This window comes from Cryptomeria japonica, chromosome 6 (assembly GCF_030272615.1).
Source record: "Cryptomeria japonica chromosome 6, Sugi_1.0, whole genome shotgun sequence".
In the NCBI taxonomy this organism is placed as follows: Eukaryota; Viridiplantae; Streptophyta; class Pinopsida; order Cupressales; family Cupressaceae; genus Cryptomeria; species Cryptomeria japonica.
In genome coordinates this window covers 644,360,046-644,648,403 of record NC_081410.1, presented here as the reverse complement: position 1 = coordinate 644,648,403, position 288,358 = coordinate 644,360,046, and the positions used below count along the sequence as shown (strand labels likewise).

General features: G+C 37.1%; 2 protein-coding genes across 3 annotated transcripts; one reads left to right on the top strand and one right to left on the bottom strand.

The window, feature by feature from the left end:
* Window positions 1-61,750: 61,750 nt before the first annotated feature.
* LOC131068647 (probable catabolite repression protein creC) lies at window positions 61,751-112,777 on the top strand. Its single transcript, XM_058003883.2, has 12 exons — window positions 61,751-62,009; window positions 62,158-62,497; window positions 75,033-75,341; window positions 75,511-75,619; window positions 75,759-75,852; window positions 88,576-88,663; window positions 88,792-88,875; window positions 96,947-97,043; window positions 97,173-97,260; window positions 110,071-110,176; window positions 110,253-110,345; window positions 111,758-112,777. Exons 2-12 carry the CDS (start codon window positions 62,354-62,356, stop codon window positions 112,145-112,147), a joined length of 1,602 nt encoding a protein of 533 aa, XP_057859866.1. The 5' UTR covers window positions 61,751-62,009; window positions 62,158-62,353; the 3' UTR covers window positions 112,148-112,777.
* Window positions 112,778-125,688: 12,911 nt separating this feature from the next.
* On the bottom strand, window positions 125,689-177,333 carry LOC131068649 (uncharacterized). 2 transcript variants are annotated; one of them, XR_009112051.2, is made up of 7 exons: window positions 177,021-177,330; window positions 165,220-165,595; window positions 136,361-136,557; window positions 127,311-127,455; window positions 126,684-126,843; window positions 126,205-126,327; window positions 125,798-125,933 (listed from the first exon to the last, which is right to left on the bottom strand). XR_009112051.2 is itself a non-coding variant. In XM_058003884.2 (6 exons), the coding sequence occupies exons 1-6, from the start codon at window positions 177,074-177,076 to the stop codon at window positions 125,761-125,763; spliced, it is 1,107 nt and encodes a 368-aa protein (XP_057859867.1). In that variant the 5' UTR covers window positions 177,077-177,333; the 3' UTR covers window positions 125,689-125,760. The 2 variants fall into 2 exon arrangements, 1 of the variants encoding a protein (XP_057859867.1); XM_058003884.2 differs by lacking the exon at window positions 126,205-126,327 and having other exon boundaries at window positions 125,689-125,933; window positions 177,021-177,333.
* Between the last annotated feature and the right edge of the window lie 111,025 nt (window positions 177,334-288,358).

The window sequence follows — 288,358 nt, the reverse complement described above, 5'->3', positions numbered from 1 at the left end:
CCCAATTTAACAAAAATAAGTGCAAAATCTCGCGGCTGCAAACAAAGTTAGTAGTTTATATTACATTCTTTGACAACGAAATGGTTTATGCCTCCAGTCTCTCATAGTGAAATGAGTATCTACAAAACCAACAATCTACAAATTAGGTTCAGGAAAATGATAGCCCAGAAGCAGAAATAAGGAATGCAAAATATAATATTTGAAAAATCAATAAAAAAACTAAAAACGCCATCCAATTGACCAAGAACGCCATCATATATGCCAAGAACACTGCCAAATGGACCCAAAACACTATTTTGCACACCATAAACGCTATTCTGCACACCAAAAACATTGTTAAACCGATTGAAAACACTGTCAGATATACCATGAACGCTACAGAACATACCAAAAATGCTAAGGTACAGATTGAAAAAGCTAAAATAGAGAAAAACATAAAAACGGAGTTGAGGAATCTCCCCTAAACACCATTTTAGGTGTCGGGACACTACAATAGAGACCAATAACGTGATTTGGGAGCTTGAGAGAGCTAATTTGCACACCGAAAGAGCTAATCAACCTGTCAATGAAATTTCTTGCAAGCAAACTTGTTAAAGATCAAAGGGGCTCGGCCCCATGGTGGGCGCCAAAATGTCGTGTGTGTGAAGTAGGGTACCTGCAGCTACAACACAAACACTCAATAGATCATTATAAGCATGGTTAGCAAATTCAAATCAAATGAAAGATAAACCATGACAAAGTGACCTATCACCTCCTAAGAGATGTGAGTGTAGATTTGCTCTCAGATCTAGATAAACAATTCCAGTGGCTTGACTACACCTAGACGGAGGATTTGCAATGATATGATATGCAAGCTAGATGAGATTGATTATGATAGATTGATCCAAGAGTCTAATTAATCTAATGATATGCATGATTAAGCTATGATGATGATGCAGTTAAGCTAGAAAAGAGATTGATTAAGCTACATGATTCAACAATTATGCTAGAAAATGATCAAATTAAACTAGATCCAAGATGCAATTACCTATAATAACAATGCTTAAATGATATGCTAGAGTGGATATGCCTATTGTAACAATGCATAAGATGAAAATGAGATGGGATCCTTTGTGCTCCAAAATGGGGGATATTTATAGGAATTCCAAGGCCAAAGCTGAGGTGGCAGGAATCAACGGTCAAGATTGACTTTAAATATATCAAAGGTCAAATTGGAGGATGTTGGAGAAGAGGTTGGAGGGAGGGACACTTGTCATCTCTATGGTGACAAGTGTCAAGGAGCCTTGCTCATGAGAGGGCAAGTGTCCAAGGGAGGAGACATGTGGCATAAGTGCCATGTGTCTCAAGGGGAAAATATCCAACCCATAAGAGGTTAGGATGTGCAAGATAGGATAGGGTTAGTTAAATCCAGAGTTAGGTGAAATGGTTGAGGTTAGGAGGTGGTTAGGATAGGTGGTTAAAAGTTAGGAGGTATGTGGGTAATTGGAATTTAAAAATTCAAATAATGGGAAAAGGCTAATTAACTTTCAACAACTCATAAATTGATTTGTTTTAATTAATTAGGGGATTAGAATAAATGAATTAAATGGGGGGGGGATTAATTAATCAAAGGGGACTATTGAGATGAACCTATTAAATAAATCCTTAGATTTATTAATAAGTAATTGAAATTGATTTAATCAAATTGCTAACATGAATTCAATTAAATTAGGAAGGGGGATTAATTAAATAATTGCTTATTTAATTAATTATCTTCCGACCATTTTTAGGTGTATACACATATGACGCAAGAATACTCTATGTGAGAGAAAGAGTTGTCTATTGATATAGAGAAATTCCCTCATCTTGATAAGGGCCCTCAAACCAAGTTGTCTCTTCTTTAATTTAGTCTTTTTATGAAGACTTCTTCTTCTCAAGATATGAGTGATGGTCATACAAAATGATCAATGTTGATGTAGATTTGTTGGATGGATAATTTGTTTCAATTGTTTGAATCCTTTGACAAGAAATTATGTCAAGCACACAAGCAAACAGTCTTTCCCCTTTTCAATAAAGGCACAACAAGTATGGGACTAAATCAACCCAATCACAAACTTTTTGACCCTTATAAATGTATATATGTTCCCAGGCCTAAAGTTGGCCCAAATTTTTACTGGTCTGAAACAAGATGAAGACAACTCAAACACTTTTTATCCCTAAGGTAATGCCAATTGCGATATTTTTAGCCCACAACTTGATATTTCTTTGACTTTGGTACTACATACTTTATGTATCTCGCCATGGCAGGTAAGGATGTGATATACTAAGTCTTTCGCGAGCATAACAAATAGGTGATCCCTATGATGGGGGAGTCACCACTTTCATCAAGCTATAAGTAACCTTTCAAAAAGCCCTATTTCTACTCAAAGAAATATGTATGGTGAGTATCTTTGGAGCAAAACCATCTATGCTCTTGCACTGAACTTTTCACAAATATCCTCAATCAATAGAACAGGTGGGCTTCTAAAATAAGAGGTGTCTAGTAATGTTCAATGTCTTTGGACGTAAATTCATTTTGCAATGACTCACTTAAGAGCCTTATAACTCACGGTGGGGCCCATATGTCCTTTCGACAAGTTACGTTGTAGGAACAACTACACCCAAGGCTACAGCTTTTGCTCTCACCTGATTTCTATAGCAGCTCGAAGGATTTCCCGCGCAAGGTCATCCAAAGAGTGATGTGTCTCTTGGCAAGCCTCTCTTAAAAATAGAAAATTTAGAGCGTTACTAACACTTTTCTCTTGCACCTAGGACCACGAGAGCCAAGGGAGAGGATAGTGTGTGTTAGAACTGAGACCACTCTATAGATTCGCACAAGCATGCCAAACACAAAAGACACTTTTGCTTTTTAACTTTTTTATTGCAATGTGATTTATATGTTATTTGGAGATGTTGCTCCAATAGATATGGTGTTCTTTTTATCCCACAAAGCAATTTGTTTGTTTAACTAGGAATGGAAATCCCGATCAACGAAATAAAAGCACGTTGCTTTAAAAGTAAATCACTTTGTAAGTAAATGGACAAGTTGATGATTCTTTTTATAGCCCAAACTTGAACTATAAACCTAACTTGCAAAAAGAAATGTTGAATTTGTTGTGAATTTTAGCTTTGCAAGTGATGTTCTTTTTAAGTCCAAAAGACAAGTTTTGACTTGTTTTAAAGCACCAAAAAATGAAATTGTGAGGTTCTTTTTAAAAAGGAAATATGAATTCTTTTTAACCAATCTCTGATAAAAAGCTAAAAAGAAATAAAAAATCCTAATTTTAACTCCTCCAACCTGCAAGAAACTATTAGAAACCCGCAAAGAAAGAGGTTAGTGAAAATCCAAAACCTTATGTGGTCTCCCACAAGCCTAAATTCAATTCTCGGTTACAATATTGAACTCTCTAGAACAAAAGTGCTAATCTGTGGGAAAACCTAAGCGCTAATTTTGACAACAGCACCAAAATATTAACAAAAGCGCCATAATATTAACAAAAGCACTACAATAGAAATTTTAGAGAGAATAAAGACTGACAGATAGAGAGCACAAAAGTGCTATATCACTGCAAAAGTGACAATTAATGTGTAAAAGCGCTAAAACCCTAACCAAGGCACCAAAACTGACAGACAAAGTCGCCAAACCGTAGAACAAAAGCGTTAAAGCGCAACCTATGCGTGAAAATTCTAGAAAATCATAAATAAAAAAATAGATCAAAAGGTTGCATGTTCGATTCACGTCAGGTTAACCAAATGATGCAATGGAAAAGGGGCACAAGGCACAAACACAAGTTCCAACGTTAATAGATTAGTTCCAACCAAAACCAAACACAAATGAACTTAAAAACCTTAAGATGCATACCAAGAGAGATATAAAGCAAACAATGAAAAGCATACACAAATGAAAGAGAGAAAGAAGACTCCCTAAGATGCTCCCAAAGATGCTCATAGATGTTCCTCCCTTGCTCTTCTCTCCAAGATTCAAATGGGTAATTGTAAGTAGCTCTCAGCCTTTAGCATAAAACCATGGATGACAGGAAGATTTGAAAGTGGTTGAAAGATGATCTAAAATCTATTGCTATGCAAATGCCTAGAATAAGATTGCTATGAGAAAACTCTATGAACATATACATATAATAACAATGCAAAAATATTTTTTTTATTTGTTTGAAAAATGAGGTCCTTTTATAGAGAAATTTGTTGATTGAATGGTCAAGATTGAGTGAACTTGTGAAGGGCTAGGATTGATGGGTTTGTGACTTTCAACCCAATCCCATGATGACAAGTGTCAACATGAGATGGCTTGAGAGAAGAGGGAATGAACATTTAATGTCTAAGGAGACATGAGGGTTTGGTTAGGCTTGAGTTAGTGGATAAAGCTTTTATCCAAGGGTAATGTTTTTATCCAATGGATAAACTCTTGTGCAAGAATTAAATGGAGATAACCACGGTCAAAGCAATAAATGTTTGAAAAGACCCATGAGTTAAATGAGGTTTGAGTTAGAGGGAAAGTCTTTAACCATGTGGGGAAGTTGAGTTAGCCATTAATGGTTATGTAAGAGCCATAAAGTCTTTAAAAGACTTTTGGGGTTAACTTGTTGAAGAATAAAAGCCTTTAATGCATTTCAAAGACTTTGAGGCATTTTTGAGAAGTGACCTTTGTTTGGGAATGTGCAAATGATTAGAGAGGGGGATTAGGCTAATTAAAAGGGGGTTAGAAGAATCTAGAAGGAAGTTAGTGGGCAAGTGGGTTTGGTGGGTGAGAGAAAATAGGATTTTATTTAGAAATTAAATCTATTTATTTGTGCAACTTGCATTTGTAGGAAAATGCAAGTGGGGTGGGATTTTAAATAAATATTGATTTATTTAAAAGGGGAATTTGATTTGTGTTTTTAAATAAATGTTGATTTATTTAAATGAGAGGAATGAGGAAAATTAAATAAATTAGATTTATTTAATAACTGAGTTATAGATAGGGATTTTAATTTAAATAAATTTATGTAATTTATTTAATTAAAATAGCAGAATGGGGGTTGAATGAATTGATTAAATGTGGATTTAATTAATAGAGGAATATTAGTGTATCAAATAAATATTAAATATTTATTTAATTTAGTGGACAAATTTACGTGTCTACAAGTATTAATACTATAGTTGAGTTATTTGATGGTTTGATTACTTGATTGTTATTTGGTTGATCATTTAATATTTATTTTTATTGGCTTGGTTAATGGTTAATTGAGCTTGATTTATTTAATTAACCGACTTATTGTTTATTGACTATTTATTTATTTGGTTTTTTTAGTGTTTAATTGATTATTTGATATTTATTTATTGTTGAGATTTAATATTTATTTAATTGAGTTTGATTTATCAGATTTATTTATTTAATGATTTATTGGTTTATTAATTATTTATTATTTAATGGTTATTTATTTATTATTTATTATTCAAAGAATTAATTATTGATTGATGCTTTATTGTTGATTTGATTTTATATATAATATTGAGTTTATATTTATATAAGCTTTGCTTATTTAATTATTATTGGGATTTTATTTGTTATTATCCCATTCATGTTTTTTATTAAGGCAAAAACAGGTTTTGAATGGACCCGAAACCCTTTAACAAAAACAAAGATCAGTCTAGACTTAACAAGGCATTAAGCCAACATAGACCACAAGAACTTAACAACCCCATTTAAAACAATATCCATATTACAACAAAGAAGCAAAGACAAAACATAGCAGAAAAAACAAAAACAGGAACTAGCAAAAAAAACCATACACAGAAAAACCAACAGAGAACCAGCACAAACACAACAAAGAACCAACACTAATCCAGCAATTTCATAAACTATTCCATCTCTTTTTCAATCTCAATCATAATGTTGGTAATCTTTTTTAGCTTCTGAAAGTCAGGAGGAGGTCCAACGACCTTTCTCTTAAACGTACCTTTGGTCCTTTTGATGGGTCCGGAGGAGATATCCTGCTCAGTATTGGTGTCCACATCCACCACATACTTCAGCTAGAACTGCTCTTCAAGGTTGCAAATCATATTCTTGAAGCTTTCCACAATGGCACCAATCACCCTATGACTTGTTTTAACAATCGCTTTGATGGATTCCTTGATTTTTGCAATTTGATCTTCCTGTATAGCCATCCTAGCTTCATAGCCTTTCTTGAAATTATCGAAAGCCTCTAGAGTAGTTTTAAGGAAATCAATGACAGAGGCCTTTTCCTTCTCAGACCTGGGGCTTATCTCATCTGACACCTACACCTTCTCCATCTGCTTAACTTTATCTTTGACAATCTCCAAGTTGTTGTTGTTGGCTCTTTGTTTCAACTGGATGTCCTTAATATCATGAAAAATCCACTTAAATATCTTAAAGGTATCCACTACCGCATATCTAGCTAAATCTAGGACATCAGTAACAGTTTCCTTCTCAAAACAAGCAAGTGCAAAGAAGGGTCAAGAGAACTTGGAAAGGGCTGGCGATTCTCAAAGTTTTGATCAGGTGGGGACTTGCTAGAAGCAGAGAGAGAGAGGGAATCTTACCATGGCTCCGAGGGTTATCAACTGAAGCACCAACAATCTTAGGACCAATTTGAAGATTACCAATAGGGGGGAAGTTGGAGCTGTGAGGGTTTTTAGATTTAGGGCTCTTAACAACACTAGCTTTCCCCTTATTTTTAGGGGTGGTCATAGGGGGATAAGTCTTCATCATCAATCTTGATATGGTACTCATCCTCCAAATACTGAGAATCCTCCGATCCGGTATTAACCTCAAGGGGAGAGGAAGTCACGAGCAGCAAAGATTTGAAATGATCAAAGATAAGAAGGATAAGACCTTCATGCAAAACAAGTTTTTTGACAGGATCCTTCTTGTGTTCAGCTATGCTAGCATTTAAAGAGCTTGCAAGAAAAAAGGGAAAGAAAATTCTCACCTTGTGCCAGAAATGGTTTAGGAGTACAAAATGGTAGGCAAAAGCTCTGGTATACCACCCGTATATGGTGAAAATGGATACTGGAAACAACAATATTGAAAGACTAACAAGGATCAACCACAAAACCCTAGTCTAACAATGAAACATTCACCAATACAGATAGAGATACTTAAGATCATGCAAATAAACAATAACAAAACAAGATATACCATTCACGTGTCAAGTAGGGTTTCAATCTCCATTGATCTTGTTTGATATATTTGCTCTCAAATTTTATGTGTGCACAAAAGCTCAACAAAGAACGGATTGTGGTTGATAGCTTGATCGCAAGAAGACTTGATTGAAGCATTTGTTAGGTGATTAAACGATTATGGTTGATAATGAAGGAGAGTGTCCTCTTATATATAATACACTTTAAGAAATGGAGGGATAAGATTAAGAGGTGTAAAGATAAATGGTCGGCTACGATTAAAGGGTAGGTAGAGGAAATAATTAAATAATAAAGGGGGTAGGTAAGAGAGGAATTAAAAGATGAGCGACATGTGTCATGGGTAGAAAAGGATAATTAATTAATTAAATAAATAAATATTTATTTAATTAATAGAGGAAGTGGGATCAATTAAATAAATAAAATATTTATTTAATTTAGAAAAAGGATAATTTAAATTACTAAAAATATTTATTTAAATGAGGAAAGGCTTAGAAGAGGATTAATGAACTAATTAAATAAATAAGAAATTATTTAATTAATAGAAGACTTAGGATAAAATAATTAATTAAATAAAAATATTTATTTAATTAGACATGATAATTTTAGATGTCTACATTTTACCCTCTTTGAGGCAATGCAGCTTGTCGCGTTGGCTCAAAGAAGATAAGATAAACTGATACAAACCCCATGATGGGAATGATATACCCCCTCAAGAGATTAGATGAATTTTTTTGAAAAGATCGCAAACAATCTCTCGATAAGAAAGAAAGGCTAGAAAGGACTAACAAGATAGGGTGACAAGGTCATGTAGGAAAAAGACTGACTCAAGAGGAATCAACAAAATCGTGTCTCTGTCTTAAAAGGCAAAAATTGACAATTCTGTGATGAACATATTGTTGGCGTTATGGATCAATTGATTATGTGTTGCATTGATGTTTTGTCATTGATTCCAACACTAGCTGTTATGGTTGGTTGCCGGCAGACAGGTTTTGATTACCGACATGCAGGTTTTGGTTACCGGTAGAAGATCTAGTGTTACCGACAGAAGAGACTATCTATTGGACACTTCTGGCATGTTTGGATCAATGAAGTATGTTTGATTTTATGTGTTACATGCTTCTGGAGCATGTTTTGGTCAGTTGGTATTGACTTGGTAATTGGATGCTATCATACACTCTTGTAAACCCTTACCAGCATGGGTTTAAGGCTTAACCGGCAGAGTTTTCACTAAGAAATCTTGACAGATGCATAAGTGGTGTTGATGCAACTTCTAGATGGATTTCAGGATGTTGAAGATGTTCTTTAATTGTGCCTCAACTGATTGAAGACAGTGCTTTGGTGTGGTGGACCCAGATTAGGTCTGGTGCCTATCTAGGTTATGGACCGGTATCATGTTAACGTGTTCTCTACACATTACTAGGATGATTTATGGATTGGTTATTATTTTTTTGGTCTTAAGCCGACATGGCATATCATTGTAATATGGATATATGTAATGATCTTATTGTAATTGTATACACCTAAAAATGGTATGAAGATAATTAATTAACTAAGCAATTATTTAATTAATCCTCCTTCCCAATTTAATTGAATTCATTAGCAATTTGATTAAAATTCCCCTTTCATCTACTTATTAATAAATCTAATGATTTATTAATAGGTTCATTTCATAATCCCCTTCGATTAATTAATTATCCCCCCATCTCCAATTAATTTTTCTAATCTTCTAATTGTAGACGTATAAAAATGACCATATTCCTAAATGAATATTTTATGTTCATTTCTCTATTTAATTAAATCCAATTTAATTAAATTATCCACATTCTTCTATTTAATTAAGTAAATTACTCAATTTATTTAAATTAAATTCACTATACCCATTTAATGAATAAATCATTTTATTCAATTAAATCCCCCCTATCCACTTTTAATTAAATTCAAATTTAATTAAATAGTTATCCTAAATTGAATAAATCTAATTTATTTAATTTCCCCAAATTGCAACCAAATTGAATTAAATCATTTAATTCAATTAAATCCTATTATCCCTCCATCCACTTGCATTTTCCTACATCTCCCACTTGCCTTCCTAAACCCCTTTCTAATCCCTTCTAGAATCTTCTAATCGCTTCTAATTAACCTAACCCCTCCTCTAAACTTTGTCACATCCCTAAGCAAAGGGAAGTCACTTCTCAAAACCTCAAAGTCTTTGATAACCATTAAAGGTTTCCAACCTTCAACCACTTAATTCCTCAAAGTCTTTGATAACCATTAAAGGTTTCAAGCCTTCAACCACTTAATTCCCCAAAGTCTTCAATAACCATTAATGGTTAGCTCAAACCCTCTTACATGGTTAAAGAATTTGTTTTAACTCAATCTTCACCCAACCCAAAGGTCTCATCAGATCTTTAATGCTTTGACCATGATTATCTCTTAATCATTTGCACAAAGGTTTATCCTTGGATTAACTCTTAATCCAATGGGTAATCCTAACTTAAGCTTGACCCTTACCCTCTAGATAACCATGAGGTCTTCTCAGGCATTTAATGCCTCCAACCCCTTCTCTCAACCCAACTCTATGTTGACACTTGTCACCATTTCATTGGTGCAAATTGCAAACATGGATCCCCAACTTTCAAACTCATCCCTTGATCAACTCTTTCAATCCTGACCATCCATTGCCCTGTTTTTGCTATAAATAGAGCTCTCATTCCTCCATAACAATCATCATTCAAATTTGTAGCATCACACTTATGCTCAAATACATTCAAGCTTTCTTATCTCATTTTATGCTCATCATTTTAGCCTCTTTTAAATCAGGAATTAGACTAAAGATGCATGTTTAGAATAATTTCTTTATCATTTTGGCTTAATCATAGACTAAATATATCATGTTAGGATAGTACTCATACTAACCTTGTCATCTTATCATCTAGTTTATTGCATTTCTAGAATCATACATAGCTTAACATACCTTTCATTCTTAAATCTATCAAAACATCCCTCGTTCTTGCATTTGCCATCCCTAAACCATTTTGCTCAGTGATCTGAGAGCAAAAACATTGGTTTGAGGGACATTGTGAGATAGAGAACCATGGGACCCACCTTGGGAAGCTGAGTAATACTACGTTACTCCATAGCTTGCACCAAGAAGTCCTATGTGTGTGCGTGGACAAGTCATTTAGTCATATTTTCACATATTGAGTTTTATCAGCCCACTTTTCCCGCATACATTTATGGCGCCCACCATGGGGCCCGACCCCAAATATCAAATCGGTTTTTGAAACTAATCACTTTTGCAGGTCCGCAGGAAAGAGGAATCAGCGCGTGAGAAACATTCCCTAGCACATCTGGTTAACAGTCTAGCGCATCCTCCTCACTGTTTAGCGTGTGGGGTCCATACTCTAGCGCGTGAAGACCTTTCTTTAGCGCATAGCCTCACTAAACTTTTCCTGTAGGTCTCAGCGCGGTCGAAAAATAGAGTAGCGCATCTGCAGAATATATTGGCGCTTCGGGTCTGTCAGCTAGCACATCGAGTTTACCAGCTAGCGCTTCCTATCCATCATCTAGCGCGTCTAAACCATCTTGTAGCGCATCAAATCAATATTTTTCCTGCAGGTCTCAACGCGCAAAAAAATAGAGCAGCGCGTCCAACGCACAGAGTAGCGCATCCAGAAAACAATGTAGCGTAGAGAGACATAAGTTCAGTGCATCTAGGTTTTCTTGTAGCGCGTGCAGTCCTTTCTGTAGCGCATCACAGACAGAGAGCAAAAATTTAAAATTGTAACCGAACTGAGATTTTAGACTTGTGGAAGTCCCCCAAATCATCTAACATTTTTTTCCCTAGTTTGCTAGCAAGAAGACTCTAACAATTTTCTTGCAGGTGGAGCGGGCCATTTTCTTTTAATCGATTTTCATTTTGCTGACCAAAACATCGAATTTACTTTGCTGACCAAATTTCTTTTCATAGATCAGAAAATCATTGCTTTGAAAGGATAAAATAAACACCATGTTTTTGTGGAGCAACATCTCCACATAGATTTTAACAAATCACTGAATTGAAAGGATAAAATAAACCAACTTGATTGCTTTGTCTCGAAAGTGGAAGGAATATACTCTCCCCTTAACTGGGTGATCAAAAATCCAGACCACTCTTATAGCTTTCTTTACTTCAAACAATAAAACCTTTAGCAGACCTGCCTTCCCGAGGAGTTGAAATCAACTCTTAAAGCCGTTTATGGCCAGTGTGAAGGGAACGACCTAAGTGGAGAACGGCTTTGACGCCAAGAATTCCAACCCACTATAATCAAACGTGGAAAGTGATGAAAGTCCTTTTCAACGATTGCGCGCAGTGATTAGCCTTCCTCCAGTATCTTTACGATACGTAAAGCCTTTGTTCTAAAGGTTGGGAAGCCTTCTGAGGGAGTTTATCACTGACGGCCGAACGGGAAGCCTGATTACGAACCATAGAAATAGAAGCTTTGAACCGAGTCAATAACCAGACATTTATAACATCATAGTGCAAGGGTGGGGAAGAATCCGCCCCCAAGATTACTCACCATATATCTCCCAAGATAACTACTCAACTGTGAAGCGATTCACTTTGAGTTAATTTCTTGCAAAAGGCAAAAAAACGGGCGCCCTCTAGGGGGTGACACGGCTGTTTGAGCTGACGGAGTATCGAGACTAGTAGGCTATGATGTTATTTATGACCCTTGACTAAAGAGTCTTTCTAAAGTATATTATTTGTACCCAAACCTGTTAAAACATTGGGGATTTGAACACATCCTCGCTGAACATACACTTTTTGTTAGATTAAGCAAAATGGTTGTACTTTTTGTGCCGTGTTTACATTTATTACTTCAGAAAATCATCCATCAAGCTTGAAAAATTTGCAACAAAAATCCAAAATTCACAAAAACCAAATCAAAAGAAATTCAGGGCAGTTTAGCACATGAGAGCAACTTCTTAGCGCGTGGAGTACTTCTGTTAGTGCATCCAAACCTCAAGTTAGCGCGTCAAGCTCAAACAGTAGCATTTTTATCATAGGTCAAATCAGTGTTGAAACTCTTTAGCGCATTAGAAAAATAGCCTAGCGCGTGGAAGCAACAGCTTAGCGCGTAGAGACTAAACATTAGCGCATAAAGTCCAACAGTTAGCGCGTCACAGACCCAGGATAGCGCATAGATTTTTCAACAGTTGGAAAAATAATTTTAACAATCCAAAAACTTTAGCGCGTGTCTGGGGGCAGCCTAGCGCGTGTGGTTATTATTTTAGCGCATCAAAGAATTTCAGTAGCGCATGTAGACTCTGTTCTAGCGCATGATCAAAAACAGAAAAACAGAAAGCAAAACCGAGAAATTTTTTGAAATTTTCAAACACATCTTTAGAAGCATTTTTCATCAACATCATTTTTCATCAAACCAGAGTGGCAAACAAACCATTAAAACTATTTTTCAAGCAAAATTTGTGACAAAACGAACGTTGTCAGCATCCTAAAATGAATCGCACAATAGAGGATGTCTCTCCTATCATAATCCGGAAATCTCATCATCAATATCAACAGAATCCTTTACCATCCTACGGATTTTTATCTCAAAACACTTGTTTAAAATCTTCAAATTGTCAAATCAAGTTTCTAGATCGGGAGGCTTTTATCCATATCATTTGACACGCTTTGTTGTGAAGGGGCATCTAAAAACCTTCACTCTAATAAAGTAAGATTTGAAATTTTCAAAAACAAGAATCAACTGAATCCAAACCAATCAAAGGAAACCATTGATCACTCATGCATGACTAATCCCTTTATTCTGAGAAGAAAGAACCTCTATCGTAACATCACGTTGAAGAAACAACAACCTAGTTTTTCCAAATTCATCAAGAGAAATAAGTTTTTATACATCAATCGTCAACTGTTCAAATCTCATCGGGTATTCCTTCATCACGTCAAACAGTATATCCAAAACAAATCTAGAGAATTTGACAAAGAATCTTTGAAAACAAGAGCTTACTGTCAGAAGTCTGCTTTTAATCAAACCATAAACCACAGAGGAAAGATCAATCTAGCATTCTTGCCCGACGAGTGCATCACATATAACACATCTCGACCAGAACCACCAACACCCGAGCAACATATCAACGAGGCTTTTGTCCCCTTCATCACTGAAAGTTTCTACTAAAATGCATGTTACTCGCTCTCAAAGAGACAAACAAAGCGAGACACACGCTGAGTCTAGTATGAATCGAAGATTATCAAATCCTTTTGAAGTTCCACCTATAGAAGAACCTGAAATTACTGAAGCACTTCTTCGGGAATGTCAAGAAAACCCTTCCTTCCAAAAACTTGTAGAAAAGCTCATGGAAAATGACAAAGAAAAATATTTACTCATGCTTACAAGGAAAGGCGTTAAACTTCTCGAAGATTTAGACCCAAACATATTTAAAACTGGATCTCGACAATATGCATATCAAGAACAACAAAGAGAAGAAGAAACCCATAACTTTGAACAACATATACCTGAGCAACACATTCCAGAACAACGCATACCAGAAATGCGTATACCTGAGCTAGAAACACTAGAACAAAATATACCATTTACTACACCTTTTCAGCTAAGAACCAATACAAGGCAAGAACTTTTCCCTCGACAAGAAAATATACCTTTGGCAGCCCTTACTCAACAAATACAAATGTTGCAAAGGCAAATACAGGATATGCAACAAGGGACGACAGTGCGGTACTCTTTAAACGAAATTTGTCCTTACCCATTTGACAGAAGATTGAACATGGTGTCTTTTCCTCCAAACTCAGACATTCCCAAATTTGATAAATATGATGGGAAAAGCGATCCCCGAGATCATGTTCGAGAATTTTGCACACTAAGCCTTGAATTTGCTCATGATGACACCTATTTGATGAAGTTATTCCCTAGAAGCTTAGGAGGGCAAACCATGGAATGGTTATCCAAAATTTCGCCACCTGTCAGATCATTTGATGAATTGGTTAACAAAATCATAACCCACTATTCCTACAACATCCAACATGCCATAACCATGCTAGATGTTTGCAACACCAAACAAAAGAACAACAAAACATTCATGGTGTTCCTTCAACGCTGGCGATGCATGGTATCGCGATATCCTCGAGATATTCCCGAAAAGGAGAAAATGGAAATCTTCATCGATAACTTGAATGGCGAAATGAGTTACAGACTAAAACTTCAATGCATACCATCTTTCGTTAAATTGATTGAAAATGGCATTCAAGTAGAAGAAGCATGTGTCAAAAAGGGAACACTCAAATTCTACAAGGAAGGAACAAACTCATCAAACTACAATAATCAGAACAACAACAACCTTGACAAATCTTGATTTTGGACTCGAAACAAAAACGAAGGCAACAATGAATCATATGATCCCAAATCTAAGCAACCAGTGCTTGCATTATCCGAAAATCCTCAAAATACGAAAAATCCTAAAAATGCTACTCCTAGTGCTAACACATATGCACCAACCAATGATCAAGGACAACTCAACACAAACAACACCAACGATACTCAAAGCAAAAACATGAATCCAGGACCTAACAACAATTCACGCAACAACACGAACAATTTCCAAAAGCGTATCTTCACACCACTGGGACAATCATTAGAATCTGCATTCAGAAAACTTTTGGCAAACAAGATTCTTTCTTTGCCTCCAATCAGCAACTATGAACCTCCAATCAAACCACCTTGGTGGAATGATTCACACTATTGTGATTTCCATCGCAACAAGGGTCATAGAACAAACGAGTGCATGAGATTGAAACACATAGTACAAGACATGATTGATCGAGGTGACTTAACGGTGGATGGTCTTAAAACAAATGGTGATCACGGAGCCTTCAAAAATCCTCTCCCAAATTACAACAAAGATGGAGCATCAACTTCAGATGATATACGCGGAGCTCGTATTAATCACATCTACAACAACACCATCAACCCCATATCAGCTGAAGATCATCAAGTCAATGTCATCACCATTCAAGATCGGCATGATCATGAATCTGTCAATGTAACAACCCGAACTCAGAAATATGTCTTGAAGGGACATACTGCACCTACAACTACCACACCAAAAATCCAATATGACTTGGTTAGCCAACTACGCAAGACTCCAGCTTAGATATCTATCCTGAAATTATTGAAACTATCACCAAAGCACAAGGTCATATTGGAGCAAGCGCTATTGGAAACAAATGTACCCCAAAATCTGGATACAGATAGATTTCAAGCCATGGTCGCCCATATGACAAGACCTCATAACCTCACCTTCTCAGAGCATGACAATACTTCCTTGAGTCATCCGCATAATACTCCTCTCCATATTGAAGTCATTGTTTGCAAACATCGAGTAAAAAGAGTCTTAATAGATGGAGGAGCCGGACTTAATATATGTACTTTAAAGCTTATCCGTGCATTAGGCTTCTCAGAAGAATCTATTGATCCTTGCAAGAAGATTACCATAAAAGCATATGATGACAAGGAAAGATCCTCTAAAGGAACAATGATATTACCTATTCAAGTAGGACCAGTACAAAAGGATACTATATGTCAGGTCTTAGATATTGATCTCACCTACAATATTTTGTTAGGACGACCTTGGATACATGAAATGCAAGTAGTACCTTCCACATATCACCAGTGTGTAAAGTTTCCTTATGATGGACAAGTAATCTCCATATCAGCTGATCATAATCCATTTCAACATTGCAACGCAATGGGGGCAGCCCAAGACAGTTTGGTTCCTCATAATAGAGAAAAGCAGCGATCTTCAACATTAGATCCACCAACAGCAAAATCAAACTCCTTATGGGGATACTTCAAACAGAAAATGCAAATCAAAGACCAAGGCATGGGAGAATACTCTTTGGAACCGTTATGTTTGGCCAAATTGCCAACATCACCTAGATTGCATGGTTTGCCTACTACATCAACACATCTGGCCACTCAGCCCATCACTAAATTTGATGGTACCTTCATCCAATTGGGTACTCTCGCACATGAATCAGAAGACAAAGATGTTCTTAGCTGGTTATACAAAGATGAGGAAGAAGATCGTAGAGCAGCCGCTCTGGACATTGTTCTACCAACACACCTGTATTGAAAAGGCTATTTAATCATGAAGCAAATGGGATATGGCGGTAAAGGACCTATTGGGAAACGCAACGAAGGAGTCACTGAACCTATAGATCTTCCTTCACAACCTAGTAGAAACAAAGCAGGATTGGGTTCTAAACTCACATTCCTATTGAAAAGGCCACCACACACAACTACAAAAGCTCAATGGAAGGTGAAGAAGAAGTACAAAGAAGAATCCTGGTAGGAAGCACTCTTTGAATCAGCAGAAACAATCCGCAAGGCACGGGAACGTCAAGATCAGAAGTTGCATCAGGGAAAGCTTCTAAGTCATAAGAAGGCCCTATCTGCAGCGTTAGCTCATATTCAAACACCAATGTCTCAAAAACAAATCATGTCATCTCCAGATACCATTATTCCTCCCCGAGGAAGCACAGTCTATGATCAAATCCAGAAAGTAGAAGACAGATCTGATAAAGAATCAACAAAAACCATCAAAATGGTATCCATTATCAAAGATTTGTTTTCACCATACAACATACCTGTTTGCAGCATCGATAGAATCTGAGATGATGCCTATGAGACAGATTCCAATGAATATGAATGGGGTACCTGCTCCAATGCTACTATAGATATCCCTGATGATACTGATTCTATATCCCTTTCTCAAGAAGAACATAACGCAGAAGATAGACCTCTTGAATTTGGACCACAAAATATCTATGAAACCAAGGAACGCGAACAGAAACATTATGAACAAGTCTATGTGGAAGATAATACCATCGAAGACCTCGACGAAATCCTGGACTTCTTTAAAACCAAGGCTCATCACAATGAAAACTCCGTCCTAACACTCACAATAGCCGAACTTGATCCACCTAACGATTCCTTACCACTTGTCTTTCTTGACCTCATCGACTGGGATGAACCTGAAATCCATGATATACCAATTTTCCCAGATGATGAACCCATTATCCATTACCTATGTACCGTAAATCCAGAAATAGGCTCTACCAGTGAACAAAATAACGATGTCTACAAACCAGGGAGTGCCAAGTCTCTCAGTCGCAAAAATGAACTAAGTAAAGGATTTGATGCTGAAAACCAGTCAATGGCAGCTCTAGATCACAAAAAAATAAAAATAAAGGACGCATCTGAGGGTGAAAACCTTTTTAAGGCACCTAACAATGGGAGACTTGACACTCTTCCTGAGCACTTTCATGAACGATCACCCATATTGATTGAGCCACTCAATCAATCAACATTGGTACCACAAAAGCAGCCAGAAACATACACCTTGCAGAATCTCTAACAGAGGAAGAAAGGTCAGCATTCATCATCTTCTTTAAAGGACAGCAAATCAACTTTGCTTGGTCATATGCTGATATGCCTGGAGTAGATCCACACTTAATCATGCATCACTTGTCCATTTCTACAGGAGTTAAGCCAGTCAAGCAAAAGCTATGAAAAATGAATCCATAAGTGGCACTCATGGTCAAAACTGAACTAAAGAAACTATTAGATGTCGGATTCATCCGACCCATTGACTATGCAGAATGGATTTCCAACATCGTTCCAGTATCAAAACCAGATGGTAGCATCAGAATCTGCACTGACTTCAGAGACGTCAACAAAGCTTGTCCAAATGACAACTTTCCTCTACCCAGTATCGACATAATTGTAGATCTCACAGCAGGCCATGCAATGCTCTCACTAATGGACGGTTTCTCGGGCTATAATCAAATCAAAATAGCTCCTGAAGATCAAGATAAAACAGCGTTCACCTATCCTTGGGGAACGTACTGTTGGAATGTTATGCCTTTTGGCTTAAAGAATGCAGGGGCCACTTATCAAAGAGCAATGACAACAATCTTCCATGACATGATGCACACATTTATGGAAGACTATGTGGATGATTTATTAGCTAAATCCTTCACTAGAGCTGAACATCTTGGCATCCTAACAAAGATCTTTAATCGATTGGAGAAATTCCAAGTCAGGCTCAACCCTAAGAAGTGTGTCTTCGGGGTTACATCAGGCAAGTTACTAGGCTACATTGTCTCAGCTAAAGGTATTGAAGTAGATCCAGCAAAGGTACAAGCCATTATGGACATGCCACCACCAAAGAATATCAGTCAACTCAGATCTCTACAAGGACGACTTCAATCAATCAGGCGATTCATCGCTCAGCTAGCAGATAAAAGTCTCCCATTTAACCTATTACTACACAAAAATGTACCATTCAAATGGGAGGCCAAATGTGCAGAATCTTTTTACCAAATCAAACAGTACCTGATGAATCCACCAGTTCTAGTACCACCAGTTGCAGGAAAGCCTCTTATCTTATATATCTCAACAACAGATATATCACTGGGGGCACTATTGGCACAAGAAGATCAACAAGGGAAGGAACGCGCCATATATTATATCAGTAGGACATTGAATGGTTATGAACTCAACTATACATTCATTGAAAAGGCTTGCCTCACAGTGGTCTTCGCATCTCAGAAGTTCCGACATTATATGCTAGCACATACCATTAAGCTAGTAGCAAAAATTGATCCTCTCAAATATCTACTCAGCAAGGCCGCTCTTACAGGCCAATTGGCTAAATGGGTCATGATTCTCAGTGAATTTGACATCCAATACATAGAAAGACGAGCCATCAAGAGACAAGCAATTGCAGATCAGTTGGCTGAAGCACCACTCCATGGCAAACACACCATGGAGATTGAATTTCTAGATAGGGACGTTCTTGCTCTTTCTACTAAACAATGGATCCTATACTTTGACGGATCCTATACACAACATGGTTCAGGTGCTGGCATTTTGTTCATCACTCTTGAAGGACACACTATACCAAGATCATATAGGCTTATGTTTCCATGCACAAATAATGTGGCTGAATATGAGGCACTGGTCATAGGCATCAAAATGGTCGTAGAATGGAAAATCACAGAGTTAAAGGTCTATGGGGACTCACAACTGGTTGTCCATCAAATCAACAACGACTATCAGACAAAGGATGACAATCTACTACCCTACAAAGAAATGGTGGATGACTTCAAATAGTATTTTGTGCACATCACCTTCGAGCAAATACCAAGATTGAACAACAAAGTAGCCGATGCAATGGCTACAATCGCTTCATTACTACAAATTCCAGAGCAACAGAGTCGTTACGAGTTCCTGGTAGAGCAACTGTTCTCCCCCGCCTATGACCACTATGAATCCTAGGTTATCTATGCCTTGACTAGGTCAGATTCTCCGTTATATGGACCAATATACGACTACCTCAAGCACAATATCTTACCTATTGACCATTCCCGTAACCAAAAACGTAACTTTATTCAACAAGTTGCCCGTTACACCCTTACCGCCAATACTTTATATCGTCGAGGTCTCGATGGTACTCTCCTTCGTTGCCTTGATCGTAATGATTCTGATTCTGCTTTACACGAGCTTCATGAGGGTATTTGTGGCACACATTCAAGTGGTACTACTCTTGCTAAAAAGCTTCTACGGATGGGGTACTACTGGCCTACAATGGAGAAAGACTCATATCATTTCGCCAAGAAATGTCCTAAATGCCAGATCCATGGTAATCTCATACATGCACCAGCACAGGAACTACAACCATTTACAACATCTTGGCCCTTTTGTCAGTGGGGACTAGACTTGGTTGGCAAAATTCATCCTTCATCTTCAAATGGACACAAGTTCATTATAACACCAACAAAATATTTTACCAAATGGATAGAAGCAGTTCCCATGACCACAGTGACAGGGAAACAAATTGCCTCTTTTATCCTAAATTATCTGATCTGCAGATATGGTATTCCAAGTTCAATCATCACAGATAATGGACGGACCTTCAAGAATCAAGATGTCCAAGAACTATGTGAAAAATTCAAAATCCAACATAGGTTCTCTACACCATACTACCCGCAGGGAAATGGTCAAGCGGAAGCATCTAACAAAATAATCTTGAAAATCCTAAAGAAAACAGTGAATGATGCAGGAAAAGATTGGCACGTACAACTCAATCCAGCACTTTGGGCATACAGGACCAACATCCACACACCTACAGGAGCAACACCATACTCATTGGTATATGGATCAGAAGCTATTTTACCCCTAGAGGTAGAAATCCCATCTCTCAGAGTCTCTTTAAAAGGCTTAATCCCAAATGAAGAGTATCGAGTTAACCGACTGCAAGAACTTGAACTATTAGATGAAAGACGTCAACATGCTTATACTCATCTCAAGGCATATCAACAACGCATGTGCAGGAGCTACAATCACAAGGTCATTCCCCGCAACTTCAAGGTTGGTGACCTAGTCCTCAAAGAAAATCCAAGAAATCAGCAAGACTGAGAAAAGAAAGGGAAATTTGAACCTAACTGGTTAGGTTCCTATGTTATCATATCAGTCTATGGATCAGGTGCCTATCAGCTAACAAATTCTGAAGGAGATGTGCCCGATGAACCAACTAACAACATCCATCTAAAGAGGTACTACACTTAAGTGGCCTAGTGCACGGAAAAAGCTAATTAAAAAAAAAAATCCAGAAAAAGCAAAAACATAAAGTACAAATAAAAACAAATGGTGAAAACCTGGTCAACAGGTGCTCTTGTGAAAGAACAGCTCCTCTATCTATCTCCATACCATTTTATCCATACAAATACTATCGACCATCGCCCGACACTTAGCACATATCCATTCAGGACATACTTAGCGTAGTCACTATCCTGATTTGTCTATATGTATTCTCTTACCACATCCCACCATGGCTTGGAAATCACTGTACATGATCATATCAAGAGGCACTCAGCTAGGGGCATTAACTTGTTCAAAAACTTGTAAACATTCAAGACATCACAACTATTACAAAAACTTAGAAGAATGACACCCAACAAACCAAAACTACACTTCATCACAAAAACCAATACAAAACAATTCACAAAAATACCAAGGATGGATGATTTTCTGAAGTACTAAAAGTTGCATTCTTGCATAAAGTCTTGACTATTTTTGCATTTTGAATTTTTTTCAAAATTGGATTTTCTTTCTTATCTCACTAAATGCTTCACAGCTAGAGGTCAAGGGGAACTTCCAATATTTTCTTAGTCTTCTGTCTGGGAGGCGATCACTTGTACTGTGTGAATCCTTGCCTCGAGACGTGATACATCGAATATAAATGAAGGCCTGATTCCACTTCACACATACAAATGATCAAATCTTGTCTGTTTACGCAATACGCACTCAGGTCCTCCTGGTTCAATTATACCTTGACGCTTGTGCTATCTTGCAAAATCAAATCATGTAAATTTTTCTCAGGTCATTATGGTTCAATTATACCATTATGCTTGTATAAATTTTCAACATATCCTAAACAAATCAATGCTCAATGATGATATCTACAAAGAAAGCAAACGAATGGCTATATCGGATGGCAAATACAGAATGAGGGATGCTCCAAAAACATTAGTTGCATATCATTTTACAATTAGTTGCATATCGTTTAAACATGTTTTCATATCATTTTAACATTAGTTGTATATCATTTTACAATTAGTTGCATATCATTTAACATGTTTGCATATCATTTCACCATAGTTGCATATCAAATCATACATCTCATTTTCAAGATACATCTCACAGCATATAAAAACATACATCCTGCATCATACATTACATCATATATTTAAACATTGCATCATCATAAAGTAACGAAATCGCCCACATAACATGCATCCATATAAACACATCACATGATCAAAGCAAATGGTGTCGTATATATATATATATATATATATATATATATATATATATATATATATATATATATATATATATATATATATCCAAAATGATCCAAATGTACAAAATGTGTCAAAACACTGTGTCCAGTACAAAGAATACAATGCTCCAAAATACAACCAAGACCATGTCTCTCAAGTATGACTATCCCCTGACGGAGATGGTCTCGCTCCAGATGCACCTGCCCCGGGATCTCCCGGAGGGTCCTGTCTCGGTGGCCCTGTAACACCTCGGCTCTCAAACCATGATCCAGTGGCTCGAGATCGACTAGATCTCAACTGTGCAAAACTCTGTACTCGGCGATCCCTGGGTACTGCAGCCTCATAAGTGCCGTCGATAATACTCTGCCTCCTGGGCTCTCAGCGCCAACTCTCTCAGGGTGTCTCTCATCGAATCACCCGCCGCTGCTCTCTGCATGCTGGACACCACCTCCTCCGCTCGTCCCCACCGCTCTATCTCGGTATCTCGCTCAGTGGTCAACTGAGAAATCTGCCGCTGATAGGTCAAAATCTGTGCCTGCAGCTGCTGAACGGTCACCTGTAGAGTCCGGATCTGTGCATCCTCCATATGACCAGGGATCCGAACCCGTAGTGGTACCTGTGCTGGAGGAACCCCTCCCACTCAGCCTGTCCTCGGTGCTGGAGGTGGGAGTACATCCATCCTCCTCCTCTGCGTTGGTCGCCTAGGCTCATCATCACCCCCTACTGCAGCTAGCACCTCCCCCACTCTCCCCTCTCCATCGGCTTCGATAGCCAATCCACCTCTCCCCCTATCTATCCTCCCCTATCTCACAGCTCTATCCACACCTCTATCCCCTCTCCTCCCTCTATCTCCTCGCCTACCTCTGGCTCCTCTCCCTCGTCCTCCTCCATCCTCCCCATCATCTCCGTCGTCTCCCCCATCTCCCTCCTCCTCATCTGAATCAAAGGCTGGCCTCATCTCCTCAAGATCAGATATCCTGGTCACCGCCCGCGCAACAAACAATCGAGCAAACTCATCCGTCATGCCCGCATCCTGAATTTCAGGGGCATAATCTCATATCTTCCCAGCCAACCCCACAAACTCCTCCACCGCCACTGCACTATCAATGGTCGGCCCCCAATCCGCTACATCCTGCTGCCGCCGTGCATATAGGCACGCTCCCTGAGGAATACCCTGCTGGCGCCCAAACTACCTCAAAACTCGGGTAACCACAAACCTCTCTATAATGAACGGGGTCCTCCCGATCAGGTACCTGGTCATAAATACAAAGGGCATCTCCAGCCCATCCTCGGTCCACACCTCACATCCTGTATACGGTCGCCAGGTGACCGTATCAATGTCATCAAGTACTCTCCTCCAGTGCTCTAGTTTGCTCAGCTTACGGTGGACAACTAGACCCCTGTATCCATAGGCATATGCACATCCTATGGACCTGTCCCTGTCTGCTAGTGGCCTCGCTGCTGGAATGTGCTCCCAGCACCATACCTGTAATAATGTCACGCCAACTGACAAACTGCCGTAACCGAGGTATACTACCTCATGCAAACCCCTGTATAAATGGGCCAGCATAGCTGACCCCCATGCAAATTTCCATCCCTGTGTAACCATCTCCTCCAAAACCAACCCCATCCCACAGAAAATCCCTTTGACCTGCGATTAGGACAAAGGAATCCACCAATGAACCCTGCTAGTACGAATGGCAGCGGTGTATAATCTCGGTCCAAAAACTCCTGCCATGGGATCTCATAGCCGCAGACGGTATCATCCTGAAAAATACGACGCAGTGCCTTTGTGCCACCCTCCTCCGACTGCTCATATGGTAGTAGTGCCCCTACCACAGGGATGCGCAGAATCCAGTAACAGTCCTCTGGTGTAACTGTCATCTCTCCAATGGCAAAATGGAAGGTGTTTGTATCACTGTGCCACCTCTCCGCAAGTGCTGTCAATAGCCCCCAGTTCACAGTGAACCGAGGCATATCTAAGAGGGACGTCAACCCACATCTCTCGATAATATCGAGATCAGCCTACGACAACCACGGTATCAATGTCCACGGTCTGGGAAATCTCTCCCGTGACTGGACCACACCCAATCGCTCTTGTCAACAAGTCAAACAAATCCAATATCAGTTTCCACATCAAAACAAAGATATCAAAATCAAACTTATATCAACAACATGAAACAATTTGCTCATCTACATCAAGTTCAAAATCCTATTATTTCATATCAACTTGTAACACAACTCAAGTTATCAAAAACCATATCAAAACTTGTAACACAACTCAAGTCTCCAAAATCACATAAACTTGTAAAACAACTCAAGTTTCCCACCCATATCAGCTTGTAACACAACTCAAGTTTCCAACCCATATCAGCTTGTAACACAACTCAGGCTTCACACATTGAACTTGAAACAAAACACGCAAATAAATCATATTTTGATCAACATAACACATTGATATCTATACATAACTTGGAAAATCGCAAATCAAAACAAGTTATATCAACACTCATATTGGACAAAAGCATAAAATCATGACAGACAGACCAAAACAAAATTTCAAATCGGCTCATCTCGCAAAAATTTTCCCGATGCGCTAAAACAGATACCCAATGCACTAAAAAACCCCCACGCGCTAGGCTGCTTTTCCTACGCACTAATCTATTTACCCTATGCGCTAGACTGACTCTACGCGCTAAAATTTTCCCCCCATGCGCCACCTAACCTACCCTATGCGCTAGACTGACTCTACGCGCTAATCTACACCTCCTAGGCACTACCCGTTTGGCCCTATGCGCTAGGTTATCCCTACGCGCTAAACCCCCTTACCTATGCGAACCCCTGCGACCCCTATGCACTAGGTCTACCCTACGCGCTAACCTGTTGACCTGACGCGCTACCCGACGGTTGCCATGTGCTATTCTACCTATATGCGCTAACCTATTTCTTTTATGCACTATCCTATCTATTTCGGACGCAACCCCTAAAATTTGACTCGATGCGCTACTTCAAACTTCGTATGCACTACTCTATGCCCTAGACGCGCTAAACCGTTAAACCCGAACTTTGAAAATCAAAACACGACTAAAAATGACCAAATAAAAAATCACAAGAGGGTCAAAAATGTTGACTTACTGGTGGTCCACACACTGCAGGTCTCCGGTACCTCCGAACGCGCTCGAAACGGTGTCTATGATAGGGAATAGGCATTTTCTCTGTAGACCAAATTCTCTTTCTCCAAAATCAACAAAGCACAAATGAATCTAATTCAAGCCCTTTTCCCCTTTTATAGGAAGAAAATGAAATTAGGGTTAGCCAAATGGACCTGTAATATGGTCGCGGTCTCCCCTATACCATAACATTCATAACTTATCGAGAGATGAATCAATTTGCACACATTACACATGCATGAAATCATACACATCATACGCAACTCATCAAATTAAATCAAATTTTTTTTAAAATATTGATTCATCTCCCGAGGGGGCATCACCATCAAATATCGAATCTGGGGCATCACACATCAAATAAAATCTGGGGCACGACTGGCAAATCATAAGAGCGACACAAAAATTGCATTTGATCATAAATCACAAAAACACATCATTTTCTTTGAAATAACATGTGCACACACGTCACTTCAAAGAGGGGCAAAATGTAGACGTATAAAAATGACCATATTCCTAAATGAATATTTTATGTTCATTTCTCTATTTAATTAAATCCAATTTAATTAAATTATCCACATTCCTCTATTTAATTAAGTAAATTACTCAATTTATTTAAATTAAATTCACTATACCCATTTAATGAATAAATCATTTTATTCAATTAAATCCCCCCTATCCACTTTTAATTAAATTCAAATTTAATTAAATAGTTATCCTAAATTGAATAAATCTAATTTATTTAATTTCCCCAAATTGCAACCAAATTGAATTAAATCATTTAATTCAATTAAATCCTATTATCCCTCCATCCACTTGCATTTTCCTACATCTCCCACTTGCCTTCCTAAACCCCTTTCTAATCCCTTCTAGAATCTTCTAATCGCTTCTAATTAACCTAACCCCTCCTCTAAACTTTGTCACATCCCTAAGCAAAGGGAAGTCACTTCTCAAAACCTCAAAGTCTTTGATAACCATTAAAGGCTTCCAACCTTCAACCACTTAATTCCTCAAAGTCTTTGATAACCATTAAAGGCTTCAAGCCTTCAACCACTTAATTCCCCAAAGTCTTCAATAACCATTAATGGTTAACTCAAACCCTCTTACATGGTTAAAGAATTTGTTTTAACTCAACCTTCACCCAACCCAAAGGTCTCATCAGGCCTTTAATGCTTTGACCATGATTATCTCTTAATCATTTGCACAAAGGTTTATCCTTGGATTAACTCTTAATCCAATGGGTAATCCTAACTTAAGCTTGACCCTTACCCTCTAGATAACCATGAGGTCTTCTCAGGCATTTAATGCCTCCAACCCCTTCTCTCAACCCAACCCTATGTTGACACTTGTCACCATTTCATTGGTGCAAATTGCAAACATGGATCCCCAACTTTCAAACTCATCCCTTGATCAACTCTTTCAATCCTGACCATCCATTGCCCTGTTTTTGCTATAAATAGAGCTCTCATTCCTCCATAACAATCATCCTTCAAATTCGTAGCATCACACTTATGCTCAAATACATTCAAGCTTTCTTATATCATTTTATGCTCATCATTTTAGCCTCTTTTAAATCAGGAATTAGACTAAAGATGCATGTTTAGAATAATTTCTTTATCATTTTAGCTTAATCATAGACTAAATATATCATGTTAGGATAGTACTCATACTAACCTTGTCATCTTATCATCTAGTTTATTGCATTTCTAGAATCATACATAGCTTAACATACCTTTCATTCTAAAATCTATCAAAACATCCCTCGTTCTTGCATTTGCCATCCCTAAACCATTTTGCTCAGTGATCTGAGAGCAAAAACATTGGTTTGAGGGACATTGTGAGATAGAGAACCATGGAACCCACCTTGGGAAGCTGAGTAATACTACGTTACTCCATAGCTTGCACCAAGAAGTCCTGTGTGTGTGTGTGGACAAGTCATTTAGTCATATTTTCACATATTGAGTTTTATCAGCCCACTTTTCCCGCATACACTAATTAATTAAAACAAATCAATTTATGAGTTGTTGAGAATTAATTAGTCTTATTTGAATTTTAAATTCAAATTTACCCCAATGCCTCCTAACTTATAACCACCTAACCTAACCCCTTCTAAACCTAACCCATTCCATCTAACCCTGGGTTTAATTAAACCTACTCTTCCCTTGAGACACATGGCATTTTTGGGCCACATGTCCCTTTTTCTTAGACACTTTCTCTCTCTCATAAGCAAAGCTTCTTGACACTTGTCACCATAGAGATGGCAAATGTTCCCTTTCATCCAACCTATTTTCCAACCTCCTCCAATTTCACCATTGATATCTTCAGACTCAATCTTGACCGTTGATTCCTGCCACCTCACCCCTGGCCTTGGAAATCCTATAAATATCCCTCATTTTGGATCAATAAGGATCCCATCTCATTTGCATCTTATGCATTGTTACTATAGGCACATTGATCGTAGCATATCATTTAAGCATTGTTATTATAGGCAATTGCATCTTAGATCTAGCTTAATTTCTAGCATAATTGTTAAATCTTGTAGCTTAATCATTCTCTTTTCTAGCTTAAATGCATCATTATCATTTCAAATCCTCCATCTAGATGTAGTCAAGTCACTAGAGTTTACTTATCTAGATCTGAGAGCAAATCTACACTCGCATTTATTAGGAGGCAATAGATCGATTAGCCATGGTTTTATCTTTATTTGTTTTAAATTTGCTAACCATGCTTGTAATGATCTATTGAGTGTTTTGTGTTGCAACTACAGGTATCACACTTCATAGGCACAAAATTTTGGCGCCCACCGTGGGGCCAAAATTATCATTTTTGGCCTCTCAAGCTTCATCAACCGTCATTTCTGATCGGCCTAGAACCAGAAACTTGTACGAGCTCCTTTGCTGGCCCGTATGAACTTCTTTGTGATTTGGCACGGTGATAATTTTTTACTCGTATTAGCTCATTTCTATATCGTACGAACCTGTTTCTGCTTTCTCGTGAGATCTAAAGTTATGTCGTATGAGTTGGTAATGCATGTCGTATGACTTTCTGCTTCTGTTTTCTTTAAATAGACAACATTTTAGAGTTTGTAGGTTTTAATCTGATCATTATTAATGCTAACCCGGGTTTGTTTATGAGCTTTTTGACAGCCTAACTAGTTTTGCAAGATGATTGTCAAAGATACGCTAGCCAAAGACTTATTTCAACCAAACACATCATGATTACTAATGGATCTATTTTGCAAGTTGTGTAAAAAGAATTCAACAAAATTTTGTGTATTTCTCAAATCTTTCTAGGCACACTTGTCTTTTGCTAAAGGAATGAGCAATCATGTATTTTGTGTTTTTGATGATAGGCGAGTATGCTCTCACCTTTCTTAGGTGAGCAGAAAGCTAGACTCATCTTTTAGTTTCATTAGTGCATATCTTTAGCGGGCCTTCCCTCCTGAGGAGCTAATAACTCTTAGCCATTAAGGCCGGTGAGAGGGGAACGACCTAAGTGGGAACGATTAACGCCAAGTAATCCAACCCACTATAAAATAAATGTGATTTGATGAAAATCAAGTCAATGGCAGTGTAATAGCTCTCCTCCATGCCTTGGGGTATAGAAAACCTTGGTTTTCAAGGCTGGGAGACCTCTTAATTGAGTATTATACCCCAACGCGTTGAACGGATCCCTTACTAGTGTTGGTTAAATTAGAAGCTACCCAATTCACCTTCAAAAGGGTGATAATCTTTGTGCAAGAGAGATAGTAACTCTCCCAAGATACTTGTCATATCGTGCCCCCATTAGTGTTTGGAGTCGGATAATACGACGTTGAGAATCCATTGCGTGAGACTCAGCAACCATATTCTGATTAGCTATTGGGTGTGTACCTAAGTTTGCAAGCAAAGGTTTTCTCTCCTCAACCAACTTCCTTAGGGTTTAGCATGCTTGAGGTCACTTAACATATCGCGTGTTTGTTGTGTATTCCTCCCTAAATTGAAAAATCAGGCATCTAAAACTGGAAAACATAAGCAAAACATCAAACTTCAGTGATCAAAATTCGACCAAACAAACACATTTACCTTTGTTCTTCTATCTATCGTACGAGGCATTTATCTTGTCGTATGGTTCAAAAAAGTCTATTGTACAAACTGGTGATTTGTCGTATTGCTTAGTATTCTTTGTCATACGAGGAATCTGTTTTGTCATATGGTTCAGAAAATTTTGTCATACGAGCCTGTTCTTTTTCACATGAAAATCCTAGATTATCATATGCTCTTGTATCTTTTGTCATTCGAGGTTGTATAGTTTGTCGTGCGAGTCTCTGTTTCTGCCAGTCCAGAGTTGTGTCCTGCATGCCTTTTTTGGATTTGTCATTTCTTCTTGATCAATTTGCAGTAACCATAAACACCAGTTATCTGTCGCTTTGTGCTTGGATTGTCTTCTTGGTTCGCTTGGTCAAGTTATCATTTGTCGAAATCAAACTTTAGAACATAAACACCTTAAGATTTTCAAGTGCTCACCCTCAACAAGTTCAAGATCTAAACATCTCAAAGTGCATTATCACCCTATTTGATAAACTAGTCACTCAAACATAATTTCTCACCAGGATCTATCATCCTTTATCATGAAACTAAAACATTTGGTCAGGATAACCTTGTTCCACATCGTAAGATATATCATTCCTACTAGACCTGGTTTTATCAAATCATCATCATTGCACTCCAAAACCGAAGATCGAAAAACTTACAAAATTTTAAACACTTGAACCATCTTTTTATGTCATATCGCTCTATCACATTTACATTGACAGTTGATCACTTATCAAAACAACTTCTGGACAATAGAACCCTTGAAACAGAAACAAAAATATTTGAAATAGCTGAAAATCATATCAACATGACATACCAAAGCAAAACACAAGAAGAAGACATAACAAGCCAACATATCAGAGCAATCAAACAAGTTGAAAATCAAAATCCAACTATGTTAAAACCTCACAAGGATTCAAATACATCTCAAAAGAAAGGTGGCTCTTTTATGCAACTCTTAAAGATATCCCTAAAGGATTTGGCTGAGAAAGATCAAAATCGTGCACCTATGTCTAGCAAAAGTTCATCCACCCATAAGCAAATTGACTCTCTAAAGGCATTTATTCCTGCACCTCTTGAAAGCTTGCAAGAACCTTCCATAGAATCCTCACCAAAGAATACATCCAAAGATGAAGTTCCCCAAGTGATATCCAGGATTGCCATCAAACCTATTTCAGAGGATCCTATTCAAAGCTCATCTCCTTCATATCCAAGCATTGATTCCTTGCAACATCCCCATAGCGCTTCCTTGCAAATTGAAGTCCTCATTCATATAACGCTCATTAAACGTGTCCTAATAGATGGGGGAGCTAGCTTAAACATTTTCTCTTTGAGTCTTATCTTTGCTTTGGGTTATTCAGAAGATGCAGTTGATCCCCTAAAAAAGATCACATTCAAAGCATATGATGAAGAAGAACGTTCCTCTAAAGGAATTGTGATGTTACCCATCAGTGTGTGACCTTTGCAAAAAGACTCAACATGCCAAGTTCTAGACTTGGAATTACCATACAGGATACTCTTGGGAAGACCATGGATACATGACATACAAGTTGTTACATCAACATATCATCAGTGTCTAAAGTTTCCCTACAATGGGCAAGAAATCACGATCTTAGGAAACTCAAATCCATTGCAGTGTTGTAGTAATCCGAAATCAGCTCAAGAGGTCATAGTTTCAAACAACAAAGAGGCAGCATATTCAAGCACACAATCCAAGGAACAATCATTTGCATCAATTTTGTCAAACATGGAAAAACAAATGCAGCTAAGAGATCGAGGGAACGAAGAATATTTTCTATCATGGAAAAACAAACAAGAGCAACTTTAAATTGAAAGGGAAGAAGCAGATGTAGATATTAATCTAGTTCACGCGTATGCAGGATAAACATTAGGAACTAGCCTACTTGAATCAGAATCACATTCAACTGACATGGACTTAACCAAGGACGATCAGGAGCTACTTGCGTGAGGTCATTCTGACGAGAGTATCGTTTTAGACATGGAAATACATACTGAAAGCCTTGACATCTCTATCATGACCCCTAATATCTTTGACATAATCCAACATGAGGATCCTTTATCCTTGATTCATCCTGAACCTATGGAATGGGAAAATGAAGGACATACCACCATTGATACCTTTCCTAATGACCATGACATATCTTTATATCTCAGTGAAATCGAACCCACGACAACTCTCACCAGGAATTTTAGAAATGTATCTTCAAGTCAAATGGATGTCAAATCTCCTAGTCGCAAAAGTGAACATGAAGAAAACAATATCAAGTCTAATGCTGAAAACCATTTATTGGCAACATTAGATTGAGAAAAAGTAAAAATAAAAGGACGCATCTAATGGTGAAAACCTCCTTGAGGTGCCGGAAGATAGGAGATTTGACACCTTACCTTAATTCTATCAAAAGAGGTCATTTATCCTGATGGAAACAATAGAGGAAGCTATCATGGGCACAACTGATCTATATCCAGAAACTTCCCTATCAAAACTAGCAAGGAAAAAATATTTGGAATCCTTCAAAAGGTGGCAAATCATTTTTACCTGGTCATATACAGACATTCTAGGGTTCAATCCATATCTTACAATACATCACCCAAATATCAATCCAGGAGCAAGCATCAATAATGAAACACAACATGGATCAGGAGCAGGCATTCTATTCATCACACCATAAGGTCATACAATCCCAAGAGCATAAAAATTAAGCTTTCCATGCACCAACAACATAGCAGAGTGTGAAGCTTTGGTTACAGGTATCAAAATGGCTATAGAATGGAACATTACACAACTTCAAGTCTTTGGAGACTCTCATCTCGTCATCAATCAAATTAATGATGACTATCAAACCAATGACAAAAATTAATGCCTTATAAAAAGATGGTTGATGATATAAAGAAATGCTTTGTAGAAATAACTTTTTAGCAGATTCCAAGGAATGACAACAAGCAGCAGATATCATGGCTACACTTGCTTCTCTACTTCAGACATAGGAAAATCAACAGCATTATGAATTCCTGGTGGAAGAGTTGTTTTACCCTGTTCATAATTGTCCTGATTCCCAAACTATCTGTCACCTTGTGGGGCATGATTCATCCTGCCATGGCCAAACTTACACATACCTGAAAGATAACACCCTACCTCTCAATTTATCAAAGAATCAAAAGATAAACTTTATCCGCCAATCCTCCCATTTTACTCTTGTCGCAAATACCCTGTTTAAACAAGGTCTAGACGGTACTCTTTTAAGATGTCTTGAACAAGAAGAATCTAATAAGGCCTTCCATGAAGTCCATAACGACATTTGTGGCACTCGTTCAAGTGGTCTTACCCTTTCAAAAAAAACTCATACGCTTGGGCTATTATTGGCCGACCATGGAACGAGATTCTTTTCAGATAGCTAGAACATGCAAACAATGTCGGATCCATGGGAATTTGATTCATGCACCAGCACAAGAACTTCATGCTTTAGCAACATCTTGGTCTTTTTGTCAATGGGGTCTTGATCTAGTAGGAAAGATAAATCCTTCTTCATCTAATGGTCACAAATTCATCCTTGTAGCTACAGAATATTTCACAAAATGGATTGAGGCAATACCTCTCACAAATATCACAGGAAAAAAAATTGTTGCATTTATCTTGAACTATATCATCTGTCGCTACTGAATACCAATGACCATTATCATTGATAATGGGCGACCGTTAAAGAATTAGGATGTACAAGGACTATGTGAAAAATTCAAGATCCAACACAAATTCTCCACACCCTACTATCCACAAGGGAATGGACAAGAAGAAGCATCAAACAAAACTATTTTGAAAATCCTCAAAAAGATAGCGAATGATGTTGGAAGAGATTGGCATATTCAATTAAACCCTACTCTACAGGCCTACCGTACCAGTATCTGCATGCCAACAGGTGCCACACCTTTCTCTCTTGTTTACGGATCAGAAGCAATACTGCCAATAGAAGTAGAGATACCTTCTCTATGAGTATCATTAAAAGGTCTCATTCCAGATGAAGAACAACGAGTATCTAGATTACAAGAGTTAGAATTGATCCATGAACGAAGACAAAATGCCTTTGATCATTTAAAGGTATATCAACAAAGAATGTGTCGAAGCTATAATCACAGGGTCAAACCACGTGTTTTTCAAGTAGGGGAACTAGTACTAAAAGAAAATCCATGCAACCAGGTAGATCGAGAAAAGAAAGGAAAGTTTGAACCAAACTGGTTAGGTCCGTTTGTGGTCACAACAGTATTCGGATTGGGAGCATATCAGCTATCAACACAGGACGAAGATTAGCTCGAAGAACCCATCAATAGCATGCATCTGAAGAAGTTTTATGTTTGAAAAAGCAGAAAAATCAAAAACAGCGAAAAAGCAAAAAAATCCCCAAAAATTGAAAAAGAAAAAAATTCAAAAAAAAAGTGAAAAAGCAGAAAATCCAAAAAAATCAAATATGAGAAAAAGTGCAAAAAAAATAGATGGTGAAAACCTGGCAAACAAGTGCTATTTGTTTGCTAGCTCTTCCATCTATTAGTTCATACATCCTTCCACTTGCATTCATTTTCAATTGGCGTTGTCCATATGCATAATAAAGCCTTGTACATACGTAGGCATCCCGGGTGGCTTCTTGCCATGGTTTGGATCATTGGGTATATCATACTGAATTTGTTTCTAGGCTTGGGGCGAAATCCTACACTTAGCTGGGGATAAAATTCTTGATCATTTTGAGCTTAATCAAACAGATAGAACAAACAGTTAGGCAACTCTTATCAAACGAAAACTGAGACATATCCAACATTGAACATGAGATCAAATTATCAACCATCAAACTATCACAAAGTCAATCTAAACGCATGGATGATATCTTTTGGATAATGATTTAACATGATTGTTCAACTTTTCTATATTGATTTTCGCTATCATGATTTTTGAGTGACTCCAGGATGTCTTTAACTAGAGGAACAAGGAAGAAACATGATATTTTTCTTGTCTCTTGTTTGTAAATTAATCATTAACATGTGCAAATTTATCTCGGGACATGATCATTGAAGTATCATTGAAGACATTTCTGATTTGTGTATTGAAATGATTAATACTACCTATTTTACGCAAGTAACACTCAGGTCATCTTGGTTCAATTATACCTCGATGCTTGTGCTAACTTGCCATATCAAAATCCAGGAAAGCAGTGCTCAGGTCATCATGGTTTAATTATACCATCGATGTTTGCACCCACTTCCCACATTTTAAAAAGCTCAATGATGACAAAACACAATAATCTAGTGATTGGTCTGCTCGTAGCTTTGCATTTAAGCTTGCATTTCATTCTTGCATGGGATCCCGCATGATCCTTTTATCCAAGGTTCAATCTATCACAGGAATCATCAAGGTATCATCACAAGTGTATACGCAATCAGACTGATGACTCATATTCCTCTAGATATTGTCGACCCAGAAAAAATCTTATGCTACCCTCTCAACAGAACTAACATCGACATATCTAAATCTTTCGGCAACTTGATGTCAACAAACTGTCAGTTCTTTATCCAATCAATCTTATCAATTCTATCAATCAAATCTAATTGATTCTCTCATGTCTTATACACGATGTATCTTTCCTTAAACCAGATGTTCTGATCATGTCTTATACAGGGTATATCGTTCTTGAAACCAAACGCTTTGATCATCTTTGTCTTATATAGGAGGTGTCATTCTTGAAACCAGACTAAATCTCGATCTTATCAATCTAATCAATCAAGCTTTATCAATAATCAAGAACCACATCACCGTGATTGTAGAACTCGCATTTTCATCAACCACAGTTGCAAACATTAAATCATTTCTAATCGAGATATCAATTTTGCAAAGATCCAAAAACTCCAAAGATCAATTATCTCAATTGATCTCCCGAGGGGGCATTGTCATATCACGATTTATCAATCAAGAGCTGGGGCATCCTTTCGAACCAATATCACCATCAAAATGAGATTATTCTTTGAATCAACGCGTCATCACACCTCGCTTCAAAGAGGGGCAAAATGTATACACCTAAAAATAGTCTGAAGATAATTAATTAAATAATCAGTCATTTAATTAATCCTCCTTCCCAATTTAATTGAATTCATTAGCAATTTGATTAAAATCTCCCTTTCATCTACTTATCAATAAATCTAAGGATTTACTTAATAGGTTCATTTCATAATCTCCTTTGATTAATTAATTCAAATTAATTAATTTTCCCCCCATCTCCAATTAATTATTCTAATCTTCTAATTAATTAAAACAAATCAATTTATGAGTTGTTGAGAATTAATTAGTCTTATTTGAATTTTAAATTCAAATTTACCCACACGCCTCCTAACTTCTAACCACCTAACCTAACCCCTTCTAAACCTAACCCATTCCATCTAACCCTAGGTTTAATTAAACCTACTCTTCCCTTGAGACACGTGGCATTCTTGGGCCACATGTCCCCTTTCCTTAGATACTTGCTCTCTCATGAGCAAAGCTTCTTGACACTTGTCACCGTAGAGATGGAAAATGTTCCCTTTCATCCAACCTATTTTCCAACCTCCTCTAATTTCACCATTGATATCTTCAGACTCAATCTTGACCGTTGATTCCTGCCACCTCACCCCTGGCCTTGGAAATCCTATAAATATCCCTCATTTTGGAGCAATAAGGATCCCATCTCATTTGCATCTTATGCATTATTACTATAGGCATATTGATCTTAGCATATCATTTAAGCATTGTTATTATAGGCAATTGCATCTTAGATCTAGCTTACTTTCTAGCATAATTATTGAATCTTGTAGCTTAATCATTCTCTTTTCTAGCTTAAATGCATCATTCTCTTTTCTAGCTTAATCATTGTCACTGGAATTTGCTTATCTAGATCTGAGAGCAAATCTACACTCGCATTTATTAGGAGGCAATAGATCGATTAACCATGGTTTTATCTTTATTTGTTTTAAATTTTCTAACTATGCTTGTAATGATCTATTGAGTGTTTTGTGTTGCAGCTGCATGTATCACACTTCACAGGCACGACAGTAATATCTTTTAGGTGGCCGACCTGATTGGTTTAGGCCTTAGGGTTGGTATAAATTGATGTAAGATCTCATTGTAAATAATGAATCATGGTCATGGAATGTAATATCATATGCGAAGGAGATTTGGTCGATCATAGGTGATCGAATTGGGATTAAGGAAGAAGTCAAAGGCCTCTAGTATTGAGCTTAACCGAAACTGTAATTAGGCAAGGTAGATGCTATCTCTAGTAGTTCATTATTCTGGATTATTGTCTATTTATCTTGAGGTGGTTATAACCTCTCCGTAGTTAGTGAGACTCTTTTGTAATGACCAATATGCTCTAGGCAGTGTGCCTTCCTGCATGTGCAGGTCCCTCATTGTATCACATACTTTATGTAGAAGTATCATCTGACTGTGGGTAGGATTCCCACCGTGGTTTTTCCCTTTCCGGGTTTTCCATGCACAAATCATGGTGTTATGTGGTATGGTTGCATTGTGTTGATTATCTGTTTCACTCTTAAGTTTTATTTCTTACCGGTATCTGGTTCTGCTATTCTGGTACTTAATGTTTATTTGATCCGGTTAAAGGTTGTTAAGTGGTTTAATTGATATAATCTGTCAGCAACTGATTCACCCCCCCCTCTCTTTTGTTCACCAGTTATCCTAACACATACGCTATCAATTGGATAAGTTGCTAAGAGGATTCACTCAAACAGGTGCCCTAGAAAAGACAAAATGAAAACAAGGCTATAATTGATAATTATATGATAAACATACGTTTCCAATTGGATAAGTTGCTAAGAGGATTCACTCAAACAGGTGCCCTAGAAAAGACAAAATGAAAACAAGGCTATAATTGATAATTATATGATAAACATACGTTGCCAATTGGATAAGCTTCTCGGAGGATTCACTGAAACAGGTGCCCTAAAATAGGTATGGTTTGCTAAGATGATTGTAGGATAAGTCGTCGAATTGATAAAATCCGGCAAGTGCTCTAGAAAGATAGGATACAGTGCAATGTAACAAACATATAAACTAGGATGCAACATCGTGTGATAGACATAAGCACTAGGATAGAGCCTCATGAGTAGCACCATGTGATGGACATAGGTAACACTAGGCTAGGATAGGATAAGATAAGCAACACTATGTGATGAACATGATTACCACTAGGATTAACACGATTGATTTGATTGGATGCAAAAGTACTTACCCCAGATTGAGTCTAGAGAGCGATTCCCTGTGACACAATGGTTATGAACAAATTTGACTACAAAGGACCACGTCGCGATCAAGGAAATGGGATTGAGACACATTATGTATATGCTTAAGATTTGGGCAAACACAAGATTATTAACTGCTTTGGTGAAAAGATGGTCCTGCAGGGTCTACAAGAGGGAACATATGAGATGATTCAGGGGTTGGTCCTTTGAGAGCTCAGATTCCTTCAAGGCCAACTGGATCCGAGGGAGGGTCTTCATCATAGATTTCTTGGATCCATTTTGTATTAGTTTTTGTATGATTATGTAGACACCTTTGGTGATTTTGTAGCCATATGAGATTTTGACATCATTGTATCATGACACTTTATTATTTTTTGATATATATGTGAGATGACTCATCCTTGCGGCAGCTATATGCATGTGTTCCTGTGTGATGCTTCTATATGCTTTATCACAATTTTATGATGCTTATGATATGGATGCAAATATGTACATGATGAAATGAAATATATTTTTGTTTTTTTTATGGGTTTATATGCTTATGCAAATGTGAATGTACTATATGTAGATGGATGTATGATAATTGACATGCTATAATTATTTACATAATGAGAATGCATGATGTGTATATGATATACTAATCAGTGGTGTGTGCAGAATGTGATGCAATTATGATATCTAGATGTATGTATATAATGCTAATATGTGGTACTGCGGGTGAAAACTACATGAAATGCAGATATTGTTGGCGTGTCATTTTACTTAGTCATGTGATAGCGGGCTACACAGACTCATGAAAGACAATGGAGGTCAATCACAAAAGGAGAAAGGAAGATAGAAGTTATGGAAGTGAAAGAGCTTCTTGTGCTTTATCATCATTGAGTTTTATTATGGCAAATAGGTTATGACAATCGATGTATAGGTTCGACCCAGAAAGTCATTGTACCCATTTGCATGGAGATCAGACAGTCACAAACAAGGAATTCCTTAGTTCACACTAGACTCGAAACATCCTCATATCCTTGGACAAGTCATATCATTACTAAGAGACAATCCACAAACAACAAAATAACAAATGAACACATCCCATCCTCGCCTTTCTAGTCAAAGACATCCTGGAGATAGAATCTCTAGTTAGAGACATCTTGGAAAAGCTAAAAGACATGTCACCAAAAAGATAAAATCAAAAGAAAACCAAGACTTGACAACAACATACAATGAAATCTTCAAGTTATTTGTGTTTCTTGCCACATATGTTAACATGTTTGATTTGGTCACAATGTTGTCATCCTCATAAAGGACATATTATACTGAAAAACCATGTTGTTGCCAAAGTCTGCTGAAAGATTTGATTTGTTGAAAGCCCATTGTTGCTTTTATCTCATCTGAAACTGACTGAATCCATGAAACTGATACTTTATTGTGAATAAGAATAGAACTTTATTGCGGATCGGTGATGCAAATGAATTTTTATTACAGATTGTGCGCGAAAAGGAGGAATAAAAAGATGATGCTCCTCAAAACTATGTGTAAAACCTGCGAAGGTGCATGCTATTAATCCGATCTTCCAAAGGTTCTCCATCTGGTGTTGAAAGATGATATGCACCTAATCCATAGATTGTTGTGATGACATAAGGACCAAGCCAATTGGGCTCGAACTTTCCCTTCTTCTCTCTGTCTTGTTGATTCTTAGGATTTTCTCTTAGAACTAAGTCACCCACCTCAAATGTGCGAGGCTTTGCCTTATGATTGTAGCTTCGACGTTCCTTAACTAAATGATGTGTAGCTCCATTGATTGTCTTCCTTGATGAAAGAACTAAGGTAGAATTACTAATGTGTGGACTACATAGGCCCATATGCATGCCACCTAAAGAAGTTTGGGCATCCTTGACAACAAAGTCCTTCAAGGAATTTCCATTAAAGGTCTATTGATGTGACGTATCGCCAAAAGGGGATGGATGTGTGGAGAAAGTGGATGAGGAATGAAGGCTTATGATTGCAAAAAGAAGTGAAAGTAGGATAGCATGATGGAGACTTAGGATCAACAAGTCTTCTTTTTGACTTGAAATTTTAGAACTTTTTCCCCCATTTATTTTGATATTAAGGGAGATAAAATCTTGTTCCTTTTTCTTCATAGGATTTTTATCCTTGACTTTGATTTTTGTAGAGTCCAATAGCTTTTGATTTTGATTTGTACTGAAGGATGTCTCTTTATTTTTGACTTTTAGATTTTTCTTTTCAAAGCTTGATTTTTGATACCCAATAAGTAAGGGATTTTGTGATTCTTGTTGGTACAAGTCTAGGAGAGGAATAGAAATGGAATGAGTGGATGAAATGGTAAGGCTATATGAGTTTTCAAGAGGGCTGGTGATATATTAAACAAATTCTTCATTGGAACCTCTTAGGACTGTTGATATCAAGAGCTGCTTGCACCACTAGAGGAGAATTGCATTCAGACTTAGTAGCCACAACACTAGGTGGTTCACACACAATTCCTTGATATTGCAAATTGTTTGTAGGTTGTTCCTGTCGACTAAATGTCTTAAGAGATAGTGGGATTTGATCAACATGAAATATATACTCACCACATCCCATGTCTTTAACCTTGAAGTTTTCTTTGAGCTTTGCTTACTTTGATGTAGAAGCTTTGAAGGATTCAAGATCAACATATGCGGAGGATGTAGTTGCTTCTCTATTGGTTAGTATTATTATTTCCAATTTTGGCCACAGGTTATTGCAATATATGAACGGATTCGAGTCACCATTGACGATCACTTCTACTCCATTATGTGGGAACTCGATGCATTGATGATATGTAGAATGAACAACTCTCATTTCATGAATCCATGGACGTCCCAAGAGAATATTATATGTGATATCTAGATCAAGGACTTGACAAACCACATCCTTCGTAACTGGCCCAACTCTAAGAGGTAAGGTGACTATGCCCTTGGATGAGCACTCTTCATCATCATATGCTTTAATAGTGATTGCATGTGTAAAATTCACAACCTTTTCAGAATATGTCAATTGCTTAATAGTATTCAATGTACAAATGTTCAGACCCGCTCCTCCATCTATCAAGACTTGTTTAATTCAGTTTTATGGAGAAAGGCTTCAATAGGTAGAGGTGCATTATGAGGTTGGGTTACAGATGCATCATCGACTTTTGTGAATGCAAGGCTATGTGGAACAAAAAGGTATCCCACCATGGCTTGAAAATGGTCCACGTTCAGATCAATAGGTACAAAAGTTTCTCTCAATACTTTGTCAAGGATGGTCTTATGTGAAGAGGATATGTGTAAGATTTCAAGAATGGAAATGAGGGCAGGTGTCTTTCCCAATACTTTGTCAAGGATGGTCTTATGTGAAGAGGATATGTGTAAGATTTCAAGAATGGAAATGAGGGCAGGTGTCTTTCCCAACTGATCTACAAGGTCATACTCATTCTTGGTAGATAATGAGGTTGTGGTCTTAGATGGAATGCCTTGCAAGGTGACTTTACCTTGACGGGTTGTGACATTACATTCAGAGGTTTCATTTTTAGATGATGAAAAAGACGGTCCAATGTCTTTTAAAACAAATTTACTCCTTTGGGTAGAACTCTCAAGAGCTTTGTCCTTTATAATGATGGTTGAAACATTATTATCTATTGAAATATGATTAATAGTAGAGTCATAATCATAGAGCGTCTTGGTATAATTAGCTTTATTTTCTGCAGTTTTGGCTTTTCCTTTGTCATGTTTAGGAAATGGCTCCTTGAACATCACATGTTCTTCATTGGAGGTGTTACCATCAACTTCTATGTCGCCATTGTCAATGAGATCTTGTATGATATTCTTCAATCTGTGACAATTTCTAGTTAAATGCCCTTTACTCTTGTAATATTCACAATATTCATCATCATTCCTCCATTTTGGTTTTACTTTAGGCTCACATGGTGGATTATCTAGTAGTGTTATGAGCTTGTTTTCCACTAACTTCTTAAATTATGTTTCAATCGGTTCTCCCAACAGAGTGTACTTTCTTCGGGGTTTTGATTGCCTTTGATTGTTTGTATTAGAAGAACTTGCACCGGGAAAATTTATCTTAGGTTTCACAACATTTGCATCTACTACCCCGTCATTAACTATGTTCTTATTCTTGTTCCAAAAGCGAGGTTTGTCTTCCCCATTTGATTCTTCTTTGTTCTCTTTGAATATCTTAATGATGCCTTGTTCAATAAGGACTTTCTCTATTGCCAATCCTTTTTCAATGACATCTTTGAAGGTAGACAAACAAGCTTTTCTTAGCTCATATCCAATATCCTTGTTGACATTTTGAGTGAACATTTCTACCATTTGTTTTTGTGGGATATCACAAGAGCATCGACTAGAAAGACCTCTCCATCAATGTAAAAATGAAGACAAAGATTCCCCATTTTTCTTCTTAGTATTGCACAAGGTAGCTACTAACACATTTGTTTCAATGTTATATGAGAAGTGTTGTATGAAAGCCTCTGCTAAATCACCCCATGACTTAATTCCAAGTGGAAGTAGGGAGAACCATTCCATTTCTTGTCCACCTAAGCTTTGTGGAAACAATCTCATCAAATATGTTTCTTCTCTTGCTACCTCAATGCAAGCTGTGAAAAAATGTCTTATGTGTGCCTTAGGGTCCCCTTTGCCTTTGTACTTATCAAATTTTGGTGTCACAAAATGTGGAGGGAATGAAGGCATTGGAATGCTTCTATCAAATGGGTAAGGACATATATCTTTCATTGTATATTGTTGCTTTGGTGTAATCATGTCCACCATTTTCTTTTGTAAATCATTGATCTGTTGTTGCAAGTCATTCTTGGGTGGTGTCTTTTCTCTTTGAACTAGTCCCATGCCTGAGCCACCCGGAGGAGGAGGAGGGATATAATACATATATGGATGGTATTGATCATAGATGTGTTCATATGGAGGAGGGACATAGTTGTAGCTTGCACATGGACCACTTGGTATGGTATTATAGTAAGGAGCACTAGGTCTAGGTCGATCCATGTCATGACAATGAGGATAGGGGGTATCATAAGGGTGATCTTGGATATTGCCCCCAAATTTGACACGGGGTCTCCTCGTGTCACGATTTTGAATATTTTCTTGGGTGTAATTTTATGCATTGGTATGATCTTGGGTATATCATGGGCATGTGTAGTGGTAGTTCTCCTCCATGGGAAAGGATGACTGCAAGGTTGTTCATGAGAGGTTCTATCATAATTGACATGAGAATGAGTGTATGTGTTTGGAATTTTAGGTTTTTGAAATAGGGAGGAAGGTGACTCAAGCATGAGACACTATCTCATGTTACCACCATTATCAAGCCTCCTTTGTCTTGTATTAACTTGATTTATTTGTTTTGTATCATACTCCAAAATTTGTGACATATCAAAATCATGGGGTAATCTTGTTCCACTTTGTGTCATGACTTGGAAGAAATATTTTCTATCCCTCTTCATGATTTCTTGAACCAATTTTTAAAATGGGGATCCATGATAGTTTCCTCAACTTCTGCAGGATCCACAGATACATTGTCATTGTCATTATTATTTCCATTGTTGTTCTCATTGTTGTCATTGTCATGGTCTGGTATATTAGTGCGATTATCAAATGGATTGTAGAATTCATCTCCATCAAATTCATAAGTACTCATGTTTAAAGACCTTAAAGCTTCTTCGGCTTCCCTTCTAGACCTTTGTGAACAGGTTTCAACCATTAACTAAAGTCTTGACCAAAATGAAAGGTGGTATGAAAATGTAAAGACTATGGAAGACCAAGAGGTGTATGAAGTGTAGATGAATATAGGGTAAACTTGCAATATCCAAGAGTGTAATACCAAAGTATGTATGTTTTTAGAGTAAGGTGTAGCTTCCAAAGAGATGATGAATCTCTTGATGAGGTAAGTTGACATTGACTCAAGAAGACCAAATGAGACCTTAGGATGATAGAACTTGATACGAGAATCACCTAGTGTTGTGTTGTAGTATGTTTGCAAAGTTTGATGAAGACAAACAAAGTAACCTTTTGACTCAAATTTGGAAAATATATATGAGGGCAATGCAAGTGAAGGAAAATGATTGACTATGTGTGCCCAAGACAGGTCGACTGAAGAATGAAGCCCTATAGGAAGCAATCTTATAAGCTCTTTAAATCTGAAAATTTAAATCCTTTTTCTCTTGACAAATCTTTTGCAATTTCTAAGTTCTGAACCCAGACGCAGTTTAAGTAAACCCAGATGTGATTTTGAAAATATTTTGCAATTCTGTCCACTTGTGAAGTTGTTGAATGTGACCAAATCTCAATGTTTTGAGATTTAGTGACAAGAAAACACAACAAACAATGAATACACAATGTGTGAAGGTGTTTTTGTCCAGAAATGATAAAGCATTTCAATTTCAAGTGTGATTGTAAAATGTCCTTGTTTATTTTGCATACACTTGAAAACACGATAGACACAATGTTTCTTTGTTTTGCTTGAAAATGTTTGAGTTTTTTGATCATGCAAGTGTTAGTTAATAGATTGGATTTCCCAAAATTTATTAACAAATACTCATGCTCGCCCAGTAGGAAACCAATGAAACTAACAGTTGGGTAAATAATGTTAATTTACCCTCTGCATAAGGGTACGACTCCCCATATGATATTCAATGAATTTTGACCAAATTTTATCACATAATTCACTTTTAACTAGAAAGCAAAGAAAGGCTTTAACATTCACTTGTCAACACAAAATGAATGCCTCACAAAGATTATTGGAATGCATAACAAAACATTAAATTTCAAATAATGATTATCCTTTATGAAGTGATCAAAATATTTGAACTCTGATTGATACTCGCTCATGCCTCACAGGACAAAGGGAATCAGAATATTCAAATGCTTTCAACTAATTTCATTCATCAGATTGATTCGCAGACTTAATATTTGATAAAAATCAGAGAAGGGAATCCAATACATGAACACATAAATATCCCAACAGAAATTCTTATATATTCAAATGCGCAGGTTTCAAAAGTTGTATTAGACATTCCATTCCATTCAAAGATGGGGTATTTCATTGAAATTAACAAGTAAAATAGTCTGCTATCTTAATTTTACCAAAAATTTATGGATCTGTGCCAAAACATCCATTCCTAAAACTTATAGCCACCCGGCTAACCTAATAGATAAACACAAAGCTTCAAGAAACAACCGTTTGTAACTGAAATTAACTAAAAACAGCTAAGAGCCATAAACAGAGCTATAATTGCAAAATAGGAAATGGTTCTTGATTTGTCTTATTGGTATGTTGTGCCACGTATATTTCGTCACTCCATATGAGCCGCTGAAAAGTTGTGAACAACCTGATAATGTGGGAGCCCAATGTGCAAGTTACGTTCCTTCTAGACCTCTTTGTCCATACTCACTTCCATAACTTTAGTTTTGTGTGTTTCCAAGTGATCAGAGCAGACAACCAACATAGATTCGATTCTGGCAACTCTAGAGAAGTCATCTTTGGTTAAAGATTTTGATTCTTTAACCAGGTTCATCTTTCCTTTGAAATTCTCCACCATATCCACTGTCTGCTCAATGGTTTGTCCGTCTTCCTTGAGAAGTTGTACATCAATGCACTTCAAATCTTTTTGCATTACAACAATGAGTTCTTTCAATTCTTTCAACAACTTAATGGATTCTTCGTGGCCTTGCTTAATGATTGAATTTCTCCATTCAATATTTTCCTTTGCCACATACAATATCTTGTCGTCCAAATCTTTAACCGCCTTTTCAGCGAGAAATTTCATGACACCATATTTATGCACATCTTTCATCTGGATCAACACTGTCGCCCATTTGTTCCTTTCTTTTTCCCACATTATCACCTATGTTTCAAGCTCCTGAGTTACAACTACATCATCTTTGTATACCCTGATCAGGTTAGCAATATATCCTGCTCACTGTTGAATTATGGATTCAAGCCACTCATCGAAGGTTTCCGCCATCATATGATTCCTCTGAACCTTATCCAACAAATTTTGGTTCATAAAACTTCCCATGATTTGATATAGTTCTGACATGCTCATTAATTAAAATTCAATTCCACACGGTTGACATGCTTTCTCGTGATTGTTTTCCATAATTATAGTTTGAAAACATGAAAAACGAGGAATATTTTGTTCCCATCGCGCCGCCTTTATCTCCTAAACACCATTGGGCTGATTTGAAACAACGCTTTGAACCTTGAACTATTTCAAAAGAAGTTCATTGGTTCAAAGTTCAAAGACAAAAGATCGACACTTGCGGCAAAGAAGAAAGAAAATTTCAACGATGTGAAAATGAACCTTGATCCTTGAACCATTCCAAGAGTGGTTCAACGGTTCAAGTTCAAGACAACCACAAGGACTGACGTTAAAGGGACAACCGCAATACATAAGACAAAAGACCGATTGAACCTTGAACCTTGAACCGGAAAGGTTCAAAGTTCAAGTTCAACGACTATGCTAATGAAGACTTAGAACTTAATAGACCACATTTCCTTTGAACCAGAATTTTGAACTTTATAAAGGGTTCAACAAATGAGTACGAAACTCAAATTAATGAAGACTTAAGCTTTACGATACTCAATAAAATAATGACCCCTAATTGATAAGCTATAAGCGGATAAATAAGGGGTAACAACAAGCACAAATCCTAAGGCTGGCTAGGACAATAGTTCTTGAATCTCACTTGGGGGGCTACATCGAGCTACGCAATTCAGAGCAGATAAGATGCTTGACCCCATTGGCTCCACCCTCGACACTCAGTTATTTGGGGCAACCAAACATCAGTCCCAACTCCCCGTGGCAAACTTTGTATCTCTACTAAGAACCGTAAGAATGTGAGCCGCTTTAGAGGTCCAACCTCCTGCACCAACAACTAGAAGGTTTTTGGCTTCTAACACAAAATGGTGTCTAGTAAGGGCATCTGTTCAGGTGGCTATAATCAACAACATGTTATGCTCTGTTAAATGAAAGGCCTCCCAGCCTATAGAGGTTGCATTCTATAGGGTTTATGGGGAGTCTTAACGTCATTATAGCAACATGTAACACCTGTTGCTTGCAACTTTCATCACAAACACTTTTATTTATAGTGGCTTGGAAGAGCTTGGCTTTAGCTCGTTACCACTTGGGTCATTCCCTCTCACTTGGCCTTATGGGATACTTGGGAGGTAGACCCTCTAAAAGGTAAAACAAAAAGAGCCTATTGCTCAAAACACAAAAAAACTCTTGTTAATTTTAGAGCACTAATTGAAGTGTTTTGATATAATAAAGAAGACAAAGCAAGCAATTTCAAAATCAAATATTTGCCAGAGGTCCTGCACCAAACTTGTTAGTAGTTGTAAAATAATACCCCTCCCGCAAGCACACAAGTTAGGTAATTTTTTAGAAATCCCAAATGACTTTATGAAATAGGGGCCTTCGTCAATACATTTTTTGACAAATTCAAAGATATGATTTTCCATGAGTTCTTTTGCATCAAAATTAAATTCACAAAGAACAAATAACCTGTAGAATTTCAAGAAATTTCTAGAAATGTAAGAAAATCCAAAAAAATTGTTAATTTGCTCTCAAAATTATATTTTTATGAAAAATCATAAAAGAATGATAAAAAAATTCAAAATTGATCCAAAAAATCTGAATTTTGTACTGGAAACTCTTGATACCATTCCCAACCTGCCAAAAACAATTCCTGCAAAAATTCTAAGCAGTTTGTGAGATATGATCAAAACATTGCAAATTCCTAATTTTTAAAGATCTATGTTAGAGTTATCTTTTATTAGTTAATAATTATTTATTTAATTATTAGTCTATTGTACTCTACGCTTAAGCTAAACTTAAGAATCTTATAATTCTTTAGGGTTTTTCTCCTTTAGGGTTTCAAGTATCCTCTTTTAAGGATTCTCTCTTTGTATTTTCATAACAAATGTAATTATTGAATTGCATTCTTGTTACAAAATCAATATGATTCCTCTTTTCTGGATCTTTGAATTCTGGCCTCCATAGTTATTTTGCTTCTCTCTTTCTGTGACAGGTTTGCATGCAGGTGATCTTTGGGAGCTTTAGAGTTGATTTTTCCTCAACTTCAATGTTGTATCAGAGCTCCAGATCTGCATGCCCCTATTCTCTTAATGAGATATTTTGGGTCTTGTTCTTCAAATCTGTGTATTCGGGGGTTTGTGCAGTTGTTGTTTTTTCATTTCTTAGGGTAGCTGATTTTTTGGTACATTTTGGTGTCAAAAGGACATCTCAGTTGGATTCGGAAGGCTGATTCCATGAATTTTGATATATAATTTGCCTATATTCAGTGACAGGGGCATATGGGACATGATTTTTTATTGACACATTTTTCGAGGTACGAAAATCCACACAGCTGTACCTGCAAATGCGTCAAAAAAAAAAAAAACTCTTTATGCCCTACAAGAGGTTTTTTTAATTCTTTTGGCCGTAACTTGGTCATACGGAGGCGCTTTTTCAAAAACCTTATATCGTCGGAAAGCTCTTTCCGAGATCTATCCAGATCTAGAGGTTTGAACTTTTGATTTTGCTTTTTTGATGGCATTTTTTTTTTTTTTTGTCAAAGTCAGAGGTTCCTTTTTGCACTCCGGGAGACATCACTTGAGCATCCAAACTCCATTTTTCAAAAACTTTATATTGTTGGAAAGCTTGTGCTGTGTAGTTTCTAGTCATATGAGTGTTCTTTCCAGATTCTGCTCTAGGTATATTTTATTCAATTTTTTTCTTTTCAGCACTCTGGTGAATATCTTGGATGTTTTAGGTCTTGGGCTCTCTTTCTTTGAGTAGGATGTCTCGTCTTTGACTTTCTGTTTCCATTCTTCTATCTCTTCTTATCATTGTAGCATTTTATTTATGCAAACACACTGAGATAAAAGTGCCACCATGCATTGTATACTTGGGATCTTGCACATCTTGTGCCTTATTATACATGCACTACTTATAAAGTGCCATTGGGGGCTTGATGTTTGCCTTTTGTTTGCCATCTACCTTTGTCAAGTGAGTGTTCCTTCCACGACAATAGCCTCATGATGTGTGTCAAGTGAGTGTTCATTTCACGACGCTATGTACTTTCTCTATACCTTCGATGTTCATGGTTCTTCATCATGCAGTTCTTGTTGGTCATTCTTTGCAATGTACCTGTCCCTCTCCCTTTTCAGCATTATGGGGAGGTTTGTCCCGTTGGTTCTAATGCTTCCTTGGTTCGATTGATCAACTCTTCAGGTTTTGGTGATTCATGCCATCTGTATCTTTGAGTTCAGTTGTTTGCCTTTGTTTGCCATCTGATTCGAGTAGTGTCATTTGAGGGCACTCATGCAGATTACAGTCTTCTCTACCTAGTCATGTTCTATTTCAGTGGAGGTTCTGTTGGTGTCTCAAATCAACAGGTTGGATAGGTTCTAAGGAAATGCCAGTCCCTATGGTTAAACCCTCCAATTGATTTGGCCAACATGTAGAGTGAACCTGTTTGGTTGCTTACTCTCTCACTTTAGGCTCTGCAGGACCTAGGTGGGTATACCTATTCACTGAATGTCTCCAATAAACGGTGCTTTTTATAGCAGATATGTTATCCTAATCTGATATCTCCTGATCTTGAAATGGCATGAGTTCCTTGAATGGAGATATAGTAGACGAGTTCAAGATTGTTGTTATGATAATTGTTTGCTTTATGTTTCTTAATTACTTCTATAGCTGTCAAAATGAAGAAATGATGAGGGTAATTTGTAATTTAGCCAGTGCCTTCTTCGTTAATTGGGTTGCAGAGTCATTACAATTTTCTTCAGGACTTATGGTGTGAATCTGTGAGACAGTTTTTAATTCATCCCTTATGAACCTGTCAGTTACTATTTCTGTTAAAACCAAATGAATGCTTATACTATATGCTGATTGAGTGAATTTAACCCTACCCTTAAGGGACCAGTCAATTAAGCTTTGCAAGGAACAATTACAATCCGCGAGCAAAACTTTTGTTGCAACATTATAACATAAAGCATAGATTTGATCTTAAGAACATGAATAACCTTATCTTTATCAGACAATATCACAGACTATTGCCAAAAGAAAATGAAATAATCCACAACACATATGCAGGGAAACAATTGATCAAGATTTGTATTCCATTATAGTTCGTACACAGAAGACTTACAGGCTATCGTTCTTTCGCTCTTAATCCTCTCTAATGTCTCTCACCTTACATTACAAAAAATCATTCTCATATATATATGAGGATGAAAGCTCTTCACGAAGAGACACGACCCTTTACAATATTAATCATTAACTTTGGATATTTCTAAACTTAAGTAAAAAGAGATTTAAGAGCCCCAAATGATGAATGTAATCATCGTCTTTGAATGTTTTGATTCGAGGAGTTTGCTTCTTCAATTCTTCCCCCAGCGACAGATACTTGAATATTATCTGGTTGACAGTAGGGGCCATATCCTTACCCCGATCAATCTCTGACAAGGCCCAATCCTTGACGCTGATGAGTTCTTTTCGCAGATCCTCCAAGGATATCACCTCTCCTTCCTTGTAGACGGAAGGCATTCCAACGGGTTTATCATCATCTAATTCTTTTAAGTCTCTCCTCAGCGTATCCTCGAGTTTGACATGATTGTCCATATACGCGTTTCCCTCAGCCTTTTCCTCTGGTGACATGGTATCGACATTGCTTAGTACTTCCTGCAATCGTGCTCTTAACCGTTCATGCTCTGTTAGCGCTTTTATCGTTCCAATGTAAACTGTCCAATATGGTTCGACCTGTAAGAGCATGGTGTTAAACCGATGTCCTATAATGTCGTTGACCAATTTGTCCATCTTTTGTTGGACATTGTATGCGCGTTTATTGGCCTTTTCTGCCTGATACTTCCAGTACAGAGCATCAGAGACGTCATCCAAGCTGTGTCCTGCGGGGTATGAGGTGTATTCGTTGATAGGAGTCCCCGTCTCTAATTGCAATACCTTTGCCTGCAGCTTTTGATTTTCCTCCTTGGATTTTTCATATAGTCCCTTATATGTAACGTTCTCTCTGACCAAAAACTCTGTCTGGTCCAAGTTCAATCTTGCAACATCCAGGTTGAGCTTTGCAGTGACCCTAGGATCAGTCTTTCCAACCTGATGAACCATGAGATGCCCAAAGGTTTCTTCTATATCCACAATGATAGGCCTCTTCCCCTTTGGATATAGTGCCCACTGTAGGAGAGCTTTCTTGTCTGGATCATATCCAGAGCCTGGGAACAGTTTGTCTATCTCCTGGGGCAACACTTGTTGATTCAAATCTTGTTTTTTTAAGAAGCCATCAAATAAAAGTGCCGAATTGATATCCCAACCAGAGAAGATGATTACACCGGCCTCTTTTAATAATCTCCTCCCCTTTTCAGGAGTCATGTCTTTCATGAGGACATCAATTTCATCCTGTAATCTCTTCATCTGTTCCTCCTCTGGTCTTCCAGCCATGCTTCGTTTGACATGAGCCCCTTTGTATTGGTATAAAAATGAAAGGAATTCCCTAGAGGAGGCGAATCCATCATCAGCAACGAAGTCCTCATGCTCAGTCATTCTTATGTCAACAACATCCTTGATGTTGATTTCTCCTGTGTCCATGTTCATTTCTGTTTCGAAACCAGGAGGATAATCCTCTCTAGGAGAATCAGGTGGGATACTACTGGCAGTCGACTTTGGTGACATGTGAGCTAGGGGCTGACTGTCCTTCTCAGTATTAATAAAATGAAGGAATCGCGAAGGCACTCTGTGCATAATTTCTGCTTCATGTTGAAGCAGCCTTTTAGCTACTTCCAGAGGATCTTGGAGATTTCCAATTAGGTCTCCATCTATCATTCCCCTTGCCCTTTTCCATTTGTAGGCCTCCCAGAATAACTCACTCTTTCCTTTTAAAGCTTTGGCCTCCTCTCGTTCAAGGTTCTTAATTAGGTCGTCTGGCATTTTGGCCATATGTATCCCAGCTTTGAGTTTCTGTGAGGCTCTGGCAGCTCTTATATATCCTTCAGGATCAAAATTCTCCCTAGGCTCCCTCAGAGTCATGCCATAGTAATCTAATTTATTCTGTAATAAATGATAACTCTTTGAACTTTTGACAATGAAATCAGAGAAAACTAATAAACCTGGAACAATAGATTGTTTACCAAAATCAGTTAAATGTTTAGCACTGGCAATAGACAATTGCCTTATAATCTCCAAGCTAGCCACTCTGTTTGGTACCGTAATTGGAAGCATGCGGGGTCGTCCTTCAAATCCAAATACCCTTATTTCTGTGTGATTATCCTGGCAATACCAATCACCCCAATTATGTTCAATCTGTGATTCTGGAGAGAAATCCTTTGGCCTGAGGAACCTCCTGATTTCAGGGGACAAAGTATAATCCCTGTGCTGTCCAAAAGCCGCACTGAGAGGTTTCACAAAGTATTCTTGAAAATGCCAATATTGGTTATTCATAAACCTCTGGTCCCATGCTAATACCCACAATTGAACCGGCTTCTTCAGACCATTCTTATCATAAGACCTAATGCTGAACTCTTCTGGCCAGAAGTTAATTTCTTGTCCACAATAGAGAAGAATATGCATTAACATGGAGTATAATGAAAAATGAACATTCACAAGGTCTCCTTTCAATTTTTCCAGCCCATGATTCAAGGCATCTACAACATAAGTGGCAAAATCAAATGACCTAGGGTCTTTTGATTGTATATCAGCACATAGAACCATAACCCCAATATCCATGAGTGGATGAGCCTCTAGGCCTAGTACTTGGGCTGCAGCATAATACGTATACTTGAAATATGGATGGAAGTGGTTGACATCAAACGACACCTTGTCATCTTTGCCAAACTGAACAAATGACCCACCCACTTTTGGCCTGTGAACAGGTAGCCTCCAAGTCCTGTAGATATTTTCCAAACTAAAGAACTCCTGTGAAAGTTTCTTCATGTCGATAGTCTCCTCTACTTCCCAGTCCAAACCAAAAACCATATCAATAGTCTGCTTATTAATCACTACTAATGTATTCCCTCTGTAATCACATATGGTTTTGGTTCTTGGGTTGTAGCAATCTACCAGAGCTTTCATTAATTCTACATCTACAAACACATTTGGGACTACTAACTTGCCTAAATTCTTCTTCCATAGATTGCTTATGGGTTCAGGTGCATCCCTTCTTTTGTAACAAAACAAAAATAATTCATGCCCTCTTATCTCAGTCCAAATGTCTCCTAAGTTCTCAAATCTGTCTTCTAATCCTTCTTCTTCACTTTTGATCTTTTTTGACCTTACACTAGACGATGGACACTGGTCTAATAAGTCCTGAGTCAGAGCTCTCCCTTCTTTCTTCTGTCTTTTGGGCTTCTCTTCAGGGTTCAACTCTTTTCCTTTTCTACTCTTTTTAGAAGAAGAAGATGAAGGTTCCATAGTCACAGTAAAATAAGAGAGACAATACTTACTTGGTGAATGCTCAACTTCTCTGGTTATCGCTTGCAAGTCTCTGCAGGTTCTTCGCAGCCTTCAATCTTTTAGCATCGATCTGATTCTTACGAAAATTCACTCAGTTCAACTGTAATCATATGGGCAACTTGTGCACAGTTAATTTTCTGCATCTACAACGGCTACTCAAGTGTTTTAAACTTAATTGCAGATGTGACACTCTTCAATTGGGCCTTTAACTCTTTCGCGGGAAGTACAGTGCGCTCAAAATGCTCATATCTCAAGTTATCGATGAAACCCTTGTCTTCGGCCGAGTGTTTGAATCTTCCATCGAAAGCTCATTTTCTTCGATATTATTGTTTCGGTGAAAAGCTCATGTCGAGAGGCCGCTTTAAAGATTCATCGAAATCACTCTTTCATCGATAGACCCCTTTTTCGATAAGTCGCTCGCAAGTTTCATCGATGTCATACTTTCGATGAGTTTCTTTCTTCGGTGAAGGCCTATGCGCGTTCATCGATATCCCTTTTTCATCGATATCCTTCTTTATCGATGAAACAGCCTTACTTTTGTTCGACACTACGTTCATCGATGAAAACTTGCATTTCGATGAATGCCTTTTGAGTTTCTTCGGTAATGACATTCCTTCGAAATCACCCCTTTGCCTTTTTGTTTTTACTTTTTCGATGAAACTTAGAGTATCAATGAGTGGTTTTCTACGTTCATCGAAGGTAACCTTTTGCCGAAATACCTTTGCTTAGTGCTTGTGTCGATGAAAACACCTCTTTCGATGAAACTTCCTCTGCAATGCTTGATACAGTTTGCTGGTCGAAATATCCATTAGTTTTCATGCTTATGGAAACATACATTTTTTATATATTTTTATTTTCAAAAATAGTGCTCAACAGGTTCTTCAGATCAACAGTTATTCTTCGATAGTGTTTGCAGCTATTTCATGCTTCAGTGGTGTTCTTCATTCTCTTCTTTTTGTTCCTATCTTCTGGAACACTCTTGTTTGAAGGCTTCTTAGTCCTTCACTTGAGCTTTCATCTCTTCTTGGAGAGGATTTTTGTTCCCACATGGTTTTCTCCTTTTTTCTCCACTTTACAGAGATTTTATTGTACTTGGGTACCTCATTAGGCCTAGTTGTCGGGACCCATTGTTGCTTTCTTGCATTTTTTACATGTATTTTTAGTCCTTGGTTATTTTTTAGCTACTCCCTAAGTTCATCTTAAGGGGGGTGTTAGAGCTATCTTTTATTAGCTAATGATTATTTATTTAATTATTAGTCTATTATACTCTACGCTTAAGCTAAACTTAAGAATTTTATAATTCTTTAGGGTTTCACATATCCTCTTATAAGGATTCTCTCTTTGTATTTTCATAACAACTGTAATTATTGAATTGTATTCTTATTGCACAATCAATATGACTCCTCTTTTTTGGATCTTTGAATTCTCCATAGCTATTTTGCTTCTCTCTTTTTGTGACAGGTTTGCATGCAGGTGATTTTTGGGAGTTGTAGAGTTGATTTTTCCTCAACTCCAATAATCTATTTTTTCACAAATTATTTTGCATCAAAATTAAAATCACAAAGAATAGATCCCTTGTGGAATTTTGAGAAATTTCCATAAATATAAGAAAATCCGAAAAAATCGCTAATTTTCTCCCAAAATTAATTTTTTTATGAAAAAATCATAAAAATTTCATAGAAAATTCAAATATGCTCCCAAAAATATGAATTTTGTATTGAACACGCATGATACTGTTCCCAACTTGTAACTAAAATTTTATGCAAAAATTTCAAGCCATTTTTGAGATTTGATCAAAACATTGCAAAACCCTAATTTTTAAAGATATGATTTTTCATAAATTATTTTGCACCCAAATTAAAATCACAAAAAATAGACCCCCTGTAGAATTTTGAGACCTTTTCAGAAATGTAAGAAAATCTTAAAAATTAGCTAATTTTCTCCCAAATTTATTTTTTTATGAAAAATCATAACAATTCATAGAAAATTCAAATATGATCCAAAAAATCTGAATTTGGATTGAACACTCCTCATACTATCCCCAACCTGCAAAAAAAAATTGATGCAAAAATTCCAAGTTGTTTGTGAGATCTGATCAAATCTCTCCAAAATCTTAATTTTGTGTCCAAAACCCTAGCTGCACAAGGTTATTCTCCAAATTGTTTTACAAAAAAACAATATAGGGTTAGAAAAACCTGCAAAAAACATAGATCTAACAAAAATCCATGTCCCACTGGGTGTGCCAAAATGTATATGGTGAAAATGTATAGTGAAAACAATAATATTGAAAGACTAACAAGGATCAACAACAAAACCCTACTCTAACAACGAAACATTCACCACTACCAATAGAGATACCTAAGATCATGCAAATAAACAATAACAAAATAAGATTACCATTCATATGTCAAGCAGGGTTTCAATCTCCATTGATCTTGTTTGATATATTTGCTCTCAGATTTTATGCGTGCACAAGAGCTCAACAAAGAACGGATTGTGGTTGATAGCTTGATCGTAAAAAAACTTGATTGAAGTAGCTGTTAGGTGATTAGATGATTAGACAATTAGGGTTGATAATGAATGAGAGTATCCTCTTATATAGAAGACACTTTAGGAAATAGAGGTATAAGATTAAGAGTTGTAAAGTTAAATGGTCGGCTGAGATTAAAGAATAGGTAGAGGAAATAATTAAATAATAAAGGGGGGAGGTAAGGGATGAATTAAGAGATGAGTGACATGTGTTGTGGGTAGAAAAGGCTAATTAATTAATTAAATAAATAAAGATTTGTTGAATTAATAGAGGAAGTGGGATCAATTAAATAAATAAAATATTTATTTAAAAAAAAGGATAATTTAAATAAATACAAATATTTATTTAAATGAGAAAGGCTTAGAAGAGGATTAATGAATTAATTAAATAAATAAGAATTTATTAAATTATTAGAAGACTTAGGATAAAATAATTAAATAAATAAATAAAATCATTTAATTAGATAGGACAATTTTAGGTGTCTACACCACCCATCAAGAGTGACATACTCCATAATCACCTTCAGGATATCACCCCAAATGGACTTAATCTTCGCAATATTGTAGCTAGTAGTCCCATCTCTCACCAAATCTCTCTTCTCCTTCTCCTCTTTAGGGAAGAGTTTCACTGCCTTTTTGGAGAATTTTCTGTCTTTATAGAACTTATCTCCATCGGTAGAGAGGCTAGTGACCTCTGCAATGAGGTCCTCATTGATGGCAATATCTCTTTCAAAAAGGTTGACAAACCCCTTACTATAATTTCTGACGAAACCTTTCGTAACCTTGGCTTTAACCCCATGCAATTTCTCAATGTAGGTGGTGAAACCACCTTTCTCCAAAATTCTCCAAATTGTTTTATTTCTTTCCAGCACTGTGCAATCAATGGGCTCCACATGCTTCAAATATCCCCCCATTTATCACAACCATTATGCCCAGAAACCCGTCTGCAAATAACCAAAGCACTATAGTTCTTCGAACAGGAAATGGCCCCAAACTATGTGTGAATACAATTAAATCCCAATCACACCCAGAAAACATGCAGGAAGAAGGCTCTAGAAGAGTAATAAATGTTGATCGCCTAAGAAGTGTCCTTCACATGCCATGCACAACTCATATTAACTACAATGAATCTTCAAGACGATTTAAAAATTATCATTATAATCATTGCAAATTAGCTTATCGATTGGCAAGGCTATCCAACCTAATTAACCCCCTCACTTCATCATCCAATTTATCCCCTCTACGCCAAATTAGTTTTTTATGGGCTTTAACTCCTAGGTTGGCAAAGTGGTCCGCCACCTTATTATTTTCCCTAAAGTGTGGGAAATTTGATATTCTTCAAAATAATTAACAATTGTATGAGATAAATTTATCCAATTAGCTATATTGCAAGATAGATTGACTTCTTTTTCGAAACATTAGATAATATTTTTGGTGTCCCCCTTCAATCCATACCTTTGTACAGTTTATTTATTTAGCAATCAGAAGGGCTTGATAGGCTCCAATGGCTTTGGCAATGTGGTTAGTTTGGGTACCCAAGGGGATATATTATCCCATTCATGTTTATACTATTACATTATTATTAATTGCATAATTGGTTATATTATAAAGTTTACCTACCCCTTATTTCTATTGGTTGATTTTGAGTGGGGTAAGTAAATAATATTGTTAAATAATACTTACCTCGTTTTCACGCATGGTAGGTATAATATATGGTTTATTGGAATATTTTGACTGGCCATAATTCTTCTATAGTTTTGATTGTAAGTTTATTTATGGAGTTTTCTGACAGTGTTGTCGGGTTATGAGCAGGAAGAAAATTGCTTGCTTTTGAAGTTTGATTTTGTTGAAGCTTCGATGGTTGAAGATTTTGTGTTGGAATTGAAGATTGATTGATTGGATTTGCTGCTAATTGGAGTGCTCTATTTTGAATTTCCTTTACCTTTATTTCGATTTTTCCCAGGTTGGAGCTTCAACTCTTCTTCTGCATTTCAATTTGAAAAGATTGTCTTCATTGTGCTTGTTTAAAGATTGATTGCAAGGGATATTTTAGTGTTAAAAGATTGTAATTTTGGTTTGGGGAGTTGATTTATATATATAAGTGAGATATTGGCAAAATCTGGAAATGGAGTATTGTCGGGAATGTATACCTTGCATATTTCCTATATGAATTTGTGTTTCCCTTTCTTTGTGGTCTTGTTGGGCTTTTAAATATCTTTGTATTGATATTTTGTATCTCCTTATCCTTTACTGCATCTCCATGTGTCGCTATGTGAGTATGGTGTCTTTTTGTGCAAGTTTGAGAGGAGGTGCTGGGATTTGTTAACTAATCTTGTTTGTGTGAGTTGGTGGTTTAAATTCATGGTTGTAGTGGCTCTATTTTGTCCTTTCTCACTTATGGGAGTGTCTTTTGGTCATATCGAGAGTCCTTTTGCAATCCTGGCAAGTTTCTTACCAAATTTGTCAATTTTTTATGATTTTTGCATTCTGGACTGAAAACGCTAATGTTTGACCCCAAAACGCCAAAAGATGGCTTGGGAGAGCTAAACTGTCTCCCAAGAATGGTAGTCTAGGTTTTTGTTGCGCTATTCTGTTCGGAGTTGCCAGTTTTGATGGTTTTGCCCAGTTTGGTCTCCTTCTGATTTTCGTGCATTTACCGAAGGCATTTTGTGATTGCATTGAGTTCCTCAAAAGTTTTTTTGATGCCATATTGATCTATTTATGTGTGTCTTATGCTCCGGTGAGAGGATTTGTGCCTTGCCGTAGAGGATATTGTTCTTATGTTGATATGCTCTAGCGGGAGGAAGAATGCCTCATTGTTGAGGAATGTTCATGTGAGCTCTAGTGGGATGTTGTTGCCTCGCTGTTGATGATAGGAAATTATTTTGGATTAGCTTTTTAACTCATGCCTATGCTTTAGATCATTGATATGTGGCCTTGGTGAAGGCTCGTGCTTGCATTTTGGATGTATGCTTCATATTGTACTTCAGTTTGTGTCAGTGATGTTGTGACTGTACCTGTGTCATTTGTTAGCCTTCATGATGTTATTTTGATGTATGTTTCACCCTAAGGTCTTGGCATATGGTTAGGGGGGGTGGGCTTTCATGTGATGACCAAGGTTGAGTGAGATAGGTTGTTAAGTGGTTCCTTGTTGGATGCTTAGAGTCTGAACCGCCAGGGCACATTGAAAGTTTTCTTGATATAAACAAGTGATAACATTAATAATTAATTGATTGGGATGAGATTCACTTAATAAAATAATACTTGATTTGAGATCATTGAGATGGCAAGGTAATCTCCCTTGTTCTCACATAGGTTGAGATGGCTCCACATGTCTATCAGAGGATTGGTATTACCCTTCCATGTGAGGGTAGCACGTATGCATATCAGGAGTATTGATCTGCTCTTCTTTGTGAGGATAGCACGTAGTGACGTGTCTATCAAGGTTTGGCATTGTTACCTTCTTCGTGAGGATAGCATGTGATACACTCCACTCCTACATGTGACCATGATCCTTATGCTTTGATTTGTTGTTCATGCCTCTAGGAGTTTGTTGTTATACTCCGGCCTTGTGATGTGATGTGATTCATTGTTATGGTTGTTGTCTTTATGGATGTCATGATTCCCTTGGTTGTTAGGTGTTGGCCTAGGTCTTGAGTGTGAGTTGGAACCCCATGTCATCTCCTAGCATGGGGTGTGGTTCCTATTTGGTTCCACATGGTTGGGTGGTTTGATGCCTTTTTCGATTGTGATGTTATTCATTAGATGCTTGCGTGCATGGATATGGATTTATATTATCTCATCATGTGGATGGATCTTTGGAGCATAGTTCATGTAATTGGAATTGATACCATGTGTTTTTGTGTCTTGAGAAAGATGCATTAGTAAAGAAAGCTATGCAATTAGTATCTTGTGAACCTATGTACTAGGACTTGTAGTAGGTTGATTTCAGAATGAGATGTATTGGATAAGATCATTGTAAATGGATATTCAATGTGTATGCAATTCGAGATTAGAAAGGAATTAAATGATTGAGTGATATGATTGGATTATCTTGTGTATATCTTGTGGATGGTAGTGGATAGGTTTTAATAATCATGTATGCCTTGATTTGAAAGATACTAATCTTTAATGTTAGTTATCCTTGGGGTGTGAAAATGATGAGTAGTTGTAGGTTTGTATGGACTCTACGATTCTTCTTTATGCGGAGCTAATTTCTATGTAAAAGAGATTATGTACTTATACCATGTATTCTTATGTAATAGGACATGATGATGAGGTAGTCGAGGTTATGATCTTGTAATGGAATAAGATGTTGTATTCATTGTATGATAAATGTGGTAAGAATTTTTGTTAGGTAGAAAAGAAATATAGATCTATATGGAATAAGATTTGAAATGGTTAGCTTTGTGTGTCCTTATTGTTGAAATGGTGCTATTAGATAATCTTGTTATAAGTGATCTCATTTGGAAAGTAGCTAGCATTTGTTGTATAGACTTGTTTAAGGTCATGTATATGTTATCTTGATGGGATGTACGATGAAACTAAGAAAGGAAAATAATTAGATTTGCTTATATGTTGACAATGCTATTTGGATTCATACTGAGTTAGATGGATAACAAAGAAATGGGGAATTAGGAACACCTGGAATTGGGTGTTTTAAAATAAACTTAGAGAGTTAACGAGAATATGATAGGATAAGTGTTTGAAAAGTTCATGATTCTCACGACAAGAGAGAGAGTAATGTAATTGTTCTAACAATGTTGATGGTTTTATTATATTGACGTGTTATGTGTTATTGCTAGTGAGTAATGACGTTCAAGTATCCTACAGATAGAATGAATAGATGAATGATTATAGGTACGCATTGAGATGATAATTGTTATAATACTATTTCCGCTTGCATTGTATGAGGTTATGATTATCTTCCTGATGTTTTATGCATTCGTGTTAAGTTAATCTATGATTCTGAGTAATGATAGTTTACTATGTTGCATTAGTAGATGTTAATTTTTTTTTTTTTTTTTATCTTTGTTTGTTAGCTAGTTTAGTTATTTTTCTCTAGGGTATTTTGGTGGGCATTACAAGTTGGCATGCTACATTATTTATCTACATGTTTCATTTGATAGACCAAGCTTGGAGGATGTTTTGACGTGTGCGGTTCATTGGAATCATTTGGAAAGGATGTGTTGTGATGTGTTTGGGTCCTCTCTATTTCTTGGAGTAGATTGCATTTGATATTTTAGGTCTAGGTGGCTGAATTTATTAAATACTACATATTTAGTCTGTGGCCGACCTAGTTGAGAGTTTCAATGAATTATCTTGTATATATAGGAGTGTGGATGTATGAGTTGAGTATGGGATGCACATGAATTAATGTGAAGAGGATATGAATGATGCACAAGCAGATTTGACATAGCAAAAGTGTGAAAGATAGTTGTGAAGAGCTTTGAGACAATGTTTGAGATCAGATGTATTTGCCATCATATTGGTCGCTTGACGTAATGGTTTAATACAATTTCATGATCAAGATATCTTGTTCATTTCAGTTCATTGATCCTCTACACCTGTCAATAGAAGGTGTGCCCCTTTTGGTAGTCCGTGCATTCATCTGTATCTTACGTTGAGACAACGAGTCTTAGTAGTGCAAGTGCTTTGTGTCTCACCCTAAGGTTGTGTGCCTTAGTCTTGCAAGTCCTATTAGGTGCTACAAGCTCCTTGACCTTGAGCCTAAAACATTGAAATAAGTTATTCATATTGTGAGTGTGATTCTGGTATTGTTTGTAAATCAAAATATTTCTTCAAAATAAATATAAAATTATAATTAAAACTATGCCAAATTCACCCTTCCAATAAAATATTTTATTAGAAAGAAATTTTTTACATAGACAATGAAATAAAAAATTCTTGAAGATTTAGCGTTCAAAATGGGTTTTTGATATGGAAGTATCTAAATTGACTCTTGGCTTGCATGCAAGGAGGTTTGCGACTCATCGTTATAGATAGGAGAATATAACGGCCAAATTTAAATTGATGGGGATCTCAGATAGAGACACACGAGTCCATTGTTAGACTTAGCCTCCTCTTTTGTAGCCCTCGTAATATAAGTAATTATAAGTCAAAAGGGCGCATGGCATATTCAGGAATTTCATCATCCGCTTTTCCTTGTATAATCAGCCCGCAAAAATAAATATAAATATAAATACCGGCAAACCAAACCCTGCAATTTTGTGATAAAAAATGATTCCAATTGCTCACAATTTATATTACTTCTCCTTTCATGCAGATTCGAATCGATATAATTTCGATCAAATTGCGATGAATTTTGACACATTTCACAGGTCAGACAACAATTTCTCAGCTCGCGAGTAAATCATTTGCATGGGCTTTAAAAGGAAAAAATCGTACAGAAGCAAAGCGGAATAAACGGATGAAGCTCCTGATCACACGCTTCTACTGAATGTTGTATCGTCCTTTCTGATTTTGTAGGGCTTTTAAAGGCCGAGCGGATCGACCGGATTTTTTCCTAGGGTTTTGAAGTCAGGGTGGATCGCGCTGGCATTTTTTTAGGGTTTTAAAGGACGAGGTAGATCGGTTTACAATTAATTATTATTTTTACTGCGCGGAATTAGACAGACAGATGTTATGTGCTTTGATTTGTCCGGCAATAGACAGAAGGCTTTGAATGAACAGAATGGCGGGATCCACGGCCCAATCTCCTGGGCTCAAGGCATATTTCAAAACACCTGAGGGACGTTATAAACTCTCCTATGAAAAAACTCATCCTGCTGGACTTCTTCACTACAATCATGGGAAAGCTGTAACCCAGGTATCTATTTAATACCCACTTATTAAATAATTCTATAGCTAATTTAATACCCACCTATTAATTAATTCTTTCTAAGAATTTCTCCATTCATCTTATCCAGCAAAAACAAAAATGAGCAGTTGAAATCAAAATAATCTAGCAATTAGTTGCAAAATCAGCTACCTGTATTTTTGTTCGTGGGATTCTTGCAATTCCTGGCGTTGGCATTTTTTTTTTGCTTGAAATAACACAAGAGAAGCATATAAGGGATTACTAGAACTCGCCATTGAAGTCAAACTTCACAGCATCAACTGTGCATGCTTTGCTCCATGCTTGCAGGATAGAACGAATGTGCACCATGATGTGGTTTACTTGGTTCTGCTCCATGTCCCGGTTGCTATTTCCTTGACCGAAATAGTGCAAGGCTATCGATTACACTCTCATACAGCCTAACCCCTGATGCTGCAATTGGATAAATCCAAATTTTGGTCCATATAGCTTTTATAATTTATTGCTAGACAGCGGTTTTACAAGCTCTCTCGACTGTCAAAAACTAAACAATGAGTACAACTGACCAAATTAACATGAGCCGGGTAATGCAAAATGGAAGAAAAGAGTTAAAAATCAGTATGAGTGCAACCAAAGATCTGCTGCACTTAATCCCGATACCACTGCAAATGATTCACGAACTAGAACAAACCTCAATAAAAAAGAATCTTATGCGAGAGACTTCCAAACACAATGTCTAGCCCATGAATGTTTTCTCTCACAAATTAAGCCTTTGCTACCAACATTGCATCCAGAGAACGGTTGCTCTCAGGTACATGAGCAACCCAGGTTTTGTTTTCATTGCTTTGTATAATATCTTTCATGTTATCAGCAATACTGTTATGTTTATATATAGTCTGTTACTGCATTTGTTGTTCTGTTTATTTGCAATTCCAGCGGGTGGCATTGGTTTTGATTTTAATGAAGTACATCTGTTGGCATACATAACAAAGTCATTAAGGAAGCATGATAATTGGTCGACAATGTCAAGGTTCAAAACTGCTCTTCATCAACTGTGAATGATTGTTTGATATTTTGGGAATGAATTTGAATGGTTGATGTGGTGACCATACTTATAGGATTGAATTTGCACTGTTGACGCATTTCTGTTCAATCTTACTTCTTCCTGAGGTCGCATTTCCTTGATCCAAATTCCATATGGTAATTATTGTGTTATTCAGCATAACACCCAACTCTACAATTTGTTGTATCCAAGCCTTGCCTCATATAACTTTCAATTATTGGAGCAATACAAGGTTGTTGTCTTTAAATTTCGTCAACAGGGTATGGTTACTCCATACTTGTAGTGGTAAATTTGCACTCGTGATATATTGCAGTTTTGATTCTACTCCACATGTGAGGTCCCATTCCCTTGATTGAAATGCTATAGGGTAAGCACACTCTCACACAGTATAACTCCAAAATTGTTTTTATCCGACTTGGTCCATATATATCCCTTAACTTTGAGGGATTCAGGCTTTATTGTTGTTAAATGTATCTGAGGGGCATTTTGTTTTTGGCATATACGAATGAATTTGCACCATGGATGTTATCTACTTTTGATCCTAATTTATGTCTGATGGATTATTTGCATGATTTAAACTATATGTTGTAATTACATTCTCATTCAGCGTAATCCCCTTACTGAATTTTCTCACATCTTTTTATATAAATTTCTGTAATTTGGTGCAATTCAAGCATTATAGATTCTATGCATTAATCGTGCATGATTACATGCTTGTAGCAATGACTCTGAATTGATGGTATAAGTTAATTTTGATCTTACCTCTCATTTCAAGCAATGTGTTGTTGACATAGTTTCTATTGTGCAATCGCTCTCATACAACACAACCTTTAATGGGTCAATCGGATGCATCTAGGCATTGCACTATATAATATTCTTGAAGGTGAAACAATTATTAGTGTACCATGGGGGTGCGTTCCTCCCCCCACCTCCAAAACAAAATATACCATGTTTTTGGAATGGGGATGTCCTTGGGATGCAGAAATGAAGGGGAGATGTCCCTTTATCATCCACCACCATCACCGCTAGAGGGAAAATGTCCCTTGCATGTCCCTACATGTAGGGGATGTTTCTAGGATGTTCCCTATTGGGGACATTGGGAGAATATTCAAGAGCCCTTGAAATGGCTAGGCTTTTAAAATAGGTGATTGAGCTGCTAGAGTGTCTTTTGTCAAGTTTGACGCAAGTTTCTTTGTTGCTTTCTCAATTAAAAAATTGGAACCACAAAATGTTTAGACAAGATGGCCATGTTTATGCCATCATGGTTTCATCTTCTGATGGCCTGATCTATACTAGAGCTAGACATCTACAAAGACTCTTTCAAATATTCTTCTATCCCTCCTAGTGAAGATGCATCTGTTTTTTAATGTATGGCTTTCTGCAGTTGTTCCTCTCCCATAACAAAATAAACCTACAATTCCACAAGTTTTAAGTAGAATGGGTGCTTGTGATTGAGAAGTGGGGTTCATAAAGGCTATAATGAATTTTATTTATTAATAATTTAAATTTGATAATAATTTAGTAAAGGCCATTTCTAATACATTAATTACTATAAGCAGTTCTGTAAAGTAAAGAATACAAAAGTTATCTAATTATGTTCGTAAAGCCTGATAATCTTAATACTTTATGAATAACCTTTATATTATAATATAATATTTATTATTATTTATTTATTTTTTGCTAAGTCAAAGTAGGGCTAAGGGCCCTGTCCTATTAAGTAAATATATGATAAAAAAAGCATTCTCCTTTGAACAAGGGAGATACGATGCTTTAGACCCGTGAATTAGGGAGCAAAGAGTTGATAAATATTCTAAATCAAGTAAACATATTGTGCATTTGTAATCTAGTTCCAATGGGAATAAGAACAGAAACGAAACTTGTCAAAACATCTATAGCTTAATCTGATGCAATAATCTATTTACAGATAGTATAGAAAACAATAAATATAATTCAGCGACGAGTGTCAAACCCTTATCTCTGGTTTTCATTAATTCTGAAACAGACTTCTGCTACAGAAAAATATTTAAAACTTCTGTCACAATTTGTACCTCTTCTCTTTCAATGTATAGATATGAGAAGGCTGTACATAGGAGTTATCAATAGTCAAACTCATATTTCTAAAGATTTGTGTGAAGAGATGAGTTAGTGCCCCTCCAAGGGACATTTCATCTTCTCCCGGACACTACACCCTAACTCATTATTAAAGTCAAAAAAAAGAAAACTAAACTGATGATGTACTCATCTACACACAGCACTAAAATAAGCAGTTTATAATGGTCAAATAAATAGTAAAGATTCAAATCTGCATTTGTCTTAGTGAAACCCAAACCTGAAAATATTCATTGATCTTAGAGTACTATGCATAAAGTGCCCCTTTTAGACAATAGAGGGCCTTCTTCAATTTGCAAACACGAGTCTCATGCTCATGCACATTGAAATTTCTTGGCTGATTTATGTACACCTCCTCACTGGACCCGTTAAAAAATGCTGTTTTCACATCCATTTGATATAATTGCCAATTAAAGACCGCTGCTGAAGACAATAAATCTAATATAGGTATACTTGGCAACTGGAGGAAAAGTCTCATCATATTCACTACCCTCTTTTTTGGGAAGATCCTCTAGCCACAAACCAACCACGCTTTGAACTTTTCTATGTTTCCATCTGCTGCATCCCTGATCTTGTATAAGCACTCAGAGTCAATCATTGGCTTTCATTGTGGTCAAGGTACAATCTCCCACACATCATTATTCATTATGGAGTTGTACTCCTCCATCATGGCATTGTGCCAAATTTGCTGACCTATTGACTACTTAAAACTAGAAGGCTCTGCAGAAATGATGGAAGACATTAGACCCACATAATTTGGAAATTTCTTGGGAGCATGACTTATTTGAATTGAATCATAGGAGTTCCAATTTGCTCCTATGCCTCCTGTTGTGTCTTGGTGAAACACTTAAGGTTTTTTGGTTGAACTGGATGAAAAGGAGGCACCCCCTGCACCACCTAAAGCTTGCTGATCTAAATCTGTTTTTTCCTTTTTCTCTGTTTTGTCCGATTTCTGCAGATCAGCTTTTGAGGCAGCAAGTTCTTCTACCTCCTTAGTCATTGCTGGAGTTTTCTGAGATTTGGAGGACCATGCATCCTCGTCAAACTTGACATCTGTGCTCACAACTATCTTTTGCTGAGATGGAATGCAGAATTTTGTAAGCTTCCGAGGTTTCACTGTAACCCACAAAGATACCCTTCAAACCAGAAGGTTCCAGCTTGGTCCCTTTCTCATTAGGGATATGAATGTAAACAAGACAATAAAAAACACGAAGATGTGCTGCTTGAGGCTTCTCACCTGTGAATGCCTTTTGTGGTGTTTTGTTCATTAACACTTTATGAGGATGCCTCTTAAGAATATAGACAGCTGTAAGACATGCTTTTTCTAATAGACACATGGTTCTGTCTAGATCATGGATCATAGATTTGGCTCTCGGTGATGGACCTGTCTTTACTCTTTGAGACCCCATTTTGCTGAGGGGTGTAGGGCACTGTTAGCTCCTTCTTGGTTCTTGGTTACCTACAAAAAGTTTCAAACTACTTGGAGGTATAGTCCTGTCCATTGTTAGACCTTAATAGTTGATACCTAAATCACAGGGTTCACTCAATGTGGGCCATGAAGTTTGAAATTTGGTGGACTTCAAAGAATTATTGAAAATTTGTTGAAATTTGCTTCATATTCGTATGAATAAAATGGTGTAGCTTTTTTAATAAGTATATTTCAGAAAAAACCTTTAAGGGTTTTTTTCTGATTTTTTAAGGGTTGGTTAGGATTTTTTTTTTCTTTTTTCGATTGGCATACAAACATTCTGAATTATGGCAGCATTCAAAATTTGGATTGGTTTATTGTTTGTAGAGAAGACATGACAAGCAAATCTATGGTGAATATGGCTTCTAATCTCTGTAGGCTTTTCTAGGGATTCTGCAATATTCATGTGGGGCCATTTTGCACTCTTGAGCTTCAATTTGTATGGAGTATGCAATGATTGGTGTGGGTACCTGTCGAGTGATTCAAAAGCATTGAGTTGAGGCCTCTTTGTATCAATGAAAAATCAAGTAATATTATTAATTTAAGAATTCATTAGTATTAAACTTGATATTTTAATATTGAATACAATTATATTTAAAGCTCAATATTTCACATAACAAGTTGATGTAAAATCATTGTTAAGTTAAACTATAGTATTAAAATAGAACCGTAGCCATTTCACATAACAAGATGAAGTAAAATCAAAACAAAAAAAATTATCTAAATAATGAAGGTTGGCTTTTTCCAGAGTAAAATAATTTTAAGTAAAAATGAAATTTCAATGTCAATGCATGTATGGAGTAAATAAAATAATTTTAAAATAAAAGAAGTCATAAGTTAATAAAATAACTAGAGATTACACACACACACACACTAGTCTAGTATAATTTGCGAGAACTGGGTAGAGGGAGACCAAGGATGAAAGTGTTGAGACATGGACCAGCTAGGACTCGAACCTAGGACCTTCCATACGCTGCTGGAGTGCTCTACCACTGAGCTACTGGCCCCCCTTGGACCAGTCCATCGTCAGTCCGGGTGTGTCTTATTTCCAACACCAACACCCCCCCTTAAGCCACACTTCTCGTGTGCTTGGGGCTCCTAGCCTGGACCCTTGGCTTTGATACCATGTTGAGACATGGACCAGCTAGGACTCGAACCTAGGACCTTCCATACGCTGCTGGAGTGCTCTACCACTGAGCTACTGGCCCCTCTTGGGCCAGTCCATCGTCGGTCCGGGTGTGGCTTATTTCCAACACCAACAAAAAACTTCAGCTTTAGCTTCATTATTTGTGCTGGATAAAGTTTCTTGGAGGGCTTCCATCATTTGTCCTTGTCAATCTTTGATTTCACAACCAACCCCAAATGGTCTAGGTATGCCCTTTGAGGTGACGTCAAAATACAACTTGACCATACCACTATTGGGGAGAATCCATTTGATTTGATCCCTTTGTAATGGGGGATGGTTGAACTCAGGGATCCCACTAGTGGGGAATATTTATTAATAATATTAAATATAGTATACAACATACATTAAAATTTGATATATTTTTAAATTAGGATTTTATAAATTAAATATTTTAAATATATTTTAAATATTATTATGTTTTTTGGCAAACAGGAGAATTATATGTAAAGAACTCCATTACATTTTACAACACAAAGATTTCCAAATAGCTAAAGCCATAAATAAAGCAAGAAGAAAAAAACCTAGGAAGGTTTCCTACTCCTTAAACCACAAAAAGAGCCTAGAGAGCTCATTTTGACAGTTATAATCCTTGAAAACATGAATCCCCTTTGTTGCTAGGCTAGAGAGGACGAGTAACTAAGTATGCTCAAGAAGGTAAACTACGCTATAGAACCAATAGAGGGCTTTCAAAGAAGAATTTCAAGTAGAAGGGCAATCAAAGATCTTGAGCTACACCAAAGGAGGAGGATTAGGCTTGATCTTTATGATGAAGTTGGAGAAGCTGAATGGATTTTTTAGGAGACAAGAATTCTCAACATTCTAGTTTGTATTTTTCTCAATGGCCCATTGGGCAATCCAATCTGCAATTGGGTTCCTCCATTCTTTAGGTTAATGAACAAAGGAAATTACATCAAAATCAGGAGTAAGACATAGAACTTGCTCAACAAAAGTCGACAACAAATTGGAGGACTCATGGTTCCTCACTCTATTCAAAAGAGAAACCATGATTAAAGAATATGACTCGTGAATAATCTTTATCTAGACCAACTTGCAAGCATTTTCAAGAGCCAAAAGAATGGCTTGAGCTTCCATTTGATTGTTGGTGTTGACCCCCATAGCAATAGAGAAGAAGAAATGAATAGTTCCATCCCATATTCAATACGGTCAACACCTTCAAACTCGACAACATTGGATTTGCATTGGAAGAGCCATCCATATCTATTTTGAAGAAATCTAGCTGGGTGGGGGGGGGAGGGGAGACCATTTATCAACTCTATTGGAGACCTTCACGGTAGGGCAAGGGCAACCTAGGGGATCAACAAAATAATGAAGCTCAAGGCTTGTTGAAAGGTGAAGATTAGAGGGTGACACTATCACATCCATAGAGCACTTGGCAACATTGGTCTTCTTGAGAGAATCCATGACCTTCTGCCATATTTGGGAGATGAGACTATGGTGGCCTTGGAAAATCCTACAGTTTTGTTCAAGTTAGATTTGCCAAAGGATAAACATAGGACAAAACTCCCATGCAACATTAAGAGAAGAAGCTGAAGGAGGTGGTTATCCCATGCTTGCCCAGAACCTACACAAGGAAACAACATGTCAGTTCTAGATCTGGCACCATTGTCCTTAAATACCTAAGGCAAAGGGACAATAGAAGAAAAGTTGAGCAGCAAATTCCTCCTTGTGCTAGATCTGCCACCATTTTCCTTAAACACCTAAGGCAAAAGGACAATGGAAGAAATGGTGAGCAGCAAATTCCTCCTTTGTGCTACACAGAATACATTTTAAAGGGATTTGAAATCCTATCTCTCTGATATTGTCCTAGGTGAGTCATTTTTTTTGATAGAGCAAACAAGTAAGGAAATTGCATTTTAGGCAGTTGAATTTGTTCCATTTTCTACTACCAAGGTAAATCTCTATTTTCACCATTCTTTAGATCAAGGGACTTATAGCCATATTTGATAACTGAGAAAAGAGACTTATAGCTATATTTGATAACTGATAAAAGGGACCTCTAACCATATTGGATAACCCAGAAGAGATCATCCTTAATGAGCAAAATCTTTTTAATAGTATTCTGAACCCTTGAGCCTTTCCCAAGCAGATCCATTCTTGGAATCACAGTATCATTAACTCTGCCTAGATATTTGAAGTGAAGAATTCTAGCCCAAAGTTGATTTGGTTGCTTATACCATCATCAATAAAGCTTAGCAGCCAAGGCGTGGTTATTAAGAATGGTCTGCGTAAGGCCCAGGCCACCAAATTGCTTTGGCCTGACACACATGATCCTAGCTAGTAAGACTCCATCTATGTTTATTATTTTTAATATATGAACATAAATATTATACATTGTAATTTAATATTAATTGTATTAAATTATTAATTATTATTTGTATATTATGTGCACCACTTTCTCCCTTCTTTCCCCAGATTTAGATCCTTGGTCCCCCCATCCTTGTATCTTGTATCTATTAGAATATTTAATTATATTTTAGTCACCTATATTTAGTTCCTTGTTTTATGGTCATTTAGCTTTTAAGCTTTATTTAGCGTTTAGCTTTTTAGTAGTTCACTTTAAACGACTTGTTCTTAATTTAGAACGTCATCTTGTAATCTCTATATATATGCTTGTATATTGTTGAATAGATCATCCGATTATTGAATCATTCATTCAATTTATTTTTCATGGTATCAGAGCGGGTTGATGGGATTTTTTAAAGTTTGGCGAATTTTTTAATAAAAATTCATGGCCTTATTTCTGGAATATTTTCCAGATTTTTTTTTATTGTTTTTTAATAAAAAAACAATTTTGCTTTTATGAAGGTTTTTTTAGGGTTTCTGGTTCGTGGGCGGATTTCTTTGTGTTGGGCAGTAGTTCATGTTTTTTAAGAGTTCTGGAGATTTTCGGGCCTGCAACCTGGAGTTTTTTTTTGCAGATTGAAAATTTTCCTAGGTTTTTTGCAATTTTCGACTAGGGTTTTGACCCTCCAATTCAAGTCGAAATTTTATTTTGGTTGCAGATTCTTGGTGCCTTGGAATTCGTGCCAAAATTCTCCTATAGGGTTTCAGTTTTTTCAGCAGCTGCTTCTATTCTGATTTTTTTAAAAAAAAATCAGATTCTTTTGTCTCTTGCTTTCACTCAGTTGACCTTAATCAACCTCGATTTCCGTGATGGCATCATTAACCAACATCATGTTGGAGAGCAGTCAGAAGTTCAATGGGTAGAACTATAATACCTGGAAGCAGCGGATGCTCTCAATTTTTGAGTATCGTTGTCTTGATTAGATTGTTTTGGGCAAGGAATCTCGTCCTACAACAGCAGGTGATGATCAAGACAAACATGATGTGAAGAATTGAGAGGCTGTCATGCTTATCAAGTTATCCGTCACAGATGATCAACTCCCTCAGGTGCCTTCAGGTAAAACAGCTAAAGAGATCTGGGATCTCTTAAAAGGATCTTCAAGAAACGTCTGACAAGAGCCGAGCTTTCTTCTTGAAGAATATGCTGTTTTCTATCATGATGGATGACAAGACATCTATCTAGGCACATCTTATGAAGATCAAGGAGATCCGTGATCAGTTGGAAGCTATTGGTCGTACCATGGTGGAAGAGGATATGGTAGTGATCACGCTGAAAAGTCTTCCCCTCTCTTACGAGCATTTCATTGACACACTCAATATCTCTTCTACTAGTGTTGATTTGAAGTTTCCCGATCTTTGCACCAAGCTTCTACAACAAGATAGATGGAAGCAACAATTTGGTAGTAACAGTGTCAATGCGGAACAAGCTTTTACTGCCAAGGAAAAGGGCAAAGGTGATTACTCACAGCAGAAAGGGCAGCACAACTCTAAGGAGGGGTTCACGCAGAGATTCACATGTCACTATTGTGGTAGATCTGGGCATATCCAGAAATCCTGCAGAAAGAGGTTGGATGTTCAAAGGTCCAACCAGGGAGGGTCTCAGGAGCAGGTACAGGCTCATGTTGCAAAGCATTCTGAAGAGAAGGAGTCAGCCTTCTATGCTTTTTGATTTTGTCATTGGATGGGTTTTCTGATTTTTCTCCACAAAAAAAATCATGGGAGGGTTTTGCTTGATTTTTCCTCAAAAATCAGGGAGTGTTGTTTTACCACGTGATGTCTGCTATTTTGCTGCGTGAGGTTTGCTGTTTTATCACGTGATGTCTAGTATTTTACCATGTGATGTTGTCTGGTGTTTTCCTGCATGATGTCTGATGTTTTACCGTGTGATGTTTGGTGTCTTACCATGTGGTGTTTTGGGTCTTGCCATGCGAAGTTTCAGGGTTTTGTTCGATTTTTTTCACAAAAATCGTTTTAAGGGTTTTTACCATTTTTTTCCACAAAAATGATGATTTGTATCTTCAGTTTTGGAGGGTTTCCCGATTTTTCCTCAAAATCATGGTTTCAGGTTTCAATTTGGTTGCCCAACATCAGGTTGGATGGATTCTGGTATTCTTGGTCATTAACACTTTTCAGATCTAGGGAGGGTCTCCACTGCAGCAAAGTGTTCTTTTCATTTGTGATCAAAAGACCTGTAGTGTCTTCTGTAGGGTAGTTAGTAGATAGAATGACCATTAAGGGAGGGTATTAGAATATTTAATTATATTTTAGTCACCTATATTTAGTTCCTTGTTTAATGGTCATTTAGCTTTTTAGTTAATTAGCTTTTAAGCTTTATTTAGCGTTTAGCTTTTTCTTTTTAGTTAATTAGCTTTTAAGCTTTATTTAGCGTTTAGCTTTTTAGTAGTTCATTTTAAACGACTTGTTCTTAATTTAGAACGTCGTCTTGTAATCTCTATATATACGCTTGTATATTGTTGAATAGATCATCCGATTATTGAATCATTCATTCAATTTATTTTTCAGTATCATCATTCTGAAGCGCTGTGGAATTATGCCAATAACTGCTTTATAGTTAATGCATCAAAGGGTGCATAATTGCTTCCTACTTGGAAAAATGAATTCATAGTCATGATGTGATGCAGTTTGATCCTACTCCACACCTGATTCTATGCTAAAGGACAAGCACACTCTTATAAACCTTACTGTTGCAGTTAGGTGTATAGAACCTTATTCAATATAGCTATCTATAGCATGGGGCTATCCAACACAGTTTCAGAAAATTTCCATATGTTTTATCTTTTCCGTGCAGTCCTTTCTGCTATGCTTACTGTATCATTTTAATTAAATTAACTTTTTAGTATTTGAAATATTTCCTGTTTTTTCTGTATGCATTAGTTGCAATTCTATCTGGTGGCAATGGTTTTGATTTTCGTGAAGTAAATTTGCCTGTATAACAAGTTTAACAACAAATTATAAATTGCATTCTGTCTAGTGTGAATTATTTTTTTATGCTTGTAAGAGCGAGCTTTTACATTTGATGTGGTGCCTATAGTAATAGGAATGAATTTGAGCTGTTGATGTGATGTTTGATCCTAAACTGTATCCCGAGTTGCTATTCTCATGACCCAGTTACACTCTTGAACATCTTAATCCTGAACGCTGCAATTGGATGCATTGAAACCTTTCTTTAGATACCATATACCTTTCTGTTAATTTAAGCAATTCAAGGCTCAAGCTTATAGTTGTTAAGTGCAATGTGGTGTTAGATTGGCCTGTACTTGTATGAATAAATTTCCACTGTTGATTTTCTGTAGTTCAATCCTACTCCACATCTGAGATACTATTTCCTTGAAGCAATACTATAGGATAATTATACACTTGGACAACAACCCAATTTGACAAGAAGGTGTATTTGAAACTTTGCAGATAAACTTCTATAACTTGGAGCAATCCAAGTTCATCTTAAATGCATTGAAAGGTGTGTGATTGCTCATATTTGTAGGATGTTGAGTACATGATTGCTTTATACTAGTAGGCATGACTGGGTGCCACTGATGTGATTCAGATTGATTCTACTCCAGTCCCAAGGCACTTTTTTGTTATGACTCCTATGATGTAGGGTAGTTACACTCTCATAATCTCTAACGAGACAATTTGTTGTATGCAAACCTTGGTCCATATAGCCTTCTATAACTTGGAACAGTTGAAGCTCATGTTTGATCTGTACCTTCAGGAATTAATTTGTAGTGTTGATGTTGTCTATCTTGATCCTATTTTGCACTGATGGCACTGTTTCTTTAAATCTAGTGCAATAATCAGAATAATCCATGTATCTGTGATTGGATAAAATCAAACCTTGATACATATGGCTTTCTACAACTTGGCTTAGTTGACCCAAATTCTATGGCTGACTACACATTCACACAAATTAACCCTCAATTCTACATTTGTATGTCCATACCTTTGGCAATATGGTTTTCTATATCTCAGAACAATTCAAGCCTACACTAGTTGAATTTTTGTATAGTTTTTGATCTCTTTAATGTTAGTAGTTGGATTGCCATAAATATTTGAATTGCATTAGGAAAGTTAAGGAAGCTTAATCTGAAGTAATCAACTGAGTAGGGCCAGTTAGATCCTACTCAACACATGAGGTGCTAGTTACTTGAATCAAATGGTACAAGATGATTACTCTTTATAAATGATCAATTCAAACTTATAGTTGCTGAAATTTTGCATTATTTTTTGTTCTATTTCATGGCCCTAGTTAGACTGTTATGCTTACTATGCCCCACTTTTGGGGTAATTGAGGAAAGCATCATTCAAAGCAATTTACTGAATAGGCTCTTGTTTGCAGGTCACCCTTGCTCATCTGAAGGAAAAGCCAGTTTCACAGCCCTTACCTTCAATCAGCTCAAGCAGCATCACTGGTGTGAGGTTAGCTCAGAAGCTTTTAGGGGCTGGCAATGGAAGCCGGACACTAAGTTTTGGAGGGGGAAATGGAACAAGTAAAACTGTTGCAGGAAGCAAGACAAGTTCTTCCACACATGGTATCTCATCTACAACCAATGGGCCTACAACTTCAAATTATGACGGGGAAGGCACATATGTCATTTTTAATGTGGGGGACACACTGTTTATTAGCGATTTCAATTCACATGACAAGGTAGAGAAAATTAAAGCATTTACATTGTGTTTTGCCTATATGAAATGCCTTGAGATCTTTGTATGTCCTGTCAACTTGTTTTGAATGCCTTAAAGATCTTTGCAGTATATTTTAGAAGTGTCTGTTGGGTAGTATATCTGAATCCTCCTGATGGTTATCATTTTTTCAGGATCCGATTAAAGCAATCCATTTTAGTAGCTCAAATCCAATTTGCCATGCCTTTGATCCTGATGCCAAGGATGGCCATGACCTTATAATTGGTCTGAACTCTGGAGACGGTACTAATTGGACTCTGGCAATCTTATATGCAGCCCAACTTGTTCTATGATTTCAATTTTGTAATAGTTTAATTTTTCCCTATGTGTGAGTCAAAATTTTGGCATTTGATTTCATTTTAAATGTGGTCTGGCAATACAGTGTACTCAGTATCATTGCGGCAGCAGTTACAAGATCCTGGAAAGAAGCTTGTAGGAACTCAACATTACAATAAAGATGGGTGCTTGAACAACACGTGTGTTTTTCATCCTTGCCCATGATATCTTTTATTAGCATAAACAATCTTATAAGTTTGGTCCTCCATCTCCAAATTCTAAATTTTTATTATCAAATCACTTGTATGATTCATATAGACACCCAAAACTTAATGAAAGTTTTGCTTTTATTGGATACACCTAGAATACAAAGTCTTCAATCAAGAGATCCATGAAAACTCAACTCCTTGTGCATCATGACATTTTCATGGCTACTATTTCCGAAGATACAAGTTTCAAGCATTTACCCCATAATGGTAATTATCGGAAAGAATGAGCACAAAACAATATTGCAGGTTTACGTTATGAATGACACACTAAATATATATTGTGGGAACGATTGAGTGTATTGACATTGATTACAAATTTGGTTTATGATTATAATGCCATTGCCTTCATTTCCATTCTCAACCACGCAACAACTGTATTATAACTTGCAGAGACTACCCAAACCAACAGTACGTTATCAATTATTATATTAATACTATCTCACTAATATTTATTTATTTACTAACCTATATTTACCTTTACCATAATGTAATATTTCCAACAACCTCCCCCCCTTATTCCATCACTCTGAGTGAAGGTAGGAACACTGGTAGAAAACATCACTTGATGAACTAGGGGAGCATGCTATTCTCCAGCAAAGTTGCCTATTCTGGATATATTTTGTGCTCTGACAACACACTGTACGTTGGTTCTCACACACCATACACTGCCACACTGTACATTGGTTCTTATACCATACACTGCCACTGATATATTTTATTCTGGTCTCCAGACATTGTATACTGCCACTGATATATTTTGTGCCATCCACTCATTCGACTGGTGTGCATTTGTAGTCATCTTATTGTGTTTTCCCTTTACAAATAGTGGTGATGATATTTAGCCATACAAAATGAATGGATGGTTAGAAACCATACGTAATATTCGTCCTCCTTCCTGGAAGCAAGCAAATCTGACATCTGTTCTAATTTTTGTACTTCTCTTCAAGATGATACATGCATCACAAAGAGATTGTAAAGAAAATTTGATATAATACTGCTAAATGCTTAAATCCAGAAAATTCAATTGCTGGGCAGTAGTACTCAAGGATGGTTTCAAGGGACAATTCCACAGGCAAAACACCATCCTTGAGTACTACTCCCCAGCAGTTGAATTTTCTGGATTTAAGCATTTAGCAGCATTATATCAAATTTTCGTTAAAATCTCTTTGTGATGCTATGTGTCATCTTGAAGAGAAGTATAAAAATCAGAGAAGTATATATAATTCGACAGCTATAAGTCAACTTCTATAATTCAATATATAGTATTGTCTGATTAAATAGAAGTCATAAAAAATATTAGATTATTAAATATAAATTCTCTCTCTCTCTCTCTCTCTCTCTCTCTCTCTCTCTCTATATATATATATATATATATATATATATATTGTATGGAGTCTGGACACACCCAAAACATACCCAGCTTCCCTTAAAAAATCTACCATACTGACATAGTCTACCCTTGTACCTGTACCCGATTCAGCAACTTAGGTCTTAACAGACAAAGCTACTTATCTTTGGAGCCTTTTTGTCTCCTTTTGTTAAGTCCATTGATATACGTTTCTTTGGACAACAAGACCTTATAAGCTTTCTTGGGGTAATAGGTTGCAACATTAAGTCGTCATGCCTTTGCAATCTTTCCAGACAGGGATATAGTTTTTGGCATACAAAATCAACTGGATGAAATCCTCTATGTTGTCTGGTAAAGCCAACATTGCTGTTTCAAATTTGTTTGTTAAATATTGAAAGAAAATTACCATTTTATGTTGTTTAGGCAAATTTTCTGCCCTTATGTTATTGTTTTGCCCATTTAATCTTTTAAATTTTTGGATAATCTTAAGCCATTATTTTTATATCTTGTAGTCATATCTGGAAATGGAGTAAAAGAACATGTAGGAAAATTTACAGCAAAGTATAACCGAACTTAAAAATGAAAACAAATTGAAAAGATTAATTTTTGCCATGCTAAGTGATGAATACAAAATCAATATTTTTTTTCTGATTGAATTCTAATTATGTAAACTTTAAAAAAATTGGTTTCTGTCAATCTTATTCTTTTTTAGGAAAAAAATTTAGTGTTCAATAAATAATTAATAATATGTAACAGATACAAAATTGTTATTAGCTATTCGGCCACTTGTTGAGAAAACAAATTATCATGGTTGCTGAAGGCAATCAAATTGCCAAACTAAACCATTACAAAGGCTATTAGCCTGCTCGATGTAGACATATTTACAGCATAGCGGGATTAGACAAAACTGAAGTAGTAAATAAATTGATATATTTAAGCACTTACTAAGAAAAATAAAGCTAAACTGAGTGCACTCAAGTAATGGTTGCTTCCATTGCCAGAGGTAGCTATCCGATAGCATGATGGTACCATGGACTTACCTCCATCTGCAGTCTGCAGTCTGCATTGAATTTGGGTTTGAAATCTCTTCTACCAAATGAAAAAAATTCTTGTTGTATGGCCCTGTGCTATATACCATAGTGCAAAGAAGCATTAACCGTTTGGGGAATTAATCAGCAAAACAAAAGTATAAGATTTTTTGAAAAAATCGGGAATTAATCGGGAAAAAGTTGGCAAAAAATTGGATTAAAAAAAAGGTAAAAAATTATAAAAAAAGAGACAGAATACTTTCTTTTTAAATTTAAGGGCATTTCCATAGCACAAAGATGTAGGTAGGTTGCCGAATTGGAATCAGCATCGGGGTAAGTGGGTACAATACATTGGTATGTCAATTTTTTTTTGAGGAACTCGGTACGTTCGGTACATCTGTACAAAAAACATATTAAAAAATAAATATATATATTAATTATATATTAAAAATTAAATAATATACATTATAAATTAAAAATAAATATTATTTATTTACATTTATTAATGGTCTATAAAGATACAAATTTTTAATTTTTAAACTATTTATATTTCTAATTTACATTTTTATTAAACTATATAATTATTCTATATAGTTTAATAAATGACACACTAATATAATATATAATAATATTAATTGACAAATTATTTAATAATGTTAATTATTAAATTATTTTTAACTATATATTAAACATATAGTAAATAATAATATAAATGAATGTAAGGATTGTCGCTTATTAATTTTTTTTATAAATATATAAAGTTTATAATCCCCCAAATTAGATGTCATAGTTTTCAATTTAGAGTTCAGATTTTAATTTAAAGTTATCGATACCAAAAACAAGGAAACCACGGAAAGCTTATTCTCGTATTCCTCGAGCTTTATCAGTTGCAGAAACATTAATTTCCGATTTTTTATTTATAATTCTAAGGTGAAACAATGAGACAAGGCGAGGCTCTTATTCAGAATGCAAACAAAAATATTTAAGGTTTCAATTTTCAGCGATACAGAAAGTCATTAAGGTTTTGCAGAGGTCAAAATGTCCGGCAAAAAATTTAAGGACAAAAATTTCGAACCCTAACTGATTCCATGCAAACTATACCCAGAATCGGCCTATTTTCACAGGTGATTTTTAGGGTTTATATCATTTTTTTAGCCGAGCAGATATTTCAGAATTTTCAATTTAAACATGATTTTGCAGGGTTCTACCTGCAATTAGTCAGCCAAAGTGGTTGACTGATAGTCAACGATTTTATTGGCCAGACTTTGGGGAAAAAGTCAGCATTTCCGACGATTCGCAATTATTCACGATTAATCGCGACTCAATGAAATATGCCCAGAGAACCAGAATCCCACATGAATGTTGTGAATTATAGATGATAAAAATTATAAACCCTACGAACAATTTTTGTGGAAAAAGTCGTGAAAACCCACAAACAATTTGAGGAAAAAATCGTGAAAACCTAGCAAACAATTTTTGAGGAAAAAATTGTGAAAACCTTGAATAATTTTTTAAGGGAGGAAAAAATTATTAAAACCCTCATGATTTTTTGTGGAATGAAATCAGAAAACCCATACAAATAATTTTTTAAGGCAAAAAAAAACAAAAAACCAACAACTAATTTTTTTAAAGACAATTATTAAAACTCGAAATAATTTTTAATGAAAAATTACAAAAACCCAGAATAATTATTTTTTGGACAAATTTTTTTATAAGAAAATCAGAAATTGCCGAACACAAGCAAGCTAAATATCTCCCCGTCTTGCAAGAGAGAACACAAAGAAATCTGAATCGCGTGGAAATGACAAAGGGAAACCTGACGAGAAATTTCGCATGGGAATTTTGCAAAAACCTACGCGTTGCAAACACCAAGACCCACCGGGACTTGCAGACGATCTTAGAAATCACCACGAGCGCACACTAAAGGGTTGGAAAAACCCTAGATGTTGCAAAAGACGTTGCGATTTACTGAAAATCGCGGCTTAAAAAAAACACACGCACCTTCGAACTTGCAAAAGAGGGCTCAAAAATCGGTAGTCAAAACCTAGCACACAGGCCAGGTCATGTGGCAAAATCGCGACAGCAAAACAAACACCACGAACAGACACAGCCCAAGAAAACCGTGTCGCCCAGATCCACAAAACGGTCGTGCAAAAACAAAACCCAGATCGTGGCACCCACAAAGCAAAATGCTGGCTGAAAAAATGTCGTGTTAGAAAACGCTGGCCAAAAAAATGTTGTGTGTTAGAAACCACGGTAATAAAACCCTTCGTTGTTAAACACAACCTCAAAAATGCGTGGCCAAAAAAAAACTTCGAAAATTCTTTATCAGATACACGACCCACGATTCTGCACTAAACCCTCTTCACGAAAATTGTAGAAGAAAAAAATCTTATGATTCAGATTTTTTCCATAAAAACTTTTAAAAAATTTTCTGGAAATTATATCCAGGCAGCAAGGCTCGACTAATTTTTATTAAAAAATTCGCCAAATCCTAAAAAATCCCATCGACCCGCTCTGAGACCATGAAAAATAATGGGATTGAATATATTAATGAATATACAACGTATAATAGAGGTTTACAAGAAAGAACAAACTGCTCAACTGAAGCTTCAACATGAAGCTAGAAAGCTAAAAAGCTAAAAACTAAAAAGCTAACTATGCCTTCTAATAAAAGAAGCAGTAGTTACACTAAACAAACTAAAAAGACAACAAAGTTGACAACTAAGATCACCATTATAGAAATAGATATAATATTATTTTAATAAATTGTCCCTCCATTTTTTACCTTTTGCTACTAAATAAATTTGAACCATTTGAACCATTGGTCTGATTTTCTTTCTAAGTCATCATTTCTTGAATTACTTTTTGCAAGTATTGGAGGAAACTTCCAATAAATGGTGTGACACAGTAAATCTGTTGATACATGATAGCCTCGGTAAGATAAATGATTGAATGAGAGATAAATGAAGTCTCTCATTCAATCATCTATCTCATCGATAGACTATGATAAGACTTCAGTTATCTTATATATACACATGAGATTATGATCATGATTCAATTATTAAATATTTATCATCTATTGTATGCATGATATACGATCTAGCTATGATCGTATCCCTCGATTCATATATATAACCTTGCATATAAATCCTGATTAACAATCGGGTTCTTAACTAATGTCTATATATCGATTAACATTGGTTACTAATCATAATGCACAGGATACCGGTTGGTATCGGGTTTATTGTTAATGCTAACACACCGATTGGTACCAGGTTTAACACCGATTGGTATCGGGTTTAATGTTAAATGCTTACACACCGATTGGTATCGGGTTTAATGTTAAATGCTTACACACCGATTGGTATCGGATTTAATGCTAAATGCTTACACACTGATTGGTATCGGGTTTAATGTTAAATGCATACACACCGATTATCGGTTTAATTCGATTATGGTTTGAAGAGGCACGATCAAGTAATATCTTGATCGGTCATGTCTTTGCTTGATCTCCTATGTTTGAATATATATATATCGATCGGTGAAATGTAGGAAGGACATCGAAATTTATAAATGCTCTTTCTCCATCTGCAACATACCATATAAATCAGATTTATTATATTGTGAATTAACATATACTTGAAAGGAAGAATAACTTGAATATAACTTGCACCTTGAATTGAAAATTGAATAACATTTACATGGTATCAGAGCTATAGTTAAATCGTACCTGAGGCTATTCAATTTTGTGGAAAATTCAAGACAAGCATATATTCAACATCACATTTCTCCTAATGGCTAGCACTATCAGATTCGAAGATAGACTCGGAGGAGGTGATGACTTCTCAGCATGGAAGTTCAGAATTCAGATGATTCTAAGAGAAAATAAAGTCGAATCATTTGTAAAAACTAAAACTACAGAACCTGAGACTGAACCTGACAAAGCAACTTGGATAGAGGGAAATGAAAAGGCCATCAAAATCATAGTTGATGGGGTGAGGAATAATATTATGCCCATCATAAGGAAACATGAAACAGCCTACAACATGTTCAAAGCACTTAAAGATGCATTTGAGATATCCAATGCTAGTAGAACCTTGGCTTTAAAGAGAGAAATAAATCATATAGCTATGATCAAAGGGGAGTCAGTCAATGCCTACTTCATGCGGATATTAGCCCTAAGGGATGAGCTAGCAACCCTTGGATATGAGATCCAAAGCAATGAATTAACACTCATTGCTCTAGATGGGTTTCCAAGTATATGGGAAACATTCGTCCAAGGCATCAGTGCAAGGGATAAATTTCCAAAGTTTGAAAGGCTAAAGGCAGACTGTCTCCAAGAAGAATCAAGGTTAAATAAGAAAGGGATCAAACAAAAGAATATAGATGAAGATCTTCAAGTCCTAAATACAAACTCCAATAAGAAAAGCAAGCAAAAACAATTTAGGAAGAGGAAAGGTCGTCATGGCAAGAACACCTTCAACAAGGATCTTTTATAGATTCAATGTTACAGATGTGACAAATTCAGACACTATGTTGCCAAATGTCCGGAAAGAGCCAAACAACAAGCCACATTTGCCAAAGCAAGAAAATCTAAAGGGGAAGATGACTCCGAGAAGTATGTACTCTACTCAGCACTTACAAACCAAGCATCAAACAAGGTTAACTCCTGGGTGATCGACAGTGGCTCATCCAGACACATTACAGGGTGTAAAGAAGTGCTAGACTCCATGATAGAGGAGAATGATGAGGAAGTAACTATCAGAGATGACTCCACACATCTAGTCAGAGGAGTTGGAACCTGCACTATCAAACTGAAGTCAGGCGTATCATTGCAACTTAAAGGAGTACCATATGTCCTAGGCATCAAGAGAAATCTAGTCTCCATATCAGCACTAGAGGATAATGGGTACAGAGTGACCTTCATGGACAACATAGTGTTGGCGTGGCCAAAGATTTCATCTATCAAGAAAGCTAAAACCATTGGTCAAAGACAAGGCTACTTGTATGAGCTGTGCACAGAGCCCAACCTAGCCCTAATCCATGAAACTACAGATGCTAATGAAGTTTGGCATAGAAGACTAGGTCACCTGAATTTTAGAGCTTTATCATCAATGGGAAACCTTGTCACAAGCCTACCTAAGTTAAAACAATATCATTCAAAGGCATGCAAGGGATGTGCCCTAGGTAAAAATACTAAAGGTGTTTTTCAAAATAGTACTAGGAAAACAAGCAAAGTTTTAGAATTAGTGCATTCTGATGTATGTGGACCTATGTCCGTACCTTCTTTAGGGGGATTTTTGTATTATGTAATATTTGTTGATGACTACTCTAGGAAAACTTGGATCTACTTTCTGAAATGTAAAGAATCATAAGAGATCCTTAATAGGTTTAAGGAATTTAAATCACTAACAGAAAACTACTCAGGAAATAAAATCAAAACCCTAAGAACTGACAATGGGGGGGAATACACCTCAGATTTGTTTAACGATTTTTGTAAAATTGCTGGGATTAAGAGGGAGCTTACTATACCTTATAATCCTCAACAAAATGGGGTAGCTGAGAGGAAAAATAGGACAATTGTAGAAGCTGCCAAAGCCATGATTCTTGATCAGAATCTAAATACCAATCTTTGGGCAGAAGCAACAAGCACTGCTGTATATATACAAAATAGATGTCCTCACTCCCATCCTGAAGCTAAAACCCCCGAGGAAGTCTTTACTAAAACAAAGCCAGATATCAACCACCTTAGAATATTTGGGTGTCCTGTCTATATTCATGTACCTAAGGAGAAAAGATTAAAATTAGAGCCTTCTGGAAAAAGGGAAATACTTGTGGGATATAGTGAAACCTCCAAGGCTTACAAAATCTATATACTTGGTTAGAGGAATATTGAACTGAGTAGGGATGTAATCTTTGAAGAAGACTTAGCCTTCAAAAGAGCTCAAAGCTCAATAGAACCTGAAGTCTATATCCCTACCCCTAGCATAGAGGAAGACCCTGCTCCTGAGCTTCAGAGGGAGAGTCTTGAGGAAAATGAAGGTGAAACTCAAAACCCACCTAGAGAAAATTTCAAGAAAAGACCACTATGGGCCACCAAAACTGTAGAAGAAGCTTAGAAGTATGCTGCTCCTTCAGGAACCTTCAGAGAAAGCAAAAGGCCTAACAAACTCACCAACTACCTTGCTCTCATGAATGATCTTTCAAAAGAAGAACCTACTAATGTATCAGATGCACTTAAACATCAAGTATGGAAGAATGCCATGTCTGAGGAATACCAATCTATTATGAAAAATGATGTTTGGGAGATTGTTCCTAGGCCAACTGGAAAATCTGTTGCCACCTCCAAATGGCTCTTCAAAATCAAACATGTTGCAGATGGCAGCATTGAGAAACACAAGGCTAGATTTGTAGCCAGAGGGTTCTCACAAAAGGAAGGAATTGACTATGAAGAAACCTTTGCACCTGTAGCCAGATATACCTCAGTAAGAACAGTCTTAGCCATTGCAGCAATAGAAGGATGGAAAGTACATCAGATGGATGTAAAGACAACATTTCTTAATGGAGAGATTACACAAGAAGTATACCTAGAGCAACCTGAAGGGTTTGAGATTCATGATGTAGAATCACATGTATGTAAACTCAAGAAAGCTCTTTATGGGCTTAAACAGGCTCCCAGGGCCTGGTATGAAAGAATTGACACTTATCTCTCAGGGCTAGGCTTCTCAAAGAATGATGCAGATCCAAATCTCTACTATAAGCAAAACAAAGGTGATATGCTGATATTGATTTTATATGTTGATGATTTGTTAATCACAGGAAAAGATCACCTCATAGATCGGTGTAAGAAAGACCTTGCTAAAGAATTTGATATGAAAGACTTGGGACTCCTTCATTATTTTCTAGGTTTGGAATTAGGCAGAATTCTGATGGCATTATACTAAACCAGGGTAAATATACCTTGGACATTTTGAAGAGATTTGGAATGCTAAATTGCAGACCCATGACCTCTCCAATGGAAACAAACCTTCATAAACTTAAGGAAGCAGCAGCAGAATCACAACCCTCAGATCCCACTCTATACAGGCAAATGATTGGGTCCCTGATGTATCTTGTAAATACGAGACCTGAAATCTGTTATGCAGTTAATGCCTTGAGTCAGTTTATGTGTGAACCAAAGGAGATACACTTGGTAGCAGTAAAACATATCATGAGATATCTACAAGGTACCCTAAAACTTGGTCTCAAATATGAGATAGTTGAACTAGATCTACACGGATTAACAGATTCAGATTGGGCCGGAAGTGGAACTGACAGAAAAAGCACCTTAGGATGTTGTTTCAGTTTAGGTTCATCCATGATATCCTGGATTAGCAGAAAACAGTCATTAGTAGCACAGAGTTCCACTGAGGCCAAATACATTGCAGCCTCCATGGCTGCTCGAGAGGCAGTATGGCTTAGGAAGCTGCTTGTGGGGTTATTCGGTGAACCAATGAAGCCTACAGTTATTCATTGCGACAACCAAAGTTGTATAAAATTTTCAGTGAATCCGGTGTTTCATGACAGATCCAAACATATTGAGATTCCATATCATTATGTTCAAGACATGGTAGATAAGAATGTGATCCAGTTGGAATACATTTGTATAGGAGATCAGACAACAGATATTCTTACCAAACCACTTTCAAGGGTGAAAGTTGAGCACTTCAGAAAAGGTTTTGGTATGATTGAAATTTAATTTGCTTTGTACTCCTATACTTATTCAGATGTTTTATGTGTAAAGCTTCTTTGTCATGTTAGGATTTTTATGGGTTTAAACCCCTTGTGTTCATGTCTAAGAGGTGACGATCTCTCAGATAATGAACACTTGTATGTAGACATTATAAGGTGACGATCTTATGATGTTCAAACCAGTTATCATGCTGGATCTCTGGTATGCTATGGATGTGCCATGATTGTGTTGTGGTAAAACATTTGGATAAAATGTTAGTGCACATACCACAACTTGGATAAGTTGAGAATTTAACTATTCTCATGTATTTATTCGTAAGTATTGCATGTTTAGGCAATACTGATATCACGTGATTAGATGATATCTTGTCATCACAAGTTGATGTGATGAACTTTTGTATCACGCGTTTAGGTGATACTTCATGTCACATGCCATGGATGTGCCATAAAGAGTAAGATTATAAGACCATAATGAGAAATGTGATACTAGATATGTTGTCTTCCATTTATCTTCCCTAGCTAAGAGGGAGTGTTGATACATGATAGCCTCGGTAAGATAAATGATTGAATGAGAGATAAATGAAGTCTCTCATTCAATCATCTATCTCATCGATAGACTATGATAAGACTTTAGTTATCTTATATATACACATGAGATTATGATCATGATTCAGTTATTATATATTTATCATCGATTGTATGCATGATATACGATCTAGCTGTGATCGTATCCCTCGATTCATATATATAACCTTGCATATAAATCCCGATTAACAATCGGGTTCCTAACTAATGTCTATATACCGATTAACATCGGTTACTAATCATAATGCACAGGATATTGGTTGGTATCGGGTTTATTGTTAATGCTAACACACCTATTGGTATCAGGTTTAACACTGATTGGTATCGGGTTTAATGTTAAATGCTTACACACCGATTGGTATCGGGTTTAATGTTAAATGCATACACACCGATTATCGGTTTAATTCGATTATGGTTTGAAGAGGCACGATCAAGTAATATCTTGATCGGTCATGTCTAATAGACATGACCGGTCAAGGTATTGCTTGATCTCCTATGTTTGCATATATATATATCAATCGGTGAAATGTAGGAAGGACATCGAAATTTATAAATGCTCTTTCTCCATCTGCAACATACCATATAAATCAGATTTATTATATTGCGAATTAACATATACTTGAAAGGAAGAATAACTTGAATATAACTTGCACCTTGAATTGAAAATTGAATAACATTTACAAAATCCACTACAAACTTGTATCTGTTCTTGCAGTTCCTGCACTTTAATATTGGATTGACTTCTTGACTCATTTTCTTCAAGAAGTTCCCAGTCTACTTTCTTGTTAATGGATGACTTTGATACCACTCCTTGAGTAATGACACTGTAAGAGATGGTTTCCTGAAATTTTGTGTAGCAAGTATAGAGACTGATGACACAATTTCATCCTTTGTAAAGGATTTCTGAAGCCATTGTAATTGTCTTTCTTCATTGGTTCTTCCACAGGTATTGGCGCATAATTGTATTTACATATTTAATGATATGCAATTGGTTCTAAAATCTATGCAATTTGATAGATGTGTGAGGCCTAGATCATGTTGTCATTGCCTTTATCTTTATTCTATCCATCTTAATGCTATTCACTGCAATTATGTAAAGCAGGAATTCCAATTCCTTACCGACTATGTAGCTTGTTTTCTGGCAAAGATACGCTGCTTTTATGATGCTATTAGATCTTGTTAAAGATTTTTTCAATTTTTTTCTATGTTTTGCTATAAATCAAGATGTAATCAAAGGAGGCTAGTACTTTCTATGATTGCCATTCAAAGTGGCACTTGATAAGTTAATATATAAATTAATTAATCTTCTACATATGGATTGACCTGGTACTGTTGATAAAATCTGTCCAAAAGGGACTTATATTCTCCTAGATTCTTTACGAATCACTACTGAAATTTGGTAATTAATACAAGTACTAAACAGAGACATGCTGAAAAAGGTTTCCAAAATCTTTGCATTGAATACTCAATTTTCATTGATCCATGCACATAGGAAAACAGTTATCATTCTTTTAGACAGTGGTTGAAACTGCACATATTTTTATGCACTGTCAAGACTTGGAGTTAAATGGTTAGAATGAAAGGAACAATATATGGAAATCTCATATTTGCCAATGATTGAGGTGATCTTGCTAGGATTATAAGAATGATATGGAAATCTTATTATGAGAACTTTCTATGAACATACTATGAATTTGAATGGGATAGAAATAATGAAATATAGTATTATATTTTCTTATTCATAGGATCTATGAGTAGCATTGTTTAATTAGGAACTTAACAGATACATATTTCGGACTAATGTCATGATCTTCTCTTTGCCAAGTAGTCACATTATAGCTAGTTCCTTGACTGCGGCATTATGTACTTACATATCTTTCATGTTGTATTTTAGGTTCAATCTTTTTAGTTTGTCATCATCAAATGTTAAAATGCGGTAATTATTTTTTTGTTCTGCAGCCGATGTAGTGCTGTTGCATGGTTACCTGAAGGAGATGGTGTTTTTGTTGCAGCACATGCAGATGGAAACTTATATGTATACGATAAGGTAAGCTTCTCTGGTTGACCTATAAATCTTAATTGTTCTCATTAACTAGCTAGACATTACAAACTGTAGTTATAGATGAAGACCTGAGAAAATTGGCATGATTTGTCTTGATTCATGTTTTTTTTTAGAACAAAGATGGAAGTGGTGATTCGTCTTTCCCAATAATCAAGGACCAGACTCAGTACTCTGTTGCTCATGCACGGTCCAGTAAGGTATGCATTTCTTTGTTTAAGTGATATTTTTCCATTATTATCTTAAAGATAAGAGCTTACCGTACATTATCATAACTAGAAGCAAAGCAATTTTGAATAGAATCAAATGTTAGATTTTTAACTGGGAAGTTTGCATGAATTAATGGAGGAGAGTTTATGTAACCTTATTGCAATGTACTTGGGTTTCCTGCTAGGCAAACACAACATTTGTGTGTCTGAATCTCTGTATAACAGAACATATTGACATGTCTTAAGCTATCTGGTTTGAACCATGAAAGTAGCTTTGCAAAAATTGATTTTCAAAGTTAGCTTAATTTTATAAGTAAAAGGTTTAATCAAAAGCATAATTCACCTTTCATTTGTTGTTCCAGTGTTGATGTGTTAACTAAGTTCATAATTAGTGTAATTGTTTCTTGTTAAATCATCAGAAAAACTGACTTTGTAATTGTGAGGTTTATTTGTGTAGGTTTTGCTTCCAGAAACATTAATATTTTTGGAGTTCTCAATTGCTTGAGCCATTTTGAAAAAGATATCTTTTGCCACTTGACTATATAAATTCTTAAGGGGAAACTGTTGGATTCACATACTATTTTAGGTTTTGTTGACTTAGAATGCAATTGTTTGAGATAAATTGTTTTTAAATCTGCTCAACACACCATGGATAATATTTCTTTTTGACCTATCACTGAAGATAATCAGCATGACAAGTCTGATAGTCTTTGTTTTCAATCCTTTGGATAAATATCCCTTTGAACATCTATTCACTTGCATTATGTAATGCAATTTTATTTGACGGAGCTTGCCAAATTTCAGTGTTCTGCCCATTTATTCCTTTATTCTGAAGGTGTCATTTTTCAAGGACTTTCACAACCATAGGTGGATTACTTGTCTTATGCTTTGGTACAAAATGGGCTATTTTGGTCAACTGATCAACAAATAGTATATCATCATATGTGCCAACATTTTGTGGAAATCCAACTAGGTGTTGCATAGTTGCTTGAAAATTTCATTGATCTTATTTGCAAAGCATTCAAATTTGGTTGATTGAGCATATCTAGTTCAACTTCTTATTAGGTATGGTTTTATCATTTATGTTTACAATGCACACACAATTATTCCTTATTACCATTCATTAGCTAGATAATTGATTATTCATTTTATAAGTGACAAATTTGATGTGACTCATACCCAATCACGTTTCTAACTTGTATCTCTTTTCTGCAATCTATGTTAAGAACAAATAAATTCTTTTGTGTCTTGGTTAGGATTCACTTTATTCAAAATTGGCATATTAGCCAATCTGATTTTTTTCTTGTGCAAAGTTTATTTGCACATATTCAATTAAACATTTTCCACTTGTTATAGTAAAAATATACTTATTCTGGTTTTACCATTTGCTCCCAAAACACTAATGTCACATTTGGCAGATGATGATTTTCTTAGGTTCTCGTGGAATACACTATAATAAATTTCAAGAACATGAATACAAGAATTGTTTACATACACCTCAAATATGCTCTTTCTCAGGTTCATTATGGAGCATGCACGCACTTGATGCTCATTTTATGGTTTCTTGATTCAAGAGAAATATTTCAAAGCAAAGCGTTCATGGTTTAACCCCTTCATCTGATCGAAGTGTGCTCAAATGAAGATTTTAACAAAAACATTTGAACCAACCACAGGAGGAGAAACACAAAAATTAAAACCAGTTAAGGAAGAGGAGCTGAAAAATCTAGTTTTCTTGTTGGAATGGCATAAGTCACCAGAGCCTGATGACTTCTGAAGAGGAATAGCACACATCTGTTACTGATTCCTGGAAAAGCATATGCAAATTCTTGCAAAATATACTGGCTTATCTCTCTTTGTATAGTTTATAAAACAATATTAAAGGTGATGGCAAAAAGAATTCAATGCAACTGCCTAAAATAGTTTCCCAGGAACAAACATTTTTTTGTAAAACAGAGATAGGTTTTTGATAGCATTATGGTTGTGCAGGAAATACTTTACTCAAAGCAGCAGAGTTAACAATGGGTTTTCTCATTAAATTAAACTTCTCATTGTGCTGCAGTTGACAGACTTCTCATTGTGCTATAATACAGTTCTTCTGAAGGGTTTGAAAATCATAAAGCAAATACTGTATGCATAGAAACAATCATCAGGATAACAGATCAATTCAGTCAAAATAAATATTCTTTTATTACACAGCATGAAGAAACATGATAATGCTCAATCCTGGGATTCAAAGAAACACATTTCTAATATCTAGTATTCTCACTGATTGCAAAGCAGTTCAAAGTGTCAAAGAAATTGCTTACACTGGCAGGATGAATCCACTTGATGTTGGCACTGCAAGCAATATCAGTATGCATATTCACATTGCTTGCTTTGCCAAAGTCAGTTCTCGTGGAAATGGTTAGTATCTGCTATACACAGAAAATTACTATGCAACCCTTCAATATAGCATCAGTTATGATGTAGGTGTGTAGATTGTACAAAGATCACCCACCAGACCCAAGCAAGATAATAAAGGAAACAAATGGCAAGATCAGAAAAGAAATTTCCATTAAAATAAAACACTGACAGCTAATGGTTCCATGCGAGATAATGAGTAATACTGATAAACACATCTATGAAGCACTCTTGTAAGAATTGGAAGGAAAAGGTCTATAGATTTGAGAGACTAGCTAAAGTAGGGTCAGTAATCTTGGTGAGATGTAAGTTTTGTTACTTAGAAAGCTCTTGCTGAGGAAAGCTAAAGAAATAGAAAAAATAATTAAAGAACTTTAATTAAGGTGTATTGTTCCAAGGGCACCACAATATTCAGATGGAGTTCAAAGTATAATGGAGATTGAACAACACAACTAGTTGACAAATCTTGACTGAAGTAGAATATAACACTTATAATCAGTAATGCGACATCTTTGAAGCAGAAAATGTTAGATGAAAATAAATACATTCATGTGTCTTGTTCTTCATGAAAAAATGTTGCTAGGTGACTACTTTGCAAAAAGGGATGGTTTGGATCATCCTTTTGCATACCGTGCAAGAGAGAAGTAGAAGCCGCTACACATTAATTTTTAAACGTATACATATTCAAATTGTTGATTTTAGACTTCCAGATTTAAACTATACTCAGAAAAACTGAAGTTAATTACTAAATCAATATATTTGCTGTTTAGTTTAATTACTTTCAGACTTAGACATAAACATAAATTGAGCAAAATGAACACGACACACAAATACCCTGGGAAAACCTCCTAGGAGGAAAAACCCAGCCAAAAGATCCTCAGATCTGACTATGAATTATATCCAATTGTAACAGTACATTACTTAACTGGTAGCTTTGACGTGGCACACCAATTTGTCTAAGCCTTTCACACAACAATACACCTCTTGAATCTGTTTAGCATGTAACAGCAAGATGACCTTCAGATGAACAGATCTGGAAATTGTCTTTGGCTTCACATATGTCTTGCAATTCGCATCTTCTATTGAAGTTCACCCTTGTATTAACAATTGCCTCAATGCACACTTCCTTCACTTCGCATTTAGAATTCTTTCTTTCTGATTTTCGCACTTGCAGAATAATTATTGCATGTAATGTAGTTGTCTTTTGAATGCATCAAATGGTGCTCAATATATATGAGGATAGACTCCAAGGTTGAGTCGGCTGAGAGGAGTATTGGCGCCATATTTTAAATAACAATCACACACGTTACAATGCATAGGCCCCATTTAATTTGGTGCTACACACTAAGTAAAGGCAACATGGGCCCGACCTCTTTAGTTGGGTTCTAATGTTGCCTATCGGCAATTAGAACCCAACACAAATGTGCTTTATTTTTCGAATCTAAGTTACAATAAAAACAACACAAATGAAGTCAAACTCAGCAGGAATGTATATACAGTTTCAGGAGTTACTTTATTTTTTGCTTGCTCTAATGCATGCCTAGTGTAAAACAGAAGAATTTTAGAAATTGAGTGAACTCCTAAATAGTTTCTCAGCAATGGTACAAGCCCAATTAGAATCACCAAGCTCTTCACAAAAGTATGCTACACTAGAGTTCGACAGGTCTTGATGATGATGCTATTGGGGCAGATCCTCTCCCGATTCAATCAATATCCTTGGGATATGATCAGCTTTTCCCAAGAGATTAAAATATTCCTCATCAAAAACTACCTTCTCATCATTTATGATCCATTTGGAATCTGGATTGATCTTAGCAAGGTCTTTTAGCTGATCTTCCTTGACGCTATCTAGTATTGTCAAATTGAATTCATGCATTAGTTGTTATGGTATTCAAATGTTCTGATATATTAAACAATGGAGTGAAAGCTCTATATAAAGAATTTACAAGAGACGATGTTTCTAAAAGAAACAATCGTAAATTGAAGCTGAAATTAGAAACTAACTAAAACTAAAGACGACTAAGATAACTAAGATGACCATTAAAGAAACATTACAATATTATAGTACTCTCTCTTAATGGTCATTGTTCTAACTACCCATAGAAAAATAGAGAAGGCTGCCCCCTTCTTCTTAGAACGTTCTGTCACTGAGATGAGCCTGTCACTAACCCTCCTAGAATCTGGAGAACTTCTGGATAACACACATTGTCCACAAACTTTTGCAGATGAGCAAAACATACTGCAAGAAGCCACGATTTTTGAGGAAAAAATTGTCAAACCCAGAAACTAAAAATAAAAGAGCATCATTTTTTCAGAAAAAATGGTAAAAATTCTAAGACAGAAACACTTGTACCCATGATTTTTTAGGAAAAAATCAGGCAAAAACTTAGAATCCCACACGAAGATCGTGAATTATAGATGACCAACACGATTTTTGAGGAGAAAAATCGAGCAAAACCCGACACGATTTTTGAGGTGAAAAATCGACAAAAACCCAACACAGTTTTTGAGGTGAAAAATCAATCAAAACCCAAGACACAAAATCCAAGACAGATCAAAATAGGAAAAACGGTAAAACCTTTTTACAAAACGATTTTGAAGGCAAAAAATCACACAAAACCCACAATAATTTTTAATGGACAAAATTTATAAAACAGTCCCAGAATTTTTTAAGGGAAAAAATTATTAAAACCCATTGGAAAATTTTCAAGGAAATTTTTTTATGAAAACCCACCAATAATTTTTTAAGGGAAAAAATTATAAACCCAACAGAATTTTTTTTAAGGAGAAAAAATTATTAAAAACCCACCAAATAATCTTTTAAGGAGAAAACTATAAAACCCTAGTGGTCGGAACACGGGCAAAACCATGAAAATTGCGCAGAGAGAAGAACGAATATCACGAAAAGAAAATCTCTCCAATCGCTGAAGGTTGCATGCAGGCAGAAAAACACGGGAAAACCCAGAAACACCTACAGAGAACTAGTGGGAAAAATCCTGACGTGGGTCGAGTCTGCAAAAATTGTGCGAAGAGTCGTGAAAATTCCGCAAAAAGAGTAGCAGTCGCAGAAAACACGACCACAAAACACTTTGTGCGCCCTACACAGGCCTGTCAGGGAAGAAAGAGAGCAGATGCTGGAAGATGTCATAGGATGAAAACACCAGGTGCGGCAAGGAAAAACGCAGGCTGAAAAACGACACAATGTGGGAGGGGTTGCAGATGTCGCAGCAGATGAAAAAACACATGAACACGAACTCAGATCCATTGAATGCCCCAGTCGTGGGTAAAAAACAGAAAATGGTAGGCTGCGGCGGCCAAAAACCCTCGATCTAGTCTGCGATGCTGCAGCAGAACCTTCAAGCAATCTTCAAACCCTTGAGATTTTTGATGAGAAGAAAATCACTAAAAACTAAGCGCATTCTGCAGGGAAACAACAATTCAGCACCCTCGGCTACCCGCGATTTTTCTTCACAGAGAAGAAAAAACAGAGAAAAATGCCTTTAAAAAAATTGCACCAACAATCGAAAAAATTTCTGGAAGAATTCCAGGTAGAAGTCCTCGATTTTTTCTTAAAAAATTCGCCAAATTTTATGAAATCCCATCGACCTGCTTTGATACCATGTTATGGTATTCGAATGTTCTGATATATTAAACAATGGAGCGAAAACTCTATATAAAAAATTTACAAGAGACAATGTTTCTAAAAGAAACAATCGTAAACTGAAGCTGAAAATAGAAACTAACTAAATAAACTAAAGACGACTAAGGTAACTAAGATGACCATTAAAGAAACATTACAACATTACAATATAAGTGATGTACTCAATAAGTTCTAAGCTATACAAAAAATAGGAATTTACTCAACAACTGATTGAAAAATAACAATTATAATTTGTAAGTAATTTTGCTGCCTCCCAGTCTCTAAAGAATTTTGGTGATTGAGCCCAGTCTCTAAAGAATTTGATCCCAGTTTTGTTCCTATCATTGCCTTTTTGGCCTTACTCTGAATACACTTTTATAACCTCCCTCCCATGCCTGATATGTAACATCCATAGGGCACTTTTTGCAAGGTATTAGAGCATGGTTTGTCTCCTTTGCAAATGCCATTTGAAGTAGTACAGGCATCCATTACATACATGCCCACAAAAATTGCATTACACTTTCTTTGTAGCCTAGACCAACATGCCACATGTCCATTGAAAGTCTCTCATGTGGCATGATGACCAAATCTGTACCAAAAATACTGAATTTTTTTAGCTCTTGGTATTATGATTTAAGTTTTTTAAGTTTAGAAAAGCTGACTATAAGCAAAAATGCCAAAAAAATTCAACATTTAGGGCTTTTTCGGTAAAAAAGCACTAACACTAACCATAAATAAACAGCATTTATGATGATGGTTATGGCTTTTTGGTTTCCAGCTTTCAGGGTTGGGTGTTAGGGCTTTTTTTGCAATAAATACATTTTTTATTATGTTTTTATAAATTAAAAGGAGGAATTTCATTCAAAAATTCTGAAACTGAAGGACAAAATGCTACAAGACCTGTTGAAGGCTTTGATTCAGATAAAAATTCTGCTCAAAATGCCATAATACCTGTCAGAAATGTTTGAAAATGCTCTGATTCAGCTTAAAATCCCATTGAAAATGCTCTGGTTCAGTGTAAAATCCCATTGAAAAATGCTCCTGTTCAGCTTAAAATCCCATTGAAAATCGCTCCTGTTCAGCTTAAAATCTGGTCGAAAATGATGGAAAATCACTCTGGTTTAGCTCAAAAGTCTATTAAAATGAGAAAGTGAACAACAAAAAGGTTTCAGTGTCTAATGAATGACCAGAAATTGGCAAAAAAATTGTGCCCAAGATTGTGATAAAATCCTAATTGTGATTCTATAATGATTAAATGCCAAATAATTGGGAAAAAAATCTGTGTGGTTTGTTCTTGTTAGAAAAATCATGCTCTAAGACAAGTGATGATTTTTTGCAATTTTTTAAAGATTTTTTTTATTTATGGTGAAGGGTTCACGTGAGACATAATGTATGAATCGAGTGCTTATATTGGTAAGGCATTTTTGTGCAGCAGACATAGCTAGTTTTCCCTTTGTTAATAGAGGTTTTCTGGCTTTGGATGCTAGTAAAGGTTCTAGGGGGCGTTCTCCTCCTTGGATTTTCCATTCTCATTGATTGGGGCCTTGATACAAACATGTGACAAAGGTAGTCTTCTGTCATGGTTTCCTGCTTTGTACTTCATTGAGGGGTTCTCCCCACACAAGGTTATTTGGTCCTGTGCTATGGTTTGGGATTTAACTGCTTTAGGTTTAACCTTTCTTGCTAAATTTTCAATACTTTAGGGTTTAGTAATTAGGGTGTTTGTAACCATCATTGGTCATTTGTGGACATTAACACACTTTCTTTCTTTGTAATACTAGGTATGCTTTTACTTTCAGAGATATGTGTACTTTGTTGGGTTATACCATTCACATTTTACTGTATGCGTGTGTTATTTAGAGCATCAGATATTAGAACTCTAATGTATTTCAATTGTAAGGCAAGGTACTTGAAAAAGGTTGATCTTCTCAGACAAAACCATTGCTAGTTTGATTTGGTTTGTGCATATTTCATTTTGTGTAGGTGGCTGTATGTTGATGTTGCAATTGTTGTTATTTGCAGAGCAACCCTATTGCCAGATGGCATATATGCCAAGGGTCTATAAATTGTATCTCTTTTTCAGTCGATGGAGAGTTTCTAGCAACAGTTGGAAGGGATGGTATTACTTTGATCCAACAACCTAATATTCATGTCCACTTCAGAGCTTCTTATGGTTTTTTAATTTAAGGGTAATTAGCATTTACCTAATTCTCAGGTGTTGATGGATATGAATCTTATTTTATTGCAGGCTATTTGAGAATATTTGATTTTACAAAAGAACAGTTGATATGTGGGGGTAAAAGCTATTATGGTGCACTTCTATGCTGTGCATGGAGGTAAAACAGCTTTTAATATTATAAAATAGATAAAAATGAGTCAAAAGAAATATGTGATGAGTTTTAAAGTCTCTATCTGGAGGAGACTTTGCATCAACTAGCATTAATCTAAAATTCAAATATCAGCATGAAGGGCTTTTGAGTTACTTTTTAGTAATTTGGTATTCTATTTTGTACTAAGCATTCTTTTGTGGTCAGTGCTGATATTTAATTTTAGAAAAATGTGCCAAACACCATTTGAGGTTTGAAAGCAGATAGTATTATGATTCCTTGGGCTTTGTTTTTATTGGGATAGGAAGTCTGCTTTAATGGTTGAAAGTGACTTTGATAGCCATTCATTTTAGATGGAATATTTGGCATTAGTAGATTACAATTCAGAAGGACTATCTTCTGTATATTAATTCTCCAGGGTCTGAGTAGATCAGAGGAGAAAGGGTGATATTTGCCTCCTGCAACCACAATGAGTAGTGTGGTCCTCGCTCAGAGCCTTTTGGGATGTCCTTGGATTGTGAGATCACTTTTTTCTTATTGACTGTTATAGAATGCTCTGTACCAGTCTCCCTTTAATCATAAAATGCTTTTGAGACTATCATTCGAATTTTTGACTCATAAATCAACAGGTGTGATTGGTTTGACAGGTATGACCTAGCTCATTTGTGGCTATCTTCTGTCCAAGTTGACACTGTTAGATGTGGATTTGGATTCCAGATACATGTGGCTTTGCATTTAGAGGGATACACTGCACCTCTGGGATATCTTCTGAACTGTTTGCTATTTCCCTTAGCTTCATTGACATTAGTTGTGCACATTCATGGTGCTGTATCTTGTGTCCTCTCCTCTGCAAACATGTCATTTACTTTTTAATAATGAATTACGAGAGGTTTGAAAGATTTGAATTTGTAAAGCCAACAAATTGTGAGGGTTTTAGTTCAACTTTCTCAAATGTGTATTAGAATTACTTGCCTTCCCTATGTGGAGCTAGTTAATGAATTCTTGTGTTAAGGACTCTTTCCTTTTAGTGACATCATATCATCCACCACATTGACAATTTGGGAGATCTCTGAAACCAAAGTAACCTAGGTCACAAGTTTTGGGTTTTTTATGCAGTCAAAGATCAGGTGTCAACTGTCAAATGAAGAGAAGCAAATCTAAGCAGCTACTCAATAACATAGCAATTGAAACAAGCAGCTTTGCAGCTCAGTAAAATCAGAATCAAGAATGTAAATTCATGATAATTTGATTTTCAGAAGCCAAAATAATTTGTTAAAGTTATACCTGTTAATGCATGATAGCTTCGGTAAGATAAATGATTAAATGAGAGATAAATGAAGTCTCTCATTCAATCATTTATCTCTCATTTAATCATTTATCCTATCGATAAACTATTAGGAAAAACTTCAAGCTATTGTTCTTTCATTTGTATATGTTCAATCTACTTAGTTCGATCGATGTTCAAACTATCGATAATCATATCATAGCATAGTATACCGATTAACATCAGTTTGCATTATAACTGTGATCACCGATTATTATCGGGCTAACCAAGTATCCCGATTTATATCGGTTGATTTATTGACAGTAAACTAATGATGGCTATCGGGATTAACCGATTGTATCGGGTGACAAAGCACACCGCTTGGTATCACTTAAGCGATCACCAATTGGTATTGGTTAACAAGTTACGTAGACACCGATTGGTGTTAACCAATAAGTTATGTAGACCCCGATTTGTATCGGGCTGTTGATTAATGTATACACCGATTGGTAATTATAAAGTCAAAGGGTGCGATCAATTAGTGTCTTGATCGGTCATGTCTACCGGTCAAGGCATTGCTTGATCCTCCCCTCTTGCATATATATATCAATCAATATTTGTGAGAAGGACATCGAAATCAATAAATGCTCCTCTCACCTGCCATACAAAAGAAGATAATCAGATTTATCATATAAATAGATAATACATAAATCAAGAAAATATAAACTAGAATATATCTTGCATATTGAACTAAGAATTGAACATCATTTACAATACCGTCCTTTTAATTCTCAAAGATCCTTATATCAACTCCAAAAATATTTAAGAAACTACTGTTTTCCTTCCCTTCGTTTTCTTAACCACTTGGAAATCTCCTCGTGTCTCAAATTCAACTCTTCCCTTTTTAGGAAACTATTGTACACCTTCTTCCTTTTGACAATCAAGTTCTGCACCGCTTTCTTCTTTACCAGTTTTCCCTTTATAATAACTGTAAAATCAACAACATTGAAAATAGGTGAAATGTCTACACCTTCAACAAGCCTCTATCTCATATGCATTGGATGTTTACATTACATTGCTCAATCTGATTCTATTTTAGCTTATTGTAGGTCCCTTGGGGAAATCTTTCTTTCCGCAAATGAGCTTATTAATACCAAGTTTCCAACTTGAGATTTGCATGTTAATGTATTTCATTATATTTTTCTCCAAATTCTTCTTAGCTTCATGTTGCAACTCATGTATATAATCAGTAAAATCTTCTACAACACTTTTTCTATTCAAATCAATAGTATTTCTGGAGTCATCTATCCCTTTGGGCTGTTACCCATACATGATTTGGAAAGAGCTTTTAGCTGTGCTCTTGTTAATTGAGTTATCATAATCAGCTTTTGCTTGTGTCAGGACCAGATCTAATTTAGTGGGCTTCTTTCCAACCAAGCATATCAACAGATTACCTAGACTCTTATTGACAACTTTATTTACTCATTGGTTTGGGGATAATAGATTGCACTAAAATTCAATTTGGTGTCCATTATCTTTCATGAAGTGCACCAAAAGTGACCCACAAATCTAGTTTCTCAATTTGAAACTACACGTTTTGATAATCCATGGATTCTAACTACCCCTTAATGAATAATGTGCCAACATGTGCGGCATCACCTAACTATTTACATGGAATAAAATGTGCCATTTTATAAAATCTATCTACTACCACATAAATGGAACCATTACCTCTTTGAGTCTTGTGACAACCCAAAAACAATGTCCATACGTCCTCCCATGATCTCCTTGTAATAGGTGAAGACTGATATAATTTGGTATTTTGGCTCTTCCCTTTTGCATGTTGACAAATTTTGTAGTTCTACACCATATTCTTCATAGCCATATCCATATCCATTCTGGGTCAATAATAACTTTCAGTTAGTTGTGCCAACGTGTTGTCTCTTCCAAAGTGTTCAACTAGGCCTCTAATGTTTCACCGTTATTAGATTTTCCAGCATGGATCCTTGACATCACATATACATGAACACTTTCCCACGAACAACAATCCTATTTAAATGAAGTAATCTAACCATGTCATGTTTTTGTCTATTAAACTCTTTGTATGCAGCCCATGCCTCCTTGAAATTTAAGTTATTTTCATACAACTAACTCATAGAGTCAAAACCAACTTCTATTTTTATTTCAATTAAAAACAACCATCATTTAACCCAGTTTGTTCTATTATTTCTGTGCTTCAAAACAAATGAATATCTTTGAAGGAATTCAACCTTTTTGTGTGCCATATTGCAACACTTAATGATCTGTGAATAGGAAAAATTCCTTCAATAGTGAAGGAACTAAAGTGCTTGTACAATGGAATAGAATTTTTGATGATAGATTGAGTACTTTTTCACTTCATTCAACTTTTCACTAAAATAAGCAATGGGTTTACCTTCTTGGCTCAAGACTTCAATGGTTGCTCCGGTTGGAGCAGAGTCCACATGAAATTCTTTGTGAAAATCCAATAATGCTAAGATGTGTTGTTTTGTTACATTTTCTTTTAAGAGTTGAAAACTTTTTTCTGTTGTTGTCCACTAAAATTCACTCCTACCACCTTTCATAGTATTTATAATAGATACATACATGACATTGAAATTCTGGATAAACTTCTTATAGAAACTTGTTAGTCCATGCAAACTTCGTGCCTCAAATGTACTTTCTGGATCTATTCTCAAACCCTCCTGGGAAATGACAAATTTCAAATAGATTAGTTCTTCCTTCATAAAATTGCATTTCTTCAAATTGATTAGGAACTTTTCTTTTTTTAATCTTTTCAAAACTAACCTTTAATGCTTCAACTATCCTTTCTTTGTTGTAATAAAAATCAAATGTCATTTAAATGAAGTCATGAACTCTTAGGGAAGTGTTTCAATATTTCCTTAATCAATTTCATGAAAGTGCTCATTGCATTGGTCAATCCAAATGGCATGACTAACCACTTGTACTTTATTCAAGTTTGTGATACCTACTTTTCATGTCAAATTTTAGTGAAATATTTGGCTTCGCATAAACAAACCATCAAGTCCTCCATTCAAGGTGATGATATTAATTGGTACTTTATTGTTATCTTGTTGATGGTTTGTGAATCTATGCACGAGTCATTCACCATCCTTCTTTGGTGCTAGTACCTTTGGTATTACACATGAGATTAAACATTCCCTTATCAGACCTTTATACAACAAATCTTGAACTTGTTTCTTCATCTACTCATTCTCCATCAATGTAATTTTATATCTTGTCTTGTTTGGTAAACTTGCATCAGAAATCAAATCCATGTGATGACTAATACTTCTCGTGGCTAGCAACTCTTTTGACAGAATTTTAGCATATTCTTCTAACATTTCCTTCACTCTTGTGGAACTTTCTACTCTTCCTTTATTGTTCTATCTTTTGCAAGATTAGGAATAGAAGCATAAAACATTCTTTCCTTATATCTTTTAAAACCATTCCAAAAAGAAAATATACCTTTGAACTTCTCCCTGATTTTTTAACGGATTCAATGTAAATTCTTTTCAATATTTTAGAATGGTGTAGGTGTTCCATCTTGCTATTGTGTACAACCCTCCTATTATATTGCCATGTTCTCGTCAATTAGATATGAGAAGCATCCATGTGCATAATGTCACACAATACTTTATTCTTATATACACCAATCTATAAATTTACCAAACATTGCTACCATGAGACCTTGTGTAGGTTGGGATGTTTGGTCTTCTTCAACTTGAGCTTTTCCATCGTCTCCTTGGACACCAACTTCTTTGTGCTTCCACTATTAAAAATAACTTTTTAGCATTTTCTTTGGACTTGCATTATTACGAAGTAATTGGTAAAATATTTTCTTGATATTAAACATAGATCAATAGATCTTTATATACAAGAAGAAAGACGATGTTTCCTTAGGAAATGATCATGAAGAATAGAAACATTCTATTCTAGCTAACAACTAACTTAGTATTTACAGAATATTACAGTAGATAACCATTAACAATAAATAGAAACTAAAAAAATGAAGAGGCACCCAAAAGAGAGCTTGAAAAACCCAAAAAGAATATGCTGTCGGAATCTGGATCCGTTGGCTCAAAAATCAAGGCACCCATAAAAAATGGACGATAGCCCAATTGAGCTCTCGAAAAACCCACCATGAATCTGTTTTCAAATTTTTTTTTGATTGAATCTGGAGGGTCAAAACCCTAGCCGAAAGTCAGAAAACGCGGGTTTGACCAAGTTGCATGTTGCAGAAAAAATGGCGGAAATCACAGGTCGTGAAAATCACGACACGTTTAGGCCGCAAACACCACATAGACACGAGAGAAGATCTCGTGGAAACGGTGAAGGAAGTCACGCGAGCAAGAAGATCGCAAAAAAACGCGATAAGGAAAACCGGCCATCAAAAAAAACGCGATTTGATGAAAAAATTGCACAGGAATCCCACCTGGAAGGTTAAACCGAAACGTCGCGAAAAATATACTATCGCTGTCGTACAGAACGTGAACCCGTCGCGCGATCACCGAACAAAGAATGGGTTGCAGTGTGAAAAAAAAGAAAGGATCTCATGCGAAAAATCATGAATTACAGATCCAACCCCAAACCACGCACTTTCACAGGCTGGAAATAAGACTGGAAATCCTCAACGGGTTTTGGAAAAACAAACTGAAATAATTTCGAAAAATTTCACTAACATGAAATTAGGGTGAAAATTTTTCGAAAAAATTTACCTGTGGGCTCTGATACCATATTACGAAGTAATTGGTAAAATATTTTCTTGATATTAACAAAGATCAATAGATCTTTATATACAAGAAGAAAGACGATGTTAACTAAGTATTTACAGAATATTACAGTAGATAACCATTAACAATAAATAGAAACTATCTTTTATCGTAATATGCATATGGTTTTGGTTTAATGTTCCCTTTTTAATTTTTATTATATGGTATTTTCTGAATGCTTGTAAACTGAAACAATGTAGGATACTAATAGTTACAGCAAATGTCTAGAATTTGAACAGCAAGAACCTAGTATAGGACTCCAATCTTGTTCATCCAAGGATGTCTCTCATGTTGAAGTTAATAGGAATGAGTGTCATGAAAAGTAGAATAATCCCACAGCAATACTGACAGTATAGTGATCAGATCCAATATTCTCCTTGTACTAACTATATTTCAGTACTGATGAAGCTGGATTACTAACTGACCGATACGATTGGCAATGATCAATTGAATTATTATTACAATAAATTCAATTGCTGCACACAGATATGTGACCGTTCAATATGGGCTATGATCAACTGTTGTTCATTCAATCAAAGTTTTGAGACTGTCATCAGTCCAAATTATGCTATTGGAAATGCGGAAGGTTATGAAATTGGCAGAGTGGACTTAAATGGAAATTAATTACAAACTGGAAATTAATCAGATCTGCACAATGGTGAATTCCATGTGAAATCACTCCAAGGAATTGTGGGTTTTCATCCTCCAATTCCAAACTAAAGTTAAATACTCCACAAGGAGTACAAATCAAATAATAACATCTTTGGTGATGTGTTTTTTATGATATCATGCAACACAGAATAAAATACTAAGTTTTCTATCCTCTCTTGAACAAAGACCTCTCGGATGCTAAACAATGTGATCAAACTAGATGATTCCAAGGTTCCATTATGATGTGATTTGTTGGAATCACAAGGGGGACTTACGTTGAACTTGAATGTTTGAATGCGAATGGAACACGAAATTTACTTGACTTTAAAAAAGATAAAAAGGATGAGGGTTTAAAAGCTAGTCTAATCCCAGGAATGTAAGAAACTATGAATGACTTAGTGGAATTCTACTAGACTTTGCTTTGCGACTTTGCTTTTCCATGCAAAGTAACAATGCCACAAAGCTAGTGCGATATTCTAAGGTAATCTTATGATGTTCAAATCACCACCAACAACATAGACACCATCAATGGGTTAGTAGAAATCAAAGTTAAACTTATAAAGAGTTTAGTTGACCACGCAAAGTATTTGGCAATCAACAAAATACAAGTAGTATGAGCACACAAATTTCACCATTAATCATCCACAATAACTTCATTTAATCAACATGAAAATAAATGAGAAGTAGAGACCAAATGTTGAATCAACACATGAAATTCACCATATTTTCAATGAAAATAATATGCTTCTTGCAACAAAGTCTTGGCAACAATCTCCTTTTCTCCTATTCTACTCTAGCTATTTGCTATCAACTATTGATCAACTATTAACTATTAACCTTTACAAATGAGGAGAGCAAGCCTTATATAGTGCTCTCAATACAATTGAATGGCTAGGATCAAATCCACATCAATGGTCAAGATTGAAAGATAGAAACCCCTGATTAGGGTTTGTTACACCCATTACATAGCATTTAATGCTTGACCAATGATAAAATTACATTTTAAAGGACACATTTCCTTTGAATGTTGACCAACAGGTAATGAGGTTAGGTACATTGGACTTTGTGCCTCCACATGTGGTAGTTATCCTTCTCATTGGATGGGTCAAGAACATTCAATCTGAACGTCTTGACTTGGAATGATGTGAATGGATAGGTAATGACTTCAACGCCACCTTAGCTAGTTCCTTGTAACTCATCACATGTGTTTGTGATTTGGGCAATATCTCTTGATACTCAACATTTCCAAGTCCGTGATGAATGAGATGATGGTGGGAGATATTCCCAAATTGCATCATCTTCTCTGACTTGATCACCTTCACTTGAAGCCTCTGTCTTTAATCACTCTTTTGCTATACTAGCAATGATTCTTGGGTTCCCGAAGGAAATTCAAGATATTTGTAAAATTCCTTCGTTATTGTGAGTGCTTGATCCTCCTTGTATAATGTTATCCTCTTTATGTGGTGGAAACTCTTCATTCAAAGCTTGAGATTTTCTTGTTCTGTCCTTGATGTCAATGATCTCTACACTTGCCTTGTAGCACCTTTCTTTTGATGCCTCCTACCTTGACTTTCTTTGATCCCTTCAAATTGTAATGTCTTCTCTCCATTCTTCCACGTGCTTGCATTCTTTCATTCACTACCTTCACTCTCTTGCATGTCTAGACTTCTGATGCCCTTGTTGATCCAACCTTGAATTATGTTGATCCTTGCAATGGTGATGTTACCTTGCATTATTCTTAAATAGACCACAACTTAACCTTCACTTCCAATCAGACCTGCAAGAGGCAAATAACACATTATTACATCGTAAGCTGAAAGAAAAACTTATTAATTTTACAAAATCAATCAAATTCCTCTGTCTGAGAATTTTACTTCTGCCACTCAGGTTAATGAATTAGGACTGATTTATCTGATTCTAGGTCTGTTCCATGTCTGATTTTTATTGATTTCAGGTCTGATTCATTGATTCCATCAAGTGGTGGACAATTTGTCGAAGCTCATTACCCACCTAGGCTGTGGATTTGGGAGGCCACTAGAAATGTGTTAAGGTCGATCGGGCTTTTGAGGGGTCACTGGAAGTGCTCTCAAGCTGGCTGGGCTTTTCATGGCCAAGTGGAAGTGATGACTGTTTGACCGGGGATTTGATTATCCACTGGAAGTGAAACATGGCCAGGGTTTTAGCATCCAAGTGGAAGTAATAACTTCTTTTCTTAATTACCTTCATCACTTCATTAGCTTTAGTTCTTTGTCTGATCAAACGATCCTTTTGGGTGTTGTTAGATTCTTTCTCATTCATTTGTTATCCTCTACCACTAAATTTTCCTCTTCTTTGGAGGACCTTCCTCTCCCATTTAAGTTATTCTTCAACCCATAAGGTATATTAATAAGCTTCTTCCATTGAACTCACTTGGACCATGTTGAACTCATCTTTGACTGGTATTCAAGTACATTGACATATCTTGCAATCTTATCCACATCATTTTCTACATGATAGATTCAAATATTGAGTTTATAGAACTCCTCTATGTAGTTCTTGACATTAATTTTTTTGTTTCAAATTTTGTAATCGCTTTAATAAATTCAAATGATAATTTGTTGGTAATAATTTAGCCTTAAATTTTGCAACCACTTGATCACCTGATTGGATCTTCTCCTTTACTTTTCCAACAAGGAGTATCTATTTGCGGTCTATTTCCGAAGTTTGACATAGCTCTCACTAATAGTTCATTCATATAGTTATTCACTTGTCCTTCTTGGCCTACTTCTTCCTCATCTTCATTCACATTTTCAACATATACACCTTTTCTTTGCCTCTACTACTTCCAATTTAGTTGCCATGGCTCTTAGCATTTTTTCCATATCAATATTTCTTCGATTTTTTGGTTTCCTCTATGAGCTATGCCTTTCACTTTAGTTTTCTGCAGTCATAGGATCCTCACAATTGCAACGAACCTCTTAAGACTTTCCAAGACTAACTCCTTCAGACACTTCAACAACCCACTGAGTTAACCAGCATTGATACCACTTGATGCTGAGACTCAGGTGCCGAGTGAAAAGCAGCCAAGCCTTCCATCAAACCCAAAGCTAATACCAGGTGCAGAATTGGGAACACTAGAAATTTTTTATTTTATTTAATCAGTTATAACTACTTACTAAACACTGAATCGGGTTATCTACAGTTATGGCCAAAAAGACACATTCAACATTCGATACATACTCTAAAATATTAGTACCTAGCCTTATGGCCTGCTGCAATACATACATCTGTATGTATGTAGGTTGGTATATAATACACTCACACACACATATAATCAACCTCAGCCATAAATTTTATATAAACTTGCTGAAGTACTATTATCTTATTGACCTCTAAGATTCCGTGCATAGAGAACCAAAATTAAACTACTACTATTTTTGGGTGATGCATTGCGTGTAAACCTGGATGCTCCTGCATTGACAAGATTGGATAAGAGATGGCTCAAGACAATGTGCATTAACCAAAAGCTCATAATACAGGTATAACACATTCAAAGTGAATGGAGTTTGTATAGATAAGAGGAGGCAAATACAACCAATAAATGAGAAGTAACTCCAATTGGCAAAAGTAGGTGGGAGTTACACTCATAGAAGGTGCCATCTCTCATAAACGATCTGTTCCTGGCAATTTAAGCAAGCTAAAAAAGTGTTGAGTAAAAATACAGTTAAATCTTCACAATCATAGATGCTTGAGCAAATGAAGATTTGTTTGAATGGTTGATTATGCCTTTCTACTTGACCAATGCACCTACAACATCTGTGCTGATGATGAATGGCATTCTATAGCTGTTTAGAACTTCATTTGCTGTTGTCTATCTTAATGGCATTTTTATTTTCAGCAAAATATGCAAATGTGGAGAAATGATCTTTTGCTGTGAAGGAGATATCTAGTTTATATTGTAGAATCATGTACATGGAGTATATGCGGCTTCAACCAAGATATATGTTATTCTGGAGTGGCTTACTCCAAAGACCCTCATAGAACTTTACAGATTCTTCAAGTTTGAAAATTTTTATAGGAAGTTTTTACTTTGTTTTTTATGTCAAATGACCATTGAATCAAATTACCAAAGTCGTTACCAAGGCAACTTTCAGCTGGTTAGCCATACAAGTGAGAACATTTGAAGATTTAAAATGCATTCTTTGTTTCTTGCCATTACCATTTGAGGTTGAAGCATCGTAATATTCACATTGTGCAGTCCTCTCATATTTGGTCATCCAGTTGCTTACTAGAGTGAGATATTCATTGCTGTGTTAGAAAATCAAAATATATCTCATATGACTTAGAGATTTATTACATTGTTGAGGCAGATAAGCATTCAAAGCACTACATATTTGGAAAGGAGACCATCATCCATGTAGATCACATAAGTTTGTAGTTCTTGTAGGCATAGAACAATTGCAGCAAGAGTGAGATCAACAATAGTCTTCATAGCTCCAACAATTCCACTTGAGCATCAGGTACAAGAATTGAGGTGTGAATTCAGGAGCAGATTGCTTGAGCAGACCACTTGATGCATGTGGATATGATACCAACCTTGGACAGAATTATACAAATCTGATTTACAGAATCATGATTCCGAATTTGTAGATTTCTCTCAGGCATTGCATAGTGGCAAGCCAATTTCAGATTTCTACTTGCAGGATGAACTCATTTCATCTAATATAGTTTGTGTAGTACACCATGTAGAGTGCCAGAAGATGAATTTGGAGACTCCTGCAAGATTAAAAATCATTTTTGGAGTTGATGAGTGACCTGCAGGTTTGAAGTACCTATTTTGGTCGTATCTCAGGTCAGATTTTGCATTTTACATCGAATCATGTATTGCATGTGCTAGAGCCAAGCTGACTAACAAGAAACATGTAGTTTATATTCCTTTGTTGGTAGGGGAAAATAATTGATACTCAGTTTCCATGGATTTCTTTTTAAGTTTACCTACTTTTAATAGTGAAAAAGATTGTCTCCATGCAGCATTTGATAGGTTCCAAAAGATGACAATTCTCATGCTATGTTAAAAATTTAAAATGCTCTCAACTCTATAAACAATTCAATTGTACTTCTAGAATGTAAAGGTTCACTTTGGAATACTATCTACTATAGTATCCTATGTCACACGGTTCGGCAAGAAACCCAGGTAGTCCTCTCTACCAGATCGTTATTGCAAGTCAAGTTCCTTACCAAGGGAATTGATTCAAGTTTAAGTTGCGAGCAACTTCCCAAATCTTCCAACTTGTTGCAATGGAGATCATTTCTTCTCAAGGAGGCTTGAAACTTTGACCAATCTCGTAGGATTTGGCACTTAAACAAATCTCCCAGTACAACAGTGGTGTTCTGTGCGGAATGTTGTTTATGCTACAAACTACAGGATCATCCTAAGAATGCATGATCATACTGTGAAGCTTAAACTCCTTTTTGCCTATGCTGCATAACATTGAAAGCGTCATCCCTAATTTCATGCAACTGTTTTGTAGTGATTCTAGGAAACAATTAAACAGAGAAAATGAAGTGACAGAAAGCCAGCAGTTGCATGTCTTGCTACACCTTATGTCTCTTCATCTTCCAAACTTGTTTATTAATGTATCGGAACTATTCTTTGAGGAGGCATGCATGAACATCCTGCAAAATGCATCAGACCTTTTGGTTCATAACAGTGCTTTACATTAAATAATCTAGCAATTTACAGTTCTAGCTTTCTGTCACATTACTCATGTGGTTCTTTTTGTATAAGCACTTTGATGTGACATTTGCATTTCTTTATTCAATTGTTTCTGTCTATAAAACATCTGAATTTGTGTGGGGTGTGTTATCTCCTGGGCACACTTGGGCCCTGGATCAGTCATTTTACTTATTTGCACTTGGTCAAAAATATTGTTATATATAAGATTCACAATATGCATTGTCCAAGAGTTTAGCATGCATCACATAAGGGGGTAGCTAGTTAATTGTTTTGGTTGAAATTCTATGCCATTATGATGTTTCATATTTGGGTAAGGTACATGGCTAATATAATATATTTCTGTTTTTTCTTTTCTGTATATGTGAATGGCACCTCAGCCCTGATGGCAAATATGTCTTGACGGGAGGAGAAGATGATCTAGTCCAGGTGTGGAGCATGGAAGATCGCGCAGTTGTAGCATGGGGTGAAGGTCACAACTCATGGGTAAGTTTTGGAAGTATCTAATTTTTTATTTATTGTGTTCTCCCATGCAGCTAATATGCTTAGGTTGATGTGACAGGTGAGTGGAGTTGCCTTTGATTCATACTGGACCCCACCTTCTTCCGATGGCACTGGGGAAAATGTCATGTATCGATTTGGATCAGTGGGACAGGTACGCATTTTATCTGACTTGTAACATATCTAAGTTACCGAATCGGGTATGGGAATGGGAACAGGTACATGGGTATGAAACGCTGGTACAGCAGAATTTGTTTTGAGGGTTGGGTACATTTCATGTATATACATATACGTATACGTATACGTGTACATATGTCATATACATATGAGCTAAAAAATAGATTTTAGTTTAGAATGCCATATAGCAATACATATGCTAAACAAATCCATTACAAATTTCAAATTTTGAAAAATAAGTATAACATACTAATTTAAATTCAGTTTTCAATATCAAAAAGATTAAACTAGAATCTCATGATAGGCAAGTTCTGAGTTCACTAATCAGCACTGTAGGTCTTAAGAATATCAAAAAGATCAAACTAGAATCACTAAACATTGTGGAAACATTACAGCATCTAAAAACATGAATCCCAGATGCACCCACAGGAGAATCAGTTCAGAATCCAATTCCGGTACATTCTGTACCCGGAGTCGCCTGAAAAATCCCACGATTCAGCAACTTAGTAATATATTTACACTATCATATGGGAGGCATAGAGATGTTAAAAAGTTTCCTTCCTGTTAGATCTTTGTTAATTTTGGAGCAACACAATCTGGGAAATGGAAAAACATTAACTTATGTTTGAAAGATGCTCTCATTTAACCTGTTGCAGAAACATGTTAAGCCAACCTTGCAATTTTGTATTAAGTTCAAAATATGTGTGGATATAAGTTATAACCCAACCAAATCTACATAAAGCTCCTGGATTTGCAGATAATTCACATAAAAGACTCAATGTGGTCATGTTCAGTAGGAAAGAGTGGATAAAACAAAGATTTATGATTGGCGGGGGGATTCTCTTGCTGTGAATTTTCTCAATTATAATTGTTACAGGCAGTTCAGGGTGGTAGTGCTGGTTACTTTCATTTAGTTTTAACTGGTCTACATAGTTTCCGCTTATAATAGACTTCATTATCCATCAACCTTCACCTCGAACAGTGGTCCTTGAAGCTGATGGATGGACTTCATTGCAGTTATAGTTGTTAGTCAGTTTAGATGTGGTTATCTGGATTTTGGATGACTTAAGCATCCTTTTCTTTCCCATCAAGTGAAAGATTGTTGTTACTTTTGCCTAGTCAGTTTTTTAATTTCAGCATTCTATATGCATACCCAGTACCCACAAAAATATGATTCTAATGTCTTGAAGAGAATGGTCTAAATTTACTTTTCCTAGGCATCTAAAAGCCAATTTTTGATGAAGATGTTGGTCTAGTTGATTATCTCTTTTGTAAATTAAGCTCTACTTATAATTGATAAGGTAAATGCATAGCAAAATGAGTAATAACGGTTATATTCAGTACTGGTATTATTGAGTCTTATTAATGATTTTGTCTTAATGTTTGCAGGATACACAATTACTGTTATGGGACTTGGTAATGGATGAAATAGTTGCACCAAACCGGAAAAGTATTCCAGGTGGATCTCCCACGTTCAGTGCAGGCAGTCAATCCTCTCATTGGGAGAGTTCACATGCATTTGGGGTTCTCCAGCCTGCCCCAAGTATGAGAGATGTTCCAAAGCTGTCTCCTGTAATGGCTCACCGTGTACATGCTGAACCATTATCTGGTTTAATTTTCACAAAAGATTCAATTATAACTGCTTCACATGAAGGACATTTGAAGATCTGGGCTAGGCCAAACAGTGACTCGTTGTCTAGCAATTCAGATTCTTCTCTTGGTGCTACTAAGGAAAAGCAATTAATGAGTAAATCTTCAGGTCTAAGTTACAAGCAATAGTGATTATTTTATCATTCCAGTTTCAATTACCCTGTCGGGAAATTGTGAATTGCAAATACATTCCCGTATTTGTCATGCCTTTTGGCACTTTCACAGCTGTTTTGGTTTAGTCTTGAGCATCATCTGTACGTAGTGAAGCTTGGGATGTGCGGGAGTGTTGCTGGTTGTCCTTTAATTTTCAAATGTTTAAAAGTTAAATACCTGCATTTTAGCGGGTGCCTTTGTACAACCGGTATGCTTGTAATATCATATATGATAGAGAATTGTCATTCTTGTCATTGACGCTATTTTTAGTTTCTGCAAGGCAATATATGGAATAAGCCAGTTGGTTTCTCTTATGTTGCACCTTGGAAAAGGAAGGAATTAATTTGTATCATCAAAGAGATGTCATCCTAAGTGGAATGGCTATAATGCATAACTGGCATTTGAACAGAAAATCGCCATAACAGTTTTCTTTGAAGCTATGGTTCATCAATGCTCTTAATTTAAGATAAGCGGAGTGAAAAGGAAGAAAAGACAAATACTATGCTATATTTGTCAATTGTCATACAGTTTTTCATGATTATGCTGTCATTTCACATTTTCCTGTTCTATTATATATGCAAATATTTGTTGTGCTTCCCAGCTCAATTCATATAGCCACTTCGTTGTTTGAAAAACACATACAACTGATTATGTGATTGAATGAGCAAGTTCCTTCAATCATCCATCATTTTCATGTGTTTGATTCCATCATTTTCATGTGTTTGATTCCATCATTTTCATGTGTTTGATTGATTAAGAGATTTTATACTTTGTGTGCTCGTTGTTCTGGTTTTACCAAAAAGTGGTTACAATGATTTTTAAGTTTTGTACCCTAAAAGGGCCATTGTAGTGTTTCTACTTAAATTCATATTGTTGGGAAATTGGGTTTCAGCAGCAAATGTACTGTTTGGTGGTGATAAGTTAGTTACTCTTATGGCAGGAAGCAGTATCAAGAATCTTACTTAGATGCATTCGTACCTCACTTACATCAATTTGTATATTTGGTGGTCACATATTTGGATTATACACATGAAAATCACGTTCTAAACATGTCTATGTTGCTCCTCTCTTGGTATTTGGTTTTAGCATGATAAACCATAAAATTGCAACGTTTACTAGCGTGCTGGCTTTTTCTCAGAAATATTTGAAATGCACTAATTTCATAGGCGTCAATGTTCATGACTACGGCTTGGTAACAAGATGCTCAGCCTAATTGATTCCAATAATTGTCTCATTATGATATATAAGGGAAGGACACAAGAAAAGCCGGAGTTAGGAGCAAGCAATCTCTTTGATGAAAGATTATAGAAGTGGTGTACCTTTAATGAGCATTTTATGGATTAGGATGAACATTTAATTGAATGGCGAAGAGTGATACCTGTTATCCCTTGGGCACATTCGAAAGACTCGGAAAAAATACTATTGTCTGTTCTCACATGAGGTGACTTAGTAAATCTATTGGAATGTTGGATTCCACCTTTAAGGGCGTGGCAGTTAAAAACTACAATTTTAAACAATATAGCGATCTTAGAATTCGAAGTTTTTCATGGCCACAATCTTAGAATTCGAAGTTTATCATGGCCATGATCTTAAAATGTACTAGTTCAATTACCAAACTAAAAGAATTATCAAATTGCAATTCCTTTCCTTGAATAAACATCCCAAGTGAATGACAGTGAATTTCCATGTGCATTAACATACTTTGAATGACTCATTCAATGCTCATGTTTCATAACTACACTTTCAAAGCTCAAATTATAGATGTGAAGATTTCGACATACATATCTAATGATATGTACTCACTTTGATTGGACAATTGAGTATGGGTGTTATCAACATTGCCTGGTCATATCCAATTCTTAAACACTGCATCATGCCTTTGTAGCCATAGTTTGTCATTCAGCCTTACATAGGACCAAATTTAGTCCGAAAGTTTGACCCTTTTGATAGTTAATGATTTTATAAAGATTAGCTATGGGAAAATAGAAACAAAGTAATGGAAAAGCAGTTCTTTACAATTTCAGAATTGAATGTGTGTTACCCACTTAATTCAAAACTTTTAATTACCATATCATACAAAAATAAGTTGGCGAACCTAGACCAAGACGGGCTTGCTATCATTTGCCTAAGAATTGTATTTCATGCCTGTTTAAAAAGTGTTAGATTTTTTGTGAAATATCAGTAAAATTTTGAGGCACCGACGAAGATATGTGCGTCTCATGTCATGTATATAGAAAATAAAAGTTAATAAGAAATAAAATTTAGAAAGATTAAAAAAACAAACATAAGAAAGCCATCTCATATTTTCAGTCTTGTGCAACTTAAATATTTAAGGAGGTGAAGTTTATTTTGTTTGAACATGGTTATTATCCGGTGGTATAAGCCATGTTTTGCAGATGCCTACAGATATAATGTGGTTCACGAATTCTTAAATTTAGGACAACATAAGAACTAGCTTAATGAATTAACATAGGGCAGTAGGATTAGTTTTCTTTTTGAAAATCGTAGTGTTCTACAAATTTATTTTGCTTTGCTGGATGTTTTTATGTCTAATAGTTTCACTCAATTTAAAAGAAATTTTTGATAAATTATGAATAAAATAATAGGTTACAATATTTTGTGTCAGTTGTACAACATTACAACTATTTCTAGAAAATATTAGAAAGATAAGTAAAATTGGCTTGCACAAAAGCCCAAGCCGCCTTTTACAAAACAATGTATAGCACCCAAAAAATAGACCTTAATGTTGGATTTTGCCAAGATCAAGAAGTCATTGAAATGTACAAGATAGAGACATAATATGGGACAAGAATAAACTGTATTCTCATCAATAGAAAATGATCAACAATCAACTGGATTATCTAGTTACATACAATGTAGATGAGCCTGCTTATATAGGCAAGGCTAGGGATATGTATGAGCACACAAATATGACATGTGGCTCAATAAGAAACAAGGGTAGGTAGGAAATAGGTGTGGGTAGGTAGGAGAAATAATATAATATTCCACATGAGGTGGATCACCCACCGAAGGTGGAATTATCACTCCACAATAAGTGGATATTATAGTGTAATAACAAGATCAACACCATAAGAGGTGGAATTTCTCCTACACACACTATCCCAATGTGACACAAACACCCAAGTGTCTCATATCCAAACTACTATGAAATGCATTATCCTAAGTAAACTTAAGTAAGTGTAATAATATCCATGATGAATAATTATTTACACCAACACTTAAAAACCAATTAACATATACATAATAATTAGAAAATCCCATCCTCTCCAATAATGCTAGGTGTGAAAATGACTTGACATGAACCCTCCCTAGGCCTATTTATAAGCCGTCCTAACTCTTGAGGATTTTTGATGATCATTACGTTTGTTGATGTTTTCCTCACCTCATTTTTGCCATTTTCGAGAAATTGCATACTAATATGTTTTCCAAAAAAAATTAGACGATTTCTTGAGGGGCAGTACCCTTTCTTCTAAAATTGACAATGACATACTTAATTCTTCTTTGATATACTGTCAGTGACACAACATTGTATCAAAGGGGGACAAAATGTAGAAATCTAAAATTGACCATAATTATTTAAATAAATATTTAATTATTGTCCCTTCCCTTTATTTTAATTAATCAAATAATAATTAATTAATTAATTATTATATCCTTTATTCAATTAATTATACACTTAATTTTTTCAAAAGGTTAAATAATTTATGTTAATCTTAATTCATTATCTTTTAAGAATCTTATTTAATTAATTAATGCTAAATTAAATTAGTTAAATCCCTTTTAACCCTCTTCTAAACGATAAAAGCTAAAATTGCCATCATTTACCATGTGTCACTTACCCTTGATAGTGCAACTTTGTACATTATTGTAACTAGAGACAAGTGTCTCAGTCCAATTTGACCTTACATGGGCTACCTCCCTTTCATTAATAAAATATTATCCACCATAATTAGAAAAAGTCAAACCTTGCATCTTTTAGGAACCCTACTATAAGCTAACCTTATCCTTATCCTATCCTTATTATTTAGTATCCAACCCCAACAAGTTATTTTCCAACCACTTGTCCTTTTCCATCTTAATAGAGAAAATTCTTGTCCTTCATGTGGCAAATGAGCTTAGCCATACATTTTAACCTCTTAACCACAACTATTGATTTTGTCTCTTAAAACTTGTATTTATAGAAGCCCTTTCTAACCATTTTCCATTGAGTATTGTTGGTGTATTCAAATTGTCATTTTTGCTTTTCAAAGTAGCCATTGCAAATAAACTTTGCTAAATAATTATAGATCATTCCACATTCAAATTTGCTTCTATTTAGCTCAATCATGGAGAAGATGTTTTGAGGCATATTGGTTTGATTTTATTGTATTTTCTTTGACCATTTTATTCAATAATATTTTTATTGTCTTCACTGATAAAGTCAATGATATTGCAGTTCAACGACTTTGTAGTCTTAGAGGCCATCAACTTTTAGCCAAATGTTAGGTTAAGATCTATGATGGATCTCGAAATCTTGATGCGCTTTACACTTGGATTATTGACATGGAGACATGGTTTGCTTACAATGAGATCCTTGATGAGGAGAATTTCATTTACAAAATGAAGCTCTCTAGCGTTGCTAAGGTTTTGGTCACCGAATGACAAAATTCTTAGAATTCAATCTACTTTGTGTCCCTCAATATCATCATACTTTTCTTCTTAAGGAGGCATATTTTACTCTTTATGGTGGTCATTTTGAAAAACATAAAATACTTCATCATTTGTAGTTATTATTCTATTCGCCTCATGTGCAACGAGGTGTTATACATTTCTTTAAGAGATGTGCAATCTACTACCACTCCAAACCACCCAACATAAAGATGGGCTTGAGCATTCCTTTGCCTATTCCTTCTTATCCTTGAGAGAGTATTTTTGTGGATTTGGTTAGTAGTTTCACATTCACTATTCATTGCCATTGTGTTTTTGTGGTTGTTGATCAATTCAATAAGATAACTAAGTGTCCATGTTGCAAGATAAATTCTGCACATGACTAAGCCCAACTATTATTTGACTTTGTTTGAGGATCTTTTTGTTTAACAACTAGCATTATTTCTAATTGTGACTCATGTTTTGTGTACCATTTTTGGAGATGTTTGTGGAAGATTTTAAGAGTTTCCCTTGACTTCACTTCTTTTTATCCCCAGTCAAATGGTCAAACAAAAGTTCTGAACCAAACTCTTGTACAAAGTTTAAGGATTTATCACCATAGTTCACTTACCAAGTGGGATTTGAGCCTAACCCAGATAGAGCATGCATACAACTAGGTAGTTCACTCATCTACATGCCAACTTTTGAGGTATGTCTCAATTTTCAACCTTTGCTTCCATATGAGTTTCACTTATCTTTGCCCTCTATAGTCACTATGTATATTCAAAAAGAGAAAGCTAGTACCCAAGCCTTCATTCAACATTTGTAGAATCTTCATTTCAAAGTAGTTCAAATTCTTCAAAAGACTCATGAAAATCAAAAACAACTTCTGGTCTGTCATTGTGTTGCTCATAATTTTCAAGTCGAAGATAGAGTTTGGTTATACTTGGACAAACGTTGCTTCCAAGAGAAAGCACATAGTAAGGTCAAGTGACTTTACTATGAGACTTACACCATTCTTTAGAAAGTTGTTGAAAATGCTTTTATCTTGATCTTCTAGCTTAGTTGAGCATCCATGATGTTGTTAATGTTGATCTTCTCAAGCACTACCATGAGTCAACATGATTAGCAATCCTACAAATTTTGTTCTTGGTATTCAACTTCCACTCAATTTTGACATTTTTTTTGATACAAAGACTTGTTAGACCCAAAACGGTTCAACCATTTCCTACCTTGTTGCCAAGGAAGGTCAACTTCCAAGTCAATCTTGTTGGATCTCTCACCATTAGCTATATCAAGATTTTCCTTCTCTTTTGAGGGCACTAGAGTCCAACGCTATCGTTGGGAGAAATAATGAGATTCTAGGGTATACATAGGTTATATATGTTATTAACATAAGATTATTATTCTCTCTCTCAACACAAAGACTCTGCTACTTGGTGAAAGGATGCTACTGCTGATCACTTGACGGTCAATACTGCTGATACTGATGACTCATCTCAAGCGGGTGATGACTCCTCCCAGGTTGAGGTTGTGCCTCTTACTGCTGTTGAAGCTCTAGTTGAAGCCCTTGGTGCTACTGACTTGGCCTCCTCTGGCCCTATGATTGTTGCTTGTGTTCTACATCATCGATCCACTCCTGTCGAATATGCTCATGATGCGTTTTTTTGTTGCAGCAACCTGTTGATGTTCAACTGCAATAGCTTGTTGTCGATGTTGATTGTAAGTCGACAAGGCCCTCCCTGCCCAATCCTTCTTTTGATGGTCTCAATGATAGTATTGCTTGGACCGTGTTTGTCATAGTTGGAAGGGAAAATCTTCCTCCCTCCCTCAAATTTGTCTTGGCTCAGATGATTCTCCCCATCCTTGAGCTGGGTTTTGATTTGTTATAGGTTTGATAAGTTCTTTTCACTTGTCTTACCTTGGTTCCTCTGGGGATCATACCCCTATTTTGTTGTTTCTTTTACTGCCTTTGGGCTGATATTTTAAGGGTCAACACCCTTGTATGTTGTTTTTGTAATGTTGATAGTCTTTGGCTATGTTAATGGTCAGTGCCCTAGTTAACACTGATTTACTAATAAAAAACATAAGATTATTATTTTATTATTATGCTAGTTTTATCCTATGTAAAAAGTCAAAAGCCAAAAGCCAAAAGTAAAGGTTAGTTTTCTAGTTGTTAGAGGGTTAGTCTTATTTAGCTAATGGTTAATTATTTTTTCATAAGATAGAAAATTGATATTATCTACACTTCACATTAGGATTTGGATTATATTTCCAAATCTTTAATTTAGGCATATTCATGCCTATATAATATTCTATTTTTATCTTCACATTAGCACAGTGGAAACACAAGTTTGCAACATTATTATTATGTAGATATGATTGTCCCACTTGTAGAATAATCTTATTTTGTTACTTATTTATTTTTCTTGTTTACATATCACACATTATTTTGCTTGTTTATATATCACACACACATTAAGTTCCACATGAGCATTCAATTTTATAGTCATTGATCCTTCAAGGTAAGGATTGAATTCTTAAACCTTTTTATGTGTTTTAAACAAAGTTATGATTCTTTTTCATGTTTTTTGAAATCTTAGATGCATTTGATATAGGAAAAAAATGGCACAAAATTACTAGTCCGTAAACTCATAGCAAATTTTCGACATTTTTGGCTTGTTTAAGTTTTGTGAAAAGAACTTATTTGAGATCCATGCAAGACCCTACCAAACTAAGATATTTTTCTCAATATGTTCCTCATCACAAACTTCAAAAGCTCTTAGAGCTAGTCTTTGAAACATGAACTTACTAGGTCAAATGATGATTGAAGACACATATAGATAAAGGTCAATATGGATTGTTTTTTATATGCTTCATAAGAAATGAAACCATTGGGATTTTTTATGGAGAAAAATGCTTGGGAAAAGAGATTAATGAGCCTTTTCTAATTCTTTTATAAACTTATTTTTCTCCCCTTTCCCACCTTCCTCAATTTTATCCTTACCACTCATTTGACTTATTTTTTCCTCACAATATTCTCTATTTGCCTCTCATTCCCTATCCTATCCTTCTAATGCTAAGGCTCAAACCTGTGAGCACAATGGATCACTGAAGGCACAAGCCTGCAATCATAATGGTCGAGCAAGGGTTTGAACCTTTGGTGGTCACAACAACACCATCACAACTTAACCAACACACTATGGGAATAACCCTCAATGTGTTGCTTTAACACTTCAATACTATCTTTATTTATCCTTTTTAGTTGACTCACTTTTAATCCTTGACTTTTTTTTATCTTTATTTATCTTATTGTTCACGCCCTAATTTTATTTTTTAATCTTGGGTGATCCCATAATAATGTCCCACTTTGAACTATTGAAATCAACATTTTTATCAAATCTTCCCTAACATTTATAGCGATTAAAATATTAAGAATTTAAAAATGATATGAAGTAGTGATTTTTTATGTTTCTTACATGATTTAAAATAAATATTTAAAAAAAAAAAAAAATTATAATTTTTTTATGTAACTTCTAATAACTCATTTTTTATACTTAACAATATTTTTTTTAAATGATGTTTATACCATACCACATAAAGCTTTTTTTTATTTTTTTATTAAATTATAAATTTTAAACATAGATTAGTAACACCAAGTATTACCCCTTCTTGTTGGACTTGAAAGGGTTAGACACAGGGTTTTTGTTGGAGTTGGACTGAGCTACCTCAAATGGCGGTTCCTAGGGGAAAATCTGGAGGTCCAGAACAGAGAGGAAGACCTCTTTCAATTTGCAAGACTCAATGGAATCTTGCCCCTGAAAGCTGCAGACGAAGAGCCTCAAGCCGAACAAGGTTGTCGGGGTGGAGCAAGAAGGGGCCGTCGGGGATCTGGTCGTGGTCGTGGCTGCCCTGTGGGCAGAGGCCATGGGAGTGTGAGAATTGAATCGTCTCAATCTGAACCCTCCAATGCAAGCTAGGTTCCCTAATTTGGTTCTGTTAAAAATCTTTTTCGAAGCTTAATCCAAGACTCTGTTTATAGTTAGTTTTGGCTACATATTTATGTTTAAAATCAATGTTATCTAGGCAGTTGATAATCTGCCATCTAAACTCTTTTTAGCTTTATTATCCTAGACTACATAATTTTGCTAAATTTTAAAAATGATAAATCATGGTGCTTATGGTTTTCTGCCTACTCGGAAACCATTCTTCTTTGGAAATGTTGAGAATGGTTTTTGATGCTATACCACTCAGCTATGTCAATACTGTAATTAATGCAAAAATAATATGAATCTCAACTCTGCCTTTACCGATAAAAAAAAACAGAGATTAGTAACACCAATAACTACTATGCAAATATTTTTTCATAATTTTTTGTTGCATATTTTTTATTACTTTTTAAAGTTATTAATTATAATTTAGACATTGGTTTATACAATACAACACAATTTTTTCAATTTAAAAAAAAAATCTATTTTACTATTTTTTCACTATGGAATAGACATACATGAGTGCTGAAAAACCTATGTTTAAAAAATAAAAAATAAATATAATGATCAAATTAAACATATTCAAAATTATATTAATTCAAAAGCTTATTTCAAATGCTACGATCTTTCAAATTATTTTGTCAAGTTGATTCCATTCGGAAGTCCAATTGAGGTTTGAAAATTATCGAAAAAAATTGAAACATGCAATGTAAAAGGTCATTAAGGGCCTTTGAACAAAGATGGAACCATCATTAAAAGACCTTCGTTCCTAGATGCTTTTGTTTGAAGATCATTTTGGTTGCCCAAAATATTTTTTAAAAATCATGTTGAAATACCTTTGAATGGTCCTTAGTTAAAATAATGTCTTCATTCAAAAATTGTTTTCACTTGAAGATATTATTTTGTTGTTTCAAAATCAATAAAATAAAACCTTTGAATAAGTCAATCTTCAAATGAAAAAAATCTTTTGTTCGATAGTGTTGTTTGCCAAATTGAAATATTTCTTACTTTTCATCCTCATTCAAGTTGACAAATTTGTTGTCACAAATTTGGGACTCACTATTGTAGATTTACCCACTTAGATTTTGTATTCTTGTTTTATTCTTATAATTTTGGTAATTCTTTGATCTCCCACCACCGTCTTGCATGATTTATTACATTCATGCTTCTAATTTTTTTAATCTTCCTCTCTTTCTATCTTTCTTATTATATCTCAATGTTGCCTCCCAAATCTATTCCCTACCTTGGTTTCAATGTCATTTTTTGGCATCTCATTTAGCATGCAATCATCTTATCAATGTTACTTCATTATCTTGACCATGAATCACATTGTGTGATTATATGACAAAAATTATACGCACAATTTATGCCCAGATATTTTATGGATTATGAAAAAAGTTCATTATTAAAATGGAATATGTTCATTGTGACTCCTTAGTTGCATATAGTTATTATAGTTCCTCTTACTACCACCATATTGAACATTAAATGATATTGAAGGTTTTTTTTAAGTTAGAATTTATTGTTTTCTTGCAAATAATATAGATATATGTTATTATAGTTCCTCTTGCTACCACCATAATGAGCATTAAATAATATTGAAGGTTTTTTAAAGTTAGAATTTATTGTTTGCTTGCAAATAATATGGATATATGTTTGCTTTAGGGATGCACATATCTTACCTTGGAAATCACATTTTAGTTGGTATTTGTGAAAATCATTACGAAAGTTGACTATAGTTAATCTTTGGCATTTCCCATCAATGATTGACATGGCCTTTTATGGTTATTTTGAGTACAATATTTTGTATAGGAAATAGGGGTACTAATAGATATGCTTAGATGCACTTATAACTACAACATATGTCAAGGTCCATTGCAAATGATGGGTATGGATTTCAAACCCAATGAGATAACACAAGGAAATATCAATGCTTCTTAATGTTGAGATATAATTCACATGAGTATTGTTACTAGATGGGCTGAGAAATTATAGATTTGACCATCTTGGAAACATACATTAATATTGCAAATGTCCTCACTAAAATTTATTCTATGGTTATTAGAAAGATGAAATCACATGTGAGAAATTTATCACAAAATGGAAATGCAAGGAAGAAGTTCTAGTAAGTTGAATTGGTTTATCATGGATCTCTCTTCTATTTGTTCAAATTTCAACCTTGTTGAATGAATTAAAACATGCTTCTTTAAAACATGAATTAAATTGTAGCTTCTAATGCCAAGCTCTTTTTTATCTAGATATAATAATGCATTTTTGGGCTATGGAATTTTCTAACTCAAATAGACCTGTCATCATTAGCCTTAGCATTTGGATCTAGCGAGTAAAGATATGATGTAAATAATATTTTGATACCACTAAAAACAATGTATCATGGGAAATTCAAGGATGGCCATATGACATATACTAAGTGGCCATAAAATATTTATCACTTTCCTTAATATGAAACAAATTGACTTGGCCTTTGTGACTATTATTATTAACATCAAGATCATTTAAATGTATAAGTTGTATAGATCATAATATGAAAAGATTTCCTAGGCCTTAATTTGAGTGTTGTCATATATGGTTGAGTACATTGATATATTCTTAAGTTAGTCATTACCTTAAAAATGTTTGAGGCACCTTGGCAAATTGGTCATATAGTTTCCAAAAAGGTAAAAGGCTTAAAAAAAATCCATATATCTACAATATTACACCATCTCTTTACAAATTTGGACTATTATCTAGAGTATCAACATCTAGCTTGCCTTGTGAAATATAAGAATATATAATTTTAATTGTACCTTGTATGGTGTTTGACCTCTAAATGAATTTTTAGCTAGTCAAGTTGCTAGGTTTGAAAGAGATTTTACATAATTAAGTAATCAACAATCTCAAATTTTCATGTGTAGCATTGTCCCAAGTCATCTCTTCCTTCGTAAGGATTCTCTAACTTTTGGAAAAAAACTTATATCAACATCTTTAGTGTAGAATTGGTTGTCATCTATTGGAAACAAGAAAAGTAACTAGGAAGGTAAAACAAAAGGTTTCAACTTACAAGTTTAAAGACCTCTAAGTCAACAAAAACATGCAAAGGAATCAGATGAGAAACTCATTCCAATCCCATGGCTACTTGATAGGAAAAATACGCTAACAACATTGATCTAAGCCCAAGGTTATTTGAAAAACAAACACAAATAGATCCTAAGTGTTAATATGTGATACAACTTTGTAGTGATAGATATAATATATATAGAAAATAACAGTGTTATTGAAAGTTGTATTATGTAGACTTTAGTACAATGAAATGAGCGATTATAGGAATGTGTTCGTATCTCCATGCCTCAGTGTCCATTTAAAAAATACTTCTATTATATTAAGATATAGAGGGAGATAAAGATCATGATATTTACAAGAAATACAACCACTAGCATGTTGTTAATTAGTATCCTATATTTTGTTATATTATGTATGCAAACACAAAACAACACTAAATAGGGCTGACACTATCAAAGTTTACACAAAACATAGAATATTACAAGCCAAGACTTTGTGGTATGATTATGTGTGCTTGGGATGTTCCTAAAGCTAATAACATACAAGTGTCGTCATATCATGATATTATTCAAGCATTAGATCCTAGCACATTGATTGCCCTCTAAAAGGAGTTGTCCTCATTGCAACAAGTTACAAGAATGGATGATGTTTTGTGACTTAAATTTTTGTGAATCATTTCCTTGAGAAGAAACATCAACTACTTTAGCAATCAAGTAGAAAAGGATCACCTAATTGCTTGTGTGTTTGACTTTAGTGTTTTTCTATTGGGTTGTTAGTGTCTTTAGATAGAAATTATTGAAATTCCTCCTAAAGCTAAATTTGAGATGTTGCTGATTTCATTTGTTAAGTCACCTTTTTGCTAATTTGACATAGATTTCTATACTTATGTAGCCAAAGGAACTTCTTTCACAAAAGAATTTGGAACTATAATAAACACGGAGAAACTATTTTTTTACTAATCTAGAGGCGATGAAGTCAATAAACTTCTTTCGTCATGTACATCGTGATTTTTGGACCATTGGCGATTGAGGAAGATGATTGGAAGCGTCCTCCAAAAGATGACATTTCATGTACTTTCTACGATACTAGGAATTTTTCTCAGGTCACCATGCATGATTTTATATTACCAGGGGTCCTTATGCTCATTCTCATGGGATAGCATCATTAGTGCTGCATATAAGGTTATCTAAACTGTGCCCCAAATCTTCAAAGGTGCAAACATTTTTAGCATTTCCAATGAAAACAATAATCTTAGTCATATTGCTGGAAATGTCCCGGTCTAAGAAAGATACTCACACAAGACCTTGTTAATGTATGAGGCTTGGCTAATTTAAATCAAGAATCGCATGAATTTGACTGATCCTGTTTGGGGTACAAGTCTGAATGTTCAACACTCTTCTTACTGTTCAAAAAAATTGATGGTATGGATGCTGATGTTGAACACGAAATTGATGCTCTAGTTGCTGCAGCCAAACCTAAAACAAGATGAATTGAAATTGTGCCTTCAATATCTATTACTGACTTCACGTACTCTTCGTTCATTATACTTCTTACATAATTTTTGCTTTGAGATGGATTATTTTGTTTCTAATATCTATCATTGAATTTCCTTTCTTGGTTCATTAGAATCCTTACCTGGTTTTGCTTTGGGATGGATTATTTGTTTATGCTAGGTCTGTATCCAATTTGGTGTATTTTGATGATAACTTCATTGTCGATGGTGGTTTGATGAATCCAATCTATAAGCAATAAAAAACATAACTGCCAGCTCCTTCACAGAGAGCACAACATAATTGTTACACCTTTTTTGGCACTCTGAATCCATAAAAGGAAAACAAAAGAATTTAAAATTACTCATTTTCACAGTAATTGAGGAAAGAATCTACATCTAAATAATCACCATTGGCTTCTTCTCTTGTACAATAATACACTAATGATCAGCATGAGAAAGATGTCCAGCAGAAACCTCATTGCCCAAAAATGTTCAAAGAACTCTTTTGTACACAGATCTATTGGCATTTTCCAGATCAATGTGAATGGAGTCCGTTGGTATAGAGAAGGTTGAAGACCTGAAAGCAATCCAAGTGCAATAAAATGAGTAAATTGACAATAACGTTAACTTTTTACAAAATCTGGGCAAAGAAAACAGCAATCATGAAATATTATAGATATTGAAAATGAAACAATTTCAAATGTCTGACTCTTAGCTATTTCTCCACCTAATAAGAAAAATCTTTGGAGATGGACATTACATAAAAGTTTAAAACTATAACCTTGCCAGATTTGCATCAACAATCAACATACATTCAACAGAGACGTTATTGACATGTGCTTCTGTACCTGTAGTATATCATGAAGTTGCTACCACTCTAATTATGTTGGCAATGAAATCTTCTCAAATTCATCATCTCCTAACCAGCTTATATACACAAATATATCATAGATCTTTTACGGATAATCTTTCTGATAAGCAACATAAAATTGGAGTCAATACAGTAGTCAAGAAACGCCACTCAATAGCATTTCCTTTACACAGGAAATTATGAAGGAAGAAAAAACCTGAAAGATTATCAGCATAAATTTGGACTTAAAAAGGTATTCAAATAATGCCACTAAATAGTATTCCCTTTACTAAGTATAGAAAAGGAGAAAAATAAACTAATTTAAGATATGCATGAGAATTTTAAATTGGCGAAAGATACAAATTGTGAAGTCTTATTTCTCAATGACGACTAAAATTTCTTAAGGGGGAAGGGAAGTTCATCATTAGAATTCTCTACATATTTCCAAGATATGGAAACATACAGCATATTACTCACTTATCAGTTCATAAGTTACAATCATGGAAGTTCCTGACAGCGACATGCTCAAGAAACGTGGTCCAAAGCCTCTGTAAAATCCTTTCCAACCATCCTCTTTCAATAATTGCCTTGTTGTCTTCATGACTGATGGTCTACCTTCACCATAATTATCCATAACCTGCACAATATGGATAGTGACAACTAAGATTAAAAAGAGAAGCATGAAATGTAGCATAAAGCACATCCAATAATATCAAATTATTAATATACAATTAATTCCCTAAGAATCATCTTTTTATAATCATATCCATGTTACAAGGAAAGCAGAAGCATAGAAACACAGAAATATAACTCATAAGCCCAATCACCAGTCAGAACAGTGAACAAAGCCAGGAATTTATTTATCACTTTAATGTACAGAAAGAAACATGACTGTCTCAAATTCCTTGAAATTGCAGCTTGTTCGGTTATATTCCTAGAACGCTAAAGTGTGTTCAAATCATCTAGACTTAAAAAATTATATGTTTTAGGACCAAAATAAACTATAATAGCATTGGAGATAAAAATGCATTATACATGGAATTTGTTCTTGAAACAAAGATCAACTAGTGCTTTGGAATTGATTCACGAATATTCTTGGGTCACCTGAAGACGAGTTTTTATTGTATCCAAAGGAGTAGTCAAAACAGTTTGAGCAGCACCTGCCAATGTTCCCGCTGTTGCTTGCACTAAAACAATATTCCCATGCGTTGGTGATTTTTTCTCTTGATCTTCTCCATAACCCAAGCCCCTGAAGTCAACAACAATTGATTAGATTAAAATGCAAAACAAATTGAGAAATGGCCATAGACCTTTAAAAAATAAAGAAGAGAATAACCTTGGGCCTCTCATCTATAACAATCATCAATGAACAATGTTGTAGTATAACTGCCATTATTGATATTGATTCAAGCTAATAGGTCAATCATAGTAGGTCTAAGTTTTCCGCAGTCCATGTTGAATAAAAAAGTCACTTCTGGTTTTGCTGTGTATGTTTTCTTGATCAATTTCAAATCACACTCAGTCATTTAGTGATATTGATTCAAGCTAATAGCTCAATCATAGCAAGTATAAGTTTTCCAATCCATGTTGAATAATAGAGTCACTTCTGGATTTGCTGTGCATGTATTTTCATCATCAGGAAGAGGAAAGTGAAGGAATGGAATGAAGACTGAACTTAAAAAGAAGAGGGAGGGGGTAATGAGGTTTTGAAAAGAAAAAAGAAGAAAAATAAATTTAGTTTTATATTTTGATTAGAATTATCCTAATTAATTGCAATATGAGAAATTGTGTCGCAAGTGGCCAAAAGCCTTATGTTTAATATTAAAGGAAAAGATCCTAAGCTAGAATTAGAATGAAGATAGAACCTGATGATGAAAAAATAGAACAAGGAAGAAAAATTAACACAAAAAACGGGTTACATGATTGAAAAAGGAAGTTATGAAGTAAAGGGAAAGATAAAAAAAATTATAAGAGATGAAGTTAGAAAGGAAACAAGAGGAAGACAAAAAATTTATCATTCAAACTAGAAATTGAAATTGAATTTGATTATTTTAATTTATTAGTCTTAAATATCTTGATTAAAGAAGAGACTTAAGGAGAAAGAGGTTTGAGAGAAGATGCCATGGGTTGAGCTATGAATTGAATACCCTGAGGGTAAGAGAGAAAGATAAAAGAAAAACTAGTTTTCCGAATTGCAATTTTAGGACATTAATTGTGACACATGTATGGAAAATCATTTGTCTTTATGCTTCAGAAACCTGCAATTTGCCAACTGTTTTCTTTCATTCTTCATCTGTTCATTCTGGTTTAAAAGTAGAAAACACCTTTCCTTCAGAATTCTTAGACATGTATGTTTCCAAGAGATTTCAATTGTTATGTCATGTGCAGCACTGGGTAAAGTCTAGAAAAGATCAAAGTATTCACTAATGCTGTAAATTATTAATAAGAACAAAATAATCCAAGTATGCGATAAAAAATCCAATCATAATCAAGTCAAATTGTAATGCCTACTTTTTGTAATTTTTGCTATCTTCTGATGTTTTTGTATTTTTCTGAGTTTTTTGTGCAAGGAACAGAAAACTGGAAAGAAAATAAAATACTGATAACTACTTGGACAACTGAAACTTATTACATCAAACTTATTAGAAAGAAAATATAAAACTCTTAGCACTGAAATTGATCAAATCTGAGAATTATACTCGATATATAGCTGTTAAAATGTATGACAGCAGTATAAACTGTCATCAAACTTCAGGTCTGATATTGGAACATTAATACAAGTACAATCCGAATAATATGACAATATTTCTGAATTTTTGCAATGTCAAATCTCTTTACAAAATGCAGAAAAGGATAAGCTGATACCAAACTGTCCATATCAACCGCCAAAAATGCCAATAAAAAATGTGTCAAAGTGATTTGCCCTCAATATGAAGCTGGAGAATGGTGTAAAATGCCAACCGTAGTACTCAAGGGTGTACAAATGATGATCATAGGCTGATCGCTCCTGTATGCAATTCACCCTTTAGAAATGTCATGAAAAACATGCCAAATGCTGATCTAGCCTTCACAAGCCCATCCAAACCCTTCAATCTGCAGTTCGCCCTTAAAATGAATGACATCAGCAATAATTATATTTGGTACAGCACCTCCAAACCCTCCCAAAATAGTGTGGATTTGTACTAGGGAAAGTGGTCTAGGTAAATGTGCCAATATCAGCAATAATATATGCAGAAATAACTGCTATGTGTGACCTTGGGCTGGGTAATGGCTAGAAATAATGTTTGATAGTCTCTACAAAAATGGTGCTTCAGGTCTAGCCAAAAACAGTGATGAAAAACAACAGTAAATTCTGAAAATCCAACAATTTGCTTGCAAATCTGATCAACCAACCTGAAAAATATGCACCATAACTCTAAATCAGTACACCATGCAATTCTCGTGTAGAATTGCAAGTGCTAGAGGATGAAGGTTTTTGCTCTCGCCTCCAAAATGGAAATCCAAGAGAGTTTACGTCCTCAAAGATCTCTGAAATCAACCAAAAATTTGTCTTTGGATGAGTAGAAAGCTCAATCTCAAAAGCGAACAAAATGCTTAAGTGAATACTAGATACAAAATGAGGCTAGGTGCCCTTGTTTTATACTTTTCTGAATTGATCCCTAATTAATAATCTCTCTCGAAGTATTCAAAAGTACTTTTTATAATTAAGTATTTAAAAAGAATTTTAATCAAATAAAATAATATTATAAAAAGTTGCCTCTTAAATTGAAGATTACAAGATGCAACTTGAATAATATTAATAATTATTTCCCTTGCTTTGCTGATAACATATATTACTTATTAGTTTACTGATAGCATTTACGATATATGAATATTTATTGGCATTGGCAATTATGGATTTATCATTTATGATTTATAATTTATGTATGGAAAGTCACATTGTATATTTTATTTTTGTATGGATTGTATATATTGAACATATATATAATATATGTGTATATATATAAAAATTTATAATTAATATATGTATATATGTACGGACGAACCCGTACCCGTACCCGTACCCAAGAAAAAAAAAAATTGCCGAATCCACGAATCCGAACCCGAATCTGGACCCAAACCGGTAACTTAGCATAAAAGCATTTTTCAAAAAAGTGCAAAATATCATTGTTGATCATTGGAACAAGATGACCATTCCCTTGCATCTCCTAGAATTTGCTTTGTCCCCAAAGTATTATAACACAAAATTACTTTCTTTACTAAGGAGGGTGGCACCGTATAGAGATGAAGAGATTGCTACCAGGTACAAGACTACATTCAAAAGAATATTCCCTGATGTAGATATACAAAGCATAGTCTTGAATGAGTTTGGCCACTTCATATCTTCAAAGAATCAAAATGTTTGCACTCTTCGAGAAGAGTACAAGAAAGACACCCATTAATGGCAATACATCATGGCCAAGGCTCTATTTATCTACAACCTCTTGCAATAAAATTTCTATCTCGAGTATGCATCTTTTTAAATTTTTAACCTCCTCATTTTTTTCATTGCAATATATTATAGTTTATGTTTAATAATTGTAAAATGTTGGATGCAAATTCAACAAGTTGCATGTTCTTCAACTAAGTGAAATTGGAGAACATATTCTTTAATCCACTAAGTTGAGCACAACTAATTGACTATAAAAATAAAATTGAGGATTTGATCTTTGTGCACTCCAACTTGCATGTCTTGTCACATAAGAAACTTACTTACAGTGAAAGGGTGACAAGGAATTGGAATATAACTCTAAAAGTGCTAACTTAGACGTTACTATTGCACAACTTGCCAAAGTCTATTAAGATGAGGTTGCTTCTACACATGACTTCGCTGGTGGGAATGGCATTGCAGCTAATGTGGTTCAAATGAAATTGAACCAAACGTTGATTTTGATGCTCCACTATGCAGATTATTGAATATTGATTGTAATTTTCATTTTGTATTGACATTTGATTCTTTGAAAAATCATTGAATTATGAATTTATGAGTATTGTTTACCTCACTGGGTAAACAGGAAGAATACAGAAATCGAACAGCAATGCACAATGCAAATACAAAAGAAGTACCAGAATAAGCTTGCCATTAATGTCAAAAGATGTTCATATTATAATCTGTCGTCCACATTACATGTCCTCCAACACCCGGAGGTGGTACAATATATGACAGCCGAAGGGGTGCGACACAACCGTCGCGACTCCAACTACCTACCCGTCGGCTAACTAACTGACCGTCGTAACTCATTATTACTGACGACAACATAAACATAATATACCAACATAACATAATGATTATTCCCGTCAACATCATCCCCCCCAAGAAAAGAAGTCGACTCCGACGACTTAATACAAAATAGAGATGAACGGCAGGAACTACTGACGCCAGTCGGGCCCGGATCTTATACACTTGCTGCGTCCTCGCCTGAAAACCCTTTTCTGCTACCATCTGATGCTCAAGTGCAGATTTCACCAATATTGCTTCCTTTGCCATCACAGTTCTCCTGGGCCTAACCCAAACTTGTCTGCAAAACACGTTTTTCAGTCTCAGCTTCCACCAACTGCTACTCAAATGATTCTGTCTCCCTAGCCAATTTGTCCTCGATAGCCACCCATGCTGCTCTCTCAGCATCCAACTCCTGGGTACGCTGAACTAAGTCTCACGCGACTATTGCCTCCAACTTGGTGGTCAGCTCCTCCCGAGCCCTCTGTGCATCCACCAAGGCAACCTCACGTCCAGCTGAGACATACTCCGAGTTCCTCAAAGCGTACCAGTCATGCCTGGAGGTGGCCACAATCCGTTGGCACAAATGCTAGGAGCCACCTCAAATCCTCCATCACACTCCCCAAAGGCTAAAAACTGAACTGAATAACTCCCTGGTGTCATACAACTGCACAGACTTGCAATGCCTTCCATCAAACTCTGTTTGTTCCCAACCTCCAAATCCGTCTCCCTCTACGGCTTATGGCTTCCCTGCCAATGCTTAGCTTCAGGCACAACACTTCCCGTGGTCTTCTGTAGCTCAAAATAAACTGGGGGTCTGGGGGCAGCGCCCCCACGGGGTCGAGGGGCAGCGCCCCTTGCGGGGTCCTGGGGCAGCGCCCCAGGTGCGCTCCCTGTCGCAGTACAGGGCGGGGTCGAGGGGCAACGCCCCTGCCGCCAACACCAATTTACAACCTTCAGAACCCCACGAAAGTCCATGGCGTGCATCATTTCTGTGATATTTTATGATGTCAAAACCCTTCTTCTACACTCCAATATTTTCAGTGTCCAGGCTCCAGATGTCATCGAATCATTTTTCAATCCGTCGTCGTTTTTTTTTTTTAATAAGGCACTGTAATGTCCCCGATGGCACCCCGGCCATACAACCTCCCTATACGGTCAACAACAGCATTGGCACCTCCGATCGTGCGGCTGCTTGGTCTACCTGTGGCGGTCGGCCCGTGCTTTACCCTTCGCATCACGTGGTGGCGTGGTGGTGCGGTGTTCGGCGTCTTCTTCCCTTTACCCCTTGCTGTGCGGGGTTGTTTTGTTCTTCGTCGCGGTGGTGTTGTGCGGCGTCTTTGATGTTTGGCGACGTTTTATTCTTCCGCGGGCTGCTTGGTGGCCGCCTTCGGTGGCTCCCACCGCACGATGGTGCCACTGTCGGTGGAACCACCGACGGTGACATGACGGGAATAATCATCTTTGCTATCCTCTGTGAACTTTGGCAATTTTTGTTTACTCGCCATCCCACCACTGGGTCTCGCTCCTCTAATTCCTTGTGTGCTTGTACCTGGCGATCCTCCGCCTCCTGCAATTGAACCTCCACTCGTGGGTCCTCCGAAAAAAGTTGCCGACACCGAACCAAACAAATTGCCTCCCGTACGGTACCCTTGTGCTCCCTCGGCACCTTCAGTCGTACCGTCACCTTCCGTTGTCTCCCTCCAGTTGTCCTCTGAAATGGACAAATTCTTGAGCAAGTCTCTGGTAGCGTCGATCAGGTTTAGACTTCGCCTTGTTTGTTCCACCAACTCTTCGCAGCTTCTTACCCTACGATGGTATTCTGGCGAACTGTAGAGTTCTCCTTCGGCACCCTCCGTGACTCCTTCTGGCAGCCCTACAATAGTGTAGACAGTGTAGTTCTCTCCGTCTATCTCTGCCTCCGCAACCTCCGTGACACCTCCTGGGTTCCCTTCGGGCAACCCCTCGGCCGGTCGTCCCTCGGCAAGCTGCCTTAGCCTACGCCTTCGTTCTATCTGCTGTTTGAGATTCAACGTGGTTTGTGCCACTTCCCATTCGTCACTCTGTATCTTTTTATTTTTTGTCCTTATTTAGTCTATTGGGCATAAGTCAAAGGTTCAATTTCCTCCTGGCCTGGCGCCATCTCATTCCGTTTCCCGTCGGCTGTTCTCTTCGTAGCGTTGCAGGATTTGTTGTCGTCGCTCTTCTTGGGCAATCTCCTCCAGGCGGGCCTGTTGTGCCAGCGATGCCTCTGCAAGCAACCGGGGGAGGTGGTTCATTAACCGGTTTACTGCCGGGCTAACCTCCAGCGCTGTCCACACGGCACTTGGTGGGATTTCTGCCTCCGCTACTTCTCGTCGAACGTATGTCTAAATGGCCACCTGGAGCAAAGTTGAAAACTCTCGCGTTGCCGCGTCTTCTCCTGTATAAAGTTCTGTCCGCGCGTCGTCGGCCTCCGGGTTTACTTCACCAACGGGTAGGCCCATTGTGTCTGTGCGCCATCCGTGTCTTCCGTTCCCGAGTTCGTCTAGGCAGCGGCGCCAAATGTTTACCTCACTGGGTAAACAGGAAGAATACAGAAATCGAACAGCAATGCACAATGCAAATACAAAAGAAGTACCAGAATAAGCTTGCCATTAATGTCAAAAGATGTTCATATTATAATCTGTCGTCCACATTACATGTCCTCCAACACCCGGAGGTGGTACAATATATGACAGCCGAAGGGGTGCGACACAACCGTCGCGACTCCAACTACCTACCCGTCGGCTAACTAACTGACCGCCGTAACTCATTATTACTGACGACAACATAAACATAATATACCAACATAACATAATGATTATTCCCGTCAACAAGTATTATCTTTATTGCAAATTGTGAGGTATTTAAATATTTTGTTTATTGGCAATTATAAGTACTATTGTTTTTATAATTTGAATATATATAAAAAATTAGAGGTTATATATACATAATATGTTAACCTGCACCCATGGGGAAAAAATGACATAGTAGTATACTCAAATCCTAAGCCTTAAGCCCATACTCGTCTTCATAATAAGACCGGCAACTTAGTTTTCAATTACACAAAAAAGTGAAAATAATGTAACAAACTCTTGTACTACTAGAGAAATTAAACAGTAGTTAATAATACAAGAAAAATGATACAAGATAGTTGTACACAATGATAAATCACAAAACAATTTACAAGTAGCTAGTTGTAGTAGCTAATAAAACAACAAAATTGTAGGTCTAGGGAATTGTTGACAATCATTGTTGGAATCGTGTCATTGATCAGGAACTCTAACCAACTCATCTTATTGAATATCCAAAACAAACAATATAAATAAAGAATCAAACAACTAAACTTATGGAATTAACTATGCCCAAAAAGACTCGAGGACATCAATATTAAGCAGCATTCCAAGGGAATCGAGGAGCTCCCATTCATAAAAATTTCATTAAAGATTCTATGCCTTCACTATAAAAAATGAAAGATGGAGGAATTCAGTATATCAATGCATTGTGGGATTTAAGGACTTCACAATAACGGTGCCCTTTGATGTTCAATTTGTTCTTTATATGCCCCAAAGTGCAAGCTCTTCACTACGTTATAAGAATAGTTACTTGACAGAAGTAGTGCAAGAATAAATCAGTATTTATCTAAGTAACTAGTTCAGAATTCTAGTCAACAACATAAGTACAGGTCAACATACATTTATCATAGTTAAAAATGGAGTGCAAGAGTCAAAACGGAAAACACATCTGTTGAGCACATTAACGTGATCCACTTATATCAGTTGTCAATAGTAGTCAAAGCAGCAGTCGAACGATGTCAATGATGTAACAGCTGACTTTGCACAAATCAGCAATCAAGACAGGCAAAGAGCAATAAAGAATGCTAATTTTCTGATCAACTAGTATACAACAGTACTTTCTTGGCTGCCTTTGTGACTTGATTTGTCATGTCAGAAATCAACAGCAGTGGACAAATGTGATCAAATAAACAGCACCATCTCTTGCATTGATGCTATAGTATCAGCATCTCTTCATTTACATAGTCATCATATGTGCTGTAAATAGGGTCACACCGTCCACATCTAATGTTACTAGCTTGAAGTTTGCCATCAGCAGATTAGCCCAATCAATAGGGGTAATCAATAAAATATTAAAATCTGTCACTTTTATAGATTTTAACTTGCTATTAACATGTTATATAAAGTGGAAAAGCTGTTGACACATAATTTCACACAGATTTGCTTCTATTCATGAATTCTGTATAGGTTATTTCAACTTGTTATACGACACTTAGATTGATTTATTTGTTATACGACACTTACAAAATTATGGGTTCTCACAAGGTCCTTATTCTTAATTTCCTGTAAACTTCCTTTCATTTGTTTGAGAATATTGTAGAGTTGAGCAAATAACTGATAAAGTATTCTGACGACGGAAAATAACTCATACAAAATTGGTTTTCAAGCCATAGCATTGCATGAGCACATTCATTAAGACATCCATTGCCTTTTCATAGGGGATAAATCACTGTTCAGTTGATTCAGAAGCAAATCCATGATTGACAAAATACTAAATTTTCTGGGACAGGGATTTTCACTCCAGTCAATTCAACTAAATGATTATTTTATCATATTTAGTTATTTACTCATTTGACAATGTTATAGCATCCAAAGAAAGTATTCTATGAGCACCATCTATGAAAGAAAATGCAGTAAGTTGCTAGGCCAAAACACGAGGTGATTTAAAGTTTGGTGACTGACATTTTAATATTCTCAACAGCTGATATGATGAAATTTCTCAAAATATTAATGTCAACTATACAACAATGTTATCTTATTAGAGTTTTGCTTATCAAGGAAAATTATCATCTTGTATATACCTCCAGATCATATGCTGTGCAAACCCGTATGCTCCCCACCAAATCGCAGATGCTGGTGAATTAGAAACCAACGTCATCCCAAAGCCCCTATAGAGACCACGGATGCCCTCTGTCATGAATATTTTATGCACAGCATCCACTGCTCCATTAAACTTTGTCATCTTAGGAAGGCCCTGAACCATTAGCCTTTGACACACCTGACAAAACATACAGAAAAACAAAATTAAAAATAAGACCAATTGTAATCATGCAACACAAGCAATCTTGAGAAGACTGGTGGACAACAAATTCTAAAAAAACGAGATAGAAACAAATACCGCAAAATATTAAAAAGAATCTTTTATTATTATATGCATAGTATGTGCTGCTGTGCATTTTCCAAACAGACTCATTGCACTCCATAACAGTAACTTACACTTAATTTGCATTTGGACACTATTTTTCAGGTTTTATTCTTTTAAATATAATAAAATCTTTAACCTTAATTCAATTCAGAAAATGAAGATATGGTATGTGTTATCACAAAAGCTTGCACCCTTGTTGAGCTATCAACTAACTCAACAACCTCGTGAAACATGGAAACAACCCCGAAGTGTGCGACATTGTGCAAGGGGGTTGAATCTCCGGAGAAGGCCGGCTTCCTTCTCAATCCAAGTGTAGGTGTTGAACCAACTCAACACTTCAAATCTTACTTCTAAACCTATCCTTACAGCTTGCAGAGGAAAAGGGAAGAGAGAAACGCTTAAAATGAAAGGAGGTGATGCACCAAGATAAGAAATGTTTCTCTCCCCACCCAAAGATGACACAAAGAATCAATCGAAATATCCAGGAGATGCACAAACTTCAGTTGCATGAATGACCCCAATGCATGTATGGAGGTCAAAATTTGCTAAATGTCAAAGGGGAGAAGATTTCCCACAAGTCACACTCAGAAATAAATTAACACGACATATATGAGAAGAGCCACAAAACATACACCTATGATGAAGGTAAGGAAACATACACAACATGCATAAGTTGAAGGAGGGCAGGAATGATAATTTCAATTCATTCAAAGGCCAATGGCCAAACTTACAGTTGCAGAAATGCAAGATAAGAAGTGAAAGAGTATAGAATAGCTCAAGCCAACAGGGAGAGAACCCTTTACAATGAGGCATAACAACCTTTATATAGAAAACTGGTCGCAAGAGTTGTTGGAGCATTAAAAGCTTTGAGTGTTGATCACACCATCTATAAGTGTTGCAAGTCGGAAGGAAGTTGGGAAGACTTGGGCTTGGAACTTTGGAATCTCGAGGTTCCGGAGTTCCAGGGAAGAGAAGAAGAGGCTAAGGAAGGAACTTTGGAACCTCAGCGATCCGGAGTTCTGGGGAAGAGAAAGGAGACTTAGGCTTGGAACTTCGGAACATTGGGGTTCCGAAGTTCCGGGGAAGAGAAGAAGAGGCTAAGGAAGGAACTTCGGAACCTCGGGGTTCCGGAGTTCCGAGGAAGAGAAGAAGAGGCTAAGGAAGGAACTTCAGAACCTTGGGGTTCTGGAGTTCCTGGGAAGAGAAAGGAGACTTAGCAAAGGAACTTCAAAACCTCGGGGTTTTGGAGTTCCTGAGAAGAGAAAGGAGACTTAGCAAAGGAACTTCAGAACCTCGGGGTTCTGGAGTTCTAGGTAAGAGAAAGGAGACTTAGCAAAGGAACTTTGGAACCTTAGGGTTCCAGAGTTCCGGGGAAGAGAAAGGAGACTTAGCAACCTGGGAACTTTGGGGGTCTGGAGTTCCGGGGTTGAGGACTAAGGAACTTCCTCCAGACAAGACAACACTTCACACTTCATAATTCCATTGCTTTTCTCCTTGATCAACTGGGGAAGCGTTGGTCCATGGATTGTATCTCTGATCGGTTCTCATTGATGGACCAAGGGTGTCATAAAATGACAACAGTATGTGTTTTGGCATTTCTGCCACGTCCATGACAAGATAATTGTCAAATCATATACTACCACCTTTTGTACTTTCAAGGTGGCTCAAGAGTCAAGATACTTCCAAGATTAAAGATATCCAATAATTGGCATCCTCCACAAGTACTGCCAGGAATAAATGAGTAAAAAGATCCAATGTTAATCTATCACACGTAATGTCAAAAGCCCTTGTCATAAATATGCTTTGAGTAAAAACTAGGATCATAAAGGGCATATGACGTTTTAAACCTACAACTGTACAAGTTGAGATCTAAAGATATGAGAACACTTAATTCTGCTTGTCAAACTCAACCACAAATCACTTGCATAATCTACTATTCAACAAGCGCACAATATGTGTTATCTTTGAAGACTATATAAATACAAATGCACTCTCTTTAACTCAAAGGAAGGTGCATCATAGGCCATATGACAACTAATATTGTTGAAGTTGAAGATACTAACAAAGATATAGTTGAGATGAAGTGTGTATACATTAGCTAGACCACTGAATCCTCAAGTTTACTAGAAGGACCTCCCAATCACCTTTAGAGATGGACAAGAAAGACATTGCCCAACTTGCCTTAAAAAGGACAAATATTATTTCATTTTAGGAGCATTTATCAGCACTACATAGGGGATGCCACAAACTGATTTGAAGAGTCTCCAATTGCAGAACTCTAATACATTAGATTACATATCATTTATATGTTAGAGTAAATGCCATTTATACATTAAGCTTACTTAGGCTTAGTTGACATAAGTTAGTCATCAACAAATTACTTTATGTAAGTTGTCATTTAATAATGTTCCTAGGATCATGTTAGTTATCCTAGGTGGCATTCTAGAAGATATGAGGCCATGTCTCATTATTTAATATTTGCTTTAGGCATTTGTTATATTGCACCATGCATTTAGTTTTGTATCAAAGGTAGTTGTACCTACCTCATCATCTCTTGCCTATATAAGCAAGACCTATGTACATTTGTATTCATATTCAACCATTATCAATCTATGCACTGTTATGCAAGTTATCTTGCCATTCTCTCTTGTGGAAGTTATTATGTCCTGCAGGGATCTTGGGGGTGTTGTGGAGTCACTTATTAGTCCAACATAATACATGTTTCACCTTTACACAATCACCTTTCGACTAGATTCTCCCTCAAACAGCAAATGTATTACAAGCATAGATTACGTATTTGAGCCGCAATATTGTTTTCATATTTATTCTAAGTACAATGAGTTCCTTGCAAGATTTTTATAATTCATCCCTTGATCCACACCTAAGACTAGATGGCAAAATAAAGGATATGCTAGTTTGGGGTATCATGGATTACTGATATGGGACTTCAACCAATTTATCATCCCAGCTATAAGAAAATGTTCCAAAGGTTAATCTAAAGGCCCTTTCGAATAAAGGGGCTCCCTTGTTAAGAAGTAAATAGTTAACCCACGACCTTTCAAATTAAGGGATAAAATTGTCCCACGGGTACACGTTCACTCAAAAGATTGTCCTAGTTAAGGGATATATATTAAACAAATTGTTTCAAAATAAGAGAATGTTGCAGATTTATAAGTATATTTTCATTCAAAATCAAGAGACTATATTTCGTTTATGGAAAATGTCAAGTTACATTGATAAAATGCATTAATGGTTACCATAAATAAACACTTTCATTCAAAATGGCTATTCCAAGATTAAAATAGAAGAAAGTTGAAAGCAAGAAGATACAAAGAGTAAAAGTACAGTTAGAGCTATTTTAAGCCATACACAACTGTAGAACACAAATTTACTACTAAGAGGGGGTGGGCGATGTTGCAACGTTTTCACCTAAGTTACTAATTTGGGTTCGGGAGTGGGTTCGAGGACGCGAACCCGGTTCGTCGGTTCGGGCAAATTTTTATTGCCTGTTGGGTTTGTTCGTACACACACACACACACATATATATACATATTATGTGCAAAAATTTCAAGAAATATCTAAAAAGGCAAAAAAATAAAAAATTAATGTTTAAAAATCACTTTGATGTGACTTAACCCAACAGGTTGCTTGGGTTCGCATTTGGGTTCGCGTGGATTCAGCCAAGGTTCACCCTAGGGGCCTTGGGTTCCCTGTGGACCAAGGCTCTGTTGACGTGTATTTTGTACACTGCCTAACACAGAATAAAATACCCAAGGGTACCTTATCCTCTCTTGAATAAAGCCTCTGATTGCTGAAGATGTCGCGAAGAAGGATCAATCACTGATTGCTGAAGATGTCGCGAAGAAGGATCAATCAGGGGGACTCCAAGGTTCTGTAATGTAGGGTCTCTACGTGTGGATAAGCACCAGTGGTCGTTGTGAATGCTGTTTCATCAAGGGGCCTTACGTTTCCGTTCAGGAATAGATTTCCCTAAAACTAACAAGTTCTCAAAAAAAATCAAAAGGTAGGGTTTGCAAGGGATGAATTCTAATCTAATCCTAAGAATGACTCAATGAAGGCTAGACTTGGCAAGATTCGACCAATTTCAGTGTTGCCAAGGACTTACAACTCCACTGAGATTGATGCGATCTTCTAAGGTGATTATTGATTTTCAAATCATCAAGAATCATAGGCACTACCATGAAGGTACATATCCATAATTCAATAATGATTGAAGGTTTAAGCAATCCAAATATTTCCAATTGACCACACAAGGCGTCCTTACAATCAGTAAGAAGCTAGTGGTTTGGAATGTGAATCTCACCAAAGATCAAGCTCAACACTTAGTCCTTCAAATTTAAACACTACTTCGACTGAGAATGATTCAAGAAAGTAAACAACCATGAAGATAACCACGAGAATTGCAATAAAACACCATAACTTCAATATTTTATTGATCTCAAAGTCAACATAGACAACAATTGCTTGAAATTCTTTCTTCAATGCTCAATCTTGCTACAAAATAACTTTCTTCTCAAAAGCTCTAATCTTCTAGCTGCTATTCTCTATCTCTCTCTTATTTCTAATTTCTAATGACAAAATGAAAATGAATGAGGGTATATATAGCATCCTCAATTACAATGAACGGCCTAGATCAAAAGAAGATCAACGGCTGAGATTTTGACACCTAAACCCTAATTAGGGTTTATTACAAAAAGTTCCCCTTTTATTGAACAATATTAAATGCATAGCCAAATATTTAATTGGCACAAAAATCTAGGAAACATAGACCAATGATAATTAAGGTGCCACATCATCTATAACAACCTCTCTTCTAGAACCTTGTTCCCTTTCCAATGCTCCTTCTTAGCATATGCAACGAATCTAGACACAATTCCTTCAATCTCAGCAATAAGAATCTCGGGAAGATTCCTCATTCGTTCCTCCAAGTGGATGACCTGATCAAAAGCCTTGAGAAGAGCTGCATCCCATCCAGGCTCGAGTTCTTTGATTTTCTCAATCAGGAGCATAGTGGCGAACATTTGATCTCTTTGCTCATCTGTGATAACATTCTCATCTTTGCAAAAGATGACCTTGACCTTCTCCTCCAACTCTTGAAGATTCACATCTGTCTCATCTTCAATCCTCCTACCAAGAATAGAACATAACACCTCAAACACCTTGTCCTGAATTGGATGGATGACCTCCTCAACTTGATTGCATTTGGTACTAATGTCTTCGAAAAGAACTTCCTTCATCTGGAGTAGAGTTGACCACTGAAGTAAATTATGAGCTCCTCCATCCATTATCTTTTCTTGTGCTAAGATCTTCCTTGGTGTTTGCCTGATTACTTGCAGAACAGGAATGATAACATCTCTAATGTGGGCAAAGGCGGCTACTGTTATCATTAGGTTGTGAATGATCTCAAGGACCTGGATAGCTCGATGGGTGGTCTGCATCATTCTTGTTGCGAACTCAATGGCAACGGTATGGGATTTGTCAATCCAAGAGCTCATAAGCTGGACCAAGCTCTTAACTCTTTCTGCCTCGCCAACTGATTCAAGGGGAAGTGCTTGCATAGGAGATACTGCTGGATCCTGACGTCCCAAAGGCTGATTGAGATGGCTAAAGTAGCCTCTCCAAGCACCGACCTCTCGCTCAAGCTTTCTATTCTTTTCCATTTCTTCTTTAAGCTTGTCTTTAAGTGCCTCAAATGAATCAGTGGCCTCATCCAGTGTCTGCTCGGCTGTGAGTGGACCAAGCTCAAATGTTTCTACATCATACTCTTCTGCAAGGATTTCACCTTCATATTTGTCCACTGCCGGTGTAGCTATCCGCAACTTCCTGGACCCTGTCTCATCTTTGATCATCTTGGACATTTTGGTAGCCTTCCTTCTCTCTGTCACTTCTCGAGAATTTCCAACAAGGCTTTCTAAATCAATTACATTATCTTCATCTTCGATCACAATCACCCTCGTTAACCTCTCCTTTAACCAATCTGGAATGGCAGACCTTGTTTCTCTAACTTGTATTTCTTTTGGCACTGATCCCTCTTCTCGGAGAGGAGATGTCACTTCGTCATCATTCCTGTCTTCATGTAGCTCATTGACTTGGGGAGATTGACTTGATGAACGTTGAGGTGCTTGCCTTTCTTCATGTTTATCATTCTGGACCATTGATTCCATAGATTCCTCAACTTCAAGTACCCTCTTCTCTTGTCCTTGACTTGTCCTTTTTTCATGTCGAGAAGATGTGCCAGATGAGTGATCTCGATGGGCCTCTTACTTTTTCTTGGAGGGTTCCCTTTTTTCAGGTCTTTCTTTCCTCTTCGCGCTTCTAGGATGAGGATTGCCTTCACTTACGCATCTAGGGTGAGGATTGTCTTCATTTGTGCTCCTAGGATGAGGATTGCCTTCGCTTGTGCTTGCTCCTCCTTCCCCTGGCCTTTCCTCCAAAGTAAAAGTCATCGGTGTGTTCTGTTCTCTCAACTTTTGATGTTGTATATCCACCCATCTGCGAGTACATGACAAAACCGGAGCCATCAAAGTCCTCAAGTCTGTAATCTCAGGCTCGTTCCAATCTATCTTCACTGTTTTGTCCTCTCGGTCATAAGATGCTTGGAGATGTCTGCCACTGTCCTGGGCTTGATCGGCCACTCTGTAAACTTTGCATTTCCTGATGAGATCTAAAGGTAATTTGGAATGCATCTTTCTTTTCACCTCTAAATCACTTGAGAGATTCATCAAAAAGCCCTCTGTCTGAAATTCGTGCTTGTACTTTCTACCAACTGTTTCTTCTATATATCCATAAGGATCAAAATTCTCTCTCAAGGCAAAGAATGAAAATGAATATAAGGCCAACTCTTTCTCTACATCATCCATGGCTAGAGCATTAGGACATACCTCAATTGAATTCCCTAGTATGATAGGCACAGGAATTCCATTTCCATGCCTGTGTCTGAATGCCTTTGCATAAGCTGCCAACTGCCTAGTCACCTCCAGTAACACTATTCTGTCTGTCAGATATCTTGGCAACATATATGGCGGTGAAGGACACCCATGAACTCTAATATATGTAAACTTCTGGAATTGGATAAACCAAGCACCATACCTCTTTACAAGTTCTTGTGCATCTTAAGATATCCGGTTGTGAATCCCACCTTGCAATGTCCTGGTGATGTTCATCGTGAAGGTATCATTAACTAACTTGTAGTTACTTCCAGGTGGGTGATGCAAATGAACATAAGATTCACAAACTCTGACTTCCCCGGGCCCTCTTCCGATCACTCCTCTGTGAGGTAGTCCTGCATATTCAAAACTCCTGATCAAGGCATATATGATGTACGAGCTCATGTGGAACGACTTGGTAGCCTTCAGTCTTCTCAACTGCACATCCAAGCAATGGCTCATAATTCTAGCCCAATGAATTGTTCCTTTCCCTTGAACTATCACTTGGATGAAGTAGAACATCCACTTCTCAAAATAGAAGGCTTGAGGAGCCCCTGTAACTCGATTGAGTAAGGTTATCAAATCTCTGTACTCCTCCTGGAAGTCGATCCTATGTGATGTGTTGGGAATCTTGCTCAGGCGAGGACGACTTTTGAGTAACCAATTCTTATTGATGATGCTCAAGCAAGTGTCTGGATCATCCTCGTACATGGACCTAGCTCCTTCCAAGCTTTTGTAAATCATATCTTTATGTTCTGGTAGATGGAGAGCTTCACTAATAGCCTCTTCTGAAAGGTAAGCCAAAGTGTTTCCTTCCTTGGACACGATTGATCTTGATTGTGGGTCATAATGGCGGGCACACTCGATCATCAGCTCATGGCACTGGATTGCTGGAGGGAAGCCGGCCGCCTTGATAATGCCACTTTCAATTATTCTCCTTGCGACAGGTGATGGCTTTCCAATATAAGGGACCTCTCGAAACTTCTTCACACTGAAGTTTCCCAAGTTGGTATCTCCAATGTTGCTCCACTTTGACACGATCTTGGTCTCCAATTCTTCATTCTTTTGATCTTCCTTCATGAGAGTTGGACGACTAGTGGATGCTCCTGCCTTTGGGGTCGCCATCTTGACACCTACACAACATTTCATAATGAGCAATATATTTTGCAATGTAGAAATATAGACTAGATTTAAGTTTTAAATTTAGGAAACTTCATGATAAATCTTTGAATTATCATTTCCTAAATATAACTATGCAATTTGGAATTCAAAATTCAAAATTTCAAAATTGAGACTAGGATAATCTCGCCATACCTCCACTTGAGAACTAATTCTAAGAAACAATGCAAAATTAGGCAAGTTCGCTAGGCAAAATGTGGATCGAGGCTCTCCCTTCAACAAAATGGTCTTCCTCTAGACTTCGCAAGCATTAACTTTACCACCTCTAGCCTTCAACGCCTTGAAGAAAATTCGCTCCACCTCTAACCTTCAATAAAATTCGCTCCTCTTAAATCAAACTTCGCACTCCTTCTTGGACCAGATTTCGCACCTTTATTGCTTCTTCAAATCGCACTTGAATGGATGATTAAATGATGGATTAAAATGCTTCAAAATACCTCTCTTATATAGGCGCTCATTATTGCAATTGCCCATAGGCCGACTTGGAAAATAGGCCAAAAATAAATAAAAATTAAATAAAAGAAGAGGCCAACTTAGCAAAAACATTAAAAAGATACCTTAAGCGCTCTATTTTTGAATTTAATTTAATAATAATTAATTTTAAATGCCTTTATAATTAAAAATTTTGATTTTTTAAAGGCTTAAATTAATTATTAAATGCCCATGCGCTCTTATTAAATGCCAATTTAATTAAAATATTTCAAGTTTTTTAGCGAATTTGGCATTTTAATGCAATTTGAAGGATATTGGCGCCTAAGCATGGGAAGAATAAGGGATATCAACAACATCGCTCTGGTCCCTTGGAGAGGGACAGGAGCGCCCATAAATTTTAGACCTCGCATTTTTAGTTTTTTTACGTTCAAAATCCCCTCCTTGACGTTCAAAATGGCACTCTTGCTTGGAATTTTGAGTTTAAGTAATGTGACCTTTGGAAGGAGCTTGCCTTAAAACATTTTCGCCCTGGTCCCTTGGTGAGGGACAGGAGCGATCCCACCTTTTGTCCTTGGACTTCATTTTCCAAATTACCAATTCATGATGTGAGGTAGGCAATGATCATTATTGCTCGTTCTATGCATGCTTAACTCGTTTCCTCAAGACAAAATGAGCTCGTCCAAGGATTTTCGCCCTGGTCCTCCAGTGAAGGACAGGAGCGATTTTTACATTTGAGCCCAGGATCGTTGATTTTTGGGGTCAATTCTTTGTTCATCGTCCTTCGAAAGACATTTCCCATCTTGTATCACCTTGTCTTGGCATGGCTTTGGAGGAAAATGGTTGATTTTATAGAAATCGCCCTGGTCCTCCAGTGAAGGACAGGAGCGATTTTTAGCTTATTGCACACATTCATGATCGCGTCAACTTCCAATGACCTTCGAGGCACAAAACATCATTCCTTATTCCTTGGAAACGAAAGTAGCATTCCAAAATGTTAGGCTATTAGGCAAATTTGAAGATTTCGCTCTGGTCCCTTGGTGAGGGACAAGAGCGCCCTAGCCATTTTTCATCAAGTTTTGTGGTCTTTGCAACTTCATTCTTCCTTGAAGCATTTCAAATATCATCGCCATCTTGTGCCTTGGCTTGGATTCGTCCAAGTTTGGAGGGAAAGATTTGATGATGTGTTTTTCGCCCTGGTTCCTTGGTGAGGGACAGGAGCGCCTTGGCCATTATGGGCTCACTTGTGTTTTGCTAACTTTCAAAATTATCTTCAACGGATTGATTACGCCTTCCTTCACTCATCTCAAATGTAAAACTTGCTTTTCCTTTGCCAGAAACTTGTCTTGAGGGAAAATCGCTCTGGTCCCTTGGAGAGGGACAGGAGCTTCCTTTAAAAATCGCTCTGGTCGCTTGGAGAGGGACAGGAGCGCCTATTGCAACTTGGGTTGATTTTCTCCTTCGTAGGCCACTTAAGTTATATTCAACGAGCAAAACATACTTCCCTTGTCCTCTTCAAATCGCTAAATCACTTAAATCTTGCAAGGATAATGTAAATTTGGATTTCAAGCTCCGGTCCTTCAGTGAGGGACAGGAGCGATTTCTGTCCTCAAGGCCAAATCATTCCACTTTTCATCTCAAATTTCCATTGCTGGGGAAGATATCATCTTTGCGCCATCCATGAACGAGAGCCCAAATCCTGAAAGGTCCCAAAAGGGTGTGTTTGAAGAAAATCGCGCTGGTCCCTTGGTGAGGGACAAGAGCGCCTTTATCTTTCTAGGCCAAAAGTTCAACCTTTCATTGCTTTTTGACTAAGTCTGGATATTCAATTACGCTCACTTCATCCTTCCTTGTGCCTTCGACGCTCAAATTTGATGAATCAAGGCCAAGAATGATCCTGATAAGCCATTTCGCCCTGGTCCTTTAGTGAAGGACAGGAGCGATTTTGTCTTAATCATTCAAAATCATCATCTTCGAGTCTTCAAAATCTTCAAAATCTTCAATTTACGTCCAATTGTATCCCCTGGCGACCCTGCATAAAACCATTAAAACAAGTCAGTAACCAAGATGCACCAAATATCAATTTCGCCTTGGTCCCTGGGAGAGGGACAGGAGCGATTTTACCTCTATAAACCAAAATATCCAAAATTTAGGTCTTCAGTCACTTCACAAGGCATAATTAGGTCATTTCCAAGGCCAGGAATCGATTATCAAGCCATCAAAAATTTGGTCAAAAATTACCCAGACAAAAAAAATGCACAATTCCATCATTAAAATGCTAACACTTAGACAAAATTTGAATTTGCCCTCAAAATCCTGACTGGACCTAAGACAACCCTAACTTCAGTAATCAATCTTCAGGAGGATGCGTAATAACCTTCAAAATTTGACTGGACTCGGCTTGAAAATATCCAATAGAAACCCCTAAGGCTTAACCCTAGTCCAGACAACTCACTCACTTAATCAAAACCCTAAGAGCAGAGAGAAGAACAGGCAAAACAAAAGCAAAAAAGAGGGGGGGTCCCCATTTTAATGGGGCGATGTGTGAAATGGTCACAACAGGCTCCTGGGATGAACCCTAGCCGAACCCAGCACGAACCCAACATGAACCAGGACCCATGCGAACCCAGTTCGTGTTAGGGGCCTTGTTGATGTTTTTTTTAGGCACATGCGAACACAAAATAAAATACCAAAGTATCCTATCCTCTCTTGATCAAAGTCTCTCAAATGCTGAAGATTTGCACAAGGATCACTTGAGATAACTCCAAGGTTCTTCAATGTCGAGTCACGACATGTGGATAAGCTTTGTTGGTTGTCGTGATTGTTGTTTCTTCAAGGGGCCTTATGTTGTACATGAATGCTTGAATTGTTGGAACTTGATCATCTGATGTTGCAATCTTGTGATGCTTTTTATCCTAAACTAGCTATGAGTTGAAAAAAAGGGCAAAAGGGAAAGGGTTGAGGAATTTTAGGAATGTAGGAACAACAAACAATCTTTGGTGAAACTCGACTAAGCATTGCTTTGACATGCAAAGCAACAACTCCACAAAGCTTAGTGTGATCTTCTAAGTAAATTAGATGATTTTCAAATCAAAATCAAGCATAGACACCATTAATTGAATGCATATCAATGATTGAATAACAATTGAACTTAAGACCATTCAAGTATTCCAATTGACCATGCAAGGCGCACTTACAATCAACGAGAGGCTAGTGGTATGGATTAGGAGTTTCACCATAAATCATACACAACGTTCTTTCATCCACCTAATTATCATTAGCTAACATGAAGATCCAACAAGAAACCATGCAAGTGTAAAAGAAACAACACATTCCACCATAACTTCAATGAAAAGAAAATTTATTTACAACTTAGGCAACAATTTCTGCCTTCTCCTCCTAGTCTACTCTAGCTGCTATTTGCTACTAAACTATTAACTATTCTCTATTGACTCTTAACTATTCCCTATCTATTCTCTATTCACCTTTACAAATGAGAAGATTGAGCTTTATATAGAGAGCTCATTACAATTCTGTTGACCCCAATTTTAAAACTTGATTTTTTTTATCTTTGTGTTGAATCTTGTATTAAGAGCTTCCTGGATAGAATTTTGTCCAATTGTCATCCAATATTGAATTGTTTGCCTCATGAGTTCGACAGTTGAAATTTTTAGTCTTTGTGAGATTATAAACCCTGCATAAGTATCAATCTCAAATCATGATTGATGAAGGGAAAATAGTTGGGATGATTTGTTCAGATATTCAAGTTGGTTGACTCTTCACAATGCTTGACACTAGTTTTGAATAAGATCAGTGAAGGCTGATGAATCAGAGATAGGCTCTTTCCGGGTACATTCAAAGAGTTCGAGTGTTCATCAATTTTGAAGTTGGCAAGTTTTGAAATGGATAAAGGGGGCCAATATGAAGTTGCAAGAAAGTGGTGATATATCTTTTTTATCACTTAGCGTCTTATCAAATTCGCAAAGTGTTGAACATTGGCCGATACGTATGGTGAGCATCCAATTCGCATTCAAACTCGAAGTTCTCTCCACTCAAACTAGTAGTTTACCAATGGCAGGAGGACAAGCAGTTCTTATAACCGACAAACCACATGCTAAGTGATTGATAATAAGGAGTAAGTGGGGTCATAATATTCCTATCAGTAACTTATGGCACTTTCAAAAGTACCGATGAGATGAAGATTAAGAAGCCCGATCACTCCATCATCCTATATTAATCGGCAACTTGTGGCACTTGGCGAAATCACCGAAAAGGATGTATGAAAAGATCTTTTAAAGTTTTTATGAAGATTCGGTGAGTTCTTCGTGATTGCAAAAACATCAATGCCCTTTCCATCGAAGTGTTAGTTTTTATAACTAATTCTTTAACTACCTTAAAACTTCATTGCATGGATCACTTGGTAAAATGGCTCTAGGCAAAGGCAAGTGGTGAATTAAAAATCAGAATCTGTAACTTGCTCACGTCCTCTTCGGCAACATCAATGGCTATGTACATAATAGCTTTGTGGAAGCGGCTATAGAAACTTTAAAGCAAGTACAATTGGTAGGCATGAAGCCAAGCTCCATGACCCGTACCAATTCCTTTCATGCCAACAATGGGTATCTTGAAGTGTGCAGGCACAGACAAGGAGATGCTCTCACGCATGCAAGATGTGCAATCACAGACATGGCACATGAACTATTCCACACAAAGCCTCAAAGGAAATGTCTCCTTGTAGACCGCCATGATTGCAAGATATTCAGAAAATATATATGTTGAAACGGCCTTAGAAACCTTCAAGCAAAGGCAACCTGCGAGCAAGAATGGGAAGCTTTAGAGTAGGTTTTGGAGACCAATCAAAGCATAAAAGATGGAGGATTTTAGTGTGACGTCGCTGCTACAAATGCTCTCATAGATATTTGTGAAAAATGTGGAATCACAAGACCAAGTGCATGAACGGTTTGTCATAATTCCTCATAGTGATGTCGTCTCATGCAATTGTAATGATTGCAGTCTCCGCACAAAATGGATATGTTTACAAAGCTTTAGAAATCTACAAGCAAATGCACTTCACATCTCTAAAATCAAAATGAAGGCTATACAGATTTTGATCCAAAAGATTGCATATACAGTTGATTGATAAGTGGTTGTAATCGACCTTTGTGTATGTGGTGACCACCTTGAAGACACCCAATGTCATGTACCAACATCGATTGTGAGGACGTGTTTTCTTAGTGATTGAAGATCATATATGAATTCAAGTTGGTCATAAAAACAAAGCACCTTAATAGTTTGATAAAATCACTCAAATAAATATGGTGTCATTTAACATCGTGGCTATAGCACAAGAACAAAAACAGCTTTGGTAAAAGAGCAATAGAAACTTTCAAGAAAATTCAATTAGCAGGGGCAAAGCCGAATTCTTTTCCAGTATTCTTGCCACTGACGTCAAAATGGAAGACTTCGAAAAACATCAAAGCATTTGGGCACAAGAGTTAACAAATTTTTATCAAATTTTGTAGTTGCAATGCCTTGGTTGATATGCATGCAAAATTTGGAATCATAAATCAATGCACTCGATTTGTCTAATAGAATGCCTTAATGGTATGTCATATCATGACATGCCATGATTGCAGATTAAAGGGTAGTTACTCTTAAGTGTTCTCTTATGGTAGTTATCCTAAGTGGCTATTTAGGAAGTTATCCTAAGTAGTTACACTAGGTAGTTATCCTAACTAGGTGGTTATCCTAAGTGGTTAGGCTAGCTGGTTAAAAAGTAGTTATTCCTTCTAAAAGCCTATAAATACAAGGCTATTTCATTTGTAAAAGGACTTTTACAGGGGGAAGACTCTGCAGAATTTTGATAGAGAAACTATGTGATAACTTTGATGTTTATACCTTTGTACTTGAGGGTTTTTTAATGAATTTGTATATTTTCAAAAGAATGATGAAGAATACATTGAGTTCATATGTATTTGTGAGTTATTGTTACTAATTTATCATATGTTGAATTAGTAATCCCTTTATGCATTGGTGTAATCCATTGGTTTTCAGTTCCATGATCTATGTAATTGATTTGATGAAGCACATCATTTCCTGGTATCTTGACTTGCATGTGACAGTACAACTCGTCTCTTCATATGTTGAGGTTTATTGTACTTCTTTCATCATCATTGCATGTTTCAACCTATTTGGTAATAAACCCCTTTTGTAATCGTTATTAGTTATGGAATCTCAATTGGTTTTCATATGTCTACTGTTGGGGTTTCTATGAGTCATTTTTCCTTAGTTTTATGTTTTCTCCTTTATGTACTTTCAAGTTAAAAGTACACAAAAATCTCAAATACCCCCATCATATGAGGGAGCGGCCCCTCTCAAACATAGAGGAAGATTGTGGTTTTACTACAATCTCTCCAACTGTTGGAACGTTTGTCACTGCTCTTTCGAGCAAACAAGGTCAGTTTCAGATAAACAACCGCAGTGACAAATCTGTTTACCAACAAATTCAAAGGCTCAGATCGATTCACAATCAATGGCCAAGATTGCATGATGGAAAACCCTAATTAGGGTTTGTTACAACAAACTCCTCTGACCAATGAGAAGATTACATTTAAGTTCAATATTGAATGTGAACCAATGAAATACGAGGGTAGTGTTGACGTGTATTTTGTACACAATTATACACAGAATAAAATACCCAAGGGTACCTTATCCTCTCTTGAATAAAGCCTCTAATTGCTGAAGATGTTGCAAAAAAGGATCAATCAAGGTGACTCCAATGTTCTTTTATGTAGGGTCTCTACGTGTGGCTAAGCACCAGTGGTCGTTGTGAATGTTGTTTCATCAAGGGGCCTTACGTCCTCCAAGCTGTAGGAACAAGATTTCTCTAAACTAACAAGTTCTCAAAAAGATCAAAGGGTAGAGTTTGCAAGGGATAAATTCTAATCTAATCCTATGAATGACCTAATGTAGGCTAGACTTGGCAAGATTCTACCAATTTCAATATTGCCATGAAATAACAACCTAACTGAAATTGATGCGATCTTCTAAGGCAACAAATGATTTTCAATTCATCAAGGATCATAGACACTACCACAAAGGCACATATCCAAAGCTCAATGACGATTGAAGGTTTAAGCAATTCAAGTCTCTCCAGTCGACCACACAAGGCGTTCCTACAATCAGTAAGAAGCTAGTGGTTTGGAACGTGAATCTCACCAAAATCAAGCCCAACACTTAGTCCTTCAAACTTAAATACTACTTTGACTGAGAATGATTCAAGAAAACAAACAACCATGAAGATAGCCACAAGAATTGCAATAAAACACCGTAACTTCAATATTTTATTGATCTCAAAGCCAAAATAGGCAACAATTGCTTGAAATTCTTTCTTCAAAACTCAATCTTGCTACAAAATAACTTTCTTCTCTCCAAAAGCTCTAATCTTCTAACTATTTCTTATTGCTCTATTTCTAATTACAAAATGAAAATGAATGAGGGTATATATAGCATCCTCAATTACAATGAACGGCCCAGATCAAAAGAAGATCAACGGCTGAGATTCTGACACTTAAACCCTAATTAGGGTTTTATTACAAAAGTTCCCTTTTTATTGCACAATATTAAATGTATAGCCAAAATATTTAATTTGGCACAAAAATCTAGGAAACATAGACCAATGATAATTAAGGTGCCATGTCATCTATAACAACCTCTCTTCTAGAACCTTATTCAGTTTCCAATGCTCCTTTTTAGCATATACAATGAATCTGGACACGATTCCCTCAATCTCAGCAATAGGAATCTCGGGAAGATTCCTCATTCGTTCTTCCAAGTGAATAATCTGATCAAAGGCCTTGAGAAGAGCTACGTCCCATTCAGGTTCAAGTTCCTTGATTTTCTCAATCAGGAGCATAGTAGCAAACATTTGATCTCTTTGCTCATCTGCAATCACATTCTCATCTTTGCAAAAGATGACCTTGACCCTTTCTTCCAACTCTTGAAGATCCACATCTGTCTCAACTTCGATCCTTCTGCCAAGAATAGTACATAAAACCCCAAACACCTTGTCCTGGATTGGATGGATGACCTCCTCCACTTGATTGCATTTGGCGCTGGTGTCCTCGAAAAGTACTTCTTTCATCTGGAGTAAAGTAGACCATTGGAGTAAATTATGAACTCCTCCATCCATTATCTTTTCTTGTGCTAAGATCTTCCTTGGTGTTTGTCTAATTACTTGCAGAACAGGGATGATAACATCTTTAGTATGAGCAAAGGCGGCTACTGTTATCATTAGGTTGTGGATGATCTCAAGGACCTGGATAGCTCGATGGATGGTCTGCATCATTCTTGTTGCAAACTCAACAGCAACTGTATGGGATTTGTCAATCCAAGAGCTCATAAGCTGGACCAAGCTCTTAACTTTCTCTGCCTCACCAACTGATTCAAGGGGAAGTGCTTGCACAGGAGATACTGCTGGATCCTGACGTCCCAAGGGCTGACTGAGGTGGCTAAAGTAGCCTCTCCAAGCACCGACCTCTCTCTCAAGTTTTCGTGCATCTTGAGATATTCGATTGTGAATCCCGCCTTGCAGTGTCCTAGTGATGTTCATTGTGAAGGTATCATTGACTAACTTGTAGTTACTTCTTGGTGGATGATGCAAATGAACATAAGAGTCACAAACTCTGACTTCTCCAGGTCCTCTTCCAATCGCTCCTCTGTGAGGTAGTCCTGCATATTCAAAACTCCTGATCAAGGCGTATATGATGTACGAGCTCATGTGGAAGGATTTAGTAACCTTCAATCTTCTCAACTGTACGTCCAAGCAATGGCTAATGATTCTAGCCCAATGAATTGTTCCTTTTCCTTGAACTATCACTTGGATGAAGAAGAACATCCACTTCTCAAAATAGAAGGCTTGAAGAGCCCCTGTAACTCGATTGAGTAAGGTTATCAAATCTCCGTACTCCTCCTGGAAGTCGATCCTATGTGGTGTGTTGGGAATCTTGCTCAGGCGAGGACGACTTTTGAGTAACCAATTCTTGTTGATGATGCTCAAGCAAGTGTCTGGATCATCTTCGTACATGGATCTAGCTCCTTCCAAGCTTTTGTAAATCATATCTTTATGTTCTGGTAGATGAAGAGCTTCACTGATAGCCTCATCTGAAAGATAAGCCAAAGTGTTTCCTTCCTTGGACACGATCGATCTTGACTGTGGGTCATAATGGCGAGCACACTCGATCATCAACTCATGGCACTGGACTGCTGGAGGGAAGCCGGCCGCCTTGATAATGCCACTTTCAATTATTCTCCTCGCAACAGGTGATGGCTTTCCAATGTAAGGGACCTCTCGAAACTTCTTCACACTGAAGTTTCCCAAGTTGGTATCTCCAATGTTGCTCCATTTTGACACGATCTTGGTCTCCATTTCTTCATTCCTTTGATCTTCCTTCATAAGGGCTAGACGACTGATGGATGCTCCTGCCTTTGGGGTCGCCATCCTGACACCTACACAACATTTCATAATGAGCAATATACCTTGGAACGTAGAAATATAGATTGGATTTAAGCTTCAAATTTAGGAAACTTCATGATAAATCTTTGAATTATCATTTCCTAAATACGATTATGCAATTGGAAATTCAAAATTTCAAAATTTAAACAAGGAAGATCTTGCCATACCTCTCTTTGAGAACTAGCTCTAAAAAGCGATGCAAAAATTAAGGAATTTGCTAGGCAAAATGAAGATCGAAGTCTTCTAGCAAAGGCGCCTCCTTCATCAACTTCACCACCTTAGGTCTTCAACGCCTTGAGGGAAACTCGCTCCACCTCTAACCTCTAACAAAGTTCGCACTCCTTCTTGGATTGAAATTCGCACCTCTCCTTGGATCAAAATTTGCACTTCTCTTTGGATGAGATTTCGCTCCTTCTATTGCTTCTCCAAATCGCATTTAAACAATGATTGAATGATGGATCAAAATGCCTCAAAGTACCTTTCTTATATAGGCGCTCATGCATTGCAATTCCCATAGGTCGACTTGAAAAATAAGCCTAAAAATAAATAAAAATTAAATAAAGAGGAGGCCGACCTTTATTAAAATATTTAAAATAAAACCCCAAGCGCACTGCCTTCATTTAATTTAATAATTAATTAATTTAAATGCCTTTGCAATTAAAATTTCGATTTTTTAAAAGGCTAAATTAATTATTAAATGCCTTATGCGAACTCATTAAATGCCAATTTTAATTAAAAATATTTCAAAGTTTTAGCGGACTTAGCATTTAATGCAATTCAAGAAATTTGGCGTCTAAGCATGGGAGGAATAAGGGACATCTATCAACATCGCTCTGGTCCCTGGGAGAGGGACAGGAGCGCCCATGCATTTTGGTCCTCCATCTTTCATTTTTTACGTTTGAAACTTCATCCTTGATGTTCGAAATGGCATTTTCGCTTGGAACCTTGAGTTTGATTCATGTGATCTTTGGAAGGGGCGTACCTTGGAACATTTTCACCCTGGTCCCTTGGAGAGGGACAGGAGAGATCTTTATTTTTTACCCTTGATCCTTGTCCTTCCAATCACCAATTCATGTTACAGGGCAAGTGATGATTTCATTCATCCATTCCATACATGCTTAACTTGTCCTTTGCAAGGCAAACTTGATATTCTAGAGATTTTCGCCCTGGTCCCTTGGTGAGGGACAGGAGCGATCTTTACTTTTTACCCTTGGTCTTTGTCTCTTTAATTGCCAAATCGAGTTGTGAGGCAGGCAATGATCTTTATTGTTCGTTTCATGCATGTCCAATTTGCTTTCTCAAGACCAAATGAGCTCTCCCAAGGATATTCGCCCTGGTCCTTCAGTGAAGGACAAGAGCGATTTTGCATTTGTGCTTAAGTTAGTCAATTTTTTAAGGTTGGTTCTTTGTTCATCGCCCTTCGAAAGACATTTTTGACTTTGTACAACCTTGCTTTGGCGTGGCTTTGGAAGGGAATGATTGTTTTTATGAAAATCGCCTTGGTCCTTGAGTGAAGGACAAGAGCGCCATGTAGTTCTTGGTACAAACCCTTGATCGTGTCAACTTCCAATTGCCTTCAAGGCAAAAAACGTCATTGCTCACTCCATCTTGAATGTTGGAAACGAAATTGGCATTTTAAAATTAGGCATACTTGAATATTTCGCTCTGGTCCCTTGGTGAGGGACAGGAGCGCCTTAGCCATTATTCGTCCAGTTTTGCGGTCTTTGCAACTTCGTTTTCCCTTGAAGCATTCCAAATATCATCTTCATCATGTGCCTTGGCTTGGATTCAACCAAATTTGGAAGGGAAGACTTGATAATGCATTTTTCGCCCTGGTCTCTAGGAGAGGGACAGGAGCGCCTTGGCCATTATAGGCTCCACTTGTGTTTTGCAATCTTTCGAAATTATCTTCAATGGAGCGATTACGCCTTCCTTTACTCATCCCAAATATAAAACTTGCTTCACCTTTGCCAAAAACTCGTCTTTTGAGAAAATCGCTCTGGTCCCTGGGAGAGGGACAGGAGCTATCTTTGAAATTCGCCTTGGTCCCTGAGAGAGGGACAGGAGCGATTTTGTCATTTTAGCATATTTCCTTGCTTGCCAATTACTCAAATTATATTCAATGGACAAAACATGCCCTCCTTGATCTCTTCCAATCAAAAAATTGTCTTGGTCCTGCAAGGACAGTGCAACTTTGAAAAACAAGCTCCGGTCCTTCAGTGAGGGACAGGAGCGATTTTGTTCCTTAGGGTCAAATCTTCATAATTTGCATCTCAAATTTCCTTTGCTGGGGAAGATACCATCATTTCGCAAGTTATGAACAAAAGTCCAAATCCAAAAAATGTCCAAGAAGGTGTGTTTGAGGAAAATCGCTCTGGTTCCTGGGTGAGGGACAGAAGCGAACTTGTCTTGTTAGGCCCAAAACTCAATCTTTCGCCACTTTTTGACTAAGTCTGAATATTCAATTACGTTCACTTCATCTTTCATTGCGTCCTTGATGCTTCAGTTTGATCAAATGAGGCCCAAAACGATCTAAGTAAACCATTTCGCCCTGGTCCCTCAGTGGAGGACAGGAGCGATTTTACCCTAAATCTTCAAAATTCATCATTTTTGAGTCTTCAAAATCTTCAAAATATTCAATTTACGTCCAATTTGTCCTCCTGGAGACCCTACACAAAACAAATTAAACAAGTCAATAACCAATATGCACCAAATATCATTTTCGCCCTAGTCCCTGGGTGAGGGACAGGGGCGATTTCACCTCTGCAGGCCAAAATATCCACATTTTTGGTCTTCAATCACTTGACAAGGCATAATTAGGTCATCTCCAAGGCCAGGGGCCAGTTAGTAAACCTTCAAAAATTTGGTCAAAATTCACCCGGACAAAATTGCACAATCCCATCATTAACACTATGCTAGCACTTAATCATAACTTGAATGTGCCCTCAAAATCTTAACTGGACCTATCCTGAAACATACCTGACTTCCTGACAGGCTCATCCTATTTCATAATTTGCAATCTTCAGGAGGATGCATAATAAACTCTCAAAATTGGACTGGACTTCGGCTTGAAAATATCAAAGGAAACCCTAAGGCTTAACCCTAGTCCAGACGACTCACTCACTTACTCAAAACCCTAAAGCAGAGAGAAGAACAGGCAAAACAAGAGCAAAAAAGAGGGGGTCCCCATTTTAATGGGGCGATGTGTGAAATGGTCACAACAGGTAGGTAGCTCAAAGTTTGTGCCTCTGTAAGATGAGTCAGGTGCATTGCATGTGGACATGCTGATGTGGAACTTTCTGATTGTTGGGATGATGACCAGGACGCCTTCTCAACTTGCTTGTAGACTTGATTCATCATTGTGATTAAATCTTCTGAAACTATCTGTTTCCTTGATCATGCTTGATGTAGACTATGTGATGACCTTGATTGATCTTCCCTTGATGGATGATACACCCGGTTGAATTTTAGCTCCTCAATGTATTGAATTCAATTCTTGGATTCCTAAAGGGAATTCAAGATTGTAAAACTTTCCTTCATCATCATGTAAGTTATCTTTCTTTCATGCTCCAAGGCCTTGACTTTGATCTTTGCATTGCAAGTCTCAAACTTGATCTTGATGTTGAATTGTCTTTGGTTCCTTACTTAAGCACCTCTTTGTAGCGCAAACCTTGTTTTGATATTGTCTTCTTGTTGAATCCAAGTTCATCATCTTTGCAATGTTTTGAATCTTCTTCCATCATTCCTCGCATTCACTCCTTGCACTAGACCTGAAAAAGAACATAATCTTAATCAAAACACCAGAAATGAAAACTATATTACACAAAACTTATGCTTCATAAAATCTTTTCAAATCTGGTCATTAGTCTCCCAAAGTTGGAACTGATGTTGCTTGACTTGTAATCTAATCAAATTATGCTCAAAACAGAATGCCCTAGCTGAAGAAATTCACCAAAATCAGGTCTGATGATATCCAAAATTTGGTACAAAATTTCACCAAATTTTGTCTAGGTTGTCTTCAAATCAAACTGAAAATCAATCTTGCCTTCCTTGGGAATGCATTTTGATCCATGAAATGATCAAAATATCTTGTTAAAATCGCTAATGTAGATAAAATTCGCCCTTCAAAATTGTGGATTCTGAGATGCAAATCAGAATGCAGCTGCACTTTGGTGATGTAGTTCGCTGGTCTTTCAAATTTGCAGATCGAATTTGTTAATGATTGCTTTGAATGATGCTTTTGAAATGAACAAAACACTTTCTTATACAGGCGTTGGAGGCATAGAGATGTGTCCTTTCATTTTATCTTCCCTTAGGCCGACTTGTCTCTTTAAAAATACATTTGAATTTGCATTTATGATGGGCGCTCCACACTCGAAGGCTGACCTCCTCATCATTTGATCTAGGCGGCTTTTTATGATACCTTTGCAACTTTTGGCATAGGCGGATTTTCATAACACCTTTGCAATCTTGTTTGGAGGCGTCATTTGGAGATAGCTTTGCAATTCAACACTTGACCAAAGTTTTGAGGACCTTTGCAAGATGTTGCTTGTGGCGGCATTTTGAGAGATCTTTGCAAGATTTGCTCTAGGCGGCATTTTGTGAGACCTTTGCAAGTCATGATTGAGGCGGCTTTTGGAGAGACCTTTGCAACATAGCATCAAGGCAGATTTTCAACTCACCTTTGCAAGATTAGTTTGAAGGCGGCATTTTAGGGTACCTCTGCAACTCAATACTTGGGTGGCTTTTTTGGAGACCTTTGCAAGTCATCCACTTAGGCGGCTTTTTGAAGGACCTTTGCATCATTTTGTCTAATCGGCTTTTGGAGGCACCTTTGCAACATTTGCTTCATGGCGGATTTTGAAGGTAGCTTTGCAACTTATCAAGGCGGATTTTCAATTTACCTTTGCAACTTTTGTTTGAAGGCGGCATTTCAAGGGAGCTTTTCAAGTCACTATCAAGGCATATTTTCAACTCACCTTTGCAAGATTAGTTTGAAGGCGGCTTTTTCGATGACCTTTGCAACTCCTTCATTTGGCGACTTTTTCAAGTACCTTTGCAAGTCATGATCAAGGCAGCGTTTGAAGACGCCTTTGCATCTTAGCACTCTTGGCGGAAATTTGAAGGACCTTTGCAAGTGAAGACCTTTGCATTGCAAATCTTGGGCGGTGAAATTGACTTGCTTTGCAGTTTGAGACTTGATTGGCCAAATTAGATAGCCTTGCAATTCTCTTTCATTCGTAGCATCTTGACTTCATCAAAGCTTCATTTGTACAAACTTGAAATTGTTGAGTTAACATTTATCAAGATTGATCTTTTGAGTAAACTCATGCCTTTGTCAAGTTTCACATCGAAAACCCTAGCTCATGCCATCTCAAACCCCTAATACCTTCTAACTTGCAATTGACAATCTTTTTGCATCTTGACAATCCTAGCAACTTTGCGAGTTTGACACAACCACATCCTTAAACTCATCCCCTCTCACAAGTAAGGGCGAACAACTACTAAACCTACCAAGCTAAACACTAAGCAAAGCGAATAAAAGTGGGGGGTCCCCATTTGCAATGGAGCGATGGTGAAAACGTCACAACAGGCCTTAAACAAGTGAACCCGGACCCTGTAACTAAGGGTTTCACACATCGCCCCATTGCAAATGGGGAACCCTACTTTTCTACTTTCTAGAGTAGTTGTCTTAGTTTAGTCGCTTAGCTTAACAATAGTTTTGAAGCTTTAACCTCTTACTAGAGAGAGCATGCAATGTAGTTTCCAGGTCATGTCCAGGCATGAATTCCATGATGAAGGTTCAAGGTAATTGATAATCCTCAAGAAAACTAGTATCTCAACAAAAATGATAATTGATAGGTAAGAAATGTATGAGAGAGTGAAATCCAACTGAAGGATAAAATCTTCACGAGAGGGAGTCCACCCTTCCATTCTTCCACTTCACCTTCCATCCTTCAGGCCATCTTCATCCCACATCCTTCACTCCTTCCTTGACCCTCACCCATCCTTCCCCATGGCATCCCTTCCAACCTCCATCCTCCTCACATCCTTCCTTCACCTTCACCTTCCACTACCCCATTTTATCTCCCACGTCTCTCATCCTTCATCACCCCAACATCCTTTATGCCTTCACCATATTCTTCATATCTATCCATCTCCTTCCATCCTCCATCTTCCATCCTTTTACCTCCCAACTTCCATCCTATCTTACCTACCCTTATACCTCCCACATCATCCTATATTATATTCCCCAACACCCATTTCCTATATCCTAAACCTCCCTGTATTTCCTTAGCCTAAACCTAACTCCCATCCTTTACCACCCACTTTCCCCGTCACATCCTTACCTCACATCCCTCTCCAACTCCCCACCACGACACCTTCTTATCCTCCACATCCCTTGCCCCTATCTTCACCCTGGCACCTTTCCCACCGACCTTCCTTACTCCCTCCCCACCACGACACCTTCCTCCACTTCATATCCTTTACACACTCTACACCATGACATATCCTTACTCCCTCCCCACCACGACTTGTAAATGGATATACACTTTTCATTGAAGATATAGTGCAATGTGTTGTTTCAACAAGTTGTATGGTCTCTACTTCTCAATTCATTTGCTTTCGTGTTGATTAGATGAATGAAAGGAATGGTGAATGATTAATGATGAAATTCATATATCCATACCACTAGCGATTTGCTGATTGTAAGTTTGCCTTGTGTGGTCAACTGGAATCTTTAAATGAGCTTATTTCAATTGCTATTCATACTTTGATATGCATTACCTTGATGGTATCCTTGATGTTAATAGTGATTAGAACATCACACGCCTACCTTAGGAGAAGCACTAGTTTTGTGAAGTTCTTCGTTGATGGCCAAGCAGATCTTAGTTGAATTTCATCCAATTGTTCATTGTCTCTTGCATTCTTAGGAGTAGCGTAGTCTTCCTAAACCTATCTCTTTTGCTCTTTTATTTTCCAAGCAAGTAGTTACAATCTAAGTTCCAGCGACATCCAAACATTCAACATTCAAGTATTCAATGTAAGTCCCCTTGGATTACCAGCAATTACATCGACCAATTGAGCTATCCACGTGTCAAGACCTGACTATAGAAACCTGGAGTCATCTTGGTTGATCATTTAACTTAGCATCCAAGAGGATTTTGTTCAAGAGAGGATAGAATACCTTTAGTATTTTATTTTGTGTTCGATTGTGCTAAAAAACACATCAACAAGGGGGTGAATCGGTAGTAAATAAAACTTAAATCCTTATCCAACTATTGACAACCTTATTAACAACTTTTAATCTGAACTCTGAAATAAAAGCGCCAAACTGAAATCTGAAAGAGACACCACACAGTTCTTTTCAATCTAATATACAATTCATGAACTTTACCAATGTTCACTTAATATATACTGCCCTCTTCTATTTACAGTGATGTCTGCACAAACATAATTAAACTATTCAAAGATACATCACTGTGAATAAACTTCTCAAACCTTTCAGCACTGATCCTTGAACATTTTCTTCACAGAATTTACTCTGAATATTATGTCTCTTTGGCATAACTCTTCCTCATCAGGTTTATGATCTGCACAATCTGTATCTGATCAGTGATCCTCATTCACACAAATAAGATATATTTCTGCAACCTTCTCCAATCAAATCTTCTTCATAATGTCTCTGTTACACTTTGTATCAGCAATTTCATTGAGCTTTTATAATACGTCTCTGCTCGGGAATCTCACTTTACACTCATTCTTTTATTGAACCTTCACACTTCTTTCACCGGTTTATATAATAAAACTCTGTATTTCCATACCCATAAATACCTTACCATCGACCCAAATAACTTATATATCATATCCTTTTTCTATCGGCAAGTTATGAAGAAAGTAGTTTTTAACTGATTAAAAAGTTGGAATAGTTTGGGAAGTCTAAACCAACTTTTACACCTGTCAACAACCGCATCAGTTACACATAAATAAAATAAACTTCAAACAACCAACATTGTCCAAGCGACACTAAACAACCAATTGTACAGGTGGCAGATATCTCCATTTCATAATCTTTGCGAATCGAACATAATATACCCCCATTTCATTAAACCCAATAAATAGTCTTTGCAAATCCAATAACTTCTGTATTTGTTGTATGCCAGACCTGGTTTTCTCCAGCGCTCCTTTATGGTGATTGCAGTATATAAAATTGCCGTTGTGTTTGAATACTGCTTCAGGCGATATGTTTGTTTGAATTCCTTGTAGCCCTATGACCCAATGGTGGACATATTTGTCTGGTTCCCAGAATGATGCTAATATATCCGAACCAAAAGCCAGAGATTAAATATATAAGACGTCATTACTCAATGATCATGTCTTCGATCAACATGCAACGCTGTTCTAACTTGTGTTTACAAGTATTCCGAAGAAAATAATACTTTGAATATCTCATTTACACCATTCAAATACTCTATGTATTTACCAGATCTTTCTGTCGCCAACAAATATATTTCTCAGATGTTTATATTCATTCTGCACTTATTTGTGATAGTTATCTACCTTTGTATAGTTCATATTTGTCTGTTATAACCAAAACTAGGACTCCATATGTTCAACATTCCTCAACATCTGTGTTGACAGATTGAGAATACCATATATTTGACATCAATGACAAATTTCCAACAAAAAAAAAAATATGATTTTCTATTCTATATGGGCTTCCATAGATTGTTCAATATTTTTTACATACAATTCATCATTAAATTAAGCATCAGGAAATGGATTAAACTGAAAGAGAAAGGATCCATTCCTTTTTGGAGATTGCTGATTTACCATTCAGTTGAAGTAGAGGCATGAGGGTTGAGAAGCATCTTTGCCCATGTTCGTCTCACATTAGGCTTCATTGAACTTTCAACTTGTGTGGTGATCATCTTGGATGTTTAATAATTATATCTATGATTTTCCTTTTGTAGATTCAAGCAAAAGCAATCTGTTGATTTCCCTTAAGACTTCCCATGTTGCATCCATTCATTCACTGTCTTTATATTTTCAGATCATTTTAGAGCACAGCATAAGGCCTATATAAAGTCCTTTCCAGATATGGATTATGCACTCCTTTTTCAACGAGTTTGTGTAAATCCTTGATTTCATTGGTAAGATGCCCAATGCAAGCGAATGTAGCACATTGGAAAGAGGACTTTTTGAGGCTGTTGATGTCAGGTGAACAATAGTGGGGAATGACATCGGAAGCTTTGAAAAGAGCTGAGGTGAATGGGAAGCAAAAGGCGTTGAAGTGAGATGCAAGGAAGAGCTGAATGGGCAAATGAGATTTGACGGACCTAGTTAGAGTCACTAAAGATGATAATGATGAGACACTTACACATGATGCACCTAGTGGGAGTGGCACTGCATTTACTTGTGGTTCAAATGATTTTGAACTTGAAGCAAACAATGATCTTGATCTAGATCCTTTTGAGGACTGATGAAGATTGAAGACAATTATTACTTTCGATTGTCAATTTTATAATTGTAATGATTTTCATTTGAATCGTGACCCTAAACATATATGATATTTATTATACTGCATATGACATAATATTGCAATTTCGAACTATCAGTTGGCATTTACTAATATTTATGATTTATCTTTATCACTGCCATTTTGGCATTTGGCATTGACCAATGATGAAGCATCACACTATCAAATGTAATTAGTTTTACAATTTTGTATATTTCTTTAAACTTTTTTTTTGTGTGTATTGTTCCCAAGGAAAAAAATTGTCGTACCTGGGTACCTATATCCCGTACCCATACCTATACCAGCAACTTAGGCCCAACCAAATCATGCAAAATAAAATACAATGATTTTGTTATTGCATCATAGTTGCATACTAAGAATACAAATCCTCATTTGTATATTTGAAATCATAATGCTGCACAAAGAAAAATTGATAGCATTTGTATACCAGTGGTACCTGTTAAGAAAATGATGATTTGTAACTTTGCTCAAATGAACAATATATAATCAACTTATGTTTGAGTTTATACTTTTGTAACTTTAGATTTTTTCTTGAAGTACTTTAAGTTGGTCCTTTCTTGATGAAAACAAAATTTATATGGGATGAGTAACTATAGTGGACGGAAGTAGAGATCTGATGAGTACATCCCCATAGATTTTCCTTCAAACGGTATGTCCCCATGGAGAGACTGAAAGGTATGGATGCATCCCAGCATAGCATAATAAATTAAATGTCAAATGACTGCATTAGATACAATTAATTGCCAACTAATGATAACCGCAGTAAATGCTTTGTTAGTTGAAATGAAAGTTAATTGACTTGTTTGATATTGTTGGAGCAATAGTTAATTGCACTACAAAATATCCTAATCAGCTGTTAGGGTAATGTAAAAGAAGACAAAGAAATAAATGTAGATTCTCCATACCACATCAAGTGGCACAAAGTAAAAACCAGCAACAATAGCTGAAACCAATCCAGCAGTAGAATTAGCTATTGCAGTACGCGTCGCTTCTGGCAAGTCTCCTGTTGATTTTGTAACGGAATCCTTTGCCATTTCTAAAGCAGTTAGACAAAGCACCCTGCCAGGTACAGATCCTATTGCAGATGTACCATAACCTCGGAAAAGACCCGGAATTCCATCTGTCCTCAATATATTACGAAACATATGTACGCCATTCATTTGTGTAAATCCAGCTTCAGCCACCTGAATTCTTGTCTTTACAACAGCCATAGGGTGTAGCATGGCTGACTGCACAGAAAAAAGGACTGCTCCAATTACATGGAATCTTGTCTTGTCCAACCTACAATCCATGTACAGAAAAATGTAGGTCATCTTATACAGTCAGCTATTGTCACTAAAAATTAAGAGAATATTTGATAGAACTGATGCAAAGATTAAATGAATCCTACCCAGATGGCTAATCTATAAAATTTTCATGCAAGCTTAGCATTTCATAAAACAACACAAAAATTCCAAATGTACATTAATACGATGTCACAAAGAGAATAGCCAAGAATTGTACAACTAGACTACTGAGAAAGTAATTTAACTGCATAGTCTTATTGTTTAGTTTATATAATTTATAAATTAGAAGATCAATTGCAGAATCTAGCTAATAGCACTAGTGTTCAGAATTCCTACCCTGAGTTTGGTTTAGCATTGTTGATGACACTAGAGTAAGAAAAGACCCTTTAAAACTCACCATCTACCTGATTGGTTCAATTACTAATCAAACTCTGAAATTAAAATTTTTTCTTTTGTATATAGTATTATAATGTATAGCTTGGTCTTCTGAAAAACTGTGTAAATATTGGACCTTGTACTAAACTCTCCTGTGTTGAAATGGGATCACCAGAAGAAAAAAGCTAGGAAATCACAAATTCAAACAATAAGACCAGATAACAAAGAAGGTCCTATTTGAAAAAATATTAAATAGGTAAGGCTACCGAATAAAAATTTATCACTGCAAAAGGTATGCTAGCAACATTTACAGAATAAGATCAACACTGTAAAAGGTATGCTAGCAACATTTACCAGGCAATACTTGCAATAAGGTCATCTAACATAATCTTTACAATATTCCATTTGTGTGTGGGACATTTCTTCATTTTTCTATAAACTAAGGCACCCCCATAAGCAACAATTCTTTGAAAAGGCAAATCACATTTTCAATATTCATTATTAGATGAAAAGGTGTGTCCATACAACAGAACTCGGCATCATAAACAGTGAAGTACAGGAGTGCAGCAAACAAGAAGATGTCAGGAATCTGTGCAAGAAAAGAAGAGCAAAATGCACCCAAATTCAATTGGAGCCTCTGAAAAATATGGTAAATGCTATCCATTCTTATTAACATAATTACATATGTTAGTAATGAATAATGTGAAACCACTCTTTGTTAAATATCATATTATTCTTTAAGAGGGGAGTGAAACTTATTAATGTTAAACCTTAGACATGTTTCTGGTTCACATTAGCAATCGAGACTCTGAGATACCCATGTCAAAAAAAATCATAACCTTCATGTACTGTCCCCAATTGGACAACCTTAAGAAATAGATGAAATCTCAAACAATGTGCAAATTGAAATGATAAACAAAAGCCAAATACCTAATTGTAAAATGTGACTAAAATCAATACTGATCAGCAATATGTGATGATTGCAAGCCCTTGTCAACCATATATGAAATTCCCAAACAGCAAATGTAAACCCTCACAAGCTATTATATATCATCAAGTACAACATTAAATAACTACAACAGCGGAACTGAGTTTTATGTGCCAAAATGCTCAAGTTACAAGTATGATATAAATCCCTGGGACAATTATTATGCTCAGATCTGATCCGTGATAGCTAAAAGTCAAAATAATTATAAACCCTATACAGCCAAACAGCAAAATTTATAATTTTAGACAATATCAAATCTCCTTCACTACAGATAAATATTATTAGGGAATCCTCTTCAATACTTTTTTTTAATGAAATATTACCAACAAATTTCCTTATGACAGCACAATCAGACATACCAAGACTTATCAGCAAATTTCAAATATCATGTAATATTATGGTGTGATACTGTCACAAGTTGCATGAGTATTCCAACATTATAAATGTTGTCTAGAAGGTGAAATTTGACAGTATTGAGGAAGCATTGCAGGTCTCAGACTGTGATGAACCCTTGCTGGTTCAATTCTCCAACCTGCTGTAATTTATTATTCTTTTTGTGCTTTTGATTATTAGAGATGGTCTTTCAGAAATAGACAGAAGTTGCAGAAAGAGTTTCTTTAATTTTCAACACATATTGACAGAATACATGAAATTAATCAGCTGAAACAATAAATTGGAGAATTTAGAAGCATACCTATAGGTCCTTAGCCAATTTATTGAATAAAAAATATTCAATCAGCAACTTACAAATTTCTGATTTTTTATTTCAAGGAACAATTCAGAATTGCTCTTATTAAGAAACTTGACGCCCAAACAGCATGAAAGATGCCGCCAAAATGAGCAAATTGTGAGTCTTGGGAAAGAGACGCCCAACTCACAAAGAAACAGCAACAACAAAGAATTAAATCCTATCACCGATCTGCCTAAAATAATCACCAATTTGACTTCTGAATGAAGCCAACCACAGCTGCAACAATTCAACTGATCTTTCACAGTCTCACCATTACCATGCACTGAAGAATGGACGTTCTCCAATGAAGAATCCAGTCTGAAACCCTCAAGCTCCAAAACCCAGAGAGGAATGAGATATCAAGCATTCAACAATTAATGAATTTGATTTCTCAAAAGGGGCGGCTTTATGCAAAAACCCACGATTTGCAATTAGGGTTGCTTTTAGGGTTATAAAAATCTAATAAGTGTTAAAACACTTTTCAATATGGGCGCCCAACTATAGAGAAAATAAATAAGCCACTTAAATAATTTAAGTGAAATATTTTATTAAAAAGTCAATGTGACTTTATAATAAACGTCATTAATTAAATGTAACTTGTAATTCACTAAAAAATTAATCTCTCTCAATATGATTCCAAAAGATGAACCATCAGAAGCTGGAGATAAAGCTCACAAAACCCATGTGACCAGGGGCCTATCTAAAAATAGCCAACTTCCCATCTATAAAAAGCCAAAATGCTATAAATAGCAAATCCCTCAAACGAAGACAGAAACTACTCAAACAAAGCCTGAACTGAACCCAACACTAAACTGAAGAACATCATCCTCCAACCACTGTAAGCCATGACCCTCTGTCCATACCATGTTAGCCTACGAGGGTCCAGGAAATAAGCTAACTCATCAACTCTAAAGCCCTAACTAGGATGCGGACATCACACAGACAGAAGTACTTTGAGATTGACAATTTCCTGGATAATATTGTACGAAGTTTTGTGTATCAATTGTGTAACATCATAATACTTTATTGAAGAATAGTAGGCATTCGGATTCTAAATATTTTACATATCTATGCCTCTAGAATTTGGTGATCGTTAAAGTTGAAATCAGTGGTATTGTGCATTTATCCTTCAGATAGAGTTGAAATCTGTAAAACCTTGAGTTGGTGCTCGAAGGGTTTGGATTGTAAGTATTGGTGCACTTATTGTAAGTGTAAGGGTTTGGATTCTAAATATTTTAGTAAAATGTTTGTACCAAAAGTCAAATGCTTTTATCAATCATTGCCAACAAACATATGTCATAAACATCCATAATAGACATAAAATGATAAATATTAAATATTAAACATCCATAACTATGAGATGACATAAATTGTAAGTAGAAAAGTTAAAACATAGAAGTCCATAATCAGTTGTCTATCATAATATTCAAGATAAACTAAAAAAATATAAGGCTGTCCTTAACCAGCTGCTTCTTCTCTTCTTGCTGCTCTCTTTAAAGAGAATTGACAAACATTTTACCAAAAGTCAAATGCTTTTATCAATCATTGCCAACAAACACATGTCATAAACATCCATAATAGATATAAAATGATAAATATTAAATATTAAACATCCATAACTATGAGATGACATAAATTGTAAATAGAAAAGTTAAAACATAGAAGTCCATAATCAACGGTCTATCATAATATTCAAGATAAACTAAAAATATATAAGGCTGTTCTTAACCAGCTGCTTCTTCTCTTCTTGCTGCTCTTTTTAAAGAGAATTGACAAACATTTTACCAAAAGTCAAATGCTTTTATCAATCATTGCCAACAAACACATGTCATAAACATCCATAATAGACATAAAATGATAAATATTAAATATTAAACATCCATAACTATGAGATGACATAAATTGTAAATAGAAAAGTTAAAACATAGAAGTCCATAAGCAGTCGTCTATCATAATATTCAAGATAAACTAAAAAAATATAAGGCTGTCCTTAACCAGCTGCTTCTTCTCTTCTTGCTGCTCTTTTTAAAGAGAATTGACAAACATTTTACTAAAAGTCAAATGCTTTTATCAACAATTGCCAACAAACATATGTCATAAACATCCATAATAGACATAAAATGATAAATATTAAATATTAAACATCCATAACTATGAGATGACATAAAGAGAAGAAGCAGCTGGTTAATGACAGCCTTATATTTTTTTAGTTTATCTTGAATATTATGATAGACAGCTGATTATGGACTTCTATGTTTTAACTTTTCTATTTACAATTTATGTCATCTCATAGTTATGGATGTTTAATATTTAATATTTATCATTTTAGGTCTATTATGGATGTTTATGACATATGTTTGTTGGCAATGATTGATAGAAGCATTTGACTTTTGGTAAAATGTTTGTCAATTCTCTTTAAAAAGAGCAGCAAGAAGAGAAGAAGCAGCTGGTTAAGGACAGCCTTATATTTTTTCAGTTTATCTTGAATATTATGATAGACCGCTGATTATGGACTTCTATGTCTTAACTTTTCTATTTACAATTTATGTCATCTCATAGTTATGGATGTTTAATATTTAATATTTATCATTTTATGTCTATTATGGATGTTTATGACATATGTTTGTTGGCAATGATTGACAAAAGCATTTGACATTTAGTAAAATGTTTGTCAATTCTCTTTAAAAAGAGCAGCAAGAAGAGAAGAAGCAGCTGGTTAAGGACAGCCTTATATTTTTTTAGTTTATCTTGAATATTATAATAGACCGCTAATTATGGACTTCTATGTTTTAACTTTTCTATTTACAATTTATGTCATCTCATAGTTATGGATGTTTAATATTTACTATTTATCATTTTATGTCTATTATTGATGTTTATGGCATATGTTTGTTGGCAATGATTGATAAAAGCATTTGACTTTTGGTAAAATGTTTGTCAATTCTCTTGTGAAATCTCAATTCAAGTCTAATGCAATGTATTAATGTCTATGATGAATGCTTTACCACTGTTATGATATGCATATTTGAAATTTCTCTATATTTGTAAAAAAAAACCTATTTTTTTAACAGTCATCCCCCCGAGAATGACCCAAAAGTACCCCTGTACTAGAAACACGTCCCAGCGTCCCCATCTCTGAAACTCCATGGAACATAGGTAACATCATAATACTTTATTAAAGAATTGTAGGCATTCAGATTCTAAATATTTTACATATCTATGCCTCTAGAATTTGGTGATCATTAAAGTTGAAATCAGTGGTATTATGCATTTATCCTTCAAATAAAGTTAGATATTTGTAAAGCCTTGAGTTGGTGCTCAAAGGGTTTGGATTGTAAGTGTCAGTGCACTTATTGACAAGGGTTTGGAGACTCCTTAGGGTTGGTGCCCTTAAAACATTGTAGTTGGATTATAAATTGTGAGGCCGGATTAGAACAGTAGATCCTAGCAACATTTCTCACGATGGTTTTCCCACATTGGGTTTCCACGTAAAATCTTGTGTGTTGTGCTCTTGTTGTTGTGTTTGTTTTGTTTCAGTTGTTGCATCTTTCAAATGTTTCAGTTTTCAGATTGAAATTGTAAAGAAAGATTACAATTTTTTGTACTACTGATTCACCCCCCTCCTCTCAATAGTACTTTTGTGTTCTACAAATTGATAGTAATGTGGTTGAACAACTTAGGAGAGGCTTTGACCCAAAAGCTTTATCATTGAACCTACAACCTTTTAGTGTAGGTCTCTTTGTATTAGGAAGAGTCCTTGGCTACATCTAATTTTATGGAACTTTGTACTTAGTTTATAGGTTGACTTTGTACAAACTATATTATAATTGAAATTTTGATGAAATCTACCAAAGATGTATGCATTGTGCAATGTAATCAACCATAGATGGACTACTCACTGAAAACTGGGCGAGTAGCAAAAACTCGCCTAGTTTTTGGGCCAGGCGAGTACTTACAACTTCTACTCGCCCAAAAACTCGTCGAGTTTTTGGCGAGTTTTTGGCAAAAACTCGGTAAGTCCGAGCTAAAAACTCAGCCGCGCTAGCACAAAAGGAAATAACGTCTAAAGTTCATTGCATTTCATTTTTTGAGCTGGGTTTTTTGGTGAGAAGGGGGAAGAGTGACCAGCAAGGAGATTTCAAACTATTCTTGCTCATTTCAAGTGGATTTGAAAGGGATTTGAAGTGATTTTTCAAGGAAAATCAGATTCTTAGGTTAGTTTTTTTATTTTTTTCTATGCTTTTTTAAAACAATTTGTTTATTTTTTGTTGCATTTAGATGAATTAGAAATGATTCCTAGGCAGTCTAAATCCTTTCTAAGTTATTTGCACAAGATTTAACACTAGATTTGAAGATTTTTGTTGAATTTTTCACAATTTTTTTGAAGAATATCTAGTTTTCAAAAAAAAATCAAACCCTAATATTTTCTTTTTGAAAAACTTTGAATGATGTCTAAATTTATTTAAACTAATGTAGATAGTTTGCTAAATTGTTTAACTAAAATGTTAAAAAAAAATTTTCACTATGTATGTGTAGGTTAAGCAAGCATTAATCATGGCAAGGGAGGAATGGTCACTAGATCCATGCCCATCTAGATATATAGGCACCAGTCCTAAAGGTGCTAGAGATGGGGCATGGAGGTATGCCTATGAGGGACCCGATCTTGGGTCAGTTATATGCATAAAGTGCGAGAAAATACTTCATCGAGGCATCAACCGCCTCAAATACTACCTTGCAGGAATAAACAGGCATGATGCTAGAGCATACCCTGGGACCAATGAAAAAATAAAAAAGACAAATGAATGCCCTACTTGCAGCTGGGGAAGAGAAGAAATTGCAAAGGGAGAGGGCAAAGCTAGCCATGAGATCAGCCATAGCAGCCATAGCTGACTCTCAAGGTGTTTCTGTTGACATTGAAGAGGAACAAGAAACACTTGAGGGCATAGTGGGCTCTCGACGTGGCCCACGTATCCGCAAACCCACCACCACCTCGCCCATCGCTTCTGCTTCCTCTAGTAGAGTACCTGGCACTGTTCCATCATCACGATCAGGGTCCATACGTGATTATTTTGTGCCCAGGAACACACCTGGAGCACAACCATCATTAGAAGCCACTAGATGGAATAGGGAGGTACATGAGAAAACCAACATTGCAGCAGTTGATTTTTGGTACTTCAACAACATTCCTTTCAATGTGGCAGATAATCCTTATTGGTTGAATTTGGTGACTGCTATGACAATTTCAAAAAAGGGGTACAAGGCCCCTTCTCACAAGGATTTGAGTGGGAGGTTAGTAAATTACTACATAGTCCACTTGATTTCATTTTTAATTATTTTTTAGATTTCTTGTTTATTAAATCAAAATTGTGTACTAAGACCTAATTTCACTTTGCTCTTACAAGTTGCTCACAATGCAGTTGCTAGGGCAAGAGAAGTGATGGAGGATCAAAAAATTGAATGGGCAAATAATGGCTGCACCATTCTTTCTGATGGGTGGACAGATGGCAAGAACCGCACCATCATCAATTTTTTGGTTGCTTGCAAGGACAATGTAGTGTTCTTGAAATTTGTTGATGCTTCCAGCAAGGTGAAAAATGCAGAAACATTGGCTAGAATGTTGGAACATGTCGTCATGGAAGTGGGGGTAGAGAATGTGGTGCAAATCATCACAGATAATGCAGCAGCATATGTGTCAGTAGGTAGAATCCTTTTTAATTATCACCTTTAGGCATTAGCAATATTTTCATTTGTTATGGCTTTGTTTTACTTGGTTGCATATTTCTTAAAAATAAATTCTTCTTTTGCAGGAAGAATCTTCCAAGAGAGGCACCGCACTCTTTTTTGGACACCTTGTGCAGCACATGTCCTTGACCTTCTTTTGGAGGACATAGGAAAACTTGAGTGGGTGACTCCAGTTGTGGAAGATTCAAGGAGGATCACCAAATATATTTACAATCACCCTTGGGTCCTAAAATTGACACCCAAGGGAAAGATTTGGTGAGAGCTGGTGTCACAAGGTTTGCAACGATTTTCTTGACGTTGCAAATCCTTCTTGCTGCATTAAATTCTTTGAAACAAATGTTTGTGAGTGGAGAATGGCTTAACTCACCTTATTCAAAGAAGCCTGAAGGAGAGGTTGTCACATGCATAGTCTTTGACAACCAATTTGCACAAAGGGCTGCAGAGATTATGAAGGTAACTTCAAAACTTTAATTTTTTAATTTTAATTATTCTTGATTCAAGTCTCTCATTACTAATTTGTAACTTCTTTATTTAATCTTTTTGTAATTTGTATTTTTCAATTGTAGGTGTCAGAGCCCTTGGTTCGAGTTCTTCGCTTGGTGGATGGGGATAAAACCCCAATGGGATATCTTTGTAAGGCCATGGATAGGGCCAAGGAGTCTATCAAAAATTACTACAAGGGGGATAGACTCAAATTTGATCCCATTTGGGAAATTGTTGATAGGAGGTGGAACAATCAGCTCCACCAACCCATTCATGCAGCAAGGTACTTCCTCAACCCTCGTTTTAGGTTCGGGGGTTCTTACTCAGATCCGAATGGAGAGGTCATGGAGGGCCTCAGTACATGCATTGAGAGGATGGTACCCGATGTTGAGGAGAGAGACCTCATTGTGAGTGAGCTCCAAAATTATGAGGGAGGAAGGGGTAAGCTATTCTCTTCAGAGTTGGCTAGGAGAGGAAGAACCACTCAAACCCTAGGTATAACATTTTCCATTTGGATTTTGGAATCTAAAATGATTGATAAATTATGTTTTCTCTTTTCTCTTTGCTTTCTAACTTTTCCATTTATTTATTTTGCAGATGCTTGGTGACAAAATTGGGGTGGAAACACCCCACATCTCAAAAAATTTGACCTCAGAGTCTTATGTCAGCCTTGCAGTTCATCCAATTGTGAGCGCAATTGGAGCTTGTTTGAAGCAATCCACACGAAGAAGAGGAGCAAGTTAGCGCAGAAACGCCTCAATGACCTTGTCTTCGTGCAATATAATCTTCGATTGCACGTAAAGAAGGTAGAGGAAGTAGAAGGTGGTCCAATTGACTTGGATGATATAGATCCTTACAGTGATTGGACATCACAGGAGCAGCCTCCATTGTTTTCCGACACTGACATCACTGATTTATAGAGGCAGGCTATGGAGGAGGAGGGGGGTGGATTTGGGCTGGATGACATTGATGAGGAAGTGGAAGAGGAAGAGGATGAGGATTCATTGCCAATGCCAGATGCAGGTGGAGACATAGCTTCATCCAGGATGGAGGATGAGCCAGCCATACCGAGCGAGGAGGCATAGTCGCACCCACTGCAGACTTATAGGACTAGACCCTCTAGTTCTACCTCTCCCCAAGTTTTTGCTAGAGCTGGGAAGAGGAAGTTGTAATTGTAATTTGTAATTTGTAATGATGTATTTACTTTTGGTTTTACAAAAATAATTTACTATATTGCTTTCAGGCTTCCAGCCATCAGCATTCCTCATGAGGATGCGATTTTGTAGACACTTTGCATTTAAATATATCTAGAATCAGCTTGTTTCTTTTGTGTTATCATTTATTGACTCATTGGATGCATCTTCTCATTAAATTTTGCAAAAAAAATGCATTTTTTATTAAATTTAAGCGTGTTTTTAAGTTGCCGAGTTTTTCCGAGTTTTTCCCGAGTTTTTTTCCCAGGGGCTTGGCGAGTCGAGCCAAGTCGCGAGTAGTCCAACTATGTAATCAACAATATGAACAAAAACAATAAATAATAAACAACAAAAATCTCATGAGCTAAACTCTCAATTTTATTTGCTCTTTATATCTCTATGCTATTGAAATGCCTTTAAATATCAAAAACAACAAGTTTCTGTCCTTTTCCTACATTTTTTCACTTTTTTTTTTTTTTTTATTCTGATTTTTATTTTTTCACTTTTTTTTTTTTTAATTCTGATTTTTTCCTTATTTTATTTCCATTTCAATCCCAGATTTTTTTTAAATATTATTCTTTTGGTTTGCTGTTTTTTTTCCCAAAAGATTTTGGCTGCTATGCATAAAACCACTGCCTGAATGTGAACTTTGACAATCAGCATGGAGGAATTAGTGTATATACACACAACTCAAGTACCAACAGGCTATATACAAGTACATGGACAAGAAGGCTTTACATGCATACACGAAGACTTTTTAAGTGTGTATACAAGGATAAATGCAAGAAGGATTTGTATAGTGAACAAAATGTAGATTAATATACACACTTGTATTGATATCTAGAATGAATGGCTATTTTTTGAGGTTTGTGAGAAAGAAACAAGCATTGCATGCGAAAGCAGGCCAAAGAAAATATTAAAATTACATTTTATTATTGATAGGTGAATCTTTTCAGGGGACAAAAAATAAAGAACATTTCTATTGTCTACGAGTTTAGAGGAAGAAGTTATAACACAAACTTAATTCAACAAATTTAACAATTTTATATAAATCCTTTTTACTGGAGAAACCGTTGTTATATTAAAAAAAAAGGATCTATAATACGTACATCAAATAGTTTAACAAACAAGCCCATTAGCATGCACGGGGAAAGGCCACCATAGGCCAGCTAAAATAGTACATTTCAATCCCAGAGCAATGCGACAAGTAATTAGAAAAATTACATACAAATAATAACTTCTGGGGGAGAGTCAAATGGTATGAACTCAAGAAATAAACAATCCGGGGTTTCATTGCAGAGACTCGTGTTCAAAACCTTAGGAGATGTGTTACATGCTCATACGCACACATGTCGAAATAGGGTAAACTACCATTTCCAGTTTCATATTTAAACATGTTAATTTTTTATCAGGTAAACTACCATATGTATACGTGTTATATGTTGAATCGGATAAACTACCAATTCCAATTCTCGATGAGAAAAATGGAGGTGGGCAGATTGATTATTATATCCACCAAATTTATTCCTCCATTTCTGCATGTAGTTTAACGCACAAACGAGGGCAGGTGTAAGCCTAGGGCAAATTTGCTCACAAAGATACCCCTCTATTGTGTCATCCAAGTTGAAAGAGACCCAGCAGGGGAAATTTTCATATTAAAATACGTCTTAAGGCCATAAACAGAATGACAGCAGGAATGGACCTAAACAAATAGAAGTATTCATATAATTACACACAAGCAAGTGGAAGAAAATGATCATCCTTTGAGAAAAGTCCCCTGGATGAACTCGTCGAAGAGCAAATCTGGAATTTTATTGTAAATCAAATAGTTTTTCGGTTGGTAGCTGGCGAATCCAAATTGGTTAAAAATTTAACAAGTTGGGGAAGAGAAAAATGATAAATGAGGTACCTGTGCCAATTGATGTCCGTCTGTGAAAGTCCCTGCTCCTCTGTCGCGCTTGCCATTGTTTCTTCCTGAGATGACTATCAAATCATCCGCTTCAGAAGAAACAGAAGAAGGGGAGCTCTGCGAGAAGAAATTGCAGAACTTCGAGAAAGAGGGGCGGTGTCGAAGAAGTTTCTAGAGATAAGCGGTGTGGACTGTGAAAAGCGCACCTACCCTATTTCGTGTTTGAATTTAAATATTGCGCAACGTACTCCCGGCCATGGAAAATCATGGATTCGGCGAGTTAAACGTGATAGTAGGAACAAGTCAATTTTGGTTTTGGTATCATAAGCTATTTTTTAGCCTATACTGCATGTTACAAGATATTTTTTTGTCTTCCCTTTAGAAGGAATATTCAAAATGAACTAGGAATCTTGAAGATTTATTTCAGTTCGTTGAAAGATTCTAAAAATATAATAGATGGATTGAATTAAATGTTTTAGAGAATATAATAGCAATAAAATAATAATATCTAGTAAGAAATATTGTAATTGATAATAGAGCGTGATTAGTTGATAATAAGGAAATGTAGTGAAGATCTAATAGATATTGTAGAAGTAGCAAATGTGTCATTTTTTATTTTACATTTTAGTTACAAAATAAATCAAGTGAGTGTGGATTTGATCTCTATTTCATAAAATTGATCTAAAAAATGTAAATCTAATATGTGTCTCGCATACTATTTTTATACAAACTTTAGAATGTGACTTTGAACTTGTCTTTATGTCCTTAGTCTATCTTGACATAAAAACTAGTTTTAGTGTTTGATGGTTTGTACTTGACAAGGATAATTGCTTCTCTTGTGTCAAACCTATTGGAATATAATGCTCTAATACGTTAACTAAACTATGTGTCATGATCAGCGTGTCAATAAGGATCTCTTAGGCTTAGTTTGCTTGTCTAGTTTGTTGCCAATAGTCTCAATTTAGTGTTAGTCAATCCAGTTTGTTGTCAAATAAATTTATTATTTTGTAGAGAGACCGTTGAGTCTTCTTCACCTATATATTTGTACTATGTTAATGAATAATATACTTAGTTCTTTTGATAATTTCTTATGTGTCTTTCTTGTTGTTTATTTTTCTAATTTGGTATTAGAGCCTAACGTGCTACTTCATTATTTTTTTGTTTAAAAAGTTTGAATGTTGGCTATGTTATGTTGTGGTGGGTATTCACAAAGGAGGCAACATTTATTGTGAGGTTTGAGCAGTTGTAATTGTTACATATGTTTTGTAATATGTTGATTTGTAGCCTACACTAAAAGTGGAAGTGGGAAGCCATGAAGAACTCTATGCATTGCTTGTAAGATTGTCATATATATAGCTTGTAGCTTTGGCCATTGTTGTTTACTATAGAGAAGAAAGATTGTGATCTGGTACTTAGGCATCCAATCTATCCATAGTCTAAAAGAGAATGTCAAATAAGAGTGAGATTGTTGAAGAACCACCAAACAATGATGATGACTTCATTAAAGATGAGTAATTTGTTCTATTTTGAAGAGACCAACACTTTAAAGATAGGGAGGGATAAAATAGAGGCTAGATAGATGATTATTAGTCTAATATGCTTGTGGATCAAAGAAATTGTACCTCATTGAGGTTATGAGACATACATGTGAGAATTGGTGTCCAATAGTTTAGGGGAGATCCAAAATCTTGAATTTCAACATCATATGTTTACAAGGGTGATGAGACACTTCTTGTGCAATTGGTGTCCATTGATGTTGGGAACTTAGATAATAACTAGGAAACTGTGCCTACAGTTGGGGAACAACTTGATGCAATTGGAAAGCATCTTTAAAATGTCTTATTGGTCCAAAAACTATTTTCAAAGAATGGCTTATGCATAATGTATTATTTTTTATTTTATGTTATTAATTAATTTGATGTTGTATCATTAAGAGGGGGTGTTGGAATATAATGCTCCGATATAGTAACTAAATTAGGTGTGTCATGATCAACATGTCAATACGAATATCTCATTCTTAGTTTGCTTGTCTAGTTTGTTGTCAATAGTCTTTGTTTAGTGTTAGTCATTCCAGATTCCTATCAAATAAATTTGTTATTTTGTAGGAAGGTCATTGAGTCTTCTTCACCTATATATTTGTACTCTGTTAATGAAAAATATATTGAGTTCTTATGATATTTTTTTTTTTATTATGGGAAAAACAAGTTTTGAGGGGACCTGAGACCCCTTACAACAGGTTTTGAAGGGACCCAAAATCCTCAGATTTTACCAGGATCTAGAACCCACGGTACATCGTTGTCATAGAGAATAAACCATGAAAACCAGCAAAAGCCAGCCAAACACCAGCACTACCACTGGCAGAAAGAGCCAGCCAAACACTTAAGATATAATCAATACAAATCATGTTGGCCACACCAACTAGGCTATAGCCTCAAACTTAAGAGAAAATGACGAGGGTTAGAAGGCACCCTCAACCAAACAACAAGGAATTTCTCGGCTCCCTTGACCTGAGACAAAGACTTCAGACATCAAAAAGCATGGCTAGCCCATAACCAAAAACAACCACAATCTAAATTGGGCCCTTGAAAACTATCAGTTGCCAGCAAGACAAGATAAGACAAGGCGAATGAAACAAGCTGACTAGAAACAAAGGGATTTTGAAAGGCTTCCCTAACCTTAAAATTGGGTTTGAAATGGCTCCCAGAACCACATCAAAGGGTTTTGAAGTGGTACCCTCAACCACCTTGAGCTGAAACAGAGGCCTAATCAAGATAGCATCCATACAAGCAAGTACCACCACACTCTCCACCTCTATAGGAGAAGACAGAAAAGGGCTTGAAAGCAAAGATCCAACAAACATAAAATCACCTGCCTCAAGAGAAAGATCCTCCAAAATAGAAGAGGAAGCACTTGAATCTGAGAAAACGTTGTCCCTCGGCATCACCCCTCAATAAGGAGCAAAGGGGTGAAGAGAACAATGAGCCCACACTCAAATCCAAGCCAAACAAGAGCCAGAAGCTCCAAGGCCTCCCTCCAACTTCTACCAACAAGAATCACAACCACCGTCTCCACTTCAATAGGAAACTGCATATTTCCAATACCCATCATCTCAACCTCAATATGAGACGGGACCACCTCAAAAGGAAATATTCAAAATAAACTAGATGGCTGAGAAAAGAGTGACATAAATAGGAGCAGGAGGGCAGATAGGGAAGAAACAAAAATAGGGCATAAGGCCCCCTACAGCCCCATAGCCCAAAACAAAGAAGAAGGAAGAGCCCCCCAAGCAGGAACAAAAAGGAGAACAAAAACATTGGAATCCAAGGCAAAACCACCTGGATCCCAAATATCCCTACTGCAGCCAAGCACAACCCCTTTCCCAACACCCCATTCCTCAACCACGAGAATCTCCACAAGAGCAACAACCATCAGGCAAAACCAAGTCCCAGAACAGAAACATCTGCCCGTGGGAGAGAGGAAAGAGGGCAGGAGCAGCCAAATAGAAAAATCACCGCCCAAGGAGAGCGACCACAAACCTCCAAACCCACCGAGCAGAGAAATAGAAAACCAAGGAATAAACCCACGAACCGCACAACACAAAAGCGAGCAAGCTGCAAGACAGACACATCCTATAGCACCAAGGTCTCCCCCCCCCCCACCATTTGCAGTCGATAAATCCAGACACCACCACTGACCAGAAAGAGAGCTTCACAAGAGCCAAGGCATGAGGAAGAATAGGGCGAAAGAAAAAAGTGTCATCGTCACCATCTTTATCCCCTGTATCATCTCCATCTACAAAAGAAACCCTCAAACTCTCACTCCCGCTCATCTTCAATTGTAGTTGATTTCATGATATTTTGTTATGTGTCTTTCTTGTTGTTTATTTTTCTAATTAAACCATGTGAAGATATTAATCTAGTTGTGTTAGTGAACAGATTTGCTCTTTGTTTTTAAATGATTAATTTTAAACTCTGTTACCTTATTCTAAGAACAAATGATTCACTGAACAGTTGGGTAAGTGTTGTTCAAATCACTTCCCTCTGAATTTTTGCATAGGTACAGCTCCTTATCTTGGTTTTTCATGAAATGTGTTTTGTTTTTATTTATATCTGAATGAAAGCTTTTAGCCTAAAAGCGTATAAGGTCGCCTATTTCATTCTTGGATGAAAGGCTGCAACTTTGCACATGTCTCATAAACAATGAAAAGCTATTTTCTTTAATTTCCAATGCATGTAACTACAGCAACTAAACCAAAGTTCAATATACTTTCTCCACGTCAACTAATAAAAGATGAATAGATTCAAGGAAAATAAATCCGCTCTCAATCATGAGTCTTTTCTAAAGTAAACAACGCATTCAAAGGAAAGAACATCAGAGGAATAATGAAATACTGTAATGGAATGATCAATTATTGTTTCTTGATCAGATGAACATATGCAAAGATATGTTATCTATTCGGATTCAAAATACACAGATCTTCCTTCTCCCAAAAACAATATGATCAGATTTCATATATATATCTTTATGCAACAAAGACATAAAAATACATCAGCCAATCTTTTCCATAACAGATCCCAACCATCTGATTCTTCCTCTTATTAAAAACAGAAAATGCCAAAACAAAAACTTCAGTCGAAGCTCACAAAATTAGTTACTAAAATCTAACCCTTCTACCATCTGTTTTACTTAATTTATAGTCTAAACGGGGGCGGTCTCCCTGAAAACTCGACCACTCCCTGGTAAAATAGTTTCGAAACCAACACGAAGTATTTTGGGACAGATGTCCCGAAGTCTTTGCATAACTATGAGAAATGTTTTAAAAATAAAGGAAACTAGTCCTAAATTGATGCATTATGTCATATTCCATCATTGTCATCTTCTCCATCTTCGCGGGCGTCATGAGCAGTTGTGAGTTCTTGAACCATGGATTGGCTCGGGACTTTCATTGCATTGAGTTTCGCCTTTGCCACCTCTTTATTCCACTTATGTTGCACCATCTTCTCTGAGTGTTTCGGCAGTTGATCATTCCCAATGAAAACCATAGATTTGATCCTAGCCACCTTGGTTATAACCTCTGGCGTGAAGATACTCTTGACTCTGATCTTCTCCATGTTCAACCGGAAAGATTTGATTGCTTCTTGTGTGCTTGACCCCCAGATTCCTAACTCCCAGTCATGATCGGGATTAACCACTTTATTATCCTTGACTATACTACTTTGCAAATCCTGGAGTTCATAGACAGAGGTTCTTGCATCCGTAATCACTGACTGAAAGGTAACCACTCGCCACATGATAGTTTTCTTCAGCATGAAAAGCTGACATTCATTGGCCACCAGCTTAATTGAATGTTCTGTCAGAAACCTGGTAGTCCCATATTCTTCGATTTTGGCAAACAGAGGCAGGACATTTTGCCATTTGTGCTCTTCTTTCTCCCACGATACAAGTTGGTTTTGGATTTCAGAAATCAGGCTCTATACTTCATCACAGAATTTTCGGGAGTCGGTAATGTACTTTTCACTGTCTTTGATTATTTGTTCAATCCACTTCTCAACCGTTTCAGCGATGCTCTTAGCCCGTTGAACTTGGTTCATCAACTTCTTATTTTCTGGAGAAGTTGGGTCGAAATTATCAGTGGAATGGGATATTGAAATTGCTCCAAGGCAACCGATACTATCGATGAATTGAGCCAAAACACTTATGTGTCTTTTAAGTTCTCTTTTCTCCCGTCCATCCTTCTCTGAGCGAGTAAGCATTTTCTTTGCTGACACTTGGAAAAAATGGTTATCTATATCTCTGCTCATCTTTCCCAACTCTACTTTTGTGATCTCAAAATCATTAGGACCGACCTCTCTGTTTTCATCTTTGGGCTTGTATGAGGCAATTTCGGCTATCCATTTTCTAGTTTCTTCGTCATTGTTTAGGTGAGCGATGGTCTTGAACCTTTTCAGCTTTGGATTCTTCTCAGAGTACTTAGCAACCATTTCCTAAATCGGAATGGTCACAGGAAGAAAGCTCCTTTTCTTTTTCATTGAGGTTGTTAACCATTTAGGGGTCGCAGCGGAATGAGTAGTTCCTTCAATCATTTTTGGTGGTGGCGTCATTGCCACAGTCACTGTTTGGGAGTCTAGAGCACAAGCAACTTCACCATCCAAATCTTCAATTTCAAAAATTTGAGCCTCAAGCACGACATCCTTTACTCCCATATCCTTGACCTGGTCCATCTTCCTCTGGGCGACACTACGTGATCGAGTATGTCGAGGGGTACTGAAATCCAGAGTTGGGCTAGACCTGCGTCTAGGCTGAGACGACTTGGTATCCTTACCTGCACGAATAGGAGCACTGTTAGAAGGACGTTTTGGTGAAGATAGAGGATCCTTATTATTTCTTGCAGAAAGGGACTTGGCGCCTGACTTTATTGCTTTCTTTTTAGCCACCCATGCCACGGTTCTTTCTAGAACTCGTTCGGTCCTCAATTGTATGTCATCATTTTCCTCCTCATCCCAATTAATTGGGAGCATTTCAGTCTCTGCATGGGCTAAATATCCTGGTTCAAACAATTCAAGATAATCCTCTTCAAGCCCTTTAATGTCTAACTTTATTTGCAAAGAGACAACCTATTCTAGCACCAATCTCATGTTTTCCCTTTTGAAAACTTCAAGTTCATCTGTACAGTCTTCCCAGAAATCTTCTAACTCTGGCGTGGGAAGATAAGGCATTAAGCCAAGGCTCCGAGAAAATCCCTTATTGTCAAACCCTTTCCTTTCAGAATACAAAGAGAAATTAAAATTCCTAAGGTCTGCTCCTATACTTAGTGCATCAGACATTGAATTACAAGACAACACTCCCAATTGTATAGGAAAATGGCCTTCCCACTTGTCCTTAGGCTATGCCTTTTTTATCGCAGAGGTCAGTTGCCTGCATACTTTTTCTAGAACAAAACAATCAGAACAAAAGTGGGGGAGCTTGAAGGGTTCCTCTTCAAAGCCTCCTACCCGTATATAGCAAAAGCGTGGGAGCTGGATGTAAAAACTTCTAAACTTCGTAATCAATATTTGTGCATCATCTGAAATCCATTTAGCCTTTGTACTCTTCAATTCATGACACATATCACCCAGGAATGCATTGTGTATCCTTCTGAAATCTTGTAGGGCATTGTCTTTTTGCAGCATAGGATAGAACTCATACACGGGAACATCCTCCTCAGTGGGCTGCTTTGGTATACCCGTTAACTCTTTAACACAAGCTAGACAATACAAGAGATATGAGGACACGAAGAAGTTTTGTTGAAACTGCTTGGCTAGACTCAACTGCTCTCTCATTGAATCAACAATTAACTCTACCCAATCCAAATATTGTTTTCCTTCCAGAACTAATTGCACATAGCAATAAATCCAATCATCAAAGCTATAAGCTTCGGCAGAACCTCTGGCTCGATGCAACAGAAGCATCACATCATGGATATGTGGCAACATGTGGTTCTTGTTAGGATTTTTGGGTAACCTAGAACCACCTCTCTGAGGGACCTTCAACCAGAATTTCGCCACATTATTTCGGTGTCCGGCTCTGTCTGCATTGAACTCACTGATTGACTAGGCAGGAGAGAAATTAGAAAACTGGTAATCCAGTATCTTGAAAACTGAAGCAATCACCTCACGGTTAATGGCAAGAAGAGTTTCGCCATTATCTCTCTTAATAGTTTCAGATACTAGGTCATATCTAACAATACACTCCCGAACCAACTTTGGACAAGGAATTGCTGGAGGAAAGGCTGCGGCTTCTAAAAGTCCACTACTCAAAATCTCTATACAAAAAGACTTATCAATACCCTTGAACACCCTTTCTCTCAAATCTTCAAGGTTCTCTCCTTTCAGGTCAGTATCACTAACTATGGCTTTTGTGGATGCCAAGCTAAAGACATTTCCAAACAAATGTAGAGTGGACTTCATAACTTCAAAACAAGAAACCTAAATTTGATTGCAGTGAAACCTTCTGTATGAGAGAAAATGCAAGGGAAAACACTGGAGAGAATAAGGAAAGACTCACCTTCACAGTTGTATAATCGGACGATGGCTAGCAGCAAGAAAGACTCCTATCCAGGGATAACATAAACAAAAGTCCAGCAATAAGTAACAAATGCAGAACACAAATGATTTTCATACCTTATTGAGAAAGGTAATGATACAGATACATTAAATGCAATGATTTCACAATTTCAGTCTGGACGCGGCAAGTTGGTAGATTAGACCCTCGCACGCATGCATTGAATGCATGGCGGCATGCTTTAAGAAACTGCCGGTTCCCGAAACGTTCACTTACTTCGAAAAAGCCAAAGAATGACATCACTTTAAGATATGATTTTGCCTCTCCGTATTTAGCAATGAATGCACTTCCCAAAACATTAGAAACCACAGGACCCACCAACATTGAACCCAGATGAACATCTTGAACCTACTTCTTGAGTGTTCAAGTAGTTCAAGATGTATGCAGCGTCAAACTGTTGACCACTTGCTGTGTCGAACACGTTGAACATATTTGAACCCTTTGAACTTAGTTCAATAAGTTCAACACAAATGTTATATCACCGAACAGGAATTTTTTTTGGAAGAGCCGCTACAAAACACTTAGAGAAAATGTTAGTACGAAAAACTTTTTCTTGAACACTTTGGAACCTATGGAACCTAATGAACCTAATGAACCCAGTTTAGAACGGTTCGACGTGTTCAAGGAGTTCAATCAATTGTCTGAACCTGACTTAAATGACTAGAAAAAGGATTTGAGGACGCATTAAAGACTTGAACCAAGGTAATATGGCATGAACTAGGACTCCAACATAAAAAAGAAAAGATGACCCACTCTTGCCATGAGGAATAAATGACGCGGTAACATTGGCTATGACTGGGGATTGTATTTTTCAAAGGAAAATGCAAAGAACTCACAGACTCTGGTTTCGCAGAACATAAAACAAAGGGGAAAGGATTAGGGGCACAACCAAAAACACCTAGACTACTATGTACAAGCGACTCAAACACAGGATTTACAATTTATAGAGCTTGAGATCTTGCCCATTGTAGGTATAAGGCATGATCGTTCCGTCAGCGTAGCTGAGTCTGAATGCATTTTGTCCTAGTGCTTCGCAAATTCTAAAAGGGCCCTTCCACAATGAATCAAACTTACCGTGAGCACCTTTGGACTCTCTCCTTTTGTCCCATAGCAGCACCTCATCTCCTACTAGGAAACCTCTTGGTCGAGCTCACATGTCAAAAATCCTCTTTACTCGGCTCTGATGTTCTGAAATCCTATCCACCAGCAATTCTCTCTCTTCTTTTAACTTTGTCAGATACATGATTCTTTTCTCCAAAGCATTTTGAAAGAAAGAATCTTCCACTACTCTTTGCAGCTCGGTTGCTGATAACTCCAGTGGCAAAGAAAGTTTCGCTCCTATGCCATACACAAGTTCAAAAGGTGTCATTCCAATGGCCCTCTTGAGTGTGGTTCTATCCGCCCACAAAGCCTCATATATCTTCTTATGCCAATTCTGAGCACTCTCGTCAACTAACTTTTTCATGATAGCTATCAAATTCTTGTTGCTAGATTCCGCCAAACCATTGCCCTGTGGAAAATAATCAGAAGAATGTGAGAGGAAAATCTGATGATCATAGCAAAACAAAGTCAACTCTTCGGAGGAGAAATATGATGCATTATCTGTCACAATTTTCTGGGGTACCCCAAAATGAACTAGGATGTAATCCTTGAGAAAACTACACACAATCTCTGAATTCGCCTTTTTGGTGGGAATGGCCTCTACCCGCTCAATAAAGTAGTCAGTTGCTGTCAAAATATACATGTGACCCACACTGGAATGAGGGTTTATTGGGCCTATGAAATCAATGCCCCATTGTTTGAAAGGTTCATCCATCACTACAGGCCTTAGAGGCAGAGCTGCCAAATGTGGTTTTCCAGAAAACAATTGACATTTCTCACATTCTTTGACATGAATATAGGCATCCCGAAACATGCCAGGCCAATAAAAATAATTCCTCAGAATTTTGAAAGCAGTAACAGATGATGAGAAGTGTCCCCCACAAACCTCTCCATGATAGGCCTCCAGGAGCTTTTGTTGTTGAGGTTTATCTACACACCTTAGATATGTTCCATCTAAACCCTTTTTGTATAAAACATCCTACCAAATTACATACTTTGCAGCTTTTAACTTTAAATTCCTTTGTTCTTTAGTTGACAGATGATTTGGGCAGCTACCATAAGTTAAATAGTAGGCCACATCAGAGAACCAAGTATCCTGCAATCCAACAAAAAGAGTTAATGGTAACTCCGCTTCAGTTTCCACCTCATTTTCCGCTATCAACCTATAAGCCCTATCCTTTAATTGTCTTCATAGGGCGAATGTCTAAGTCATACTCCTGGATTTTCGTCACCCAAGTTGCTCTCTTATTTAGGCCAACCTCCTGCTGAGTCAAAATGCTTTTTACAGTTGAATCTGGGACAAAAACTACAGAGTGAGAATGTAGAATATAGTATCGAAACTATTTCACGGCTTTTACAACAACATATGCATGCTTCTCCATAGGTGAATACTTAAGCTCATGCTTCTTGAGCAGAGTACTCATGAACGCTATGGGCATTTCAGCCCCATTTTCATCCAACTGTAACAGAATCCCAGACATAGTATGGTCTGATGCATAACAATACAAAATGAAATCCTTTGTGAAATCTGGATTAACAAGAGTGGGCGCATTTGCAGATCCCTTAATTCTTTCAAAAGCATTTCTGGCCTCTTCGGTCCACTTGAAAGGATGTTGCTCACTTAGCAAGCCAACAATGTGTTTGGTGGTCTCAGCAAATTTTGGAACAAATCTTCTTAAGAAATTCACTTGACCAAAGAACGATCTTACTCCAGTCCGGCTTGAGGGTAAACTGAGAAGTTGAATTGCATTAACTTTCTCGGGATCAATCTTGACTCCCTCTTTCAAGACAATATGTCCTAACAATTTGCCCTTCGTGACACAAAAAACTAATTTCTTAGGATTCAAAGAAATCCCATGCTCACGACAACGCTGCAGTACTGCACTCAAATCCCGAAAATGATCTGTCCTTTTTTTTTAAAACACCGTGAGGTCATCTAGATAAACTACAATTATTCTGTCTCAGAAATCCTTGAAAGAGGAATCCATAGCCCTTTGAAAAGTGGCTCCAACATTTATTAAACCAAAAGGCATGCGGTTATATGATCTGTCCTTTTTTTTTAAAACACCGTGAGGTCATCTAGATAAACTACAATTATTCTGTCTCAGAAATCCTTGAAAGAGGAATCCATAGCCCTTTGAAAAGTGGCTCCAACATTTATTAAACCAAAAGGAGTGATGAACGTTGTCTTGTGCTGCTCATGCTCTGCTACAGTAATCTGGTTGTAACCTGAAAAACCATCCAACATCGACATCATCTCTGACCCGGACACTGTCTGCAAAATGTAATCCATATTTGGTAAAGCATAGTTGTCCTTTAGGCTCGCTTGATTCAAATTTTGAAAATCAACACAAATACGAATTTCCCCATTTTTCTTTCTTACGGGCACAATGTTAGCTACCCAGGTGGAATGGTGGATTGGATATATGATTCGGGATTTAAGCATTTTTTCAACTTCCTTAGAAATTGCATCCGCCATAATGGGGTTAAAATTCCTCAATTTTTGCCTAAAAGGAGAGGCGCCTGGATTCAGCGGAATCTGATGTTGAAAATGTCCATTTCTAAACTCCTTCAAGTCGTCACAAGACCAAGAAAAAACATCAATGTATTCCTTAAGCATTGTGCCAAGTGCTCTCTTTTCCTCCGTAGAACAACACCTGCCGATTATCACTTCTTTTGGATTAGATTCATCTCCCAAATTTATTTTCTCACAATTTCCTTTCCCGTCATCCTTGGGAACTTTGTTACCTATGAATGCATCATCTCTGGTGAAAAATCTCTCCAGAGTCACTAACCCCTTTGGAATTTTGTTACCTTTGAGCTGAATAAAGCTATTTGTACGATCTACCTCTGGGTCTGGACTAAACTCTTTGCAAACATTCTCAGGGCCTTCAAAATATGACTGAGAAAATGATTGAGCACATTCTAGGAAATCTTTGATCTGTGCATCCGCATCAAAAACCTGCCAATGATCTACATTATCAGGAACACTAGGCCTATAGATCATTTCAATCCTATATGAGTTATCTTTAAAATCCGGATGTGGTAATAAAAGTGAGGCTGACACGGCCAATGAATCTGCCCTACTATTTTGCTCCCTCGGAATTGCTTCAATCAAGAAGGCATCAAAGAATTCTAACTCATCCCAAACTCTATTCCTGTAATGCCTCAACCTGTCATTCTTAACCGTATAGACATTCCTCACCTGCCTAACGATTAACTCTGCATCATCTTTGACTTTAAGCAACTTAATTCCTTTACATTTAGCCTCACTTAATCCCAATAATAGTGCCTCATATTCAGCAGTATTATTAGTGTTCTTAAAATCCAACTTGAAAGAAAAGGGAAAAATATTACCAGTTGGTGACAGCAAAACCACCCCTGCCCCTGAACCGGAGTTAGCGCAGCTTCCATCAAACTCCATCTACCATAGCCCGTCAAGTTCATCAACTACCTCGTCCATTTTCTTTTCACCAGGTGCAAGAACAAGATAGTTTCCAAACTCACACTCCTAAAACAGAATCTGGGCTTTGGGATTATTTGAGGGAAATACAGTATACTTATTCTTGGGCTTAGGTTCAAGCTTAATTTTCTGATTTCCAAGGGGAATGATGGCCTCAGACCAGTCCATTTTGATTTCGCCTCTAAGATCTTTGCAAAACGTCCTACTTAGAAGCATTCTGTAACTCGTCGGAATATCAGCAACCAGTATAGTTAATCTTACTCTTTTGTTTGGGCACGCTGCCAGCACTGCCTGGACGTCCTTTACTTGACCGATAAGAGGAACCTATTTTCCATCCATTGAAAAACATCTCCCAAACATTTTAGTGAGGGTCAAACCTAGATATTTAGCCACAGAAGACGGCATTATATTGTCTGAAGCCCCTGAATCAATTATGCAATTACTTAACTTCTGGCCATTCAGGAGAAGGGAAATATAGAAAGGTTCAGGTTTTGGAATCTCAACCTCAAGCCCAGACTTTGTATCATGAAAAGCACAGGGATCTGCCAGATTAGCTAATGAGCAGGGGATAGATGAAGACCCTTCTGCAGCAACTAAATCATTATTTTCCATGCATCCATGTACTTGGGACTCCGAAAAGGAATCTCCTTTAACGTATTTGACCAGTTTATCCAACTCTTTTGGGTTAAGCTTTAAATACTCAATGGTAGGAAGTTGAACTGTAGAGGCCTTACAGAACTCGATGATATCAAAGGAGGAAGAAGAGAAAGAGCTCTTATGATCTTCATTGTTCCTTTGCAAAATCTTAACCTCAGGAATCTTTGAAAAACTATTACCTGGGAGATCTTTGCCTTTGAAATTGCTTTCAGAAGGGTTCACAAAAAAAGAAGGCTGGGAGGTTCGTTGATTCCTTGTTAGAATCACACATGAAGAACCTTCAAGAGCCGCCAAAATGTTACTACCTTTTTTTGAATCTGACTCATATTCGAGGTAGAATGTTCCAGAGTCGCCAGGTACCTCTTGAATTCTTTCTACTTTGGTGAACTCTCCTAATTCATCCTTTGTGTTTTGCATCTGAACATGTCTTATCATATCAGGACATGAAACCCCATCATGATCGGTGGTAAGATGAAATGAACACATGACACCTTTGTCAGGAGGTGCCTCTATCTGTAATCTTTATAGAACTGCAGGAAGTTGCAACAGTCATCCATAGTTATATTGATTTGAAGTTCTCCTGCTTATATCCTGATAAAGTTGTGGATAAGAGTTTCTAGGCTTAGGTATCTGCCTCTTTAAAGCAATCATATCATTGACAAGCCGTTGAAAAACTGGATCAGTAGATGACGTAGAAGCCTGAGATTGTCCCTGAGGAGTTTGTACATCTTTCCTCCATTTGCCAGCTGTTATCAGATCATCTTCAAGTTGTATAGCCTCATTTTGTGCAGTCTCTAAGTCCGTCGGCCTACTTCTTCTAAGGTGAAATCCTACGTCAAGTGGCATGGAATTTATGAAGAAACATCACTGATTATTTGCAATTGGTCTCTTGGCTTGAGGAATTTTATGAATAATCTTATTATATCTTGCTACATAATCCCTCATCGGCTCCTGAATTTCCTTCTTCATCTGTGTGAGTTGAGCCAGTAACATGTGTTCATCATCAGCACTTTGGAATCTTTTTTCAAAAGCGGTTTTCATCGTTTGCTAGTCAGTTATGGATCTTGCTTGCAGCTGGCTAAACCATTTTGCTACCCCTTCGATGAGAGTTTGGACAAAAAGCCTAACAACCATGTCCTCATATTGGACTGCTAGGATTCCAGTTGCTACATTAAAAGAGTTCAAATGCTCTTCAACTGAAACTTTCCCGTCACCTTTATATTTGGGTAAAACGTCCTTTGCTCCTTTTGGTAGTGGATTATGGGTTGCGAGAGCAAGAGGTCCAACAACTGCACCCCAGGGTTGAGCCATAATGAACACTGGATGAATGGTCACAAGAGGAGGGGCTTGAATTCTAGTAAGTGTTAGTGCTTGCCAAGGGGAAGAAGAAGATATAGGGGTAACTCTGACAGGAGATGAAGGTCTTCTTTTGGCCTTCCTTCTAGGAGTAAAACTTGGGGCAAATGACAGATTTTGCAATTCTTCAAAACAGTTATCAACCAGTCCTTCTCTTCTTTGTGCTCTAGTACATGGACGAGAATCCAGGGTGATTACTCATAGGAAAACTAAACTACTTCGAACGAGACTCAATCTCAACAGTCTTCCTGAACTCAGAGCAATTTTGCCAATTTGAGTTCACTTTTGTTACATCTACGACATATCGGTCTACTAAAAAATTGGTTTTCTCTTTGTTTCGCTCCCCAGCAGAGTCGCCAAAAATATGTTAGTGAACAGATTTGCTCTTTGTTTTTAAATGATTAATTTTAAACTCTGTTACCTTATTCTAAGAACAAATGATTCACTAAACAGTTGGGTAAGTGTTGTTCAAATCACTTCCCTCTGAATTTTTGCATAGGTACAGCTCCCTATCTTGGTTTTTCATGAAATGTGTTTTGTTTTTATTTATATCTAAATGAAAGCTTTTAAGCCGAAAGCGTATAAGGTCGCCTATTTCATTCTTGGATGAAAGGCTACAACTTTGCACATGTCTCATAAACAATGAAAAACTATTTTCTTTAATTTCCAATGCATGTAACTATAACAACTGAAACAAAGTTCAATATACTTTCTCCACGTTAACTAATAAAAAAAGATGAACAGATTCAAGGAAAATAAATCCGCTCTCAATCATGAGTCTTTTTTAAAGTAAACAACGCATTAAAAGGAAAGAACATCAGAGGAATAATGAAATACTGTAATGGAATGATCAATTATTGTTTCTTGATCAGATGAACATATGCAAAGATATGTTATCTATTCGGATTCAAAATACACAGATCTTCCTTCTCCCAAAAACAATATGATCAGATTTCATATATATATATCTTTATGCAACAAAGACACAAAAATACATCAGCCAAATCTTTTCCATAACATATCCCAACCATCTGATTCTTCCTCTGATTAAAAACAGAAAATGCCAAAACAAAAACTTCAGTCGAAGCTCACAAAATTAGTTACTAAAATCTAACCCTTCTACCATCTGTTTTACTTGATTTATAGTCTAAACGGGGACGGTCTCCCTGAAAACTCGACCACTCCCCGGTAAAACAGTTACGAAACCAACAAGAAGTATTTTGGGACAGATGTCTCGAAGTCTTTGCATAACTATGAGAAATGTTTTAAAAATAAAGGAAACTAGTCCTAAATTGATGCATTATGTCATATTCCATCATTGTCTTCTTCTCCGTCTTCGCGGGCATCATGAGCAGTTGTGAGTTCTTGAACCATGGATTGGCTTGGGACTTTCATTGCATTGAGTTTCGCCTTTTCCACCTCTTTATTCCACTTATGTTGCACCATCTTCTCTGAGTGTTTCGACAGTTGATCATTCCCAATGAAAACCATAGATTCGATCCTAGCCACCTTGGTTATATCCTCCGGCGTGAAGATACTCTTGACTCTGATCTTCTCCACGTTCAACCAGAAAGATTTGATTACTTCCTGTGTGCTTGACCCGCAGATTCCTAACTCCCAGTCATGATCGGGATTAACCACTTTATTATCCTTGACTATACTACTTTGCAAATCCTGGAGTTCATAGACAGAGGTTCTTGCATCCGTAATCACCGACTGAAAGGTAAGAACTCACCACATGATAGTTTTCTTCAGCACGAAAAGCTGACATTCATCGACCACCAGCTTAATTGAATGTTCTGTCAGAAACCTGGTAGTCCCATATTCTTCGATTTTGGCAAACAGAGGCAAGACATTTTTCCATTTGTGCTCTTCTTTCTCCCACGGTACAAGTTGGTTTTGGATTTCAGAAATCAAGCTCTGTACTTCATCACACAATTTTCGGGAGTCGGTAATGTACTTTTCACCGTCTTTGATTATTTGTTCAATCCACTTCTCAACCGTTTCAGCGATGCTCTTAGCCCGTTGAACTTGGTTCATCAACTTCTTGTTTTCTAGATAAGTTGGGTCGAAATTCTCAGTGGCATGGGATATTGGAATTGCTCCAAGGCAACCGATACTATCGATGAATTGAGCCAAAACACTTATGTGTCTTTTAAGTTCTCTTTTCTTCCGTCCATCCTTCTCTGAGCGAGTAAACATTTTCTTTGCTGACACTTGGAAAAAATGGTTATCTGTATCTCTGCTCATCTTTCCCAACTCTACTTTTGTGATCTCAAAATCATCAGGACCAGCCTCTTTGGTTTCATCTTTGGGCTTGTATGAGGCAATTTCGGTTATCCATTTTCTAGTTTCTTCGTCATTGTTTAGGTGAGCGGTGGTCTTGAACCTTTTCGGCTTTGGATTCTTCTCGGAGTACTTAGCAACCATTTCCTAAATCGGAATGGTCACAGGAAGAAAGCTCCTTTTCTTGTTCACTGAGGTTGTTAACCATTTAGGGGTCGCAGCGGAATGAGTAGTTCTTTCAATCATTTTTGGTGGTGGTGTCGTTGCCACAGTCACTGTTTGGGAGTCTAGAGCACAAGCAACTTCACCATCCAAATCTTCAATTTCAAAAATCTGAGCCTCAAGCACGACATCCTTTACTCCCATATCCTTGACCTGGTCCATCTTCCTCTGGGCGACACTACGTGATCGAGTATGCCGAGGGGTACTGAAATCCAGAGTTGGGCTAGACCTGCATCTAGGCTGAGATGACTTGGTATCCTTGCACGAACAGGAGCACTGTTAGAAGGACGTTTTGGTGAAGATAGAGGATCCTTATTATTTCTTGCAGAAAGGGACTTGGTGCTTGACTTTATTGCTTTCTTTTTAGCCACCCATGCCACGGTTCTTTCTAGAACTCGTTCGGTCCTCAATTGTATGTCATCATTGTCCTCCTCATCCCAATTAATTGGGAGCATTTCAGTCTCTGCATGGGCTAAATATCCTGGTTCAAACAATTCAAGATAATCCTCTTCAAGCCCTTTAATGTCTAACTTTATTTGCAAAGAGACAACCTGTTCTAGCACCAATATCATGTTTTCCCTTTTGAAAACTTCAAGTTCATCTGTACAGTCTTCCCAGAAATCTTCTAACTCTGGCGTGGGAAGATAAGGCATTAAGCCAAGGCTCCGAGAAAATCCCTTATTGTCAAACCCTTTCTTTTCAGAATACAAAGAGAAATTAAAATTCCTAAGGTCTGCTCCTATACTTAGTGCATCAGACATTGAATTACAAGACAACACTCCCAATTGTATAGGAAAATGACCTTCCCACTTCTCCTTAGGCTGTGCCTTTTTTATCACAGAGGTCAGTTGATGCATACTTCTGCTAGAACAAAACAATCAGAACAGAAGTGGGGGAGCTTGAAGGGTTCCTCTTCAAAGCCTCCTACCCGTATATAGCAAAAGCGTGGGAACTGGATGTAAAAACTTCCGAACTTCTTAATCAAGATCTGTGCATCATCTGAAATCCGTTTAGCCTTTGTACTCTTCAGTTCATGACACATATCACCCAAGAATGCATTGTGTATCCTTCTGAAATCTTGTAGGGCATTGTCTTTTTGCAGCATAGGATAGAACTCATACACGGGAACATCCTCCTCAGTTGGTTGCTTTGGTATACCCGTTAACTCTTTAACACAAGCTAGACAATACAAGAGATATGAGGACATGAAGAAGTTTTGTTGAAATTGCTTGGCTAGACTCAACTGCTCTCTCATTGAATCAACAATTAACTTTGCCCAATCCAAATATTGTTTTCCTTCCAGAACTAATTGCACATAGCAATAAATCCAATCATCAAAGCTATAAGCTTCGGCAGAACCTCTAGCTCAATGGAACAGAAGCATCACATCATGGATATGTGGCAACATGTGGTTCTTGTTAGGATTTTTGGGTAACCTAGTGTATATGGTGAAAATGGATAACAATAATAATAATATTGAAAGGCTAAATGAATCCAACCACAAAACCCTAGCCTAACAACAACAAAGATCCACCATAACATATGAAGATTACCTAAGACAATGCAAATCACATGAAATCACAAATATTATACCATCACATGTCCAATAGGGTTTTGATCTCCATTCTTCCTATCTCCATTGATCTTGCTTGATATATTTGCTCTCAGATTTTATATGCACAAGAGCTCAACAAAGAATGGAATGTGGTTGCAAGTAGGATTGTAATGTAGTCAATTGATCATGTCATTAGCTCCTTAGCTCATTAGGTCGTTCGGTTTTGATAATGAAGGAAACATCTCCTTATATAGAAGACACTATATGAAATGGAGGGATAAGATTGAGAGGTGTAAAAGGAGGTCGGCTATGATTAGAGGGTAGGTAAAAGAAATAATAAAATAATGAAAGGGGTAGGTAGTGTATGAATTAAGAGATGAATGACATGTGTCATGGGTAGAAAAGGCTAATGAAATAATTAAATAAATAAAGATTTATTTAATTATTAGAAGAAGTGGAATCAATTAAATAAATAAGAATATTTATTTAATTTAGGAAAAAGATAATTTAAATAAATAAATGTATTTATTTAAATGAGAAATAAGGCTAGAAGAGGATAAATGAATTAATTAAATAAATAAAGATTTATTTAATTAATAGAAGAATTAGGCTAAAGTAATTAAATAAATAAAGTATTTATTTAATTAGACTGGACAATTTTAGGTGTCTACATTTTGCCCCTCTTTGAGACAATGCGGCTTGTCGCGTTGTTTCAAAGAAGATAAGATGAACTGATACATAGTTGCCCCAAGATGGGAATGATATGCCCCCTCGAGAGATTGGATGAAAATGTCTAAAAAGATTGTAGACAATCTCTCAATAAGAAAGAAAGGCTAGAATGAACTGACCGGATAAAGTGACAAAGTCACGAGATAATGAAGACTGACTCGAAAAATGAAGGCGAGGGCTAGGGTAGGCTATAAGATAGACCACGGGGGAAAATACATCCTCATTGTCATCCACGCATCCACAAGAGCATATTGCAAAGCGAAAATAGAGCAGGAGCAGTCAACAGCGATGGCTTTCACTCACAGATTCGACCGCGTTCGCCGATTTCAGAGGCCAGCAGAGGCAGGAGAGCCAGTAAGTACCACCAAACCTCCTTGTACTTTGACGCATTTAATTTTGTCATTAATGCATGTTTTATAGGGTAATAAATGCGCTTAGACTAGGGTCCAAAAAGTGTCAAAAAATGTTTAGGCGCGTCTGCGTTGGTGCCAGGCGCGTCTGTGTTCGATAAGCGCGTCTGTGTCTATGCCAGCCGCGTCTATGTCTGGACCCGCGTTTGTGTCAATTGCGGTCGCGTCTGTGCTGTTCAGGCGCATTTGTGCCAAGAAGGCACGTCTATGTCAACTAGGCGCGTCTATGCAGAGCATAGGCACGTCTAGGTCAACTAGGTGCGTCTATGCAGAGCATAGGCACGTCTGTGTCAGGCAGGCGCGTCTGTGTTGTTCAGGTGCGTCTATGCAATCTTTGAGCGCGTTTATGTCATGTAAGCGCGTTTGCGTTTGAAAAGTGTAAAGTTGCATCTTCTAGATCGAATCGACAGTTCTGTGATGAACATACGTTGTCGATTGGATAAGCTGCTGAGAGGATACACTCAAGTAGGTCCTCTAGGAAAACTAGGATAGATCAAGGCACTTTGTGATGAATAGTGAGTACCAAGATAGAGTACTTTGTGATGAACAGGGAGTACTGAAATATGAGCAGCACTTTGTGATGGACAGGGAGTGCAAATGTGAGTAACACTTTGTGATGAACAGGGAGTGTCACACACGTAGTACTTTGTGATGAACAAGGAGTACCACTAGGATAAATAGCAACACTTTGTGATGAACAGTGAGTGTCACTAGGATAGATAACAATATGCATTTAGATAAAAAGTAGCATTTTGTGATGAACAGTGAATGCCACTATGACTGACATGAGTGATTTGCTTGACTGCAGGAGTATTTGCCTATGCTAGAGTCACGGGAGAGATTCCCATCGACTCAAAGGTTGCAACCTGAGTTGTCGTTCGAGGACAGAGCTGCCATCGAGGAGATGGGATTGAGACATGTACTATATGTGCCTGAGTTTCGGGCAAACATGGGTTTGCTGACTGCGCTAGCGGAGAGATGACACTCTGAGACGTGCACATTCCATTTGCCTATGGGTGAGATGACAGTCACCTTGGAGGATGTATACAGGATTCTACGGGTGTCGATCGATGGGGAGCTGATCCCATACGATTGAGATGGAGACAGGGAGGCATTGAGACGGGTATTTCAAGACCCTGGATTGGAGATGAGGGCAGGACATGTGGCATGGGATACCATGACAGCCACAAGGTTAGCATTGCCAGCAGTGATCGGAGGAGCTATCTGTGGGTTCCTATGTCTGGATAGGGCAACACGGGGATTGGCTGTGGGCTGGGGGGGAGCACTGGAGACGCTGATGACACATCATACCAGATATGCCTGGGGACCGTGTGTGCTGGCACACTTGTATTACGAGCTGCATCAGTTTGTTTATCATGGATCAATGGGATTGGGCTGCGGAGTGACATTGCTGCAGGTATGGGCCTACGAGCATCTGTCGGTTACCCGACCGATACACTTCAGGGGTAGAGGTTATGGATGCAGCTTTGTACATTTGTATGACATGATCACATCACAGCCGTCGATTGGCAGGCTAGAGTACTGGCGGCGAGTGATTGATGACATTGATGAGGTCATATGGAGACCATATCTGGGCTGCGAGCAGTGGGAGGATGACGCAGTTGAGTTATCGTACACCTTTCAGAGCAGGTACCTGATTGGGCGGATGCCCTATGTGCTAGAGAGGCAGCTGGTAGACAGGATTGGCCGACAGTTTGGCCGGATTCAGAGGATGCCGCGGGGCTCAGGCATGTATGCCCGCATAGTGAGAGATCAGACACAGTTTGGGCCGCTACTGTCATATGATCAGGCAGTGACTCAGCTGGTGGAGATGATACCTATGCCTTGGGACATGTGGCCTGAGATCGAGGATGTCGGGATGGATGCAGAGTATACAGCATATTGGGCAGAGCATCCATTCCCCCGATTGACAGATCCAGGAGAGGCACTAGAGGGAGATGGTGGTGGTGACGAGGATGATGGTGGAGGCGATGGGGGCCGAGGCCGACGGAGGAGGAGAGGAGTAGTTGGAGAGAGGCGAGTTGCTCCTCGGAGGGAGGGTGGAGAGGAGAGATAGGCTCGAGTGGTGAGGGGTCGCGGTGGATTGCCTTTACAGGTGCCAACAGCACAGGGTCCCAGGCAAGTGCAGGTATAGGGACAGGGACAGAGACAGGTACCAGTACAAGCATAGGGGCAGGTACAGGGGCAGGCACCCACAGAGGAGGAGCCACAGGCAGGGGCAGAGGCAGAGGGGATTGACCCAGTGGAGGCTGAGCTGCTGGATCTGAGGGAGATCTGCCAGGGCCAGGCAGATGAGATTCAGGATCTGGAGAGGGAGAGGGATCAGCTCAGGACCAGGCTCAGGGATACTGAGCGAGAGCGGGATCAGGCTATCCAGCGCTACACAGAGGCTAAGACAACACTGAGGGCTGGGAGGCAGGCAGCAGAGGACACAGGGGCTGGATATGCCTATGTCCTGCGGGCAGGAGAGGAGATAGCCTACTGGATGGACCTCTACTATGGTGCAGTGCCAACAGATCAGCGGGCGAGGAGCTTCCATAGACCGTCGCGTACAGTGACAGCTACGGGAGGGAGTCGGAGGAGACAGGCATTGAGTGGTGGGGTTATGGGTCCTCCACCACCACCAGATAGAGGAGATAGGAGGGATGATCCTGGGGCGGGTCCTTTAGGGGCTCAGATTCCACCGAGGCCAGGCGGCTCCGAGGGAGGGAGTTCATCATAGCCTTAGAGGGCTCCCTATGTATCAGTTTTGTACCATTTTTGTATTGTAGACACCTGCGGGTGCTTTTGTAGCCATATGATTTTGACATCATTGTATCATGACACTTTTGATTATATATATGAGATGATTCATCTTTGCGGTAGCTATATGTATGTGTACCTATGTGATGAGATGTTCTTATGTGATGCTTTATGCTATGGATGCAAATATGTATGTAATGCAATATTTTTGTTCTTTTATGTTTTAAAAATGTTATGCCAATGCACATGTAAATGTATGAAGTGTAGATGAATATGATAATGCAAATGTAAAATGTAATTTGTGCTAATAGGTGTTGTGTGCAGGATGTGATGCAATTGTGATATCTATATGTATGTATGAAATGCTTATATGTGGTAATGTAGGTGCAGCTACATGAAATGCAAATGTTTTTGGTGTGTCATTATACTCAGTCATGTGATAGCAGGCTACGTGGACTCGAGAAGGACGATGGAAGTCAATCAAGAAAGGGGGATGGAAGACAGAAGATATGAAAGTGAAAGAGCTTCTTGTGCGTTATCATCATTGAGGTTTATTATGGCAAAATAGGTTATGACAATCGAGGCATATGTTCGACCCAGAAAGTCATTGTACCTGTTTGCATGGAGATAAGATAGTCATAAACAAGGAATGCCCCAGTTCATACTAGACTCACAGTGTCCTCATATCCTTGGACAAGTCATAGTATTACTAAGAGACAATCCACAAACAGAAAATACAAATAGGTGACGATACCCCATCCTCGCCTTTCTAGTCAAAGACATCCTGGAGATAAAATCTCTAGTCAGAGACATCCCAGAAAAGCTAACCGACATGTCACCAAAAAAGATGAAATCAAAAGAAAACCAAGACTCGACACCAACATCCACTGTAGTCCTCAAATTTAGTGTCTCTTGTCACTTGTATAAGTCTTATTTGATTGTGGTCACAATGTTTACTTTCACAGAAATGATAGATAGCACTAAACCATAATGTTGTCCGAGTCTGTTGAAAGATTTGATTTGTTGAAGCCCATTGTTGTTGCTGTGTCTCATCTAAAACTGACTGAATCCATGAAACTGATACTTTATTGCGGAGAAGATGAAACTTTATTGTGGATCTGTGATGCAAATGTTGCTTTATTGTGGATTGTGCGCGAATAGACTGAAGGAAGCTGGAAGAAACTGTACTCCTCGAAACATGTGATGTTCTTAGTTCCACACCCATCACTAGACATAGGATTTGCCTTAGCCACAAATAGGATTTGATTTATTATGGATGGAAAGGGATGAAAAGGGAGGTTTATTATGAATGGTGAACCAATCTTAGGTAGATCAATTGACAAGCCATGATGGGAATGGGTAAGTTTATTATGAACGAATAGGTTGTGAGTGTGTGCAAAGTGAAGTGATGAAAGAGAATCCTGAAGGAGGGAGGAGCAATGTCTCTACGCATGGCGTTGGTGACCCAGTTTTCACCATGGTACTTGCCCAAGGCACCACCGAAGTGGTTTTCACCGTTGGACGAAATTATTTCTCTTTACTTTTTTCGATTTTTCAATGTTTTCTGCATCACAAGGCGCCTGTTTGCCAGGTTTTCACCAAGTAATGATTTTTTTGTTTTATAATTTTTTTTGTATTTTTGAAATTTTTGATTTTTTTTGTATTTTCGAATTTTTTGATTTTTTGTATTTTCTGAATTAGGATACTTTGAAGAGCTATGTGTAGAACCTGCGAAGGTGCATGCTGTTGATAGGATCCTCCAAAGGTTCACCTTCTGTAGTTGAGAGTTGATATGCCCCAGATCCATATGCTGTTGTAATGATGTAAGGACCAAGCCAGTTTGGTTCGAACTTGCCCTTCTTCTCTCTGTCTTGCTGATTTTTAGGATTTTCTCTAAGAACCAAATCACCTACCTCAAATGTGCGAGGCTTTACCTTGTGATTGTAACTGTGACGTTCCTTGACTGAATGATGTGTAGCTCGAGTGACTGTCTTCCTTGATGAAGGAACTGAGATAGAATTACTAGTGTGTGGACTACACAAGCTCATATGCGTGTCACCTAAAGAAGCTTGGACATCCCTGATAACAAAGTCCTTCGAGGAAGCTCCATTAAAAGTCCATGACGTATCGCCAAAAAGGAAAGGATGTGTGGAACGCGTGGATGAGGAATGAAGGCTTATGACTATGAAAAGAAGTGAAAGTAGGATAGCATGATGGAGACTTAGGATCAACAAGTATGCTTTTTGGCTTGAAATTTTAGAACTTTTGCCCCCAGTTATTTTGATATTAGGGGGGATCAACTCTTTGTCTTCTTGCTTCATAGGATTTTTATCCTTGACTTTGATTTTTGCAGAGTCCAATAGCTTTTGATTTTGATTTGAACTAAAGGACTTTTCTTTATTTTTGACTTTTAGATTTTTCCTTTCAAAGTTTGATTTTTGATCCCCAATGAGTAAGGGCTTTTGTAATTCTTGTTGATCCAAGTCTGGAAGTGGAGTGGAAATGGAATGAGTGGATGAAATGGTAAAGCTATGTGAGTTCTCAAGAGGGCTGGTGATATGCTCAATAGATTCTTTGTTGGAACCACTCTTAGGACTATTGATATCAAGAGTTGCTTGCACCACTAGAGGAGATTTGCATTCAGACTTAGTAGCCACAACACTAGGTGGTTCACACCCAATTCCTTGATATTGCAAATTGTTTGTAGATTGTTGATGTTGACTGAATGTGTGAGGAGATAGTGGGAGTTGCTCAACATGAAATATATACTCACCACATCCCATGTCTTTAAACTTGAAATTTTCTTTGATCTCTGCTTGTTTTGATGTAAAAGCTTTCAATGATTCTGGATCCACATATGTTGATGAAGGAATAGCCTCTCGATTGACTGGGATTGTTATTTCTGATTGAGGTTGCAGATTGTTGCAATATATGAATGGATTTGGATCCGCTTTGACGGTCACCTCAACTCCATTGTGTGGAAACTTGATATATCGATGATATGTAGATGGTACTGCACTCATCTCATGAATCCAAGGATGTCCCAAGAGTATGTTGTATGTGAGATCTAGATCAAGGACCTGAAAAACCACATCCTTTGTAACGGGCCCAACTCTGAGAGGTAAGGTGACTGTGCCTTTGGATGAACGCTCTTCATCATCATATGCCTTGATGGTAATCTTGTTTGTAGAATTTACAGCTTTATCAGAATATCCCAATTGTGTGATAGTGCTTAATGTGCAAATGTTTAGACCTGCTCCTCCATCTATCAGGACTCGTTTTATTCGATGTTTGTGTATGAAGGCTTCAATGTGTAATGGTGCATTATGTGGCTGACTTACAGAGGCGTCATCGGCTTCGGTGAAAGTAAGTGAATGTGGAATGGAAAGGTATCCCACCATGGCTTGAAACTGGTCCACGTTCAGATCAGTAGGAACGACAGTGTCTCTCAAGGTTTTGTCAAGAATAGCTTTATGTGCGGGAGATATGCGTAATAGTTCAAGGATTGAAATGAGTGCAGGTGTCTTCCCTAACTGTTATACAAGGTCATACTCAGGTTTGGTTGATGAGGAGGCTGTGTTTTTGGTTGGAGCACCTTGCAAAGTGATTTTGCCTCGACGAGTTGTAACATGACATTCAGAGGTAGGTTTGGAAGAAGATCCCACACCTTTTAAGACAATCCTGGGTCTCTGAGTAGAATTCTCGGACGCTTTGTCCTTAATGATAATGGTAGAGACATAATTGTCCATTGAAATGTGATTAATAGTTGAATCATAATTGTAAGATGCTCTGGTATAGTTGGTTTGATCCTCTGTGGCTTTAGCTTTTCCCTTGTCATGTTTTGGGAATGGTTCCTTAAACATCTCATGTTCTTGATTAGATGAATGTCCCTCAATCTCAATATCACCTCTATCAATGAGATCCTGTATGATGTTCTTCAGTCTATGACAATTTCTTGTCTTATGACCCTTGCTCTTATGAAATTCACAATACTCATCATCGTTCCACCAATTTGGTTTAACCTTTGGTTCATATGGAGGAAAATCTGGAACTGTGATTACCTTGTTTGCCACAAGCTTCTTGAAGACTGACTCAAGTGGTTCTCCCAATGGAGTGTATTTCCTTCGTGATCTGGAAGTTGTTTGAGTATTCACTTGATTGTTGGTAGAACTTGATCCTAAAAAGATGAATTTGGGTCGTACTGTGTTGGCATCGACAACACCATCATTGATTGTGTTCTTGTTTTTATTCCAAAATCTTGGCTTGTCTTTTCCTTTAAAGTCATCTTTGTTTTCCTTGAATATTTTAATGACTCCTTGTTCAATTAGGACCTTTTCTGTCGCTAAGCCTTTTTCAATGACGTCCTTGAAGGTGGACAAACAAGCTTTCCTTAAGTCATAACCAATCTCTTTGTTAACATTTTGTGTGAACATCTCTACCATTTGTTTTTGTGGAATTTCACAAGAGCATCTGCTGGCTAGATTTCTCCATCTTTGTAAAAATGATGCAAAAGATTCTCCCTCTTTTTGCTTAGTATTGCACAAAGTAGTGACTGATATGTCTGTCTCTATGTTGTAGGAGAAATGTTGAATAAATGCCTCTGCTAAGTCACCCCATGACTTAATTCCAGGTGGAAGTTGGGGAACCATTCCATAGCTTGATGACCTAAGCTTTGTGGGAATAATCTCATCAAATATGTCTCTTCTGCTGCTACCTCAATGCAAGCTGTGAAAAATTGTCTTATGTGTGCCTTAGGATCCCCTTTTCCTCTATACTTATCAAATTTAGGCATCACAAAGTGTGTAGGAAAAGGAGGCATTGGAATGCTCTTGTCAAATGGATAAGGACATATGTCTCTCATTGTGTATGTTGGCTTTGGTGCATTTATGTCCTCCATTTTATTTTGTAAATCCCTGATTTGTTGTTCCAAACCGCTCTTCGGTGGAGATCGACTTCTTGGACCATATCCTATGTTTGAGGTACCCATTGGAGGAAGAGCATGTTGCATATATGGATGGTATTGATCATACACATGTTCATATGGAGGAGGTCTGTAATGATGCTGCATATATGGACCACTTGGTATAGATTCATGTTGAGGAACACCATATCTATTTTGCGCATGTATACCATATTCTATAGGTATGTCATGTTCCATTGTGTTGCCCCCAAATTTGACATGAGGTTTCCTTGTGTCCAAATTTTGAGCATGCCTTTGAACATCCAATTGCTTTGGTGGTTGATCCTTAGCATTGGTATGTGATTAAGCATATTTTTCTCCATAAGACTTCCATAATGGTCTACGAAGGTGAGTATCATATGTTTGACCATGTGTATGTGGGACCTCTGGTTTTTGAAGCAAAGCTTATGGTGATTCAGGTACCATATGCGGTCCTCTATTTCCTCCACTATTAGGTCTCCTTTGATCCATATTGGAGTGAGGTTGTTGCAAAGGTCTATGTTCCATTATTTGAGACATGTCAAAATCATGAGGTATCTTGGCTCCACTTTGTGCCATCATTTGTAAGAAGTATTGTCTATCCCTCCTCATTATTTCCTCAACCAATCGATTGAAATGGGGATTCATAATGGATTCTTCCACATCTGCTGAATGCACTGAAAAGTTGTCCACATTGTCATTGTGTATAGCATTGTTGTTTATAGTGTCCATGTTCTCAACATTTGGATTGTTTCTATAGACATCCATGTTAGGTAATGTAGTATGATCAGAATTGAAAAAGATCTCATTGTCATACTCATAAGAACTCATGTTTGCGGACTCTTGAGCCTCTTTAGTTTCTCTCCTAGATTTTTGAAGACGGGTTTCAACCATGAACTAGGTATTGACCAAGATGTGAGAGACTAGATGAAAAATGGAAAGAGTATGGAAGACCAAGAGTTGAATGGAATGTAAATGAATCTGAGGTGTACTTGCAATGTCCAAAGTGTAAGACCAAGTATGTATGTAGTAGAGTAGGTGTGACTTCCAAAGAGAGGATAGTTTCTCTTGATGAGGTAAGTTGACCTTGACTCTAAGTAAGACCAAATGAGACCCAAAGGTAAGAAACCTTGATGAGGGACCACTTAGCAAAGTGTTGTTGTATGTAGTGTGTTGACAAAGTATGATGAGGACAAGCAAGTGACCTTTTGACTCAAGTTTAGACAAATGTAAATGTAATGTGAGATGTAAAGCAATGATGGACTTTGTGAGACCCAAAGATAGGTTGAATGCTAATTGAAACCCTGGAGAAATGACCTAGGAAACTCAAGAATTCTGAAACTGATTGTGTTTGTTTGCTGGACTGTAACAGTTTTTCAATTCTGGACACAGACGTGCCTGTATTCTTCACAGACGCGGTTTCTCGACACAGGCGCTGCTATGTTTAACACAGACGCGCTTCTGAAGTTTTTTTGTTTATGTTTGCTGGATTGTAACAGTTTTTCAATTCTGGACATAGACGTGCCTGTATACTTCACAGACGCGGTTTCCCAACACAGGCGCTTCTTTGTTTAACACAGACGCGCTTTTGAGATTTTTTTGTTTGCCAAATGCAATGTTGACTGTTGAAACAGAGATGCGATTCTGTCCTTCATAGACGCGGCTATACAACACAGACACTATTATGCCCGACACAGACGCGTTTCTGCAAATTTTGTGCAATTTTTCCAATCTGTGAAGTTGTGACCAAATCTGAATGTTTGACTGTTTTTCGTGACAAGAGGACACAGTGTTGATGAAGACCCAATGTTTGCAAGTGTTTAGACTCAAAATGACTCCAAGAAAAGTGTGTTGTTTGATGTAAAAATGTTTTGCATACACTTGAAGACACAAAAGACACAATGTTTTGCTGTTTGGTCTTGAATGTTTTGAATGTTTAACATAAGTCAAGCACAATTCCTATGGCTGGCCAAGACAATAGTTGTTGATCCCACATGGGGTTTTACCCCCGAGGCTACGCTATTCAGAGCGGATACTTAGATGCTTGACCTCACTGGCTCCACCCTCGGCACTCACTTCTCGGGTCAGCCAAGCATCAGTCCCCATGAAAACTCCCCATGGTGAACTTTGTATCTCTACTAAGAACTGTATGTGTGTGGGCCGCTACCAGAGGTCCGACCTCCTACCCCAACAACTAGAAGGATTTGGGCCTCTAAAACAAAATGGTGCTAGTAAGGGCATCTGCTCGTGTGGCCATACATGCGGCACTTTCAGCTCTGTAAATACAGAAGGCTCCCAGCCGATAGGGGTTACGCCCTATAACTGATCAAATAAATTTGATCAAACGGGTTTATGGGGAGACATAGTGTCAGTATGAACTAATCAACACACGTTATCCATAGTTTTCACCATAAATACATTTGATTATAGTGGTTCGGATGAGGTGGGTTTTCCTCGCTACCACTTGGGTCGTCCTCTTCTCACTAGTAGTCCTAATGACCACACGGGAAGACAGGCCCTCTAAAGATTAAACAAAAAGAGCCTATTGCTCAAGACACAAAAGACAATGATTCAATTTTAGTGCACCAATGGAAGTGTTTGCTAGTCTATGAAAATAAGGCACACAATAAAATCCAAAAACCCTTGCCAAGGACCTGCACCAAAGATTTGTTAGTAGTTTGGGTTGTTTTCAAATGATCACCCCTTCCTGCAAGCACACAAGTTAGGTAAATTTTAAAACCCAAAAGACTTTGTGAAAATAGGGGCCTTCAACCAAACGATTTTGCTTCCAAGACAAGCTGCACCAATTTTGCTAGCTAGATCTGAAAATGTTAGTCCAAAAATAAACCAGATCTGAAACCCTAAATGAAAAATCCGAAAACTGAATCAATGAAAAATTTCAAAATTTTGAAACAGGTGATACACAGACATGATTACCCTTGACACAGACATGACTCTGCGACACAAACGCGGTTCTATGAGACACAGACGCGGATAAAAACCACAAACGCGCTTTCCCGACACATATGCGGATAAAAATGACACAGACGCGTTTCAGTACCACAGACGCGCCTTTCGGAAACCTGCAAAATAAAATTTTGTCGATGACACGGACGCGCTTCAAGATGTCGCAGACGCGCCAGAAAATCAAAAACACGATTCCAGATGTCACAGACGCGCCAAAAAATTAAAAACGTGATTCGAAAGTATGCAAACGCGAAAATGTCAAAAATGTTGTCGGAAATGCCTGATCTGGAACTTCAAACACAAAATCTACAACAAAAGGTTAAATGCAAAAGGGACAAGAGTCCCACCGGGCGTGCCAAAATGTATATGGTGAAAATGGATAACAATAATAACAATATTGAAAGGCTAAATGAATCCAACCACAAAACCCTAGCCTAACAACAACAAAGATCCACCATAACATATGAAGATTACCTAAGACAATGCAAATCACATGAAATCACAAAGATTATACCATCACATGTCCAATAGGGTTTTGATCTCCATTCTTCCTATCTCCATTGATCTTGCTTGATATATTTGCTCTCAGATTTTATATGCACAAGAGCTCAACAAAGAACGGAATGTGGTTGCAAGTAGGATTGTAGTGTAGTCAATTGATCAAGTCATTAGCTCCTTAGCTCATTAGGTCGTTCGATTTTGATAATGAAGGAAGCATCTCCTTATATAGAAGACACTATATGAAATGGAGGGATAAGATTGAGAGGTGTAAAAGGAGGTCGGCTATGATTAGAGGGTAGGTAAAAGAAATAATAAAATAATGAAAGGGGTAGGTAGTGTATGAATTAAGAGATGAATGACATGTGTCATGGGTAGAAAAGGCTAATGAAATAATTAAATAAATAAAGATTTATTTAATTAATAGAAGAAGTGGAATCAATTAAATAAATAAGAATATTTATTTAATTTAGGAAAATGATAATTTAAATAAATAAATGTATTTATTTAAATGAGAAATAAGGCTAGAAGAGGATAAATGAATTAATTAAATAAATAAAGATTTATTTAATTAATAGAAGAATTAGGCTAAAGTAATTAAATAAATAAAGTATTTATTTAATTAGACTGGACAATTTTAGGTGTCTACACCTAGAACCACCTCTCTGAGGGACCTTCAACCAGAATTTCGCCACATTATTTCAGTGTTCGGCTCTGTCTGCATTGAACTCACTGATTGACTGGGCAGGAGAGAAATTAGAAAACTGGTAATTTGGTATCTTGAAAACTGAAGCAATCACCTCACGGTTAATGGCAAGAAGGGTTTCGCCATTATCTCTCTTAATAGTTTCAGATACTGGGTCATATCTAACAATACACTCCCGAACCAACTCTGCACAAGGAATTGCTGGAGGAGCCAAGCTTCTAAAAGTCCACTACTCAAAATCTCTATACAAAAAGACTTATCAATACCCTTGAACACCCTTTCTTTCAAATCTTCAAGGTTCTCTCCTTTCAGGTCAGTATCACTAACTATGGCTTCTATGGATGCCAAGCTAAAGATGTTTCCAAAGAAATGCAGAGTGGACTTCATAACTTCAAAACAAGAAACCTAAATTTGATTGCAGTGAAACCTTCTATATGAGAGAAAATGCAAGGGAAAACACTGGAGAGAATAACGAAAGACTCACCTTCACAGTTGTATAATTGGACGACGGCTAGCAGCAAGAAAGACTCCTATCCAGGGATAACATAAACAAAAGTCCAGCAGCAAGTAACAAATGCATAACACAAATGATTTTCATACCTTATTGAGAAAGGTAATGATACAGATACATTAAATGCAATGATTTCACAATTTCAGTCTAGACGTGGCAAGTTGGTAGATTAGACCCTCGCACACATGCATTGAATGCATGGTGGCGTGCTTTAAGAAACTGCCAGTTCCCGAAACATTCACTTACTTCAAAAAAGCCAAAGAATGACATCACTTTAGGATATGATTCTGCCTCTCCGTATTTAGCAATGAATGCACTTCCCAAAACATTAGAAACCGCAGGACCCACCAACATTGAACCTAGATGAACATCTCGAACCTACTTCTTGAGTGTTCAAGTAGTTCAAGATGTACGCTGCGTCAAGCTGTTGACCACTTGCTGTGTCGAACACGTTGAACATATTTGAACCCTTTGAACTCAGTTCAATAAATTCAACACAAATGTTATATCACCGAACAGGAAAAACTTTTTGGAAGAGCCGCTGCAAAACACTTAGAGAAAATGTTAGTACGAAAAACTTTTTCCTGAACACCTTGGAACCTATGGAACCTAATGAACCTAATGAACCCAGTTCAGAATTGTTCGACGTGTTCAAGGAGTTCAATCAATTGTCTGAACCTGACTTAAATGACTAGAAAAAGGATTTGAGGACGCATTAAAGACTTGAACCAAGGTAATATGGCATGAACTAGGACTCCAACATAAAAAAGAAAAGATGACCCACTCTTGCCATGAGGAATAAATGACGCGATAACAAGTTGCTAGATAAAAAATCAAATATAACACTCTAAAACATGCAAGATGCCCTAGATACTTATACAATGCAAATTATCTAATAAATATTTTTAATAATATGTTTAAATGATAATGATCTCTAATATGCAAGAGGTCTAGAGAGTTAGAAGAAATGTCTCAAATTAACTAGGGTTGTCCCTTTAAATACAATGCCTAGTATCACAAAAAAATGTTTCACATGTCAAATTAACACACAATGATCATCAAGAGAGGTAAACTTGGCCCTTAATTTAAATTTGAATTTTAAAAGTTAAGGGCTCATTTTCATGAATGTAAGTGATCTAAGTCACTTTCATGACTATAGATTTGACTTGGGCCAAGAAAGGGGTAAAGTAAAGGTGAAAATGGTCCTTAGGAAGAAGTGTAAATTGAAATAGATAAACCTTGATTTATGTAGCCCCTCTCAACTAAATATGTGGCATGAAGTGTAGCTAAACTACAGCAAGTTAATCAATGAATGTGAAATAATATGAATCATGCATTTTCATCATCACAATCCTTTACATCATATTTGCTAGAAGTAATTCAAATATGTTGACAAATTTTCTTATTAGAAAGAACTAAAACATTTTAGCTCAAATATCAATGGCAAGCATATAAATGAAACTAGCCTCATGGAATAGCAAGGGAGAGGAATTCACTCCCTCAGCCATGCTATGATCACCCACGATTTCCCCATCCTCTACCTCATCAGACTGCCCTACCGGGGGAAAGCTATACTTGATTACAAACCCTCCCTTTTATGTATTGAAACAAATATCCATCTTAGGGTCTTCCCTGGGGTTCTTTTGAAAGGGCAAAACCCCCGAGATCGGTTTATCCTGCTAAATCTAGATCTAAAACCCCTCTATAAATTTCAGAGTAAATTAGGAAAGTCGACTCCCTAGTTCTAATTTCTATAGGGGTGAGTGAATTAACATTAATATCCATATTAACTATCAATACACAGTCCGAATACATCCTTCCTTTGCCACTAATCTCTATGAATTTTCCTAAATGATTACCTATTTTCCTAATAATTTCTTTATCCATTAATTCTACTGGTAAGTTAGGGATCAAAACCGGTCTATCTATTTTAAATGATTCCAATTTACATGGATTGAAAGCAGGTTGCCAATCTAAAAATTTAAAATTAAAGCCTTTAAAAATCAGAGATTCACCTGTTAAGAATTCATTCTTTTGCTTGGCATTTTTGTAATCAATATAACGAAAGCCCTCAGACAAGATATCAATACTCGCTATCCAGTTGAAGGAAGATTTAAACCAATCTGCAATTACCTCTGTTGGGACTCCAAGTCCACGCCATTTAGCAAAAACCCCAAAAGTTTTGCATGTAACTTGTTGAATCCTTTCCACCAAACTATCATTGATTTTCAGTACATCTTTCTTTTTTGATTTAGGGTTTGTTTCCAAATTCAGCTTCTCCTATGTGGGTTTGAAAGGAAGCAGAGATTTGGTTTTCTTACATCCCTCCTCGGATATCTGAGGTCTAATATTATTAACGCCAGATCTCCAGCTATCCAAAATCTTGATTTTTTTTTTTGGCTTGTTTCAGGGAACCGGTTTTGAAAAACCTTCCTCAATATTTTGCAAATGGGTGAATCTATTGGAGACGGTAGGCTTGAAAGAGCCTTCCTAGCAGAGGGTATTATGTTTACCATTGAATCATCTTCCAGCCCTAGAATAAATCGGTAAGCCCTTCCTTACTGCCTTCTAAAATCTCCTAGATTTCACCATCTGCCATTCTGATTTCGGCTAAGGAAGGGGAGCCCAGTTCCCCAAATTGCAAGCAGAAACTACGTATTTTGTTTGCCCAGGGAACCATTTTTGCCGCTCGATATTTGGATATTTTCACGGGTATATGCGCAGAGCCATGTGTGGTATGTAAATATTATCATAGAGGGCAACATTTTTTGCAAATGAGCATTTGCTTTGTCCGACTGGAATCAGGTTTGCTCCAGAAGTAGCGCGAGGATGAGATACAAGTAAACAATAATCCTTCAACGCCTTGTTTTGTGTGTTCGTGTGCCTACGAGAGAAGCTTGTCCTGCCTTGGGATGTCGCAGGACTTTGATGTTTGTGAGCGAGGGGTTTGTTTTTTCGCATTTTCACTAAGTTAGAGCATTTTATCAATTACTTTATTTAAACATATTGTGATTTTAATCCTTCTCAAAGTAGACAATTAAATTAAATGAAAAATAGAAAAGTAGTTTTCTTTAAACCCGCGTATGAGTAAACAAGCATGGTTGCATCATATTTGACCATTAAGGCATACTACTATCAAATTTATTTTTGTTAACTCATAGGTATCCTTGCGTCTCAAGCCAGCGCCCAACCTACCTTACCTTGGTCCTACATATTGTCACTAGTTGGGGTTCAAGAAGGGGAAAACTAAGGTGAGATTAGCCCTCTAAGGATGCACACAATAGCCTGCAAACCACATGCACAAGGTAAACCCGAGCCTCGGAGTTGAACCTGAAACCAATGGGGAGAAAACCAATGGCCCAAGCCAACTCTGCTACTCGTACATGCATTGTATACTACTATCATTAAACAAGACAAAAATATAGCAAAAGTTTTAGTCAAGGCTTTAATGCATTCTTGGGAGGGTGAGAAAAGAACCACTCAAAGTAGAGTTAGAAGAGATGATAAGGCTTAGTGGGGAAAACACGATTTTCTTTTAGGCATGGGTCTCATGGAGGGGGGTTTCCTAAAAAAAATTAGTGGGTGCTGCTAGATTTTTAAGGATTATTTTAAAGCAAGTGGTCCCATGATTTTTTTAATGTATTTCAACCTTAAAAGTTTAAGTCTTGAAATTAATGAGACCACGCTCTAATTAATTTTTCTATTTAGCATATTCAATTCACATGAGTAAATAAATAAACAAAATAAAAAAAATGATGGATAAAAATTGAAAAACTTTAGATGATTGGCAATTCGCAAGAAAAAGCCTAAGGTAGTAGGACAATTTCTAGCTCTCCCCAGCTTTTTCAGGTGCTCAAATATGCAACCCTAAACAAGAGACACATTGCGTCAAGTTCATGCCTCTAAGTGTTATGGTAGTTATTGTTAGGTAGAGTAGTTGATTATTATAGTTAGATTAGTGGAAACATAAAGGATTCATGGCCAATGTTAATCATCTAGCTAATTGCTCATTTTTTGATGCTCTATATTAGTCATATGGCTTATTAGATTTAGAATTGCGTGCAAATAGTCACGTTAAATTAAAAAACACAGACGGTCAAGATTATTCGTAGCATCCTACACCCTTCTTTACAATTTAGAACCATGTATTTCAATAAATAGCTCGTTGATTCCATATATGAAATATCCATGGAACGTGTTAAACGTAAAAGTAATTATTAAAGTAAATTAAGCATAATTAGCAATAAGTTGTTATTAATTAGAGGTATTATACATAGATTTAAAATATTTGTATCTATTTATTTTGTATACCATAATAATGTATTGTACATACTATACAAATAATAGATATATAAAAAATAACAAAATATTAAAAAACAATCAAAACATTAAATATGATCAATTATGAAAAAATAATATGATAATTGTTGCATAGACAATACATAAAGTAGGTAGGTATTTTATAAATTGCATAGTGTCTAAGATTTTTTTAAAATTGCATATTTAATTGGATAGATATGAATAACATCACAAATGTCATTCAAGGAGACAACATAATGTTAAAGTGAAGAGTGTACTTTTATGATGATGTATAAAACATTTTATATGTCATTCAAGTCATTAATTGACAAAATAAAAAATAATAATAATAATTTGATTTTTGCAATGACTATTTCTAATATGAACCAACGTCGTAGAATGATAAATGACATTTTTAAAATTATTGAATGAAAAAAACCTATAGACTATATAATTATTGCTCAATTCTTTTTAACTCTATACAATAATCAATCTAATTAAAAAATTGGATGCAAGAACTAAAAATATACTATTTTTTTTAAAAAGATTCTAATTAATCATGTAGATTTTATTTTTAACTGAATATTAACTAGCAATTGCACCTTGGTGTGCAATGGATACACCGAAGATGTGTGGAAAGTTAGTTATGAAAAAATTCAGTTTATTTTTTTGCATACATTTGTGTAGTATTTGAGTTCAATTGGTAGGTTGTTTAGGAAATGATGTTGTTCGTGCAATAAAGGTCTCAATGGAGAAGTGATGGCTTCAAAACAACTATGCATCCTCTTACAAGTATCCAAACATGACTAAAAAACCTATGAATGGGGAAGGTAATGGCCATCCATTACCGATAGGCTCATGTTATGTTTACAATAGGGAGAGAGGGAGATATGGGGATAGAAAGAGGGATAGATAGAGGAGGAAGAGTGAGTGTGTGTGTGTGTGTGAGAGAGAGAGAGAGAGAGAGAGAGAGAGAGAGAGAGAGAGAGAGAGAGAGAGAGAGAGAGAGAGAGAGAGAGAGAGAGAGAGAGAGAGAGAGAGAGAGAGAGAGAGAGAGAGAGATGATAGAAATATGGAGAGAGAAAAAGAGAGGGAGAAAACAAAAGGCAGAGATGGAAAGATCAAAACCAAAGGTGATTCAATGATCAGTAAGGAAAAACACTTTAAAAAATTTGATTCCCTCGGTCAAGTTAGCATAAAAATTAACCATACAGAGAATGCTTTATTAAGTTACTTAATCATTAACAAAAAGTAAACATGATAATCACATTACCAATAAATAAATTTTAACCAAAATGTTAGTTCGAGAAATGGTCTTTTCTTTACTGCTATAGGCAATACTCAATATGGATGCTTTATTAACACAACGATATCTTATTATTAATATTTAAATTCATGTGATGTTTGTCTTTGGTCGAATTCCTTACAAAATATATTTGTGAAACAACACTAATATGTTTCTTTTGAACTGTATTTATAGAGAATGGGATGAAGAAAGTCTAGTGCACACACATAGCAAGGCATAAAAAAGACTATAGCCACAAGGATTAATATTTTTAGTAGGTACTTATACAATTTTATAGAATACATTTACATAGTTTTGTGGAGGAAGATAGAGGTAGAAATGATGATAGATCAAGAGAGGAAGAAGGAGATAAATAGATAGAGATGTAGAGATATACACATAGAGATAGAGAGATAGATAGGGAATAGGGAGAAAGTGAGGTAAGGAGAGAGGAGGAGAGGTAGGGAGAGAGATAAATGGAAAGAAAGGGGAAGAGATGGGTAGAGAAGGGTGGAGAAGAGGTGGGAGAGAGTGAGAGATAAAGGTAGAGAGGGATAGATATATACAAACGGTGATATATAGAGATACAAGGGGATAGGGAAAGAGAGAGAGATATATATAGGAAGAAAGAGAAAAAGGGATGAGGAGAACAATATAAAGAGAGTAGAGAGAGCGGTATGGATAGATAGTAGCATAAGGAGATAAAGAGGAATAGGGTATGGTTTAGGTTTCATATTATTACATGATCAAAATTGATGTATGCCTTTGTCATTAAACATCTTTTACAAATAGAATTATTATTTGATGAGTAGACAAATATGGTAGGGTAACATTATTTGCTTATAGTGCATGTTTGTAAATTAGAAAGTACATCTATTCTATGTCGAAATTTGTTGGATGTTGTCATGAACATAATTTTATTTTTTGATGATATCAAATGTGATTGCACCTATATTATATCAATGTGATCCTCTAGTTTCACTTGTAGTATGTAATTGTAAATGCAAAAGAAGGTCGATTGAGGCTCATTTAAGATCCAAGAATAACTTAGGAATGATTGGAGAAGTAGGCAATGTTAAATGGAAAATTAGAACTTTTTAGTAAAGTTTGCAAAAAAATACGTCTAACCCCTTGGGGCTATAACACACTTGGAAGAAATAATTAGAAAAGAAATAAATTTAATGATCTTCCAATCCTTTCTGATGTAAGTAGGAATAGTTGTAAATCCATTTTTTATGTTCTATCGATAAGAAGAACACCATGAGAATTTGATTAACATTCCATTTTAATGTGTATAACATAGCAATGATTTGAATTGCTTGTTGCATTGATAAAAATTAAATAAACTATAAGACATCTAAAATAAAAGAAAAAAATTACTTGTATCATCATAATGTGGTATAATAACAATTTGAAATTTCTTTCTTGACTAATTAATACTATCAAATTAAAAAGTGAAAAATAAAAGAAGTATAGAATAATATTAAAAAACAAAAGTTTTACTTTAAAACTTTACAAATAAAACATAAATCTTACTATTTGTGACTAATAAATAAAAAGCGATTTTATATTATAATTTAAAACTAAAATTTAAATGTAAAAAATCTGATTTTTTTATACACTGTAATAACATTTTGAAATGTCTTTTGTATAACAAAAATTTTACTTTGAAACTTGCTAAATAAAAAAATAAAACTTACTATTTATAAACAAAATTGTATATTACAATGTAAAACTAAAATTAAAATCTAAAATTAAAATTTATCTTCTAGTTTTTGGTTGTAGGTCAAAAATATATATTTCCATTTATTGTCGCGGTCCTAAACTATTCAATGCCTGCCATCTGTGGAGCTGCATGTTTCTCAGGTTTTATCGATCTACACTTGGAACCATGTTGCACAATGCTTTGAGTGATATATGCAATATGGGCTCGGGTAAGGACTAGATGCTATATGTGGCCATTTCATGAGCAATAAAGAGTTGTAGTTGAGACATGGAATCAGTATTGTTTACCAAATTTCTGTGGCAATTGCATCAGCTTGTCAAAGTTACAAACCTGGACAATGAACACCTTCTGTAAAGGATTTATCAAAGAATCAACAGGTTTGGAAGTGGCACTATGTTTTTCTCTCTTTTTTTCTTCAATAAATACAAATTATCCATGGCTATAAATCTTGCCCAATATTATCAGCATTTTTGGGATGTCTACAATTCGTTTTCAGAGTCGGCTTAATCTGTGCTTATGTTTTGCTGCCAGCTATTAATGTGATATTATCTTATCTTAATTTTGCTTCAGTTAGCTGGTTAGCCGATCGCAAAATAGAAGCTTAAATTTATGAGAAGCTACCAAAAAAGAGATTGCAGAAAAGAAGCTTAAATTTCATAATTTTATTGCTACTTCAAAATTTATAGTTAATGGACAAATGCATGTGGTAAACTGCCTAGGTATGTGGACTATTGTTATGATGATGTTGAATAGTTCCGTGACATTGCCAAATGTAGCAAAACCAACATTTTTGTGGGATTCAAAACCACATGTAGGAGTAGCGGTAGAAGAGTATGAAAACTATGTTAATGGCACACAGTAGGAGATATCTGGAATGATTGCTTCATACATTTTGGGTATTCCATCTATAAATAAAACCTCTGGCATTAAGGTAAGTTGTTGCTGGAATACCACAATTTAACTTTGTAGATTTGACAATATTTTAGAAACTACAGATGAATTTATGTTGGTGTCAGATAACAAAGATGCATAAATAGAGGAAAAGTATGTAGGAGTTGGTTACAACTTATTTATTAAATGCAATCCATCAAAAGAAATTCAACAAATTATTTAATGATAAAAAAATGAATGGCCGAGATTGATGTAATTGTCTTGTATTACTTTTAAGTGATTTTCAATTATTTTAAACAAATAGATTTGCATTTATTTTCAAACATACATCCTCCGTACTTATGTGGCGGTGAAGTTATGTTGAGGAGTGAAAAATGGCTAGGAAAAATATTTAGAAACCATGCCAAAGCAATTTTTTACAGTACAATCCATTCCATCGTGACAGTAATATTAATAGCAGCTATCAAATAGTACCGTGTGTAGGCAAGTTGGACGTAATGATTATTTGGCTGCCCATTACAGAACTGGTGAGAACGCTTCTCCATTGTTATCTATGCACACAACCGTCGTTAATAGTGGACGGACCACATTAATTAATGCCGCGAAGAATGGACCGCGGGAGTATAGTCACATGTTTGATTCTCATTGCAAAGGGTCGCATCCATCAACCTCAGTAAATGAAAAACAACGAAGATGTAACGACTACAATGCTTTTGATCGTCTTGTATCCCATTTCCGACCGTTTCCACCGTCGATGCCTAAACTTTAGCTCATCCATTTCATAGAAAGAGACGCCTTCGGTGTAAAAATAGATCATGAAGCACCCATTTTACAGAACACCAGAGGGAAATTGTTTTACTGAAATTACAGTTGATTACATCCATATGAAAAAATTAACATGCCAACAAAACAAAACAAATCTCATACATTTTCAATTCTACCACATTCTAAGCATGCCCTATGATCATGGAATTCCACTAGACCAAATTTATTTGATAAATTTTTGCCAATAGTTCGTATGACTTGTCTATGCTTCTGCATCTTGAATGCATGTCCAGTAGAATATGGATAGTGAATTCTCCCCCCTTCATGCGCAGTTTCCCATGTAGAGTATGGATAGTAAATTCTCTCTTATATCTAAGCTATCTCTCATGTCGTTGATGAAATGTTTAGGATATTGACTTGATTCCATCTGTTACACTATACATTTTTTACCATAGAATGAAAGGTGTTAAATGCTTATAGATCAAGTGCAAAATAGTAGATCCCTTGCAAACATACGGATATTACTATTTTTGTTGTGATTATTCAGGTTCATACAATTCAAGGGATGTGGAAAGGTATTAAATTCTACCACTTAGACCTATCTAGCATATAGGATGAGATTGATAAGTGAAGTTCTCAAGATTGAAATGATACATCTTAAGGATGGGCATGCTTTGGTTTTCTTTTGGTCATGATTCAGTGTTGTATAATGGATCATTAAAGATTGTATGTTTTAAACTTGATTAGGTGGGACTCACATTTATCTTTTTCTTAAAAATATTTGTATAGTTGTTCATTGTTGTTTTGGAGAGGTCATAAGTTCAAATTCCATAGGGGTAGGGTATGTATGTCTCGTTTGTATCATGGTTAGGTGCCTCTTGCAAGGAGTATGAGGTAGTCCCATATTGCTATAAGCTATCTATAGACCCATATACAACTACCCAACATCGTAGACTATAAGAGAATATTTCCTCTTTTCTTTCTTGTGGGGATTCTATTCTACAAATTTATTTTATACATACAGTAGGGTTAAAAATATATAGATATTGTCTTCATTGGTAGTAAAATAGTATAACTATGTACTAATAACACTTGGAAATATTACATTAGAGATATAATCAAGGGGGCTTAATGATAAGTGGAATAGATTATATTGTTAAATGATTAGGTCTCAACTATTTTTATGATGACATCTCAATATATGTTGAAAGATCCTTTTAAAGAATTATCTTATGTTACAATGATAAAATATTAGGAATGTTGTGATTACACTTGAATATTTGCTAGCACATGAAAAGAGTATTATTAGGTCCATATCACTTTATTTGAGTTAAATTTTTCCTTTCCTTATAAGATAATATAGGATATGACATATCTTTGTAACATCTTCTAACGAAGAATATTCTAGTTGGAGATCCCACATGAAATCTTATATTTTGAGAGATATTGTTGAGTATATAAATTTATATAGGCACTTATTTAAATTCCTAGGTGTGAACTTTTTGTAGAGGAGGGGATTTGTCACCTCCAAGATGATGAATCTCAAAGGACAAATCGATCCGCCGCTACCTCACTCAAACTGGCGCTAAGGTGAGCCAGGAGATAAAAGTGAAAAGCTAAGCTAATCAATTGCAGACGAGACTCCCAGACGACTTTGTTGAGTCTTTGTCCTCGGGACGACTGCGCGGAGCTAGGACACCAGGGCAACGCATTGTCGTCTAGTACAGACAAAACATAGAAACTGTATGGGGGTTGCAGATACAATTATAATATTAAATGAACGTAGAAAAACAACAAGATAGACTAATAACGCAGAATGAGAAATATTAGAATGACTTGAGAAGAAGGAAGCTCACAACTAGTCCACGAAATGAGGCCTCCAATTAAATGATCTTCTTCCTATGATTATAAACCCGCACACAAGAAATAAGGAAAATGTTGGGGGTTGTGTTTTGGAGTCTGCCTCAGTCAGACCCCCGTTTTGGTGTTTCCATATAGATTGATAGAATAAAAGATAAATGCTAGAATGATAAAATGATAAAATGATAAAATAGATAGGGGATGTGATAAATCCCAAGATGCCCCAAGATAGGATAAATAGATAGATATTACCAAAGAGGCTTGAGAAAGCCAAGAGAGTTGAAAGAGATTATTGTGAGAGCTTGAGAGTGTTATAGCACACTAGAGGTTGATGTAGCAAGAGCCAAGAGAGGCTCAATAACCCAGAGGGCCAAGAGAAATTGCTTGGAGAAGCCAAAGAGCTTGAATGAGGAGAGAAGATATATTTAAAAGTGAGAAGAGGAGGGAAAGAAGAGGTCAGGGAGTTGTTTAGAAGATTTCGAGTTGTTTCCACTGACATGCACAAGTGACAAGTGGAAAGGTGTGCTCAGAACCAACATTCGAACGTTGAGATGTTATAGAAGTAATGCATGACACGTGAATGTTTGTGCGATGCGCTAGTGTCCAAATGAATCATGCTCCAAAACAATAGGAGACAAGGGAGACATGCGGCTAACATGAAACATAAGCCGAAGGATAGCTGCTGAAAGGTGTCTTGAGCACCCTGAGAAGGAAAAGGTTGATGCAAGGCCTGAAATGAGCCTACTCAGGTGCTAGGGGAATGGACACCAAAGTGGTTATAAAATATGTATGTCTAATTATAAAGGGGTATGCAATTTCTGACACTACATTTTGCCCCTACTTTAGTGGGCTTATGAATCAACATGAATATGCACGCTAAAGGAAATCTACTAAACAAGAAATAACATCATGATACCAAAAGGATACTGTAGAGGAAGTAGATAAATCTCCAAGACAAGGAAGCATGCCCCCAAGCTGAAGGCCTACAAAACATATGCATTAGATAGAAAAACCTGCACAAGAGAACATGGTTAGAGAATAAGGGAATCTCAAGACAATAGGGTTAGAACATGAAAGCACGGGATAAAGAAACTATGATCTTGAGTCAGCAAAGTAAAAGAGACCTCAGTGTAAAAGGTTGTCTTAGTACCATGCATCATCCCCAAAATAACAAGAAACAACAGATAAAGGAATTCTAAAATGAAGAGAAGAAAGCAAGGATTTATCACTTCAAGGAAGAATGCACCCAGAAGTCAGAGAAGCAATCAATTTCGAAGAGATATGACCTAGACACTAGCTTGATGCATCACTAGCGGTCATGTAGACATGATGATGATCAAAAAGAGAGATCTAGCAAGTTGTGTTATGCCAAATGATCAAAGGTAGGTAGCACCAACCTCGCTTTGAAGGAAGGCCACTACCAAAAGACAAGATAAAGAAGATAGTCGCGATAGGGAGGCATATTTTCATTGATCATACGAGGTTGCCCCAGCGAGATGGAGCTAAGATTTGAAATAGATGTTGTTACTAGATACATTACAAAAACGCTAGCTGCAGACTAACATCTCAGATGATAAGATAAAGGATAGGGATAAAAGATAGATAAGACAATGTAACAGAAATTGTCGTGCTCTGTGAAGTGTGATACCTGCAACTGCAACACAAAACACTCAATAGATCATTACAAGAATGGTTAGTGAATTCAAATGCAAACAAAAGATAAAACCTGACAAAGCGTCCTATCGCCTCCTAAGAGATGCGAGTGTGGATTTGCTCTCAGATCTGGATAAGCAATCCCAGTGACTTGACTACACCTAAATGGAGGATTTAAAAATGATATGATAATATGCAAGCTAGATGAGATTGATTAAGCTAGATGCAAGATCCAAGAGAGTAATTAAGCTAATGATATGCATGATTAAGCTACAAAATGAGATTGATAAAAGATTGATCTAAGATGCAATTGCCTATAATAACAATGCTCAAATGATAAACTAAGATGCAAATTTCTATAATAACAATGCCTAAGATGACATGAGATGGGATGATTTGTGCTCCAACATGGGGGATATTTATAGGATTTCCAAGGCCAGGGGTGAGGTGGTAGGAATCAACGGTCAATATTAAGTCTGAAGATATCAATGGTTAAATTGGAGGTGGTTGGAGAAGAGGTTGGTTGAAAGGGAACATTTGCCATCTCTATGGTGACAAGTGTCAAGAAGCTTTTCTCATGAGAGGGCAAGTGTCTAAGGAAAGGGGACATCTGGTTAGATGGAATGGGTTAGGTTTAGGAGTGGTTAGGTTTATGAATAGTTAGATTAGGTGGTTAGAAGTTAGGAGGTATGTGGGGAATTTGAATTTAAAAATTCAAATAACAGGAGAAGGCTAATTAATTTCAAAAACTCATTAATTGATTTGTTTTAATTAATTAGGAGATTAGAAGAAATGGATTTGATGGGGAGTAATTAATTAATTTGAATTAATCAATCAAAGGGGACTATTGAAATGAACCTATTAAATAAATCCTTAGATTTATTAATAAGCAGATGAGTGGGGGAATTTAATCAAATTGCTAATAAATTCAATTAAATTGGGAAGGGGGGTTAATTAAATAATTGCTTATTCAATTAATTATCTTCAGACCAGATTTGAAATAGATATTGTTACTAGATACATCACAAACACGCTAGCTGCAGACTAACATGTCAGATGATAAGATAAAGGATAGAGATAAAAGATAGATAAGACAACGTAACAGAAACAAGCCTTGCTTTGGAGGAAAGCCCCTTGTTATGAAAAAGATACAAGATAGGCGGTTGCCATTGGTATGAGATACGCCTGTATGGATAGCAAAGTGCATTATGCTAGATAGCCATACGATGGGGCGATTAGATATGCTAGTATGGATAACCATATGATAGGGCAATTAGATATGTCAATATGGATAACTATATGATAGGGCGATGAGATAGATGGATTTTGATGGCATGGGTAGCGCCACGCTAGATAGCCATGCGATTGGGCGATCATAGATAGATTTGTCGGCATGGGTAGCGATACACTAGATAGCCATGCGATAGGGCAGATGAAGATAGATTTGCCAACATGGGTAGTGACATGCTAGATTGCCATGCAATAGGGCAAATAAATTTGGTAAGTAGTATATTGGCTCCTACCAAGGCAAACAAGAAAGATAGATCAAGAATGGTTTGACCCCCATGTAGGCAAACATGAAAAAGCGATAAAAGGATAGTCACCATAGTAGGCAAGAGATAGATAGTCACCACGATGGGTGAGAGATAGAGACATGATAAGAATGCATAGAAGAACAAGAAGGCGTGTCAATACATGAAAGATCAATGACACCTGATTGATGAAGTTCTTGGATCTTGTCATTCAAGGCCTTACATTCACTAGTGGAATGGCCAAGCATTTGATGCTATGCACAGAAGTAATCATTTTTAGGAAAATTATTATGTGTAGGAGGAGGAAGAGTAATCAACTAAGCTTTAAGAAGCCGTAACAAGATAAGCTCTCGATCAAATAAAGGATGAGGAGCAGGAAGCAACCCTTTCTCTTGGGGAGAAAAGTTTAACTTCTCACAAGAAGAAGATATAGGAACATTAGAGAATGAAGGGATGAAGACAAAGGAGATGCTTTGTAACCTAAACCCACTATAAAAGAGTGTGATTTTGATTCCAAAGGGACCTTAACTCCTTAACCCATGTGCCCAAGACCATTTCCTTTATATCCATACTTGGAATCGATATTAAGTCTTGGACCATAAAGTGATTTCAACTCCTCTAAAGGGGGAGGATCACCTTTAATGGTGTAGCCAATGGTGTTCACATGATCCTGCAATACTAAAGAATAATCATCTTTGGTAGTAGGTGTAAAAGATGTTTTTGGAATATTAAGGTGGATAGGATTAACTTTAAGAAAGGTATCAATGATTTCATCCTCTTGTAACAAAATATCCTCTGAACTAGAAGGTATATTATGAGAGGGATCAAAGGAATAGAGTGACATAGGTAAAGCTAAGTCACCATCACAAGCATGAAAAGTAACATCATTAGCACTTTGAATAAAGTTAGAAACTAAGTTAATAAAAGAAGATAACATATGCATTTTGAAATTAAGAAACTTAAACTTAAGGAAGAATGCATAAAGAATGATTTGAAAATAATACAGAATAAGTGTTCACGTCGGGTTCACCAAAATATAGAGGACGGGATTTGTCATCTCCAAGATGATGAATCTCAAAGGATAAATCGATCTGCCACTACCTCACTCAAACTGGCGCTAAGGTGAGCCCAGGGATAAAAGTGAAAAGCTAAGCTAATAAACTGCAGATGGGACTCCTAAATGACTCTGTTGAGTCTCTGTCCTCAGGATGACTGTACGACGCATTGTTGTCTAGTACGAACAAAACACAGAAACTATACGGGGGTTGTAGATACAAATATAATATTAAATGAATGTAGAAAAAAAACAAGATAGACTAATAATGCAGAATGAGAAATATTAGAATGACTTGAGAAGAGGGAAAAGAAGGAAGCTCACAACCGGTCCATGATATGAAGCCTCCAGCTAAATGATCTTCTTCCTATGGTTATAAACCTGCACACAAGCAAGAAGGAAAATGTTGGGGGTTGTGTTTTCGAGTCTTCCTCAGTCAAACCCCTGTTTTGGTGTTTCCACCTCCACGAAAAACCCAGATAGATTGATAGAATAAAAGATAAATGCTAGAATGATAAAATAATAAAATAGACAGGGGATGCGATAAATCCCAAGATGCCCAAATATAGGATAAATAGATAGATATTACCAAAGAGGCTTGAGAAAGCCAAGAGATTTTCAAGAGATTATTATGAGAGCTTGAGAGTGTTGTAGCAAACTAGAGACTGATGTAGCAAGAGCCAAGAGAGGTTGAATAACCAAGAGAGCCAAGAGAAATTGCTTGGAGAGGCCAGAGAGCTTGAATGAGGAGAGAAGATAGATTTAAAAGAGAGAAGAGGAAGGAAAGAAGAGGTCGGAGAGCCGTTTAGAATATTTGAGTTGTTTCCACCAACATGTGCAAGTGACAAGTGGAAAGGCGCGCTCAGAACCGACATTCGAACGTTGAGATGTCGCGAGACTAATGTGTGGCGCGTGGACATCTGCGCGACACACTAGTGTCCAAATGAATCATGCTAAAAAATGATAGGAGACAAGGGAGACATGAGACTAACATGAAACATAAGTCGAAGGATAGCTGTTGAAAGGTGTCTTGAGCATCCTGAGAGAGAAAAGGATGATGCAAAGGCTGAATTGAGCCTACTCAGGTGCTAGGGGAATGGACATCAAAGTGGTTACAAAAGATGTAGTTCAAATTACAAAGGGGTATGCAATTTTAGATACTACACTTATATCCATTTATGTAAGTCATTCTATGAGTTAAATCCATAAGTTTCAAAACTCAAAATTCTTTTGAAAGCACTTGACTAAGAAAGACTAGATTTTGAGTTTATGATACTTGAAAGGAAACAATTGATCTCCTTTACTTATTAAACTTAAATATCATGTAACCAACAAACAATATAGTAATGTTACATTATGGAAACTCATATTTTTGTAGTGATCCATGACTCCCATTATGCATCAAGTGGAAATACTTTGAATATGTTAATGGGATGAAGAGTTTAATTTAATTTTGATATTAGGAAAGAGGATTGATTATCATTGATTGTATAATCTATGTTATGTTTGCAATTTGATCGAATATTGTATGCTTAGACATGTTGTATGCTTTTGATATGACATCGTTTTAAGTTGATTTCAATTCTAGACATGTGGATATGTGTAGATCAGTACCTTGTATGCACTATATGTTTCTTTCTTTACTTAATTTTCATATATTTTTAGTTTGTAGCAAGGATGAATCTATCACATGCTTATGTATGTATCATGTGTACATTCAATGAGCTTCTATATGATTGATTTAAATCATATATGTTGAAGATTTTTCTTAGATTTACTAACTATGATGTGCTCTCTTTCAAGAATCTCATGTACTTAATTGTTATCTATGGAATGATTTGAGCAAACTGATTTTCATGTGTGCGTAAATAATCAATTAGAAATGCATGGATGAATTCTTGTGTCTTCATTGATTATTTATGGATGGTGTCAAATATGGAGGAACAAAGAAGGATAGGTCTGCACTCTAGATCTATCTATTGATAGTTAGTTCAAAAAGACACTTTGGCCAAAGATTTTGAAATCATTTGCTAAATGATTGTGTTTCTTACACTCTACTATATCATGACATTAGATGCTTAAATTTTTCTACATGTGTGTGAAATTGCATGCTAAAATCATGTTGCACAGATTCTATTGCTCTTGCTAGTTTCAGATTGCATGACATCCTCACGTAGGGTCGGGTATTCTTTGAGTTATAAATAATTATGCCAAAGCGTAAATCTTTGTGGTTGGGTGGAAAAATGCTCCAACAATGTTGTCATTCATGGTGTGCTCAAGAGAGATAGATATTAGGAGATCATGTCAGGGGTGTCTCCATGATTTATACTTTGTATACTCTATGTATTTGACCTTATCGTATAATGTAAAAGAATTTGTTTCCTTATGCACTACCTTGTTAGTGGCTTATGTACTCAGACTTTATGTTGAAATGTAATTTCATGTCTCTATTCTTGTATATTTGAACATGTGGCAATACTGTATGCTTGATTATGTGTATTTTATATATTTTGTTAATTAGATATTATGGAGGTCCTAACAAGCATAGTATGACCCACTTTATGGAAGGAGGTTTAGATCTTTGTCGTGTTCTTTTTAGTTTGGTTTGATTATTCGGTTACTCTAACTTCTATTTTGTTTAGAATCATTTCAGTTTCAATTTTGTTAAAGAATTGTTAGATTACACTATGATAATTAGTTCTTCATTTACAAAGATCTAATTCATCTTGGTTTCAATTTAAGTTTAATTTTTTTTCAATTAGATTGGTAATTGGTTTGATTAAATTTAGAGGTAGATTTATGATGTTTTACTTTTAGTTAATGGTTTGTGGTAGAATAGTAAAACCTATAAGTTCAATTCAATGTGATCGAATATGTAGTTATTTCCCTTTTTGCAAGTGTGAAAAGTATAATAGATTTCTTTTATCTATAAGTGTGACTAGCTTAGTTTCCATTTCTATAAATAGTAGAGTAAATTTCATTTCTTGCAAGTAGTTGGTACTTCAATTCTACAAGTGTGCTTAGATTATATTTATCTTTATGCACTTGTATGCTCTTAGATCCAAGTTAGAAAAATATTAAAAAAGATAAACTTTTGGAGACAACCCCAACAACCTGTTCTTATCCCAGACAACTTTAGACACCCCCACATTGATAATTAAAATTAAATGAGAAGGGATTATGACTTACAACGATCCCTCCATCATGTTAGAGTGGGTTGTAAGGACCATTCAATTTGTTTGAGATGGATTCCCTCAAACCCCCTAAGATCTTTTTATATTTGGTAAAATTAGGACCCCAAGGACCTTTGTATCATTTATATTTATGATGCTCAGTAAGAGAATGGATGATATTGATAAGATCATGTATTGGTTGAAGTAAATGAATATTAGAAATCCTAATAGAATGTGAAAATGTGAACTCAACATTTCATGGCAATAAAATATAAGATGATGTGCAATGACGGTTGGTAGGAACTATTAGCAAGGAAAACACTGATAATAATAGAATAGATCGAGACATAAAAATACATTATAGTATTGTGGGAATAACAAGATACCTACAAGAGATCCACAAAGTTTACCCCATTTGAATTAGTTTATGGGATAGATGCTAGTCTACCCTTAAATTTTATACTACCCAACTTTTGTACATCTCACACCCTCAGACTAATAGATGATAAATATTTTAAAAAGGGAGTTGAAGAAATAGAGAAATTATATGAGGATAGATTTCTAATAGTCCATAATAAAAATTAAAAAAGAAGATGCCAAAAAGCATGACATGACAAATTTTTTTGACTCAAAGTTCATTTAAGAAAGATGACATGGTTCTCCTCTACAATAGTAAATTAAAAAACAAGGCAAAATAAAAGTGAGATGGATAGACCCATACTATATTAATAATTTCCTACAATTTGGAGCAGTACACCTTCGAACACTAGATGGAAAATAATTACAATGCTATAGTTATGGAACAAGATTGAAGCACTACCATCAACCTCATGGAAGTTAACTTCTTTTGATTCCTATATATTGAGGATAAGATATAGTTTTGAAAGGAGGGTGATGTTAGCAGGGAAAATAGCAAGGCATAGATGTAGAGAAGGAAAACCTACTGGAAACCGCTGCAAGAGGGTTGTAAAACTCCAAATTGACAAGTCACCTCAAGGAAGAGACACACTTTATAAGGGACATATCCCATTAGGAAAATGAATGTATATAAGTAGGATAGAATATAGCAAGAGGAGATAGAATAAGTAGAAGTAAGAGAATCCATATAAGTGGTACATGTAATAGGAAATATATAGGAAGAAGATTGTATAGAGATAGATATATGATGTATAGAAATAACAAATGTAATGATGGAAATGTAATATAAGGTATATATGTTGATGCTTGTAGCTTCGATCGACATCCTTCAGCCAGTCAACTCAGTACTAGTCAAATAAGTAAGTAGTCATTCAACTTTACTTATTTAATTATACGATGGCTATGAAACAGGAGGATTCCTTCAAGAAGGCCGACCCTATATGAAGAGACATGATTCCTTCATTAAGGCCGACACCTAAATGAAAAGTCACAATGTTTAGATATACATACATAAGTACATGCATTCTCTATTATGATTTAATTACACAAGAGATATTCGTGTAGACTTGAGAGCTATTGTATCTTCAACAATAGTGACATATATTATTCATTGAAGTGTTCACATCAGCAGAAGATTAACTTATAGCTACAACAGATCAACATCCATTATTGTTCAGTGATTGGCCTTCATTGTAAAGTAGATCTCTGCTCTTTTATTCAATATATAAGTGATATATTTGAGGCTGGGTTTTTCTCCCTCATGCAAGAGGGTTTTCCAGGATAATCCTGTGTGTTTATTGTCTTTGTGATGCATTTTCTGATTGCCTATATTTATAATCCTTAAAATAAAACATGGTATCAGAGCCATGTTAGATCAAGGGTTAGGGTTTGCAAATTTAATCCTATGTGAATATTATAAGAGATCGATTGTTGGAGGAGATCGAACTAGATCATGGCCACATTAGCAATGCAGAATAAATTAAAGCAAGCCAGCTGGTAGTGAACACAAGGAAATGCAAACGAAATTGACCCAGAGGTAATTCAAAACCTCTGTCAAAGGTGATTAAATCAAAAGCCCAAAGTAAAGAGATACGGATTGACAGTGTTACATTCACGGGGGGTGCTTCCATTTAGAATGTGATATCAAGGCACATCGGCCACATGGATGAAAGGCACCACATTCAATGTCGTTTTAAAGTCAAGACAGAAAGACTCGAATTGAGAAAGCCATGTCATCAAGTGTAAGTCGGTGTAGTGCGTTGGGTATGGTAGGCGCCATCAAGTCACAAGACAGGCTGTTATTAAATCAATCCCAAGGCAAATGAAAATCGGAAGGCAGATGGCGTGAGGGCTGAAGTATGACCTGGCAGTCTTACCATGAGCATACAGTATATTCAAATTGTTAGGAATTTTTAAACCAATTATGCTTGACGTCATATCTTGCGTGGACCAGGTCCTAGAAAGTCGAAGTATGAAGGCAGCGTATGTTGAAAGATGGAGGAGGTGTTGCTCGAGAGGGAGTTCTTAAACCTAACATATGGCACCGTATGAATTCGATGTAGATGGGGGCATCTCCAGCGTATATCTGAGGAAGCATATATTTTGTGTAGCGGCGGCAGTCTGTCAAGTGTTGGCATCATCTCACACAGTATCATGACAATGAAAATCGAGACATGACCATACTCATGTCTACCATTTATCCAAGATAGCGATTATTATATGTCGGTCGTGGAGTGCAGAAGGTCCAATTCAAGATGGCGGCCTTGTGATGCATTCACAATTTTGAATCTTCTTGCATAGTTCAGAGGCATGATTAAATAGATGGAGGTGGTACCTTTTGGGTACAAATTCAAGAGATGATATAGCATATACCCTGCGGAGACGTGGCGGCAATTATATTTAGCATGCAAGTACCCCAAACTGATAACCTGTGCAAAATCGAAAGGAAAGAGAAATCATTTGGCGGAGCTGGTATTTTTAAATTCAAAGACTAGGTGAAGCGTCGGCTTTGTCTTTCTGGCATGACAGGTAGCGATATTTATTTTAGACTCCAGGCATGCGATCTTTCCAAGCAATTAAAGTCAAGGCAAACAATTCAAAAGTTCATTCTCTTTCGTGGTGATGAATGGACATAAGCATGCGATCCTTTTGCATATACTGTCATTCGCATACCGCATAACAATTAAAACTTAAGGCAAGAGTGGTGAATGGTCTGAAGAGAAATGGTGACTGCACTTTCTAGGAAATGCAGTCAGAGCCTAACAAGTCTCGGCCTGATCGTTGTATAATTGCCTCCTCTCAATGCCTGAGTATATCGATCTGCATTTGAATGCTCTGTCAGTAAAATTATGTGGCAAAGGATTAACTAGCAGTTAGGACCGTCTTTGTGGATGAGAAGATGAGACTCAACTAACTAGAGGGCTAACTCCATGGGTACCAACAATAAAGAGATAAGTATTTTTTGCTTGTATCCCTTCAGGATAGTTTAGTTCTATGAACTATTATTAAACTCTCTAAAATGCTTTCAGGACAGACCAACAAGCATGAGAGATTGCATTCAAGGAAGGAAGAACTTGATAATTGATGTTATCAGACTGAGTTGGTGGCTAGAGAGGTTTCTTCGAAAGAGGAGGAATTAACATTCAGAGGGAGTCTGACAATCCATCAGAGGCAACCTTGGTCAAGAAGGTTAGGAGATTGGTGCAAGTACTTAGAGCTTCAGAGGGAGCCACATCATCTTGAATATCTGTTGTTAATGCATTCTTCTTTGAGAAAGGGAAGGTTGAGGTGCAAGCCCTTGTTAATGCATTCTTCTTTGAGAGAGAGAAGTTTGAGGTGCAAGCCCTTGTTAATGCATTCTTATCTGTGAGAGAGAAGTTTGAGGTGAAAACCCTTGTTCCACCCTTGGGAGTAGCCATGGTGGATGTCATGTTGAGAGACTCCATGACAACATCACTTGTGTTTATCCACCCTCTGGGAGTAGCCATGATGAACGTCATGTTGAGATGACGACATCACATTGAGTGACTCCATGATGGGCACTTGTATAAATATTCATTTACATACATGGGAGTAGCCATGATGGATGTCATCACATTGAGTACCTCAGTGATGAATCTTGTTCCACCCCCTGGGAGTAGCCATGGAGGACCCACCCTTTGGGAGTAGCCATGGTGGATGTCATTTCATGACTATATTGAGAAGGATTCCTCCCTAGCTAAAAGGGAGTGTTGATACTTGTAGCTTCGGTCAGCACCCTTTATGCAGCTGACTCAGTACTGGTCAAATAAGTAAGTAGCCATTCGGCTTTAATTATTTAATTATACGATGGCTATGAAACATGAGGATTCCTTCAAGAAGGTCGACCCTATATGAAGAGACATGATTCCTTCATTGAGGCCGACACCTAAATGGAAAGTCACAATGTCTAGATATACATACATAAGTACATGCATTCTCTATTATGATTTAATTACACAAGAGATATTCGTGCAAACTTGATAGCTATTGTATCTTCAACAAGAGTGACATATATGTTGCAAATTGCCACTCATCCGGTGATTTTAGGTGGCTTTTGGTGGTTGATTATTTGTTTAGGGTTGTCATTGATGGCAACTCTTCGTGGTGGTTCGATTCGCCAGTTGTGATTCATCTTATCCGGAAGTTGGTGTTAACCGGTAGCCAGTTAACCGGCAAAATAGGGCAAAACAGGGTATTTTGGTAACGTGTTGGTCCGAAATGATTTCTGATGATTGTGGTGTTTTCGGTGATTGTTTTTGTGATCTTGGTGATATGGAAGACCTTTAGGAAGCATGTGGTTATAATCTTTTGGTCCGGTGCTATGTTTTGTTCGAGATTGAAGCCGGCTTTAAGCTACATGTTACATCTCTTGAAGCCGACTTGAAGGAGATTGCTTTTGTGTTATGACCGGATATATAAGATCGATTTGGCGATTGATTTTCGGTATGTTAGAGATGTGGTGATCCATTTTGGTGTGATTGAACACAGTTTCACATGCGCATTTTTCTTTCAGACGAACTGGTAACTGGTTGTGACAGAAACAGAGTATTCAGTAGAGCAGAGACAGACCGAGATTCAGAGCCAACTGAAACTCATTTTTGCATTGTCAGATGTTGTTTAAGAGTTCATTTTATTGTATTTTCTCATTGTAATCAAATTGTAAGTCAGTGAGACTTTCCTGAGGGTTGTAGCCCTCTAGGCAATTTTATTTGAGCAGTGAGCTCTAGGCAGTGAGCCTAAATGCAAGTGCATTCCCCATATATGTAATAATTATGTACTCCTGGCCATAGTATATGAATATTGTGGGTTCCAACCCCACCGTGGTTTTTCCCTTTCCGAGTTTCCACGTAAAAAATTCAGTGCTGTGGATTTGTGCATTCCTTATTTCATGTATATGTTCTTTTCTGTTATGCTTTGTTAACTGGTGGATAAAGAATAAGTCTGTGGTTAACTTTTGGTAGATCACCGATTCACTGCCCCCCCCTCACAATGATCTATGATTCTATCAATTGGTATCAGAGACTAATTCCTCTGAGTTAGCTTAATCGCTCAAGGAAGATCTGGGAGATTGATTCAATGGATTTCGGTTTTCAGAGGCAACTCAATGTGGCACTTGAGGGTCTTGATGTAGCTAGAAGTGAGGTTTGTACCTTGAAGAAGAACCTGAATGTTGTTGATGAATTCATTAGTGAACTGAAGGATCAAGCAAGTATATGCAGAGAAAAGAGGAAGGAATTAATGGACCAGTTGAAGGAGAAAGAAGATTAGATCATGGAATACCAGGACAAAGCTGATGAGGTTAACAAGCTTGAGAGAGAGAATGTTGCTTTGAAGAATGGGATGCAATCAATTGTGATGAGATTGACTAAGGAAATTGAGGACCGAAAGAAGAATGAAGAGAATCTGGCACAATCATTGAAGGAAAGAGTTGATGAATGCTTCAGGCTTACCTATGAGAATGATCAGTTGAAGCTTGAGTTGACTCAATCAAGGAGTAATGGTCAAGAACTCGAAAGATAGGTTGTTACCTTGAGGGATGAACTTGCTACTGCCAATGAATACAAAGACAAATTAAAAGCTACTTCAACAAGACTTGATTAGATGATGGAAAGTCAGAGACATGAAAATGATATGCGAGGTCTAGGATTTGAGAAAGGTGAATTTTTTGGATTTGGGCAAGGCAATGCTAAACTTGATTAGAAGAAGAGAAAGAATCCTCTAGTAAGACAACCTAATGGTCATAAATTCAATGGTAGATGTTTTACTTGCAACAAATTTGGTCATATGGCGAGACAGTGCAGAAGTAGGATGAATAATGGATGATGATCAATAACAATATGATGAACAACATGAATAATGTTTCTACCTTTACCGGTCAGTGTTTCATATGCAATAATTTTGGACACAAGTCAAATGTGTGTAGAGCAGTAATAAATAACTTTCAGAGTAAAAGATGCTATGCTTGTGGAATGTTTGGACATATTTCTAAATAGTGCAGATCAAGACATAATCAAATGAACTTCAAGCCTATGAAGAATAATGTTGTTATCCAAGCATGCAACAAAACCAATCACATTGCAAAGTATTACAGAAGCAAGAATAATGCTTCGGTAGACAAGAACAAATTAGATGAGAAGGGAAAAGTGAAAGTAGAAGAGATCAGAGAGAAGCATGAGAAGATGCGGGTGAGAAATGATGAATCCAGAGCTTACAACGGGTCTACACCCGAATCCAGTGCAGGATTTTCAATTGGTAACTAGGGCTTTATGCCTTAGGGGGAGCTTTTCATGCAAATTCCAAAACCCCCTCTTCGGTGGTGTGCAATCGATTTTAGAAGGTTGCAGAAGGAGTGAATCATATGTGCAGATGATATCCAAAAGTTTCAAAAGGATCTTGTGCTCCGGTATGGAATTTCCTGAAGATTATGATAATCGGTTGCTGCATTTATTACAGTGAAAAATTAGGTTTTTGAAGGATAAAAGTGCATTTGAATTCTTCATTCGACACAATGAGGTCAAGCAAGTAAGATAAAAGTGAGAGAAAGCAACTTGGTGATCTTAAAAACAATTTCAATGACTTCCAAGTGAATTCTAGTGCCCGGTTGTGAAGCGAGGTACTTATCTATTCAGATTTTTTATTTTTTTGCAAACCTTAGAATTCAAAATGGCTTCAGTTTTTGGCATTACGACTCTTTTGGTGGTTGAGATCAAGGATAGGGCTCGTCCAATCTTCAAGAAACATCCATTCAAATCGGTCAAGGATGATCCAGTAGGTGCGTTTTCATCTGTGCCCTATGACGTTTTGCACAACGAGGATATCAGGGCCTACATTCACTGTGGCGTTGAAGAGCTCAGGAATGCTGACATGTTGGACCTTGATAACAAGCATTTGACCGATGGTTTGGGGAATCTCAAACTTGAATATAGGAGCTGCATGATAAGGGTTTCTCTCAGTTCGTACATTTACCATTGTTTGGCAAGGCAGAGTGGATCTGCTATATCTTTAGGCATGTGCATGACGAATTCATATGGCTTGATAGACCCCACAAAATTACCAAGCAAGCAATCCATGTTGTAACTAGTTTGGTTGAAACCAGTGAGGTACCCATCCTGAGAGAGGTTTCAAATGACACTATCATAGCTATCACTGGATCAAAGTTCGACAACAGAGCCATGACTATAAATGATATTTTGGAGAATGATGTGAAGTTTGCTTCTATGATGGTGGGTTACAAGGTCTACCAATCTAGCTAGTACATCTCTATCTTCGATACCACCATCTACTCTGCATATCAGATGCTTAAAGAAGACAAGAGGTATGTCATGTGCACGAAACTTTTGAATGGGTTATTGAGAAATCTAAAGAAGATAAAGCAGGACAAAAAATATACTTTTAAATATGGTACACTCCTTATTTGCCTGGCACTATACTTCCTGCAAGAGATACCCAATGTAAATGGTAAGGTCCAATGGGCCTATGATAGACCGATGGCCATGCAAATTAAGGAAGGTATGTGGGGAATTGGTGATGCTACTATGGGGATATTTTCCCTCTGGGGTTACTTCAAAACCTTCCAAGCCTCAATGAAGAACATGGAAAGGATTCCTAAGGAGGTGGTAGAGAAGTATGAGCAAACCATTTAATTCATGGTGGACAAGGATCAATGCTTGATGGAAACAGTGGAACCCCAGATTGTCTGGATCATGCCCATGGGGAATGAAGTTGACTCTGTTACACTTGAAGCTTATGCACAACATCTCCTGAGTCAACCAGTGGATCCCAAGGAAGGGAGATTTGGGACATTTAAGGAGAAAGATCTTAGTTTGCACCAGCAGTTTATTGCCCCTGCCTGGGAGAGAAAGGTAACCAAGATGGTAGAAGAAGTAGCTGCTTAGATGGGCTTCACCAAGGAGGAGGTGAAGAAGGCCAGAGAGAAATATGCTTAGAAGGAGGCAACTAAGTCTGCTCCTGCTCTGGTGGCACATCTTGTAAAGGCTACCCCATCCGGAAAAGGTGCGCTGCAACAAAAAGAAAAACCTAAAAGAACTTATGTTGTTGTATCTCCAGTGGCCTCAGAAATGAAATCTGAGGAAGAGGTAGGAAGAACAAAGAAAAAGGGAGAATTTGGCAGGATGGTGAGAAAGCCTCAATCTAGTGGAGCTCTGCCCTGCAAAAAGGCCAAGTCAAATCATGATCCTTTCGGAAGACCTCAAAGAAGCAGACAGGTCAAAAGTTAGTTGGACAAGGACCTTGAATCTGGTAATATAGAAGGTAAGTATACAATAGTTCCTCCATTGTCAGTAGATCAATTGATTGATGAGATATTAGTGGATGGGAATTTGACGAATCTTCAAGCAAATTTTGACGATTTTGATGATGGTGATTAAAGAAAAGTAGAGGAAGCGATAGTATTGTATTTACACAATTTTAGTAAGACATTGATTGAGTTAGAGAAGTCCATTCCAAAGGACCTATACAATATTATAGATGCTAGAAGGATGAATGCACTTGTAAAAAGGATAGAGAGATGAAGGAGAGAGGACTTGTAAATAGATGTACATGTATAACTCATGACGAAGTTAATAGATTGATTGAAGAAGCCAATAAAAAGGAATTCAAAAGCAAAAATAGAATAAACAAGTTAATGATTGGTAATGTTGAGGAGGTGAGAAAAGAGACAGAGGAAATTTGGAAGAAGATAATTCAGAATGACCCTCTATATAAAGATGCCTTTAAACCATCTTAGTCAGAAGACAAGCTAGGTGATTTCAGAAGTCAGAAGGTTGAAACTCAGTCTGAGGATCAACTAGAAGACCAAGGTAACACCACAGTTGATGTTGAGACCAATGATAATCCTCCAGTGACTGAAATCACTACAGCCCCTGAGATTCAATAGAAGAATGTTGAGTCAAAAAAAGCTGAGACAACTAAGGTGGACAGAGGCAAAGGCATAGCCGATCTGACAATTGCCACTCCTCTGGTAACAAAGATTCCACCCCAGATCAATATTGATGGGTCAGTTGATCTTGGCAAGTTATCGCCTGCAGAGAAACTTATTCTTGTTGCTACAGTCCAAGCTCAAGCTAGCCAAGACTTGGTGAAATCTGAAATTGAAGATAAAAAAGTTAATTTTGATGTCCATTGATATCTTGCAGAAGGTGGATACAAATGCACAACTACATTGAAATAACAACCCCTCCAGTAAATTGATTCAATTGATTAACAATGTAAATAGCAATTTTGATTCTTTGGAAAAGACAACTACTCAAAAGGTTTTGAAAAGATTTAAGGAAGTTAGAAAGCATACATTCTTGAAGATGATTGAGGATGACATGGTGACATTGAATAAGAGACTACAGACCATTTCTGACACATTGTCAGAAGCCAGTAAACTGTACAAATCTTGTCTCATTTTGCCCAAATTCATTATTGATATTGATAAGCAAATAAATGACTTCCAGGACAAGCTAGCAATTATCTCACAATCATTTGATCCTAATGTATCACTAACCAAGAGCATTGAAGGACTAATTATAGCTTTGAATGATCAGATCTCCAATTTTTAAGCTGATAAGGAGAAAATTTTGAGGAGTGGGTGAATTTCGGAACCTGATTGTTGTCTGGATAGATACTATGTTAGAAATAAAGAAAATTGTATGAAGGAAATGGCCCGACCTGTCCCATCAGACTTAGGAGAGTTAGAAATTCATGCCACTATATTCAATGCATTTATTATAATTTTGGATAACCTGAAGAGTGGGTAGGAAACTCACTTGGGATTTTTGTAGAATACTTATGCTGACTTATTCAAATATTTGTAAGTATTCATTTGTATATTAGTTTTGGGAAACATCCCATCTTTGGCATTGTTGTCAAAGGAGGAGAGATCGGGTGAAAAATGTATATAGAGTGTACAATACGGTGGTGCAGATTCTTGGATTGTTGATCTAAGTGTGAGCCTTATAATTATTTTATTCTTTCCTCCGATGAACAGGTTTCAACACTTGTCCATTTTTCACAGGTGTTGCCATGAATGCCAAAGGGGGAGATTGTTGGCAATTGACACTCATCCAATGATTTCAGGTGACTTCCGGTGGCTGATTATTTGTTTAGGGTTGTCATTGATGGCAGTAATGGAGCTGGATAAGAAACTGAAAAATTGAAAAACTTCTAGTTGTACATCATGTTAATCAAGAGAAGAAATTGATGAATTGATATCTGAAGCAAACCGGTTTGTTTTTGTCAGTGGGTACTGGCAAGTGAGCTTGATTTTTGATGATTGTAGTGTTTTCAGTGATTGTTTTTGTGATCTCGATGATATGAAAGATCTTTAGGAAGCGTATGGTTATAATCTTTTGGTTCGGTGCTATGTTTTGTTCGAGATTGAAGCTGACTTTAAACTACATGTTACATCTCTTGAATCCAACTTGAAGGAGATTGCTTTTGTGTTTTGACCAGATATATAAGATCAATTTGGCAATTGATTTTCGGTATGTTAGAGATGTGGTGATCCATTTTGGTGTGATTGAGTGCGGTTTCACATGCACATTTTGCTTTCAGACCAACCGGTAGCTGACTGTAATAGAAATAGAATATTCAATAGAGCAGAGACAGTTAGAGATTCAGAGCCTAACCAGAACTCATTTTTGCATTGTCAGATGTTGTTTAAGAGTTCATTTCATTGTGATTTCTCATTGTAAACAAATTGTAAGTCAGTGAGACTTCCCTGAAGGTTGTAGCCTTCCAGACAACTTTATTTGAGTAGTGAGCCTGAATGCAAGTGCATTCCCCATCTATGTAATATTTATGTACTCTTGGCCATAGTATATGAATATTGTGGGTTCCAACCCCACCGTGGTTTTTCCCTTTCCGGGTTTCCACATAAAATTTTTGGTGTTGTAGGTTTGTACATTCCTTATTTCATGTTTATGTTCTTTTTTGGTATGCTTTGTTAACCAGTGGATAAAGAATAAGTCTATGGTTTTAACTTCTAGTAGGAACCCACAATATTCATATACTATGGCCAGGAATACATAAATATTACATAGATGGGGAATGCACTTGCATTCAGGCTCACTGCCTAGAGCTCACTGCTCAAATCAAGTTTCCCAAAAGGCTACAACCTTCAGGGAAGTCTCACTGACTTACAATTTGTTTACAATGAAATAAACTCAAACAACATCTGACAATGCAAAAATGAGTTCCAGTTAGGCTCTGAATCTCTGTCTGTCTTTGCTCTATTGAATACTCTATTTCTATCACAGTCAACTACTGGTTGGTCTGAAAGAAAAATCTGCACGTGAAACTGTGCTCTATCTCACCAAAACAAATCACCACATCTCTAATATATCAAAAATCAATTGCCAAATCGATCTTATATATCCGGTCATAACACAAAAGCAATCTCCTTCAAGCCAACTTCAAGAGATGTAACATGTAGCTTAAAGTTGAGTTCAATCTCAAACAAAACATAGCACTAGACCAAAATATTATAACCATACGCTTCCTAAAAGTCTTCCATATCATCGAAATCATAAAAACAATCATCGAAAATACCGCAATCATCGAAAATCATTCCAAACCAACACGTTACCAAAATACCATATTTTACCCTGTTTTGCTGGTTAACTGGCTACTGGTTAACACCAACTTCCGAATAAGATAAATCACAATTGTCAGATCAAACCACCATGAATATTTGCCATCAATGACAACCCTAAACAAATAATCAACCACCGAAAGTCACCTGAAATCACCGGATGAGTGTCAATTGTCAACACACATCATCCTGGTCAACTTCCACTTGTCCCACATTTTCTAAATCTCCTCCAACCATCCTATAATCTTGGAGTCTTCATCTTCAGTCAAGGTGAGCATCTTGCCACTTGGAATCCTCTTCCACCTTTTCCTCTACCGTGCATGTGTAGGAGAAACATCTTCCCCCTTTTTTTTCTCTCACATTCCAACTAATCCTTCATAGCCATGAATCTTGCTTGATTCAATCTCAACTGTTGATCTCTGCCACATGGGATTGTGCTCATGAAAATATATTAAAAGAGCATTTCCTTAGTTTGAGTCAAGCAGTTATCTTGCATTCACATGAGTTTTGAGCATCCAAGTATTTTAGCAATTTTATAGTGTGCCTTTGGATTTTAGTTTAATCTTTCATATAGTTGCATATTTAGCTTTGCACAATAATTTAACTTTGCATACAACATCCAGTTATCAAAGAGTCCATTCATAATTTGTCATCTTGGAAGCTAAAACTAGTGCAATCTGAGAGCGATATCTACAACAAGATCAAAGATGATAGGATACAATGAGACATCAAGTGGAGGTTTACTATTTGAAGTATTTTTCTTTTAAATTGTTTCATTGGTAATTTTGGAGTTTCATGTAGGTTTACATTGTTGTGAAACTAACAAATCTTGCAGGTTCATTCTTGAAATATTTCCAGGTTACACATTTTGGCACCCACCGTGGGGCTTAGGCCTCACTTTCTATCTTTTGTCTTTCATTCTTGTAGTTTTAGGAGTGCAACACATTTGTTTAACTTTTTAATGCATTTGTAATGCCTTTTAGCACATTTGTTGCTTGTTGTAGAGCATTTGCAATATTTGGTAGCACATTTGTTAGGTTTAATAACACATTTGTTAGGTTTAATAATGCATTTGTTAGGTTTTAACGCATACAGAACATAGTTTAACACATTTACATGAGTGTAGCACATTTGTTGCTTCTTGTAGTGCATTTGCAATATTTGGTAGCGCCTTTTGTTAGGTTTAATAGTGCATTTGTTAGGTTTAATAATGCATTTGTTAGGTTTTAGCGCATATAGAACGTAGTTTAACATATTTGCATGATAGGGTAACACATTCGTTAATTTAGGTAGCGCATTTACAATAAGTTTTAGCGCATTCATTGTTACAACACATTGTTTTTTATCAGATTGTAGGTTTTTATAATTGTTGTCTAACATTTGCAGCTTGTCGACTGTCGAAGACAAAATATTTCAAACTGCTAACTGGTGGTTTTGCAGGTGTTTTTCATGCATTTACACATCTAGATTAATTAGGGGCTTAATAAATTGATCATTTTTGCTTCACATTACTTAAATAGGTGGTTAATTTATAGCATGCAACTTGCATCTTTGTCTTTTTAGAGTAGTTGCACTTAGACTAATTTAGGAGGTTAAATCATCTCTTGTTTACTATGTTTGCAAAGTGGTCAGTTAGTATGCTCTCACCTTAACTAGGTGATCAGAAAAATAGACCCATTTCTAATGTGTAACCTTTAGAGGGCCTACCTCCCGAGTTGCCAATAGGGCTAGTGAGAGGGAACAACCCAAGTGGTAATGGGATAAAGCCAAGCTCTTCTGAACCACTATAAATAAATTATGTTTGTAACAAAAGTTACAGGCAACGAGTGCTGATTAGTTCATACCGACATTATGAATCCCCATAAACCCTATAGAGCACAACCTCTATAGGCTGGGAGACCTTCCTTAATAAAGCGTAACATGTCGCATATATGGCCACTTGATCGGATGCCCTTACTAAAAACTCTCTTGTATAGAAGCCAAAATCCTTCGAGTTGTTGGTACAAGAGGTCAAACCTCTGATGAAACTCACACATGTACGATTCTTAATAGAGATGCGAATTTTGCCATGAGGATTTTTCATGGGAACTGATGCTTAGCTGCCCCAGAGAAGTGAGTGTCGTGAAGTGGAGCTAGTGGGGTCAAGCATCTAGGTATCCTCTTTGAATAGGTGTAGCCTTGGGGAAACCCACGTGAGATTCAACAACTACTTTCCTGGCCTGCCATAAGAATCGTGCTTGTCTTTGCAATTTTATTTTCCAAACATTTTGGCTGTTGTGTTTGTGTTACGTTCTTAATCAAAGACATAAAATCATCCCTTTTGAAAATAGCAAAAAAATGGAAAATTTGCTAGAAGATCATAGAGTTGTGCATCTAAAACGTAGAATCACGCATTTACAACACAAAAAACTACATTTGAAAAAACTCTATAGCACATTTGAGTAATAGTGTAGCACATCTACCAAAAAATTTAGCGCATTTGTGATAACATGTAGCGCATTTGCAAAACTTGGTAGCGCATGTGCAAAAAAAGTCTCGTATTTTAATCACAGTCTAGCACATTTATGAAATCTTGTAGCGCATTTGCAACAATGAGCACTTCTTTTGAAAACATATTTCGATACCTATTTTTGAGAAGATCTCATTTTGACCATCACAGACTTCATAGTTAGTCAAACAAATAGGGTTCTTGTACATTTTCCACATAAAGCTAGATCACACTTAAGGTTTTTACAAGTATTCATCTCAACAAGTTTTAGATCCAACATTTTAAAGTGCATAATCGCTTATCTTTGATAAACTAATCTTACAAGCATAGTTTGTCATCAAGATTTATCATCCTTTATCACGAAACTACAAAGTTCGATCAAATTAACCTTATTCTTTGCATTGGATATATTGTTCCTCTTTGAAATCGGTTATATCAATATTTCACAAAATTTCCACTCTCATTAGGATCAAAAACTTCCAAATTATCACATACTTGGATGACTATTTCGTGTCGTCTCAAAAAGAGGAAACTTAGTTATAAACCACTCTTGAAAAAGAGAAAGTTTCTATACATAAACCACAAACTTTTGTTGAAACATCGCATATTCCTACATCATTTTTGTAACTATCTATGTGGTTGTGGAACAGAGTTTGATGAACAAACCTTACAAGCACGTGCCTTTTAACAAAAAGATGCTTTATCTCAACGTACCAATAGAGGTGGTAGAATCAACTTAGCATATTTACTTGAACAATTGATCACCTATTGAGTCACATATCGAAAGTCAAAACATTCAATGCCAGTTTGGACTAGATCTCAACACAAGCAATTGAAAAGACAACAAATGGAGGAGGAAAAATCTACTTACCATCAATTTGAACACACAGATAAAGATGAGGAAGAAATTAATGTGACCATAAAAGATTTTCAACAAGATCCTAAATTTGACAAACTAATGGAAAGAATGTTAGAAAACCAAAAACCAAAATACTTCTTGATGTTGGCAAGATCAATGGCTAAATTACCTCAAAGTTTTAATCTAGAAATCCCGAGACAAAGTACTAGATCAAGTTGTACTCAACACAACAATGACCAAGATGATGACAACATAAATCAGGTGAATAATGATACCGGAGTGGACACTGATGATACAACTAAAAACCATGATGATACCGCAAGGAACCAAGATGAAATAAGAAGGGATCATGGCGACACAAGAACTCATGGGGATACAAGGAGAACCCATTTTGATAATCCTCTTTTAACTCTCACTCAACAAATGCAAACTTTGAAACAACAGATACAGGATATGGAGAATGGTATAAGTGCTAAAAGATATTCCTTGGAGGATATCTGTCCATATCCTTTTGACAAGAGTTTGAATATGGTGTCATTCTAACAACATTGTGAGATCCCAAAATATGATAAATATGATGGGAAAACGGATCCCCAAGATCACATTAGGGAATTTTATACCACGAGTATGAAATTTTCACATAATGAAACCTATCTCATGCATTTATTTCCTAGAAGTTTGAGTGGACAATCAATGGAATGGTTCTCTAAATTACCACTTGGGATTAGATCATTTGAGGAGCTTGTGAACAAATTCATTTCATGATACTTATGTAAAATACACCATGAGATAACAATGTTGGATTTGTGTAACATCAAGCAAAAGAATGGGGAATCTTTCTTGGTTTTTCTACAACGATGGAGATGATTGTTTAATAGATACCCTAGACCAGTGCCAGATCATGAGAAAATGGACATCTTCATTAACAATCTTACCAATGAAATGAGTTATAGACTCAAGTTACAATGTCCTCCTAGTTTTGCAAAAATGATTGAAATGGTTTAAAAATAGAGGATGCTATGGTCAAGAAAGGAGAATTGAAACTCTACAAGGAAGGAAGTAAGTCCTCCAACTTAAACAATAACAATAATAACAACAACAACAACCACAACAACAACCATAAACCAAAATTTTGAACAAAGAACAAAAAAGTTGCTAATGAGGGAGTACCTTATAACAATGGTGGTAAACCACAACAACCTATTTTCAATCTCTCAAGTCGAGCACCAGTGAATAACCAAGATAATATTAAAATAAAACCTTTCTTTTCCAATGCTCGCAAAAAAATTACCAACATTGGGGAGCCATTGGAATCGGATTTAAAAAATCTTCTTGCAAACAAGTTAATCATGTTACTAGAAGCAAGAAATTTTGAGCCCAAAATTAAACCAAGTTGGTGGAATGACAATCATTTTTTGTGATTTTCATAGAAACAAGGGACATCAAACTAATGATTGTCAAAGGCTAAAAAATCTTATCCAAGATTTAATTAACAATGAGGTTATCACAGTGGATGGTCACAAAACGATTGAATCACATTTAGCCTTCAAAACTCCACTCCCTAACTATGAAAAGGGTGGACCCTCAAATACACAAGATGACAAAGGAAAAATAAAGGTAAATTATGCTCACACCTACGACAACGTAGTAAACATCATCATTGTTAAGGATAAAATACCCTCAGAACCAGTACATGTCATTACTTGAAGTAAGGCTACGGTAACATTCATGGGTGTAATGAATGAGATAACCTCTACCTCGAGGAAATATAACTTAGTAGATAAATTGTAGAAAATACCCATGCAGATATCAATCCTAGAGCTCCTAAAAATCTCACCAATGCATAAAGAAATGTTGGAAAAGGCTATAGTAGAAACAACGGTTTCTAAAGATTTGGATGTTGATCAATTTCAAAACATGGTGGGACATCTCATAGCCCCTCATTGCTTATCATTCATAGAGAATGATGATGTATCATTGCAACATCCTCATAATGCTTCGTTGCACATTGAAGTACTTATTCATAAAACATGAGTCAAATGTGTTCTCATAGATGGAGGAGTAGGCTTGAATATTTGTTCACCTAGTTTAGTAAAATCTTTGGTTTTTTTAGAAAATGCAGTAGATCCCAGAAAGAGAATAACAATCAAAGCCTGTGATGAGGAAGAACGTTCTTCCAAAGGAACAATGGTTTTACTACACATAATAGGACCGATTCAAAAGCATACAGTTTGTCAAGTCTTGGACATGAATTTATCCTATTCTTCTGGACAGACCCTGGATTCATGATATGCAAGTAGTTCCATCAACCTATCATCAATGTGTAAAATTTCCCTATAATAGACAAAAGATAACAATTTCAGTAGATTCAACTCAATATTGCAACAATTTGAAGCCAGCTCAAGATGCAACATTGCCTTATAACAGAGAAGCAATCTCTCCTATTGTGTCATCTCTAGAGACATCATTCGCATCAACTTAAATTGAATGATGAAGGAATGGGAAATTATTATTTACAAACTTTACCCCTTTCTCCAAAATCTTATGGAAAACCGACAAATTCACAATCACAAAACCCACAAAAATCTCTTCAAAAATTTGATGGAGCATTTTTTAGAGCTGGTAAATTGTCTAAAGAAACTAAAGACAAAGACATCCTTAATTGGTTATATAAGGATGAAGAAGAGATTAGAGCAACAACTTTAGAGGTCACTATTCCCATAGAGCACTATGGTAATGGATTCAAAATCATGCAAAGAATGGGATACAAAGAAAAAGGCCCTATTGGAAAACATAAAGAAGGCATCATAGAACCCATCCAGCCTCACTATTAATATTCTTTCGACAAATTTGGACTTGGGTATGGCCAACATGCTCCACCTACAAAAAAACAGGATCACTATCAACATCACCAACAGAACAAGAAAACAACACAAAGGGAACAATCATCACAAGAATTGGCACAACAACAAGCAACTGAAGAAGCAGTCAGAAAACAAAGGGAAGACAAGTATGAACAAGAAGAAGAAGAACTCACCATTCAAAGGGAAGATGATTCTTACAAACAGATCCAAAGAGTATAGGCAAGTATAGAACTTGAATCAGAACATGCGACAAAACTTGTATGAATTATTAGCAAACTCTTCTTGCCATCTAATATCCCTGTTAGATACAACAACATAATCTTAGAGAGTGATTCTAAAACAGACTCACATGAGTATGAGTGGGGTCCAATATCACGATCTGATTTGTCAGGAGAAGAAAATGAAGATACAACATGCTTAGGAAATAAGTATGTTACTACGGATCAGGAAACATCTTCCACTAAACAAAAAGATGAACATGCTAGAAAACAAGAAGAAGTAACATAAGTAGTCAATAGTCAAAAACCAGAAAAAAAATGGTACAAAATCCAAATCAATCCCTAGTCAACAAGTAACAAAAATGGGAAGAAGTCAAGATGAACTGATAGCAAGCCAAACATAAGAAACAATTACTCCAGAGGAAGCAGAGTATGAAAGAAGAAAATAAATGGCAAGAAAAGCAGCAGAAGCTACCCAAATATGTAGATTACAAGCTAGCAGTGAAACTCACTCAAATGCTGAGACATCTTTTGAAGAGGTATGTTACCCAAAATATATACATGTCAATATGATCCATTCGTTTGAGGTAAAAACGTCAGCAAATAGACCACTTGAGGGCGAATCACAAACTACTCATTCTTTTCTAGAGCTAATTGGAGAACGTTTAGGAGAGTATATCCTGAAGAGAGTGATATCCTTAACTTGACTGGCACACTTGGAAACTTTGACAACTACGTAATGATCATTGAGACCTTTGAGACTGATCAAGCAGACGATTTACCCTTAGTCCATCCAGAACTTATTGACTAGGAAAATACTGAACTCGTTGAAATTGATACCTTCCCAAATGACCATGCTATATTTGTATACCTTAACGCCATTGAACGTGTAACACTGAAAAAGAGCTTCCACCAGTGAATCAAATAATGTTTCTTATAGTCAGGAGGGTGCCAAATCTTCTAGTCGCAAAAGTGAAATAACAAAACAAAGAAGAAGGTCTAATGCTGAAAACCAATTTATGGCAACATTAGATCGGTCAAAAGATAAAATAAAGGACATATCTAATGGTGAAAAACTCACTCTCCCATAATATTTTCAAGAGAGATCGACTATTCTAATAGAACCTACAGAGGCAGTTAATATTGGGACTCCAGAGAATCCTAAAATTCTTCATCCTACAACATCCTTGTCAGAACAAGAAAGACATGACTTTAGTGAGTTTTTTTTAAGAAGAGGCAAATTAACTTTGCTTGGTCATACGTTGGTATGCCAAGACTTGACCTAGATCTCATTATGCATCATCTCAATGTCACTCCGGGAGCCAAACTTGTTAAACATAAACTCAGAAAGATGCACCCTCATATTGTTATTCTTGTCAAATCAAAATTGAAGAAACTATTGGACGTGAGGTTCATACAACTAGTTGCATATCCAGAATGGGTGTCAACTATTGTACCTGTATCAAAACTAGATAAAAGGATCAGAGTGTGTATAGATTTCAGGGACCTGAACAAAGCATGCCCAAAGGATGACTTTTCATTACCAAGCATTGATATTATTGTAGATCTCACAATAGGACATGAAATGTTCTCTTTAACAGATGGCTTCTTGGGGTATAACTAAATTAAGATAGCCACTGAAGATCAAGAGAAAACAACCTTCACATGCCCTTGGGGTACTTTTTGTATACGGTGAAAATGGATAACAACAATGATGAAAGACTAAATGGATTCAACCACAAAACCTTAGCCTAACAACAACAAAGATCCACCATAACATATGAAGATTACCTAAGACAAAGCAAATCAAATGAAATCACAAAGATTATACCATTACATGTCCAATAGGGTTTGAATCTTCATTCTTCCTATCTCCATTGATCTTGCTTGATATAGTTGCTCTCAGATTTTATGTGCACAAGAGCTCAACAAAGAACGAAAATGTGGTTGCAAGTAGGATCGCATATGAAAGTGCAAAGGCGTAATGTAGTCGAGTAATCAAGTAGTTAGGATGCATCATTGAGGGTTTGATAATGAAGGAAACATCTCCTTATATAGAATAAACTATAAGAAATGGAGGGATAAGAATGAGAGGTGTAAAAGAGGTCGGCTATGATTAGAGGGTAGGTAAAAGAAATAATAAAATAATGAAAGGGGTAGGTAGTGTATGAATTAAGAGATGAATGACATGTGTCATAGGTAGAAAAGGCTAATGAATTAATTAAATAAATAAAGATTTATTTAATTAATAGAGGAAGTGGGATCAATTAAATAAATAAGATATTTATTTAATTTAGGAAAAGGATAATTTAAATAAATAAATGTATTTATTTAAATGAGAAATAAGGCTAGAAGAGGATAAATGAATTAATTAAATAAATAAAGATTTATTTAAACAATAGAAGAATTAGGCTAAAATAATTAAATAAATAAAATATTTATTTAATTAGACTGGACAATTTTAGGTGTCTACATTTTGCCCCTCTTTGAGACAATGCAGCTTGTCGCGTTGTTTCAAAGAAGATAAGATGAACTGATACAATGTTGCCCCAAGATGGGAATGATATGCCCCCTCGAGAGATTGGATGAAAATGTCTGAAAAGATCGCAGATAATCTCTCAATAAGAAAGAAAGGCTAGAATGGACTGACAAGATAGAATAGAGTGACAGAGTCACGGGATAATGAAGACTGACTCGGGAAACAAGGGCTAGGGCTAGGGAAGTTTATAAAATAGACCATGATGGGAATACATCCTCATTGTCATCCACACATCCAAGAGATCAGAGTGTAGAGCGAGAATAGAGCAACAACAGTCAGCAACGATGGCATTGGTTCACAGATTCGATCGTGTTTGTCGATTTCAGAGGCCAGCCGACGCAGGAGAGCCGATGAGTACCACAAAACCTCCTTGTACTTTGTCACATTAATTGTTGTCATTAATGCATCTTAGATAGTGCAATAAATGTGCTTTTAGGATATTGTCAAAAAATGTCAAAAATGTGTAGGCGCATCTGCATTGGTGCCAGGCGCGTCTATGTTGGCTAGGCGCGTATGCGTTTGTGCCAGGCGCATCTATGCTGGGAAAAGCGTCTGTGCCAGATGCAAGCATGTCTGTGTTGTGTAGGCGCATTTGTGAAATGTGGGTACGTCTGTGCAAGACAGTCGCGTCTGTGCAGAGCATAGGCACGTCTGTGTATTTCAGGCGCGTCTGTGCAGAGCAGGTGCATTTGTGCAGTCTGTAAGTGCGTTTATGTCTTCAAGGTCAAATCGACAGTTCTGTGATGAACATACACTGTCGATTGGATAAGCTGCTGAGAAGATACACTCAAGCAGGTCCTCTAGGGAAGACTAGGATAGATCGAGGCACTTTGTGATGAACAATGAGTACCAAGACATAGTACTTTGTGATGAACAGGGAGTACCAATATGAGCAACACTTTGTGATAAATAGTGAGTGTCAATATGAGCAACACTTTGTGATGAACAAGGAGTGCAAATATGAGTAGCACTTTGTGATGAACAGGGAGTGCAAAACATGTAGTACTTTGTGATGAACAGGGAGTACCACTAGGAGCAAATACAACACTTTGTGATGAACAATGAGTGTCACTAGGATAGATAGCAACACTTAGTGATGAACAGTGAGTGTCACTTTGACTAACATGATTGATTTACTTGACTGCAGGAGTACTTACCTATGTTGGAGGCACGGGAGAGATTCCCATCGACTCAGAGGTTATGACCAGAGCTGAGATTTGAGGACATGGTTGTCATTGAGGCTATGGGTTTGAGATACATTCTGTATGTGCCTGAGTTTCGGGCGAACATGGGTTTGTTGACTGAGCTTGCTGAGAGGTGGCATTCTGAGACATGCACATTTCATTTACCGATGGGTGAGATGACAGTCACCTTGGAGGATGTTTATAGGATATTGAGGATACCAATCGACGGGGAGCTGATACCCTATGATCGAAATAGAGACAGGGAGGCCCTGAGACGAGTGTTCCAGGATCCGGGACTGGAGATGAGGGCTGGACACGTGGCATGGGACACGATGATAGCGACAGGACTAGCATTACCAGTAGTGTTAGGAGGAGTGATCAGTGGGTTCCTGTGTCCAGACAGGGCGACATGAGGGTTGGCTGTGGGCTGGGGGAGCACCTTGGAGACACTAGTTACATAGCATACCAGATATGCCTTGGGACCGTGCGTGCTGGCACACTTGTACTATGAGCTTCATTAGTTTGTTTATCATGGATCCGTAGGATTGGGCTGCGGAGTTACATTATTGCAAGTTTGGGCATATGAGCATCTGCTAGTCACACGACTGATACATTTCAGAGGCCGGAGTCATGGACGTAGTTTTGTTCATTTATATGATATGATTACTTCACAGCCACGGATTGGTAGGTTGGAGTACTGGCGCAGGGTGCTTGATGAGATTGACACTGTGATATGGAGATCGTACTGTGAGTGCGAGTAGTGGGAGGATGACATAGTGGATCTACCCTATACCTTCAGGAGCAGATATCTGATTGGGCAGACACCCTATGTATCAGAGAGGTAGTTAGTGGACAAGGTATGCACGCAGTTTGGCAAGATCCAACGGATGCCATGGGGTTCTGGTATGTATGCACGGATAGTGCGAGACCAAGCACACTTTGGGCCACTATTATCATATGATCAGGCCGTGATGCAACTGGAAGAGATGGTGCCCATGCCATAGGATATGTGGCCTAAGATTGAGGATGCAGGGATGGATGCAGAGTATACTACATATTGGGCAGAGCATCCATTTCCACGCCTGACAGACACGGGTGAGTAGATAGATGGAGATGGTGGGGGGGATGAGGATGATGATGGAGATGGTGGGGGGAGAGGCTGATGGAGGAGGCGAGGTGCAGTTGGAGAGAGGAGAGTGGCTCCACGGAGAGAGGGTGGAGAGGAGAGGTAGGCTCGGGTGGTGAGGGGTCACGGTGGATTGCCACTACAGGTGCCAGCAGCATAGGGTCCTAGATAGGTGCAGGGACAGGCACAGAGGTAGGTACAGGTATAGGCAGAGGCACAGGCATAGGCACAACCACCAGTACAGGGGGAGCCACAGGCAGAGCCACAGACATAGGCACAGGGGGCCGAGGAGGAGGAGGATGAGTTGTTTGAGCTGAGGGAGATCTGCCAGGGACAAGCAGATGAGATCCAGGACCTAGAGAGGGAGACAACTAGGCTCAGGAGACAGCTGAGGGATACTGAGCGGGAGCGGGATCAGGCTATCTAGCACTATACTGAGGCTGAGACAACACTGAGGGCTGGGAGGCAGGCGACATAAGACATAAGGGCTGGATACACCTATGTTCTGCGGGCAGGGGAGGAGATAGGTTATTGGTGAGACCTATACTACGGGGTAGTGCCACTAGAGTAGCAGGTGAGGAGCTTCCGCAGACCATCACGGACAGTGACGACTACTGGAGGGAGTCAGAGGAGACAAGCGTCTAGCGGTGGGGTTATGGGCCCGCCACCACCACCAGATAGAGGGGCAGGAGAGATGATCTTGGGGCGGGTCCTTCTAGGGCTCAGATTCCATCGAGGCCAGGCGGCTCCAAGGGAGGGAGTTCATCATAGCCATAGAGGGCTCCCTATGTATCAAATTTGTACCATTTTGTATTATGATGTAGACACCTTTGGGTGATTATAGCCATATGATTTTGACATCATTGTATCATGACACTTATGATTATATATATGAGATGATTTATCTTTACGGAAGCTATATGCATGTGCACCTATGTGATGCTTATGTTCCTATGATGTATGTTTCTATGCGATGAAATGTTTCATGATGTATGTTTCTATGTGATGGTTATGATATGGATGCAAATATATACATGATGTAATGCACTATTTTTTTCTTTTATGTTTTTAATATGTTATGCATATGTGAATGTAAATGTATGAAATGCCAATGAATATGATAATGCAAATGACTATTTACATGACAAGAATGTAAAATGTGCTAACATGTGGTATGTGCAGGATGTGATGCAATTGTGATATCTATATGTATGTATGAAATGCTTAATATGTGGTAATGCAAGTGCAACTACATGAAATGCAAATGTTTTTGGTGTGTCATTATATTCAGTCATGTGATAACAGGCTACACGGACCCAAGAAGGATGATGGAAGTCAATCAAGAAAGGGGGATGGCAGACATAAGATATGAAAGTGAAAAGAGCTTCTTGTGCGTTATCATCATTGAGCTTTATTATGGCAAGTAGGTTATGACAATTGAGGCATATGTTCGACCCAGAAAGTCATTGTACCTGTTTGCATGGAGATAAGATACTCACAAACAAGGAATGCCCTAGTTCACACTAGACTCACAGTGTCCTCATATCCTTGGACAAGTCATAGCATTACTAAGAGACAATCCATAGACAACAAAGAAAATAGGTGACGATACCCCATCCTTGCCTTTCTAGTCAAAGACATCCTGGAGATAGAATCTCTAGTTAGAGACATCCTGGAAAAGCTAAAAGACATGTCACCAAAAGATAAAAATCAAAAGAAAACCAAGACTCGACACCAACATTCACTATAGTCCTCAAGTTTAGTGTCTCTTGTCACTTGTATTAGTCTTATTTGATTGTGGTCACAATGTTTACTTTCACAAAAAGGATAGATAGCACTGAACCATAATGTTGTCTGAGTCTATTGAAAGATTTGATTTGTTGAAGCCCATTGTTGCTGCTGTATCTCATCTAAAACTGACTGAATCCATGAAACTGATACTTTATTGCGAAGAAGACGGAACTTTATTGCAGATTGGCGATGCAAGTGTTTCTTTATTGCAAATTGTGCACGGATAGACTGAATAAAGTTGGAAGAAACTGTACTCCTTAGAACGTGTGACGCTCTCAGTTCCACACCCGTCACGAGATGTAGGATTTGCCTTAGCCACAGATAGGAGTTGATTTATTATGGATGGAAAGGGATGAAAATGAATGTTTATTATGAATGACTAACCAATCTTGGGTAGATCAATAACAAGCCATGATGGGAATGTGTAAGTTTATTATGGATGAAGAGGTTGTGAGTGTGTGCAAAAGTGAAAGGATGAAATGGAATCCTGAAGGAGGGAGGAGCAATGTCTCTACACATGGCGCCAGTGACCCAGTTTTTACCATGGTACTTGCCTAGGGCGCCACCGGAGTGGTTTTCACCATTGGACGAAATATTTTTCTTTGTTTTTTCAAATTTTTTTTGTGTCACAAGGCACCTGTTTGCTAGGTTTTCACCAAGTAACAATTTTTATTTTTTTATTTTTATGATTTTTTTGTAGTATTGAATTTTTTAAGATTTTTTTGTATTTTTGAATTAGGATACTCTGAAGAGCTATGTGTAAAACCTGCAAAGGTGCATGCTATTGATAGGATCCTCCAAAGGTTCACCATCTGTGGTTGAGAGTTGATATGCACCAGATCCATATGCTGCTGTGATGATGTAAGGACCAAGCTAGTTCGGTTCGAACTTTCCCTTCCTCTCTCTATCTTGTTGATTTTTAGGATTTTCTCTGAGAACGAAATAGCCTACCTCAAATGTGCGAGGCTTGACTTTATGATTGTAGCTACGACTCATTCATTGTTGATAAGCCTTGAGATGATTAAAAGCAGTTTGTCTTTGTTCATCCAATAGTTCAAGTTCTTGTAAGCGAGAGACCCTGTAGTCTTCATCACTGATAATATTTTGCAAAGAGACTCATAAAGAGGGTAGCTCGACCTCAATAGGCAAGATAGCTTCAGTGCTGTAGACAAGTGAATAGGGTGTATCTCCTGTAGGTGTATGGACGCTTGTGCGGTAAGCCCAAAGTGCAGGATTAAGTTGGATATGCCAATTACAGCCAACATCGTCGACTATCTTTTTCAAGATTTTAAGGATTGTTTTACTAAACGCCTCAGCTTGATCGTTACCTTGGGGATAATAAGGTGTGGAAAAACGATGGGTAATATGGAAGCGGTCACAGAGTTCACGAACATCCTGATTTTTGAAGGGACGCCCGTTATCAGTGATGATGGAAACAGGAATATTGTATCAACAAATGATATAGTTGAGAATGAATGTAGCAATTTGTTTTCCAGTGACTTGTGTGAGAGGCACTTCTTCAATCCATTTTATGAAATACTCTGTGGCAGTGATGATGAATTTATGACCGTTGGAAGATGGAGGGTGAATCTTGCCTATGAGATCAAGTCCCCATTGACAAAAGGGCCAAGGAGTCGCAATTGGTTGAAGTTCTTGCGCTGGCGCATGGATGAGGTATCCATGAAGTTGACACTTCTTACATTTCTTAACAAACTGATATGAATCACTTTCCATATTGCACCAGTAATATCCAGTCCTGATGAGTTTCTTGGCTAAGGTAGAACCACTAGAATGTGGACCACATATCCCTTCATGTACTTCACGTAATGCAATCTGAGCTTCGTCACTTTCTAAACATCTAAGAAGAGTGTCATCTAGACCTTGATGGTATAGGATATCGACTAAAATGACATATCGAGAAGATTGGCGAATGAAAGTGCGACGTTGGTTATTGGATAGGTCAGGAGGTAGGATATTGTCACGAAGGTATGCGAAAATGGAACCATATAACTGGGAATCAGGACCAACAACACATATCATCTCAGTACGAGTGATTTCATATGAGGGAACCAAAAGGTTATCCACCAAGAACTCATAGCAGGTCTCATTCGGTGGTAGATCAATTAGTGAAGCAATTGTAGCCATGGCATCCGCAACTTGATTCTGCTCTCTGGGTATCTACTCAAAGTCTATCTTCATGAAATGTTGTTTCAGGTCATCCACCATTCTTTTGTAAGGTATTAATTTATCATCCTTTGTTTGGTAGTCATTAGTTGCCTGACGAAGTACAAGTTGAGAGTCCCCAAAAACATGAAGTTCCTGGATCTTCCACTGAACTGCAATCCAAAATCCAGTTGTTAATGCCTCATATTCCGCTATGTTATTAGTGCAGGGAAATGATAATCGATATGATATTGGTATAGAATCCCCTTGAGGAGTTATGAAGAGGATGCCAGCTCCTGCCCCATGCTGTGTGTATGAGCCGTCAAAGTATAGTTGCCAAGGCTTTGCATGTGACACTGTTAAAATGGATTCATCTGGAAATTCTGAAATTAGAGGAACATCATCTAACATGGGAGCATATGCTAACTGATCTGTGATAGGTTGTCCTTTTATTTCTTTTCTGTCCACATACTCGATGTCGAATTCACTCGGGAGCATCAACCATTTGGCTAGTCGCCCAGTAAGTGTTGCTTTATTGAGAAGGTATTTCAGTGGATCGATCCTTGCAACCAACTTAGTCTTATGAGTTAGCATGTAATGTTGTAATTTCTACAAAGCAAAGACCACAACGAGACATGCACACTCAATTGGTGTGTAGTTTAGCTCATATCCCACCAATGTGCAACTGGTATAGTATACTGCCTTTTCTTTGCCCTAAGCAACTTGTTGTGCTAAGAATGCCCCCAGTGCCGTTGAAGTAGCTGATATGTATAGTAATAGAGGTTGGTCCGGAACTGGTGGCATCAAAACTGGTGGATTCAGAAGATAATCTTTAAGTACCTGGAAAGCTTGTTGACAATTATCATCCCATTTGAATTTGATGTTTTTATGTAGCAAGTGCTGAAAAGGATTATACTTATCTGCAAGTTGTGCTATGAATCTTCATATGGACTAGAGTCTCCCTTGCAAAGATCGAAGTTGACTAATATTTCTTGGTGGTTGCATCTCTAGGATGGCCTTGACTTTTGCTGGATCGGCTTCGATTCCTCTTTTTGAGACAATGAATCCCAGGAGCCTTCCGGAGGTTACTCCAAAGACACATTTCTTGGGGTTTAATCTTACTTTATACTTTTCCAACCGATCAAAGATGACTGAAAGTATGTTCAAATATGTATCTCTATCTATTGATTTACCTAAGAGGTCGTCAACATAATCTTCCATAGTCACGTGCATGAGATCCTGAAAGATAGTAGTCATGACTCTTTGATATGTAGTGCCTGCATTTTTTAGCCCAAAGGGCATAACATTCCAGCAGAAAGTTCCCCAAGGACAAGTGAATGTTGTTTTGTGTTGGTCCTTGGATGTGATTTTTATTTGATTGTAACCAGAGAATCAATCCATCAAAGATAACATCGCATGACCTGTTGTGAGATCGACAATCAAGTCAATATTTGGTAATAGAAAATCATCCTTAGGACAAGCTTTGTTGATGTCTCTGAAATCTGTACATATTCTGATACTATGATCTGGTTTACTGATAGGCACTAAGTTGGAGATCCATTCAGGATAATCAATTGGGCGTATGAATCCGACATCCAATAATTTCTCAATCTCCGCTTTGACTAATAATGCGACTTGTGGATGCATCTTCCTTAATTTCTGTTTCACTGGTTTTGCCCCCGGTTTAAGTGTCAAATGATGCATTACCAAATTTAGATCCAATCCAGGCATATCAGCGTATGACCATGCAAAGTTGATTTGTCGTTCTGTGAAGAAACTTATGAATTTTGACCTTTCTGACTCTGTCAAAGATTGAGCCAGGAATATGTTGTGTGGAACTTCTTCTGTGCCAATGTTTGTTTTGATAGTCTCCTCTACCAACATGGATGACTTTTCCTCATATGATGCTGGGAGAATGTCGAGCCTTCCATATTCGGGTGCCTTAGAGAGGTTTTCTCCCTTAGATACGTCCTTTCTTTTTACTTTTTTGTGGTCAGACAACGCCACAATGTGGTTTTCACCATAAGACCCTTGGTTTGTTTTTATTTTTATATTTTTGCGACTAGAAGGCCCGACACCCTCACCAAAATATGCCATGCTATTAAGTTTTAGTGTGTATCCCGGTTTATGGTCCCCAGGGGAAAGATCATCTTGTATGCCAAGATAGTCAATAAAAGCTTCATCATTTTGAAATGTGTCAAACTGTGCAGGTCCTTCATGGTCCCAGTCAATAAGTTGGTGGTGAACAAGGGGAAGGCCTTTGATGTCTTTGAAGTGAGCGGGGCTAAGACTGAAGATACAGTTATATTCAAGTATGTCGAGGTAGTTATCAAGGTCATTGTTGGCACTCTCCTCATCAATCTCGATCGTGAATGAATCCAAATTATCATGAATAGTAGCGCATTCTGGGACAGGTGTTCTCATTCTATGTGATTTCAACCTAGGACCTAGAGGCAACGACTGTATGGGATCCTCTGGGGTTGTTTCTTGACCAAATTTGAATTTTTCATAAAATTCCTCTTCTTCTGTGGGTTCATCTGGCTCTCTGAATGTCTCGGTGAGCTCGTAGTCACTGGCGGATTTGTCTGAACCCCATTCCCATTCATTGGAGTCTGTGGAATAGCGATTCTCTTGTTGAATTTTGGTAGCTTTGATTTGTAATGCTTCTTCTGTCCTTTGAGTGTGGACCTTGGAAATCATGAAACCAAGTCCCTTCGAGCATTCCTTTTTGAATGTCAATTTAGGTTGTAAAGGTTCAATGATGCCTTCCTTTCTTAAGCCAAGAGGGCTTTTGCTCATACCCAAATTTTTGTAGGATCTTGAACCCTTTGCCATACTTTTCACATGGTATGCTGATGTGATCTTGTGTATCATTTTCAAGGTCTTTGTAAACCATTTTGTATAAGTCTTCCTCTTCCAGTTCACCCCATCTTTGAAAGATAGTAGGGTCCCATTTGAGTATAATGACAGATACCTGCTTATTAGGATGTGGTCTTCCATATTCTTTTGGTGAACTCATGACTTGTTGTAAATACATGGTTTGATTCAAAGTGTATTCACCCATGCCCTTGTCCTGAAATTTGCCTTTAAGCTCACCTTGTTTTGATGTCGAAGGTTTTAATGACTCAGGATCAATGTATGCAGAAGAAGGAACAACTTCGCAATTATTGGGAATGATCGTCTCAGTTTTTAGTCTCAAGTTATTGTAGTATACGAATGGATTAGGATCTCCATTAACTGTTATTTCAACTCCATTGCGAGGAAACTTAATGCATTGGTGATATGTAGATGGGACTGCCCTCATTTCATGAATCCAAGGATGTCCTAGTAATATATTGTATGTGAGATCTAGGTCTAGGACTTGACAAACCACATCCTTTGTAACTGGCCCAACTCTAAGAGGTAAGGTGACTGTACCTTTAGATGAACGCTCTTCGTCATCATATGCCTTGATGGTAATTTTGTTTGTAGAATTCACAACTTTATCAGAATATCCCAATTGTTTAATAGTGCTCAATGTACAAATGTTTAGACCTGCTCCTCCATCTATCATGACTCGTTTTATTCGAAGTTTGTGTATGAAGGCTTCAATGTGTAAAGGTGCGTTATGTGGCTGACTTACAGAGGCATCGTCAGCTTCTGTGAATGTAAGGGAGTGTGGAATGGAAAGGTATCCCACCATGGCTTGAAACTGGTCCACGTTCAAATCAGTAGGAACAATAGTGTCTCTCAAGATTTTATCAAGAATGGCTTTCTGTGTGGGGGATATGCGTAAGAGCTCAAGGATGGAGATGAGCGCGGATGTCTTCCCTAACTGTTCTACAAGGTCATACTCAGGCTTGGTCGATGAGGAAGCAGTTTTTTTAGCTGGAGCACCTTGCAAAGTGAATTTACCTCGACGAGTTGTAACATTACATTCAGAGGTAGATTCAGAAGAAGATCCAATGCCTTTTAGGACAATCTTGGGTCTTTGGGTAGAATTCTCTGGCATTTTGTCCTTGATGATAATGGTAGAGACATAATTGTCCATCAAAATGTGATTGATAGTTTAATCATAGTTATAAGATGCTCTGGTATAGTTGGTTTGGTCATCTGTGGTTTTAGACTTTCCCTTGTCATATTTTGGGAATGGTTCCTTAAACATCTCATGTTCTTGGTTGGATGAGTGTCCTTCAATCTCAATGTCACCTCTATCAATAAGATCTTGTATAATGTTCTTCAGTTGATGGCAATTTCCTATCTTGTGGCCCTTGCTCTTATGAAATTCACAATATTCATCATCATTCCACCAATTTGGTTTAACCTTTGGCTCATATGGAGGAAAATCTGGAACTGTGATTACTTTGTTTGCCACTAGCTTTTTGAAAACTGACTCAAGTGGTTCTCCCAATGGGGTGTACTTCCTTTGTGATTTGGAAGTTGTTTGAGTATTCACTTGATTGCTTGTAGAGCTTGATCCAGAGAAAACGATTTTGGGTCGTACTGTATTGGCATCAACAATACCATCATTGACTGTGTTCTTGTTTTTGTTCCAAAATCTTGGCTTATCTTTTCTTTTAAAGTCATCTTTGTTTTCCTTGAATATCTTAATGACTCCTTGTTCAATTAGAACCTTCTCTATTGCTAAGCCTTTTTCAATGACGTCCTTGAAGGTGGACAAACAAGCTTTTCTTAGGTCATAACCAATGTCTTTGTTAACATTCCGAGTGAACATCTCTACCATTTGTTTTTGTGGAATTTCACAAGAGCATATGCTGGCTAGATTTCTCCATCTTTGTAAAAATGATGAAAAAGATTCTCCATCCTTTTGTTTGGTGTTGCACAAAGTAGTGACTGATAAATCTATCTCCATGTTGTATGAGAAATGTTGGATAAATGCCTCTGCTAAGTCACCCCATGACTTAATTCCAGGTGGGAGTTGGGAGAACCATTCCATAGCTTGATTGCCTAAGCTCTGTGGGAATAATCTCATCAAATATGTCTCTTCTACTGCTACCTCAATGCAAGCTGTGAAAAAATGTCTTATGTGTGCCTTAGGATCCCCTTTTCCTCTATACTTATCAAACTTAGGTGTCACAAAGTGTGTAGGAAATGGAGGCATTGGAGTGCTTTTGTCAAATGGATAGGGACATATGTCTCTCATTGTGTATGTTAGCTTCGGTGTACTTATGTCCTCCATTTTCTTTTGTAAGTCCTTGATTTGTTGCTCCAAATTGTTCTTAGGTGGAGACCAACTTCTTGGACCATACCCCATGCCTGAACCACTGAGTGGAGGAGGAGCATGTTGCATATATGGATGATATTGATCATACACATGTTCATATGGAGGAGGTATATAGTGATGCTGCGTATATGGACCACTTGGTATAGAGTCATGTTGAGGAATGGAATATCTACTTTGTCCATTTATACCATACTCTATAGGAATGTCATGAGTTTGTTCTAGTGTGTTGCCCCCAAATTTGACGTGGGGTTTCCTTGTGTCCAAATTTTGAGCATGCCTTTGAATGTCCAATTGCTTTGGTGGTTGATCCTTAGCATTAGTATGTGATTGAGCATATTTTTCTGCATAAGACTTCCATAATGGTTTGTGAAGGTGAGTATCATATGCTTGACCATGTGTGTATGGGACCTCAGGTTTTTCAAACAAAGATGATGGTGATTCAGGCACCATATGTGGTCCTCTATTGCCTCCACTATTAGGCCTCATTTGATCCATATTGGAGTGAGTTTGTTGCAAAGGTTGATTTTCCATTATTTGAGACATGTCAAAATCATGAGGTATCTTGGCTCCACTTTGTGCCATCACTTGTAGAAAGTATTGTCTATCTCTCCTCATTATTTCCTCAACCAATCGATTGAAATGGGGATTCATAATGGTGTCTTCCACTTCTGCTGAATGTACAGAAAAGTTATCCATATTGTCATTGTGTGTATCATTGTTGTTTGTAGTGTCCATGTGCTCAACATTTGGAATGTTTCTATAAGCATCCATGTCAGGTAATGTGTTATGATCAATATTGAAAAAGACATCATTGTCATACTCATAGACACTCATGTTTGCAGACTCTTGAGCCTCTTTAGTTTCTCTCCTAGATTTTTGGGAATGGGTTTCAACCATGAACTAGGTATTGACCAAGATGTGTGAGACTAGATGAATATGGAAAGAGTATGGAAGACCAAGAGTGAATGGAATGTAAATGAATCTGAGGTGTACTTGCAATGTCCAAAGTGTAAGACCAAGTATGTATGTAGTAGAGTAGGTGTGGCTTCCAAAGAGATGATAGTTTCTCTTGATGAGGTAAGTTGACCTTGACTCTAAGTAAGACCAAATGAGACCCAAAGGTGATAGACCTTGATGAGGGACCACTTAGCAAAATGTTGTTGTATGTAGTATGTTGACAAAATAAGATGAGGACAAGCAAGTGACCTGTTGACTCAAGTTTAGACAAATGTGTATGTAATGTAAGGTGTAAAGCAATGATGGACTTTGTGAGACCTAAAGACAGGTTGAATGCTAGATGAAAACCCCAGAGAGATAATCTAGGAAGCTCAATAAGTCTGAAACTGACTGTTCTTGTTTGCTGAATTATGAAAGTTTTCAATCCTAAACACAGACGTGCTTATATACTTCACAGACACGCTTAAAGGACACAGGCACTATTCTGTCAGACATAGACGCGCTTAAATGACACAGATGTGGTTCTGTCAGACACATACATGTTTATGAGATGTTGCAATGTTGCTCAAAAGACACAGACGCGGTTATACGACATAGACGCGGGTCTGTCAGACACAGACGTGTTTCTACAAACTTTGTGCAATTTTTCCAATCTGTGAAGTTGTTTTATTGTGACCAAATCTGAATGTTTGACTGTTTTTCATGACAAGAGGACACAGTGTTGATGAAGACTCAATGTTTGCAAGTGTTTAGACTCAAAATGACTCAAAGAAAAGTGTGTTGTTTGATGTAAAATTGTTTTGCATACACTTGAAGACACAAAAGACACAATGTTTTGGTGTTTGGTCTTGAATGTTTGATTGTTCAAAATAAGTCAAGCACAATTCTTATGGCTGGCCAAGACAATAGTTGTTGATCCCACATGGAGTTTCCCCCGAGGCTACACTGTTTAGAGTGGATACTTAGATGCTTGACCCCACTAGCTCCACCCTCGACACTCACTTCTCGGGGCAGCCAAGCATCAGTCCCCATGAAAACTCCTCGTGATGAACTTTGTATCTCTACTAAGAACCGTATGTGTGTGGGCCGCTACTAGAGGTCTGACCTCCTACCCCAACAACTAGAAGGATTTTGGCTTCTAAAACAAAAAGGTGCTAGTAAGGGCATCCGCTCATGTGGCCATACATGCGACACTTTCAGCTCTGTAAATACAAAAGGCTCCCAACTGGTAAGGGTTACGCCCTACAAATGATCAAATAAATTTGATCAAATGGGTTTATGGGGAGACATAGTGTCTGTATGAACTAATCAGCACACGTTATCCATAGTTTTCACCAAGGATACAGTTATTTATAGTGGTTTGGAAGAAGATAGCTTTTCTTTTGGTACCACTTGGGTCATTCTCTCCTCACTAGTAGTCTTAATGACCACACGGGGAGACAAACCCTCTAAAGGTTAAACAAAAAGAGCCTATTGCTCAAGACACAAAAGACAATGGTTCAATTTTAGTGCACCAATTGAAGTGTTTGCTAGTCTATGAAAACAAAGCACACAATAAAGATCCAAAAAAAAAAAAAAACCTTGCCAAGGTCCTGCAACAAAGATCTATTTGTAGTTTGGATTGTTTCAAATGATCACCCCTTCCTCTGCAAGCACACAAGTTAGGTAAATTTTAGATCCAAAAGACTTTGTGAAAATAGGGGCCTTCAACAAAATGATTTTGCTTTCAAGACAAGCTGCACCAATTTTGTTAGCTAGATCTGAAAATGTTAGCTCAAAATAAACTAGATCTGAAACTTAAACGACCAAATCTGAATCAAAGAAACCAAAAATGCAACAACTGAACACAAACGTAGTTGTCACAGACACAAACGCTGCAAGAACACATAGACGCGCCTAGATCTGACATAAACACGACTCCCGAACGCAGACGCGACTCCCTAACGCAGACGCGCCTGAAGACTTCACAGACATGACTGCGGAACACAAACGCACCTGAAGACTTCACAGACGTGACTGCGGAACACAGACACGTTTCCCGAAATCTACAAAAAAAATAAAATATTGTCGAAGACACAAACACAGATCTAGATGTCACAGACGTGACAGAAAATAAAAAACGCGATCTGAAAGTGCGCAGACGCGAAAATATCAAAATATTGTCGGAAATGTCAGATCGGCAACTTCAAAACAAAATCTGCAACAAAAGATGTTAAATGCAAAAGGGACAAGGGTCCCACTGGGCATGCCAAAATGTATACGGTGAAAATGGATAACAACAATGATGAAAGACTAAATGGATTCAACCACAAAACCCTAGCCTAACAACAACAAAGATCCACCATAACATATGAAGATTACCTAAGACAATGCAAATCAAATGAAATCACAAAGATTATACCATCACATGTCCAATAGGGCTTGAATCTCCATTCTTCCTATCTCCATTGATCTTGCCTGATATAGTTGCTCTCAGATTTTATGTGCACAAGATCTCAACAAAGAACGGAAATGTGGTTGCAAGTAGGATCGCATATGAAAATGCAAAGGCGTAATGTAGTCGAGTAATCAAATAGTTAGGATGCATCGTTGAGGGTTTGATAATGAAGGAAGCATCTCCTTATATAGAAGACACTATAAGAAATGGAGGGATAAGATTGAGAGGTGTAAAAGAGGTTAGCTATGATTAGAGGGTAGGTAAAAGAAATAATAAAATAATGAAAGGGGCAGGTAGTGTATGAATTAAAAGATGAATGACATGTGTCATAGGTAGAAAAGGCTAATGAATTAATTAAATAAATAAAGATTTATTTAATTAATAGAGGAAGTGGGATCAATTAAATAAATAAGATTATTATTTAATTTAGGAAAAGGATAATTTAAATAAATAAATGTATTTATTTAAATGAGAAATAAGGCTAGAAGAGGATAAATGAATTAATTAAATAAATAAAGATTTATTTAATTAATAGAAGAATTAGGCTAAAAATAATTAAATAAATAAAATATTTATTTAATTAGACTGGACAATTTTAGGTGTCTACACTTTTTGTTGGAATGTCATTCCATTTGGGTTAAAGAATGCCGGAGCTACTTATCAGAGAGCTATGACAACCATTTTTCATGATATGATGCACAACTTCATGGAAGATTATGTGGATGATATACTGGCAAAGTCACACAACAAATAAGAGCATTTGGAGATCCTAGACAAGATTTTTGACAGACTAGAACAATATAAGTTGAGACTGAACCTGAATAAGTGTGCTTTTGGAGTTACATCAGGTAAACTCCTAGGGTATATCATAACTTCTCGTGGCATAGAAGTTGATCCAACAAAAGTACAAGCTATAATGGAAATGGAATCTCCAAAGAATATTAGTCAACTACGTTCTTTGCAAGGAAGGTTGCAATCAATGAGAAAGTTTGTATCTCAGTTAGCCGATCGATGTCATCCATTTACTCACTTGTTACACAAAAATGTTCCATTCAGATGGGATGACAAATGTGAGGAATCTTTCACACAAATCAAGGAAAACCAGGTAAATTCACCAGTGCTAGCATCACTAATTAAAGGAAAAACATTATTGCTATACATCTCGGCTACAGATGTATCATTAGGAGCTCTCCTTGCACAACATGACATTGAAGGGAAAGAAAGATCAATATACTATATCAGTAGAACCTTGGTTGGCTATGAGTTAAACTATACAATAGTGGAGAAAACATGCATGGGAGTGGTTTTAGCAACCTAAAATTTGCGATATTATATGCTCACACACTCTATTTAGATAATTGCAAAGATCGACCCTCTAAAGTATCTGCTTAGCAAGGCAACGCTCACATGACAACTAGATAAATGGGTCATGGTGTTGAGTGAGTTTGACATTGAGTATGTTGATCGAAAAGCCATAAAAGGACAAGTGATTGCAGATCAACTAGCTGAAGCGCCCCTGCGTGATGATGCACCCTTACATATTGAGTTTCCCGATGCAGATATTCTCATTGTTGACATGAAGGCTTGGGAGTTGTTCTTTGATGGCTCCTACACACAACAAAGATCAAGTGTAAGAATTTTATTCATAACACCTCAGGGTCACACTATTCCTAAATCATACAGGTTGTGCTTCCCATACAAACAATACTACAAAATATGAGGCATTGATCATTAGGACCAAGATGGCTATTGAATGGAATATCAAAGAGTTACATGTCTATGGAGATTCACAGCTAGTTATCAACCAGATAAATGATTAATACCAAACCAAGGATGATAATTTGATGCCCTACAATAAACTGGTTGAAGATTTCAAGAAACACTTTACTAAAATCACATTTGTTCATATTCCAAGGAATGAGAATAAAGCAACATATGCCATGACGACAATAGAATCTCTTATACAAACTCAAGATAATCAAGAGTGTTATGAATTCCTGGTGGAAGAAATATTTTATCCTGCCCCTGATTCCCATAATATCCAAATCATCTACAATATATCTGGAACTAATGCCTCACTATATAGCCAAACCTATTTGTACTTAAAAGACAATATCCTTCTCCCAAACTTATCCCAAAATTAGAAGCAAAAATTTATCCGTCAATCATCCCGTTATACCATTATTGTTGATATTCTTTATAGACGAGGTTTGGATAACACTCTCTTAAAGTGTCTCGAATGTGAAGAATCTAAAAAATCTCTAAACGAAGTCCATGAAGGTATTTGTGGCACATATTCAAGTGGACTTATACTGGCTAAGAAACTCATTCAATTGGGGTATTATTGGCCCACTATGGAAAGAGACTCCTTCAAATATACTAAAAAGTGCAAACAATGTCAGATTCACGACAATATTATCCATGCACCGGCACAAGAATTTCATCCTTTGGCAGGATCATGGTCATTTTATCAATAGGGACTGGACCTAGTGGGAAAGATTAATCCTTCATCTTCAAATGGACACAAATTCATTTTGACTGCAACTGAATACTTCACTAAATGGATTGAAGTGGTTCCTTTAACAACGATGACAGGAAAACAAATTGCATCTTTCATCCTTAATTACATCATCCATCGCTATGACATTCCCATCTCTATTATCACTGATAATGGAAGACCGTTTAAAAATCAAGATGTGAAAGAACTGTGTGAGCGATTCCAAATCCAACATAGCTTCTCGACACCATACTATCCTCAAGGGAATGAAAAAGCTGAGGCATCCAATAAAACAATCCTCAAAATCTTAAAGAAAACAGTTAACGAGGCTGGTAGGGACTGGCATGTTCAGTTGAATCCTTCTCTATGGGCTTATCGCACTAGCATTCATACACCAAATGGAGCAACTCCATATTGCCTTGTGTATGGATTAGAAGCAATTCTACCAATTGAAGAAGAGATACCTTCTCTACGTGTGTCACTAAAGGGACTTATTCTAGATGAAGAACAAAGAGTATCAAGGTGCAAGAACTCGAATTGTTACAAGAATGTCACAAAAATGCTTCAAATAACTTAAAAGCATATCATCAAAGAATGGCGAGAAGCTACAATCATAAGGTTAAGCCTAGAATATTTTAGTTGAGAGATCTTGTTCTAAGAGAAAATCCACGCAACCAGCAAGATAGAGAGAAAAAGGGAAAGTTCGAACCAAATTGGTTGGGTCCTTTTGTTATAGTAGTTGCATATGGATTTGGAGCTTACAAGTTGTCTACATTGGAGGGTGAATGGTTCGAAGAACCAACCAATACAATGCACCTGAAAAAGTTATATGTCTGAAGTAGCAAAAAATCCAAAAAAAAAAGTGAAATAGCAAAGAAAATCCATAAAAAGCAGAAAAGAGAAAATACAAAAACAACGAAAAACAGTGAAAACAAAAATCTAAGGAAAAATGAAATAAAAACAGATGGTGAAAACTTGGCAACAGGTGCTATCTATTAGCTAGCTCTTCTATCTATGAGTTTGTGTTTCTTTCACATCTATCCATCACATATGTGCATATTCATAATAAGGCCTTTTGTAAATAATCAGGCATAGCCATCTCACCATGTTTTGATCATCGTTGTATATCCATAATAAAATTTGTTTCTAGCTAGGGGAAAAATCAAGAACTTAGCTGGGGGAAAAATACTTGACCTAGTCATGGAACAATTTGGACTTTGAGAAACAGACAAGAAGTCTTAAACAAAATCATGATATAAACAAACACTAGATCAAGAAACTCAAACTTTAGGAGATTCAACGAACAAATGATAACACGTATCAACAATCATTAATCGGGATGATTATATATGTTTTGACCAATAGAACATACATGTGACATGCATGATTCAATGTTTGTATCTTGATTTTCATTAATTATGTTCCCTATGTAAATCGATGATGTTAGAGACTAGAGGAGCTACGATAGGGCATGACTATTTTTATTTGTCTGTTGTTTGTGGTTTATCCCTTAGTAATGTATGTAGTTGTCTGAGGACATGATTGGCAAAATATCATCGAGGACGTACTAAGTCATACATGGAAGGGGATAATCCTTGTTTGTTAATGCAAGAAATACTCAGGTCATCTTGGTTCATTATACCTAGATGCTTGTATTAACTTGCTAAATCAAAATCCATGTAAGTGATACACAAGTCATCTTGGTGTACTTATACCCAGGTGCTTGTATTTTCTTACAACATTTTAAAAGCTCAATGATGAATTGAAGCACTGTACTAAAAGTTAAAAAGATGACAAATATCATTTAGCTAAGTCTTTGCATTATACACATTCATTATCCATTTGTCATATCATTCATGATCAATAATTGAAAAATAATGATTGAGTATACTTGGACAAACAATTTTTTTTGCATTAATTGCATTTAATCATTAGGTTCATTGCATTAATCATTTAGGGTCATTTATCATTGATTTAGTTCATTGATTCATTATCATATTCATTTAAGCTACATTTGCATTTAGTTAAAATTTGCATTTAGCATTGCACAACCATCATTTCATATAGACCATCATCATCATATCATTTTACATCATCATATGCATATACATCCATAGTAATAGGCATCACATGAGTATCATCAACATTATATGCATTTTTATTATCATAAACATATCATAGGCATCATAAAATAGACAATTGAATCATTTTAGTTATACATCATAGAATCATCAACATATCACATATAGAAGCATGTCATCATAATCAATACATACATCATCACAAAATCATTCATATAAGCAATGTATATAAAGCAATAAAGTCATCATCATATAGAGCATCATGTAAAAATCACAATCAAGAAATCATCACAATAGTATGCATGGATATCAAATTAGCATCATATAGAGTCCATCAATGTCTACATATCATCATAAAACATATAAATGTCCAAGTATACAATGATAAAAATCATCAATAATGTACAAGTCCCATATGGTAACATCAAATATAAAATAAAGTCTCAAAATGCATCATGTGGCACTACCACCCGAATATGTACGTCTCTAACAAGGGGAATCTACTCCTCCAAATGGACTGGCTCCTGGATCTAGGTCTCTATGAGGTGGACCCTTGACACCACCACTCTATGTCTAGCCATGTCTTCCTAATCGTTGTGTGGTGGAGACATAACTCTCATATAGTCTGCACCAGTGAAGAACCTTCTTCCCAGCGTATACCATCTCCCTCATTGTATCTGTTGTGAGACCTCTAGTACATGTCTGTTGTATACACTCAAGCATGCTCTTTGCCTTCCCATATTGCTTAATAAAAATATCTCTCTCATTTTTAGCAGTGAGCCTACATTTGTGTTTGGAGCTGTGCAATCTGTGCCCTCAAACTGGCAGTGTCGTCGTGTATCTCTGGTACATTATCATGCATTTGCACATCATCACCTGCTGCCTCATCCTGTGGTATATCCCTCTCTGCTGGGGCATCAACCTGTTGTACCCTAGTAATCCTATGTCTAATCAAAGGCACGTCATCCTCTAAATCCTCATCAGAAATCCCCTCATCAAAACCTCCATGAGCCTCCAACACACTAGGATCATGACCCATCTGACCAAATTGAAGAACTCCACCACCTCTCCCCTCCCTCCCACTACCTCGAACCCTATCTGATCCACCTCCTTGGCCTCCATCTCTCCCACCAAATATGCTTGCACTAGGTAGTAATGGTCATCTCTCAAAACCCCCCCTCCTTGCATCCCTGCCTTCTATAGTTAATAGTGGTCCTCTGCTACGAGCATCAAAAGGTCCACCCCATACCCATGCTCGGTTGCCTCTCCTGCCACCTCTCTCACCGCCTCTCCTCCCACCTCTGCCATCATCGCCTTCATCTCCATCTACCTCTCCCACCCTGTCGTCACCTCCTCCTCCTTCGTCGAGGGCCATCCTCATCCTCATCCTCATCCCTTGAGCTAGGTGGTGGATTTGCAGGATCTGTAATCTGTGTGAATGGATGAGCTACTAGATATCTAGCCTACTTCTTTGTGGTACCAACATCTAATACATGTGGTTGCAACTCAAAAGGAACTAGCGACATAGTTATAAACTCTGCATACGCAACATCAAATGACAGAGAAGGACCCCAATCTCGCCTATCCTCGTATGTCCATGCATACAAGGAAACACCTTGTGGCATACCTTGTGGCCTGTTGAACTGTCTAACAACTCGCTAAATGAGGTATCTCTCAATAACAAATAGAGTCCGGCTAATCAATTATCTGGTTTACATAATCACTAGTAATGAAATCACATCATCCATCCATGACTCACAATATACATAAGGTCTCCAAACAACTGAGTACATGGTATCAAGAACCCATCTCTAGTACTCAAGGCTTACCCAGCTTGTCAGTACAAATAAATGTAAGGTTTTCAATCTCCTCGCACTCAATCATGAATAGGACATGTGATCTATATGTGCTCTCAACACCAACCTGTAGAAGAGTGACACCTGAAGAAAAACTGGTTGCACCATCATATACAACCTGATGAAGATCATGATATAAATGAGTCAGCATACAAACATCCCATGCGTATCTCGTTCAATGTTGCATGATGCTCAAAATAATCTGGCCCCAACCAACAGATAAGCCACACGATCTCCTGTCTGGGCAAATGAATCCTCCACCTAATCCAACCAATATGGAAGGTAGAGTATTATAATACATCAGCATGTCCTCCCATCTAATATTAGGACCATCAATAGACTCCTCACGAAAAATAGTCAACAATGCTGCCGTACCACCCATCTCGTGATGATCATACTGAACAAGATCTCCAACAATCGGGATGCGCAATATCCTATACACATCCTCCAATGTAATGCTAATCTCTCCAGTAGGTAGATGAAAGGAGTTGCGGTCGCTATGACATCTCTCTGCAAGAGTTGTCAATAATCCCCCGTTTATCCTGATATCAGGCATGTACAGGAGATGTCTCAATCCACATGCATCAATATGTCTCACGGCTGGTGCATCTAACTCGGGAACTAAATGCCTCATAGAGGGAAATCGCTCACAACACTGGAGAACATCTAATCTCTCATGTTTATGCAAACAATATTGTCTAAGTCAATCATCATTTATCAATTCATCTATCCTATCTATCAAGGAATCCATTATATCAATCTATGATCAAAATTGGTTGTTTAACCTATCAGCTCTTCATCAGAGACTAAATCGGTCTCTGAGAGCTTCTATCCACTATAAAATCATCAATCATGGTAATCAATCTATCAATTGCATCTCAATCGTCTCAAAATTATCTATCTTTATCAACATCAAATCAAACGTCATCAATTCTTCAAACAAAATTGACTCCTGATGCATTTGTGCAAAATAGAGGACAAAAAGAACTATTTTGAATAAAAGTGCTACAACAAATCATATATGCATGAATACTTTGTGCGAATGCGTGAAAACAAACAAAAGCGCTATAACATCTAACAATAGTGCTATAAGATCTCGCAAATGCGCCATTTCAAGTAAAAGCGCTACCAAATCATGCAAATGCGTGAAAACCCTAGGCATATGCGCTGAAAAATGTAAATGCGCGAAAACTATTCATAATAGTGTGAAAAATTTAAACATATGTGTGACAAAAACAAAAGCGCAAAAAAAAAAAACAAAAGTGCTAAAAGACCTAACAAAAGCGCTAAAACAAGTGCGAGAAAAACGGAAAAAATCCAAACCTAACCTAACATGCGGATTTTTCGGGAAAAATCATACAAATCAAAACACAAGGTCAAGTTTAGGGTACCTACTGGGGGTCTGTACACAGCCAGTCTCTAATTTCTCCACACTCACTCGAAACGATGACTTGCGTATGAGACCACCATCTTGACAACTGGCAACGTTCATCCAATCTCCAAGAGAGAACTCCTACTTTCACTCTCCAAAAGCAAACAATGCAAATGATGTGGACAAATGGCCCCATCCATATTCTATATAATTACCTTTTTGACCTAATGAGGGGTAATTAATTTTTAAAAGGAGAGGGGCATTTTTATTTTTGAAAGTAATTTTGTCTTGCTAAGGGCTTTTTAATCCAAACTTTTCATCATTTTATCATGAGATTAATTTCTCAACTAAATTTTTCAAAATTTCACGATCAATCTCCTGAGGGGGCATGCTAACGACATTTTATCAAACGTCAGAGACAACAAAGATCGAGACTTAATTTTTCTTTGAAACAATGTCGTTCCAACAAAATTTCAAAGAGGGGAAAAATGTATACACTAAAAAATGGCTATGATTAATTAAATAAATATTTATTATTTATTTAATGATTATTCTCCTATTTTATACTTAAATTGAAAATTTTAATTTATTTAATTCATTTAGTATTTCTTCAATATCGATCTTATTAAATATTTAATATTTAATCATGCATTATGCATTCTTCTAAAGTCTCGATTAATTAATTAATTCTATAATCATTTAATCTCCTTTTCCACCACACTTCATCTCCACATCACTCAATCTTGCCAACTCATTTCATGTGGCTAAACAAAATATTAATTTTCAATTATTAATTAGCCATATTAAACTCTAACTTCCATTTCAAGTTGAAAGTATTTGTACGTACACTTATTTTTCAACTTCCCTATATTCTCTCCATCACTCCTACATCTTTGGAGGAGGTTGTGTCCACATCATATTGGTCAACTTTCACTTGTCCCACATTTCCAAATTCTCCTCCAACCATCATATATTCTTGGAGTCTTCATCTTCAGTCAAGGTGAGCATCTTGTCACTTGGACTCCTCTTCCACCTTTTCCTCTACCTTGCATGTGTAGGAGGAACATCTTCCCCCCTTTTCTCTCACATTTCAACTAATCCTTCATATCCATCAATATTGCATGATTCAATCTCAACCGTTGATCTCTGCCACATGGGATTTTGCTCATGAAATTCTATAAAAAGAGCATTTCCTTAGCATTTTGAGTCTAGTAGTTATCTTGCATTCAAGTGAGTTTTGAGCATCCAAGCATTTTAGCAATTTTACAGTGTGCCTTTGGCTTTTAGTTTAATCTTTCATTAGCTTTGCATACAACATCCATTTATCAAAGAGTCCATTCATCATTTGTCACCTTGGGAGCTACAACCAGTGCAATCTGAGAGCAATATCTACAACAAGATCAAAGATGATACAACACAATGAGACAACAAGTGGAGGTTTACTATTTGAAGTATTTCTCTTTTAAATTGCTTAATTGGTAATTTTGGAGTTTCCTGTAGGTTTACATTGTTGTGAAACTAACAAATCTTGCAGGTTCATTCTTGAAATATTTCCATGTTACACAAATACTATTGCATTGAAATTTCAAATTTCCATCAAATAGATTTATTTTTTTCAAAAAACAACTAGTAGCTCAAAAACTACATTCAATTTGCTACAGATTCTCTTCTTACATATCTTTAAAATAATGTTCATAACTTATTCAAATTTTCATGTCAAGTTGCATAACTCTAATTTTCTGAAATTTCATTGCCACTTAAGGCCTTGTTTTGGCCCACCATGATCCTGCACATATCCAAATAGAGAAAAGGAGAAAAACTAGTATAAAAATTCCCTCTCCAAAAGAGAGAAAACACAAGATTCTCTCTAAAGTATGAGAATAATACAACCCCATGTGAAGAAAAATTCTTCTCAATAAGAGAAAATAACGAGTGCCACACAACCCCTTTAAATTAGAATCTCCTATATTGATGTTGGATGCTTGACAAAGGATGCTAAAAATGATAAAAAACTATAAAACAACATTTCTCTCCGTGTAAAGAAAAAAAGACAAGAATGCATGTAAGAATTATTTTCATTGTTGAATGAGAATATAAGAGAAGAAAAAATAAGATATGTAATACCCTAAAAATGGTCATCTAAACCATGAGCCCCTAATCTCGACAACGTCACCAAGGTCCTAACCAAAGGCAATTAAATAAATCTTGAGCACACAATTAATTTCTAAAATCATCAATGTCACATGGAAAAATTAATCACTCAATATTTTTTTTTGATCGATATCAGGTTTAATATTTGTTTTAATTCAAATGAGAAAATTACATGCCTTCAGCTGCTCTAGAGCTTTTCCACTATCATTAGACTATATGGGGTCTCGCCCCTACAAAACTCAAAATGAAACTCGAGACAAAAAAACAACACCAGCTATGCCTACCACTAAGGTTACATTCCTTACATTGGTGAAAAACCGCCAAAAAAACCAACAACCTACTAACAAAAAATTCCTCACGAAACCATCCTACGGGAGCTAGCCAACAAACTCCTCCTTGGAGAAATTGGGGATGTTATGACTGGGTCCTGTATTAGACTGCACCCTCACAACACTGGTCATGGTTCCCGACCATCCTCCTTGCAACTCGTTGCGTTCCATGATCTTCACAATCTTCTGTGGGATTTGATGTTGCACCATCGGCCGCCCATCCTCACCAATTGGAGCCTATGACTTCACCGGGGTTTGCTTGTCGCACAGTTTCGCCCACTCCGTTAGACCCATCTTCCGCACAAAGTCCAGTAGATCCTGCCACCCTTTCCTTGCATCCTCCAACTGGGTTTCAACCGAGCGAGAGGCCGACCACACCACCAGAGGCTGCACTGCATCATTCCGCCCGCCTAAGCGCCTCCATGGTCCTTGCTCCATTCGCAAACCCACACCAATCTCTGCACGTTCCACTAACTCTGCCAAGCCAACCGACCATTTTGGTCTCAGAACAAGAGATGCCACCCGTGTCACCTCCTCCCTTAAACTTCCCACCATCAATGCCAGTGCCACAAACAAGGATGATACATCCAAATTAGTTGACGGGCGATAGTCGGTGTCCAGGAATTCGTCTCCAAACATCAAATGAACAACCTTCCAAAATTCTTCCTCATCCACCCTACATACATGCTTCAGACGATGGCTTGAAATACGACCTTGAATGGCAAGCATTTGGCACAAAGTGGACTGCGAGAAATTCACTTCCATTGTTCCCCTGCCACATAGCCAAGAAACAATGCTCACAAAGGAAATTGTAATCCCTCTTTGAAATGCCAAAAACTGAGGACCATAATGTCACAAAACATTGCCACCCCTTCCATTTATTACACCGCACACACCACCTCACATCGCACATCGCCAACAAATCCAAAGTTCCATTCACTGTCATAATTGCACCTACATCGCCATTTTCTCTACTTGTTGCCATTCAAGTGTACTTAATCCACATAAGCCTTCCCCATCCCTCAACATGGATATCTAAAATGGGTTCACACATAGCTTTTAACAACTTCTCAGGTTCACCTTTCATACTCAACGCTTCTTCATACAAATTCTAAGGAATCCAAATCCCTTAAGTCTTCAAAGAAATTAAAATGTTCAGCCAAGGGACCATTTGCACCTACGTTCGAGAGCACATCAACTTCTGCATTCACTTCCCTTAGAACATGTGATACTTTAAAGTCCTTGAACCCAATCAGGAGGTCATGTATTCTTCTGATATGTTTATCTAGGTGCCAAGAATCTATCCTACCCCTAGCGATGCCATTCACCACTATCTGGGAGTCCCCTTCAAGGTCTAGTTTTTTCACGTCCAATTTTTTCGCCATAAGAATTGCTTCAATTACTGCCTGACACTCAGCTTCATTGTTAGTGCCATCCACCAATCTCTTTGCTCCAAATGCTAAAATACTACCTTTCTCATCTCGAGCAATGACCCCTGCAGCGGAGATCCCAGGATTCCCCCTGGATGCCCTATCAAAGTTGCTTTTGATCCATCCCCTGTTTGGCGGCATCCACACATGACTTTTTTCAACAGCCCTAGGAGGATAAGCCCTCAAAAGCCCATTAGCAGGCCATTAATCACTCAATATTAATTAAATCATTCCAAGTAAATCATGTTAAACAATTATCTTATTTATTTTAATTAAATATCTTTTGCATATTTAATTAAATAAATCAATTTTCCATTAAATCATCAAAAAGAGGAATTAATTTGAAAAATAAATAAAAATTGCCATAAATCTTTAAAAAAGGAAACAAATCAAGAAAGAGGAATTGGAAATTATGAGCACAAATCTTCAAAAAAGGAAACAAATCAAAAAAGGAATTAATTGACAAAAAAAAAAAGAATTAAAAATTGAGAAAAGAAATCAATTGGAGATAATCTTGGAAAGCAAATTAAAAATTGATAAATAATCTCAAAGAAAGCAATTAAAACAATTAAATATTAAAATTGAATGAAATAGAGAATAAATCAGTTTTATCTCGATTTTATCTTAATTTTAGTTTAATTTCCTTTTAAAACTGAGAAAAGCATCCAATCACATCAATTCACCTAGATCGTGCTTCCTCTTGGAAAATCTTGACCGCTCATCATCATTTGATCTCAGCCGTTGGTTTCTTTCTAAATTTTCTATAAATTCAGGCTCTCATCTCTCATTCAAGGATCCTGGAGAATATATTGTTATTATGTTGTTTTTGCTCTAGGTTCATTGAGATTTGTGCATTGAGATATTTCATATTAGTTATTGCATCCTTAGTCAAATCATCTAACTTAATATTGCTTAAATCATATTAGATTAATCATGCATATCTAGATTAATCTTGCATCCATCTAGCTTAAATCCATGCTCATATAGATTAAAAATCCTTCGCTTAGGTGTTGTCTGGTCACTAGATAGCTTAGCAATCTGAGATAAATCTAAACTCACATCTACTAGAAGGAAATGGGTCGCTTTGTAATGGTTTATTATTCAATGATTATTGATTTTACTAACCATGCATCTAATGACTTAATTGAAGTGTTGTGTATTTCAGATATAGATACAAGTCCACTTTTCACACACACATTTTTGGCGCCCATCGTGGGGCTCAAACCCACGACTATAATATTTCTAATGTTTCTTGAACAAATTTAATGTTTGGTTTTTATAACTAATAAACATGTGTTAAATTTGCAAATAAAAATCTTTGTTTTTGCTTGTTATTCTGTGACAATGGGCATAACTTTTTATTGAATTGTTGGATCTAAAATAATTTTTAATATATTGTTGAAAACCAAGTGTTCTACATTTTCACCGAAGAGATTTTTCTAAGAATTTCTAGTTTGAAAGTTATGAATGACAGAGTGCAGTACTATCATTTTACTTATTCTTCTGTGATAGTAAAACATGGTCTCTGTTTGGAGTGCATAACTTTTTATTGAACCGTTGGATATAAACCAATTTTTAATATGTTATTTAAAACCATGTTTTACACAGTTTGAATGAAGCGATGTGCCTAAGGATTTTTCTTTTGAAAGTTATGAATGACAAAGTGAAGTACTACCATTTTGCTTATTTTTCTGTGACAGTCAAACATGGTCTATGTTTGGAGGGCATACCTTGTTATTTAACCATTGGATCTAAACACAATTTTGGTATGTTGTGTCAAACCACGTTTGCTACATTTCCATTGAAGCGAGTTTCCTAATTAAGTCTGGGTGGAAAGTTATAAACGACAGAGTGAAGTACTATCAAAACTGTCATAACTAGGATAGTCATAAAAAATGGAAATTCTTGTTAGATTAGTTTAATTTATAGTTTGCATGCTAGAATTTTCTTTTGATGATTTTTTTTATGTTATTTTGGCAACTAATCTTGGGCTTTTAATGTTTGCAGGTCCACTTGACAAAGAATTCAATCATTAAACATACACTTTCCAAAGATTATAAATTTGAACTATTGATATCTTTGTTTTGCAGGTTGCCTCCTGAGATACAAACAAACATTTTGACTTCTTAATCATTTTAGGAACACTTCAATTTATATAAGGGAAAGAACTTTGTTTTACGTGTTTTTGGGAGAATTATAGAGTAGGAGAATATGCTCTTGTCTATTTGGACAATAAAAAATCTAGACCTTGAGGTTTTCTCTATTAGAGTTTGAGATCTGTTGATACCTTTAGAGGGCCTGCCTCCCAAGAAGCCCCTAAGGCTTGGTGAGAGGGAACGACCCAAGTGAGTCCGGCCAAAGCCAAGAATCCAACTCACTATAATAAAATGCTTTTGGGGTGTAAGTCCCAAGAGACGGAATAATTTGTGGCACTGCTTCATTTATGAGGAGTGTCTCATGTTGAGCATCTTGTAGGGCCTCACGGTCTAAATCACGCTTGTGTGACTACATGGTTTCAACATCCCGCTGAGTTTTGTATCTAAATCACGCTTGCGTGAAAGTCAGGTGGTCCTTCTAAATGGAACCCTTACTAAAAACTATAAGATAGAGGCTACCCGATTCACCTCCGAAAGGGGGATAATATTTGTGCAGGAGAGATAGTAACTCTCCCAAGACACTTGCCATATCGTGCCCCCATTATCATTTGGAGTCGGCTAATATGGTGTTGAGAATCCATTGTGTGAGACTCATCGGTTGTATTCTGATTAGCTATTGGGTGTGTACCTAAGTCAACAAGCAAAGATTTTCTTATCTAAACCAACTTCTGTAGGGTTAGCGTGTTGTGATTGAATTATTATATATCTTGTGTGTTTTCTGTGTTTTCATTCTCGAAACTGAAACTGAAATACTAAAACTAGAGAAAATAAATCAACAAACCAGTGATAAACTGTCTGTGTCCAAAACTGATCTCTGTCAAACATCAACAACTTAGTCCTTATAAAAACTGGTCTTTGTCAGTCATTGAAACTCTATCTGTCAGAATCTCATCTCTGTCTAATCCTCTGTCGTACAAATTCCTGATTTTATCAGTCCTGAATAGTCAAACTTGCCTAAACTAGTCTACAATGAGCATAAAATTGGTTATCACCCCCCTAATAAACAGTCTTGATAGTGTACCCCTGTCGTTGCGTTGCATGATTTTATCGATAATCTCTAAGCTAGTTCAAACAACATCTTATCAAACCTAAGTTAACTTAGATAACATCTTACATAGGATATATCATTCTTGAAACCAGACCAGATCTTAGTTACTTCACTCAATCACTATGTTAAACGAACAACTAAATACAATTTGATCTTGACTTCTGCAGCACATCTAGCTCTCAGTCCTATCGGTTGTAAATGCATGTTCAAACCAGAAGTTCTGGCAACAAAATATACAAAGGAAAAGGAACATCCTTTTCATCAAACGATAATCCATTCTTTGTAGAAAACCCCATCCCAAATAGACCATCATCATCACAAATACCAGTTTATGATCTACCAATCTTTGATCAGCCCCTATCTGCCACCATGTTTGGAGAAAGGCAAGAAAGACAAGCTTCTAAACAAGATACTTATGACAACCTCAGAAATCATGCCACTGACAATGAGTCCTCATCAGATGAATCTGTAGCCTTTGAACCTTCAAAAACTAGTATAAATAAATGTCTAAACGATAAGCATTTCTGAAAGATGATGAAAGTCATCACAACTAGAGAAAAAGAAGACTATTTTCTAGAGATAGTAAAGAACGGTGCCAAAATTCATATCAATTATAACGTTGAAACCCTCATCACTAAGGAGGAAGAGACACCTTTAAGCTTGGTAAACAAATGATTGCAAGCATTACAAACTGAAATCACAGAACTGAAAAACAAAGATAAATCGTCAAAGCAATATTCTCTGGACACAATATGTCCGTTTTTGTTTGACAAAAACCTTTACATGCCTTCATTTCCCTCAAAAGTAGAAATGCCTAAGTTTGACAAATATGACAGGAATACAAATCCTCAGGATCATGTCAGAGAATTTTGCGCTTTATGTATGGAATTCATGCATGATCAAACATACCTCATGTGCCTTTTCTAGAGAAGTTTGGGAGGGCAAGCTATGGAATGGTTTTCAAGCCTACCTATGGGAATCAAAATTTTTGAGGAGTTAATACAATTGTTTCTACAACAGTACTCATATAAAATTCATCATCCAGTCACTATGATCGAACTTTGTAACACTAAACAGAAAATAGGAGAACCTTTTCTCACCTTTCTTCAACGTTGGAGAAAGATGTTCTCTAGATATTCATGACCTATTCTAGATTTTGAGAAAATGGATATCTTCGTCAATAACCTAATCCCTGAATTGAGATATAGTATTCAAATGCAAGTGTATCCTTCATTCAACAAAATGGTAGATAGTGCCATCAGAGTGGAAGATGTGCTCATAAAGAAAGGAGATATATCACTTTGGAAAGAAACATCGCAAGGTTCTAGTTCTAAAGAAAAGAACAAATACTGGAAATACGGCAAAGATAACAACATAAACGTTGTTAGTGACAGAGTGGTAGACACTATTCAAGAAAAATCAAAATCCACAATATTTAACCCGGCTAGTGACACACAAGCACTCAAGGCAGCTAAAATTGCAGTAGAAAATCTGCCAAAAAAATCAAAAGAATAGTTTAAAGAGAAACCTTGGATTTCAAAGCCTAAGCATGATTTTACTCATCTAGATGAATCATATGAATCAACTTTTAAAACTTTATTGGCAAATGATCTGATAACATTTCCAGACAATTCTAGACCATATGATCCAGAAATTAAACCCAAATGGTGGAGAGAAAACGAATACTCTGACTACCATCGGAACAAGGGACATAACACAAAAAACTGCATGAAACTCAAACATGAAATTCGAGATCTCATCGACGCTGGTGAAATCGTTGTTGGAAATCACGTGACTAATGTTGATCATAAGGCCTTTAAAGATCCCTTACCAACGTATGAACAAGGTGATTCCTCAAAATCCAAGGGAGGTGCTAAAGTCATTTATACCTACACTAACAACGATAACGTGATCAACATGATTGAATCTTCCCAACCTGAATATTGCAATGTGATCATAATCAAAAATAAAAAAAATCAAGCACAAACTACCAATGCTATGACCCGTGCTCAAAAGAAGGTTACTCTCCAAGGAGCTAGTTCCTCAATTTCTACTCAAACAACATCAAACCTACCAACTCCTTCAAACAGACAAACAGACACAGTCACGACCAAATCTAAACAACTAGCTTCATTATCCTCTCCTGGTTATAGCATTGTCGAACAATTGAAAAGAACTAACGCTCAAATCTCCATTTTGGAGCTGCTTAAGATCTCTTCTGCTCATAGAGAAATCTTGGACAAGGCTTTGCTCACTACTAGTGTCCCTAAAGATTTAGACGTAGATCAGTTTCAATCTATTGTGGGTCACTTGACTTCGCCTCATTACCTCACTTTCTCTGAAGAAGATGATAACTCACTGATTCACCCGCATAACCAACCATGACACATAGAAGCTATGATCCATAAACATCAAGTTAAACGCGTTTTGATAGATGGAGGCGCTGGGTTGAATATATGTACCTATAATTTACTGACACAACTAGGATTTTCTGAAAATGTCATTGATCCAACAAAGAAAATAACAATCAAAACTTATGATAAAGAAGAGAGAACCTCTAAAGGTCTGGTACTACTACCAATTAGGGTAGGACCTGTGGAAAGAGATGTCATCTTTTCAGGTCCTTAACCTTCCTCTTGTAGGATTTGAGAAATACAAATCCACAGAACCCAAAAGAAACCTGCATGCAAGAAACCTGTCACAGAGAAAGAGAGAGAACGAATACAAGGGTTTTGGCTCTGACAAAGAGAAAAGATGTATTATTAGAGAAAAATGAATCAAGAATATGAATAATACAAGAGATCAATCCTTATAAAGGAGATCAACACCAAAAGGAAAACCTAACCCTAAGGTGTGAGCATTTAATAATTAAATATTAATTATTAAATGACTAATGTATGCATAAAGAGAAATCTTAAGAGGAGAGCAAAGTTAATTAATTACTTTACTCTAACACCTCCCCTTAAGATGAGCTACAATGTAGCTACAAACAATGCAGAAGAAAGCAAATGAACTACAATGCAAAAGAGGGTCCCAACAACAAGGCCTGATGAGGTACCCGAATACAAGAAAATCTCTATAAAGTGGAGTAAAGGAGAAAACCCAGTGGGAAAAAACTCCTCTCCAAAAAGAGATAAAGAATCATGCTGAAAAGAAAACATGAAGGAAGGAAGGCCTCACTGAGACCCCCCAAGGACAACTTCCTTCACCCCAAGCATTGAGCGCAACTGAAGATAGCGCGGAGATGCCAAAGGTTTAGTGAAGATGTCAGCAACCTGCTCCTTTGTAGGAATGTACTCCAAGATGAGAGAACCATCCTGAATCAACTGCCTGATGAAGTGCATGTGGATTTCAATGTGCTTTGTCCGCTGATGCTCCACTGGGTTGCATGAAATGTGAATGGCACTCTGGTTGTCACACCAAAGAATAGTGGGACAATCTGGAGGAAACCCAAACTCTATCATCGACTGCCGAAGCCATAAAACCTCCTGATTGGCTAACACTGCTGCTCGGTACTCAGCCTCTGTAGATGATAATGCAATAGTGGACTGCTTCTTGCAAGACCATGTAATAGGACCAGAACCAAGGCAAAAAACGAAGCCAGAAGTAGACTTCCGATCATTGACATCACCAGCCCAATCGGAGTCAGTGAAGCCAATGATATGAGGGGATCCTGAAGAGTAGTGAATGCCATAATGTGTGGTGCCCTAAATATATCTCAAAATACGTTTGGCTGCTTGCCAATGTCTCTCATGAGGATCATGGGAGAACCGAGAGACAAGGCCAACCGCAAAGGAAAGATCAGGACGAGAATGTGTCAGGTACAACAGACTGCCAACCAACTACCTGTATAAAGTGGGGTCTACTGAAGGAGTAGAGCAAGTGGAAGACAAAACAACACCTGACTGAAATGGAGTGGGGGCAGACTTGCAATCAAGCATGCCAAATCGCTGAAGCATATCAAGAGCATACTTCTCCTAAAAAATGGAAATCCCATCCGAAGACTGAATAACCTGTAGACCCAGAAAGAAGTGCAAGAGACCAAGATCGGTCATCTCAAACTGCTCCATCAAAGCTCTCTGAACACTCTGAATCATGGAGGATGAGCTACCTGTAATGATGAGATCATCTACATATAGCACTAGAATCAAAAGATCACCCTCCTGACGTTGAATATAGACTGTGTGATCGGAATGACAGCGTGTGAAGCACGAGGAAAGCAAGAAGGAGTCCATCTTCTCATACCAAGCCCTGGGGGCTTGTTTGAGACCATATAATGAACGTCGAAGTCTGCAAACCAAAGAAGTGTCCTGCACAAAACCCTGAGGCTGCTCCATATAGATCTCCTCATGTAGGTCTCCATGCAAGAAGGCACTCTTCACATCCATCTGAAACACTGTCCATCCCTGTGAAGCTACAAGTGAAAGTACCAGGCGTATAGAATTCATCTTGGCGACAGGAGCAAAGGTCTCAGAGTAGTCAATACCTTCTACCTGAGAAAACCCCTTCGCAACAAGACGGGCCTTATACTTATCAATAGAACCATCTGCAGCATACTTGGTACGATACACCCACTTGCACCGAACCAAATTTCTTCCCTTAGGAAGAGGACAAAGATCCCAAGTATGATTCTTCATCAAAGAAGAATACTCCTCATCCATGGCCCTATCCCACTCTGGGTGTCCTGTCGCCTCTGAAAACTTTTGAGGATCATCTGAAAGGGTATGACTCAAAAGACTAGAACCAGATGTCTGAGCACGAGTGCGATGAGTATCTGAAGGATCACCTGCCAAAGAACCAGCTGCATCAACAGTATCACGGGCCCACTTCGGCAAAGATGGAGCAACTGGTGGTGGTGGAGATGGTGGATCATGATCTACATCATCCTCAAGAGATAAGTAATCCTCAAGAGATGAAGAGGAAGGAGTAGGCAATGAGGGAGAAGCTGGTGATGGAGAATCCATCTGAGGATAGCACTCATCAAACTGGACATCCCGCCGAAACAAGACCTCTCTGGAATCAGGATCAAACAACCTGTATGCCTTAACATCCTCACAGTAGCCAACAAATATGAGTGGTCGGCTCTTCCTCTCCATGGCTATCCGCTGAGCATCAGGAATAAATGCCCAAGCCTCACTACCAAAAACTCAGAATGTAGAAACATCAGGCTTGACATGGGTCCAAGCCTCCTCAGGAGTCATATGTCGTAATGCCTTATGGGGCATCCGGTTCTGAATATAATTGGCACAATTGACTGCCTCAGCCCAAAATGAAGAACTCATAGCTCGAGACTGTATCATACAATTTGCCATCTCCCGTAAGGTTTTGTTCTTTCTCTCAGCAACACCATTCTGTTGAGGGGTATAAGGAATTGTAAACTGATGCTGTAAACCATGCTCAGTGCAAAAATCTCTGAAAGCCTGATTTACATACTCCCCCCCATTATCTGTGCGTATCCTCTCGATAGAAAGTCCAAATTGCTTCTCCACAAATGTCTTAAACTTCCTGAAAGAGTCAAAGACATCAGACTTGTACTTAAGAAAGTACACCCATGTACGTCTGGAGAAGTCATCAATAAAAGTGAGTACATAACGGGCCCCTGAAAAAGAAGGAGTCGGAAAGGACATAAGATCACTGTGTACCAACTCTAGGGCTACCCTAGCACGAGAGGCTCGACCCTTAGGAAAAGGATCTCGATGATGTTTGCCAAGGACACAACCACGACATACACCATCTGTACAAGAAATCTGTGGAAGCCCAATCACAAGTGCCTGTGTACTCATCTGCTGTAGATATCTGTAACTGACATGACCAAAACGCTCATGCCAAAGCCTGCTCACTGAATCTGCATGTGCTATAAGAGAGGAACCAACAGTGTCTGAACTCTCAAAGCCATCAAAACTATATAAGTGAGATGCAGAATCCACACTCCCAGTAGCCACAACCAAGTCAGGATCATGAAGATCTCGAATAACCACATCATGTGGAGAGAACTCAACTGTCTTACTAGAGCCAGAGTGGCAAATCTGATAAACGGATAGAAGGTTTGTCGAAATGTCAGGAACCAAAAGCACATCCTGAAGACAACCACCATCCAATGAAATAGTACCTGTACCCTGAATGGAAAGTTGTGCTGAGTCACCAACTGCAATATGTCTAGTGCCTGTAGGAGCAAGAGCGGTGACCAAATCCTGTGTGTGTGTCATATGGTGAGAGGCACCAGAATCGAGAATCCAAGTGGACGCTGAGGACAATGCTCGTGCAGAAAGAGCATGACCTTTCCCTGTGGGCTGTGAAGGAGGCTGTGGTGCACTGATATTATGCTGCTGCATGGCTTCTTCCAAAGCCTCTAAACGTTTCCAACACCTGGAAACGGGATGTCCTTCCTTGCCACAAAAACTGCAAGGATCACCTGATTTCTTCTTAGTCTTGGAGGAAGACTCACCAGACTTTGAAGATTTGCCCTATTTAGAATTGAATTGTGGTTTTGAATCAGACTTAGGTGGTGGCTTGGAGGGATTCTCACTAGCCTCTGAATCTTTCTTAGGCTTCGGTTTCTGCTTCTGTTTTCCTTTGGAGGGCTGGGCTACCAATGCTTGGTTCTGTGAACCTGAAAGGGAATCCAACTGCTTAAGCTTAGCTTGCTCACGAGTTAGACGATCACAAAAGACCTCAAAAGAAGGCATGACATGGCGAGCACCCAAGGCATCCATGGTGGAATAGAAGGTTGAAGAGAAGATCTGAAATGGACCTCGAAGCTTGGAGAGAATCAGGAAAATGCACTCTGTATCAGTCTTAGTTTTACCACAACCCTGCAAGATTGATCTGTGCTGTTTGAACTTCATCAGAAAGTCCTCAATAGAAGGAAACGAATCAGGTACCAAGGAAGTTAACTCTGCCTCAAGCTGCAAAGCTCTGAACTCGTTGACAATACCAAAAAGTCCTTCAAACTTGATCCAAATGGCTTGAGGAGTGATACAACCCTCAAGATGAAACTGGAGACTGTCGGAAATGTGTAAAGCCATCAATCCCATAGCCTGATCCATATTGTTCCTGTGCTGCATAATCTCAAAAGGACGTGTCAACTGAGGCTGAACCTCATCCAAACAGGACCATAACCCTTTTGACTGGAGAAGAGTCATCATGCGACCCTTCCAAGTGTGGTAATTATGCGGTGTGAGAGATTCAATAGGTCTGTCTGCCATCCTGTGAACTGTGCCTCAACTGCTCTGAATTTTTAATTATTATTAAGTGGTCTTTCAGAACTAGACAGAAGATGCAGAAGGGGGTTTGATTTTTTTTGTATTGGTGTTTGTAAATTCTGGTTTTCTGATGTAAATAACAGAAAGCAAGAGAAAACACCCCCCCACAATGCAAAAAACTAATCCCCAGTACAAACTGAAAGCTAGAAAATGATAGAAAGCAATAACGGGTTGAGACAAAATTTGGAGCACCTGAAGATTTTTCTGATGAAATAGACTGTAGAGCTGGAAAGAGCACAGAACCACCTTTCCGACGCCTATTCGCTTTCGAAAAACGGAGTCCGTATGCAAAAGATATGGCTCCTGGAGTGCAAAAAACTTGTTCTGACTTTGACTAGCAAAAAACACTACAAAACGGCAAAATCAAAAAAAAAAGTCCTTCATTAATTAGATCCGGCTCGGAACTAGCTTTCCAACGCCTATTCATTTTTGAAAAACGGAGATCGGACGCCCAAGTTATGCCCGATTTTGTAAAAACAGCTTCAAAAAGAGCCCAGATGGGCCCCTAAGTCCTCAAGGGCTTAAAAAAAATCAGCCCCTGGTCCTCTGGGTGACCAGGGGCGGGCGTAGGAGGCGGCGGCGCAGCTGGAGGCGGGCGGCGTGCTGGCTGCGAGCGGGCGGCGTTCGGGCGGGGGTTCTCAGTGGGCGGCGCGGCGGGCGGCAGGCGGCGCAGCGGGGGCGCGGCGGGGGTTACCGCCGGGCTGCGCGTGCCTCCAAAAGAGGCTGCGCCCGATTTAAACAAAAAACTGCGATTTTTGTTTAATTTTTTTGATTTTTTTTTTGAAATTTTTGCCTCGGTTGTCGTGCCCTAGGGCCGTACGGCCTTGGGGCCAAAAATTTTTTGCCTCCTGGTGCAACTGTGTCCAAATCGGACGAATTTTATATGGAAATAGGGGTTTTTGGGCGCTACGAGCTCAACGATGAGGTCCGTTTGGGCTCAAAGTGCACCGAAAAAAAATACCCCCTATTCCAAAATAAAAAACAGAAGACAAACACAGATCTGATGCAACCAAAACCTGGATCTCAAAATCTTTCAAAAGTCTGAACAAGCTGCAGCAGATCCAGCTCTGATACCATGTAGGATTTGAGAAATACAAATCCACAGAACCCAAAAGAAACCTGCATGCAAGAAACCTGTCACAGAGAAAGAGAGAGAACGAATACAAGGGTTTTGGCTCTGACAAAGAGAAAAGATGTATTATCAGAGAAAAATGAATCAAGAATATGAATAATACAAGAGATCAATCCTTATAAAGGAGATCAACACCAAAAGGAAAACCTAACCCTAAGGTGTGAGCATTTAATAATTAAATATTAATTATTAAATGACTAATGTATGCATAAAGAGAAATCTTAAGAGGAGAGCAAAGTTAATTAATTACTTTACTCTAACACCTCTTTCATACAAAATCTTACTAGGTAGGCCATGGATTCACGAAATGAAAGCAGTACCATCTACATATCATCAGTGCTTGAAATTTCCTTATAACGGAGTTGAAGTCAGTATTCCTGTTGATACAAGCTATACCTGTAATGCATTAACGTAGAGTGCTGATGCTTTTGTTCCTCATAATAGAGAAGCCTCTACAACTGAAAGTTTGGAATCTTTGCTGAAATATTTAGAGAAGAAATTGAAAATCACAAACACTGGCATGGATGGATACAAAATAAAACCTATACTCTCACCAATGTCTCTTCCTCCATCACCAAGATAGTCAGGAATACCATTAGAGGTTATGAAGCCACAAACTTCAACTCCAAAAGTCATTTATGATGGTCTCTTTATACAGTCCTCTACTTCCCTTGTAGATGAAATAGAAGAGGATGATGTTCTCAAATGGCTTTCCAAAGAAGATAGTGCAAACAAAGAAATAAGATATTGTGAGATTTCCCTGACACAATATGGTCCAGGCTATAAGATGCTTCAACACATGGGATATTCAGGTATTGGTCCTCTAGGAAAGCATCAAGAAGGTATTGTTGAACCTACTAAGTTACAAACTAAGTCTGCAAATGATGAAGCTGGACTGGGATACGATCCCAGAAAATCAGCAGATCAGAAACATACTTCTCACCATCAACCTAAGTGGAGGAAAAAAGTACTACCTTCAACATCATAAGAAATTAATACTCAAAAAACTCAGGAAGAGTGTGACGGTGAACAAGAAGAATTGCCAACTGAGAGAGAGGAAGCAGATGGTAATCAAGTTCTGATTGTATCAGCTATAACACTACAAGAAGTAGAAGTCCCAGAGGATATGAGAGAAGAAGTAGAAAGAATCAGAGAATTGTTTGCATCACTGAACATTCTGGTAGACAACAAGTAGATGATTCAAAAATTGATTCAAATGAGTATGAATGGGGTCCAAACCATCTCTCAGTAACATCTACTACATAAACCCCTGAAGAATCCATTGATATCACAGATGACGCACAAGAGCTGATACGCTTAAAATTGCAAAAGGAAATAGAAGAAATCATACTAAAAATACAAGAAGACTATGAAGAACAACTTAAGGAAGAAAGGACACAAGAAACTTCTTCACCTACTAACTCTCCCTCTAGTGAGATAGGACAAATCAGGTATGAAACTACAAAAGAAGAATTAGAAGCTACAAAAGCAGGACCAATCATCAGTCCAAATGAAGCTGAATGGAAAAGACGACAGGGATTAACAAAACCATCAAGGTTATGTCCACAAGTGTGTCAAATACAAGTGATCAATGAACCAAATCACGAAGGAACTTGCAACATCAAAGATGTAGGCA

Excerpts from the sequence above, each read along its gene's own strand:
- LOC131068647 (XM_058003883.2), top strand. The coding sequence starts at position 62,354 with ATGAACAGAATGGCGGGATCCACGGCCCAATCTCCTGGGCTCAAGGCA. Across the intron at positions 75,342-75,510 it reads ATTTCAATTCACATGACAAG|GATCCGATTAAAGCAATCCA; the intron begins GTAGAGAAAATT and ends TCATTTTTTCAG. Across the intron at positions 88,876-96,946 it reads CTCATGCACGGTCCAGTAAG|AGCAACCCTATTGCCAGATG; the intron begins GTATGCATTTCT and ends TGTTATTTGCAG.
- LOC131068649 (XM_058003884.2), bottom strand. The coding sequence starts at position 177,076 with ATGGCAAGCGCGACAGAGGAGCAGGGACTTTCACAGACGGACATCAAT. Across the intron at positions 126,844-127,310 it reads CAATAAAAACTCGTCTTCAG|GTTATGGATAATTATGGTGA; the intron begins GTGACCCAAGAA and ends CATATTGTGCAG. Across the intron at positions 125,934-126,683 it reads TGTAACTTATGAACTGATAA|GTCTTCAACCTTCTCTATAC; the intron begins GTGAGTAATATG and ends GATTGCTTTCAG.